This window comes from Musa acuminata, chromosome BXJ1-4 (genome assembly GCF_036884655.1).
Source record: "Musa acuminata AAA Group cultivar baxijiao chromosome BXJ1-4, Cavendish_Baxijiao_AAA, whole genome shotgun sequence".
NCBI lineage: Eukaryota > Viridiplantae > Streptophyta > Magnoliopsida > Zingiberales > Musaceae > Musa > Musa acuminata.
In genome coordinates this window covers 2,185,395-2,408,583 of record NC_088330.1, presented here as the reverse complement: position 1 = coordinate 2,408,583, position 223,189 = coordinate 2,185,395, and the positions used below count along the sequence as shown (strand labels likewise).

At 38.1% G+C, this 223,189-nt stretch overlaps 26 protein-coding genes, 2 long non-coding RNA genes and 2 other non-coding genes across 53 annotated transcripts; 11 read left to right on the top strand and 19 right to left on the bottom strand.

Annotated features, from left to right (window-relative positions):
• The first annotated feature begins 395 nt into the window (after window positions 1-395).
• On the top strand, window positions 396-1,736 carry LOC135641188 (uncharacterized protein At5g19025-like). The gene has a single exon (XM_065156354.1). It carries the CDS (start codon window positions 841-843, stop codon window positions 1,507-1,509), a length of 669 nt encoding a protein of 222 aa, XP_065012426.1. The 5' UTR covers window positions 396-840; the 3' UTR covers window positions 1,510-1,736.
• A 2,559-nt stretch (window positions 1,737-4,295) lies between these two features.
• LOC135641182 (uncharacterized) lies at window positions 4,296-10,550 on the bottom strand. 2 transcript variants are annotated; one of them, XM_065156333.1, is made up of 5 exons: window positions 10,194-10,550; window positions 9,734-9,927; window positions 8,265-8,583; window positions 6,349-6,444; window positions 4,296-5,044 (listed from the first exon to the last, which is right to left on the bottom strand). In XM_065156333.1, the coding sequence occupies exons 1-5, from the start codon at window positions 10,293-10,295 to the stop codon at window positions 5,009-5,011; spliced, it is 747 nt and encodes a 248-aa protein (XP_065012405.1). In that variant the 5' UTR covers window positions 10,296-10,550; the 3' UTR covers window positions 4,296-5,008. The 2 variants fall into 2 exon arrangements, with proteins under 2 accessions (XP_065012405.1, XP_065012412.1); XM_065156340.1 differs by having other exon boundaries at window positions 4,861-5,044; window positions 8,265-8,532; window positions 10,194-10,437.
• Window positions 10,551-11,159: 609 nt separating this feature from the next.
• On the top strand, window positions 11,160-12,633 carry LOC108952544 (uncharacterized). Its single transcript, XR_001977591.2, has 2 exons — window positions 11,160-11,961; window positions 12,387-12,633. It is a non-coding gene; the product is annotated as an uncharacterized LOC108952544 (long non-coding RNA).
• A 1,408-nt stretch (window positions 12,634-14,041) lies between these two features.
• LOC103980258 (probable arabinosyltransferase ARAD1) lies at window positions 14,042-19,784 on the bottom strand. Of its 2 annotated transcripts, none has more exons than XM_009396588.3 (3): window positions 19,185-19,784; window positions 18,142-19,090; window positions 14,042-14,989 (listed from the first exon to the last, which is right to left on the bottom strand). In XM_009396588.3, exons 2-3 carry the CDS (start codon window positions 19,054-19,056, stop codon window positions 14,477-14,479), a joined length of 1,428 nt encoding a protein of 475 aa, XP_009394863.2. In that variant the 5' UTR covers window positions 19,057-19,090; window positions 19,185-19,784; the 3' UTR covers window positions 14,042-14,476. The 2 variants fall into 2 exon arrangements, with proteins under 2 accessions (XP_009394863.2, XP_009394862.2); XM_009396587.3 differs by having other exon boundaries at window positions 18,142-19,336; window positions 19,549-19,784.
• A 3,561-nt stretch (window positions 19,785-23,345) lies between these two features.
• Window positions 23,346-24,914, top strand: LOC135641175 (gibberellin-regulated protein 12-like). Of its 2 annotated transcripts, none has more exons than XM_065156310.1 (4): window positions 23,346-23,591; window positions 23,656-23,703; window positions 23,825-23,858; window positions 24,591-24,914. In XM_065156310.1, exons 1-4 carry the CDS (start codon window positions 23,505-23,507, stop codon window positions 24,770-24,772), a joined length of 351 nt encoding a protein of 116 aa, XP_065012382.1. In that variant the 5' UTR covers window positions 23,346-23,504; the 3' UTR covers window positions 24,773-24,914. The 2 variants fall into 2 exon arrangements, with proteins under 2 accessions (XP_065012382.1, XP_065012388.1); XM_065156316.1 differs by having other exon boundaries at window positions 23,349-23,591; window positions 23,828-23,858.
• Window positions 24,915-27,422: 2,508 nt separating this feature from the next.
• On the bottom strand, window positions 27,423-28,415 carry LOC103980260 (non-specific lipid transfer protein GPI-anchored 2-like). The gene is made up of 3 exons (XM_009396592.3): window positions 27,981-28,415; window positions 27,781-27,867; window positions 27,423-27,687 (listed from the first exon to the last, which is right to left on the bottom strand). The coding sequence occupies exons 1-3, from the start codon at window positions 28,348-28,350 to the stop codon at window positions 27,572-27,574; spliced, it is 573 nt and encodes a 190-aa protein (XP_009394867.2). The 5' UTR covers window positions 28,351-28,415; the 3' UTR covers window positions 27,423-27,571.
• Window positions 28,416-30,724: 2,309 nt separating this feature from the next.
• LOC135641169 (ADP-ribosylation factor 1-like) lies at window positions 30,725-34,983 on the bottom strand. 2 transcript variants are annotated; one of them, XR_010497608.1, is made up of 8 exons: window positions 34,825-34,983; window positions 34,574-34,732; window positions 33,330-33,400; window positions 32,980-33,099; window positions 32,623-32,741; window positions 31,828-31,909; window positions 31,491-31,605; window positions 30,725-30,960 (listed from the first exon to the last, which is right to left on the bottom strand). XR_010497608.1 is itself a non-coding variant. In XM_065156281.1 (7 exons), the coding sequence occupies exons 2-7, from the start codon at window positions 34,719-34,721 to the stop codon at window positions 30,955-30,957; spliced, it is 546 nt and encodes a 181-aa protein (XP_065012353.1). In that variant the 5' UTR covers window positions 34,722-34,732; window positions 34,825-34,983; the 3' UTR covers window positions 30,725-30,954. The 2 variants fall into 2 exon arrangements, 1 of the variants encoding a protein (XP_065012353.1); XM_065156281.1 differs by lacking the exon at window positions 31,491-31,605.
• A 7,243-nt stretch (window positions 34,984-42,226) lies between these two features.
• On the bottom strand, window positions 42,227-60,505 carry LOC103980263 (uncharacterized). 2 transcript variants are annotated; one of them, XM_009396595.3, is made up of 8 exons: window positions 60,328-60,503; window positions 57,625-57,741; window positions 54,105-54,352; window positions 51,376-51,528; window positions 51,121-51,277; window positions 44,919-45,058; window positions 44,794-44,829; window positions 42,227-43,315 (listed from the first exon to the last, which is right to left on the bottom strand). In XM_009396595.3, exons 2-8 carry the CDS (start codon window positions 57,698-57,700, stop codon window positions 42,452-42,454), a joined length of 1,674 nt encoding a protein of 557 aa, XP_009394870.2. In that variant the 5' UTR covers window positions 57,701-57,741; window positions 60,328-60,503; the 3' UTR covers window positions 42,227-42,451. The 2 variants fall into 2 exon arrangements, with proteins under 2 accessions (XP_009394870.2, XP_065012347.1); XM_065156275.1 differs by lacking the exon at window positions 54,105-54,352 and having other exon boundaries at window positions 57,608-57,741; window positions 60,328-60,505.
• A 2,960-nt stretch (window positions 60,506-63,465) lies between these two features.
• Window positions 63,466-67,239, bottom strand: LOC103980264 (uncharacterized). Its single transcript, XM_009396596.3, has 3 exons — window positions 66,866-67,239; window positions 65,926-66,253; window positions 63,466-63,901 (listed from the first exon to the last, which is right to left on the bottom strand). Exons 1-3 carry the CDS (start codon window positions 67,011-67,013, stop codon window positions 63,700-63,702), a joined length of 678 nt encoding a protein of 225 aa, XP_009394871.1. The 5' UTR covers window positions 67,014-67,239; the 3' UTR covers window positions 63,466-63,699.
• A 630-nt stretch (window positions 67,240-67,869) lies between these two features.
• On the bottom strand, window positions 67,870-68,628 carry LOC135672280 (pathogenesis-related protein 1-like). The gene has a single exon (XM_065180740.1). The coding sequence runs from the start codon at window positions 68,536-68,538 to the stop codon at window positions 67,990-67,992; it is 549 nt and encodes a 182-aa protein (XP_065036812.1). The 5' UTR covers window positions 68,539-68,628; the 3' UTR covers window positions 67,870-67,989.
• A 1,035-nt stretch (window positions 68,629-69,663) lies between these two features.
• LOC135641155 (prefoldin subunit 1-like) lies at window positions 69,664-72,540 on the bottom strand. Its single transcript, XM_065156256.1, has 6 exons — window positions 72,430-72,540; window positions 72,235-72,288; window positions 71,408-71,513; window positions 70,226-70,232; window positions 70,034-70,118; window positions 69,664-69,933 (listed from the first exon to the last, which is right to left on the bottom strand). Exons 1-6 carry the CDS (start codon window positions 72,451-72,453, stop codon window positions 69,820-69,822), a joined length of 390 nt encoding a protein of 129 aa, XP_065012328.1. The 5' UTR covers window positions 72,454-72,540; the 3' UTR covers window positions 69,664-69,819.
• A 2,507-nt stretch (window positions 72,541-75,047) lies between these two features.
• LOC135641150 (protein OXIDATIVE STRESS 3 LIKE 4-like) lies at window positions 75,048-76,274 on the bottom strand. The gene is made up of 2 exons (XM_065156249.1): window positions 75,725-76,274; window positions 75,048-75,567 (listed from the first exon to the last, which is right to left on the bottom strand). The coding sequence occupies exons 1-2, from the start codon at window positions 75,991-75,993 to the stop codon at window positions 75,195-75,197; spliced, it is 642 nt and encodes a 213-aa protein (XP_065012321.1). The 5' UTR covers window positions 75,994-76,274; the 3' UTR covers window positions 75,048-75,194.
• Window positions 76,275-82,089: 5,815 nt separating this feature from the next.
• On the bottom strand, window positions 82,090-84,902 carry LOC135641144 (exocyst complex component EXO70A1-like). Its single transcript, XM_065156237.1, has one exon. It carries the CDS (start codon window positions 84,543-84,545, stop codon window positions 82,536-82,538), a length of 2,010 nt encoding a protein of 669 aa, XP_065012309.1. The 5' UTR covers window positions 84,546-84,902; the 3' UTR covers window positions 82,090-82,535.
• A 2,321-nt stretch (window positions 84,903-87,223) lies between these two features.
• Window positions 87,224-88,619, bottom strand: LOC135672279 (uncharacterized). The gene is made up of 2 exons (XR_010512931.1): window positions 88,348-88,619; window positions 87,224-87,458 (listed from the first exon to the last, which is right to left on the bottom strand). It is a non-coding gene; the product is annotated as an uncharacterized LOC135672279 (long non-coding RNA).
• Window positions 88,620-97,520: 8,901 nt separating this feature from the next.
• LOC135641141 (xyloglucan endotransglucosylase protein 1-like) lies at window positions 97,521-98,738 on the top strand. Its single transcript, XM_065156231.1, has 3 exons — window positions 97,521-97,829; window positions 97,919-98,112; window positions 98,182-98,738. Exons 1-3 carry the CDS (start codon window positions 97,569-97,571, stop codon window positions 98,588-98,590), a joined length of 864 nt encoding a protein of 287 aa, XP_065012303.1. The 5' UTR covers window positions 97,521-97,568; the 3' UTR covers window positions 98,591-98,738.
• A 1,762-nt stretch (window positions 98,739-100,500) lies between these two features.
• On the bottom strand, window positions 100,501-105,571 carry LOC103980271 (uncharacterized). The gene is made up of 4 exons (XM_009396603.3): window positions 105,413-105,571; window positions 103,548-103,804; window positions 101,631-102,082; window positions 100,501-100,998 (listed from the first exon to the last, which is right to left on the bottom strand). The coding sequence occupies exons 1-4, from the start codon at window positions 105,535-105,537 to the stop codon at window positions 100,735-100,737; spliced, it is 1,098 nt and encodes a 365-aa protein (XP_009394878.2). The 5' UTR covers window positions 105,538-105,571; the 3' UTR covers window positions 100,501-100,734.
• A 4,661-nt stretch (window positions 105,572-110,232) lies between these two features.
• Window positions 110,233-110,304, bottom strand: TRNAW-CCA (transfer RNA tryptophan (anticodon CCA)). Its single transcript has one exon. It is a non-coding gene; the product is annotated as a tRNA-Trp (tRNA).
• Window positions 110,305-112,838: 2,534 nt separating this feature from the next.
• Window positions 112,839-130,388, bottom strand: LOC103980273 (putative glucose-6-phosphate 1-epimerase). Of its 10 annotated transcripts, none has more exons than XM_065156190.1 (10): window positions 130,025-130,386; window positions 127,467-127,541; window positions 125,536-125,592; window positions 125,292-125,449; window positions 124,987-125,121; window positions 120,799-120,913; window positions 120,634-120,733; window positions 120,284-120,502; window positions 117,849-118,478; window positions 117,290-117,595 (listed from the first exon to the last, which is right to left on the bottom strand). In XM_065156190.1, exons 1-8 carry the CDS (start codon window positions 130,115-130,117, stop codon window positions 120,291-120,293), a joined length of 945 nt encoding a protein of 314 aa, XP_065012262.1. In that variant the 5' UTR covers window positions 130,118-130,386; the 3' UTR covers window positions 117,290-117,595; window positions 117,849-118,478; window positions 120,284-120,290. The 10 variants fall into 10 exon arrangements, with proteins under 10 accessions (XP_065012238.1, XP_065012243.1, XP_065012248.1 ...); XM_009396609.3 differs by having other exon boundaries at window positions 120,799-120,901; window positions 130,025-130,383; XM_018825378.2 differs by lacking the exon at window positions 124,987-125,121 and having other exon boundaries at window positions 120,799-120,901; window positions 130,025-130,388.
• Window positions 130,389-136,754: 6,366 nt separating this feature from the next.
• LOC135641107 (uncharacterized) lies at window positions 136,755-140,798 on the top strand. Its single transcript, XM_065156159.1, has 3 exons — window positions 136,755-137,457; window positions 139,244-139,491; window positions 140,024-140,798. Exons 2-3 carry the CDS (start codon window positions 139,246-139,248, stop codon window positions 140,585-140,587), a joined length of 810 nt encoding a protein of 269 aa, XP_065012231.1. The 5' UTR covers window positions 136,755-137,457; window positions 139,244-139,245; the 3' UTR covers window positions 140,588-140,798.
• Window positions 140,799-147,889: 7,091 nt separating this feature from the next.
• LOC135641102 (lysine-rich arabinogalactan protein 19-like) lies at window positions 147,890-151,160 on the top strand. Its single transcript, XM_065156150.1, has 4 exons — window positions 147,890-148,621; window positions 148,704-148,801; window positions 150,430-150,507; window positions 150,606-151,160. Exons 1-3 carry the CDS (start codon window positions 148,303-148,305, stop codon window positions 150,490-150,492), a joined length of 480 nt encoding a protein of 159 aa, XP_065012222.1. The 5' UTR covers window positions 147,890-148,302; the 3' UTR covers window positions 150,493-150,507; window positions 150,606-151,160.
• Window positions 151,161-152,013: 853 nt separating this feature from the next.
• On the bottom strand, window positions 152,014-154,822 carry LOC135641093 (probable receptor-like serine/threonine-protein kinase At5g57670). Of its 2 annotated transcripts, none has more exons than XM_065156138.1 (7): window positions 154,094-154,822; window positions 153,729-153,998; window positions 153,503-153,660; window positions 153,343-153,428; window positions 153,124-153,259; window positions 152,902-153,051; window positions 152,014-152,495 (listed from the first exon to the last, which is right to left on the bottom strand). In XM_065156138.1, the coding sequence occupies exons 1-7, from the start codon at window positions 154,287-154,289 to the stop codon at window positions 152,331-152,333; spliced, it is 1,161 nt and encodes a 386-aa protein (XP_065012210.1). In that variant the 5' UTR covers window positions 154,290-154,822; the 3' UTR covers window positions 152,014-152,330. The 2 variants fall into 2 exon arrangements, with proteins under 2 accessions (XP_065012210.1, XP_065012214.1); XM_065156142.1 differs by having other exon boundaries at window positions 152,028-152,495; window positions 153,744-153,998; window positions 154,094-154,815.
• Window positions 154,823-156,823: 2,001 nt separating this feature from the next.
• LOC135641084 (protein VERNALIZATION INSENSITIVE 3-like) lies at window positions 156,824-162,816 on the bottom strand. Of its 3 annotated transcripts, none has more exons than XM_065156121.1 (5): window positions 162,678-162,816; window positions 162,429-162,536; window positions 160,313-160,994; window positions 158,345-158,652; window positions 156,824-158,250 (listed from the first exon to the last, which is right to left on the bottom strand). In XM_065156121.1, exons 2-5 carry the CDS (start codon window positions 162,445-162,447, stop codon window positions 157,019-157,021), a joined length of 2,241 nt encoding a protein of 746 aa, XP_065012193.1. In that variant the 5' UTR covers window positions 162,448-162,536; window positions 162,678-162,816; the 3' UTR covers window positions 156,824-157,018. The 3 variants fall into 3 exon arrangements, with proteins under 3 accessions (XP_065012193.1, XP_065012201.1, XP_065012195.1); XM_065156129.1 differs by lacking the exon at window positions 162,678-162,816 and adding an exon at window positions 162,304-162,359 and having other exon boundaries at window positions 162,429-162,639; XM_065156123.1 differs by lacking the exon at window positions 162,678-162,816 and having other exon boundaries at window positions 162,429-162,639.
• Window positions 162,817-167,707: 4,891 nt separating this feature from the next.
• TRNAG-CCC (transfer RNA glycine (anticodon CCC)) lies at window positions 167,708-167,778 on the bottom strand. The gene has a single exon. It is a non-coding gene; the product is annotated as a tRNA-Gly (tRNA).
• Window positions 167,779-169,124: 1,346 nt separating this feature from the next.
• On the top strand, window positions 169,125-169,662 carry LOC135672278 (flowering-promoting factor 1-like protein 3). The gene has a single exon (XM_065180739.1). It carries the CDS (start codon window positions 169,168-169,170, stop codon window positions 169,486-169,488), a length of 321 nt encoding a protein of 106 aa, XP_065036811.1. The 5' UTR covers window positions 169,125-169,167; the 3' UTR covers window positions 169,489-169,662.
• Window positions 169,663-172,708: 3,046 nt separating this feature from the next.
• LOC135671986 (uncharacterized) lies at window positions 172,709-173,308 on the top strand. Its single transcript, XM_065180444.1, has one exon. The coding sequence runs from the start codon at window positions 172,709-172,711 to the stop codon at window positions 173,306-173,308; it is 600 nt and encodes a 199-aa protein (XP_065036516.1).
• Window positions 173,309-176,302: 2,994 nt separating this feature from the next.
• LOC135641069 (pentatricopeptide repeat-containing protein At5g10690-like) lies at window positions 176,303-184,828 on the bottom strand. 4 transcript variants are annotated; one of them, XM_065156093.1, is made up of 12 exons: window positions 184,279-184,828; window positions 183,733-183,915; window positions 182,435-182,567; window positions 181,455-181,549; window positions 181,112-181,273; window positions 180,939-181,007; window positions 179,792-179,924; window positions 178,447-178,679; window positions 177,156-177,269; window positions 176,935-177,069; window positions 176,689-176,865; window positions 176,303-176,614 (listed from the first exon to the last, which is right to left on the bottom strand). In XM_065156093.1, the coding sequence occupies exons 1-12, from the start codon at window positions 184,531-184,533 to the stop codon at window positions 176,390-176,392; spliced, it is 1,914 nt and encodes a 637-aa protein (XP_065012165.1). In that variant the 5' UTR covers window positions 184,534-184,828; the 3' UTR covers window positions 176,303-176,389. The 4 variants fall into 4 exon arrangements, with proteins under 4 accessions (XP_065012165.1, XP_065012170.1, XP_065012175.1 ...); XM_065156098.1 differs by having other exon boundaries at window positions 176,935-177,003; window positions 184,279-184,827; XM_065156103.1 differs by having other exon boundaries at window positions 176,935-177,003; window positions 177,192-177,269; window positions 184,279-184,826.
• Window positions 184,829-185,786: 958 nt separating this feature from the next.
• LOC135641056 (calmodulin-binding protein 60 B-like) lies at window positions 185,787-195,374 on the bottom strand. Of its 4 annotated transcripts, none has more exons than XM_065156068.1 (9): window positions 195,281-195,374; window positions 194,963-195,148; window positions 192,764-192,839; window positions 190,270-190,328; window positions 188,359-188,852; window positions 188,112-188,272; window positions 187,820-188,023; window positions 187,119-187,353; window positions 185,787-186,705 (listed from the first exon to the last, which is right to left on the bottom strand). In XM_065156068.1, the coding sequence occupies exons 2-9, from the start codon at window positions 195,040-195,042 to the stop codon at window positions 186,113-186,115; spliced, it is 1,902 nt and encodes a 633-aa protein (XP_065012140.1). In that variant the 5' UTR covers window positions 195,043-195,148; window positions 195,281-195,374; the 3' UTR covers window positions 185,787-186,112. The 4 variants fall into 4 exon arrangements, with proteins under 4 accessions (XP_065012140.1, XP_065012151.1, XP_065012132.1 ...); XM_065156079.1 differs by having other exon boundaries at window positions 194,963-195,100; window positions 195,281-195,373; XM_065156060.1 differs by having other exon boundaries at window positions 195,217-195,360.
• Window positions 195,375-198,193: 2,819 nt separating this feature from the next.
• Window positions 198,194-202,577, top strand: LOC135641051 (glutamate receptor 2.7-like). Its single transcript, XM_065156050.1, has 5 exons — window positions 198,194-198,580; window positions 199,550-200,856; window positions 200,944-201,256; window positions 201,349-201,755; window positions 201,834-202,577. Exons 1-5 carry the CDS (start codon window positions 198,307-198,309, stop codon window positions 202,416-202,418), a joined length of 2,886 nt encoding a protein of 961 aa, XP_065012122.1. The 5' UTR covers window positions 198,194-198,306; the 3' UTR covers window positions 202,419-202,577.
• A 4,324-nt stretch (window positions 202,578-206,901) lies between these two features.
• Window positions 206,902-210,755, top strand: LOC135641046 (probable xyloglucan glycosyltransferase 5). The gene is made up of 6 exons (XM_065156042.1): window positions 206,902-207,075; window positions 207,162-208,428; window positions 208,747-209,055; window positions 209,153-209,443; window positions 209,523-209,636; window positions 209,720-210,755. The coding sequence occupies exons 2-6, from the start codon at window positions 207,694-207,696 to the stop codon at window positions 210,362-210,364; spliced, it is 2,094 nt and encodes a 697-aa protein (XP_065012114.1). The 5' UTR covers window positions 206,902-207,075; window positions 207,162-207,693; the 3' UTR covers window positions 210,365-210,755.
• Window positions 210,756-218,434: 7,679 nt separating this feature from the next.
• On the top strand, window positions 218,435-222,908 carry LOC103980317 (transcription termination factor MTERF15, mitochondrial). Its single transcript, XM_065156033.1, has 2 exons — window positions 218,435-221,089; window positions 222,535-222,908. Exon 1 carries the CDS (start codon window positions 218,548-218,550, stop codon window positions 219,703-219,705), a length of 1,158 nt encoding a protein of 385 aa, XP_065012105.1. The 5' UTR covers window positions 218,435-218,547; the 3' UTR covers window positions 219,706-221,089; window positions 222,535-222,908.
• The last annotated feature ends 281 nt before the right edge of the window (window positions 222,909-223,189 follow it).

Here is a 223,189-nt window from a genome sequence, read left to right as displayed (position 1 = left end):
ATATATATATATATATAGTAATATAAAATGATAATTAAATAGTTAAAAATATTGAGGCAAAACTGCAAACTATCCGTTTAAGTAATGTTTATATGCCTGCAAAATCTAAAATAACCCACAAGTCATTAACATCTCCTTTGGATGGATACTAATAAGACGAGTACATATCCAACATTAGAAGGGTAAAATTGTAAATCTAAAACACATAGGTCGTGTAAAATACCTTTTTTCAATTATTAATTCAATAAAAATAAAACTGAAGGCGTATGTACTCGTGTATTAATTCCGTATTTGTATACGTATATATTCTAGAAATACATGTTCAATTTGACTATTATAAACATATAATATTATACATATATAATATAATATAATCGCTTGCTTTTATTGACTCTGCGATCCACTCGTCATTCTTTCCTTCCTCGCACGCTCCTTCTTCTCCGTCGGCACCGCACTCTCCGCGAGCGGTTGCCCACCACCACTCCATCCCCATCTCATCCTCCCTCCTCTGATCGATCGCCTCAGTCTCGATTCCGCGATATATTCTATCCCTATCGATCCCTTCGACTCCGGTCACCTGCGGTCGCCCGCCCCCTTGGAGATCTGGCCCCCGATCGATGGATCCACCCAATTCGGTGGATTCGTGTTATTCGAGCGAGCACGCGGTCTATGAGATCTAAACGAATTTGGTTCCGGACTTGTGAAACGGCCGATCGCTGCTGCTGTTGATCTATTGATATCGGCTTCTGCATCCGTGTAAAGTTACCATCTTTTGAGATTATTTCCCCTCTTTCGGGGAGAAGGATTTGTGTGACTGGCGCTGGGTAATTTGGGTCGGCGATGGTGGATTGCCGGAGCTTGATCGAGTTCTGCAGGACCTTCGAGCAGCACCGGCACATGGCCAACACCCAGGCGTCTTCCGATCACCGGAGTGGTCCGTCGAGGAGAAAGAGCAAGTCTTTGAACCCCCCGTCCCACCCCTTGTGCGAGCTCACCCCTTTTGCCGCCATCGACATCGTGATGCTGCTCTTGGTCCTCGGAGCGCTCGCCGGTCTCACAGTCCCCGACATCAAGTTGATCTTCCGGGAAGCGTATGACCTCCTGCCGGCCGCGATCGACGTCATGGGCGATGTCCTCTACGACGCCCCCATCGCTTATGCCGCCGGATTGGTCTTCATGTTCGTCACCGTGGTCGCCGCCTGGGAGTTCTTCAATTACCAGATGAGGAAGTGCGGCAATCCCTACTGCAAGGGTCTGCGTAAAGCCGTGGACTTTGATATCCAGCTCGAGACAGAGGCGTGCGTCAGGTGCTTGCCCCCGCTGCCAACGGGCGCATTTGGGACGCGCCCCTTGAACTTGGGACGGGATCAAAAGGAACTCGAGGCTGAGCTAAAGAAGATGGCACCCCCCAACGGACGCACAGTCCTAATCTTTCGCTCTCCTTGCGGGTGCCCGGCAGGAAGAATGGAGGTTTGGGGGCCAAAGAAAGCGCGTAGGACCAAGAAGTAGGCAGGAATACATGCTGCATCCTCTAGTACTAGGTCTTTTTCTTGTTCTCCTATAGCAAATAACCAGTAAAAAACATGGACTATGAGAGATACCCTTCCCTCTGTCAAAGAAGATAAAGATATGGGCTGTGTGGTTCCACATGTTTTGGGGGAATACTGGATTCCCCTTTACTACTCATACATCAGCAAAACATTATTATTAATAACTAATCTCCTAGAATTCAGCAATTTTCTTTCTCTTTTGTAGTTTCTGTTTCATCTCTACTTTCTTTGATGCACGACATTAGAATTTCTTTTGGTGAACTGTTCTTCCTATGCTTGCATTATGCTGCCTCTTTGACAGATGCCATTAAGACTGCATTTAGTTTAAAGTTGAATCCTTGGGTGTCTTGTTTCTCAAATTGCTTACTGGTGAATCGGATTTCCATTCTAAGATCTCTCTTTTTGCTATATGGGCTTTTAAATTAGTAGATCCTGCTAGAGTTTGGAGATTTATATTAGATTTATTATTCTATCATCTGCTATGGCTTGATAACTTCTTGCCAAGGGTGAAATTGCAACATAATGATGATATGAAGATGCCAAGTTCTCCGTCAGAATCCATGGGGAACCAATTATTCTTAAAGCTGTAGGTGTGCTACATATCAAGTAATCCTTGCCTGGAGCTGCCACCACCACTACTGCTCGGTGGGTTCCAATGGTTATACTCTCAAATAGCAGTATGTGTTCTTGCAACTGTTTCAGAATAAAATGACTGCTGCTACTCATGGATGCCTCAGAACACAATCATTGGTGTTTTGCAGATCAAAAGTCCTTACAGGTATGGAGCCCACTCTAGATGAGCATTTGACATAAATTTTAGTACTTCGATTATTACATCTCTTGTTTTGTTTCTAGCTGCATTCCCTTTGCCCTGCTGATGGGATGGAAATAAGAGTTGCATGATGTTTATAAGGTTATAATATCTACTCCACCTGTTAAGGTTTAATTTGGCTGTGGAGATTTTGTATCACTGATGGGCTAGTGAAAAGGGAAGTAGTATTGCTCACACTGCCTCTGAGCATGGTTGGTTGGTTGAATCAAATCTTGTCATGCATCAGGCATTGGAATACATGATCAAGCATAGGACCCTTGCTTGACAAATATATGATCCTGAGAGTAGTAGTTAAGACTAACTCAGCCACAGCTAATAAGCTTGATTTATGAGAAAAGATAGTGGGGCGCCATTTTACTTTATCGAGGCATAACCGAGGTTTTATCCTTCTTTTAGCAAAGCAATCTCTGTTTTTACAGTTACTGTAGCTGCTGATGGATTTTTGCATAACTCACAGGTTTCCTGAGCATAAAACTTACATGGCATTTGCTATTTGATGTGCAGTGTAGGTGACTTCAAATATTCTTTCTGAAAATTACGAGATCCGGAATATTTCCTGTATTTCTCAGCAGATATATATGAACTGATGTGTTAAAAAAGTTATTGCAGATATATCTCTATTTGTGTGCTTAGAAGAAAAAAATCATTCTTGCTTCATAGAAAGAATCAGCAATTGCAGGCACCCCTCCACTTGGTTTAGGCTGCAGTATGATGTAAGACTACAATATTATGGCTCACCTCAGTTCTTGACACCCACCTTGGTCACAAAGTGAACCGAGACAAAGCCTTGATGCCATCAGAGAAGATGCTGCAAACAACTTTCACCGCAGCAGAAGCTTTCTAGTCTCATCTCTACTACTGTGGAATGTCTTCCATTATCTAGTCTTGATGGAACAAATGATTTTTTTTTTTTTTTTATGTAAGATGAGAAAAATTAAGTTTCCTTTTGATATCAAGATCTGATCCTTGATAATATTATTTTGTGATAGGGAACAAGAGAGCATAAAACTCCAGAGCAAAATCAAGTACTGACGTTAATATGTTCCTTCGATTTTATAGCGGTCCAAGGCAAACCTTCGTCCATTTCTTCCTTCAAATACGATCAAAGATGCAACACTAAATATAATATCATAATCCAATAGAACTCATTGAGCTTGAATCATTAATCGAAAATATATATATTTAATTTAATAACAATAGACTCATCAAGTCCATAATTCAAATCATTATGAATTGTTACTCATTTTTTATGTGAGACACAATTGATGTTTTAATCTCTCTGGAAAGATGCATATGAGATCCAATGCAATGGTAGCTTCATGCTTTGTGGCTTTATCCATGAATAATTATTTTATACCTATTTCTTTAATATTAGGATAGTCATTTTATACTTGTTTCCTCTATGTTTAAGACTAGGATAGTTCTAAAGTCGCTTATCATGTTATGATCGAACGAGACACTGACCCATTAACATATTGAGCCTAAATTATCGATCGAAGACTGATCATTATAATGAAACCATTGCACATGGCAATAACGACTTTAACTCATCGTAATAACATGCCTCGAGTTGGGACGCCTGTGAAAGTTATGGTACCTCATCACACTTTTAGAACATTGTTTGTTTATTTTTATAGCACTTAATATTTAATATTGATAGTTAAGATAGAGAGGAAATATAAAATAAAAATTATTGGATAAAAATAGTTTTTGTTTAGATTTGTGAGCAAAATTACAACACAATACCTTAGTTTCACAACATGAGCACATACTTTGTCAACATTTGCACACACACACACACACCGATTAAAATAATCAAAACCTCCACACACACACACACACACACACACATATATATATATATATATATATATATATATATATATATATATATATATATATATATATATATATAAAACGGATGAGACTTTCTGAGTCTTCAATAACAAAAGGAACACACATCAATTTGCTCTATTTCGTGTATCCTTTGATTTACTGACATGTATAGAGACAAAAAGCTTAAGGTGGTTCTCTCATGCAGCATTTCAATTTCCATTATGTACAGCCATAGGAGTGGAGTAGGCATTCTGTTTGATACATTTGGCTGGAACAGTAATGATGATCAGCAACGAAAAGACTTTGAGACCTCTTATCCCATGCTCCAACTGAATCAAAACTTCTAATTCCATAGCACCAGCATTTAGTATTGTTCATCACTGACAATGCACATAAAAGTTGGCCCAACAACTACTTACAGGTCACCTTCAATCTGGGGGTTCTTAAAGGTGAGACCAAGTGCATTTCTGTGTTCCCAGTGATTTTATCACCGCCAAAAAGGTTCTGATGGATTGATCTGCGTTCTGATAAGTGTTCTTGTCTTAATGCTTGATAACGTCGATTAAGCTTCACCAATGTTCCTCTGGAGATATGTAAAGGATTAAGGGTTGACGGACCAGCTGCAACTCCTTTGTTTCGGCAAGGTATCCATGGTACAGCACCTATGTATTTGCAAGAGACTGCCTGCGTTCTAACAGAAAAATGCCCATTGTTCCAAAAAGAAGGGGCAACTGTAAAGTAAAGGGGTAAAATGAATGCTGAAATGTGGTCGATCATGTATAGAAATGAATCATTGCAATAGGGGCTTTCTTAGAGCATTATCAACCTGCAGAAGAATAATATAGAATCAAAACTAGTTTGCACAACGAAGAAAAGGAAATAGCAACAATGAAAAGCTCAGCACAAAGGCTACTAATCCATAAGGATAAAAAAAAACTTAACTGTCACTATGAGCTACCAAACATTTATTATCTCTACTGTGTTTTCGTTACTGACTAGATCAAGATTTTAAACACCAGTCAGATCGGTACATACCAGTCGATGTGTCCTAACTCATTACCAGTCATTATTGAATTGTACAACTCATTACCAGTATAATATTATTTATTTTTATTTTTTATTATTTTAATCGATGATTATGATGCCGATGGTATAGATCAGTGTACTAGTATCATATACCGATCCAACAGATCCTTTCTACCAAAATGTGAAGCTATAATTTTGATATCAGGTTGAGTAATCAAACTCTACCTTTGCATGCAGGTGGGTTAAAGATGCAAAAAAAAAAAAAAAAAAGTGATGAATCCAGCCCTATTTCTCATTATTTGTATTATTTTTTGCTTTTCTGATAAAGATTTTTCCTTCCATTTAGAAGAAACATAAGAAAATTTTGAATTCTTTACCAATAAATTTTTTTTACTAACTAATTGAATTTGAAATAACATCTCTCATTAATATATTACCTTCTATGAATTTAAGAAAATATTCATCCAAATTCTATTTGCCCATACAGGGCAAATGATCTCAGTACCACCTTTTTGGTAATGACTTTTTTTTTCTCTATTGAATTCATTTCATGTTTTCACCAAACTGCGAAACACGAGAGAGAGAGAGAGAGAGAGAGAGAGAGAAAACTGATTTTGCTTACTGCATCCTTTGATCAGTTGCAATTCAGAAATTGTAACAGGAGCACAACCAAATGTATTATATTTTTATTATTCATCATACATAACTTTGTAAATCTTCAGAGTTACTTACACTGAAAATAAACTTCACTTTAAAACAACTCTTTTAGGAACTGAATATGCGCAACACTAATATAAAAGCAAAACAAAACTAATGCAAGCAGGAATAAGTTCTTCAAGGATAAAGAAACACAAAGAAATCAGAGTCATAAACTGACAATTTGACCACACAAGTAAGAACCAACTTGGCTCCAATTTATGAGCTAGACCAAGCCTTGGTGAAGAAAGTGGTGTCTATAGAACATTATGAATTTTGGCAGTGATTCATGAGACCCCCAAGTTAGATATCAAACAATTTAATTTCACCTCTTATGCAGACTGTAATATGGAAAGATTTATTGCTTCATTGACTGAATAAAGAAGTATTTCTCAGAAAGGAACTTACATCTATGACTTGAAAAGATCTACTAATGCATGATTTAAGTTTTGGAGCTTCAATTTCTGAAGAAGAGTGACTATCATGAACATTCTGATTGTCATCCTGCCAGCAAAAATTAGACAATAAATATGATTGATTTTATATAAAAATGTCAGACATGGAGATGGATATTCTGCAGTATAATATGAATTTAGAGCCCTAAGTATTATATAATATCCAATAGTATTAAATAACAACCGATAGAGGAAACGCAAGAAAAGCTCACATTGGTAGCAAGATCTATCCTGAATATTTTCTTTCTATAACATGAAAAACTTAAGTTATAGAACACACAAATTTAATAGCAAAAGGACTGGCCTATCACCAAAACCATTTTAGTTGATTGTTTAGTTGTTTAGAGACCATAGATTTACAAATGGAACTGAGAGAAGAACGTAAAATTACCTTATATATATGAAGTGGAGTATGAAAACATTAAAAATAGAATTACTAAAAAGAAAAACAAACTAATGTGGTCATCCACCTATAATATAATCTAGGTCGGTGTTACTGGATTATCTCCTCTTACAGATTTTTGATCGACTCTATCAAAAAATGCCATGGATCTGGAGGCCATACAGTTGTAATGGTACATGCTGCAATAGTTTCTCAAGAAATATAATGTCCAAATATGTGGCTCGTTTTATACATGATAAACTGCTAATTAAGCTAAATTAGCTAAACATGTTCCACAACAGCAAAATCAATTAGTATTTAAGGAATAGCTAAGATTTTAACAGTTTGCATTAATTAGGAAAAAAAGGACCCTCTTGAGAAATATTTACAAGTGTTCCATGGACTCTCAAATTCATACACACAAACCTTCTGGTGTGTAACCCCAACACTCATCAGACTCCACTAGTATACTATCATAATATCAAAATATATAAAAGCATAAGTAAGTCTTTTTGTAATTATCTGCTTATGAATTCCAAATTTTTACAATTTTTCAACAGTACAACAAGGGTATCAATTTATTATTTTAGTTATTCTTCTCCTATGTGCCTCATTATATTGTATGTTAGAACATATTCTTCTACTATGTGGCTCCTTGTATCTCCATTTTGTGCCCTTGCTGGATCAGACGTTTGCATAAATGTTCAACATTATCAACAGGCAACTTTGAAGTTGCAAAGTGTGTAACTGGAACATGCAAAAGCAGTAATTCTTGTGAATTTAAACATCATTCCGGTTATTTGATTGACAATGTGATTGCTTCGATGTAATGCAAGTAATATCGCTGTTGCTGAAGCATTACATGATGTTCTAATTTATGTTTTACAGTCCTAGGTTGCAGCCAATCCACTTTAATCAAACCTCACAACCCTGAACCTCTCAATCAGCAATCTTAGTGTCAAGCCTGAAAAGTTATAATGTAGCAACATGATAGAAGTTCAAATTTCCAATGGACTGAGATACAATTATCCCAAAAAGCCTTGAGATTTCGACAAGGTTGATGTAAGAGAAAGAAACTCCATAACAATTCTTTGGTCATATCACATAAAGCTACCATACATTGCAAAAGCCCCAAAATATCATCAAAGTTCCAATCTACTAGCGATAACTTCTTTAAAAAATTAAACTTATGTTTGTGAAACAATTTACAGCCACCTTAGAAAACTTCAATCATGAGAACAAATCAGCAGCTTATGTTGAACTTGACAACTATATTAAAATCAGTATAGGCTTTCTTTCCCTAAGAAAAACTACTATGAGATGCAGCACGACACAACCACTGGAACAGAATGAATCAACTTAATTTGTTTACTGAACCTGTCCTATTAAACATATGCAAACATGAAAGTCTTCAATTTGAAAATTGATTAAATCTGACCATGTAAGAGGCCACAAACAGGAATACAGAAAACATGAACAGAGCATACCTCAGGAAGGCATTGTTTGTCTTGAGTATCCTCAAAAAGCGAGGAGTAATAAGACGGATCATAAATGGCACCTCCCAAGATCTCATCAGAAGTGGAGTTCTGCCTAGTTATTTGTGTTGAAGGGTTCACAAAGCTATTTCTCACACTGTAATCTACATGGTGGATAGTACTGTCCACAGTTGAAACCCCCAGTCTATACATCTGAATCCATAAGAATGAAGACAAAAACCTCACTGAAAAGCCAATGATCTCCATCCATAAAGCAAGCCTGAGTGAGAAGACAAACAGTGGCCCAAACTTCTGATCAGGAGTCATGTTCCTACAATGGCATATGTTACATCAAGAAAAGCATGAGCATCATATTGTATACAGCACATACTGTAAATAATAATTAACTAACATCCCTACCTTACTCATCATAAATGATATTATATTCATTTAACTAGTATGTCAAGAATATAAAAAAATGTAGCAAGAACTTATGAGTAATGAAGTGAGATCATTCTTTCCATTTCAATAAATATTGGTCCTTAACTGTAAGATATAAGCAATCTCTTTAATTGTACATCCATTTCAACAAACAAAAGTCAATAATCAAGTAAAACAAAGTTCGATATCCCAAGTATCCTAAAAGTATAAGATCTTTTTGATAATTAATTGCACAATTCCTGGAAGTATCCAGCAACTACCCTAGAAATATTGTATCTGACATGTATCCAATATGAATATAGCAAGAAATTTGAAGTTGCATATGAAACAGATGAAAATTAGGCTTCTAATTGTACGACATAAAAGATATTCAATATATACTCTCATTCATGTAAATTACAGGGATCAAACATAATGCATCTTAAAGAAGCTTCCACTCATGCTAGTACCGAAGGACTCCAGATTTAAATTATTTTAAAGCTCACAACCCATGTCCAATGACGACTTCTTGATTGACAATAAATGGATCACTTCCCAACTTGTAGAAGAATCCCAGCATCAAAAAGTAGGATTCTAAAGGCAACATGTATCCCCCGAATGAGAGAATTTTGAACCAAAAGATGGATAAGCTTGCCACTTCCCCTCACTAAATTTGGCCACGAATTAAAACTAGATGTAACCCCCTTGGAGGCTGAACCAAATGTGCTTATTGTGGTAGTAGAACCTCTGGCAGCTTTTTTGTGCACCACACACTAGGAAATCATGGTAATGGCTCATTCTTCGAACTAATTCATCTTATATTTTTGGTGGCTTTGTTCCTAACAAGAAAGTTACCACTTTTGGCACAGAATTAGCCTCCTGAGTAGCCTCAATTTCCATCTTGACGTGACTACATGTATGTTCCAACAACAAGCATGCAAGAGAAAAGTTGATATGTCCTCCCTTACATTCAAGGGGTGACAATTAAATTCATTCATTTACCTCGGAATTATCACTACCAAATACAAACATGCTTTACAAAATATCCATATGGCTCTCACCATATCGTGTGGGAGAAAAGTATGAACCACGCGACGTCAAGCAGGATAGAGAAAACGAGAAGCACCGCGTAAGTCCTCCCAAGGATCTGACTACTGCTCTCAATCGCAACTAGAGCAAATAGCGCCACCACCAGATTGATCAGCAACACTCCATTGAACAAGGCCCCAAGCGATCCGACAAGTGCACACCCAATCTAACACCACGAGAATGACCACACGAAAAAAAAGCGTTATATCCCTTCTACCTTCATCCAGTGAACAGCCAGTTAAATCAATTAGTAACAAATAATGAAAACCTAATCTAAATTGAAACTTCAAACAACTCCACATCTAATCCTAAAAGCTTTCATCAAAATCCGACAAAACAACCAACCAAATCACAAGAACATAAATCAAAATATACTACGCACAATCAACGGTTGTTAGAACTGAGAAACCCTAGCGATACGGAATTGCTTACTTGGACGTAGATGAGGACGACGGCGACAGACTGGAGGCAATCGTAGTCGCGGAGCCACGATCGAATCCGCGATCCAAGCGACGAAGAACAGCAGGGCATCATAAAAAGAGCCGCACGGAACACAACAAAGGAAGGGATTAAAGAAAAACCGATCCCTCTTCCTCGATAATCAACCTAAATCAAATCAAATCCCAAACGATCGACAAAAGAACAAATATCCTATTACTGATTTGGATCCCTTCTCTCCTTCCTGCGGCTTCCGAATTGCCGTTCGTCGTCCGCGGAAGGCGTCGGGCGAATGGAACGCGAGGGAGGGGTCGGTTTGGAATCGAGATCGGACCATTAGGTTGTCTATTTTGGGCGCAGTACGCAACGATCGTCTCCCATGGATTTCATGCACTAACGGAGCGCAGAGGCAAGATGGGTCGGGTCGAGCTGGCCATATCTGTGCGCACGTGCAGCTCGACACCAAATTATTGACCAGGCTTCATCGAGTCGACTCCATCAAATCCGGATCGGACTGAATCATTGAGTCCGGTCGATCGAGTCTTATCTATCAATTGGGTCAAAATTAATTTTGACCTCAAATCAAACTCAATTCGCCGTGCAAATGATAGAACTGATTCGAATGATCCATTAATACCAAAAAATTAAATACTAATTCAAAGGTAAGTATTTTTCTGAAAATTCTTCCAGATTTATATTGGGTAGGAGAAAAACAATGTCAAAGGTATACTTATACACACATATATCAAATATTATATATATATATATATATATATATATATATATATATATATATATATATATATACGTGATAATTTGAAATTTGATCTTATTCTCACATTTTTTATTAGCCAAAAACAAAATATGAAATAAATAAATCAAGGTATGGTAGAATCACAACCGTCCATCTTCTCCCATCAACGTATAAATATGCCCTGGCAAGGGTTTTGGGAAGCCGAACTACTTGATCTTATCTGAGCAGGTGGCGATCGTCTTGTCTGCCATCCCACGCTGCGGCGGTTGCGACGAGAGTTCTCCGGCGAGGCCGTTGCCCCCGCTCGCGGGATGGTAGCGGTCTCTCTCTCTTTCTCTCTCTCTCTCTCTCTCTCTCTCTCTCTCTTTCTCTCTTGTTCGCATACGCTCGCGCGTGGGGAGAGGTGGTGGCGCCGCTGCTGCGATGACGACTGCCCGCGGTCGGAGCACATATGTTACCTCTCTCCTCCACGAGGAAGAAGAAGATTGTGCAATGACGTACACGCGGGCTCCCCCAAACCATCCTTGCTGCATCTGTCTTGTTTTTTCTTGGATCGCTTTGAAGCTCGCTTTTTGTTGAGATGTTCTGTTTTGTTTCTTGATTTACTTAAGTGTTTTGGTTGTTAGGTAGTCAAATATGACTTCGGTTAAATTTGATTTTTCTCTAGATTGTCAGTTGTATATTCTATGAGATCTTTTTCTGATATGTCCGGATTTGTTCTGCTACCTTTAGTTTTGCTCAAATTCTCGGTTTATGAGATAATGGTTGAAACAATTGAATGGGGCATAAATACCAAAATTTCTTGTTATCTGTTTAGAGGACTTGAGTAGGCTTGGATTGTTTCGTTGCCTTAGATGGGAGGTTGTAATAGGCCTTTAGCTTTTCTATGTTATGAGGCAAAGATAGATTTTTTATTGTTTTATACTAACGTCTTCATTGAGTACTGGTTGATTTAAGGAGGCTATACAAGAGAACTTGTAAGCTGGTTCAGCCTAAATGGTCTTTGAGGTTTGTTCTTAATTTCCTTGTGTTATTTTCAATATTTTTTTCATTTTTGAAGATAGATATGTTAAACAAGATCTATTTGCACCAAGATTTTTTATTTATGTAGTGTTGCATCCCTTGGATAATCATTAAATAATCATATGTATACACTGCAATGATTTGTAGATAACTGCATTATATTTATTAGTCGAACAGATCTTTCAAGATTTTAAATATTGAATGGCAAGGCAATTTTGTTAATTCCTATGGCGAGCTGGTTTTTAGTCAATGATTTTTTTGGTTTCTTAGGCACTGATTGAGTATATGAAAGCTCAATAGATTCCCAAAATATCATTTCTTGAGTATATGTAGCCAATGAATCATAAGAATTGTTGAATTGTGCATTTCTTATTGAAGAACTGCACTAATGGAGATCATCTTATGTGCAGATCTGAGGTAAAATGGACAGACGAGGCAGGTTTCCAATTGGAAACAGTCCATATGAAGTACAAAATTCTTTTCAGTACTCAAGATGATTTCCGGTTGCATGTGTTGCTTCTATGTATTGGATTAAATTTTTGGAAAAACCGTATTATGAATAACATTATTTCATGTGGTAAAGCCTCTCAACAAAATGAAGTCTTCCATTTTTATGATTACACATTTGGAAGTTGGGTCCATTCCATGTGTGATCCATTTGATCACATTGGTCCTCCTTGCCTTGTTCCTCTCTTCAACAATCTTGACAGGTTTGTTTTGTGTTTTGGTCCAACACTTGTGTGGCAGCCGCGGTTGGTTTGACATGGAATATTTTGCGATGCGGTGAAATCAGTTTTGGAAATGTGATTGGTAGCAAACTGTGCTTGATTGTTGTGTGCTATTCCAAATCTCATTTGCTAACAAAAATTCCAGCTATTGTGAGGAATCATGTCTTGCAAAATTTGGTCCTTTTGTCTCGGAAATTTAGGAATCATGTGCTTGATGTGTCGGACAATTGCCAATACCATGGAATTCGAAGGTGCAGCATACAGATGTAGTTTGCCCGTTTTTGGTGAATTCCTTGATGCTTGCTAGTGATGTTTTTGTTTAGTAGAAGCCATAACATTTCAGTTTTGTTGACACGATGCAACAAAAACCGTCGATGTTTGTAGTGCCTATTCTTCTGTATGATGTGAACAAAAGCACTTTTCCGATGATTTCGTTGGCTTTTACACAATAGTATTTACTTTTCATCTCTCTACTTTCTTTCCTCGTTAAACAATTCAGGCTTATTTGATTAGTAGCAAAAGACTTTTGTATATTATATGATGAATTTGACAAAATTGGTGAACAAAAAATGTTCAATTGAAACCCGCCTTTGAGTTTAATGATAATGATAGAGATTGCGTAGGAGAAGGAAGTAAAATCATGATGCAAGACGATGATTATGGAATAATGCAAGTGATAAAGTAGTGGTGAGAGAGAAATAAGAAATGAGATCAAAAGTATAAAAGTTCTTTCAGAAAAAGCTAAAAACGTCCAGAAAAAGATAAATAAAAGATTAGGTATGTTTAAGATTGTTTTGGATAATATGGATTAACGGTCAATAACTCTTTCTTTGTTAGGTTTTGTTGGTGGTGTTTAAGAGTTATGTGAATATCTGTTTTTGGTCTATCATTGAATGAACAATATTGAAGTGAAATTATTTTATATTTTTTATTGAACTATTAATATTTTATATATCAAGATGATTAATGTCTTGATTGTTGATAGCAAGACCTATCGCTTGCTCTAATGACTTGATAAGCCATGCTCTTTGATCCATTCACAGAAGTAATTCTTTCCTATTCAGATTTTTATTATATGTCTATCTTAATATCAGTTATCATGATTCATGAGATAATTAATTTATTAATTTTATTGAGCTCCAATTATTGACCTAAAAGCTTTAAGTTGAACTCAAAACTATTCCTAATGTTAACCCATACATTCATCTTTCGTAAAAGAAAATAATATAATGAACCCAAATATATATATATATATATATATATATATATATATATATATATATATATATATATATATATATATATATATATATATCCCTAATGGTAAATTGATAAAATTGGTAAGAATATAACTCAATTATATCCAAGAAGATAATGAACATTCTGCAAAATACAAATAGGTGCAGCTGATCATTAAGGAAAGACTCATCAGCTGTTTGGTGCTATGAACATTTCACAGATTCCACCTATGTTACATCATGAGAGAAGACGATCTTCATATGGCTGTTACAACAAGATCATAGTCTATCAAATTTGGACTAGGAGAGAAACCAACAGTGTTCGTTTCCTAACACTGTTAGAAAATCTGAGAAATAATCTGCCACAAACTCTTAAGTTAGAGTTTGCGATAGACTATTATGAGCATATGTCCAAACTCTCATCCGATGGAAGAAAACTCACCAACTGTGGGCAATTCTAAGTTAGAGGAATAATGTGAATGGCGGTCAATCTACTAGGTGTAGATGATACTAAAAAATGATATGCTTCTCATCCTATTTTCGTATATTAAACTGAGAAAATCGTCTTGATTTGTGTACTTTGAGCCGAATTGCTGGCACCTTTCTGGCTACTGCCTGCCATATCATCTGAACTGCATCATCTTCCTTGGATGGGTACTGAAACTCAAAATAGCCTTCGATCTCTTTCAATCTTTGCCACATCTGGGTCCAGGCCTCTCGACTTACTCCTCTGATCAGTTTTATCAGAAAACCTTTTTTAATCGCATCAGATGTGCGCACAAAGATGGAAAACTTGGAGTAGTCGAGGACATCTTCATATGGGAGCTCGATATCGTCGCTGATGATGACTGGTACACAGTGGCTAGCTATGGCATCAAACAGGCGGTTGGAAGATGGGGTGTCCCCAGCAATATTTAGACAGAATTTTGCAGAATGCATCCCTCGACTGGCATCATTGATCCCATTAGCACCAACACTTCCAAATGAAAAATGCACATCTTTTTCATTTCTTAAAAGATAAAATAACTCTTGTCTGATTGATCCTCCCTGCATACCAATGGCAATACTAGATTACAAGCTTAATCTTGTGAACTACACCAGTCAAGCAAACAGGGTCAAATGAAGCACTATATTTAAGATCCTAAATGAAAAACATATGCTCAAGAGCACACTCAAGATATTGTAAAATTGTTCACAAGGGCACAGTCGAGATCTTTGCAAAATTTTAGATTCAAAATGTTTGAATGGCAACTACAACAGGAAGTAGAGAATTCTGATGACAAACACCACAGTTCAGTAAATTGTAGTAAAACAACCATGAGAAAATATAATGCAGATGACTATAACAGAGAAAGGGAGCAGAAAAAAATGAATGGATTAAAACATGAATCTAGATAGAAGGAATAAATTTTAAATATTCTTGATAGGATAGTTTAATAATGTCCTAATTGACAAGATTTTTTCTTAAAATAAACTGGTTATCTGCATCATTTTTTTGTATTAGACATATTTTTAGCTTTATAATAAGCAAGCAAATCTACGGCCAAGGTTTTCTCAAGATATACTGCCTATTTATGGACCCTAATCATCATTACTACCCAGTAACTAACCATCTTCCCCTCAGAAAATAATGATGCAAAGGGAGAAAACTACGCCAACCAATTGTTTGACTTTCACACATGGCTTGTTAGCTAGATTGTATTTCCTCATTAAATCCAGTGCTGCATGTAGCTTCATGTAGCATCACAAAGTCACACAATCAGTTCACATTGACCCAAACAAAAACTACAAGAAATACTACTAGAAGTCCTTGATTAAGTAAATTCCAAGTAACTGGTTGCAGAATCCATTCCATCTTTAGTGGCATGATTAGCAAAGAAGAAAACCATCATCCATCAAAATTTCATAAACACTTGTATTCTTTAAGGTATTCATCATGAGAGCAAGTCCAACCAAACGAATTCTTCATCTGCTTTGCTACTTTTCTTCCTCATTCACCATAAAATTCTCCTCCCCAGAGTAAATTACACTACAAGACCGCAAAGAATTCATGCCACTATAGCAAATTTTATGGAATAATTGGATCTCCAAACACCAAACGACCACTACTAAATCAAGCAACTTCTTTAACAATACTTCATAGGATTGCTGAAATATGATGCCAATAATCATGATGACAATTTTCAACGATATAGATTCAGATGTCTACCAAGACAGTTTGCTGTTTTGTTGTCTCAATATGCAACTAAATACACTTATGAAGATGCAATCAGTTATATGGAGTCAACTATCTTGAATCATTTATTCTCATTTTCTACGGAAACTATATCTAATTGTTCACAAATAAGAATATTCATTTCTATATTTTTTTAAGGACTCAACACACTCATCTCAATATTTCCATCTCAACAACACAAAATTTTGAATATGTTGTTTATTTATTATCGAACAGTCAGATCTATAAAGCACCATTCATTTAAGAACTATCTTATATGATTTTCTTTTTAATCTAAAAGGTCTGCAATAATCACAAAACCCCTGATATCCTTCTTCATGAATAATATATTTATCAATCTCTATCTTGTTAAATAACCGATATTCAGCATGAAAAACATGAAGTTTATATTAATTTTTTACCCAAATAAAGCGAAATATACTGCACTGAAAAGTAAAAAATGCATTTCATGCATGGTATGTAAAGGTCAACAGATGCTCAAAATCATTCAAGCAATATGATGGACTTCACTGTTCTGCCTGTTCCCACTACAAATTGCAATGTAATAGTGGTTGTTCTTGACATGAAGAGGATCATCCTTAAGAACATTGTCAATGCATTCCATATCATATCTAAATATATGCTCCTACAAGTTCAAGTACAGGGATAATCTAACTTTGATCAGGTATATTTTCTACCTAGGCTTCAAGCTGATGGACCAAGGATAGCGTGCATTGACAGTGCTATTCAGTGGCAGAAGCAGGCAATCATAGGCTTTAAAAAGGTAGCTTGCGAGGATTGTGGATGTCCATCTCAAAAATGAGTTAACCCGGATAGTGTTCACTAAAATATTTTCAATTGAACATGTAATGCTTGGCATCTTCAAGTACCATCTTTAAATCATATAATGCTTTTGTTCATCGTTGTCCAAAATAAATGAAATGTAAAAGATCCAGAGTGTTTATACCTTTGATAATAATAGTATGACAGATGAGAGAGTTCCTTTAGAATCAAACATGCAAAAGACAAGTCAAAATCCAGGCACACCCTGATCTATTAAAGGAAGAACTGATCAGGTGATATCATGATATGAGGAAGAGAATGTGTTTAAGTCTTGGTAGATGCAGACAAAATAACTTGATTGCACTTCCTCCAAAAGAACTTAGTATTCCATAAAAACAAGACATTCTGGAATCTAGATACTGCCCGTGCATAATGCAGCATCAAAATGAACCCGCACATCAACCAAAGGTAACAACAAATTAAGTTGAAACATAAAACCAGGCTTACTAGAAACAGGTTCAAGAAACAATACAAACACAAACACTGAATGCAGGTTCAAGGGAACTTTTTCTTAGGGGCAATTTGGTTTCCTGCATTTGCAAATTATGTAATTGCAAATGCAGTCACATTATTTTAACCATAAGGTGGAGAACTTTTTTGCTTTCTGAATGAGCACAATAGTTCATTTTTTAATTGAAGATTCAGCTAAATGGTATGTTCACTTAGTGGATTAGGTAATTATATACTCCTGTCATATATGTTTGCATAGTCACTGCAGAAAAAAGGTCACCAATAATAATTATATACCACATGACATATACTTTTGTCGTCTTCCCTCTATTCATATGTAAATGTAAAATGAACAACATTTCTTTTGTCCTACATTCTATTCATCCAGGATTAGGGAAATAGATTGGTTCTTCAGCTTAGAATAAAGCATTGTCTTCTCGTCAAACAATTATTTGAGTACGCTGAATGGTATAAACCATTGTTCATGCTCGATCAGAATCAAAAGAAGCCATTTGACAAAATAAAGTGTCCAGAAGCTTGCTGTTATAGATTAATCAGTGGAAAATATAATGATATGTCAATTAATGTGATACAACAACACCACTAGCAAGCATACTTCTTATGAACTTCAAGAAATCAAAGATATGCTAGAAATAACAGTATCAAATAGTGTTTATAAGAAAACACTCACATCTTTCCTGTAGATAGCTCCTTGGAAGTATAATAAAGTAGGGCGATCATCGAATCCAGATGAGTCATTGACAAATGTCTTGATCAAATGCCTGTAGGGAGCAATTATGTCTTTCTCCACATTAGCTACATGGGGAGCGTACCGTCCAAAATCTGCAAGAATGAACATGCAAGGCCACAATTTCGTCCGAGCATCTAACATGCTGTTTGGGTGGTGTGCCATTATGATATGGTCTCGCCCCCCTGACCTTTTCCACTCCTTTTGAGCTGTCAAAAATCGCACCAACTTCTGCTGCAACAACTTGTTTGTACTGACTCTTTGATGTGCCTTGATCTTTGAATGTCGATTGTAGCTCAAAGATGAAAAGAAGGGCACAAACACAACATCAGCTTCACGAGAATCCTCGACCCTCACCACGCTGCATGGGCCACTCCGGTCAGGAAATCTCGAGGACAGGAGATCCAGTGTCAGCCAGTACTCAATGCTGTGCTGAAGATTCAACCCGCCAGGATGGTTTGGAACTTTGGTGCGTATATCAGGCCACACGCTCTTGCCACCACCATCCCAACCCAAAAGACCAAAGTGAAACTCAGGTGGCAAATCATACATGAAAACTTTCAGAAGCACGTTGTTCGGATGACATCGCTCGAGCTTTTCATCTGCTGGTCCATTTTCATCCAAGAAAGGTGACTCCACGAGCGACGAAGCCTCATCTTCATGTTCCCTTGAAGGGCTACCTTGGTTCTCGATCACAGAAAAGATCTTTTCTTTCAGCAATACATGGTTGACGACTGGTTTGCCAGCATAACCCCAGAAGAAGAGGTAGGGCAGAACCAGGACTGTCGCAAAGGAGAGGCAGAAAAGGAAGGGTTTCCGGCATAAACACCAATATGGTCTAATGTTTCTATTGGCCATGCAGCACAAATCTCCAATAAAATACCTAATTTAGCTACAAAGCATCCAGCTTTATCAATCCAGGAACCAAGAACAGTGGCCAAGACCAATCGAGAAACAAAATCAAACAAATGGAATTTGTTTCTTACGGAAAACAAATCAAATTTCTGGACGAACCCAAGCCAAATGAAGCTAAAGATAAAGGTTAGCCGGTTAAACAAAAGGCTCCAGTACTTGATTCCCAAACGTAGCCAGCTCTAATCCATACTCAATCAAGAAACAGGTCTGCAATCAAATGAATCTGGCAAAAATTTCAGACAAGAAGAACATCATCAATCGTCCAAACAGCCCCCCACACAAAACCAAACCGCGACGACTTCACACCCTAGTCATACACGAGCAGAAAGGCGACATTTTGATGATCGAACTCGAACCAAAGCTACCTAAACCGAGCAAGCCAAGCCCCAATCGACAAAAGAAGCAGAGATTTGATGTCAAGAAAGGGGAACTAACCAAACTTCCAACCAAAAGCGAGCCGAATCACGTATCGTAGATCCACGGCGAACGGAGTGACGGAAAGGGGGAAGGAACCATCAAAATCGAGCTCCGGAGCTTGTCTTCGCACGGCGAGGAATTCGGATCGGTCTCGCTCGCTCGATTCGCGGGAGATTCGGGCCTTTTTATGGAAGCCGGCTCTTCGATGTCGCCGCACGGCCATCAGAGCTTGTAATAGGAGAGAGAAGAACGTGAACTTTATTATTAGTTTAGTTTATATATGAAGGAAAGGAAAAGAAGCGTACGTTTGCTAACACTAATTTATTATTGCTGAGCATTTAATGAGTTGGTGAGTTCGATAAAATGGCTTGTAATTTATGCGACGCACGCAAAGAGTTAAACATGGATTAGCGTTTAATCATATTATTGCTGCAACATTCAAGTGATATTATGATCTTAATGATCTCTCGGGAAATATTTAATGTGATAATTTTTACTTTTTATAAAAATATTATTTAACATTTGAAGATTTTATTGTCACATCTATGGGAGTTATAACGTCTTAAGCATAGATCACAATATAAAACCGCTTTTTAACAAATTTGATGTGTTTTAATGGGAATTGATCCGGCAATTGACAGGAATTAAATTTATACTTTTCTGAGAAGAAACAATTCTCAGGTCTTTTTTATAAATCATGTTAATAGTATTATTTTTTCTTTAATTTTTATTATATATATATATATAATAAATATTTTTCCGTGATATCTAATATTAAATATATAATCAGCCAATCATTATTCATCACGTAAGACCCGTAAGAGAAAAAAATCTAAGATGACTTAAGACACATGCTTGCGTGCGATAGAATCCAAAAGATAACTCGAATTGGTTACCAATTACCTTCCATATAGAATATTGATAGGAATATTTACGAGAGTCTACTGATAATTTGGATTTGTTACAAATTATCTTCCTAACGAAATCTTTATGGAATATTCATCTCTTCCATATTAGATATAATAACATGTTCTCGACTCCAAGTAAAAAGATATAAATTGAGAACTTAGACTTACATAAGTTGACCTCTGGACTACCTTAAGTGTCATAGGGACTGTCCCTAGCTCGAGAAGCTCGAGAAGCCTCTCCTAACTTCGTTCAATTTTTGTGCAAGTGACAACTTGGAAAAAAATGCTTTCTACTTTGGATGACTCAACACATATAGATCAGGGTCACGTCGTATTACGAAGGACGTCAACGATATTTTCTCTAAATATTTTAGCACTAGAAGGAGAGCTCGATATTACAAGAGTGTCCACAAGCTAACTATGTCAATAAACACTTGGGTGAGGCTCTGCCCTCGACCAACATCACTTTTACTTAGACGGTGCAACAACCACCATTTCCCTACATGGATGCATCCACCTTGGCACATGTATCGATATAATATTGGTGTCTATTCAATGACCTTTGGGAGTGATAGTCGACCATCTATTCATCCATACTAATGCATTCTTGAACCTTATATAGGGAGTACAAACACTAGCTGGTATGGTGTAGGTTATTGTCCTGCTTTTTTCTTGGCTAGCCTAACAACTGAGGGAGCGCCTCGTTCCCAGAAGCTTTGTGATTAGGTCAAATGTCTCTTCAGGATCACTCCAAAGAGGTGTGTGAGTCAGAGAAACTCGACTTATGCTAAAATAGTCGCTATAGCGGAGGCTTAGGCCGAATGGCGCTCTAGGCACATGAGTCGATAAAAACTTAACCCACACTAGAATACCCGTCACAATGAAGACCAATTTGAATGGCATCTGAGGTACGTAAGTGGAGAAAAACTTTACCCATGCTAGAAGACCTAATACTACAGAGGCTCAAATCGAATAGTGCCTAAAGCATGTTAGTGGAGAAAAACTCAACCTATGTTAGAAGACCCGCTACGATGGAGGCTCGGGTCAAATGGCGCCTGAGGTGTGTGAGTCGAGAAAAGTTTAACCTGTGCTAGAAAACCCGCTACGACAAACGCTCGAGCCAAAATTTTTCTAAGATACGTCAGTTGAGAAAATCCGACTTGTACTAAGATAAATCTATTATGATGGAGGCATAAGACCAAATGTGTCAAGATGTATGAGTCAGGAAAACCTGACCCACACTAAGATAAATCTACTACGATGGAGGCGCAAGGCCAAATATGTTTGAGGTACTTGAGTCAGGAAAACCCGACTCACACTGAGATAAATCTACTATGGTGGAGGCGCAAGGTCAAATGTGCTCGAGACATGTGAGTTGAGAAAACCCAACCTGCACTAAGATAAATCCACTGGAGATGCAAGGCCAAATGCACCCGAGATGTGTGATCGAGAAAATCTAACTCGCACCAAGATAAATCCACTACAATGGAGGCGCAAGGCGAAACATGCCCAAAACAGGACCGACTCGGGAAGCCTCTTTCGACTTTGGTATTTATGTGTGACAATTTAGAAGAAGGCATTTTCCACCTAGGACAACTCCATGCATATAAATTAGGGTCACATCATGTTAATAAGGATATCAATGATATTTTTTCTCAATAATATCTAATGTTATTGAATTATCATACACAAAATTGAATGGCAAAAAAAGTAAATACCTAAAGCATATGTGAAATTAAAGATTCGGAACGTTATCCAACAATTTTTTATCTATAAGATATTAATATGATGATATATTTGACTCACTTATGTCAAATTCAGAGTTTCGAACCTCATCTTATAAAATTTGTATGTTTGATTCATTAGTTTGATAGTGAAATATCTGACACATATACCCCTCGATTGAGTTTAGCTCCTTGGTTTATAATTTTTTAATCTAAAATATTAGTCTAGTGCTGAGGCATTTGACTCACATTCTACAAATTGATGATTCATAATCTAGTCTATAAATTTCTTAATGATGTCAGCCATCTTGATTGTTGATAACAAGACAAGAGTCTCACAATCAAATCTTATATTCACCGCTTATTCTTTGTTTAGAAAACAATTCTTTAACCAACCCAAAATAATTTCTACTGAGCTAAAGTATGTTTACACAAAAGGAGGTGATTATTGCAAAACATAATCTTGACAGAACACAATAATTGCATTCACAAAAAAGGCAAATGCAGTTTCTTTGGTAGTCAATGGGAAAAAGGAGGTTTGACTCAGCTTCATTAGTTCACAGTTGTCGAATGAGTTGGACCACTTGGCTTTAATGAGCCAAAGCAGACGAAGATGCTTATTACCTAACCCTTTGGACATGCATCGACTCGATTTCAAATTATTGTGTCCATGGAAAAGCTAATTGTTTTATGTAGCTTTATAAATTTGTGTAAGATTTTTGTCGTCATAATATTGATCTGACTTATATGTATATGCATACATTTTCTATACCGATTGCTATTCATCGATTCATCCAAAAACTGGTATTTATTTTCTTATATTAAAAGGAAATTATATGGAAAGATTGTCACAGCAAATGCTCAGGAAAGTGCAAGATGTATATGGACCTCCATGTTGCACCGGTGAGGCACGAGGGTGGGGGCAAATGTATATGGACCTCCATGTTGCATGGTACTGACGTTGGTTTAGCCTACGCATCGGTGTACGAAGGCTATGTGAATGGACACAACCTCAGACATGCAGTTACCGACCACTGTCCTATCACCACGTACGGATCCACAGTTTATGCGATGAGAACGAGAACAAGTTCATCCTCCGTACCTTTACCATGGCTGGCCCAGCCGCTGGATGTTAGCCAACTAATCTCACCAGCCAAGGAGACAAAGGAAAGCTAAAAGGTGTGATGGCATTGATGGAGGTGTGTGTCGGTGAAGAAGGGTGGTGGCGGTAGTGGTTGTGGTGGTGGTAACAGTGGCGCAGGCTTTTCTTAGCTCAGTCTCCACCTAATAACTGCACAGCTTGGGTTCCTTGCAGGGCAGGCTTCCGGTGGGTGCATCGCAAATGGGGAGATCGGGATCCGTTCCTGCTCTTCTCTTCTTGCTTCTCCTCGTCATCTGCTGTGCTGCAGTGGCTGCATCATCAACCATGGTCGGTCTCTCCCTCCCTTTCTTCCTTCTTTTCCTCGCTTACTCTGTCCTCATGGTGTTTGTAGGATGCGCCAAATGAGGAGCTCGGAGTGAACTTGGCAGCAACAAAAAATGTAAGTTGAACTTGGACTTCTTGTCATTCCTTTTCCTTCTCTTGTCCTGTATGTTTCCTTGAGAATACAAGTGAAGATGGACGAGGTCTAACTCCTGTTTGCTCTGTTCCTTACTTGGCAGCAGAAACACAAGCATTCCGGATTTTCTCAAGCAGGTGAGATGGCCATCATGTTTTTGCTTGTTCTATGTTCCTCCAACTGTTCACATCCAGGGTCTTTGATGCATTTATAGTGTTTCTGCGAAATAACAATTGAATTAGACTCCAGAAATATGTTTTAAGTTGGTAGGAAACCTTGTGTGGTTAATGGATAACTACATTGCTTCTGCTAATGGATAGCTTTGCATCTGCTTCAGAATCCACAAACTGTGGTTAATTTCCCACCATGCTCTTTTGAGTTCTCCATACTGCCTTGATGAAATGTGAGAGCAGTACAACACCGAAATTTTCAACTAAAAAAATTGTAATTTTGAGCTTTACTAGCTTAGATCCACAACAAGTTTATGACAACAAAGGCAGATCCAACTTTTGTGAAGTAGAAGAGGTAGAATCTCAAACAAAAGAGGTAGTTGACAATAGAGAGTCAGAAATGTGTTAGAACTACCAAGAGAAGATCCAATGTGACAAAAGGGTCATATCCAGGAAATTTCTGTAGACCAATCTAGTTTGGACTAGAAATTTATGATCAACAACAACATCAAAACAAGACATTACTGTCCCTATAAGCTTTGACTGCAAGATCTTGTGCTTTAGATCCTTCAATTCTGTTCAAACAGAACAAGTCCGAGACTAAAAGAGCCAAACACATTATGCCTCCAACTCCAAGTTTCATGCATGTTGGAATTCATTCACAGGCATACCGTATGATCGTTGGACATGATTTTGCAGAGTGCCCGGGTGCATGTCAGTATAGATGTTCCAAGACAGCCTACAAGAAACCCTGCATGTTCTTCTGCCAGCAGTGTTGCTTCAAATGCAAGTGTGTTCCTCCAGGGACTTATGCACACAAGGAGGTATGCCCATGCTACAATAACTGGAAGACCAAGAGAGGAGGCCCTAAATGTCCTTGAAATATTCTACTTGAAGATTTCAGGCTTCTCCTAATTTCCTCATTCTAGTTAGCAGAGATATGATGTGTATCACCAGTTCTCTATCTGATTAAGCTTTAAGTAATTATGAAAGACTCCAGTATCGTGTCTTTTTATCATGCAATGACATATTTGAGAGTGTTTTGCTAAGACAAGGTTTCAGGCATAATTATGTTGAGATCACACCAATTCTATGACTTTCATATCAGTTTAGTCTAATGATTCACAATGTTGACAGTATCAGAATGTTGAAGGATCCATAATTCTCAGTGTGTACAGGAGATTTGTCCCTAGCATCTTTAGATTTGCAGCTATGACCTCAGCCAATCAAGCTATTGCATTCATGTCTCTGATCAAGATTTCTTATAGTGCTTATATTTGATTATTATGTTTTATGTACTTATGTCTTTATCATGCAATGGCAAAAATGAGATGATGTTGAGATTAGCTCTTCAAATTCATGACTTTGATGTCAATTCAGTCTAATGAATTTTTATGACTTGTATGAAATATCAGTCAGATAATGATGGATTTCTGTTACAAATGATCAGCACAAACATTGTATTAACTCTCTAAGGAATTCTGATGGCAAAGAAAAGAACACAAGGCTGTTAAACTGAGATCTGGAAGCAGATTTTTGGAAGACCTTACAGTATCAGGTGAATTTAACATATATATCTGCAAACAAGAACAGTAAAATGAACAAATATGTCTGGAATCTATCCACTGGAAATAATCATTCTAATCTACAGGAATATCTACTCTGATCACAAGACCATAGTGTCAGAAAAAAATATCACCATAAATATTTTTCCTTGTGTTTGGAACATGTTAGGAAAAACAAGGCTCGGAATTTTGTTGATATTATGCGCATAAAACAAAAGAAGAAATGTTTTTTAGAGGCTGAAAATTCAATTTCCAAGCTTTTTTTTATTGCTTGGTGAAAATTCCAAAACAGTAAATACCTAAATTAAGGACAAGAAAACAAGAAAGGGGCTTCAGGAATATGTTTAAAGCTTCCAATAACTCAGATATGAAAACAATAACCTGTAATTAAGATATTGAAAGCATACTTTAATTAATGGTTAGCCAACAATAACTCATTTTTATTGAGTGAAGGAGCATATGAGTCATGACACTGTTCACAAAAACCACTGGCTAAAAGTTTGGTCTTAGCATGATCATAAAACCCACGCAATTCCTATACTCCAAAGTCGATGGATCATAGCTGTGCACAACAACAAATGACACACATCCTTTTTCCCCTTACACTGACGGCAAACAGCAACAAGCCTGTCATAGAATACCCCACTCGTAACTAAACTGTGCTGTGCCATTAATTTGCCTTAAAAACCGGCCAGAGTATAAATGCCATGCCACCCAACAAGCTTCTCTTTCTCTCTTTCCAATGGCGACCATACTTCCTTTTCCCACTAGCGTTCGCCAGCTTCATGATTGATGGTTGCAGGTAAAAACCAAACATCTGAAACCACAGCATGCAATGCTGCCTCAGACTGTTGAACGACTGGGTTAGATTGCATATGACCAGTTTCATATTGGTGTTGCATAAAGTGGAGTGTAAAAGCCAATTAAAGAAGTCAATGAATCGAAAACCAAAATTGCAAGAACTATTGTGATAAGGAAAGTTTAGTCTTTATTTAGTTGTAATCCAGTATAAAAAGGCTTTGACTTGTACCCATTGTATTACATATGACAATTCTTGATCTCTATCTTCATCTGAATATTACATGATATTTCAAGCCATCTTTAGAAAACTCATCACTCAGTCAAGACCTTCAAATCAAATCGAAGCGAACTGAATCGAAAAATATGATTTAAAAATAATTCTTTATAATTTGGTTTGTTATTTATTGTTAAGCTAGAAACTATTCTTGATTAGAAACATAATTTTCATAACCAATTATAGTTTATATACATTTCAAATTTTAGTTGCAAACTTAAGCCCTTCCTTTATTTGTAATACAAAATGTTCTCATCTCCACACAAATCACAAAAATAGAAGATAGAAATTTCATAAAAACATATTCTTAAGAGTTTATAGAAAACATTTATATATAAATTACAAACTCCAAATTGCATCATATGACTATTTGGTTTCTCTATCTAATGTCTTTATTCGGCTTAAGAAACATATTGTTCAGTAATTCCTTATGAACCTCTTCTTGTTTATATATATACGTATATATAGTTATTTATTTATACCACATATATATATATATATATATATATATATATATATATATATATATATATATATAGATGGGTCCAACGGACGGTCGAGATGTGAAAATGAACGGTCCCCGTCCTCCTCGGAATACTCAATCTTGGAAATGGTTCGGAATCGGGATGTGGACGGTCTCAGATGATACTGAGAGGCATGCAGTTGAGGACTTGAATGGCGTCATTAACGTCGCACGTGATGCATTCATTGACCCTATGAAGTACAAACGCGACCCAATCACCACCGCCAACCTTAAGGTCTCCCTCCCCCAGCCGGCATCAACGATCACCGCTCTGATCATGAATAGCATTCAAGTCTGGCTCACCTAACCCTTCTTCCCATCTACCCATTGCATCCGACATATGCGCAAGACACCGATCGAGCATAGAATGGAAGAACATCAGTCGTCTGTTCATACTTGGAAACTTGGAATGGATACACAAACAACGCAAATTGAATTCTGGCAACGTAATACACTTCTCAGCGCATGAAAATAAAGAAACTGGAATGGGTAGACCACACGAATCGATTGGTGAATCCTAGAAGAATCCGACGACGGCGATGGCGCAGGAGAGACCGGCGAGTGCGAGACGACCCACTGCTCCGGCTCCGGCTCCGGCGGCACGGTTCTGCGGGGGCGGCGCGGCCGGTGTCCCTGCAGGGAATTAATTCAGGCACAGGTGCTGTGATTTCGACTGGTAGCGTTAACTTAGGCCTATCACTCCAACAAGAAGAAATAGTGGCTCACCGGGCAACCGCGGGCCAATGCCTGATGGAGCTGATGAAGGAGACATTGGACTGCCCATCGGACTACCTGTAACTGGATATCCTATTGCTGCAGCATTGCCAATCACAAAAAGGCTCAGTTGACATGGAAAGCTCATAACGATCTTATATCAACGTAAATCCACTGTTTACAGCAAGCACAGACGTGTAAGCTTGACTGACCTGCGCACAGGCTCACCGGCATAGAGTCGATGTGGCAGATGGAGGGAAGCTTGAGGGCCCGGTTGTTGTCGATGGAGATGCCGAAGCTCTCGGCGCCGCCGGAGAGGAGCTCGCACAGACAGATGGGCTGCGAGTCGAAGAGGCCGGCGAGCTCGGGGCAGCAGTCCTTGTCAGGTACCGTATCGTTGCTGCCGGTCATCACGTACGATAAGCAGTTCGACAGGTTGAAGTACGACTGCGTGCAGTCAAGTCCGGACGGGGTCGGCGCCGGGGCTTGCGCGCGTACGCCGCCATGCAGCATGGCGCATGCGACGACGACGACCACGGTCGCAGCTAGCAGAGGGATCCGGAGGACCGTCGACGTGGCCATGGCGTCGCCGGAGCCTGAGAGTGGCTGCTGTAGGCAGAAACCAGAAGTGCAAGGCGAAGCTTGGTTTGTGCTGCATGTATATAAGTGAAAGAATGGGGTTGGTCGTGAGTATTAATGGTTTGCCTACCTACCAAACTACATATTTAGTTGGATGCACATCTTCTACTCGAGAGGCTTTGCCTTTCGGCCTATGGAGACAACTTTTACCATCAGTTTCTTAGAACACTGAGGAGATGAAATCACAGGAATACTATTGTGGCGTGAAACTTGTGGTGGCTGCAAGTGTGCCAGAGAGAAAAAGACCTCTTTGTCGTTGTAAAGCTGAGGTCTTTTAAGCCATACTACAATGAAGATCACCAAGAGGGACTGTCATCACACCTTTTGGAGGAGGATGCTTACCGTCATGGTAACACAACATGCTTGATCTTGCTGTTCCCTTCGAACTCTTCCATCTTCAAATTATGCTGTTGTCTTCTGAACAGGGAGAGAGAGACAGAGAGAGAGAAGGTTATGCTCCAATAAAAACTTGTTTCCATTGTAAAAGCATTCATATAACATTTGTTGCGAATCCAAGCTCAAAGCAAAGACCAAGTGAATGAAAATTTGCAGATCATAGAAGAAGGATAAGGACCTGTTGAATGCCTTTTGCATGCAGCTCAAAGCTCTTTCCACTGAAAATTAACTCATTTCCAGTTGAACGTTAGAAGACATACCATATCTGAGGAATAGATTACATCTAAAAGATTAAGCTAATGAGTTATGGGTGGGATTTACTGGTCACAAGTGAGGATCCTATAAATGCAAACAACTCTAATAATTGCTATTTAAAATGTAGTTGCAGTCTGTTCCTCAGATCGACAATTTGTCCTATCACAATCAATTTGGTATCCATTGGCTTCCGCTATTATGTTAATTTGTTAAGAGAAACTGATCCATATATTTGTAAGTATATCTTCACTGAGCTTGGATTGCGTCTTAGAGTTCTCATGGAGTATGCTTATGTTATTTTTGAAGTACCCATTTCAGTTTCTGATTTCAATCAACTTTCTTCCAAACATGATTGAAGGGGTCTATGAAAAAGGTGTTGCTACTATGTGGATCAGAAACAAAAGATCACTAGATACAAGTTGATGATGAACTTACCACAGAAAACACGACTGTGAGGCTTTGAACACTGACGACATACATTAGGCTGCTTGCTGTACAGCTAATAGCTCGAGTTCTAAACTACTAAACTACAAATAATCCATAAGACCATGTGAAAGAACTTACTGCCATCCAGTTTCAGATCCAAAGACCCTTTTATTTTGAGAGAATTCAGCAAAATATGTTCGTATTAGCATACAATTGTCATTGAGCATGCTGTCAAGTAAAACAGAGGGAGAATTAAGGATCAGTTGAGAAGAAAAAAAAGACATTTCTTTAAGAGTGAAGAAAAGGGATTATGTTCTTAGATCCGTTGTCCCACGATCATAGATATGGTCTATGTTGAATATGCCTAAAACACATAATTGATAGCCTCACATCACCATTCCTTGGCTGTAGACTTTGCTTAGTAGGTTTTGAGTTGCCGGAAGATGTGAAGCTGCAGGGTCCATTGCTAAAAATTTACATATATTTTTTCTTGTTTCAACCCATCTTTAGCCTGAGATGAGAGTGGATGTTCAACTTTGACTTGTTATGTTTCAGGATTAAGAACAATGGACCTGCTTATGCTTGGTTGTCTCGGTATACTGGATTGCATGTTCATCAGATCAGGCATTTGATCCTACAAGTAGCAGAAACACCACCAGGCATATTGGTTTTGGTTTGGTGTAGAGGACATAGCTGGAGTTTTGAGCATGCTGTCTACCTTGATCAAACCTTCCACAGGCGATGAGGAAGGACTTGATGGCAATTGTTTGATTGTGTATTTAATATCTGGAGCAATATAAATAAATTGGTTTGATCGTCAAATCCCAAAATCTGTATGATTTTTCAATTTCTGGTTGAATCTGTGCAAAATCATCGACATTTAAAATAAAAATTCCATGCCATTTGATCAAAGATGTCTTCTTCACACTCAATTTGTGCCGGTGCTTTTGCTGATCCTTCTCATTTTGCACGTCCACATCACCGAATACCACGATATAAGAGACTGCTTTCATAACTTGAATTTTGATCATCCAAATATATGACAATTGGAGATCGACTTCAAGTTGGATAATGAAGTCAAATCTTTTTTCGCAAGGAATTTGGCATATGTTGAAGCCATGTCGAAATAAGCCTGTGAATATTTGGCAAATTCTGTAAGAAATTTTCCAGTATATTGCGATTTGTTAGTGATGATGGAAAAAGCTTGGAGAAGGATGCCAAGAGGAATTTGCCCACCAAATGATCAATTAGAACATCAAACACAGATTGATCATAATCATATTAGCACACCATACAACCACGCAGCATCTTTCTCAACCTTTTATCTTACAAGTCGGGCTATTATTACTAATACTACAGAAAAAAGAAAAAAAATTATAGCACTAATGTCAACAGAACTGGACCACGACGGACAAGTTCATGCCGCTAAGGCATAAATCTGACCAAGCAGTATGTTCCTTGCTACAAGTTTCAAGCCTGCAGATACAATAGAGAAATAGAGTTAGATCCAAAATCATACATATATAATGTTTCACAAATTCCAGAAATCTGAAACTGCTATTAGAAGCCAATTAAGAAACATGAAGTTACACCGGTGAAAGTATTCCATTAGCCTGAAACTCCAGCTTAAGCGGCATCATCACTCGCGATATGCAACAGTTTTTTTTTTTTTTCGGTTCCCTCTTTTCACATATATTTGGATTCAACCTTCATCAATACTTGAATTCAATTTTCAAATTGTCTTTATGACCACCTGAAGAGCATTTTTTTTTTGCAACTCATGTAAACTAAACTCTGCAAAGTGCTGCAAATACTAAAGGATTAAACCATGATATGTAAAACAGTGTCCGACATCCTATTTTGTAAGGATCTTTGAGCTCTTGCTCTTGTGACTATATGATCGCACATAGCATTTCCAATGCAATCATTACTCAACTCATCTAACTCTATTTCCCAAACATCAGCCTTTGAGAAGGTTCTACAAATTTCTAATATCAGGCAAGTACCTGTTTGTATCACTGTGAACCTCAAGTCCTGTTCAAATCAGAGATACTTGGGCACCGGTCTCCCAAAGCTATGTCCAATCCAACTCTTGTGTATTGCTTGAGTTCATTTAGCATCCTGATGCCCAGATAATTGAAGTTAAACTTGGCTAAGTGATACGTATTGCTAATCTATGGAAGAATAGTTTCCACCATTGCTGCAAAAGTTTTTCATAGTGATGCTTAACTTAGTTGACATATTCAATTTCAGTACTCATTGTCGCAAAAGTCCTATGGTTACACCACTGACCCAAAAGAGATTAAATAATTAAGAAACAAATAAATTAATTAAGATACAAACCTTGGTGACGATATTGTTGGAGAGCCAATCCAGCCCCTCGTACAAACCTTCACCAGATGTAGCACATGCGCTCTGAATATACCTGCAACCATATCACACATTTTCTTGATCATCAAACTACGAGTGAAAAAGACCAAGATGTACCTTAATAAAAAAAGGATGTGGTATAATTGTATAAACATGCTTTGGTACTGCATCAAAAACACGACAAAAACAGGAAGCAGCACAAGATAGAAAATAAACATAGTGCAAATTAACATCCCAACTGGAGAAATGAGAAGGCACCAATCAATCTTGAATAAAATTTATGTAGTTCAGAGAATTTCAAGCTTTATAAGCTGAGGAGAAGCATGTGGCTCTTTTGGTTATTATTCTAGCAACTGTTGTGACATAATTACTTCTGAACACCAATAATTTTACAGAAAACCTTAATTTCTGTAAGACTCTGAAATAAGATGAAGCATTTGGTTATTGTTTGATGTTTCCATCTAATTGGCTGTTATCATATGAACTAACAGGTTAGTTGGAGACAATAAATAGAGATTTGGGCGATTTCAAAATAAGATGATAGAGTAGATTTTCCCTTTGCTGCAAAAGGATTTTAAGAGTAATACCACCATGACATGTCGACATAAACTGTATGGCCATCACATGCTATTCTCTCCCTTTTTATGAATTATTAGAAGAAAAACGTGGAATTTCTCAGTCTCGACCACAAATCCTTGCTTCGTATTATAAATAAACAGGAAAAGCAGCAATTCTGGAATGTAGCAACATGGGAATCAGGAGTCATACCAGTGTCGGTGACGCAGGGAATGCAGGCCAAGCTTATCAGTAATTTCAGCTGCATTCATTGCATTTGGAAGATCTTGCTTATTTGCAAACACAAGCAAAACTGCATCACGTAACTCATCCTGCATAAAAACCAAATAAATATAGTAAATTAAATTTGAGCAGAAACTTATCTTAGTGAACCAATAAAGAGAAAAGCAACCATCACTAATTTGGCATTTTAATTTCCAACAAGTGACCATGAAATGTACATGCAAACATAATTGCATCCGATCATGACACTGTACTAGAATTTCAAACAGCACAGACATGCTGAATTAGAGAGAACATAATGGTTGTCAACAAACCAAACCAACTCACCTCATTAAGCATCCTGTGGAGTTCATCCCTTGCCTCGATAATACGGTCTCTGTCATTGCTGTCTACAACAAAAATAAGGCCCTGAGTGTTCTGGAAGTAGTGCCTCCACAGAGGTCTGATCTGTTTAGATGAAACACCCAATAAATAAATCAAAATAAGCAAGTATCAGACATAACATACCATTAAAATAGTCTGGTCAAGTTTAAAATCAGTAGATTTAAAGTTTACAATGCATTATGCCTTCAAATGTATGCAACCTCCATAAACTCACAGATGTTCCACAAAATGTGAAGCTTTAATTCCACACTTAAGCAAGTAAAATCAGAGTATCAAATAGAGATGTAACCTACCTTATCTTGACCACCAACATCCCAAACAGTAAAACTAATGTTCTTGTACTCTACAGTCTCCACATTGAATCCTGAATTAAAGCATCAAATTTTATTACTGAATACACAAATTGCCCAGAAAGAGAGAATCTGCTTGTGATTGAAACATAAGTCTACATAGGAAACTGCACTGGTAAATTATGAAGGTAAGTAAATAAGTCAAATCCTAGATAAGATGTTAATGCAATCTCTAAATTATAACCAAAACCATCTCTAACATATATTGACTAATTGCTCCAACAGATCCTAAATAAATATGTAGCAATCCCTTAAGAAAAATAATGCCATCAATTCTAAAAATCTTGGATGGAGTTTTAAGGTGAATTTTGATAATGCATCAATCTCAAATCTCCCATGTAAGCAACACACAAACTTTGGTGCCAACGAAGCTCACAGTAAGGATCACTGCAAACTGTTCAGCACTTAATATGTATCAGGGTGGTCCTTCTATGGTATAAGGCTTTACCAAAACCATGAACCAACATAGAAAATGTTGCTAAAAGACCACAAAGTATTGCATCACTGGTTCCATGAATCATGAGTCACTTCAACATCGCATTTTAACTTACTTCCAAATGCTGGCACTTCAATTTATGAAGAGTTGAATTGTAATATCCAAATAACCAGACACAAGGAAATTTTAAGTCAGCTCAACCAACCATATCGGTAAGATCAAAGACTTACTGTTTCTCTTTTCTTTGTATCTTTTAATCTTGATAGCATGCTTATTATCTTTGATATAACACATAAAGTTGCGCCAAAAGCAACCAACATGAAAAGGGAAAAAGATAGAAAATGATAAGAGAAAATATATATATATATATATGCGTGTCCATCCTTAAACTTCTCGATCCCGTGAAAACAAATCATTTTCTTTAACATGCAAACGATCTCCAAAAATCAACAGAAACCAGTTTCAGAATGATTTGCAGGATCACTCTAAAGAGCTATCTTTTGTTCGATTATCCGCAGCGAACAGGAACCATATAGCTTGGCGACATAGAAAGGGACAGAAGAAAAACAAGACGACGACGACGACGACGACAACGAGCATAATGAGAACGAACCATAATTTCGCAGTATAATGATCTAACGGAGGGAAGAAATCCAAGACTCATCAAAGAACGCTTACAATTCATAGAGAGAACAAGGTAGAAGAGCGTCGTCAAAAAGAACATAAGATGGACAGGGAAATAGATGCTGACCAATAGTGGGGATGGTGGTAACTATCTCTCCGAGCTTGAGCTTGTACAAGATCGTCGTTTTACCGGCCGCGTCGAGCCCAACCATCAAGATCCTCATCTCCTTCTTCGCAAAGAGCCGGCTGAACAACCTCGTGAAGGTGAGCCCCATCTTGTTCACCACTGACGAACACAGAAAGGCCACACGGATCAAACAAACCAGCAGCGACTGAATTAGTACAGAAAACGATCGAAAGATGTGACGATAGACTTACCGAAGGTCTCTCGGACGAGGCCCCTGCTGCGACCAAGGAAGAGGAGGAAGGAGATGGCGCCCTGCTCCCGCAGCCAGCGTTTTATCGTTAACCGGGGGAGGCGAGAACAACACACCGCGTCAAACTCACGCACATCGCGAGCCACCGCCACCGCCGCCGCTTACCAGGCTTTATTGGTGGGCCCCACGTGGGGCCGCTCGCTGTCTTGGCCTGCCTACGAGCGTTAGATTCTTCCAGTGGCATAATTTTATGACTCGTTGAATTTTTGTTGATGTCAAACCAACTAACTATACATCACTGCCCGTATTACTTACGATCTTATGTTAGGTGATTTAGATTCATTAACTAAATACAACTAGACGACTGTTCATTTTTACGTATTGTTAAGATTCTAACAATTGATACTCGAATAAAGAAGTTCACTTGAAGATAGCATTAAAAACATTGGATATTTCAGATCGTGTGTCGGGCGGTATTAATGGTAAGCTAAATCTATTTTTTTTATATACATATGAAAAACATAGTATAGAATAATTTTGATTCTTAATGTTCCTAATTTTTTTGGTAAGTATGCATGTGCAAGCATGTTAGTTTGTTTATGATCTCTTATTTTCATATCATTTTTACCTTTCGTAATGTGTCTGGTGAGCATTAACAATTAGAATATGGTTAACTTATGGTTAAAGTCGAATGCGCTTAGTATTTATTTATAAATAATCATTCATTTGAAAATATAAATATGTTTTACAAATTGACATAAGCTTGTTATGCGGGTATCTCAAATACTCACTCTTGACTTCTATCACCTAATATTGCTTGATAGTATTAGTATATTACGGTGATATGATAATCTTGAAGATCATAGGCTTTGGTTATCTTGTAACAACAGGCCTCGAGGACCACCACGATGATGCTTTCGTAGTATATTCTATCACTTTTTATCATCTAGAAGGATCAATTAGGGTTTGGATCGTCAACACCACAGAGGCTGTATAAGAAGCTTAAGATATATTAAACCTTAAAACACAATTCATATTTTGAGAGATTAAGAGGCAAACAATGAAAAATCGATATTCCAAATCGATATTCATGTCATCTAGAAAACAGAAGAGGATCATACGCTGTAATAAGTATCCTATACTTAAATGATATTCAAATTAACAATACTAAACTATAAATATATATTTATTTAATATTATATATTTTATTGTTGGTGCAATGAATAATTCATGATCCATTGAACGATTGGTCAACACAATCGATGCTTCAATGACACTACCAAGGAGGATGATGTCGAGGCTTCAACTATACTAACTATTTTATTAATGTTGTAATAAGTTATAAAGTAACCCATTGATCATTGAGGTTCTATAAGGCTTCTTTGAAAGTACTAATGACCAGTGATAATAAGGACGTCCACAATAGCCATCTCTCAGGACTTGGTGATAGCTATACTATAGTTTCATTGCCCGATTGGTCACCAAGGCTCAACAGATGGTTTCGTCGATGGCAATGACCATAAATAGCTACGTTGATCGTGGAGCCTCAATACTAAACCAACAACCATGGCAAAAGTAAACAACAAGAAGGTCCACGTATTGTTGGCAGGAAGGTAACGTCTATCTCTTGCCTTATTGCTAATGATGATCATGACCCTCCTCTTCTCTTCGGTGGTGGCTTATTAGTAGGAATCTTATGCTAACAGCTCTAATACTAATGTCATCAGCAAGACTCCTTCCTCTTCTCTTTATTGATGTCCATCTGATATTGCTATTAAGGAAACTATGACTAGCTCTATCCCCGCTTCTTATTGGCGATGATGATGATACATATGACGACGATGATAGAGATTGCGATGATGGTGGCCACCATCGGCAAGAAGGTTTGCAATGATGATCTTCTTACATGTTGCTATTGCATTAGTAGAATAGGTACGGAGGTGATTTGAGAAAAAAAAAAAAGTACAAGGCCCTAATAATAATAAATAAAAAACTTAAAGAGTTTTATCGAACCGAGTTTTATCGAACCAATTTGGTCCAGTTCAAATCCACAAAACTATTTCTAACCCAAATAAACCAAAGTCAATCAGGGCCAATGGATATCAAGTGTCTTCTTTTTAATTTTTAATAATACTTTAATCCTAATATTTAAAAAGGATGTCGTAGGTAAAGTGGCTTTCTTTAGATAAATTATCTTTATTTTTAAATTTAAAAAATTATTTTAATTTGAAATAAATAAATGGTGATATAAAAGTGACATCTTCTACTGTTAAGTAAGTTAGAAATCATCAAACGAAATTTATCAAGTGAGGTCTTGTCTAAATAGTGTAGCAAATTATCATACGAGAGAGAAGGCTTCCAATCCTTAACTATTTGATAAATAAATTTAATAGACTACCATCAAAACTATGCTTTTAATGCATCAATTTAGATTTTTATACATATATATATGAAGAGACAAGAGAATTATTAAGTTTTTGAGCATTTTTCTTACCTATTTGTCTTAATATGTGAAAAACTTAGCTTTTGACGAGACTAATATCATTAATTCCATTAATATGATTTAATAGGGCAATAACGGAGGGGGACGATAGGGCCTCATGAGACGAAGAACAAAGCCTCCCTACATAGATGATACAATCTCGTAAGGAATGATATAACTTTACAAGATAGATGACATGATCTCATGAGACAAAGACAACCACAATGGGACAAGAGATGAGAATAACAAAATCTCATGGGACGATAACACGATGGGACAATAACATGAGAGGCAAAGAGTAGAGCCTCACAAAACTAAAATGATCGTGACGAGACGGAGGTGGCCAGACAATAATGATAGATATTATGAGTATTTCAAGGAATAAGAGATACCAAACTGAAGATATATATATATATATATATATATAAACACACAAGAAGCATAATTTTGAGGCAGGCTTTTTATGTTTGAGTTTCTCGATATGATTTTTTTTTTTTTTTTTGTATATACAGGACTTGAACTCATGGATATCTCGAGAGATTCTTGGCATATGACGTTACGTTTTCCATTTCGTTATGCCCAATTTCTTATACATCTCAGTCAACATATATCCAAATTATGATCAAATCATGTTTCTTTCGAAGTGTCATCTCATATCGTACACAAACTCTGTCGATAACTAATGTTCAGATTGCTCGAATACATGCAAACGGTGGCTCACTACATTACATGCGTTGAAGCGGAGTAGTTTGAATACCAACAATGGTCAACAGATGCTGCGGAAAGATGAAAGCATCAAACAGCTCGAGAAAGGCTGCAGCCCGAAACATAGATTTGTAGGTAAGCTAAAGGAAAAAAGTTTGTGCATCTTAATTGTGAAACTCAAGAACTTGATGAGGAGAGTCTTACCAATGAGGAGCATATCGCTATTCTAAGAAGCCACATCAAATGAATATATTTTAGCTCTTTTTCTTTTTTCTAGTGAAGTCTTCTCCTCCATCCAGCTCGAGCGATATGATTAATATTCTCCATTTAATCGGTTGATTTTAATCTAAAATAAGCCAACAATTCGACGAATATTCTCTATAGTTGAATACGATTAGGACTATCCTTTCTAATTGGGATCCTTTCAGGTAAGACATAAGTTCTGACCACTGTAGCAAGTTCTAACCAAAGAAATATTTATCTTTGGTTACACATGATGTATGGACATTCACTTGATTTGCATGAATTTGCCAAGGGGGCAAACTTTGCTGTTGAAAGTAACATTGTTCCTTGCCTTCCATGTTCTCCATAGAACAATAAGGCATCTTCTTTTTACCTTCATCTGAGTTCTACAGGTTCTTTACAAATTGTTTTCACATGATTTTGAAGTTTCTTGATCTTCTCGACACATGATTTTGATAAATGGATTAATTAAATCGATCCCATATGTCAGAAAAGTGATAAATAATTTGGTTGGACAATCATAAATCCTAAAAACCTAACAAGTTAGGAAAGAATCTAATATATTTACAAGCTCTAGCATTCTCTCTCTTCAAGCTAATGGAAGCTTGATGTATCTTTTGTATTAAGCAAAATAACCTTAATTCAAGGGTCCATGTGTTTAGATGGGAGAAAGAACTACTTCATCTATCTCTTCTTGTAAACCAAAAACTTTTCCTATAATCTTTTAATATTTCTTTGGCAAAAAGAGAGAAAAATTCAGCTTTTCTTACACTCCAAGAACTACAAACTATAAAGAAAAAAAAAATACTGATTCTTTTCCTCTCTAAACAACTGATTGTGTTGAAATTGTTCTTGCATCCAAAAATCTGCTTCAAAGATGTGTTTCTAGAAGACTATTTAATATCAGTCAGTGTGTATACATACAAATATATAAAGTTGACACCAGTCACAATCCTGAATGATAGAGAGGTCACAATTTAATATGGACTGTGACATACCCTTTCCAAGGTGGATGCTGGTTCTAATCAGTAAATTATATTGAAAAGCTTCCAGGTTGCTGAGCTCCCATGTTCCATATTCTCTCCACTTGTGAGATCTTCAGAAAGCCATTGCTTTTCATTGGAGATGTCAAAGCTACAGTCAATCATCATAGCCTCTGCAAAAGTGCAGTGCAGTAACAGCAGATCCATCCAAAGAAAGTGCAGCAAAATGGATTAGTAAGTAGCAGCAGTCCATGATATGTTTCTCCCTCTCTGCATGTGAGGTCTATTTATTAGGCAGTTCTCACAGATGCACAAGGGACTTGTTTATTCAGAATCTATAGGCTAAAGGAATCAAGGACTTGCTTCCTAGTCTGTGTTCTTGTTTTTGTGCCCTGGAAAGCTCACTCACTTTGCTAGCCTAAGCTAACCCACCAACTCACCTCGATCTAAATCTATAAAATATGGGAGGCTAATGATTCATCACTGGTACTAACTGATATCAATCACCTTCTCACATGACTCCTGCAGATTAACATGAGGAGGAGTTCAGTTGAAAGGAATAGTCAAATGAGCTTCACATGACCAGCCACTCCCAAGTGAAATGCCTCTATTACAAAATAAGAGGAAGAAGATTCCTTCGAAGAGATAGTTGTTGATTATTAATTAAACAAAATCTTCATATTTGGTCATAAAGCATTGTATAATGAGCTATCAAAATGATTTTGAGTTCTATTAGTTTGCTCTAAAATTTCATGACTTGGATGAGAATCAAATGAGCCTTCTTGGTTATGTATAAAATATATATATATAGATATATGTATACATGAGAGAGAGAGAGAGAGAGAGAGAGAGAGAGAGAGAGTTAAAAATACATGGTCTTTTCAGTGATATAGAAGCCTCAGAGTCACTAAATTCACTGTATCTTGTGGTGATCCATTTGGAGGTAAGCATGCTCTAAAGCAGCGTGCAGTCATCAACAGAGTAATACAACTTGATCATGCACCAGATAGGTTTGGTTCTCCATTCACATGTTGTGTCTTTCCTCCATTTTATATTTCTAATTCTGCATCACTGTACTGCTTTCCTGCAATCCTCCTTACAAGGAAGGTGCACAAAAGAAGAACATTGAGATATCATATATTTTTATACATATATATATATATAGATGGAACACTACAGCCTTCCTTTAACCATTCCATATCTTTGCCATACACCAAATCCCCCATGAGTGCCCTTCACAGAGCTGCTTCCATCCTTTGTGCTTTGGTTCTTCTCCATTTCTTTCTTAGCTGCCCATCACCTCCTTCTGTGAGAGAGATCAGAAGAGACAGGTCTCAGCCCAGGAAGCTGTTGCAGCCCTTGGCAGCAGCCACCATCAACCTGAAAGGATCGCTTGGAGCACTCACCAAGCAGACTGTAGTAGAAGCCAGTGCAAGCCTGAGGAGGTTGCCACCAAGCAAGTCTAATCCAAGCCAGAACAAGGAGAGGAATTGAAATGGAAAAAGAAGGGGAAAAGAATTCTCTTCCAGTGATTTTGCAGTGAGGCTTTTTTAATTCTCTTTCTACTGGTTGTCAGCTGTAGATCTGATGATTGATTTCTTTGTAACCCAACCCAAAAGCAGAGCAGATGAAATGGAAGGTTTGAAGTGTTCATACAAGAATTCTGAAATGAGGATAAGTTAACATTCCACTGTTAACTATCATACATGAAGTGTTTTGTTTGACAATGTTGTGTGAGTGTCATATGAGCAATGCTAGTTATGATAGTAGGAAAATTAGAAGAAAGCTTGTGATTTAGTAATCTAAAACCAACTGATGTTGAATTCCCAAACCAAGAATTTCCACAATTCTCTTCATTGACAAAAAAAAAAAACAAATTCCTGTACATAAAACCTAAAATAGGTGAATTTAAGTTTTAATACACAAAAAACCAATTCTTAATGGAAAATAAACAACTTGTAATTTATGCCCACTTTTGTTTGAAGTTTGACCATTATTAAAATTAGAAAAAAAAAATTTATATCAATCAACTCATTTATGTAATGAACACATCTTTTTTTTTCCCCATGTTTTTTGTTCTTTTGAATCATTGCCCTTTCTTGCTTGAGAACATATATTTGAATCCACAAATAATTACAGCACCAAAATTGTTAGCATAAAAGCACATGAGAGATCCGTGCCTCTGTGTGTGTGCATCGATCTTCTGGTCGAGAAGTAATGTGAGGCAGGTGGATGCATGCGCTGGAAAAAGGACAACAATGAAACCAATAAATAAAGCACATAGCAGTCTTCTCTCGGATCAAACCATTTGGTAACATGTGCCACCACAGGAGCAAGAACATGCCATCATTTGTCTTCTTGAATGCATTGCGACACAACACAGGTCCTTCAGATTCTGCAACCGGTGGTTCCTCGAGGGTTACAAGCACGAACTTAGCGGATGCAGTTGAGTTGAGTTGAGTTCTTTTTTGGTTGCAAACTAGCCACCTTGGAATCCAATGTTCTTGTCTCATAAGTCTTGACAAGATCTTTAGCTTACTAGAACATTCAAAGTTCTTTTCGCAATTTTTAGCCAACTGGCAACTTCCAACCTAGAGTTCTTATCTCAATCGGGTTCATCAATGACCATTTCAAGATCACGATGCCGAGTGCTCCATTTCACGCACCTTCGAACCCAAAGTTCTTGTCGCAATCATCAGGTTCATCAATCATTAACGCACCACCGTCTTGTTATTTGACCATTTCAAGATTATGGTGCTGAGTGTTTCATTTCAACATCCACTAACAACGCTACCGGCAAATTTAGGTCACCTGTGTTGGAATTCTATATATGCAGGCATTACCACACAGGCATTTCAACATAGGGTTGCCGGACATATCTGCATCGGCAGGCAACCACGGTCCGAGAGAAAAAGTGATGAATACATAGGAAAATTCTAATGCCTGCTACTTGCAGTGGTTGGGTCATCTTCCATTAAAGAGGAAAAAGGTTGGTCAACAAGATGCAATAGATTTCACCACATCAGACATCTAAATAGTTGTTATATTCATCACATACATGAGGCCTTCCAAATCCAGTGCTCATGAAACAGCTTTGCCTTGGCCTGTCTTGTTACTGGAATCTAAATAGATTCCATCACTCTAAATTATGTTAATGACTACTCATAATATACAGAACGAAACCAGGTCATCTGCAAATGCCTTGGCATCTCGTTTCACTGCCGCTGGGCAGTCGGAGTTGTCTGCGGCTGCCCATAAAACCCAATCCCTGGAGACTGGTAGAACCCCATCGAGGTTGACTGCAACTGCGGTGGTGGCTGCTGCTGTTGTGGGGGTGGTGGTGGTGGCGGAGGTGGAAGCGGGCCACCAGGTCTTGCCAACCCTGCTGAAACATGGGAAAGTAGAGGAGGTGGAGATGGCAGCGAACGACCCACAAATCCATAAGGTGGCACACTCATCGTTCCTCCACTTGTCTGCACATACTGCTGCATGGGTGGCGGAGGCAGCGGGGGGAGAGGTGGTGTAAAAGTTGGTGGCACCTGGTTACTCTGGGGAAGTTGTATATTAGCAGCCGAGGTTTGGGGCAGCACGAGAGGAATGGACTGCTGCTGCTGATGTTGCGCCTGCCCGAAATAGGAGGTTTTACCCATATCAGTTGTGGATATAGTATTCTCAAGCCTTGGCCTCTTTTCCAGAGGGAAAACAGGTGGACTACCAGGGCGAACTCGAGAGCTCAAACTGTTATTCATGGACGCAGCTTCTTCAGCAGCCAAAGAGGATAGAATAGAGCTGAGGACCTGCGCAGAAGATGATGAGGCAGCAAGCTTTGCTGCAACGGCAGCTGCTGCTTTCTTGTGATCCTCTTCCGCACTGCTTAAGCTGCTGACAAATGAAGTTACAGGTTGAAGTGGTTGAAGATGAGTGATGGATACTGGAGGATTGGGTTCTGTTGCAGGTATTGCTTCTGATGCAAAATTCACAAGAGGTAGCGTGGTGGTAGGACCAAATCCATTTGTGCCAGCAGCCAAACCGACTCGTCGTCTCATGTTACTAGCATGTTCAGTCTGAGAATGGGCAATCTGCAAATAAGCGGAGGAGCAAAGAAAAGTCAACCAATTTGGAAGGAAGAAATATCGATCAAAATTCACATTTATAAAGAGATGCTGGTGCCCAAATCAAAGCACAAAATTCGTAGTACATAATCCTAGACTTAATTAGAGCAGTGACTTCAATATCAGAGTCATGCTGTCAAATTCAAATGGCCAAATCCAGACTAACAAACCACGAAACAAATAAACCTGAAATTTGGAAGTATCAAGCAATTTCAGTACAGAATATGATGGCAATAAGATCAGGACGAAAGGTTCTCCAATGCCAACATGTGCAGAAAATTACATCTTATAGATCAGTGACAAAATTAGATCAATGCTTCTAGTTGTCCCATAGATGCCCCTTTTTATGAAATATGAAGAAACACCTCAAAGCAAAGAGCGAAAGCCTAATGGAAGCATCACATCCTAAGCATTACCCTCCCCTTGCTTTTGCCTCTCATCAATGATTGGTGCCTCACGTCACCATCTTCATCTAATGGTGTTTCAAATACAGATCTTTTATGAACTGACAGTCCAAGTGGTGGGAACACTTCTTTCCACTACTAACATCATTATGATCACTGTCATCATCATAGTTGTCCCTCAACTATGCTAGACAAGGCCATGATATACAGGTATTTGACACAGGATACATGTACATCACAATACATCCCTCAAACATTAAATGTTGAGAATCAGTATATTATGTAGCGGGAGTACAACAAATAAAAATATATTAAAAAATATAAAAATTTTAAGTGACATGCCTTGACTTTATTTAGGGTTGATAGAAAAATTTAATTAGAGATCATAATAAATGTCAAATTATAGAAAATATACCACCACTTACAACATTGTGACCATGCATACATGACCAATAAGGATTGCACGTGTCATGTGACCACCATGCCTACTGCATTCTATTTGGATAACTAATACTCAATATAGTACCTCATGTCAATATATAGGCTTCTGCATACCCTGATATTATGCCATGCTACTCAAAATAGCAATCTACACACCATTATCTCATGACAACAAATATTTGCTGGAATGCAGTATGCATCACAACATATCAGATTAGTCAGTTTATGGCATTCCAGAATGTTGCAGTGAACAGTCTGGAATGACATCAACCCAAAAACAAATTGAACTTTTGAAAGTTGACAAAGTGACATGTCACATTAAGGTGTCTGCTTGACATCAATTGGAAAATAACAAGATAAACTTTTCAATAACTATGAGAATATACAAATGGCGATTACCCAGATTCTACAAAGTAGTAATAGCTCAGCAAGGTAATAATTTAGAGCATTTTGCTCCTATAATCCTAAATAAAAGATGAAGCTATTTAAGGTATGATTTCTCACCATCATACAATTTCAAATTTAGCTATTCAAAGCTAAAACATCGAAAAAGCACAGACTAAAACTAATTTCATCAAGAACCAAGGAGTTATTTCTTACTTGTAACTGACTATGGATAAGCTCCAGCTTCAGTTCCTGGTATATTTAATTCCAAAAATTGAAATATATTAGGAGAATCTTATATAACAACCTAGATACTAATTTGCATGAGTAAAAAACAAAACCTGCTCTTTGATAGCTTCCATTAGCTGAGTAATGAGTGTAGCTCTAGTTGCTTTAGCAATTTCCAGTTGTTCAATGCATTGTTTAAGAACAATTTCCTGCTCCTGAAGGTTATCTATAAATGTTGATTCTTGTTGGTTACCTGATCAATAAACAAATAACACCAGAAATACCCATTATCGAGAGGATGAAATAATAAAGTTGCATATAGCAATAAAACACAACACAAAAAAGGAGTTAAAAAAAAAACTCAATAATAAGTAATATCTTCACTGCAGTTCTTGTCATATGGTCTCAAGTAAGACAGCCAGTGTTGGATATAATCGGGCCAAGAAAAAACAGAAATACTGTGAGAGCTCTCCACCATGAGGTGGAGACTAATCAATTGCAGGTGAAAAACAAATTCTTCATTTTGGTTTTTAATTTGAAAATTACAGCAAGCATTATAACACACATAAAAGGTTCAATCTACAAGATATGGAAAATATCAACGCCTAAAGTTAAATAAACATGACTAAATCATATAAGCATCAAGAGGAAGCTTAATAACTTAAAAAATAGACTTAAAAACATGTAAATTTACCATGAGCTCACAAACATGTAAATTAAGACCAATGGAGACTTGAAAATATTTTTCAGTAATATTTTCCATTAAAATTTCAGATTCCACCACGAGCTCAAAAACATGTAAATAAAATTCACTGACAGAATAATAGATGAAAAGCTTTCCAAACATTTCAATGAAGATTAAGAACCATCCCACCAAGCTGAGATATAAGAAAAAGTTGGATATAACCTAATCTCTGAAACATCTAATTGAAAGGATTAGGAATAGTAACATCACAATCTTATGTAAAAAAGATAACCATGTAACTTTACTAAACAAGATAATGCAAGAACCAGAGCACATAATTGTTATGAGAGAGCAGCCTTACTTTTGTGTTTTTCTATTTTTGTATTCACTTGTTCTTTCCCCAAAATGTGTGCCACCACTTTTTTGTTTACTATATGACAAATACCGTTTTCTATCATTCATGTACATGTAAACTAATACATAATAAGTTATAAAAAAATGCAATATGTAAAATATTCCATATTATCCCTGCAGTCTGGCATATTTTTATTGAACATGCACAATTTCAGAAATACCAAACCATTATACAACAAATATAATATAAAAATTCTCAAGTATTCACAAATATAAAAATGTAAACCATCTTCAAATTAAAGAAACAAATACAAGCACAGGAGAAGGAATGCAGCACATACACGGAAGCAGAAAATGATCATGCATTATGTAGTCATTATTATGAATTTATGATTTTACAACATGTCAAAAAATCATATTGTTGAATGAAATAATTTCCATCAAACAAAATTAAAATTTTTGAAAGACAACATTAAAAGAAGAATGAGAAAACTATTGGAAAGTTGCAAGCGCAGGACACCAAGGTTAATGTTTCACCTCTTACCGATAACTAAAGGAACAAAACAAGTAATATACATACAATGGACAGCACAGATTTGTTTAGATAGTTCTACGGCCCATTTACTGAAATTTAATAACCGGAGTTGTCTTTCTATAAAAATGTCCTAAATTTCAATGTTCAGTTCACTAAAATAATCTATAATTTGAAAGGGGGATTTCATAAATTATTATATTTGGAGAAAGTGAAGCTCCAAAGTCATTTACAAGAATGTAGGAAGGGAATGTTATTAGATTCCACTTCTCCTAATCCCAATTCAGTTACTTTTGGACAACAAACACTCATTGACAAGAAAGTGAGAAAAAATGTTAGTATTTGCCTCAACTTCTAGGCACTCCAGTGACTAAGGTACAGCCAAACACTCATGATGTGGTCAATCAACTTCTGGGAACTTCAACTGCATGATTTTTTGATTAACCAAGCAGTCATGCCAAAATCAAGTTTCCTTTCAGGAAACTCCACTTTGGTGTTGTTATACACCTTTGGTGAAAACAAATGGCCCATAGACAAACTTGACTCCTAGAAACTCTACCTTGGTGCTAACCTCCCCTTGGTGAAATAAATGGGCCATATTGGAGAATTTATCCTTGTGACTCTGGTTTTTTTCAATATAATCAGTTTTTCTACAGTTCATACTGTTACAGTTAACTAATAGTGGTTAGTAGTTAGTACAATGATTTGATCATTCTTTTATCTTTGAAAGTTAAAGAAAATTAAAGAAGAAGATGCTTATACTTCATACAAAGAACATGGAACTCTGTTCCTCTTAGAAAATACAAATTTCCAAGGTAGCACCTTATTCGTAGGGACGTAATGGGTTGGGTATTTTCAGGAAGTCATGCCAGCCCACCTTCTTAGGGCGGATTGGGTACTCATTAATCAGGGTTAATTGGTACAAGTAAAATGAATAGGTATCAAAATTTTCAATTGTTAGTAGGTTTGGGGACAAACCCTCTCACAGTTAGTCGTGCCCCAATCCTCTCATCTTTTGCTGCAAACCCGCTTAGGGCTGCCTTATCTTCCCCTCTTATTGCCTCATTCCACGATAACCAACCTGCCACCTAGTAAGGACACATCAGATGATGATTGTTTTATGCTAGAATCCATTGCTTCATTCCTTGAATAATGCAACTATAGATGGATCTCAGTCTAACAACTAGTTTTCATATTCTTGTAGACCTTTAGGCTCTAGATATCATGTGTTATGTGGATCATTTTAGTTTATTCACCCAGTGATTTAAAAAGAGCTAGGGGTCAAAAGGCGCAAAGGTCCCAAAACGCACGAGGTGCTAGGCGCTCACCTCGATACATGCTCAAGCGAAGTGAGACATTTTAAAATATTAAAATATAATAAATATATAATATTATTAATCTAATAAAAATAAAAATTATTTTGTACAGTAATTAATAATATACTGTTAACAGTATATTATTTACTGTTAACAACAATTAGAAGGGAAGAGTACAACTGTTAAAAGGGGTAAAAAATATCACCCAGTGAAACTGACAGTGAGAAGTCAAAACTCAGAAGAAAAGCAGCGATAATAAGCAACGGACAACAACCACGACAGCGGACAACGGCAGTGGAGTCGCAAACAACAGGAGGCAGCGGACAATAGCAATGACAGCGGACAGCAACAACAGTCGATGAACAGCAGCAAAGGCTGAGGAGACTCGATCGGCGACAGAGGAAGATTCAAAGGCAGCGGGAGAAATCGTCGACGGCGAAGGCAGAGGGAAAAATCGTCGGCGGTGAACGTAGAGGGAGAGTCATCAACGACGAAGGCAGAGGGAGAAAGCACACGCTAGGGTTGGGAGTCGAGGTCGCACGCAGGTTTTGACATAATTACGTGTCTTAACGCACATTTAACCAAACCCGGTTGCCTTATATCAACCGGCCGCTCGCTCGAAGCACCTGGCACCTGGGCACAGGCGAGCGCCCAGCGACGCCTTATTGAAGCGCGTCACCTGGCCCTTTTATGAGGCGCTTGAGCCTTGCCTTGCCTTGCCCAAGCACGTAGGCGAGCACCCGAGCGCCTTTTTAAATCACCGATAACACCTCCAATATTTCTAGTTCATTTCTAGATTACTTAATGTAAGAAAAAGGAAACAAATACAAATGTGTGAAGGAAATCAATTTTTGATTAAAGATTATGAATTTTGATTGAGGATCTCATCTCTATGAGGAAGACTATCAATCAAGAATATCATAAAAAAAGATTATCCTCCAAATCATATATCAAGATTAACCTTCAAATAAGAAATAATAATAATTTATTTAATTTGATGTTTTTTTTTAGTTTTTCTTTTTTTTCTTGTATCAAGGGCCTAGAAAAGAGGGAAAAGAGATTGTAACTGGACCAAAAAATGAGATGAATTAACGAATGAAGAATGAGTTTTTTCACACATCGTATGTGAGTGACGAGGTCACATTTCTTCTTTGGATGATATGAATTCATTGTCTGTGTGTGAAGCATATAGATGTACGCAGCCTTCATTTCAAGGAGTTGTTCATTGAATCAACGCAAGTATAGCAGTTATCTTTTTCTTCTAATATCTTCCTTTATTATCCATCTCTCTTTTCTTTCCTCTAGTATCACAAAAAAAAAGTTACCTTGATCATCACAACCACGTCCTAAATCAGATTTTGGGTATCGAAGCTACTCATCCTACATCAATGTGTCACTGATGTCAATGTTGTGGTTGAAGGTTCATGATTTATAGTTCTAAATAGCATAGATAAAGGGTTTTTCATCATTACAGTGTCTCATGTTGATTAGTTTCTTCACATCTTTTTTCCATCTTCTCCTGATGGATTGGAAGGAAATACTGTTCTGACAATTTAATTAGCGTCCTAAAACCATGAGTTTCTCATTTCACTTGGCCATGTCCCTGATTGATGCGTTGGTACTATTGTATACATAGATAAAATCGCATCTATTCATCCTTGGAGAAAAAGTGTTGTCTACACAACCTCTCACTTCTCTAATGCCCTAATTTTGTGATGTACTAATCCATTGATACAGTTTGTTCAAGGAATCAATGCTCTTCAAACTTCAAATAATGGCAATTGGGCAGGTTCTTTAGATAGTCACATCTAATTGACCCTCTTGTAAACTGAAGTAGATGCTTGTTAATTGGTTTTGGGACAAGTACAGGTAGAAAAATAGTTGGGTTTGCTATGGGATGGGGTAGCTAACTGGAACCAGGAACAGGCAGGTGATATTCACAGTATCCCGTCATTCATACCTGCTGGTAAGCAAGGTAGCTTTTTAGCAATACTTTCCCTGCTAGCCAAGTCTTACACAACCATGAGGACCCACTTTGCAGGCAGGTGTAAGACCTAAGGGATAGGAAAGAATTCTGTTCTTTTTCTGCTCCTGGAGTCGCACATATACCAGTAGAGGTTACAAGAGGGTACACAGGAAAGTTACTTTTTTTAATACTGTACTCCTCAATTTGCCCTTTTTTCTTTTTTTTTACTTTTCCAATAGGCTCAAGTCCAATCAGATCAACAAGAAAGCAAGGAGTCAACAGCAACAGTGAGTCGAGACTAGAACATACCTAAGGCAGGGATCGAACAATCACAAAATTTCAAGATGGAGATCCAATAGGGGGATAATAAACCGAACGAGTCTTCATTCTCCTCTCCTCTTCTTCATGTTTCTTTTCTTTTCTTTATCTCCTCTTGTATTTTATCTTCCTCTCCTCATTCTCTTCTCCTTCCTCTCCTTTTCAGCACAACAGTGGTGGGATTAAGATGTAAGAGAAGAAGGAAGAGGGATTGTGCAGCCATTTGCCAATAGTTCCTTGTCCCCCCTAAATTGATTGAGGCAAGGGGATGATGACAAAGCCTGTTACAGTACAGGACTCAACATAACAACTTTATCCTATCAGGTGCAAAGTGTACTTGATAAGGGTAACAAGAACTGGAATCTACCACTTTATTTGAAGCATGGAATTACAAACCTCTACTCAGCATACTCTCTCAAAGAAAACCAAAAAAAATCACTTAGGTAGATATTCAGGGGAAGCTTTGAACTGGTGTTAAGGTCATTAAATTACTAAATGTTCCATAAATTTGCTGCAAGAATCATGAAGAGAAATGCTTGTCTTATAATGATTTGCAGTTGATCAATGTTGAAGATCAGATATTCATGTTTTCTTTCAATTTGTCCAACAAGAAAGAGAAAATATTACTAATAGAAAAGGTGTGTTCTGTCATAATACAGACATATAGTCTAGCTACTTCAGAGGGTCAGCTTTGGTACAATGATGAGGTTACTCTGCAACTAGGATGACCAGGATTGGAGACACGAAAATAACTTCTCTATTTCTAGGGGTAAAGCTGATATATTAACCTACCTTGAGCATCATATTGGTAGGATACTTATGCATTGGGTTTTAACTTTTCTTTTAATGTAAACTACCGACTCTAATAGACTTACAGAAGGATACAAAAAAGGACTTCACATAGACTGCAAAACTTATTGCCGCTAATGGTTGTACATGCTTTCTAGAAAATATGTGCTGAACATGCATGTCACACAATCATGGATGCCATATAAGCATATCTTTTCATATATCAATCGGGAATTTCTCAGTAGAGTTAAGCTGAATCTGTAGTAGATGACAAAGCAAACACATCAACAACGTAAACATGGTCTCTTTGAGCATATTAAGAAGTTCAAATTTTATTATTAAGAACAAATATTACCTTGTTTACAGGCAACATCAATGTCAATTTCCATCCTCTCCAGAACTTGAACAGCATCCTTGCATTTGCTTAAGGCAGTATCTTCACCAGAATGTTCATCAAGCACAGACTGATATGCAGTCACTATCTTTTCAGGCATTTCTCCGATAGCAAGTTTCTGAGGTTTGAACAAAAATCCATAAGTGGTTGACTACTTGACTCCATCAAAAAGAAACAGTAACTGAAACAAAATAGAAAGTAAATATATCTACTTACTATTCTTACTGAATTAGCATCTTTCCGTACTAATTTAATGGGATTGGAACTTTTCCCATTATCTGAAACAGGAACAGGCACATTACCAAGAATCTCATCTTTAAGGCTCCGCCCGCGAGAGCCAAAGACTTTCCTTTCATCCCAAATTTCAACCTGAAATGAACAGAAAAATGGTAAGAATAAAAAAATTTTGGTCATCAACGTTCTTCAAAAGAGAAGCATGGTATCCATCTCCACTATTCTACAAGCATCTACCATATGAACTATATCAATCTGTCATTATTCAAATCAGTGTTCACAGTCTACGGTACCAGCCTTGTATTGGTCATTAGCCAATCGATATGGGCGTGACGGGAATGCCGGTACATGGTATGCTAATTATGTTGTGATACAATGTCAACCTTACCAGTGCTAGGCAGATACTAAATAATAACAACAACGATAGAGCACCATGGAGAGAACTTGATTAGGTACGAAGTACGAACCATGAAAGCTTGTGCCAATTTTACAAAAAAGCTCAATTAAGTTAAACTATTGAATTACTAAAAGAACTTTGATTACATAAATATGAGGTGACATATTGTTTGCCTATAATCTTACCACCTATTCAATGAAATTTCACACAGTTAATATTGAATTAAAAATTAGTTCCACAAGCATCATTTGGAGGTTAATTGCCCATCGACCCACCTGCTACCTTTACTTTCTTTTGGTTGTTTTACTAAGGTTCTTCTCTTATGTTTTTGTATATAGGGAAAGATGCATAATTTTGGTGGTTTCGCTTCAAATTCAAATTTCATTTTAAAGCACCATGAAACAACACAAAACAAAATAGAGGGAAAGAGAGTTGAAAACCTGAAATCCATCAGAAAAAAAAACTCAGGTTATCAAGGTGGACTTTCAAATATAAGAACGTTTTAAGAACTTACAATAACAATGGAGCTCAGTTTTGAACTATATAACCATCTAAGTTCTTGATAAAGAAGAGATAAATAATTCAATAGGGAAGAACAATGGATGAAAAAGTACCCTCACCAGGGAACCATTTCCTCTCAAGGTATACATGAAACCACCATGGTTGGCTCCTCCTTATTCAGACCTCATGGTTATCTCTAAAATCTCTCAAAGGGTAGGGAATATTTGCCTCAAAACTAACCTCAAAACCAAAGAACCTTCCTGACCTCCCATGATTGGCTATTAGGTCTATCAAAACTGTTCAATATTGGTAACACTAAAAAACCCCCCATCAAAAAAGTATTGTACAGTAACATCAGCATCAATTAAGCAGAACAGGGAAACAAAAAAACATAATAACCTCAAGCTGTTAAAAAACTTTGGCAAGCACACTAGAGAAACAAAAAACATAATTTCATCAAGCATGTTTGGCCATACACGAGCTAGAACAAGGCCTGGAACACAAAATCGTTAGTTTTTCTAATTACAGCCAAAAACATATCGGTTTTGTTTGAACATTGGTCATTTTGGCAAAATATTAACTGTTTTATCCGGTTTCAAATTAAAATTTGGTCAAAAGTCCAATCATTAAATTATATTATTGCAGTTAATTGTTGCACCTAAACCATTCTCCTGCTCCCTTCTCCTCCCACCTATTTTTTCTACAGAAATTGAAAAAGAAACAAGTTCCTCCAAACAATTATGTAAGCATTTCCTTCAAGATTAAGATCAGAACTTTCATATCAATAGCATTTTAAAAGAACATTAATTAAATATTTAAAGTTCGATGTGATTTTTTTAAGAAAAACTTGAATCAGAATACAAGCAATTATATTGTAATCGAAAGCCACTGAAGCCACCTATGTATTATGCACCCGTACATATGCAGGCACATACATGTGTATGTACACAGACACAAAGGAGAAACAAAATACTCGTCTGAGAATAAAGGATTATCTCACTGCAAACATAAAATAAAACAGAAACAATATCAGGAGTCATTTAGTGGTCAGTCCCACTTCACCATATTAACAAAGGTTGGTTATTTGACAATGTAAATGAGTCTAAACTAGAGTCTCGTTTTTTATTTATAAAGAATAAAGATAAAGCTTTGGACGACTCAACTTGCTGAACAGATCAGGTTGGTGCTAGAAGTGTCAAAAAATAGATGACAAAGATCAACTGAAGTTTTAAAACAAAATAAATGATAATACACATTAAATATGTAAGCCTCTATGGATTAAATTGAAGAGTTTGTTAACACAGGTACCATAAAATCTGACTAGGACTGGAACATGACAATCGTGTAAGGAACTAAAATCAGGAAATTATTACACCAAGAAAATATATATGCCACCATACCAGGAGATGTAATATACCAATAAACCCATGCATTCTATAAGAGCAATACTATTTTATAACCAACTATGTGATCGACTGACTAGCAGTCAATATAAACTCATCCTAAAGAGGTGGGGGCAAAAGAAGTGACAGAGGGAAACATAACTTGAAGTAATAAGAACTGAATAAGAGTAAGACTTCAAAATATTAAAACTGAATCAGATAAAGCATCTCCTAAGCATTCTCAATCAAAACAATTTGCCATGTAAAAGACGAACAGTACAACCACTTTGTGCTTAAATAATATTAACATTGGCAGCAAACATCCAAAGCTTAATTTATAAGAACAAAATGGTACTCAGGTTTGAGGATGAAAGGTTCATAATTTATAGAAAAGAATGATAATTGGATTTTCTAAGAACGATAATACTTACTAGTCTATTAACCACTTTCTTTCCATGATCTTCACCATTCTCATAGACATTCTTTAAACATCCAGGAAGCACTTTCCAAAACTCATTTACAAACTCACTTCCCTTGCGTCTACTGTTCTGTAAGATGTCATTAGCCAAATATAGAAAAGGCACTCTTTTTTCTCTCGGAGAACTATTGAATGCTTGATCCCATGTCTCAACTATTTCCTTGGATTTCTTTCGGTGAACGATACACCAATTTGACAAGGCTAGTTATCAGTTAAGAAACAAATGAAGAAATATTGGTCTTAACAAAAATATGATTAATATGATCAGAACAAACTCAAATAAAATGAAAGATGCCAAAAAATGCAACCAAAATCAGGATTCTAGTTTGCAACAACTTAATTAACAACACAAAAAGAAGTAATAAGAGAATTTTTATGCTTACAGAAGAAGGTACAGAGCAAAAGCGATTAACACACTTATTCTAGGGCAAAGACAGGAATCTGCCATATCTTTCAGTAAGTGGAAGAAGAAATAGAAAGGAAAAAAGTGAAAAGAAGATTCGAGAAAAGAGAAAATAAAAGAAAACATTCAGTGATCTGACGGTAAAAGCAACAGAAATCTCTAACAAAATCACCAAATGCAAGCAAGCAACACTTTCATGAAACACAAAAGAAAATTGCTGGAATTTACTAAGCCTACCACTATAGATGGATGGAGTGATTTAAAAAGTGCTATGCACCAAAAGGTGTCAATGTCCGAAAATGCCTGAGATCCTAGGTGCCCACTCGAGCAAAGCAAGATGCTTTGAAATATTAAAATATAAAAAATATAAAATATAATTATAAATAGTAATTAACAGTGCTAAAATCTAAATATGGACTATTATATGATAACAATAGTTAACAATCTACTATTAACAATATTTATTGTTAATAGTAGTTAGAGGGTAGAAAAGAGTCATTGACGGTGGAAAGTGGGGAAGGAGAGGGCGACGGTGATGAAGGAACTTTCGAACGATGGAGGAAGCTGCAGACGGCAATAGCAGCAGCGGAGGAAGCTTCGAGCGATAGCAACGACGGAAGAGGAAGCTGCAACCAGCAGCAGCAGGGACGGAGAAAGCTTCGGACAGTGACATCCTGGGCGAAGGAAGCTTCAGATGTATCAGTCGATGGCAGAGGAAGCTGCGGTCCTCTTCCTCGACGGTGGAAGGAGTTGCACACGGAAGCAGCGACGATGGAGGGAACTGCACATGAAAGCTAAATCTTTGAACCCGTCCATCAGCGATAGAGGAAGCGTCGGTCCTGTGCATCGACGATGGAGGCAGCAGTAGAGAAAGCAACGGCGGTGAAGGCAGTAGCTGCGCACGAAGTAGGGTTTATGGCTTGAGGTCGTGCATGGGGGTGGGGTTTGCATGTGCAGATTTAGTAAACATTATATAGCTTAGCAGGTTCAATCAAACCACCTAAGCTACTATTCAACCGAACCAAACTTAATAGTCTGGTTCGGTTGCATTGTTTCAATCGGGTGCTCACTCGAGGCACCCGGAGCCTGGGTTCAGCTGTTCAGGCGAGCGCCTAGGCGGCGCTTCATTGAAGCGTGCCTTCTGGTCGTGGCTTAAGGTGCTCAGGCCTCGCCTCGCCTCACCTGAGTGCTTACGCGAGCGCCCAGGCGCCTATTTCAACCCCTGGATGGATGCAATCCGCAACAATTGCAATCACATAGAAACAGATAAGTAAAGAATCCTAGCTAATATGCACATGAATTGAAACCGTATATCCAAAATTAATGTGACTTTTCCCATTGCAGAAAAGTTGGTGTTATATACATTTTCAAAATGATAACCTTGTCCCAAAACTTATCATTCATCACAAATAAATATGATGTTCATAATTTAAAGAAACAAAACAAGCAAGCATCAAGAGCATGCAGCAACAAAGCAAAATAAAGCAGCAAAAAGCCTTAAACATGATTATGGATTACCAATGGGTGTTAAGTAGTGGCACTGTAGCATGATTTTACAAGCTGAAGCAAGTAAAAAATCATGCTAACAAGAAATTATCTTCTGTCCATCTAACTACAATAAGATTTATTAATAGTTGAATCATGCAAATAAGTATACCAAAAACAAGAAATAAACCAAAACTGAAATAAAGAATGAACTAATTTCATAGATGACCAAAAAAATTATCTGCATTCAGAGACAATCAACTCTACATGTAAATTAAAATATAAAAAATTAAACATTAAAAAGGTTGCCAAAGGAAAGGCAACATCACTGGTCTATTCTCCTGCTTCCTTGTCCCATGCTCCCAGAATTACTAGATGGTCAAGAACCAACTCAACATTATTTATTTATTTATTTATTTATTTCCCTTCTACAAACTCGGCAAACACTACTAGCATAATGGAGAAACGACAAACAGTATTTGATGTCTGTCCTTGTCAAACACATCTCCCATTATAGCCATGACAATGAAATTGCTACATCTGCTTCGTAACCAGCAATTTATTAACACTGATCATCTTGCCAATTAGACATCTAGGTCTGGAGTCAAGCCTCTATCACATCAAAGTTCTCTACACACAAATCAAGCACTAACTTCTAGAGGGTTACTGTCTTACTAAAAGCTGGCCATAAGCATCGAAGTTGTCAGCATGGAGCCCTCAAAATATAGCTAAAGTCAATGAAGTGAAATCTTTTTAGAGGAAAAGGCTTGGTGTTAGTCTCCTAGACAGTTACCCACGTGGAGCCGTAGAGGTGATCTGACTTGGTCCTAGGCCAAGACGGATGCAAGAGCTGAACTTGTCTTTGATGCGGATCCCGAGAAACAACAGGGAAAGGAAAGGTGGAGGATGGAATTTCTGGAGGAAGGGTTGAACCTCTGTGAACCTCCTTCAATGAAAACCATATCTAAGTCCCTCCACCCCCAAAAGTCAGTAATCATCCCCCTGCCCCCCCACTCGGTTCCTCCAATAGCTAAGTCAGTAATTATCCCAAGTGGAAAAGATGGAGCGGAAGGGAGGAGAACAAAGAAAGAGAGAGACAGTCCAACACTGACTGTCGGAAGATCCTTTATTTATAGTTGTAGGCCCTTAATAGCTTATGATTAGAGAAATATTCCCCAAATCATTCTTGATCCAGAGAATATTTCCCATTATAATTGATGCTGACTGGCAGATTTGGGATAACTGACTTTGTCGTTATCTGCAATGTTGACATCCACAGGTCATGTTTCTCTTGCATGGACCATTTTGACCCGATCACTTGGCCAATTATCATTATTGATAACTGCATAAGGTATCAAAAGTTTGTCCTTAGTTGACAAGCGCATCTTGTCCTTAATTGACAAAACATGGGAGAAAAGATATTTATAGCTGCCTTCATAAAATTTACAATAGGCATGGTGTTCCATTTATGCAACCAGGCAACATACAACCACACAAAAACCTGAATATCATGCATGGCATTGTCAATTTCATTAGCTGAATAAAGAGACGAAATAGATGAGGCCTACTTTAAAGGAAAGGATACATTCAATACTTTGTTGCGAATTGTTGAGCTTCGACAGCTTCTCAACTAAAGCTTGATTGCCAAAAGCCTCATTCATGTCTCCGCCTAATGATAAGTACTCACTTAAGTTTCAGATTCCTGATTCAAGAGTTAAAAAATAAATTAATATATAGCATGTGAGAAAAAGAAGGTATTATATATATATATATATATATATATATATATATATATATATATATATATATATATATATATATAAGAGATGAGGAGGGATAATTATAATGATCCTATTTGTGAGGTAGCAAAAACAGGGAACAAAAACATGAGGTGAGAATTATATGTAACATCTTTTGTCCGGTAGCATGTCCTGGAACCAGCAGCTCCAACTATTTAACTAAACTAACCAGTTAATATTATAATTCTAATTGGAATCATGAAAACCCAAAAAAAAAGAAAAAGATAGATAAGCAAACAATCAGCCATCTTCCTAGTTTATAGCTGACTTAGACTCATAAGAACACTGTTATGCCTCTCACAAACAAAAACAACCTTTCTAAAGGATTTACCAGCATAAGATACAAAACCAGTTCAAATACACCTAATATATTATTATAGCACAACAAGGAAATTTAAGAACGCAAAAGTTTAGGTAAGCAACATCTAAGAATAGGATTGTAATACTAAACAATTTACCAGAGTCCACACTTTCTTTTTCTTGTATCCTATTGAGTAATTCTGAAAGATTCACAACCTATGTAGATGAATTGTGCTTTAACTAATAGATAATGAGATGGGTCCATAATTTGGGCTTCAAATATTCGCTACTTCTTTGGCATAATCCCACTGACATGACACATCACATATTTATCGGGAATTTTATTTGTGTTCAATTTGTTCTTACATTCACCTCTGTTCTCCCAATCATTTTCTGTTCATCTCTTACAGCTTAAAAAGCATCTAAAATGAGTAAGCGCATCTTATAAAAAGGATCCTCATTTGACCATAAATGACGCTTGCAATTTCCTTCTTCAAACTTGATAACACTCTATCCAATGGTAGGATATAGATAGTGTCCAGCAAGGCCACCCAATGGCAAGGAGACATGTTTCACCTAGAAACAACCAATAAGAGGGTGATACATATCCTCTGTCATATCCTTAACAAGACCTGCTCCAACAAGTCACAGTAATCACCTCCACCAAGGGAGGCATCACCTACGCCACTTGTCCAACCAGCTGCCTGCTGCTGTTGCCAGGCTGATAGAACATCCTATATGCCGATGATGTCAATCAATGATAAAGGTGTGCCCTGGGGCCCTAGTATAAAAGTGGATCTTCTCCTCCACAGGTAAAAGGATCCTTCTTCGCCACGCTTCAACTCTCTCTTTCTCTGTCCCCCCCATTGCATAAAGATCTATGCACCTCAAAATCTCCACACTGGAGTCCAACTGAAGCATTAGAAGACCCGTTAGGCATGTTCTTATTGTACCTCTGCAGATTTGAGTTTCACTACCTTGCACTTTCAAACTTCCAATCGTGACCCCTCTGAAGTGCAACTTGACATGAAATCCATTTAGGTAAGAGAGAGCCTAGGTTGACTCCTCACCTTAAGTGGCAGAACGACCAAAGATGACTTGAACAACTTTCTTTATCTAACATTATTGTTATACTAAGTTATTTTAAAATTAACCATGAGCATGATTTGCTCACAAATCTCCAGAGCTCTTTGTTACAAGGTATATTCATAATAATAGGATTAAGATCCAACAACTTGAAAGGCTAGCAAATAAGATTCTCTTATAAGACAATCAGTTTGGGAATTCTGCAAAAGTAGAATTTGAAAAAATTATGAGGGAAGATAACTTTATTAAAGAGGAATTCTATTTTTCAAGTAATAAAATTTGTTTAGAAAGAAGGTGAACCCGATACTTTGATTCTTATTTTTTATTTTCCTTAACCAAGAAGCTCAAGATCAAGTAAAATAAGGATGAACATTGAGAAAAATATAGGGGACTGTTTGATTGGATTAAAGACAGCGTGCAAGATTCCTTGATGGGTAAAGAAACACGAAATTTTTACAGGCAATGGGCCAATTTTGTTCAATTGTGTCAGACTTTTCACCGATGAGGTGAAGAAGTACCTCCTAGCTTGTTTACTGATATTACATCAGTTTAATATATGGCAATGCCTCTTCACAGGAAAAAAAATAAAAAAACACTTTTTCTGTCAAGTACTTCCCTTCTCCTTAAAAAATAATTTCCTAAACTATATCCCTATGCCCCTTCTTCTTCTCCATTTCCCCCAATTAATTTTAGCTCTTGCCCGTCCGTTCTCCTCGCCTGCTACCTCTGTTGCTATTCTCAAACTACATCTACACCGTTCTTTTGTTGAAAATTCTGAAAAACCCTAAGCTGCAAGCAATCCACCTCAACATCACGCATGTCCTATGGAACAACGATGCTGCCTCAAACTTAAAACTCTTCAATGAAGTTACAGTGCCCAAAGAACATAAAGAAGACACAGCCCCAGAACCTAAATCCAACATCAACTCAAGCTAGCTCATCGCAAGCCCCGAGAAACCAAGGTTGATCTAATCAACAAGAAACGATCCCACCAAATTTCACAAAGAATGCGTCTCAATCTTCAAGAATCAACATACTGAACAACAAAATAATCCAATATTTAGCGTCTAGAAAGTGAGGGGACGCAGGAAGAACACACATACCGAAGAGCACGAGAGAAATCTTTTCTTGAAAACAACTTAATCGAGCTTCCGCTGATCTCGAAATCCGCCCACCGCAAAGCCGACGAGGGGAATAGGGTTCCTTCCCCGTATCCCCCGCTCTGCTCCAAGAAACAAAAGAGGGGACGGGAAGCAGGAAGACGAGGAAGGGGACACGGGTTTTCTTTTTCTTGGCCACCGAGATTAAATTGGTGCGGTTGGACTCGACTAGTTAAACCGGTTCGGGACATATGTTGGTCAATTAAACCGGTTCGAGTTTGGATCGGTGAAATCGCACGAGGAGTTGGAATCACTCTTAATCAGCTTAATAAATGAATAAGAAAGATAAAGTTAAACTATGTCACATTGTATTAGATCCGATCGACCCACCTCAGTCTTCCACGGATCACATTGCACCACACATCCTTATCTCAAATAACAGGTTAGGGCTAAGGGACAATGAGTTTAACAGAGAGGCAATAGTATGTTTAATACTGGTCACATAAGATTAAGCTGAGTCTCACTGAATTAGATCACGCTAGGCTTATGGGTTGGATCATACCTAATCACATTGATTGGATCTTGATTAACCATATTGACCGAATGTCTAACTATATAAGTTAAGTCATATCATATGAGCTCAGTTATGCTTAACCAAGCTATATGCGCTAAATCATATATTGTCGAGTTAGGTAATACCTAATCATATAGATTAGATTATACTTAATCATATGAGTTAAATCACATCTAATTGTATAAGCTAGATTATGATTAACTATATGTACTTAACCATATGAAATGATCGTGAACTCTCTTATTAAATTAGATTTAAATATTTTTTAAAAAATATTTTTAAAATATTATAAAATAAATAATTAATCTCAAATCCATTTATTTTCATGAATCAACTAATTTAGATTTAGGATTTAAGTTTAAAACTAATTAAATCGTTGAAATTTATACATAATATTTTGAAACATAAATATATCTAATTAAAAGAATAAGAACTATTATTAAATTAACTAATAATTTTAACATCATAATTTAATTATCATTAGTTATTAATCATAAAATTTTAAAACTAAAATATTATTATGCATCATACAAATTATAATAATTATAATATTAAAAATTTTAAAATATAAATAAAAGCTATAAAAAAAAAATAAAATATCTTATCTTTCCTCGGGAATCATCTCATTAACCCTCCCTCCCTCGGTGAAGAACAAGCGAGGAGGAGCCCTTTATACAAGAAAAGAGAAGCTATCCCAAAAAGGTAAATGATGTAATTATAATATTTATTCATTGAACTATTTACTTTCTAAAAATCACATCACTCATTAGAAAATAATTAATTAATAAAAAAATTAATTTATCCATACGATTACAAATTATTTTAATTAATTTTAATCATACTACATAAATAAAGAAGTTAATAATTTAAATAGAATAATATATGATTTATTACAATTTTAATTTATATTAAGGGAGCAAAATCATCGATGATAACGATTACAATGTAAAATGAAAGACAAGAGTTATCTAACCAAGCGATGATCGACTCCTTGTGCCCTTTTTCAATCGAGCCAAGTATCCTACCAACTCATTTGATTCATGAAAACTATCGTTCCAATAATGAAATTTGTATTATTTTGAAAATTAGGAAGAAAATTATTCTAAGGTTTTTAATCAGCTCTCCACCGTTGAAAATAAGGACTCCACTTATGCTTATCCAATAATGAAAAACTACACCTAACGTGGCTTCAAAATCAAATTCAAGTTTTAATTTGGCAAATAAATCAACTTCAACCATAAAGCCTTCATTTGTGTTCTCTTTTGAACGAAGCTCAGTTAATTATTAAGATTTTATTTTATTTACAAAGTTCACCCATCTTTGTTATACTTTTCTTCTTTTTCAAATTAAAGAGATAATCTTTACGCTCTGTTTTTAATCTCATCTTCTATAATTTAAACTTATAATCACAATCATACTATAAATATGGACTCTCATAATACTACTATTAACAATTTTAAAGTTTAGGTGATATTATTGATGCCTATGCGGTACCAACGATAGCATCATTAGAAAGATTGATAAAATACAAATAGCACTTATCGACTGACTCAAGTAATATCATCGCTTAGGCCTAATTTAAGCCATCGATATGACTTTCTAATGAGCTAAACCTGATTTTAAGTTTATTTCAAAAATAATCTGCATCTCATATATTTAGAGAGGCTTATAAAAGTAGCAATGGTTAGCATCTGTAGTTTCTCCTAATTTTAGGCTCTGACGCATATATTATAATATATAATTATTTTCCTTTTGAAAAGAAATATTTATAGTAAGACTTCATACATTAATAATACCTCCTCGAGAACATAGTAATCATTAAAGATGCATAACCTTATATTTGTGAACTTAGTCATTTGGGAAAACAAAAGAAAGCCAGCCATAGAGTTTTAAGTTCTTATTACCCAATATGATATGATATGATTTTCGTGTCATCATTTCTTTCTTACATTCCAAAACATGGGATGATGGAATAATAATTCAATTGTAAGGACAATAAAAAAGAGTAACAATAAGTATAGAGGCCTCTCTAAACTTGGATATCAATGATTAATTTCTTATCAAAGAAACAAAAGGCATTTGATTAATTTTTGATAGGATTTTTTTATACATAAATGTTAAATAATGAAGATAAAATTTGACCATAAAACCTCGCTATTAGTAATTATAATTTTTTACAAACCAAACTATTTAACACTTGACGATTTATCAGATGAGATCAAGAACCTGAGTTTGATATATTATCATCAAACTAATATTTTGTTAAAGATTCATTAACTTCTTAGTACTTGCAATCCACTCATGATCCGAGAATTAATTAATATAAACCCAGCTTTGATTAAACTCATGATCAAGATACAAATCATTTGAAATCTACTAGACAAATTAGAATCAGATAAGGCCAACCTTATGCTTTACATGTAAAGATGGTTGTTTCCCAATGTCCTCAGTTTAGAATCAGATAGGATAAGCTCAGCCTGATCGATAATTAATTTCTTACAAGCTGAAGGTGGCTCGATCAAACCCAGCTCTAGTTGAAACCAATATAATTAATCCTGACAGATAAATGGAAACGAAAGAGGAGATATCATGTTGCAAAAGAACAATATATGATCTTTGTGTGGGTACCAATAACACCTGCTTCAAGATCCTTAGGATGATGTGATACATCCAGGGAATAATCCTCAATGTTCAAACAGTAAGCCTTTGGGAGTTCATATCCTTTTACCTCGTACCAGTCGATCGAAATCATAACTTGATACAAATAGATTCCAACAAGAAATATAAACTTTAAATGATCGTTACACAATAAGCTTCCTGTGAAGGTGCTCCCCTGTTGAATGTTGATCGCCATCATGATCGTGGAAGATCAGTGTAAGTATTCCAACCAGGACAAGCACTGAGCCAACGAGAAGCTTGTCATTACGTTCAACCCAGTTAAACTTGAGCTGGCTGGCACCGTAAAATGAGAGGGCCACTAGGGACGTCATGACAGTGATGGTGCTGCAAGTCCAGGAAAGGAATTTGTAAACAATATCACCAGCCCTCGAAATTGGGAGAACATACGAAAAGACGAAGCTATCAGATGTTCTAACATACAGCACATTTTATCATAATAGTGACACCTCAAAAAGGATATGCAAGTTGTGTTCAGATGCCTAACCTGTCTACATATTTGAACCAGCTACCATCGGTAAGTGGTGCTGGGTTAACCTTTCATTGGCCCTTTTTCCTTGTTGAACATGAGATGTGCTCCCTATTTGTTTAGTAGATATTTTCTTGGTGGTATATTGCAAGTATTAAAATGAGGCAGAGGAAATCAACAAGAGAATGATTGATGAGAGCAACACTGACACAGGGGGTCCCAGGTGTGGGGGAGCTGGAGGATGTCAATGAGGCTAGCAAGTAGGAGATGGAGCTGGTCTAGGCCATTGGGTAGCCAATGGCCCATGGCAGAGGAGGGGGAGGGGGTATTGCAGTTCTAAATAAAAAACAAGCAGTATTAAAGAAATAGGTCAGTGTCAGACAATAGGTTTATTATCTGATATAGCTCGATACAGGTATAAGTTTATTGCTCAATAAGTCCGGTAAGGGCTTATTACCGTCCACTACAGCTCCATATGATAAGCTTACTGTCTGATAAGTATGGTGTGGTACCAATACTTATTGGACAGTTAAACCTAGTTCCAATCTATACCAGGATTCAAAACAGCGTGAAGTTATACGGTCAGAGTATTGGTTTACCATTGGACTGTTAACCATTGATCCATACCTAATGATACACATGAAATTCTTGGTCACATGCTTCTAACACAGATTTATCAGTCTTTAGTATTAGGTCCATACCTAACGATACACATGAAATTCTTGGTCTCATGCTTCTAACACAAGATTTACCAGGGTCTTTAGTATCAGTATAAACAATCCAGGTATGCCTAAGCTTAGTGGAGATGCATAACAATGAAGCATGGAAAGCATTTTTTTCTTAGATTGGGACCATTGTATCCGGATATACATTCAGCAAGAGTGCTTCCACTGTTCATGCTAAACAAGTATAATGATTCATAAGATAACTACAACAGTGGACTGGAATATGTTTAACCAGTTCTTATGGCAATTATTACCAAAATTGTTAAAACCGAACAGCCTTCATAGCTAATATAACTTCCTGGTGAACCACCGATGATTCATTTGTTTTTCAAAGGTGGAAAATCACAACATCCTTTCAGGCAAAGTGATGTAAATTCTGTCTGGATCACTGGACATGGACTGAGACTTGGAAATGAAGTTTGAAGGCTTTAAATTTGAAAGGTGTAGTTTTTATTGATAAAGAGAGCCTTACAATCATTTACAGGAAAATGAGAAAGGGACAATAGTTATATGACTTTGGCAAACTCTACCTCGGTGGTCTTCAGATAATTAGGCATTCCCGGATATGACAACTCACAAGGAACTTCACTTCAAAACACTCTTCTTCGATGTTACTTACCAATTTTAATTTAAAAAACAGACCATAGATTGCAGGATCTCCACATTTAAATCCAAGATGCATACATACTGTAGCATTAATTAATGATCAGTAATCAAGAACTACAGAAAATAATTGAGTGTTAAGGGTGAAGAAGAGCAAAAAATAGCACATAACTTAAGGAGAAATTGCTGATGGAAGACAAACTACTTTCAACAACAAAAGAACCCTCATGTAAAATTTAATGAATGGGGAGCTGTGAAATGAAAGTTTACATCTTCTCGATTATTGTGTAAATCTAATAAAGCATACCGAATAAAGAGCATAACTTATTTAGTCAATGCACTATCTAGATCCTCTTAATACAAGACTAGTAGACCTGAAATCCATAATATGCAGAATACAGTCTTTTATTAGTTGGCAAAGAAGATTATATTGCAATTCCTGATCTTGAAACACAGCTAAAAAGGATTTACTTCAATGCAAACCTATTACAATTCAGGGTCACAACTATTATGTTTCATTTGCAACTTATTAGGTCAAGTTAAGAATGGCTTACCTAAACAGAAGCACAATAATAGCTAGAACCATCATAGACGATGAGTTGCCAACAGCAAGGAACACAGGAAGTGTTGTTGCACAAGGAGATAATGCGGGTACAAGAACAAGGCCGGCAACAGCCATTTTCTCCATTGAATGGTTGTGAGAGTGACCGTGGCCACCCTTTCCGAATAAAAAAAGAAGAATGTAACCTCCTCCAAGAACTATGAGCAGCAGCGAAGCAAGCTTGTGAACTGTTTCTTCACCAGCAATTGTATTAGCCATGGTGATTGCAGTAATGCCAAGCAGTGAAGTAGATATCACATGCAGGACTGCTCCAAATATGGCTGTTGAGCATAGAGAAAGAGAAGTGATTCTTCTTGAAAATCATAAAAAGGAAATGCAGATTAAAAAAATTGGAAGACTGTAGATTGAAAAATAAAATGTAACTCAAGCAATAACAACTGCGAAATGAAACATAAATTATTAATCCTATAACAGAAACCCATATCTATATGACTATCCTTCCAACAATGACCATTCCAGGACGGAAATTATATTGCTTCAGGTGATTAAAATGGAGAGTGAGGGTGATTGAATCCAAACATGCAGAAGGATGGCAATGCAGTGACCACAACCAGATATCATTTATTAACGAAATCCAGAAGAAATGGATCAGATTCCATGCATTAATTCCCTAAATTGGCAGTAGCATACGAAGATATTAATGTTGTAAGCACCATGATGATTTACATATCATGGCCAGTTTATACATGGTACACATATTTTAAACAAACAATCAGATCCATGGCCTTTTTAGGATGCGAACATGGAACTGCATTAGGGTTGTCAAACCTTTTGGTTAATGTATCAAACTTGATCATGCTATCTACTTAATTTTCTTCTTAGTTCTTAAAACTGGCAAGATCTAAAGGATTTTTAAGGGGACAACCACTCACTGACAAGAAGAGTGCGGGGGAGGGTCCATTTCTGGGCGCGGCCGACGACGGAGAAGGGGAGCCAGTGGGTGGGGATGAAGGAGTGGAGCAGGGAGACGGTGGCGATGCCTCCAATGGTGGGGAGATCCTCCGCACTGATACCCTCCATTTCGAACCCCTATCCCCTCAAGATCTACAGATCATCCTGCGGAACCGCCTCCATATCCTGAGATCCGACCGAGAGCTCGCCTCAGGACTTCCTTCTCTTCGACCGGAGCGCAGAGATCGAAGATTCCTCGCGAGGCGGCACGGATCGAAGTGCGGGCGCGAAAATGGAGAGCAAGCAGCGTCTGCCACCGGTGCCGGCGGAAATAAAAATAAGCTCGCTACGGGCAACCCCCATTTTATCATTAAAATCTATTACTATTTATTTATTATCATTTTAAAAATAATATAATATAATTTTATTATTTATAATCCTTCAATTATCAATCATATTTTTATCCCCGCAGCATTTTATTACGTTCATTTATAATAAATACTTTGAAATATTAAAAAATTATTAAGATAGACTATAAATTGTAACAAAAGTAATGAATAGAAATCTCAAAAAAAAAAAAAATATATATATATATATATATATATATTCTTTAATTGTTCTAAAGATTCCCGTCACACTACGTGAGAGTAAGAACACAAAAATCCCGAAGATTTGACGCCGACTAGTTTGGTTTGTCGCTGAAGTGGTCCGCGGTAACTGCCCCGGACAAAGGACAGATGCCTCAAACCACGTATGCTATGAACATTCGCATCGATTCTTTCCTCCACAAAGCACATTCATTGTATATGCGATAGATATATGCGACAAGATTCCCGTCACATTGGTGGGAATAAGAACGGAATTTGACGCCAAAAGGAACTACTTGGGCCGGTTTGTCGCTGAACTGGTACGCGGTAAGCGCACCTGGCAGTGAACAGACCCTCACCTTGTGGGCGCGAGGCGGTAGGAGACGACGATGACGGTATGTACAATCGCATCAATTATTTCGTTGACTAAGCACATTATATACAATCTTCAGAGCAGTATCAGGTGACAACGATGACGGTAACAGCGGTAGTGAGACAGCAGCAAGAGGTCGATGCGATCAGGCCTTCGGCGGCTTAATGTACGGACGGGCTCCAACATAGTTTCCCGGCGGGTAGTACTCGCAGACGATGAAGGTGTCGCCGCTGCTGCAGCCGATCTTGGCGCAGCCCAGCAGCTCCGTCGTGCGCCACACCATCTGCGTGTAGTGGGTGCAGTCCGGGCCGGCGCAGGTGTTGGTGTCGTAGCGGTACCACTGCTTCTCCTCCACCCACTTGGCCACGGCGTCCGGGATAGCCCACCGCCTCCCCTGCCCCCAGAAGATGTTCTCCCCGTAGGCGTACCCCGGCGAGTGCACCAGCTGGCAGTCGCCCCGCCGCTGGTTGGCGTACGCCCTGGCGAAGCTCGCCAGCTTCGCGTCCCACCTCAGTGGCGGCACCCCGACCTGCTGCCTCGCCTCGTTGTGGGACGCCAGGAACTGGGAGACGGCCGTCTCCGAGCTGACGCCGTCCGGGCTCGCCGCGTCGGTGGTCGAATTCTGAGCGCCGGTGACGATGATGTAGTGGATCGTTAGAAGCTGTAGTACGACGACGGAAACTAAACAGGCCATTTTCTCTTCGTCAGCCACTGGTTATGAACACAGAGAGAGGAGGAATGAGAAAGCTTCTTCCATATGTTCACATATATAAAGGTTTCTGTTAAGTGATGGATGGTGGATTGGTATCAGGTCACGTCTGCGCCTGTTTGATTAGGAAGACAAGCAAGACAGCGGAATTCTGCTTGTGGTCTTCGAAGGTTATCGGATGCAGGAGTGGGATGTCGCTGATGTGGTTTTCTTCAGCATGGGCATAACTTGTACTAAAGGACTACTCAATCATAAGGGATTGCTTGATGTAGGGAGGAGAGGAGCACATGGCTGTGACACTAAATAATTAGCAGGAAGTGGATTTCATGTGTGCAGGGAAGGCAAGGATTGGGGAGCAAACCTCGGATTGGCCAGCCGTGATTGCTGAAGAGTGAAGGCACAGCATAAGAAACATGCATGCATCTGGACGGGCAACTCTCTGGTCGTTTATGGTTGAAGCAGTGAGGATAATAGATGAGATAATAGTTACTTGTGTGATAGACGATGTCCAAAATGAGCTTGCATGAGATCAAAGTTGCAAGAGGTTCTACCACAAGATGCAAAGATTTAGAATGTCCAAAGGTTCATAAACGAAATAGCAAGGAGATTTCTGCAGAGAAAGCAAATGTTGAAGGAGAGATTAAAACAATGAGGAGAAAAGATACTTATGGGGTGTGTCTCATTTGCGCTCCTAAAAATGGGACTTGATGGAGCACAGAAGTCTACAGCTTGTAAAACTCAGATCAATGGCAGCCGACCACAACCAAATGATGATGATGATTATTAGTCTACAGGAAGCTAAAATCCTGGAAATCTTCCAAATTTTGTTCCTGTCTGCAAACGTTCCAAGTAGGTGTAGAGTCTGAAAAATCAGGTTATCTCGGAGTTTTCTTGGACCTTGAATCCTTGGTTTGGAGCACATCAACCGGGTTAAATGCTGAGATGCCCAACAGATATTGCAGTATGGCACTGAGATAACTACAAATCTGGGTTTGGCTTAGATTTCAAGATAAAATGGTGTCAGTCTATTTACACCAATGAGTGCTGACCAGTGTAAATAGATATGCTGTTTTGATGATGGAAAGCAGTTCCTGACAGACTTCTCAAAAGTTCTTCAAAGTTAAAATGCAACTTTCAGACTAAAAGAACAGTTTAAATAGAGTCAGTCGACACTAAATGAGGATGATAAATGCAACGTACACAATTACATTTCAAAATCATTCGACAAAGGAAGACTTCCAAGTAATCCCAACATACAATAACCTTTTACATCACAGACATGGACATAATCTGATGTGCAAGACCTGGGTCTTGCTGAAGCAACTCTCTCAGGTTGTTCTCCACCTCGGCCATTTGCTTCTCCAGGTACTCTTTCGAGGTCTGCTCAGGGAAAAAAAGGATAAGGGAAGGAAAGGACGACTGAGTGAATGAGTTAAAAGTTACTTTTGTTTCCAAAAGATACAGCAAAGAACTGACAAACCTGCAAAGAAGTTATAGCAGTCTCACTGTCATTGTATTTCTGCTCTTGCTCATTCAGCATAAGTGATTTTGGTTCCAAAACAAACCTGGAATATTAAGAAATCACTTGGTGCCATAACATAAATGATGTTCTCGTTTAATATATTGAGAATAACTTTCCTCAACAAAAGGTTGTGGTTTAGGAAGAACTCACGCTTTACCTGCAAAGTAACAAAAGCACTATTAGAATTGGCGCATGGGTAATGTTCATGGAGAAGTAATCAAGCTATGTGCTGATAATTGTCTCTTAACTTGTTTATTAATTTAAAAAAAAGGGTGGCCTTATTCAACCTATCTACTATTATTTGCTAACATCTTATCATGGTGGATGTATTTTTCATTTTTAGCGTGCTCCTGTTTAGCATGGAGTAGACTCAGCATCTTCATAAAGTCCAGGGTTTAATGCTAGGCAGAAAACACATGTAAACAGACAAACATTCAAAACAAGACCACACCAATACCTATGTACCATGCATTAATATACACCTGCACTCTTTTGACTAACTAATCCGAACTTTGACGAAAAAAAAAATAATGACACTTTTTGGTCATTTATCTATGGAAATGCAAACGAAAAGAGTCGCAGGATCTTCAATCTGAGATTTTTCTATCCAAGTAGGATTTACAATACAATTTCATTTGTTTCTTAAATTTTTTTATAATAACACATTAAATATTTTGCAAAATAACGCATTGATACGATGGTCAAATATTTATTAGAATGGGTTACAATGCATCTTTTTTCTTTTTGCCATAAATTTGTTTCAAATACTTTATAATCTCTCTTTGCAATATTGAATAGGGTAAAAAAGCAGAGACTCCTGGCACCTAATTCATGACATACGAAACTTTCTATGTGAAAATTGGCTGTGTACACAAATTCATGTCCCTATCTGTTCTTGACCAACCCAAAACACAACCAAACACAACTTGAGCATCGGTCAGGATTGGGTTGGCCCCTTAGTTTTGCAGGTTGAGTTTGAATTCCAAGTTAAGGCATAAGCAAAAGGGGTATCCATAGAGAAGAGCGAAAATAATCATATAATGTTTTAAGAATTATGATGTTGTTGTTGTTCCAGTTGCATAAGTGGTTTTGCTCTTTCAATGTTTAGGCACCAACACTATATGGAAGGTTCATTATGGAGCAACTACAAAGATCAACTCTTGAGAAAAGTAGTGCATTAACATAAATTTCTGGTACTACAAAATTATAAATTGCTGTTACTACATCATAAATGAGAAAATTATAAAAGGTGTCTAGGAAAGATACAATAAAAAATGCTAGATTAATACGGGAGCATCATGTTTACAATTTAGGTTTGGAAAAATTGAATACCAATGGACTTGTAGGTATTTGTATCATCTGATAGCTGCCGAAGTTCTTCCATTGTTAGGTAGGCACGCTTCTTTTCACCTTCTTTAGCACGAATCTGATTTTGTACCTACAAGAAATAGAGACTATAATAAAAGTCTAGTAATGTGTGCTATATCCAGCTGTATGTGTGTCACAAATTGCTCAGTTGACGTTTGTGGATATTAAATGATATTTTCTATTCAGAGAAACATTAACTAAGTATATCGAAATAAAAAATTTACATAGAAATCTAAATCATAGATAAGCATTGAACACAATCTATTCCACGAAGAATGCAGCCTCTCAGCTCTAATCATTTTTTTTAATCATTTCAATGCATATTTAAGCCACCAAGTGTCTATACTCTTCAAATGAACAAATGCAAAGAACTAATCCATATAACTAAAATAGCCTCCTGGTGTGGAAGCTAAAAAGAAAGATCACACTCAAACGATTCCTATTTCCCAAGTACATTAGCAACACTGATTCGTTCTCACTCCAATCTCACATCAGACAACCTAAACCTCAGAATGATCAAGCATCCACAACCTTTTGCATAATGACATAAAAAATTACTATTCTATTGTCCACAGAAACCCTGATCTAATACCAGATGGAAGTACAAGTTTGATTAACGAAGAAAGATGCAAACTTTGCTTCGTCCATGAAAAATCACAACAAGTCCATTTAATTTTAGCTGTATTAGGAGAAACCCCCCGTAGCATAATACTAATACGAAGTCCACAACGGCCACTAAGAAACATCACCAAGCACATAAATGTCACCGAATCTCTACCAAAACAAATCACCTGCTTTAGCTTCCCGGTAGTCTCGATCATACGGCTCTGGATCTCAATAAACGCCTGGAACAGCCAAGAAAGAATCTTTAATCAGAAGAAATTAAACTCCAGCAATCGATCGAACCTAACGGAATCCAAGAACCAACGCAAAAACGAAAAAGCACACGAAAGCAATCGGACGGGAGACGATATGATCGAAAGTACCACTCGATTTGCTTCGTCCGCCATTTCCAGAGATCGACTTCGAGCTCGTCAAGTTCAAGAACCCTAACCCTTGCAAAGAGGAAAAGAAGGGGGAGTGTTGGGCCGTGAGACCCCATCGTCTAGTCAATGGGCCGAAGCAATATGGGCCTAAATAAGCAAGTAGCTGCCCCTCTGCTTGAGGATTCGCGCCTGATCAGATTCAGATCAGATCGATGGTTGAAACTAACGCCAATTATTAAATAATATATGATTATGTAAGAAATATTAAAAATAAAGAAAATTTTAAAAATATGAATCATTTTTTTGTTACTGAAAAGATTTAAAACATCAGCTTAATGTTCAATTTTGAGGTTTTTAGGTCTTTTTAGATTTTCTATTTTAACACCACAAAGGACATAAATACAAATTGAAGAGGAATTTTAAGTTATTTTTTCTTTATTTTAAAAATAGTTTTATGTTTGTAGAAAAATAAATTGCTTCAGTTCAATCTTTTTTTTTTTTTTGTGATTCTTGGAATTCTTTTATTGGATGGTGACAAATCTTTTGATATTAGTTGAACGGATTGTTGGATTGAACTTCGACAATGTGGTTGAATCAAAAGGATTGGATTAGGTCAACAAATTTCAATAAAACATGTCCTTAATGAAATTAAATGGCAATATCAAATTGTTCATCCAATCCTATTGTGTAGATCATACCATCTTCATTATTACGAACGTTGTATAAAAGATCAGAAGTTTCATCTTAAAATTATCTTTAAAGTATTAACGATCATATTCAAACTTTACCCCCTCTCAATTTTAATTTAGCATACGCTTCTCTCTAAATACTAATATACCCCTTTCTTAATATTTGTCAAAAAAAGTCAGATTAGGCAACCAATTCGACTTGGTATTAGCTAATCTAAGTGATCATGAAGAGTAGGATTAAACGAGATTGTACGAACCGCCTTTTCTTATTGATATTGTATATTAATAAAAATTATGAGTGTATAAGATTTGTTAAGTTGAAATTGGTTTTCCGAGCTACATGATGATTAGAAGCGAACAAAAAGAAGCTTGAGATCAATATTGAAGAGTGTTTAAGGAATAAACATAGGGAGCCCTTTAATAATAGGCTTTTTCGATCGTTATTTCTCATAAATTATGACATGATTGCTTGTAGTGGTTATCATACATTTATACAAGACTAAATAACATTTGTATTGTATGAGATGTGATAATTCCTCACTAATTTGCTCAATCTTATTATCATGATCTAGCTATTAGTATCGTGCCAACCACGTATTAGTCATGTGGCATTGAAATATGAGCTATATGGCATCGAGGATTTAAGTCATGTGGCATTGAAATATGAGCTATATGGCATCGAGGATTTAACTCATGTGGCAATAAAGTATCGATCCCAAGTTACGTTACAAGTGTTAACGATGTAATATTGATTAAGGTATCAAATATGGTGTTAAGGAGTTGGTCACATCTTCTATTCACATATCTAAGGCTTAAAATTTTAGATTAATATTTTATATGAATTGACAAGGGAAATTTTTTTTGAAAAACTCCTTTTGCGCTCAAAGGTTGTCCTATTAAAAATAACTCCTAAAACACTCTCATGATAATATATCCTAAAACACTCACATGATAATATAACGAATGATATCTATTGTGTGCGCTTTATGGATCAATCCAAATGATTCGGTCCAATTCACTAATTATAATATTTTGATATAGGTACCTATAAGCATATTAAATAGCTAATAAAAAAATTCTTTGTATTTAATTATTTTTATTTCTTGCCCAACAAAGTAACTTATTCAAAATCTTATTTTTTTAGATGAGTTGATTTTTATTGGATTATCAACCCATAACTATAATATTTTTTATAAACTAAATAGGCATAATATTTTGATGAAGATAGTCAAACAATATATATAAGGAAAAAGATCATATAAGAGTCCATAATTAGAGTATTTCCGTTATAATAAATTAAATAAATTTATGATAAAGATGAAATTAGATCAATTCATTATACGAGCACCATACGATGAATGATTATAACGAATAAGAAATACCACAAATGATGGAAGCTTTTGAAAAATATGAAAGAGGAGACACTTTGAAAAATGCTAATAAGAAAAAAAAATCATCCGATTGACTATAATAAACATATTATAGTACGCAAAACTGACAGTGGTAATTGATACATGGGAGGTTTCATGTGGATTATGGGGAGATCTACTTTGCATGTAGCCAAGTTCTGTTGCCCCCAAAAGTAAAAGCAGGTAGATTTTGCAGATCTTAGAGTTGGAAAGGGGTCAGGCTATCACGTAGGCGGATTTAGGTAAAGAAGGGCCCAAACAAGTCACCGTACCGTATTGAGCATATTTTTAATGGCCTCAGTGCAAGAGGATAAGGCCACCACGACATGCTCATGGGGTGTGGGTCCCTCTTGGTTTTTAGACCTTATCTTATCCTTCCACCTAATTTAATTCCTACCCGCATCTGCATACACCATCTTCGCGCACACAGATTTCCTAATCTTACAAGCTTCTGCTTCTTCTTCTTCTTCTTCTTCTTCTTCGCTCCAACATGCTGTACTACACAATCCATTGCAACAAAGAAAAAAAAGGAAAGAAGACAGAGAGACTTTGTACTGATTTATCTCTGCTTGCCTTCCCACTCACATGTACTTCATATTTTACCAAGTACAACTCAACATATTGCAACAAAGAAAACGAGAGAGACACTAATTACTGGTTAAGAATTCTAAACATGTTGGAGATCAGAGAGGGAGTAGGACCTAGGAGATCTAAACACCTTCATCTTGATGTTGTTATTGCTGCTGCCATGGTGGGAAAAGGAGGAAGATGAGGTTCCGCTATTCGTCCCCTCATCTTCTTCTGCTTCCTCCTCTTTGTCTGCTTCCTCCACCGTGAGATCTGGGGAAAGGAGTGGTGGAAATGGTGGGCAGGTGAGTGCAGTGTAAGAAGCCCTTCGCATCTTGCTCATCATGAGGAGTCGCCTGCGTTTGTTGAAGGGGTTCTCCGCCTTGAGCATGTCCTTTGCGCTGGCGTTGGCCGCATCTGATAAGCTCGCAAATGACTTGGACTTCCCTGAGAAGAAGTTGGACAACCCTCTCCTGCAAAATGATTTGCGAGAAATCAACACCTCTACCTGAATCCAAATCAAATCACCACTTCATCTGCAACTATGATCCAGCAACATGAATATAGCCACGAGAGAGAGAGAGAGAGAGAGAGAGAGAGAGAGAGAGAGAGAGAGAGAGGAGGGCTTACTTGATGGGAAGGGACTCTTCCAGGGAGTCCAAAGAGCCAAAAGCCCCCTCCTTCCTCTTGCTCTCCACCTCCTCCTCATCGTCCTCATGTACGGAGGAGGACGAGGCGGCGCCGATGGAGGAGCTCTCTGAAGACTCCTCCGCCTCTTTGCTCCCCAAAAAGAAGCCGTTCCTCTTCCGCACCACCTCGACCTCTTCCTCTTCCTTCTTCTTCGCCGGAAGGACAACGTGGTCCTTCAGCCCCACGTTGGGCAGCACCAGAGAAGACATCAACCGCCTCCTGCACTTCTCCTTCTTTCCTTCTTCTCCTCCTCCTGCCGCCTCTTCTCCGCCTTCTGCTGTTAATCCCCGGTGGCGCTGGTGTCATCAATCGGCAGGGGATCAGCGTACGCCTCTCCGGCGTCCCGGCTCAGCGGGGCATGGCTTCATCCATGGATGGGAACCCTCAAATCACAAGGAGAATGAAAGAGAAGAGAAGAGAGCAAGAAAGGGGATATAAAAAAAGAAGGAAAGAAAGGGGGCGAAGGATGATTGATGAGGAGAGAGAGTGAGGACGGTTTGACACGTTCCCATCGAGCTCCAAAACGTGTCTGCATTCGAGACACCGACGCAGCTTAAAGACCGCAACACAACAACCTGACTCGCCCACACGAATACCAAGTCCTCGCCCTCTCTCTCTCTCTCTCTCTCGTACGTGAGCGGCCTAATTACATATTAGCCCGTATTCAGACATCTTTAGCTTCGTAATTTCTAAACTTAATTTTTTTTATAATTATAAAAATAAAATATTTAATTTTTTTTTATTTTTATCGATAAAAATATAAAAACGATAAGTAAAAAAATAATTTTTAATATTTTAATTATATTTTTGATGATGATAAATGACGACGTCGCTAACGATCATGAATAATTATTATGGATGAGGAGGGAGAATGATGATAAGAGGTGAAGTGATGACGTAAACACCGACACTTTACATCAGTACGTAGAACATCGATACCGACACAAATGTAGAATACTCTGCATCTGTATCGATGTCAACATAAATAGGAAACATTGACATATGTATCGTCTCCTCATCTCTCGATTTAGTTCTCCTTCCTTACTCCCACCAACCACCCATGACCCTAATGATACCGTCATTTGTCATCATCGATAACATAACTGAAACATTAAAATTATCATTTTATCGATCGTTTTCATATTTTCATCGATAAAACCTATAATAAATAAAACTAAATGTTATACTTTTATAATTATAAAAATTATAATATAAACTTTTTAAGCCTATGAACCAGGATATTAAAGAAATCTAACTACACGAGTTATTATCGTGTCATTAGCCCGTAAGCATCTACACTTCACGTATACACGACTCGGTGCATGACATCCTACTGTAAGAATCGTGCACGTATCAGAAAGAGAGAGCGCGAGAGCCCCCTCCCCTCCTGCCACGTGCAGGATTCGTGTTCCGACTCCTGAACCAAGTCGTTGGCCAAGGGCTCGATGGATGTCCCTTTCTTATCTACCATAAGTGCTTGTACCCTTAAAGTTGCGGCAAAAAGTACATGAGAGATTAAGTGCAACGCAAGAAATCCATTACAGGGAGTATCAGTTTCTCCATTAACTACTACTCTGGAATCCCAGGTAAAGCAATACTACTTACCTGGAACCGAGGGAGTTCTGAGGAAAGATTTCAATTGCTCGCCGGCACTGCATCAACTCCTAACAAAGATGAAGGATACTGGAATGTTTCTGAGAGATGAGAACACAGGCAAGATGTCAGCTCGATTAATCTAAAAGGTTAAGCAGATAGATACGACAAAAGAGGTAAGAGTGTAGCCCTGGAGTCATTGATCAGAACCGTCCATGGAAGTTTTGATTGGTTTCCCTCGCAGCGGCAGCCCGGGGAGGTGGAAGCAGTCCCTGTCGCCAGGAAGACTAATGGGCACATGATGGCGAGATGACAGTGGAGGAAGGACTGCCACAGGGCCATGGAGGCAGCTGCACCAACAAAGATGAGTCAGTGCCAAGAGGCAAAGACCAGTGGATGAGCTTGCAAGTTGTCCTGGTTAGGTGGGAGACATGTGAGGTCCAGTAGTAGAAGAAGAACACGAAAACATTCAAACAAGTAAAATTTACAGGGTAAAACCAATCTGAAACAAGCACAAGAGGTTGGCCAGGAAGCACCTGAAAATTTCTTCAACACTTGTGTTGTTGTTGGAATGCAGAATGATCAAAGGAGAAGAAATCATTGCCAAGTAGAACCATATCAGTTGATAAAAGCAATATCAAAGAAAGTCCTCCATGATAATTGAGATCCCCTTTTTCAAACCATAAGCTTAGGGAGCAAACAACTTGTCAAGCTGCAAGGCAATTCATAGACAGATGTCAGCAAATCAACATCATGAAATATGTGTTGGTAAGGTGGATCATCTTGAAAGGAACAAAGTTGCAAGGGAGTCACTGTTTTCCTTTACAAAAGCACTCCACAAAGTAATTGTTCTAGCATCATCAGTTTACAAAACGAACCAAATTAAGATAAGAATAAGTTCGACTAGTGAAAATTTTGACACTCACCAAACAGTAAGAATGACAGCCTGAAACAAAAAGAGAAGATGAAGTAGACAGAGTAGAGAAAGTTACTGCAGCCAAGGAGGAGGTGAAAATTTCTTCAACACTAATGTTATTTTTGGAATGAGTAATGATCAAAGGAGAAGAAATCATAGACAGGAAGAACTAAAATTATTTCAAGCATCACATGCCTCGTACCTTAATCAATTGATAAAAGCAATATCAAAGAAAGCTAATTAAGATCCTCAATTTCGAACCATAAGCTTAGGGAGCAAACAACTTCTCAAGCTGCAAGACAATTCATACACAGTTAAATGCCAGAAAATCAACATCATGAAGTATGTGTTAGAAAGGCAGATCATCTTCATAGGAAAAGAGTTGTTAGGGAGTCACTATTTTCCTTTACAAAAGAAGAAGAAAATACTCCACAAAGCAATTGTTTTGGCATCATCAGTTTACAGAAAGAGCCAAATAAAGATACGCATCAAGTTCCGCTTGTGCAAGTTCTGAGGACTCACCAAACAACCGAAAGAGCCAAATAAAGATACGCATCAAGTTCCACTTGTGCAAGTTTTGAGAACTCACCAAACAATTATTATTTATCCACATCATTTTCTTGTACTAAAACTAATAAATTTGACAGCCTGAAATAAATAAGAAGAAGAAGTAGAAAGACAAGAGAAAGTTAATATTCAAGATAGCCAAGTGGAAAAAAAATATATTGCCTTTCAGATGAAGTAAATAATCAACATCTCATGACACGAATAATTCACCTATAACCACTCTCAACAAAGGAAATTTTGATTGCCATTCATAAAGCATGCCACAATTCTTAATTATAGTTGTCTAATTCTGAAATGACAAGTTTAGACTCACATATATGATAATTTAAGGAGATAACACTGTAGAAGACAAATCAACAACGTTTATATTAGCAGGTTCATGAAGGCTTGTTGCATCTCTGGATAACATGGTTTATATTAAAGCAAGCTAGAAATGCAACATGAAACAGTACCTCAACTTTCATGAATTGGATTTCCAAGAACAGAGTACCAATGTTAATCAACAATACTCACTCATGCATAGACTATTATATCAGCATCTCAACGTTATTGAAAGCTCATCACCAAGTCAAAGAAGAGCATGAAACTTGACACATGAAGTAGTTTACCTACAAAGCTGTATGGTTCTTATACGTTCAGGACTTCTTCAGAATCAGTCTATTTTATCCTTGTAATGATCGATATGACACAAGTTTTCTCTAATGAAAAAAGGACAAGATACGACCAAGAAACCTATACATCTAAGCCTTGGAAACGTAAGTTGCTGAATCATCAGAGTTTACAAAGGTTGGCAATGTTTTGAAGCTTATTTCTCCTTTTTTCTCTTTCAGATTCTCCAGAAAATCTCTGCTTGCTTAATGGTAGCAAAAACCTATGCTAACTTGTTGCACATGCAATACTATGCATTTATCATGATCAATTAGCTAAAATTCATCCTTCCCAGGCATTCTTATTTAATAATGAGACAAAATAATGTAATACAAATTTAAATTTTAGTGTAAATTGCACCAAATGGCAAAGCATGGGTGGAAAAGTATCGCCTTTCCCTTCAACATCAGTCTTACACAATTTCAAATCAATCCTGTTAACACAAATGAAATTTTAGCATATAATATTTTGAGTTCATAATTTTTTATTTGTTTAATGTTTGTTAATTTTATATAATACTTGTTTAACTTTTTCCTCATTCAACTCTGGTCCTATTGATCCAATCCTACTGATCTTGATAGTTGTCCCTATCCAATACTGATTCTAATCTTGCAAATTATAGTTTTGGTGTAGGACGAGTACGAAAAGTGTATTTTTCTTTATTTGAGAATAAAACTAGAAAAAAAAAAGGAACATTAAGATAATAATATAAAGTTATAATAAGTATAAAAAAGATAACTATTAGCTCTCACTCTCTCTCAAGTAGGAACCTTTTAGGGACAAAAGTCTCACACATCCATCCATCTCATAGGTTGGCTATAAAATGGCCTTACACCAGTCACACATAATGTTGGAAAGAAACTTCAATCCATTTAATCATTCTGTGATCTTCAATTACAATCTATTTCCCCTTTATACAGGCCCCAAATCACAAAAAGAAAAGAAAACACAAAATAATGAAGAATCCAATAAAGAAAATTACATCTCATAAATCAAAACATATCAATTATTTCATCAGGGAAGATGTTTTTCCATAATTATTTTGACAAAATCTTTCTTGTGATAAATACTTGGTCGATAAGCTTCCTCTTTTGTTGTTCTTCAATAAAGAAACACTTCCTTGTAAGGATGAGATCTTCAATTAAAGATAAGAATTTTCTTTTTTCATTAAAATCTCCATTTAAACCTAAGATTTGTCACTATTTATGTTGGTTTAATTCTTTACTTCCCCAACAACATTGGTAACTAATGTAGGATTGTGAAAGATGTTATCATTTGGCAACTTAGACACCTACAAAATATACCCTAAACTTAAATTTATTCAAATGAAAAATATATTAAAAATTTATAATGATTCTGGCCAGGTTTTAAAGACATCGCTATAAGTGGATCAAAGGCTTGCAATTTTGACTTTTCCAAGTATCAGTGTCATAAAATCTGTAACTTCAATGACATCAAGCATGTTCTCTAAACACAACATTGGAAAAACTCAACAAACATTACCACATTTTCCTGCAAAAATAGAGTTCCAGTATTACTAAAAAGTAATAGCATTCAAGTTTCTTGTAGCATGATTAACACTAAAAGTCTATCTCCAAGACTATATATCACTCAAGTTTCTTATATTCTTACATAAGAGGCATCACAACCAACTTCTAGCCTTGCAACCTATGTTACTTTAAACTGAGGCAGTAAGCTATTCTTTGAACTATGGCCCCTAATACAAAAATATGGTATGAGCCAAGATTTCTGTTGAGTTTGGGCTCCACACAGGAGAAGTCCATAAAGTTTAAAATCACCATGCATCGAACTAAAGAACGAACAAAATAAATCTCAACCTTCATTTCACTCTATATTGGCCCATATCAAACTCTTTACTGATTATAAGGTCAAACTTGCAACTGAATGTTACATGGTTCCCACAACATGAAGACCTTAGGCCAGGATATATATCACCTATACCAATGGGCTCATGAGAACACCAAATAACTTGTCTCATTGTAAGTGATTCTCAAATCCAGACCAACTAAACCAGGAGGGACTAATATTTCAGATACAACGGTGAAATTTTTCATATTGAAGACATGTGCATGTGTTTTAATGGAAGGTTAACTCATCAGCACGACTATTGTATAGACCCAACATATATTCACTAGCTCTGTTGATCTAGCATCATAAACTGTTTGCCCTTATTGTAATCTGCACTGTTAAACTACTTACCATGTCTTTTAAGACCATTTTCATTTGCATTGTAATTCATAGAGTTTATAAGTTGAGTACCAAGACAAGCAAAGTGAACCAAAGCATGGAAATTTTAGGTAGAACACAAATGCAAAGTATAAATTAGCAGGTAAAATGGAAGTATAGGTTCCTCCAAGAAAGAGAACCAATTCAAAATAATGATATGAATTGGCCAAAATAATTATTTTAGAAGAAATTTGATGTTAATGGTCATAGCCCAAATTGTTCCACTCCTAGAGCATGCACCTAACTAGCCAGCACCATATTGCATCTTTGTAAGATAAATGTTGAGAATGAAAAGGAAGGACACAAGGATACAATTATCAATAAATTGTACAAATAAAATCAAAAAATCAAATTGTATATTTAGTTTCTACATCCTCAAGCGTAAAATGAAGAACTAGATGCTAGGCAAAATGTAATGCGTACTGAGAGTGGAAGAACCTCTAAAGCAGAATAGCAAAGTAACTTCTACTACAAATGTGCCAAAGAATTAATCACATGGTCACCACCATCCTACTATTTCTCAAGACATATATGCACAAATTAATTTGACTATAGCATGCTTCAATTTCAGCTTCCACATTCAGGGGCCCTCTTATCCCCAGTTACCCAATGTAACAAGTTTGTAAAATTTGTTGCATCGGGCCACCATCACATGCTGCTGCATCAAATATCCATTAACCAACAAGGACTACTGTAAAATCGACTTCTACTTTCGACTGCTGTGTCCGTGGAGAATGAACATTGACTTTTTCCTTCAAATTAAACAGAGATATGGCTTCATCAACTCACGGTTGAGGCAGAGCGAGACAGGTTGTTCATCACACTAGTCAATTTTCCATTTGAGTGCCCAATGCTGAGACTCATTGTTCTCCCGGGTTTATGCTGAAAAAGAGAACCAAGCATCTTCTCCAAGCTATGAGCTGTGTACTTTGCATATTTGCTTGCACTTGAATCTTGCTCGACCAGAGGCCCATAGTTCTGCATATAGCTCCGGTAGCTAGGAACAATAGTCTGCACTACCAATTGACACATCTTCTCCCTCAAGTCCTTGTCTGATATAACCCAACTCGACTGCTTATGATACATCTCATTAAAGGACTCGTTGAAACCTTTCAAACGCTGCTTCACCAGATCCCGAGCCTTGACCCTACCCCCAGAGAACAATATCAACCCTTCCCTGCTCAATAAAGGTGGAAGCTTTCCCCAGCTTTCCCTCAAGAAAGATGCAGCATAATAATCCTTGTACTGCTCATGCTCTTTCAACTTTGCCTCGCCTAACAGCTCCCCCAGCCTAGTCCCCTTCAAATTCTTGTAGAAATGCCAATGTGTGTTCATTGCAAATAGGAAGGAAAGTGAAGTGTCCCCGTAGCTCTTAGACCAAATGTCAAAGTTGGCCTCAAGGGCTTTAAATATGTCCAAAATCGCATCAGTTAGCATTTCTTCTTGAAACTTCTCCTGCTTCCAGCTCCGATGTATGATCAGAACTTGAGTAAGAACTGGCTGATACTCATCACTGAGAAGTTTATTGCAGTATTCAGTGATGAAGCTCACCAACCTTGGCACAGCTCCATCAGAAGGTGGTGGCATCTGTCTTTGTAGCTCCACTTGATGCAAAAGCTCCCAAAAGATGTCACAAGCCCCATCGATCACTCTCTTAATAAGATCCCTAGTTTGGTTCTGGATCTCAACACAATCTTTTCCTCGAAAAAGCCGGTTGAAATCCAATCTTAATTTGTTCAGTGTTGCAAAGACATCAAGAAGCTTGAGAAGTTTGATGGGATCTTTCCTTGTCTCAGTGACTATCGTCCCAAACCGGAGGAATCCGAGGATTCCAGCCCGCGCAGCAATATCAGCAAAGCATGATACAGCTACATCAGGTGGTCCGGTTTGCTCAAACACCTCGATGCAGACCTTGAGCTCGGTCTCGAAGAGGTGCTTGACGGCAAACTGAAGGTGACGACCCCACTTCTCGATGTATCCTTCGATGCTCTGCACGTCATTGAACTCATTGGGCGTGATCTCCAGGTAGTCGAGGTTGAGTGCTCGGAGGCTGGCGCGGATGTTGGATCCTCGGACATCCACAAAGATCGAGACGCAGCGATCAAGCAGGTTATTTGCAGTCATCCTCTCGAGGATGGCGCGGAGTTTGTTGATGACGAGGACCGGGATTGGGGAAGTGGAGATGGTGGAAGCGTCGGATGTGTCGGGGGGCATCGGAAGAGGGGTGGTGTGCTCGGCCAGGAGGAGCCGGAACTCGGATTCGAGCTTGTCAAGGGTGGCCGCGAGGAGGCCGCCGTCGAGAGGCGAAGGCGAGGACTTGAGAGAGACTAGGAAGGACTTGAGACCCATAATGAAGCGCTGGTCAGCGAGGGTTTGGTCGTCGAGGTAGTCAACGATGTCGTCGAGCCACTGCACGGCGAGGCCGCAGTTGTCGGAGAGGAAGCGCAGGGCCTCCTCGAGGTGCTTGAGCACGGCGAGGTAGCCGGGGAGGTCGGCGCGGGGGTCGGAGAGGAGGGAGCGCTCGAGGCCATGGACCGCGTCGAAGACCTTGAGAACGGCGGCGGCGGGGACGATGGAGCGATCAATGTGCCCGCCTGCGTCCGCCAGCGCGTCGCGGTCGGCGCGGATCGGGCGGACGGCGGCCTCCATCGAGGGAAGCCGCTCCCGGATCTCGTCGAGGCGGGGCCCGGCGCGGGCGAGGGCGGCGCCCAGCGCCCGCGACCTGTCCAGGCTCGTCCGCAGCGAGCGCCGCACAGCCGCCAGTCTCTCCACCTTCCATCCTCCTCCCATCCCCAAAACCCTAATTCTAAAAAGAAAAGAAGCGAAAGCACAAATTTCCACCACAACAAGAACAAGGAGAAAGGAGGAGACTTCAAGGGTTTAAGGCTCCGGCTCCCTAACCAGCAGATATGGAGAAGAAGGAAGGCATAGCATTTGTAGCAGCGGAGAAACAGATGTTGATGGAGAATGAAACGAGAGGAGGATAAAGAAACCAGATTTTGAGGGGCTTACGGAGGAAAGAAGAACAAGGCAGCGAATGACAAGAGGAGGGTTTCTGGGAGGAAAAAGAAACATGAAAGCCGCGTGTGTGCGTCTGTTACGGAAAGGGGGAAAGCTGTGACTGTTTTGGAAAGGTGGTGAGAAAAGAAGAAGGAAAGGAAACTATTCAGACGTATGTGTAAGTAATGCTTGGATTATGCTCCTCATATTTGATATTAGTTAGGGTGTTCTTTTATTTTCACTTGTATGAAAATAAATGCCTTATTTAAATGGCATATGTTATTCAAAAAATGTTAATTTTATAATTAATTATCATAATTTTTTTTAAATAAACAAAATACTAATCATCTTAAAATTATATCTTAGTGATTTTATAAAATTTTGAAGTTGGTTTCTTGAAAGTTGAATTAAGTTATACTACATCATAAAATATATTTAAAAAATATCACAATATTTTTTAAAATAAATAAAAAAAATAGTATTAATCATCTTAAAATCATATCTTAGTGATTACGTAAAAGTTTTAGTTGATTTAATAGAAATTGATTAAATTACTCTTGAAATTAAGCTAAGTTATAACCAATGCACAAAATCTCTAATTTTAATAATTAATTATCATAAAATTTTATAAAAATATAAAATGCTAATCATTTTAGAATCATAATTAGATAGTTTAGTAGAAGTTTGAATTAGTTTAATGGAAGTTGATTAAGCCACATTCAAAATTGAACTAAGTTACACTTATCACAAAACATATTCAAAAAATCCTTTTTTTAATTAATTAATTATTATACTTTTTTAAATAAATAAATATATATATATATATATATATATATATATATTATTCATCTTAGAACTATGTTCTAGTAGTTATGTGAAAATTTAGTTTAGTATAAGTTGATAAAGTTATACTTGATCACACTAAAAAAAATCTTAAATTTTAATAATTAATTATCATTTATTATTTAAAAAAATTAAAAAATAATATTATTATTATTAACCATCTTATCATATTCTATTTATTCTATAAAAATTTAGATTGATTTAATAAAAGTTCATTTAGTTATACTCGAAATTCGACTATGTGTTACGTTGGATCGAAAAATTTATCTAAAGAAAATCTTTAAATTCAATTGGGTTTGATTCATGATTATTATTATTATTATTATTATTATTTTAAAAGAATATTATTAAATAAAAATAAATATGAGAGGTGTCATTTAATAAAATAAATAAATAACATAGACTTTTTCCGATGAAATGTCGATCTGTCTTAACACTTTCTGATATTTGTTGATAGTTTTGCATAAGTTATAATTATGAGCTCCTCTCATCATTTGGTAATGTTACTGCCCTTGGTTGGGAGAATCATCGACTATATCGTTTTGTCGTGTGCAGTCTCATATCATTGTGAAGTATGTAGTTTGAAGAAAGAAAGCTGCTCGATAAATATGGTGATATTTTTTCTCTCATATAAGTCAAGCTCATTCCATTTATACTGTTGCTAATAGTATGATATATAATATTTTTTTTCATTTGGGTCTCTCAACCTATTTAATATTACAATTATTCTAGTATCATTTATCATGATCTGATTGATAGGATAAACTTAATGAGTCTGAACTATTAATCTAAATTATTTAAATTAACTCAGTATTAGCATACTCACTCTACTTAACTATCGTCACAATTTCCACTTATTATTTATTTCATTCAATGTGTGTAATTTTTTAAGAAAAAAAACTTTTTATTATTATGATAATAATGACAAAATGCCAAATTTTGTCTATTAAAATTAAAATAGTTAATCGGGTAGTAGTAATACAGTTACATTCATTATATACATTAGTGATTCTGTATTTCAAAAAATGATCTGAATAATAAATATATACAAATATTATAGATAATGATGTGCAAGTGTGTCGGAGTTCCTTGAAGAGCTGATGGACCATTTCCCTCAAGTGCAAGTCCCTTTCCTTCGTTGACCCAAACATCCATTCTTACTTACATGCATCCCGCCCTTCCCAAAAGAAAAACAAAAAACTTAAATTGAATATATAATAATATAATTAGATGAAGTTGCAACAAATCCACAAAATATATTTTTTTTATGATTATAAATGAAAGGACATGTCCCATTGATAAATGCTTTTAATTTTGACATTTCTAGACTCTATAAATAGAGTCCTAAACTCCTAATCAATCGTAAATTAAAAAACTAAATAATCCCCTATCTTTTTATTATTATTATTATATTTTATTATTTGATTTGTTGAAAGATGTTAGTCAAATCACTTCACAATCACATTTTATCTTAAGACAATGATTATACATCTTCGAGTTCTTTTTTTATTTTATCCTAAGGTAAAAAAAAAAAAAAAGATGGGTAATGGATATTTGAATTCATGAAGCGCATTGCATAGAATGAGGTGACTTAATGATGACAAAATTGCATGAGAAACAAAAGCAAACCAAACCCATGCAATTGAGTATTGAACATTAGTACTTTTATTCTCCAACACAAGCTGTTCATCCTATATATATAAAATGGAGAGGACAAAACAAACACTAAAAGGTCACAAGCTGTTCATCCTACAGAATAGTATTAAAGATGACAGAGTTGCTCATCCACATGACACACTGATCTCCTTTTTCTTTTTCGTTTTGGGTGGAACACACTGAACTCTTTTTGTCTACAGCCGGCTACATAGAAAGAAAGAGCACACTGATTACTAAGAAATTAGAAATAATTCTTGGCAAATCCAATGATTTATTTTATATGCTGCACGAATCTGAATAATAATTATTAGAAGACATTCCTTCGTTTCTCTCTACCATATTTCATGTGTGTTTGGAGGGAAGTATTTGTTTAATATCTATCTTTTTATGACCAAAAAAAGTTAATTTCTCTCTCTCTCTCTCTCTCTCAATTAAAAAAAAAATAGATATCATTTATCCTCTTTTCGATTTTTGTGGTGATAATCTTAATTATTTTGAATATTAGGAGATAAAATGATTACAAGATTGAAAGCATCATTGGATGGCCAAATGGATCATAAGATCAGAATTTTTTTTATTACCTAAAATAGATGGGAGTAATGTAATCCATTTGTCTAGTGATAATGTATTAAACCCATTCAAAACCTGATTGAATTAAATTACCACTTCAAAAAAATAATTCCACTTCCAAAGTTGTCAAAAATACCAAAATATATTTTTAAAAAATAAAAAGAGAGATCGTTGACTTTCAAACTTTGATTTTGACATAAAAATATAAGTAATAAAAAAAAGATTTTTATCAAGAAAAACAAGAGAGAGAGGGAGAGAAAACTGGAGGGGATGAAGACTTGGAAGGTTCAGATACTGCACATTCTGATGGTCGTCAAGGCAGAAGAAACAATCTACCATTTACGATCGGCGAGCGATCCATCATTTGGTATCATCATCTCCTTCCCTTCTAACCAACCCCGACAAAAACCAGGTAATTAAACAAAAGATATATAAGTTGGGCATGGCCATGAAAGCAGCGGTTTAAAGCATCAGATCTTACACCATCAAAACACAAGCAGCAGTTTAAAGCTTCAGTTCTTACATCATCAAAAGACAAGTTTCCGCCACTATTGATTCTGAATCATCACTGCTTTCCATCACAAAAGCACCATAATTGAACGAGCCAAAGATTTAGTATACGAGATAGTAATGAATCAAGGACAAGAATCAAAAGGAAGTGAGAGAAACAAGCCTGCTTAGACTATGAGCTGCACACAGAGGAAATCAGCAGGAGGTTGAGGTTGTGCAAGGGAGATACGCTTCTTAGCCCATTTTATAGCTCATCAACTGGTCCTCAAGAGTTAGGTTGGAGTTGCCTTGATGCCCAAGACAACAAGCTATTGGTGGATCCATCTCAACTTTTTGTATTCAAAGAATACTATATATATAATCTATTGCAAAAGCATCCTCTACAAAATGGTCAACATGCTTCAGAAAAAAGAACAATATAGCAAATTTACATCAAAGTTACAAAAGATCGATACAACTACAATCTCTCGTCTTAAATACATGCTCTATGTCAAGTAGTTATCCAACTAGAAAAGGATGGATGTAGAAATTAGAGAAGAATTTTTATCATAATCTCCGTTTAGCTTAAGTATTCCTAAAAATATTATGCATACACATTAAACTTGTACGTCTCCAAGAGATTGACCAATGATGCATTTGGAGTATAAAAGACATTTGGTATCATATATAATATTTTCCCTTATTCCGGTAAATGAGAAGTTAAAGACTTTTAATCATGAACAAACCTTGTGATTTGATGTTTTATGAACACACATCCTCAACCAACCATTTTTCTTTGACTGGGCCTTCTGATGTTGGTGATATGATTTGGTTGACGCTTGGTGAGAATTGTGGTGGCAGTGCAACCAATAATAGCTACCAAACATAAAAAAAAGGGAATCAGGAGATACAAGGAAAAATAATTAATTAAGAAGGAATTGGTATTAGGTTTAGAATCCATCACAACATTTCTTCAAGCTATATATCCATATGATTGTTGTGTTTTTTATATTTAGCTGTTTTGTGTGTATATATATTTATATTCCTCTCAATTTCACAAAACTTATATATAATAATGTTATACTTAATTATCATTAGTTGACAAACAAATAATAAAAATATAAGGATATTTCAAATATTATATATGTGACTTATTTTAAAAGAGAATTGTTGATTTTACTCGAATTGATTGTGAATGAATGTTTATTTAAGGAGTCAATCAAAACACAACCAAAGATACGGGGATTGGATTCTGAAATTTTAACATATATTAAATAATAAAAATTAATAAAGCAACTAAAAAACTTCTTGATGGAATCTCAAAAGAGATAATCGAAAGATCCTTATCTTTCTAGCAAGTACCAAGAATCGAACCATTTCAAAAATTATAAAAAAATATTCAAAAAATCTATATCAGTAGAAATGCTTGTATTTTTAATAAATATGCTATTGCGTAACTATTTTTAAGCTTTCTATGCATCAAGATGAGCTTGCAAATTGTGAATTTGATAAAGTTGAGAATTTGTAATGATTCTAAATTGGAACATTATATGTTGAGGTCACGGGGAACTCCTTGGTCAAAGGCACTGCACTAGGTCATCATCATCCTCTTCCACATCTATTTTGCCCAGGTTGTGTGACCTATATGTTGCCCAGTTCATAATGGGTTTGGACAATTTGGACTATAAGCCTAAATCAATAATTAAAAAAGAAAGATAAAAGGTGAGGGCAACTAATTAGAGAGTGAGGGCAGCGGGGAAACATCAGGAGAGAGAGAGAGAGAAAGATTAGGATTTTAAGTTTTCGCTTGATGATGAGTGGGCAAACGTTGTTAGTTTTGACCCAAATTTTATATAAAAAATTCTTGCAGCAAACTCTATAATCCTAATAGTGTTGATCTACAGTTTACTCTCTATAAGGTACTTTACTGCTATATTAATTTTGTAAGATCTAGAATTTTTTTACGATGAGATCCATCTAATGTGATGATGATACGCTACCCTTGAGCCAATATTTATGTTTTTGATATTACTGTGATCCTCTAGTTATTCCAGAAAAGATTTACTATAAACATGTTATCATTACTATTGATAGTGGAAGTTTGAGGTGGACTACAGTATCGTAGTTTTTTCACATTGGATTTTCTACGTTAAAAGATTTGATCTCACCATGTGATTGATTTATTGTTCTATTATTTATATTATGTCAGTTGATGTTAATATATTTTGATAAGATACCTATTTTGATACACAAGCAAAAAGAATGACTCCGTTTTAACATATTTTTTCCAACAATAAAGTGAGACGATTGCAGGCTGCAGTTGTCTCTCCATGGTGGTGGCACTGTGTATGTTCCTATAGGTATAAGCTCATACAGACACTGTGGTCTGTGGATCTCCTTGCATCTATACTCTCTTGAAGTGGAGCCAATCTTTGAGCAAGCATTTCATGACTGCCTATTTGGTACGTTTTTGGTAAATATTGTTATATCAAATTAATATCGATGGAATAATTCTAGATAATCGAGTCCTTTTATCATTGACCCTTTAGGTTAACCCAAACTATTTTGTTAAGAGAAAAAGTATGTCGACACCCAGCCATTGCCTTCGAACAAGCAGACAACTCCATCACACAATGATAGTGAAACCATCAAGTCATCTCTCTACCCACCAACGATTAACATAACATGTCATGTCACAAGTAGCCCACATCTCAGCACACATGCCAAGAACTCTCTCTCTCTCTCTCTCTCTCTCTCTCTCTCCCCGAGTACATTGAAACAATGAAGAGGGAGAGTTGCCTTATGGTGTTTATCTGTACGGAAAAGCTAGGCGGTGGCGGGGAAGGTGGAGCTTTGACTATTAATGGTTGCAACTTTTTGCGGTAACGTGGGTATTCTTGTTGTTCTTCTAATGTGCACTGTTCCCCAGGAAACCTGCCTTCATGCAATTATATAGAGAAGCGAAGAGCATGTAGATCCTTGTCCTGATGTGGACAGCGTGGATTGGAGTTCTCCAATTGATTAAAGGCCACCCTATCTGATCAAAGTTTTGGAGTCACCATTTTGAGTTATCTTCTATTTGCAATGGAGAATTTTTTGAGTCCATATGCTTGAGTTGCCATGGTAAGATCCTATTGGCCTAGTCTGCACTTGAAGGTCTTTATTAATAATATACATGCTTAGGTTAGTCCGCACTACTTCAGCTAGAGAATAATGTAGACATAGGTGTGTTACTAATAAGCAGCATTTCTGCCAAATCAACCATCGACAGGACTTTGTTCCATTTGACATTGTTCTTTATTACTGGCTTCTGTTGTATGTTCCTTTCTACCTTACTTATCAGAAAAACTGATCCAGAAGATAAATCTTCAATGCAATGCAATCTAGTACAAATCTTAGTAGTGGCAAGAATGTGATGTTATTGCTAGAGTTTTCATGCTTCCTACAAGAGGAATCAGCTTAGCCTCCTCCCTCAAGACAAAAAGGAGATGAGAGAGAGAGAGAGAGACAGAGAGAGGTGCATGCAGTGAATCGGCTGAAGAGTTTCTGCAGCCTTTTTGGTCTGCTCGATCCCACTTGTACCCTACAAGACGAAGTTAAACCAGTGACCACGAAAAGCTACAAGTTCTGTAACCTTTCCGCGTTTAGCATCCGCATGTATTATACTAAGTTCAGACAAAATAAGAAAAGAAGAGTACATCAATAGACAAGCTCTTCAGATTTGCCCATAAGGGTATATGAAGAACTCACATTTATGAGAAAAAGATTGTGACTGTGTTCTTCTTTTGCCTTTGATCAGAATCACAGTCACTCTCAACTCTTTTCAAGGATAAATAGCCAGGCATGTGTTTTAAGTTCTCTCATGAAACTTTGAAGAACTTCCTTCTATCAGTCTGAATTTTTCTCGATGTGGTGATTTCGATCAGGACATTAATGTTAAAGCAGTAGGTGTGCTTTCCTATAACTGCACATGAAAGATAAAACCTGGAGAAAGAACTTACTATAGAAGTAGTCAATCATCACAAGAGATACTGACTACTCTTTACGTCTGGAAGAATGACAGCAAGAAAGAGCTGAAAGAAGTAACATTTCCTTCCTAAATTTAACACGGTAAGCTCTCCTGTAACAGGAAAAAGAAGAAAAACAAGCAGAAGAGCATTATTACAGCATTAAAGAGGAGCATTACTTCTTGTTCTTCTTCTTTCCCTTCTTCGAGCAGAAGAGCAGCATATAACCTCTTCTACCTCATTCCCTGTCGACCAAAGCTTGTTACTTCCTTCATCTATTGTGCAAAGGATTTGGACCAATAGGGACGAGCCGCTTGTAGTCATCAACCAAGCTATCATTCCTCTTCGGTCGATCAAGACAGTCACAGAGGTTCATGGCAGCAGCATCGACGACCGACTCGTTCGCTGGTATCCTCTCGGCCTCCATTGCATGCCTTCGCTTTCTCCCCATCTCTCGACCGAGTGCAGCTGAACACATAGCAGCAACGACTAGAATTAAGCAAGCAGCCATGGCAGACGTCGGAGCCCATCTCTTCTTCCTCATGGCCTCCTGGCTATGCCTTCAACGAATGCCTCCTTTATAAGGAGATTAAATCGTTTTCGTTGCGCGGAGGAGAGGAGGGAAGGGAGGCAAATGGAGTCAAAGAGGCAATAACTGAGGTTCCCCGAATCTACTGTTGTGTACCTGACGTATACTTTCACATCCCTCGATCAGTGACTCCACCAAACCTCATTAATGGATCTTCAATTCTCTTGCAGGCAGAGAGCCAAAGAGAGATGGAGACAGACCGCGAGAGAGAGAGAGAGAGAGAGAGAGAGGGTAATTGACTTCATTCCATTCCTTTCTCTATCTTGATCTCTTCTTTTCCACCCTGTAGGTTGTTCCCACGTGCTGCATGAGCATCCTTGGGACACTACATAACAATATATATATATATATATATATATATATATATATATATATATATATATATATATATATATATATATATATATATGTATATATGATTGTGAATGGGCCATGCCATATCTTAACATTATTGACAATTGGGAAATTAATGTTTGCAAAAGCATGCAAGCATATATTGGCTCATCTTTAGTTTGCTTGCTACCTGTATGCATTTATCAGTATAAATTTCTGCGGAACATTCATGATGTAATTTTGTACAGAATCACATTTTATCATTACTTGATATTGGAATTCATATCTACACTTGCTGGCAATCTGCCCAAGCATTTTACTTCCCATGGTATGCTGATACAATTGTCAGTTGTGCATCATAAGGTTAATTGAACTTTTGATGTTGACTACATATGATGGTGATATGAAATTTCTTTTTCTTTGTATGGCTTTCATAATCATCTAGATAACCATGGTAGAAAAGGAGTTTGTATGGTTTGTGCACATATCTTTGAGCTGTGTGATATTTATATATTGAAGACTTCCATTGTTGGGAATGGAGAAGTGGTGTTGTATATGTTGGGTTTGGGCCGGAGGCCTTCTCTGGCCATATCTACCACTCATATAGAAATCTAGGAGAAACCCTAAAATGTTTATATAGAATTATGGATGACAAAAAAAATGTTTTCCCCAAAAACACTTTTTAATTGAATTTGAGTATCCTTTAATTGAATTTGAGATGAATTGAGATACAAAAATATCTATATACTCAAACCTCGTTCCGATTCGAATCCCTTAGTAGTTAAGTTAGAAAGAATTTTTATGTGGAATGATATACTCAACACATTTAAATTAGATTCAAAATTTATGAACATCCTATGTGTTACAATTCCTATAAAGGACTTATTTCTAGAGATATTACATGTGATAAAACTTGTAATAGATAATGAAACAAATGGGTAAACCATGATCAAACTCATCATTAATCTATAAGAAATTTTAACAAAATTTGTGAGAAAAATTTTCATTGCCCTTAATTTAACTAGAAATATTGATGATGAGAAAAATAATTTCTACATGGATGCAAGTCTTAGCTCGCCAGCCATTGATATACCGACAAAGACAGTGGAATGTCTTTGTCATCTCATTTTTTTCCCTTCTCTACCAAGAGACATTGGAGATATAGGATGAGGAGCGAGAGGTGATTGATTGACATAGGTCTTACCTCTCCATATGAATCACAGAAACCTCCATTGACTCAATCAAACCCTACTATGACAACACTAATTGAAATTGTTTGATGGGACAATAATGCACATGAAAGTCCCATACCCACCATTAATTATAATGGCCTTAATTTCCTTTTTCTTCTTCCCCTTAGATTGATGTGATGGTGGACAAGGGTCCATCAATTGAGCTGCTTTGAGTGTACCATATGAGGGTGAGTTCAAAGCATCCACAACCTCTTTTAATGCTCATCAAGAGCAGCTTCCACTGTGAGCAGGTGGACCCTCCCATAATTACACACATTATTACAGTCCTTTTTATTTATTATTATTATTATTATTGTTTTTCTCCTTCAAGTTCATTAAAAGGGATTGAATGGGCCATGACATTTATATTAAAATAGTGTACTAATTTAATTTGATGGCTTATGAAGATGGCCAACATCATATATATTTTTTTTCATTTTTTTATTCTATATATTCTAGAGTAGCTAATAATATATTCCTCTAAATATTAAAATCCTTCACATTCACTACACTATTGCACAAACATATTTACTCATAGTCATAGTTATGAGATTCAGATTAAGTAAATATAAAATTGGATCCAAATTTATTTATTTATCAAATATATTTACATTTTTCTTAGGTTATTTAGGTTAATATATATCTCTCAACCTATGAACATGTCGGACCAATTTTATGTGTTTTAAGATATCATAATAATTATTTTTATAAACTTATCAATATATTTTACATTTTAATATAATGTACATTATATTTAAATAATATCAAACCGATAATGTTCGCTGACGTCAATTCACGTATGAAGCACGTGGTAAAAATATAAAAGACATGAAGATATCTATCGATCCCTCTTCTTGGATGGTGTTCGGCACGTGACGACAAGGATGATCATTTGGACAAACACAATCATTATGCTGCCCTAATAATGGCACGTGAATCGCATGGTGCAAAGGTCCGAGAGATCTGAAAGGTTCTACATGGATCATGAAAAATAATTGATGCATCGTATTCCTCAAATAAATGAAATTTATGTAATGCAATGATCTAAAATGATTTCTCATGGAATCTTACTACAAGTTTGTAGTAAGATCTTATGGTTGATGACAGTACCAACTTCTTATGCTATAGAGGAAAAATAGATTAATAAGTAAGTAATATTATTTTTCTTCTTTTTTATGTTATTTTTTAAAAATAAATATTTGTTTAATATAAACATAATGTCATAACAAAATTAATAAGGGATCGATTCAGCTCCACGAGAGGTTAATTATATGATATCAATGAAAAGTTAATTTAATGAATTTAATTCAACATGATTCCACTTATGATGGGATAGCAATCATAAGATCGATGATCTCAAACTTAATGATCATGCAGCATAATACAAGTCACATCTTATATATTTGACATATAATTGAATCCTTCAAATTTAAACCAATTTAAATATTTAAAAAAATCTTATCGAATATGTCTCGATATAGTTTTGTAAGATATCGACTTAGACTTACCCTTGGCTCAATATTTTTATCATGATCTTGACATGGGAAATTTAATTTCACTCGAAGCCTCATTTTATTCATACCTCCCATGAACTTGCTGCTGCAGCACTTCAAGTAAAAGCCATTGAATGAACTGCTTGTGGTTCTTTAGAGTAATTCCTTTTTATAATCCATAAAGATTCCATTTGGTTTTCTCTGCTAGCGGAGAGATAAAAGAAGGGTTGCCCCCATCCAACTTTGTTTGTCAGTAATTTCCATCGATGATGGTTTCATGCTGTCCTGATTTCACATCCATAAATGTGAATGAATAGTGGAAGACAAACTCAGTTTCTCCGACGCTGGAATTTACTGGACAACTAAGTACTTGATGATGATAAAGCTAGGATATGATATTATCAATACTTCCAGTTAATAAGTAATTAATTGATGGTAAACTCGGATTGCATGGCACATAAGACTTGGGAATTGATATGATCAATATTCTCCATTCAAAAAACAATTTTTATTGTAAAAATATTTAAAGGAACTCACTCAGTTTTAGAGAATCGATTGAAATTTCTGATACATATTAAATCAGTGCAAGAGCTTTACCTTTCTCTTTTGTCTGTCTGTCTGAGTAGGACTGATCGAAGCTGGAACATCCCAACTCACAGCTTTGCAATATTGTCCTTGGCATCGATATAACTTCAAGTGCCCAATTCCTTGCACCAATAATTGTGCCAGATCATCTCACATAGCTATTATTTTTGTCTGGTAAATCTTTCCTGTAAAGCTCATCGACTCCTTTCAACTACACCATCCAATGAAGTTAGTATTGATGAGTATATTATTTATTTTTCTTTGATTGGCTAAGTGTAATATTCTAATTTAGTCTAATGAGTATAATATTCTGATTTAGTCTTACATTAGAATGTTTAAGGACGTGATAAATATAAAATTATTAATATGTATTTTTGGTCAATGACTAAGGCTCAAATATGTTTTTAATAAGCTAATTAATTATCCTCAAGTCAACCTAAATTTAGACATAGTAACGGGCACGAGTATGAAAGAGTAACTATGAATTCGATCGGAGAGCAGATTACAATATGAAGTCACCATTAAATTATATCTCATGCCCACTATATAACGATTTGATTTGATTCTTGAAGAGGATACATAAGCTCTTGAGTATAGAGGTTATAATGGGTAAGAAGTATAGGGGGTTATATTGGGCAAAGATCTAATGAGTATATAACTATAAAGTTAGATCTACTATTTTGGATCAAATAGGAGACTAAACTTTCCACATCACTACCTATCGATAGTCAAACGAGCAAATCCAACACGAAAACAACCTGAGGAGCCAAATCAACAGTCGAGTCTCATTGTCGGTGCCCTCATCACCTTCCTCACTCGGGCCTTCTTTAGCTGGCTGACATGCCCTCCTTCCACACGAACACACGTATCCAACTCCAGTCTGTAGCCAACTCATGGCAGATCCTTCCAAACGCCGCCTCGACCCCACCCTTCCCCACCCCCTGCTCTATAAATCCCACTCACCCACCTCACTCCCACAACACTCACTCGCTTCATCTTCCTCCTCTGCTGCAACGATGGCGTCGCTGATCCACCTCTTGCTCTGCTCCTACTTGGCCATGACCATGGCCGTAGCTGCCAACTTCTACCAGGACTTCGACCTCACCTGGGGCGACGAGCGCGCCAAGATCCTGAACAATGGCCTGCTGCTCACCCTCTCCCTCGATCGGACGTCCGGCTCCGGCTTCCAGTCCAAGAAGGAGTTCCTCTTCGGCAAGATCGACATGCAGCTCAAGCTCGTGCCGGGGAACTCCGCTGGCACCGTCACTGCCTACTACGTACGGATCCTTCTGCTCCCCACCGGTTTTTATGCGAACTGTTCGTCGTAATTCCAGTCACTGATGGCGTTCTTGATCTGCTTCTGCAGTTGTCCTCTCAGGGGCCGACGCACGACGAGATCGACTTCGAGTTCCTCGGCAACCTCACCGGTGATCCCTACACCCTCCACACCAACGTGTACACGCAGGGGAAGGGGAACAGGGAAATGCAGTTCAAGCTCTGGTTCGATCCCACCAAGGACTTCCACGCCTACTCTGTTCTCTGGAACCCCAGACATGTCATGTAAGTGTTCCTCTCGAATCCCCATCAACGGTGTCGAAGATGCTCACCATCCGTCCGCCATCGTTGCAGCTTCATGGTCGACGGCACACCGATCAGGGACTTCAAGAACCTGGAATCGAGAGGCATCCCTTTCCCCAAGAACCAGCCGATGAGAATCTACTCGAGCCTGTGGAACGCCGACGACTGGGCCACCAGGGGCGGGCTGGTCAAGACCAACTGGAACAACGCCCCCTTCACCGCTTCCTACAGGAACTTCAACGCCGACGCCTGCGTCTGGTCTTCCGGTATCTCGAGCTGTGCTCCGAGGAACTCCAGCTCGGCCGTCCCCGCCGCCGCCAGAGGCTGGTGGAGCCAAGAGTTGGACACCCCCAGCCAAGACAGGATGAGGTGGGTGCAGAAGAACTACATGATCTACCACTACTGCACTGACCTGAAGCGTTTCCCGCAGGGGTTTCCCCCAGAGTGCTCCATGACGTAAGGGAGAATGAGCTCTGTTCTTGGCACTATCATCTTTCTTCCTCATGTTGCAGGGTTTCCTTCTTGTCAATACCAGCAAACTCCATGTATAGACTTCTGTTCTGCGTCTACCGGATTAGCAATAAAGTGTGGTATATAGCATCATCATATGGTCATGCAGTTGTCGTTTGAGATCATATGGTTGCATCAAGGTTCATTCCCAATTACTACATCAAGCAAGTAGTAATGGTTGCATCAAGCGATCACCACACACAACTCAAAGGTTCATACTCGACCAGAAATCTTAAGGTTGCAAGTAAAAGCTGCCATCAGCTGTCACTGAAATCAAACACTTGTATCATGGTGAACAAAAAGCAAGTAGTTTCATTCTTAATCAGACCATATGATCTGAATCAAGTGGTACAGGAAACATGAGGTCATCATTGTAAGAAAAGATTGAAGTTATCCAAACAGGACACTACATTGAAAAGCTTGATCATACTGGGATACACACACAAAAAGATTACAAGAGGGCATCATTCCATAAATTTAGTAAAGGTTCAGACATCCAAAACTTCTGCAAAATGGTTCAGATCTCTGACACATATCCATAAATTTCCACCATCCAGCGTATTGGTCCTCCACCTAAAAATGGATGTTCTAAATGCACTTCCATCACGGGGCTTCAATAAATTGTGCAGAGTCATAATTTTCTCAACTTCACAACCAAAATGCAGTAAATTTTCCAAGAAAGGACTATATTTGAATCTCATAGGATTTAAAACTTTGAATAAGCTCATCTCGAAAACTAAGATAAAAAAGGAAACTAAAGCAACTCTGATTTCTAAATCATCCATGTATTTTCTTCCTCATCATATAGTCTTTGAGATTTGATCAAAACCTGCTCTGATCAATTCTGTATCGAGCAAAGCCTTCTTCAGCATATTTTGCACAGCTTCTTACGCATCATATCATCAAGTTTACCAGTTATAAGATAGTGCCCGATGAATCAACAAAAGTTACGAATTGGATGTTTGAGCACAGTTGGTCATCCTCACAAGTAGACTCATGCCAAGACCTCACCTGTCACATGAATGAGCAATTCTATTTTTTGCACTGTGATAAGTTGCTGCTTGATGATGCATTGATGTGTGATGATTCATGAATGTTTGGTTGGTCTGCACCTTTAACATGTGAATGATCTGCCACAAATAAGAACAGAAAAGTAGATAAACACAAGCGAAACAAATGGTAAGTTTTCAGGAAAAGAACCCAAAGGTGTTCTTCTTTTAGAAATGTCCACTGAATTCCCCTTATATTTTAGTTTTAAAGAGTTATTGTCTACAAAACATATTCGAATTGTTAGAGTTTGGTTGTACAAAACTTCAATCATATGCATTTTTTCTAACTATGATATAACATATAACTGTTCATGGTTCGGCATTAAAAAAATATATGGCATCGACAACTCTGTTTCTTATAGGAGTCTGTAGATTTGAGGAGATCTGATCATTATTTTTATCAAAGGCGTTAGGATTATTTAAACTTCAAAATTTTATGTAATGATCCTTACAACATTTTGGTTGAAATTTTCATTTATCCATATGAAAATAATTAAGCGAGAGCTAAGTCAAAAGAGATTGCTTATAAACTCAAATTCAAACCCTTTTTTTCTGATTTATATCAGATACTTGCCTAGATGTGTCTATAGAAGAGCTTACTGCATTTACCTCTTCAAGATTACCCTTTCTCCACTTTAGATGACCCACTGCTATGAAGCACATTCACAGTTCTAAAGTTTAAGATGATTTGAGCTCTGCCAAAATCATAACCTTACTCTGATCTGAGTTCATTGTATTGATCCTAGCACATCAATAAATTATGATAAATGTTTCCATAGTTTGAATTTACATCCATATGAGACTACTTGGGTATTGCAATAATATATTAAAATCCAATAATTTAAAACTGTCAAAAGCACAGAAATTTCATCTCAGGTAGCCATTGACATTTTCATGTGAAATAAAATGATAATATTCAAATCAGGTCTATGTAATATCTTCAGATTGGCACAATTACAGAAAACAATACATGAACAAAAGTGATATACAACCACCAAACATTCCTCTTAGCAGTCAATGCACACACAATCTCTTAACTTTGCTTTCAAGTGCTAGAAACCAGCCCCAGAGTTTTCCTGGTCCTTCCCACAAACAAATCCTTGGACTTGATGAGACCAGGCAGGCATCCAATCATTGTTGCGAATGGGAGCTGTGCCACTCCTTCTTTTCTACCCAAAGAAACAATTGCCATAGGAGATGCAGCTTTGTATTTTGCCAGCTTATTCTCCTTGGTTCCCTTCATTAACAGCTTCAGGTTTTTGATGACCACTGTGGCATGTCTCTCCGCAAGGAATCCTTGTTTAATTTCCTGAAGATGAGAGCAATGCATAATATTATCAGTGAGTTCAATTTGATTTCAACTTAACTATGATGGAATGACAAGGCCTTTTAACATTGTAAACAATGGAATAAGTAGTAGTTGGAAGAACATGCATCTGGTCGAGTAATCTTATGAAGTTTCAATGTTAGAACAAATTGGACTTTAATTTTAAGTAGCATTTCGAGACTCTGCACCTTGGATTTTTGTTCTCAAAGGAAATTTTAGAATAAACAACTAAAGAGCAGCCTTTTTTCTCTTTCTTCTATTTTTTAGGAGAACCAAGGTGCGAATCCCAACAATACTTGGGGCAGTACTTGTGATGAAGTAAATCAGGTTAAGAAGGCGCTACTCATGCTCTTTCTCCAAGAAATAAAAAAGTATTTTCAAAAAATTATTCTGGAACCGTACTATGTACTATCAACATATTATTTAATCTGATTGAAAATATACACCTCTCTTCAAGAACTAAAATAGGTGAAGTTAAGTAGACAGACACTATACCTTCTCCTAATCATCTTTATAGTAATATATATTTCTAGCAACTCCTAGAGTGCAAAACAGTCATTTACTAGTTATTCATAAAAGGTTTGGTTCAAGTGAAAGTCCAGATGCAGACTTACAGGAATGTCGGTAATGTCTCCAATGGCAAAGATATTACTTCGACCTTTGACCCTTAAGTATTCATCAACCATCAGCCTTCTGTTCTCGTTTAAACAATCCCTGAGAGCAGAATCCTGGAGCCATGATGATCCCAGTGGCTTACCCACACAAACAAAATGGCAATCAGCTGAAATCTTTTGTCCAGTTGATGTGGTATATACTCCATCTCCCTCTGAAATGGAGTCCAGATCAACTGACTGCTCTAAAAGCACTTCTACTTTCTTTGATATCAACCAATCTAGTGTCTTTTTGGATGCTTTGTGCCCTATGAATTCCAGTACCCTTGACCCTTTGTGAACAATAGTCACCTTCTTATCTGGATAGTCAACTGCAATCTCTCCAGCAAGTTCAACACCAGATGGACCACCTCCAACGATTAAAACAGACTGGGAAGATTTAATCTTCTGATTATCTAAACATGGAAGGAAAACCAGCTGTCAATATATGCAGTAAATGAGATTTATCTTTACAGAAGCTGCATGATATTTCACGGATTATTTGTGTCTAGTCCTATATGAACAGGGGAAAGAAGTCACAGATAAAAATAAGTGATGCTTTCTAACCTGCTTTAATAAAATAATTATCCAAAATAAACAAACTACTCATTCCACTATATAGTTCAAAACATGTGCATGGGCAGGCATCTATTCTGGACATACAATTTATGCATGACCTCAAGCTTGATCATGAAATCATATTAACTCAGTGAGCAGCACGACAGGAAGAGGAAAAAACTGAACAGTCACTAGATTAATTGAGATAGGAAGCAGAATTTAACAATGAAGATGTGAGAACATAGGAATATCATCAATGAAATAATGAGTATGTAACTCCAGATTAATTTAATATTCAAAAAAATAAACATGATCATAATATTAGTTAAAAACTTAAAATTAGTATTAACAATGCCAAATTCATTGTAAGGGAAGCTAACTTCTAGAGTCTACTTCGGAATTTTTTTTCAATCGATTGTCAGGCTCCTATAATCTTTTCACTTTTAAATTGCTTAAATCATTCTATATTGCATAGTTGCCAGTAGATCAAAATAAATTTATTTTTTCACTTACTAGCGTTAATTATTAATGGGAGAAAATCATATGCTTTTGGTCAATAAGAACTTATGCATATATAGATAATTTTTTACCTCTTTACATGTAAAGAAAGAATTTGCTATGGTGTACCTGCTTGGACCTTAAACCAAGAAAATAAATAAATAAATGGATATCAAATTCGATATTTTATGATATGATACCCTCCAGCACTTCTAAAGCCAGTTGAGAGTCAGAGGAATATCCTTCCATGAGTAAAAACCAAAATAAGGATCCATGGTGATGTTGTAGCAGGTCCAAGTCTGATTTGTTAATACATTGGAGTTGCAAAATATGTGCCAAGGGCCAAAGTTGGAATCTTGTAAGTCCAATCTAATCTCAGAATGTTGCCGGTGTGTATCGTTGAAGGCCAAGAAACCTTTAAGCATGGAGTGCACTATACAACACAAGTAATTCCCTGAATATCTAAATAAAACCCATCCATTGAGATGCATTTCCAAAGTGAACGCACAAAGGTAGAGATGATATAATCAACAAATTTTGTTAAGTTTAAGCATCCAATGAAAAATCAACTAGCAAAGACAAATGACTGTTCTGGAGTACACAAAAAAATTACTAATTATTTCCACTGAAATTGGCCAAAATGGATATTAGTAAACCAATTTTAGCTATACAAAAGTTAAAAAAAAGAAAAGAAAAAAGAAAATTCAACTGTTAGCACAAAGCTGCACAATATTTGTCGAAGTTTCCTGATGTGCTGAGAGTCAAAGTACAAATAAGAAACATGCCCATGCAGATCTAACGAAGAAAAGAATGTTGAATAATTACCTTGTTGAAACTGCTCGAGCCTTTCTTTTTTGCTTGTAGGAGTTGAGTATGCATGACCAGTGGCTATGACAAGATAATCAAATGAAACTGAATTGCCATCTGCCGTCAAAACCTGGTTTTCAGTGATATTGACGGCCGAAGATGTTATGACTCTTGCATTAGTAAGGTAATCAGTGTGTTTAATCAGTGATCTGTCTGAAAAGGAAGGCTCAACCATTGATCTCAATTCTGCCCAGGGAATCTCAAAATATTCCTTCCTAATATCAGAGTTTGAAAATATATATCATTAAACTAATCAGAAATATCTAAAACTAATTAATTATATGATTTGAATAAGCTGCATGTCCAGATAAGAAATGTATTACCCTTAAGGTATACCAGCTAAAATACACCAGTTCTACTAGACACATAAGCATGTGAAGACATGGAACATTCATCTGACGTTATAACTCTTGCATTAGTAAGGTAAATAGTGTGTTTACATTACAGGCACACAAACAACTAAAACATCATTGTAGAGATCCTGACTTCATCGGAAAACTAGCATGTATTTTTTTGATAATCAATAATTCATGTTCAATAATAAAAATTCAAACATTTATTTATCCAGCCAGAAATTACAACAGCTACTCCTCCAATGCAGAAATATATTAGGTATTAATTCCCTATCTGTGGTAAATCCAAACTCCAAATAAATAATATATTAATGCCCTTTCTCAACATGAAAGTGGTTGATCAGTGAGCTATTGTTCCATAATAGCTACACTGACTATGCCATATTTTGCAGCCAAATTGAGTTTCCCCACCGTCTTCTGATGCTACTAATCCCACAACAGTTATATAACTGTGAGTAACGCATAGCTACTTACAGATGTCATACCTATTAAAGTGCACCACGTTACGTCTCAAAATCTCTGTTTAAGCTATTCATAACAGAAGGATTCTTTATATTTTAGAAGGGGGGATGAGTACATTCATTTGTATAACTTTGATTTCTTCTCTCAAAACTGCATCTTTTATCAGCTTGGCATATATCAATTTAATATGATCTTCCTGCATGCTAGGGAGCAAATTAACATGGACTCGTCATAATCCATGAACTGTCCTTGAATTATTCCTCTTAAACGTTTATAGGAGATATTGACGACAAATTACATATCATCCACAACTAGCCAAGATGTCTAGAGACTTCATTCCTATCCACAATCTTATGCTGGATTGCAAAGATGAAATTATCAATAGTTTATGACTGTTAAAAATGATTCAGGGGACGCAAAATCAGTGTCCTGCTGCCTCTTGATACAGATGGGGAAGGTTTTAGATCTAAATGGATCAACAGCAGGCAATGGACGGATTTCAACGATCCGACAGCTGGGGTGGTCAGATCCATCTTTCCAGGAGAAAATATTAGGTAGGCACAGGGAGGGGGAAAAAGGCCAACTTTTCTTCAGTACTGGTGAGGATTAACAAGGGAGCCTCCCCCATGATAATTGTTAATGTAAAGAATATAATTTCGAATATCTCAATCCACATTTCGGATGTATTTTCCTTGTCGAAATTGTAAACCGAGAGGGAACCAATCGGCCAGATACCCACTTTCTTATGACAATTACATCAAAAGCCACTCAATTTTGCAGATAATACACGAACAAACAATGAAACGAGAGATGATAAAATAGCACATAGAAGCCCAACAAATTCATCAAAAAAGCAACTTTTCAAGATATTAGGGCGAATAATCTGTAATCAAACCGGGGTCGATCTGGTCGATGATACCCCCATCATCCACTTTACGTTCCAAAGCTAATTCCTGTCAAGAAACGCAGGGAAAAACACGGCACAGAGAGAGAGAGAGCGATCCATACGGGTCGATGAGGACTACGTCGGCGAGGAACTGCATGGACCTGGCGAGGACCGCCCCGGCAACTCCCCCGCCGACCACCACGACCCTGGTCTTCGAGGTTGCATCGCCTGCATCTCCTCCCCCCATGGCCGTAGGTACAAAAGCTCAAGGATACCATGCCTTTTCTCCTCTTCCTATATATATACTTCCCCCGACGGCGACGTTTCCGTCGGTCTGTGGTGTGGAAGAGCCCGTTGCGGTTCTCCCTCGAATCTTTCTTTATGAGATTATCCGCATATATTTTACATGCGATACATCTTCTTAACGTCCACCCACAGGAGATAGATTTGAACGGTCGATGTAACAGTTGCATAGAGTTATTATGATACTTATTCTACGGAATAACAGCACCACGCGTCCATCCTTTTGGCTACGTCCTTGTACAAATCAGGACCGTAGGATGGACGCGCTCATGTCAGATCAAACGGTGAAGAATGCGTCGCTGCGCTTGCTTGAAAACCAAAGGTCGTGATTCGTGGTTGGCGTCCGCGCTGGACGATAGCTGGCACTCGGTGGAGAAAGGCAGAAGCCTGTTCACCAATCAGGGAGTGCCACCTGTCTCAATGAATTCAACCATGCGGAGTCCAATCACGACTACTACTCTTTTACCATCTCAAATAATAAATCTAAACCCTAAGATAAAAAATCTTATAAAAGAGAGAAATTACACATAATTTTTTCTTCTCTATACATAATCACCCCTCATATTTTATATCTGTATTGTTTACTTCATCGATTCTTTACTTGAAGACGGAAAATCATGTAGATTATGATTATCAACTATAGATAGCTTAGCACCTAAGTTGTCTTAAAAAATGAATTGTTGTTTGTCCAAATCACCCCATGAAATTTCCAGGACCCATGTCATCATCATCATCGCTATATAATTTTAGCAAAAGTCGATCTTTCATAATTATAGTGATAAAAATAATATTATTCTAAGCATCAAGTTGATGAAAATAATTGTATATAAACTAACATGAGATTAAATATCTTTATTGGTACTTCATCTCATAAAATATCGGAGAGCCATTCATTTTTGGATAATAGGTGTTCCCATGGTTTTGTTTTATCGGAGCTCATGAGTTTCAAAATGTCCTTATCAGTACACATTTGGTCGGTCTATCATTAGTGCTACCATATAGACTTGTGAGGAATTATTCATTTTGGACGATAAGTGTACCCATACGATTTGATCATTTCAAATCTCGTGAATTTCAAAAGACGCATTTGAGGTTAAGGGTAACTCAATAGACTTAAGAGTCTTTGGTTTCTTTACTCTTAACTAATTTGAGACTAAATGTTTTTATCAATTCTCTCACGAGCCAAGAGCCTAAGACTATTTCTTCACTTAACATCGTACGTTAACAAGAAATTATCCATTTTGGATGGTAGAGGTACCCATATGATTTTACCATTTGAGAGCTCTTGAGCTCCAAAAGGCAATAAAACAATCAAATATTGATTTATCAAATAAAATAATAATAATTAATAATATTAATCGTTAAACAACAAATAAAATCTAATTGGTGTTATCTTTTTCTTCACATCTGGATTTATGGTTTTCACGTGAAAGGTGGCGTGGCACCACCCACTTGATCTTATAAATCACATATATAATGACCCTCGCTAATGTAGACAAAAAGAAATCTAAATCTAAAATAGATTTTAAGAAAATGACATATACAATGACCAATGTTACCGATGAAAATGACATCTACGTTGACCATTATTAATATAGAAAGAAAAGATTGTTGGAGCACTGGATCAAAGTCCACTAGTGGGTTGTATTTATTAGGAATGACTTCCTTCTTGACTAACTTGCTCTTGTCATGTCATTCTTCCTTGGCCTCGTTGATAGACTATTCAACATGGGTTGTATAGGATCGTGTGGCTTAAAAGAAATGATCTCAATAATTTTTATCTTTCCATAGAATTTATGATAATGTCATAAAAGCTTGTATAACATCAAGCCTCATCAAATTGCATGATGAGTCCAAAATTAATGTTCAACTTGATAGGCTAAATGGTAAAAAAGAAAAAAAGAAAAAACTACATAGTCTTTGTCACAAACCTTGTAGATATTACAATCATCATAAGACCAATATAAACATTCCCAACCGAAGCCATAATAAAGCTAGACAATCGATATATGTTTATATTCTCATATACAAGCATTAAATAAACTCATTAAAACCATAACAAAAACTAGTCAATCAGTCTTCATCACTTGTTCCAATTCCAAAATGAAGCTCACCAATAAAACCACCACATTTTCAACATATTTTAATAATATTTTACAGCTATTAAGGTAAGGCAATTTCAAGACATCTTTGATCTTTGTATGTAGACAGAACTCAAAGTTTAGGTTTAATGGAGATTTACTTAAGAATTGATTTTTTTTTCTTCTCAAAATCTGATCTTGAGGTGAATGATTCACTTTTCACCGTAGTTATAAAACTCAGATCAGACCAGTCGATCAAATAAAAAAAAAATGAAAATTAGATGATTGATTGGTTCAATGAGTTAAACCATTTGAGTTTTAAAGGATGAAAGAAAATATATCTTATTATATTTATGATTTTATCATCTCCTTAAAAAGTTGCTCTTTTGCCGGTTTCCTTACCATTTTCTTTCACTACTTTTTTCAATTTATTTCTTATTATATTACATTAAAAATGTTATTAAACTCACAATTTAGATTAGTTGAGTCCCCCACTGTAATCAATCAATAATCCAATGACTCGAGAATTCACCGGATTGATGTTTGATCTAATTTTGATAACTAGTCATTTGCTAAATTTCTTGTTCTCTTTTGAAATGAACAACTAAAACTGGAGTAATCTCACTTTACAAGGAAAAAGATGGGAACTTTAGACTTAGATAGTGATTTTTAAGTCAATGTTTTAGACTCAACTAATGGAATTGTAAAGTACTTCAATGTACTCATATTGGAAAGAATTTAGATAGTGTTTAGTGATTGTTTGAATTGAAGAGGTGAATTGAATCTAATCAAAGCACCTCCGAGCTCTCTCGGTTCTACAACAGTATGTCAGCTTTAATGATCAAGTCAATTCTTAAAGTTAGAAAATTTAAATCTAGTTGGATCGATCAAACTAGCTAGTGAGCTCGAAAAAGTAAACGGATGAAATGCATACCTTGAGATCCCTTTTATAGATCGCTCGAGGAATGGTTACGTCGGAGATCATTGGGCATGAGAGGAGATTGTGTAATATTTTAGGCAAAGGCGTGGTAAGATGTTTGGTATGCTAAAAGCCTACAACATTTGACCTCACTTATCATGAGGTCATATGATCGAATTCAATCACCACTTATTGACCAAGTGTGACTGACAGGTGGTTAGGATGACCAACTTGTTAGCCACGTTTGAGCTTACATGTTTGCCATGTCAATCTCTTCGTATCACTAGCCCCATTTGAATGGTACTTCGATCATACAACCATCAATCTCTAAAGTACTTCGATCTCGATCATTCATTTGAATGGTGGACTATTGGTTCCAAGGACATCTAATTGGACTATGATGCAAATTAGCTTTTAGGAGATGCATGTTTGAGCTATCGGGCTACATGTTATCGAAGTATGCAATTGGTTTGTGGTTTATGCATCGTCGAAATGCACACTTTGCCCATGCGTTATGTGTCATCAAAATAAACATTTGGTTTATTGATTATTCGTTGTCAAAATATAGCATGAGTTGTGTGCTATCAAAATATACTTGGCCCATGGGTTGGGCATCATCATTTGGTCGATTGGGATGCAGATCATATGGTCAAGCATTCGACCATTCAAAGCATAAGCCATACAATTAAATGATCAGCTAGTCAGCTTAAGCGATTGAATTAGAAAAATTAACCATCGAGTCAGGAGGTCTAGCCCTCGATCGTTCAATCGATTAGTTTAAGGTTTGAGGCAAGGTGTCTAAACCCTTAGCCACCTCGCCCTAATGACTCCGCCACCGTCCCTTTTTCAATCTTGAACATTTAAAAAATCTCTCCTACCCAAGTGGCATCGAACACCTAGTGTTGTTTGGCTATCTTTTTTAGGGAGTGTCAAAAGCTTGGTATTTTTCTATCGTTGATCTTATTACAGGCTTAATTTATTACGAATCTTAAGGATTCGACTTTTTTTTTTGTTATCCTAGTTGTCTGGTCCTAGGGTGTCTTCTTCCAACAAAGATTAGAAAAAGAGGATTTTTTTTATTTCTTCACAGAGGAGGTGGCATGTCGATTTAAAATACAATTTCAAGGTTAAGTGGGCTAGATTGAGAGCAACAATACCAATTGTCTTGCTTTGTTTGCATCTACAACCATCTTGCAGGATTAACCCGTCTCCTCGGGGTCAACATCCAAATCTCCCCCCCCCCCACATTTCAACTAGTGTAGTTTAGGTAGATTTTGTGATAATGTGTTTTTTGAACTAACAAGTCTTCTTTCACGTAGAAATAGATTTTGTGATAATGTGTTTTCATACTACTAAGACATTTGAAGCCTCCCAATGCAAAGGGAGGAAGAGGTTAGTCAATAGTCCGTCCACAACTAAGAGGGTCGAGATGATAGCTCGGAGTCAAAGAAGAGATAAGCCTCCTCTGGAAGTACGGCTTATTCAACAATAAACAACTAGGATCGATCATATAGCTATTTTGAGGTACACCTAAAGAACGGGTCGCTTCGATATATGGAGATCGTTTGATTTGCATCAGACGGCAACTAAAGAAGCAACAGAATATTATTATTATCAAATAAAATTTTTTTTTAAAATTTGAACCCGACGTGAATCGAACACGCAACCTTCTGATCTGGAGTCAGACGCGCTACCATTGCGCCACGGATCCGAACATGCTTGTAGCGTGCTAGATATTTTAATGTTCTATGATTTAAAGTCCACGTTGACGTATCAATAATATTCATCATCGATCATAAACTCAAAACGTAATGTTTCGATCAGTTAAAAAAGATAAAATTTAAAATTATCAAATTTATCATGTCAGTAAACTTTTGACAACGTGTCCTATGACATACTATATCAAATCTTAAAAAAAAAATCTTCTCTTCGTTGAGAATATTTTTTCTAAACGCTTGCGATTAAGAGACGATGCGTTAAAAGGTTTTTATGAGCATGATTATTGAATTATGATATCTCACCTTCACTTGAATCTTAAAATATTATTTTGATATTAACTTAAATATCAAAAGAACTATATTAAAGACCCGTTTGATATTGATTTATTTTATAGTCATACTCCGAAGCGTCTCATTATTTTCATCAAACTGGATTGATTTGGCTATCACCAATATCTTCCAAGTCACTATCTCTCTTTTAATTGTTGGTTTTAATTAACTACTCTTGCCAATATAAATTCTTTACCATTGTAATATTATTTCATCAAATTAATAATAATTCCTCAAAGTGAGGTCTTGGGTTTAATTAAGACTCGGAGCTAATGCTATTTTGTATACTAGTCAAGCTTGTTGGGTCTCAATTCATGTCATTCCTTCTTGAACTTGTCATCTTATTGAATGAGTTACTATGTTTGTTATACTTGCAAATTGTAATGATAAAAAAAAGAAAAGAAAACAACCTTCCACTACCAACATTCATATAAACTAGAGGACATGATAGCCTTTCCCTTTTTAGCAGTTCCGACTTGATAAACCTATATCCTTGAATAATTTTGGCTCATGAAGCACTTTCACTGTCTTCCATGATTCACCATAAATCAAACACATTATAACTTCTAAATTTTAGTGATTCGTATGATTCCAACTTTATTTAAATATATATTTTTTATTTAATTAAAGATTAAAATCTATTTTAACTCTCATAATTTTGATATTAGACTCTTTATCGTTTAATTACATCTAAAATAGTTTTTATATTTTAAAAAACATAACAAATAAGTCCCTCCCACCAAGCCTGAGTTAATAAATATTAGAATTTACTTACGTGGTATATTAACTTACAATAAACTATTAATATATTGACACATATAATTTAAATTAAAAGAAAAATTGAGACCATTATCAGTAGTAGGATGAGGCGTCGTCGTGGAATCGACCACCAGCAGCAGCATCGAGTTGTTGCTATATAGTAGGGCATTGTACGCACATAACCTCACTCGCACTGATGATGAGCTCGAGAGCTTTTAGTCCTACCTCAGATGGATGTGCATCGACCAATCCGACACTGGATATATAGTAGTCTCTTAGTCTCTCTTCCTTTTTCTAGGCGTCTTTGTCCCCCATCGCCTTCCACTTCATCCTCTCTTATGTCCCCACTTGTCGCGCCTACGACATGGTAGTCCAGCTCTTCCTCGCCTCTGCCTCTAGCATCTCCTACCTCTACCTTTTTGCCTTCATCTGCCGTTATGGCCTTTGTCGCTTCCTCTTCCTTGACAAGTTGGTAGGGGAGAGCGAGCGAGTGCAGGAGGGCTATATGGACCAGCTTAATCACTCTTTTCGTCTACTTTCCGTCTTCGTGATATCATGTTTCACGGGGGAGATGACTTACAAGGTATGATGATATTCGTTAGAATCAGAGTGAATGTCGTATATGGTGGTGGGTAGCATCGTGGTAAGCATGCGCAATGGAGCTAATGAGCTGGATATATCGGATGTCACTCACCAGCTCCATGGCGTATGCCACCACAATGTTGCCCGCCATCGTGAACGACACCTACTCCAATCTCGACAAGTACCACAATACCTTATAAGCCACCTCTCTCGTGAAAAAACAAAGGTATGAGAGACCAAAGGTGAAGGTGAGAGAGAGCTGAACTACCACGTCATAGGCACGGGAGGGCGTAGGAGAGGACGAAATGGGAGGCATTGAGGATGAAAATACCTAGGAGGAGGAAGAGGGACCAAGAGACCACTATGTGCTTAGCGTTGGACTGATCGACGCACATCTACTTAAGGTAGGACTGGAGACTCCTTTACTCATCGTTAGTACGAGAGAGAGACTACGTGCATAGAATGCCCTACTAGGCAACAACGACTCAATGCTGCTGATAGTGATCGATTCTACGATGACACCTCATCTTGTTATTGATGATGGTCTTAATTTTTTTTAACTTAAATTATACATATTATTATATTAATAATTTATTAAAAATCAATATGTCATATAAACATACTCTAATATTTGTTAACTCGGAGAAACTTATATGCTATATTTTTAAAGATGTATGGATTAATCACTAAGGTACGTTAACCCTTTAATTAAAAATATCACGAATATGACAGAAAAAAATTCATTTTACCGATCACAAGCAGTTAGGATATTATGAATTATTATTATTGTTAAAGTATTGTCAAATGTCAGATATCATGGGTTACTGCTGTTGAATGTTTACTGAACTATTTATATGCTGATTGACAGTCGAGATATTAATTCAAAAACAACTTAATCCATGAGCTAAATTCCTTCTTATAATTTCCTTAGGAACACCTAAGAAATGTTCAGAGATGCAATGCACTGTGCACCGAATGTTCACCTATTTTGCATTTGAAGGAGGAAAGGTTTCTCACTCTTCTTTCCTTTCATGAGGAATATGTTGGTGAAGCATTGCTTCCATGTTGCCTGCATCCATCAGTGGCTTCGACTGAAGAATTGGTGCCCAATCCGCAAGGCATCTCCATTGTCCTAAGGAAGCCTTTTCTTCTTGCAGATCACCTCCTTTGTAAGTGAAACATCTTACCTACAAATGCAGTAAATGCACAAATGAAGGAACTTATTTATGGATTCATTCAAGTCATGTTATGTATTTTGCACAAATATATCAGGACTTTCATATAAAGTTTAACAAAAATATTAGATATTGTTCCTGAGACTGATCAAAAAGTATTATTCCTAGAAGTCACCGGTGACCCAGATTTGTGGGACCTTTTTCCTGATCTCTTGATGCTTAGTAGCTTTTAGTTGCTTTTGTACATGGTCTAATGTGCACCAAGTTCAATCAAGATATGAACATCTCTTCGTAAAAGAAATTGTTATATTGTATTACCCTAAAGTAAATGATCTAAATGTTTATGCACATTAAATTACCCAACAATGATCAGAAAAATATTACACGGTTCAACGTATGCTAGATCATAAAGAACTGACATCCATCTTAGGGACCTAGTCTTACACAACATATCATGCAAAAAATCCATAATAGCAATGAGAAAGAGTACCATATTATGAATATAAGCTATTAACCGGTACAAGAACGAAATGGAAGATACCACACAGGCCAAATCAGAAAATTTAGCCAAAAAAAAAAAAAATTTGCAAAAATGCAAATAGATTCAATATGAAAGTATTTCTTCCAAGAACATCGAATGACTTACCACTAAAATGTTAGCTCTCTACTAATAAAGCATTCGCCAACCTTCTGCGTTGAAAACTAGAAAGCACCAATTCCTAACAGGAGCACCAGGGAAAGTTTTTCCAACTGAGAGAAGACTTTATTCGAGATTTTTTTGGTAACTGTAGTAATCATATGAAGATATTCATTTCAAGAGAGATGAACTAGAAAAAGGATCACAAGAAACTGGCATTTGCAGAAAAAGAACTTTTTTCATGAAGATTTTGCATGACAAAATAACAAACTCAAGAATGGAATTATGAACCATTATCATCATAACGAAGATGCAAAGTCATCAAATAAGCTCTTATTAACCAGAACAAACCATGATGATGTGATTTATATCAGTAAGATACAGCTGACAAAGTGCAAAATGTCAGACCAGTGAGAAAAATGATCACAAGAATGATAAATTCACAGGTCAATCTACTAACCTCCTAGCTCCAACTGTATCTCCGTATCAGTTTTTTCCTCTCTATGCATAAGAGAGAGAATTTCACGGAATAATCTACAACATAGCAACTGAGCTCAACTTTGTCTTTTTTCTTTTTTTTACTCCTATCGATTTGTGTCGTCACCACTTTCCTCCTCTTCCTCTTCCACTTCCGCTTCCTCCTATCTCTCCTAGTCAGACCTTTGGCACCGAAATTTTAAACCTTGCTTCTCTCTTTCAAAAAAGATCATGTACTTTGCCATAAAACCGGATGATGCTTCTACCAACTGAAATATTGTAGCTTAAGAATAATTTTAATAATACCATATATCAGCTGCTGAACTGCTTGTCTTAGGATTCTACAAATACTTCAGCACTAATTGTTTCCTGTAAGGGCAACACAGAAATCAAAGCCAAACAGAATGGACAAGCGGCAATGAGTAACTATCGTATACAAATGTAGTTAATAATATTTGTCAGGAAAACATGGTAGAACCGGTGGTACTTTAAGTTATCTAACCTTTGTCACACATTCTAGCAGGATGCAACACAGTTCTTCCCTAGTGGGAGGATATCTGTGTAAAAGGTGAAACACTGACCTGCAGAACCTGAAAAACAACATTGCATACATGTTAAACGAAGGAAAGAAGTTTGTCAATAACCACCAAGTCTCATCTATATAAAACAACATAAAAAATGGCATTCAGTTTGTAGCAGAAAGAACATCTACACTACAGTGACCTCTGCATCTGTTGGATGCTTTCTCAGATATCTTCTTTTCGGGGCCTTATACAACTTTAAAGGAGCCCTTTTGTACTAAACCTCCAATCCATCAGGTTTAACTTTCTCCATAAAAAAAATAAAAGAGTGGAATGGAGAAATAAAAGAAAAAAATACATTAAAATGAAATATTCAACAAATGCTTCTTTACCTGTCTTCATAGGCACTTTCTGATTGTCATCACATCTTATCCGATGGATAATATTAACCTAAAATCTTTTTTAAATCTACTTATTGCTCCTCGAGAAGTTGCAAAATGGTACATATACGTATCAAAGCTGACAACCACACACTTTCTGATTGTCAGCTATCCCAGCTTACTGAATTAACTAACAAGGAACCAAAATCGACACTGAATAGAAACAAGAAACTCTCAAAATGGTTATCATTTCTTCCAGAAGAACTACATGAGTACATCATCTCCTAATAAAAGAGCACCCTAACAAACAACATTAAAAGGAGCACAGTTAGATTTTACTGATTTAACTGCCAAATGATTAGGAAATTTTTTTATTAGAAAAAGAAAATACCCATGAAATGATAGTTGAGACCAATCAAACAATTCTCCCAATTGATAATACACAATGCAAACCTCTGAACTTACATATGTATAAATTACAAACGACTTTCCTTCAAAACTGCCTCCGGAATCCTCCATTTTCGTAATTACATTTACGCTTGAGATCCCTGGTAGTACTGGAGACACCACTCATCACCACTAAAATGTACAACATATGGGCCAAACAGGATTGTCCCTTCCCTTTGGCAGGATGAACCAAATAGAATGTGATGCTGCTTGTGGCTATGTTCCTTGGAAGGATCTAACAGAATTCTTCTGCTCTGATCCCATGAAGCCTTGCAAAGTGTATCTTGAAGCTGTGGTATGATACAGTGTTCATACAGGCACTCATAGCCCTCGGATACTGAGGCAATTCAGCCAACAGTTTCTCACAAACCAAATTTTTACCTGGATCCATCTAATTCTTCAAATGAACAAATACATATTTTCTCAAGTAGCAAGGGCCAATCCTCTCCGAGTTGCTGTGGATTCAGCTCCATTGCTACCATAAAATCCCGCATAGATATCAAGCAGCAGTTTTTCAGCTCATGACTGCCTTCCAAAGGTCCTCCTATTTGTGTTGGGATGTTATTTCCCACCCAAGTACCAGTGATGGGTTTTCTATAGGGCTGCAGTCTGAAGACAGTCTGCTTTATTAATTCATGCCCAGTTCTTGCTCTAACTAGCTCGACACATGACCTAATTAACCGCTTCAGATAAGTATCCAAACTATAATTCAATAGATTGACACAATCCATAGTTACTCCTCCCAAACCATGTGCTTCAGCCATTTTCTCCATTTGTTTCTTCAAAATCTCTGTATTGCATAACTCACCACTATGATAGCTGCTACCAAAACCACCATTGCTAGCACTGGCTCTTGGTAGTAGACACCTTCTTGCCCCACCAATGTTTGAAGAAGAAAATGGAATGCCAAGTGGGGCTCGAAGAGGTTCTCTATAGCATTCCCAATGGTCTAGTCTATCCCTATCTTCCACATTAGACTTTCCAACCAAATCCTTGCCATGTACTGAACCCTGGTCATGAAACAAAGGCATAGCCAACCTTGGCCTCTTTGCCAGCTGCTCCACAGGCTCACCCTGCTGATGCTGCAGTCTTCTCAAATTGGATGAACTCAAGTCACCATTCTCCCTGCTAACAACCTCATCATAAGTTACTACAGACTGATCGGAAGCAATCTCTGCTGTCCCATGGGGTTCGGGAGGGCTTTGGTGGTCTTTAAAATGCCAATTCTGGGACCCAACCGTAATCCTGCAAGGTGATAGAGGCAAGTTACGTCCATTTGATGAGATGGGCATTGACGTTGGGGTCTGCGATGAATTGAATCCATCATCTCCTTGTCTTGATTTCTTCAGAGAAGCTTTTACGGGCTTTTGCACACCCTTGTCATGAGTGATTGGTGGAGGAGTTTTAGCTTGACAGGCATTCCTAAGGATCGATCCAATCAGCTGGTTGTGCAAGGGGAGATTCTCAGGGCCAAGAGTAACAAAGCAGAGCTTGTTGAACTCAGACTTGCTCAACTTCTGTGATAGCAACCCATTCAGATAGCTGAAGTAGCACTGTGCTCGTTTCGTGCCCAGCTGTTTTGCTATCTGGGACTTCAGGACGCTGAGGTTGATCCGAGAATGATGCCGCAGTTGCAACGACGCCTGCGGTTGTGCCAATGGCTTCATCTCTCAGTCAATAGTGTCCATACGCAAAGAGATGAAATTAATTCTCTTCTGCTCCTCTTCCTATTCTCTTTGTGGGTGTCGTTCAAGATAAGGAATTGCGCCTTGTTTTACAGAGAACTGGATCTGCATCCAACGCCAACCTGACGGGGGGAAGCAATGCAGGAAGGAACATCATCTTCCACCAAGAAAACCCTAAAGCACTGCGAGATCAAGACCCACACCAAGGCGGCATCTTCGAGTTGAAAACCCCCGAGAGGTACTAATTCGAACCCTCAAGTATCAAAGATGGCGATATGGCGATCGAAAACCCTAAGGCAATGAGAAACAACCAAAACCAAAACCCATTTCAGTACATAAAAGGAGCACTCATTTCGCGTCTCAGTTCCGTGACGGAAGCAAGAGGCGATCTGAACTGCGGTCTGCGATCGCAGAATCTACAGTTGCGCCAACCGCATCTCAACGGAATCTCAGTTAAACCAAAGCAGGAGCCACAAAAAGAAGGAAGAGGAGAATCCATAGAAGGAAACGGGAAATCGAGAAGAGGAGGAGGATTTGAGCTGACCCCACGGAGCTCCAAGTAATAGCCCAAGCCGCTTGGATTGGATTGCGGGGCTCATCGCCGGCGGCGGACGGGAGCTCCTTCAATTCGTCGTCCTTCGGTATCTGCTGCTGCTGCTTCTGCTATACTCCTCACTCTCTCTCGTCCCGGGCGTTGAATTGGGATTTGATCTAACCAAAGGAGTCGCTCGACTGGCTATCTTCTGTTTCCCCCTTTCTCTCTCTCTCTTTCGCTTCCTACACAAACTCCTTTTTATTATTATTTTAACGTCTCTATAGACTGTAGTACTTTTGGGCATTTAGAATTTGTGGAGCTTGGGGAGATTTACGCACGTTGTTGGTGCGAACGCTTGCGGCTGAGTTCTCCGTTTCGTTGATTGGCTGCGCACATCGGTTGTGACTTCGACAAATGACATTGTCTTGTGTTGGAGAGCGGGAGAGTTTGGGACGAGGGACAAAATTTTGCCAACGGAAACAGGAATTGAATTAGCCTCACTTGGACAAGTTTGTCATCGTACCTACTGTTCTGAATTGACTTGAGTGCTTCGAGAGATCTGAAGGACCAAGGTTCGGATTGGGCGCCGCCGCTGCTGGAAATGGATGTTGTCAAATTGTTAAGACTTTTGATTCTGACCTGATACCAAATGAACAGTTATTGAAGTTATAATGGCATGATTGTATCTAAATATCCAACGTAACACACTTCCTAAGGGGACACGACTACCATGAAGACTGACATATTTTGTATGGGCTACCTCGGTCACAGCATTGCAAATATAAGATACGCAGAAGTGGAAAGCATTAGTTAAGAACCAGGTTTAATGGTGTCATTAAAAGGAAAAAAAAAATGGCTTGAGGAACATTCTTGCTCAACAGTCGAATACATGGCACAAATAAGATATGAAATACGTAATATGATGCCTAAAGATCATAGATTGCTTATGTGAATGATGAACACAGTATCCGAGTTGATTGAAGCAGTGCACACAAGCTGCATCAAACAATTAACAATGAGAACAAGAGTAAGACATCTCGGGTGAAAAAGATGTACAAGATTTGGATAACCACATCCAACACTATTTTTTCACACATCTGCTTGAGTCCTTAACTACAAAAGGAGGGGAAAAAAAAGGACGAACAAAGAATTAATTCGCTTTCATGCACCCACACGGTAGTTGTCAAAAGAGTTAATCTGAATCCATTACGAAGACAAGCCAAATTGGTGACGTACATATACATATTATGTAAATCAACAACGAAAATTGGCAAACATTATTTACAGAAGTTCTATGCAAAGTACGCAAATTATAATGACAAATCAACTAAGACAAAATATGATAAAATTGTCAGGAACCTCAAAGAGAAGGGAACAAAGTATCCCAAGGATGCATGATATAAGCTGCCTATATCGTAGTAATAAAACAAGATTATAAAAGAAAAATAATCTAACTATTGATAAATCATGTATAAACAAGAAGGTTCGGTATTCCAATAACTATAGAACATGTAAAATGCTAATAAACAAGTTAAAAACTTGTAAATAAACGAACTTATGCTGTAAGTTCCATGACTTTCTTTGATTAGCAAAAACAACGAGTCTAAGGTTTTAATTACTTGGGTGGTTCTATTCCTGCCATTGATCTCTGCTAAGGGTAATACTAGGTCTCAACTAAATAAGGTGCCCAAGTGTCCTATAATTTTTTGTGCCCATCCTATATGACATATTAAAGATAAATTAATCATAAATCTCTTTGCATGCAAAAGTAAAGCACACCCCAACACTTGATTTTTGTCTAAATAAGCAATCCGATGTCAATGATTACATTATACCTTAATCAAAATTAGTCGAAGTATGACTAAGAACTGAAAAAGAGATTAATTTCAGCTTCAATTTGTATTGTATCATATAAGTCAGAAGGATTCGTGGTATATAATGATATATCCAAAAATGATCTAGGATGTGTTTTGATGCAAAATGATAGAATTATAACTTATGCCTCAAGATAGCTAAAACATTATAAGAACTATCCGACTCATGATTTAGAGTTGGTAGTGGTGGTGTTTGCCCTAAAAATTTGACAATATTATTTTCATGAGGAGAAATGCAAAATATATACTAATTACAAGAGTTTGAAATATTTTTTTATTCAAAAGAACTGAATATGAGACAGAGGAGATGATTGGAGTTAGCAAAAGAGACTATAAAAGGTTTGATTAAACTTCATTTGTAAATATTATAGTGATATTCCAATATCAAACATCTTAGAAAAGATTTAACCTGTAGATTCCAAAGTAACCGCCCACACTCGAACACCATATGAATATTTTACCATGAGATTCTTGAATTAAAATAATTGCAGCTTAGAGCAAAAATCACACTATTTTCATCTGATAAGCTATATCAACAAGTTTACCGAAAACTAGATGATAAGGACATACATGATTTTCATCCTTGAAGAACCCTCAAAGGAGCTAGTTGCCCACTACGATAACAGGATGGAACAACAGATAGATACATCCTTCCTTTCCATTCCTCACGAGGCTTTAGAGTGATGGCCTTTTCAATAGCTGCAGCCTCCACACACAGCATATGCTTGTATTCATCATCTCCAAAATCCATCATGGATTTGGCCTTTTTTTCCCAAGGATTCCATACCACTGACAAAAACATGATAATATATTACCAAACACAACAGCTAAGTTATCCAATCCAAAAGGGTAAACTTCTACTATAAGGTTACCCAACACCAATAATTAAGTGAAACTGCAAAAAGACAATCTAGACATGCCTGCATCAGGAAGCCCATCTTTTCGCAAAACAAATGTCTGCTTTTTTTCGTGGTCCAGAATCGCAATCTTAGTTGGTGTCTCCAGATATATCCTATCCACCTGTCAAAAAGAGAATTTTTAGCATCAAATAATGTATCAACCCATGATCAGGCTTATGTACTTACTTCAGATTCAAAAGTAATAGCATCACATTGTTCTGTGAAACGTTCCCTGCTTTTTAGATTGTCAAGGTAATCAAGAGTCTCCAGTCCTTCGATTCGCACTTCACTGAAAATTTTACTTGACATAAAGGTCCAAAAAGAAGTTGGTACAAAAAAAAATTCAAAAGTTCATATTGCATTATCTAAAAATAATAAGCTTCCTCGACCAAATCTAATTTGCAAAGACACTTGAATAAAGTATTGAAGTGTTGGCCCTAATGTGATGTGTATCATGCCAGTAGTATTGATTTAATATAGATATGTTACATTACCAGCATGCATAAAATGTGGGGCTTGTTGCATATATGCCTTGTAAAAATGTCAATTCAACCATGACATAGCACACAGCTGCATACATCAAGTCCTATCTTATTTGGGCCTTGGCATTATGACACTGTGCAGGTAAGGGCCCAGTGTTTTATATTACATACTGTGCTAGCTGGAGGATTTAACAAGATATGCATGCACGTCAAAGACGACATTACATGTAAATTTCACTTAAGCTAACCATTTCTCCTTAAAATTCTACTTCTTTTAGCCAGCAGAGACCTAATTGCTTTTAATCAGATCAACATTTTTAATCATGTTTCTCACTTCACATAAAGCTATTAAAGTCTATCTTGCTTAAGCAAGATAGGTTTTATAGTTTCAATTATTTTCACAAAGAATCAGCAGCTCTTTGCAAGGATTACAATACCGAATGATACCGCCCGTACCGGGTGGTACGTACCGGTCGGCCAGTAGACCAGTACGCGGATCGCCTGCTACTTCGCGGTACCGTTGATCTAGCCCCCTATCATCTGATACGGGACTGTATCGGACAGTAACAGTCGATATTTCGATCGTTATCGCCCGAAACAGGTCGGTAACGATCGATTTCGACCGTCGCCGCCCGCTACTGGGCAGTATCAGCCTGGCTACGATGAGGGAAGAAGAAGCGTTGAAGGAGAAGAAGAAGGCACTCAAAGAAGAGGGAGAATCAGGGAACCTCGACACTTCCCGATCCGACGCCACTCTTCCTCGACAATCCCGATCCAGGAGGTAACGGAGAGGCTGTGACTCAGCTTCTTCTTCGCCGAAGGCTGGAGATGCCTACGGCCTTCGCCACGTTCTTTGCCGAAGGCCGGAGACGTCTACGACCTTTGACGTCTTCCCCGAACACCGTAGATGAGGAGAAGACCGCGGTCTTCTCCTAGTCTGACGTAACGAGGAGAAGAAAAGGATGCGACGTCGTCGAGGCAACGTATGCCTCCTTTTGTATTTTTTTTATTTTATATATTTTTATATTTTTATATTATATATATGTATGTATGTATGTATGTATCGAGCAATACATCCTGGCATATCGCTCGGTACGCCAGTACCTTACCGTATCGAGCAAAGCTCAAAACGTCGGTACAATACGAAATTACGAACTTTGGCTCTCTATTTATGACAGGCCTGAGGTGTACATCTTGATAGAACATGGAAGTCTTAATTTAAAAATTAGAAGGACAAGGGCCATTAAGAAGAATTAGTCTATTTTAATATAACGACTTGGAAATTGGAAGGGATGGATCATCTTGTGAAGCCAAGCATACAGCAAAAGCAGCAAATAATATGCAAAAATGTGGGTACATATCTTGCAGGCGTAAGGCCTTTCCTCCACTGCAGAAATAGTCTAGCACTGGAGAATTTCAAACTGGACATAGTGCCATGATTAAACTCACAATTATTTATATGACAAAAAGAGTAGAAATCCTTTGGACAAAATAATCATACAAAAACAATCATCAAAATTTGATTGTTAAATTGAGTCAAATTCTATACCATTAGAAGAAACTATTCTATTTTTGTGAAACCACAAATAAGGTGTCACCTAAACCAACAAGTTATTTAGATAGATCAACTTGCCTCTCCTCTGTTCTCTCAGGTGCTTATCATCTATTCACCTTGTTCTCTCTGTAGATCTCACACATTAAACTCAAAGTACTTGACAGTTTCATCATTTTTTTCATTTATAGGATCAAGAAATTCTGCAATTACATTCATTAACTTCTCTGCTGCCCAAGATTGAAGCATATATGTCAAGTAGACCAAGGTAGCATCACAATGCAATCCACCAACTTGACACAAGATGGAAGAGAAATTAACCTTCAGGTTGACCTTTAATGAATTTGGCTATAAACAGCTCTACACAAACCTGATCATAATTTAATTTGGCTAATCAGATTCGATTAATATTCCCTAGACAACAATATGCGAATCCAATACTAAAAGTTTTAGAAAATGATATACACAACTATATAATTTTCTTAACATTAAAATATTATTATTTTTATTTAGAAATGTATAGGCCATTTTATTTTCTTGAATCAATGCACACTTCAGGTTAATAAAGAACTTCACCAACATATTTTATTATATCTTCCCCATTTTGTTTTCTATCTACTTGTTTATTTTAGCCTACACTTGTAGCCTTGCACAGTGCTTTAAACACCCATAAAATCATACCTAAAAAAACAGTGTGCATAAAATGTGCCATTAATCATGGGAAGTGGTGCAATACACATGCTCAGGTGTATGATTGATGGCAAGATTGTTTGTGGCTTCCCTTGTAGAGATTTAAAGCATTTCTATGCTTATAGGTCATGGATAACACACCACATACATAGCATACTTGCATAAAGCAGGAGGGGCAATAGGCATGAGGGGATGCCACAAAAAAAAATCTCTCAGCAGATGCATCAATACAGCAGCAGAGCGACTGGCTAAGTAGGTGCCTATCCTCTTTCTTCCTTCTCCCTCCTATTCTTCCTCTCAGAGATGTGCCATTAGGGTGTCCAGCACATGTCCAGGCACATCTCTATGACACAAGAATATGTGACAATCTGAGACTGAACATGTCCAGGTAACACTGGATCCCAATCAACTGAATAAAATTGATTTAGAACATATATGCATCATATCTTGGCTGACTTCTTCAAGTCACTTAAACAGGTCAAATTGTGCCATCAGTAGGTTTTTCATATTCAACAAATGTCTGTAAGAAAGCAGTTATCATTCCTGACCAGAAGCAACTCGAACAACCAATTGACACTTACTAAATGGACAAGGTTTGGACAGTCTCTGATCCAACTAACAACCGATTGACATTTAAAGAGTGTTCAAACCAATGATTACCATTTCGCTTGGACTGGAACAAAATGTGCAGCACGTATCGGTCTGAGCACTGACCGATATGCGGGCTCACCCCAGTCCGATTTGACATATAAAAGGGAAGCGGGAAACCCTAAATCCCACTTCCGCGTTGCCTTCACTTCTCATGCGATCGATGCTACAAGCCTACGACTTCTCACCACCACAACCTCCGCTTGCTGCGATGGATGCTGCACACTGCCACGCAACTGATGCTGAGATCAATGCTTCTCACGCAGGCAGCTACTGACGACCTCAGTTTGCTGTAACCTAGCTGAACACCACCACGCAAGTTATTTGCCCTAGTCACTACTCAGGTATGTTTCTTCTCCTCTTCCTCCCTCCTCCGTCGCTTCCTCTTCTTCTCTCTTTCTTCCTCTTTCCTCCATCGTCCCTTCCACTTCTCCCTCTTTTCTTCGTCTCCAAAATGCTGGAACTTACCAGTGTACCATGTGTACACCGGTACATACTGGCCCAACAAATATTCAAGATGGGTCCAGTATCCCAAATGGCAAATGCTGGTCCAAACAACACTACCTGCTACAAAGAGCATCTCATACATCTATGGTCAATACAGGCTGACATCTGCAACATCTGTTTAAGTCATGCTACAGTGTCTTATTATATGCAACCAAAACAGATAGCTTGGCCTAATACTATTGTATGAATTTAATTGGCATCAGTACATTTTAACACTATGCCTAGATGATTATCCAGCCAAAAAAAGGATTTTGGTCAGGAATATAGAATTATGGTCTGGAGTATTTTCAAATTGATTATTATAAATAAAGTGTTGGATAGAAACCTTATGATGATTATGAATATTTAAAGAAATCATGGAGAATCTGCAGCAATTATACACTGAAAAGTGGAAACTAGATATATGTAAAAAACCAGAGAAATCATATCTAAAATTTTAATAGGGCAGCATGAGATATTTGAGTACCAAACCAAATTCAAAGTTATTTATATTACCTAATATCAGATATGGAAAAGTAAGTGCGGTAGGCAAATGTGAAGGAGAATGGCCTTCCATCAGTATTTTTTATCCGTGATGTCAGCATTAGATCTCCTCCAGGTCCTATGGTAATCCTTAGACGAAATTCATAACTGCAAAAGCAGGTAGCAAAAACTTCCACCAAGCTTAAATTTTTTTAGAATTATTTTAGCTTAAAAAATCTATTAACAGTCATGACAGTAGTAAAAAAGCAAGAAAATTTTGATACATTTTACAGCTCAAATATAATAAAGGATTTGTGTACATTGACTAGCTAGTATACCTATAAGGCCATATCTTGAGATCTTCTTCACTTGGTTTAAAGATCAAATCGACGAAAGCTTTATTGCAGCTAACTGTAGGAGGAGGAGGGCTACTATCAATACTCCAAAACCTATTCCTTACAAACCCATGCTGTTCAAGATTTCCATGGCTTCCAAACTGCATTTTTATTAAATTAGGTGATGAAACATAAATAAACCCAGCAAAAGTAAAAAAAAAAGAATATGATAAGGAGAATGTCATACTTGTGGAAAGCATATCGGGATGCCCCCACGTATAGCTTTTGGAGGCTTGAATATAGCCTACAAAAAAAAAATTTTAAAACATGACAAAAATATGATCATCAAAAAGGAAGACATCATATGCATGTCAAAACAGGAACAGTAAACCCAGATTGTGGGACTCAGTTTGGCATTTGAAGAAGAGACATGATGAAAACAATCAGGGCACCTAACTGTAAAAAACTAATGAGCAAGATTGATCATAGGCAAATAATTGACTTTGGCAACAAACAAGACAAGAAAGATTGATTACAGTAGGGAAATATAGCCTACATAAACACTGATGAAGAAAAATCAAAATTGTGATTTATGTTACACAATCAAATAGTTACCTGGTATGGTATTCAGTGCTGCCGATTGAATATTGAATACATAAAATGGCAGAAACTTAGCAAGTTATTATGGATTTCATAGTTCATGGTGTGGTTAACATTACTTGATCCAAGTCACTAACCTCCCAAGGGTCGAGTTCTTAGCCTTATGGTCGAAATCAGCAAACTAGATCGAACTTCAACAAGACTTGGCTGATTTTTGCCCATTCTAGTTGATGTGACTATCTCAAAAGAAGAAAAAAAAGAGGGAGGAGTGGAAAGAGGGTAAGCAGAAGAATAGGATAGCTAAGATGGAAGGGGAAAAAAATCTATGATTGCGATAATAAAATAGAGGGAATGATGCTACTATTAAGTCCATTATTCGTTACAACCATCACATTTACTATTTGCCATTATTGTTGCAATATTTGCTATCCACCAATATAACACAGAGAACAAAGGATATCGAGAGAAGAAAACTGAGTGGAGAAGAGTCTGCATTCACTTGACGAAGATAAAGGTCACATTAAAGAGAAGAAACATGGGAGTCATGATTATCTCAAATAAAGAGAGCACTATCTTGAAAAAATGATTTTTCTATATGTATTTCTACATTTCCTAATACTTTAACCTCCATGATGATAATGTATCAAGGTTGTAGTGGAGTTCATCAGTATCAAGTTGTAGATGAATAAGTCTTGGGCCTTTTGTGGGATATAACATAATAGTTATTTACTACAATAATATTTTTGTATGATAAGATTAATATTTTTGTATTACTATACCAATATTTTGTATTGGTGGGTGAGCAAATATAAAGGGAGACCTAATAGACTTTTACCATAGAAAGAGATTTAAATGCTCTCAATTTAACTAGATAGTACTGAGATCAATGGCAGGAGAGGATTCATGTATCCAACCATAGAAAATGGTACATTATAACTAGTTATAATTGAATAAATCTCATTGTTATTTTTTAATAAACTCATTCTCCTTTTTTTATTATCATTATATTTTGTTTCCAAATTTCCTTTTCAAAAGTTAGAGATCATGATAAAAGTAATAGAAACTATATCTCAAAAGTTTATTTTAAATTATCTATTGTTTTGATATTTCATCATTTTTCATAGTTTTTATTTAACTCTTAGCTGATCCAGTTCCACATGATCCAAGTCAACCAATACTCTTTCTCAATCCCAAACCCAATACTGATTTTGGTACATGCATACAATCAAATTAATATTGTTCTAATAATCATTTTGTACAAGTAAGATATACAGCTTCATTCTTCTAGACTGACTTAGAGAAACATTACAAAGTGATGCCTTCAAACAAATAGCAACCACCTCAAGGTACACCCATAATGAGAGAGAGGTCCAAACATTAGCTCTGGTTTTATGAATAAATTTACTACTATTATTTATCGTTAAATCTAAATTCTACATGGAATAATTATTAAATAATTTATTAAAATAATTTTTTTATCTTTCCTTAATCTCGTTATCATTAACAAGAATTATTGACCATGAGGATAAAGAAACTATATGTTTGAAATTTTTTATGTTTTGCAAACAGTTCTGGTACCTTACTGCTGAGAAAAAGCAACTCCTCATCATGGTTATTTTTCCAAGATGTTACATGACACCCATATAAATACACCTGCAAATAAATAAAAGGGAATAAATAATCATCCAAAAATGCAACATCATCAATATATAAAGTTAAGAATTTAAACCTGTCTTTTCTTTTTTTTGTGTATGTAACTCTGAAATGGGTGTATTACACTCTAAATATTATATTTCCACAAATGCCCTTCAAAGGAAGGAATCAAATCTTGTTGTGGGCTATTTGTATAGGAAGAGTCCACCATTCTCTTATTATGTGGATGTGTTGTGTACCACTCAGTGTCATGCACAAATTTCCCTGACTTTTTATATGTATCAGCTTTTTCACATGAAAGGTACTATTTGATTGTTTGCTATGTGCTGAAAGACAACTGTTAACTATCAAGTTTCTATTTTATACAACAGTATAATCAGATTCATAATCGTTGTGCCCGTAAGAATAACTGAACTTTACAGAAGAAATAACATTCAATAAAAGATAGATACATAATTTTTTTTTATAATTTTTAAAACCAAAATACATAAGTGTTGTATATTTCACTTCCAATTTCAAGGTGGTGACAAATCTAGAAGTCAAGATGCAACAGTCTGTCCAATACATAAGATGATTCTATGATCAAAACAAGCATATCCACAGGAGCTAAAAGTTAAAACTTGTCTTTTCTTATTGTTTTTGTATATGTAACTCTGGAATGAGTGTATTACCCGCTAAATCTAATATTTCCACAAATGTCCTCTACAACAAGGAATCAAATCATGCTGTGCACTATTTTTACAGGAAGAGTCCAAGCTTATCCTGTTATGTGGACTTGTGTGTATCACTCAGTGATGCACAAATTTCTCTGACTTTATATGTATCAGCTTCTTCACATGAAAAGAACTCTTTGCTTATTTGGCATGTGCTGAAAGACAAATATTAACTGTCAAGTTTCTATTTTATACAAAAAATAATCAGATTTGCAATCATTATGCCCATAGGAATAAATGAACTTTACAGGAGCAATCACTTTTGAGAAACAGTACATGTATGATTTTAAAAAAAATTTAAACCAAAATACATAGGTGATGTATTTCACTTCCAATTTCAAGGTGGTGGCAATTCTAGAAGTCAAGTTGCAACAGTCTGGCCGGTACTTGAGATTATTCTATTGCGACAAGAAGCATATCGACCGGCTAAAACGCAACTCTCCAGATATCAACCCAACCCCTCTCTGTAAACAGAACTGGTGGCTTAGAGGTACAATAAAATGTTTGCAAAGTTAGACAAAACTGAACAGCCTGCAACAATGTAAAAACTCATGAGCATCATCCAACACCCTACACTACATCTTATTGATCAATGCTTGAAAAGGTTAATGAGTACTTCACTTTCAGTACAAAAGTACACATCTAAATACCAATGCATAAGAGTGATAGGCACAAAGAATTTCTATCTGTAGATAATTTGCTCATAATACCATAGCTTAAAATTTACAAATCATGTAATAATAGCATCTCATCTAATATTTTCTCATAATTTTGCTTGCACTATAGTTAGTGACCTATAGAAATATTTCGAGGTGCATTCTCTTCCCCCTATTTGCAGCATAAGTTCACTCCGTAACCCTAAAATTATGGATATCATAGATGTTCCCAAGATATTTCTGCACGAATTGTTAGAAGGAGTGCAGCTTTCACAAGGCCACACTACACCTACTTCCAGAAAGCATGTCTTCTTCCAGAGAGTAGTTCTTCACATCTAGTCTTCTTTCAATGCTTTGAAAAGATAAATATGAATTACCTCAAGATTTTCTACGAGAGAACTAAAATTCTCTTTAAGGAAAATGAATCATCACACTGAGGCGCTTGTTGAAGAGATCATAACCGTACATCAAATGTGCAGCAACAACAATAGCAACACCATCACATGATAATTATACCACCCTGGAGACAACACCTCAGCAGTAGAAAAGAGAGGAGATTCGGCTTCATATCCTTATTCTAATTCTAATCCTTATTCTGATCTTGAAACTGCATCCGAATCTTCTGTTGAAACAACTGAGAAGGAGACCTCATTGGTGCATTCTCCTATACTATTGACTAAAAATGAGAAGGAGACCTTATTGGTGCATTCTTATATTTGTGAAGAGAATGGCCAATAGACTATGCAAAACAGCTGCAAAACCACCCAAAACTAATCTACCCTCGTGTCACCAATAAATCTTGCAACTGTTTCTGTTTTTCTACAAGTAACGCCCAGGTGCGACATAAAACACGGGAATGAATCCAATTATCGCGCTATCCAGGACAAGTTGCCACCAAAAAAATGAAGAAATAGGAAGGAAATAACAAGATCATTTAGAGAATTGACCAAACATATGGTAAACAAAAGCGAAATTTATTCCGATCGCAAGGATTTTGCAGGCAACAATCTCGAACCGAATTAGCATTTCAATCATCGACGGAAACGTCAAAAGGAACGAAAACAGGGCGAAGATCAACCGATCCAGAGAGAGGGAAAGGGAGGAGAGATCGGACCTCTGCCGAGCTCCCGCGGAGGCCCCTAAGCACCACCTTGTCGAGGTCATTCACGCCCTTGCAGATCTCTACCGGCGGCTTCTCGTCCGACATCGCCAAAATCCCATAACCCTCCTATTCCCTAAAGCGGTCTCCCTCGCATGCTTCCGTTTTCTCTCTCTCGTCTCGCCTCCTCCTCCAAACCCTCGAATCAGTAAGAAGATTTGGCGAAGGCTTCCTTTCCGAGAAGCGAAGCAAAGCAAACAAGCTTAAGAAATTAATGCGGCATTGACAGGCTGCGGAAAGCTCGCTCTCTGCATTTATGGGAAGAGACGAGACGGAGGGAGGAGGCGAGTTGAAGCGATGACGTGTCCTCTTCTTTGTCCGGGCCGTTACGTCGAGGGCAACAGCTTCTTTATCGGATTATTCGCTTGCTTAAGTTTTCTGCAGGATCGATGACGACCGTCCACGTGCACTGATATTTTCGTCCCCTTCTTGATGGATAGAAAATTGATGGAGCAAAACGCAAGTCGTCCATTTATTTGTCCCCTTTTTGTTAATTTTTATTTCATTTATTATTTGACGTGCAAATTAAATTAGAGTTCATAAAAAATACCTTGAAATTTTACGCATGAAAAATATGACGCATTAAACTTAATAAGATAAACAAAAGCTTAACCAACGAACACTCGACCCAATAGTCTAATTGATACCAGGGAATAATTTAATTTTATATCACAGTTAATATATTATATTTTGGAATCTTAGTTGTTATTTTTAAATTATTTTTACTGCTCTTAATAATTTTTTTTAGTAAGTAGTGTGTTAATTACTTGGCAACATATATTCTAGTTGAAATGTGTTTATTATTATTATTATTATTATTATTATTATTATTATTGTAGATACTCAATTATATCCTTTAAGATATATATATATATATATATATATTATAAAAATGGAAAAGAAGTTTGGTTTTGCTTATTCATAAAATTAATAAATCCTTCTTAACCTATCAAGATTTGCATAACTGTCTTGAGTGACATCTAACCTGGAGTGATATCCCCTCGCTCTTAGTAACATTTCGGAATATATCTTTCTTGATCAAAGTCTTTATATTTTAGTTAAAATTTAAATACATCGGTTAATATCAAATTAGTATCAAAGCATATTATACTTTGTCATTTTGAATCCGATCCTTCCCAAACTTCACGTACTAAATTGATCTTATTGATAAGAAGTTTAGAGGTGAGTCATATATCGTTAAAAAGCTTTGTCTATTTGATTTGTAATAAAAAAAAAAACATGTGATTTCAAGTTTTTTTTTATGGAAGAAGAAAATTTTTCTTATGAAAATTCAATGTAAATTTTTTAAGTCTAAGAATAAATATACTAAAGAATCTAACTAACTACATAAGATTTGATTGACCATATACAAAGGTGTGAGATCTTAGTAAGGTAATTCTTAAAGACGTGCTTGTTCGAGGTTTGATTTGACCCTCATCTCATTTCGTCAGTGGATAGATGGATCTTTTTCTCGTTTTGTTGTTTTTGTTTTCTTGATAGTTGCTGCGCGAGTTTGGTTCAAGTTCCTCACCTACGGATTTGTTGTGCCTGATTCGATAATCTTATATATGATTGCATTTGTTTTCCATTATCGACCTTTTTTAATCATTTTTTTTCTCGGTATTGTGCTTTGGATTCATTGAGTGGTTTAATTAATGTAGTTAATTGATCTCTTCGTATTTGCAACGGCAGATAGGATGCTACTGCTGGTGAGGATGGGATATACCTCGGGATTGTTTGAGGAATACTAATCACGCAAGCCTCCTAGAAAAGATTACAAGAGGCCTTCTTCGAGATGATTTACTAATTTGAGGTGATGATCTTGAGACATGACCAATCTCTTGTGCAATGTTGTCAACCAAATATTAGTTCTTAGGGAATAGTATTGTTTGGCCAAGTTCTACATAGCACTTGATGATACTTGATGATAAGGCTAGACTCGATGTCGCAAGCTTCTCACCGTGTATGCTATGCTATAAACTTGTCTTTATCTCATTCATCTGTACATATAGCACTTGTGCAACCATTAAAATATAAGAATTGGAGTATAACCAAAGACCATCTATATTTAATTTAGCTCTCATTACTTGTAGATTCAAACCAACTTATACTACATGACTACTGATTCTCTGTAGGACAATTGTTACTGGTGGTTTCATAGGCAAGCAAGTCCATACAATTCTTATCTTGGTTTTTTATTGCTGACATGACATGATTAGTCTAACCCTGTGTTCATTCTAGGAAGTAGATAAGATGGAGGGTTACCTTTGTGCACTGATATGAACCAGAAAGAAAACTCGTTGTCAGCTTCTTTTGCCTCTGGATTGCATGTCAACCAATGTTCATGATAGAAATTGGTGAGGTAATAAGGGAATAAATTGCCTACAATGGAAAAAACCCAGTGACTGTTAAGTCAGATGTTGCTTTGATTCTTACTGATAATTTTGGTTTAACCATTTTAGACCATGATCAACTATTCCATGCATTGGATTATGTTGGGTGTTAACGGGGGCAATCAAGTTAGCCCAACCCATGCAGCCTTTGGACAGCCTCAGAGGCATAATAACCATAACTTTGTTGTGTGTTTTCAATCTCAAGAAAGAAAAATTATTATAAGGAAGATGAGAGTCCAGACAGACATTATATGGGATAGATAGAGAAACTATAATTTAGTAACAAGTGGACCAGGACATGAATGGGGGCATTCTGATTCCTTTTCCTCATTACAATCCTGTCATCTAGTTCTTATATCTCATGAGTCAAATCAGATTCATGGATGGTGGGAACTGATGTGTTCCCACAAGAATCTTTAGCCTTAGCTTTCTAAACACCCTCTCACACCTCAGTCTCTATCCCTTCAATAACCTCATGTTATTTTGTCTCCTCCCTTTGACAGCCACTCATAATATTATATGATTATGAATTGGTCAATTGTTCCATTAGTGTTTCTTTGAATTGCGTTTTAAGTACTCAGTTCATCTCTATCTATCTATCATGACGATCACCTAACCTTTTAATCATTTCTTCATAAGATCTAATTTGATCGGATTCATGAACGATGATTAGTATGTGTAGAATAATAACAGATAAAATTTTTTTAACTATACGAAGATATATGTGTGAGGTAAAATGAATAGTTGTACGTATAAAACTCTGGATCAGAGGTCACTGATGTGAGGGGTGAAGTTTTTTTTATGTTTAAGAGTCCTACAGAATTTAGGATTTCCCCACGTATATAAACGAGTAGGTTCCACCTGCCTTAGGACCACTTTTATTATGAGTAGATCCGATCATATTTGAATGAATGAATGAATGATACTGATATGATATGATGCATCCGTGTTGTTCGAGTCCATTTTTCACACGGTAAAAGTCTCCTTGTACATCTGGCATCAGAGACGTACACATCAATCTATGTAAGCCACGTACTGGTGCAAATAAATGCTGACATTTTCACTCACCATTCACCAACTTTGGTGCATGACTGCCAAAATAACGTGGGACATGGCAACAAAGTATGTCCTTTGAACAACTCAAGTGCCTGATGACTTCACCTGCAACTCAGTGGCTGCCCAAATCAGCTGCTTCCACATCCGTCCTTCACATGGCAGCACTTGTCTTCACGGTGGGTCAACCCTCGTCGTGATATCCATATATATACTCTCTGTGACAGCAATCTCATTCATTGAAGGGGTGGCGGGTGACCTCATGAAACCGGCCCGCTGCCTGAGGACAAAACACTTGATATGCAACCAAGTACCAGCGCATGATGCCGTCGTATCACACCCACATGACTTGTCTTAGCCCATTTATGACCGATGACGCGACAGCTTGTCCAACCCCACGTAATCTAATCCATTAAGGCCGCAACATCCGCTGGTGACATCAATTTGATAGAGCTTCAGTTCCGGCAACGTTGGCAAGGAGATTGGCTGAGGTATGTCAACCACCTTTAATTGCTTGGTGTCTGTAGATTACGAACATTCAATTTGATTTCATATCTCACCATAATATCACGTTTGACTGTAACACAGCCAACTGTGAAGGGATGGACGGTAGATGCACAATTGGATGTGTTCTATGATCGGTGCTGACACTACAGGATATACTATGTATACAACATCAGATTAAATATCATCTTCATCATTTACCCCGAATACTATGTATTATATAACACCAAATCATGCATGCAGCAGATTGCATGTTGCGTCAATATTCATTTCACGTGCGACGACATAGAATATGGAGACGATTCAAACATAGTTTTGTTCCTTGACGCTCGGCATCATCGATAGTGTTCATGCATACATCGACCAAATTGGTAGATTACTTCTTTGTTTGGTTGTATTGCATGTGACTCGGGAGATATTATAACTTGGCTATAAATATTTTGTATGATATGTGGGCAACAATAAACAACAATAACTCGAGGAAAAGAAAATACTATGCTTTTACTTCAAGGCAATAGTGCGAGTAAAATATGTTGGTAGATCTGCTTTTGTTGCATTTATTACGATACTAAAATGTGGAGAGAAGAATATGAAAACAAAAAGGAATAATTAAGAACGTATCATAAGAACTCCTATTTATTTTATGGGAAATATTAAAATTTTTAAATCAATTACAAGATCTTTCAATTATTTTCACTAGCCACAATCTCCTATACCCTCTCATATAAAAAAAAATATATATATATATAGAAGAATCAAATCTTAATCATCAGGAATTTTTTTCTTCACGAAGACTTAATGTATTAGAATTTCTTGTCCTCACACTGCACTCTCAAAATATATATTAATCCCAACATTAAATAGTGCAAGCACTAAACATAGACTACTTTAACTTCTCAAAGTCTCCCACATAATTCTTATTGTAACTATTCTCATCATAAGTTCTTATAATGATTCTTTTTATAAGAAAAAAAAAATATATTACTTAAATAAATGGATACATCCAATGCCAAAGGCATAGAAAACCAATATATTCAAAAGCTGAGAGAGAACACACACTCCCCAAACACAGTGTACTTGTATATGTTCTTGCTTGATTAGCTAACTTAGCAGTCTGGTTGATTTTAATCCGGCCACCTGCAGGCTTATTACAATCAATAATTCCTCAATGTATCCTTCAGCAACAAGGTGATGCACACTATCATTGATACAGGAAACAACTTCCTATCATGACTAATAAGACTAAGTTAAACAAGTTGAATCATCAACTCCATGCTCTCTCTCTCTCTCTCTCTCTATCTATCTATCTAACTCTTTCATGTGGTTGTCTGGATCTATGTACATTTTTTTTCCCTGTTCAACATTCTGACACAAGTTTCTTGATCTATTTTTGTGATAAAGAACTTTGACTGGGACAGAATCATAAGCCATATGAGCTCCCTTGCCTTGAAATCCATATCCAGACTGTACAGATTGGAGACACAGAATCTCCCATCACAGGTCTTCCCAGAACTACAACCCAAATGACAGCTTCTTCAGATCCAATGCCTGATTCTTTCCTCAGTGCATCCTCTCTCTCTCTCTCTCCACCAGCCATGTAGATTCTGCCTCGCCATGTTACCGGACCATGCATTCAATGTGATCAGATTTCTATAGTTGCACAGAAAAGAGGGAGAATTGTTTTACGTCTAGTGAGCGGTAGAAGAGGAGACAGTGGAACTGCAGATACAGGGGAGCAGACAGACATGGCGTCTCATTAAATTAAGCTCCCCCTCCACTTCAGCGGTTGAGAACACAAAAGGTTTTCTTGGGCTTGTTTTATGAGTTCGGAGCCTTAAATGACAGATATGCTCTTCTTCTCCGTTGGCTTTTGGAGGAAAGCGATGGGTAGCTATTGGTTTCGACTGTCGGTCTTGCTTTCATCTCTTCTTTCCTCATTGCTTTTGATTGGACATCTCTTTGCCAGCCACTTAAATCCATGAATTCTCTTCTCTTACCGAGTCAACAATGCATAAAAATCCAATTCTGAGATTGGTGAAGGAAAAAATCATCCATTTCCAACTTGATATATAGACATCAACACGACACAAAACGATAAGATCCGTCATACCAAATCCACCACATTGTCAACTAATCGACGGAAAATATTTTTTGATCTCGCGTTTGCTCTCTGTTCTCCTTGGACTCTTAGACTACTCCACTCCCACTTCGGACTCCCCGCTAACTTCTACGTCGGTAGTTTGAGCTGAGCTCCTTACCTCGGTAGAGCTCTGCGCTCCAACTTTAACTCGACATTTTGGCTCCAGCCCTGCACCTCAATTCCAGTTCAGCATCTCGACCGATCGAGTGGGAACGACCCACATCCACCAATTCGAGTTCGGACCTGGTCGAATCGTTCTTAACGTCTAGCCTAGCGACCGACATAGGAGATAACAAGGATGACTGTTGAAGCTTTTGTGGTGAATTCAAGATAAAAATGGAACTTTTACCTAAGATAATAGATCCAATGTGCGAACCTTCTGCAAGATGAGACTTTTCTGATCCGGAGATGACAAAGGATCCCCCTTTCTTTGAGAAAGAAGCTCCGACACGCAATCCCTGTACTTCCTGCTTATATCAATCATTGAATCTGGTACAAACTCCTGAGTGGGCATTCTGCCTTCAACTAAAATGATTAGTTCTTTGATGCTAAGAATGCAGTCTTTTCCACTATTTGATTCTGTTTCTTGATCTTATCCGATGCCCCGGAATAATTCGCCACATCCTCCAGTAGATAAAAGTCAATCCATTGGTTGGGTCTTGCTTCGTGGGGACAATTCCAGGATTCTGGTCACTGCGATTCACAAAATGACTTGCTTTACTTGGTGGATAAAACACCCACTTACTTGTAAGGATAGGAAATGGAAATGATTGGTTTGCTTAGAGAGAGAGAGAGAGAGAGAGAGAGAGAGAGAGAGAGAGAGAAAGAGTAAAGGAATGGAAGCATAAGCCCATCAGACCATCTCGGTGTCCTGTTAAGAGCTGAGGAGCTGTCTGGAATATCTCCCTCACATGCTTGCATGGCTTACTAAGGCCAAGTGAGATTTGGTTGTATGTGTTGATTCAGATTCGCGATATCTCTTCATCCTCCTCCCTTGTGGACATGATCTAATGCTGCGGTTGATTCCACCATGGGTTTCTCAACCTTTCCTTTGCATCTTCCTCCCCAGCATATCCTGTCAAGCTGCCATTGTTCCTCTGCAGGCTTTGTTCTCCTTATGAGCAATTGCAAGCTGCATATGCTCGACTGATCCCCATTTGTTGGATTCCTCTGATGATTAGTCTCAATTATGACATCATTACTGGAATGAGGTTTGGCGTTTATGGGGGTAATAATTGGAAGAGAGAAAGGTTGGTAGGGAGAAGATGCTTGGCAAGCAGCTGAATTGTAGTTTGCAGGTGAAAAATATCTTCCAACATTACCTTATCTTTTGTGTGACATTTAGTTTGGTCCTAAATGTGTTCTTCTCTAACATGTTTGATGCTGAAGTTTTGCTGTGAGTTGCGATGGATCTTACCGATGCAATTTGGAAACACAAGAAAGGACTAGTTTTTCGCTAACAAGTGTGTTTTGCCGAAATGTGACCAATTCAGGTTCATCCTGATGAACATCACTTTTGTTTTCACAATCTTGTGGAGAGCTGCAAGATTCTGAAGTTTAACATGATCATGTTGACATCACTTCTTTTTTCGTCTAACATGATTCAGCTTCTTGCTTCCCATCATTCTTCCTTTTCCTTCTCTAGGGAGACAAGCTTGAATTGTTGTTCTAATTTTGTTCTTCTGATCTGTAGTGGAATACTTTTGAGTTTGGGAAAAAAATGGTTTTCGATTTAAAGGGCAGCTGACATGCATTTATCAGTCTTTTATCTGTATTCTCTTTTGTCCATCTGAATCACATATGATCTGAGATGTGATCTTAAATTAGCTTTCTCTTCTGTTCTACAGTCAATTAGGTCTTCTGTTCTACAACTCTGCTTTTTTGAGCTTGTGTTATATGATCTTTTCTATTATCTTCAATTCTTTTAAATTCTTAGAGGAAGATTGGATGTCTAATAAAATAAATCATGTTCTCTCTATATATTTCGTGGAAGCATTACTGAAATATCTTTTTCCTATATTTAAGCTTTAGCACGGAGATATCAAGACTAATAATTTTATTGCAAAGACTCACAAGATTAACATAGTTATTATCTTCTGCATTAATGCACTGAGGCCTTTAAAGGCCGTAAAGCAGAAAGAAACATTAGATCCGGCTTATCTATGGTTGCTTGTTGTAAGATCTCCTTTGTACTTCAGCCAAATTTCATTGTTTTCCCTTCTTGAAATAGATAAATCTGCCTCAGATTATCTTGCATTTCCTAATTATTTTTCAAACCTATGATGCCAACAGTTGTCAGCAACAATGAACTCTAAGTTAGAAATGCAACTCTTCGAATTGTTGTATGAAGTAATCAGGAAAAAAAAAAGCCTCTTGAAGTACTCTTTTATTTAGACTTTCCTTCGAGCGGTAATAAACATGATGATGTAGTGATAATTTTTATCTTATCAAGTGGAATATTATATGCATGAGTGATGCATTAAACTTCAGGATTGAAGACCTGCATCATGTATCTTTCAGTCTGCTATACTATTTTCCTTGAAGAGAACTCTGGAGAAGTGTTTGTAACTTTAATCTACCTTCTAAGCAAGATTTTTACATAATGTAGAATTTCAACTTTGATCATCAAAATCACCATTAGGTGATGTAGGAAAGTCTTAGTGCCACTGTTTGATTAATCCTGTGGAAGCTAACCTGACCTTTCATGTATCCGTTCATCTACATTTAGAGAAGACTTGGCTTTCACAGAATGAACATCTCTCACAATACTTGTATGCATAGTTTCCCCGAGTGACAAGAGTTTTTTTTTTTCCTTCTTGAGGAATAAAAAGTATTATCTATGAGATCAAATAATTGTAAGCCAGCCTGAAGTGGAGCTACTTATCTTCCTGATAATATTTGATACATATTGGACCCTAAATTTGAGTCCAATCTAATATCTAGAACTAAATGTTAGACTAACACCATATTTCTCTCTATATATCTGCTCATCTCATGTTTTTTAGGTTCAAATCTTTCTTTCCTGCAACCTGCCGTTCGTGCTTGTGTGAGTGATCCTTGATGACATTTCTCCTCCTTTCTCAGGAATGGGCTCAAAGTTGCATCAGATTAATAGATTATTCATCACCTTGCAAAAGAACAAATGTAATATAGTGACTACAGGATTGAAATATTCAGATATCAGGGCTGTATCTGACAACATTTCAGTAAAGGCAAGCATCTTTTGCAATCCGAACCAGATTAAAGGTTCAATGGAGAGACTTCTCCAGTGCCACGACAGAAATTCCATAAGGAATACAATGCTACATCATGAAGAAATCTTGAGGCAGCAGGTAAATATGATCCCTGTTTCGGTTGCGCAGCCAATAAGCATTGGTACATTTAGATAGATTGACAGTATTACAAGTCTATTAATCAAGGTTCATAATTTTGTGCACTGATATTGCGTCGGTCAGGACCTTGACTGATAACTTACTGCTCCGTATCAGTGTATCGAGTGCTAATACACTGATATTTACCAAGTTTTTGAAAGAAAGTTAAAAAAAATACCGAAAAACAAAAAAAATAAAAGGAATTGTCCTGTGCAGGCATTGTACCAACCATAGTTTACCTTATTCTGCATACAATTGGTAAATTACTAGACCGATAAATACTACTATCCATACGATATTGTCTGATATTGCAAAATTTTCTATTAATTTATTGTATGTAATTTTATTAGTTGAGACCTTATGGCTTTGCTATTGTCATTGTTGTAATCTGATTACTTCCACTGAAGAACAGTTGGTGGTCGGAAATTGTCTGGCGAAAGCTTATTTGTAGGATTGATTGTCCAAACAATTATCTATTTGTTGGATGTGGCAGGTGCATGAACTCCATCATCTGTACAGAGTGCAGAAGATGCTGATGGCTGAGCTCGGAAACAAGGAAATTAACATCAGCTCTTTCCCAAATGAAACTGCAGCAGCAGTAGCAGAGACCAAGACCAGAATCTGGAGCAGTGCTTCCACCTCGAACACTAGCCATTCTTCTCATGTCAGTATCCTGCACCAGTCTGCAGCTTGCAGTACAAGAGCAGGCCCAAGCTCCAGGGAGCTAAGCATTTGCTCTGAGGATCCATCGAGTGTGCAGATGAAGAGCTTTGGAGCAAGGACCGTCAAGAACCAGGCTGCAGCTCCACTCTCATGGACTGATGATGGAAGCCAAACTGAGTTGACACTAAGCATTGGTTGTAGTTCAAACGAGAAGAAACAAACACCTCTGCTGCATCTGGATACTGATACAAGTGATACCAGGCCACAGCTTTCGTCGAGATCGGTCATGGTGGAGAAGGAAGAGGAATGTGGTGACTCCTCTACCGGTTTGGACAGTGAAGACTTGAAGACTCCCTCATGGCTTCTTCTAGCTCTAAATTTGAACAAGACATGAGCTGCAGACTGTGTCACTCCATGTTGGTTCTTTGAACAAGACACTGATGCTAGATGTCAATGGCAATCAGGTTTTTCTAGGTTACGAGGCTCATTTTTTTTCTCTCACTTTTTCTTTTGTTTTGTCATTGAGAATTGAAGTGATCTGACAATGTACATTAGCTTCTCCAATATATTCTTGCAATCAATGTTCCTCTTGAATGCTTGATGAAGGCCTAATTCCAGTAAGAACAGTCATGGAAGCTTTGCAAACAGAATTCATGATACATGTTTCATGGAAGCAGTCTTTCTTCTCTTGAATTACTATGGTGTATAGTGATGCATCTTTTCTGTAAATTTCAGTTAATAACACTTAAATGCATTGACTTAGTAAAATGTAAATAAAAAATATTGATGTAAGATTTACGTGGTTCGACACTCCTTCCTTCCCCATATATATATATATATATATATATATATATATATATATATATATACCCATATACACGAAGAAGAAAGAACTTAGATCATTCAGTATATGAAAATAATCAAATAAAAAGAACAAGACTCTCTCTTCATCTCGGACTCCAACATCAAACTTTTCTCTTCATTTATTTCGTATCTTTAGATGTATAAAAAAAAAATCATATGACTACTTAAAAGTGATTTTCCATTATGCCTCGTTCTCTTTAAGATCTTGAAATACATCAAGTATTTACAAAATAATTAGATCGAGAATTTCTTTCCCTTCAAAATTTTTTTTTTCTTCTTTCAAATAACCTTGTTCTCCAAATAATTCAAAATCTTATTAGAATCTTAATGAATAGTTATCAACCCTAACATAAACATAAGCTTGCAGTGACATAGGATCAAATCATCCAGCTCATTCTTTCTTCTAGCGAAGATAGAGTGCAAACAACCTCCCCTCAACACTAAATATTCCAGCTAGTTTCATTTGTGAAGCTGTTTAAAGCATTTGGGCTTATCTCTCTCATGCAAGTTGATGTTTACTTTTTTTTTTTTTTTATTAGTTACATCTAATATTTCGGTCTATATATTTAAAAAAATTATATTGAGATCCTTATACTTATAAAAATAAAATATTTAATCATATTTCTCTTAACACCATCGATTTAGCTAACGAAATATCATAAGATTTATCATTAATATACTGACTTTGTCTCATTTTGACTTATTATGATATTTTATACCAAAGATCCATCTAGCATATTGATCTTTCCGTTTCACAAACATTATTCACATGATTTATGTGCGTGAATAAAAAATAAAAACTAGATAATAAATCATAGGCTCTACTTATTGTCAGATTCAATAAAGAATGAATAGATAGATTTTCTTGTGCATATTGATGTGTAAATAGTTTTTATGATCGAAAAACTTGGAAGTTTTACACTATAAATCAAATTTGATGATAGTGGAATGTTTATAATAAAATAGTTTGATATTTTTTATTTTTTATACTATTTTGTAGGATAAGTTTATAATCCATAAAAGGAATCAAACATCATAATAACAAGGAAAGTCGCATGGATATAAATATTGACAACTAATCGTGTCAAGCCTTTTTGTAATTGAAAGCCTAACAAAGATTATATATTAAACTAGGCTATAAATAACTCGTTGAATGTATAGAAGAAAACATTCCTATGAAATAGACCCGATTTTGAGGATCTTGACTTCTAAGTCTTTGACTAATCTCATCGTTTGCTATTTGTCAAAAAAGAAAAAAAGAAAAAAATCTTTCTAGAGTTAAGATCTTAAATTTATAATATTTTATTTATATATCCTTCGAAAAATTAATGTATATATAGTATATATATCCTTCCAAATATACAAATCCTTCGTATATATCATCCAATTCCACTGGTGTCCATCCAATCAATTACTATGAATTATGATTAGCAAAACTATTTTGATTTTTAAATATAAAAATTCTAAGATAACAAAAAAGACCTTTCTGTTCTCATCTTTTTATGCATTAGGTCTCCAGACACAAAAAGATTTTAATATTAATTAGAAATATAACAGCATAAATAAATTTGGAGGACACAAATAAATATTTTTTTTTCTGATTTTATATAGGGCCAAAAAATTGTAAAATATGAGACAACCTTCTAAACTTGCCACATGCAATGCCTCAAATGAAATGTCATTGGGCCCCACCACCCATCCCCACCCTTGGGCCCCCTCCGTTCCTGGCCCTTGAAGAGCCACTACCATTCATGTGCTCGGCAAAATGCTTCCATGTGCCATGCCATGCGCTCCCCCTACATCTATCCACCCACTCCTTGTAAGAGACATCGTTGTGCCACCAAACAATCCAATCTTGGATCTTCCCAAGAGTTTAGTTGGCTAAACAACAAGGGATCATGTTGGAATGCTTTAACTTTGGGACAACCATTCTGTGATGCTCATCCTTTTGCTACGCCAGAGGGAGACACCCCCATGACACTTTTTATCTGAGAACTAAGAGATTAGAGGTAGCTCATATGCTGATGTCCCCCGATTGGGCAATGAAAACATTGTGATGTCACTTGCCATCAGCCCCACAACTCATAATGTCTACATGACATGAGCTCTGTCTGACAGAGAAACATGGGGGGAGCAAAGCTAACGCATGGGGCCACGCGAAGGGGACGGACCTCTTTGCTCTACCAATTTAGACCTCTTCTTTTATACGTTATTACTCAATGGCTTATGGGCCTACTGGGCTAAATTATGTTTGTCGTCACCATCATCAAGTTCAAAGATACTCGACCCTACTTTTATCGGTATTGATGTAATCTATTAATTTATATTCTTAATACAAATGAATGTTCGACATCAATGCTTAATCTTCACGAAGATTTTTGTAACTCAATACGAACACCAATTCTTTTTCATCGTGATTAGTGTAAGACTTTGAGTGTGTTCAAATTTTATCCAAATACTGTCAGATTGACGCTGGCTAAAAGCCCAATGAGATATGGGCCTCCAGTGGGCTGCCGTACCAAAAGTGCAATACTGTCACCCATGTTAGTTAGTTATATATATATATATATATATATATATATATATATATATATATATATATATATGCCTCCATCTCCCGAAGCATCTCTCTTTCTCAGGCGGCTGCTGTGCACATTCGTGAGACATGCCAAAGTTACAAAGATACCGAGGAGTAAGGCAAAGGCACTGGGGCTCATGGGTCTCCGAGATCCGCCATCCTACTCTGTAATGTCTCTCAGTACCTTCGCTTAACCTTAGCTCAGAGAGAGAGAGAGAGAGAGAGAGAGAGAGAGAGGGGCTAAGGTATATGTCGCTTGACCAGGTTGCTTCGATTTCAGGAAGACAAGGATATGGCTGGGCACGTTTGAAACGGCGGAGGACGCAGCTAGGGCCTACGACGAGGCGGCGCGGCTCATGTGCGGACCGACAGCCCGGACCAACTTCCCGTTCGACCCCAACTTCTCGTCCGTCTTATCGCCGAACCTCATGGCGAAGCTGGAGCGGTGCTGTTCCGCATCCGGGGACGAGAGCAGGAGAGCCAAGGCGACACCGATCGGAAGCCAAGAAGACGTCGCCCAGTGTACGGATGAGGAGTACATCGAAGAGATGATCCAGGAGCTGACTTACAGTGGCTCTCTAGAGATATCTACCTCTTCTTCGTCTTCATCTTCCTCTTCCTGTTATGTGAAATCTTGTGGGTATTAGTGCAAATCAACACACTCTTCAATCATATATGTATAGTGTGCCATGCTCCTCATCGAGTAGTCTACTGTATTCTTCTCACTGATACTTGGTGTTGTGCATTCTGGTTTGCAGCAGCAACTCCTGAGATGATGCTTCTCCTACCAAAGAGACTACTTTAGCATTTTGATTAGGGTTTCAGTCTGAGTAAGGCTGAGTGTTCGGGGATTAGCAGCTATATGGCCAGATAGATTAGAGTAGTCTCTGCTTAGGTTCTTTAGTTAGTAGTTCTTTTATTCATTGCATTAGTACCTCTTGTTATATTATTGGTCTTTGGATTTCTGATCTATCCTCTTTGGTTAAGATTGGCATTGTTAGTAGAGGGTGTTCTTGACCACACAAGCACAAATGTTTTGCATGACAATTCTTAATCATGGAATGTTTGGCTCATTCACAATCAAAATTTACAGAAAAACAAAAAGTATGGAAATAGAGAGTTCATTAGAATCGATATATACTATAGTATTTCAAGTTTAACATAAATTCTTTATGATTATGATAGATATAATAGTTTATGATCCAGTGCTTAAGATTTAACTCATAAAAAAAGTCTCTTTAATCCCTTGCCACAAAGTTGTGCCCCAAATGTCACTGATGGAAAAATCATAAATTCTTTTATTTGAATTATGTATGATTATTTAGGTCATGGTTGTGCATAAAAAAAGTAATCTTTAATCAAATGTTGATGGTGATAACTGAATTTATAAGAATTTTATATTTTTTTTTGTTAATTAAGAATACGTATTTTGTTTTACAACTTTTTATGATAAATCATATAATTATTATTTTCATTTAATAGATTCCAATCAACATTTACTGGACGCACCACTTCATCTATTAAAGATAATAAAGAACATCGGTATAGCATCCAAAGGAAATGTTATTTGATTACAACAACACTATAAAAGCAACATTCTAAGATATGTGATGCTTCCAAACAAACTAAGATGAATGCTTTCAAGCTTTAAACACTTGTGATATGTATTTATATAATTATTAGAGGGGTTTTTGCTAGACAATATGAGATACGGATATCTTCTACCCATCTTTTTACAAGAAGCAAGATAGAAGACATGTATCTTTTATTCTCGAATTAAAGTATGATAAGAGATATAGAAAATAGACGTTTCTCGCTTTTGAAAAAAAAAATTGTTCATTCGTTTCTTAAATACTTAACGAGTATTTTCTTATTGATACGATAGTATTGGAAATATGAGTTAGAATGGGTCAATTTTATCAAATGAAATTGATGATCAAATTTAACCTTAATAAAAAATAATCTATTTTTTTAAAATAAAACTATGAATATCATCGACTTAATTGGAATTGTGTCTTAAATTATCCTTATGATATCCATATATAAATGTTCAATCTAGAAGCAATCTCGTCTCAAAAACTTATAAAACGAATAACGGATAAATCCTTACGTCTCACAAAAAAAAGAAGTAGCTTTCAAATAATTTAACAGATACTTAATGTGCATAGAGTGAAAAAAGAAAGAAAAAAAAAAAACAATTGCAAAGTCCACAAATGATCCTCAAGCAAAGTCTACCCACATTTTATGTATAAACTTATTTATCCAAATATACCCAATAGATTATCCATCCCAAACCTTCATGCAGAGGACGTGAAAATAAAATCTTAATCCAATATTTTGGAACCCTTGTAATTTTCATGAATATTAAACTAGTATTTTTGAATCGAGCTACGTAATCTCACTATGCAACGAGCCATCGATCCAAATAACTCAATTTTAATTCTAATTTCAGATATTTGGTTCTGTGTCGCGTAGAAAAAGAAAATATTAATTATGTGTGTCATTAAATTTGTCTGAGGGTTGTCTAAACCTAATCCGATTACTTGCGGATCCAAACGGATCTAATTGCAGGCCCGCCAAACTTGTGGGTTGGGCTTTAAGGGCGCGGGCCGATCCATCACTACACCCAATAGTGCTCTTTATAACATCGCTTCCGTGTGCGCGTGAGAGAGAGAGAGAGAGACTCCTCCTCGGCGGCGGCGCAGGCCAAGATCCAGCAGGAGAAGCCGTGGGCGCAGGATCCCAACTACTTCCGCCGGGTGAAGATGTCGGCGCCTCTGGTGCTGCTGAATATGATGGTGCACGCTCGCTTCGGCGGCACCATCGAGGTCATCGGCCTGTTGCGGGGGATGACCGACGGCGACACCATCATCGTCATGAACGTCTTACCGCTGACCTTCGAGGGGACCAAGACGCGCGTCAATACGTAGTCTCAGACCTACAAGCAGGTGAGGTGCCTCCCGCTTCTTTTGAGCACCAGGAAGAGCATTTCCTCTGGGATGCACAACAAGTAGATGTATGTCCTAAAACCCTTCGAACCGAGCCTGTCTACTTATTTTAACGCACCTCCTCAAATTCTTCCGTTGTCTTCGGCTAGGAGGTTGAAGAATGTAGTGGGATGTTGTCACCAAGTGATGTTGCATCTGTTGGTTAAGCGTGCGAGAGGCTTTGTCAGCTATCAAGGAATGAAGATCCCTGGAGAATATGGTTTGTCAAAATGCATGGGGCAGTGAGACCACTCATGCGTTAGAGACTGTATCAGAAGACTTGGATGAGGAAGACTTGCAAGGGAATTGACCACTTCTGAAGCCGTTTCATGGAGGAAATTAAGAGTTGGAGGTGCTGTGAAGCCATCAAGTTGCGATTTCAGTCAGTGCTCGTGCTGTTCTTTTTCGTGGCGAGTGTCTTAACATGCAACCAATGACTGATACCTTTGCGTTGGAGACATGTCAGTGTGCCCTCTGCTCCTCCTGGTACGTGGGTCCATACACTATCCTCCTCAAATGGATCCTGGCTGGTTGTATTTGGTGGCTGTGGAGAAGAAGGCATACTCAAATGAGGATTTGGATGCCCAACATCCATCCTGGCATGCCGTGAGATCTCTGGCCTCGAGTTGCTGCTCCTCTTCATGCATGGCAATTGGCACGGCTGGTGTCCTTCTACGTGACACATGCGTATTGGCATGGCGAGAGATACCAGCTTCATGGACGCCCTCCCTCGAGGTTAGGGCAGTCATTGTCATCAAATTTGCCTTGGATCTGACATCTTTGTTTCTTTGCAGAACCAGATCTTTCTGTATTGTGCCCATGTTCTTTGTCTAAAACCATGGGAATGTTGTTCCTCCTCAGTGCCTAGGCGCTTGATGTTTACTAAGTTGGAGTCAGGCTGCAGCTTTGGAATTCTACACGATGAACTAATATACTATGCATTGTGGGACAAGGAGGTGTAGCTTTGCCCGTGAATCAAATAATAAATGCTATTAGAGTAGCATGGACCAGATAGAAGTAGCTGCCTTTAAGTTTTGTTCTCAGACCACTCCGATGATAGCATGTTGTCTGGTGAATTTTTTACATGGAGAGTGGACAACAGCTGTGTGTGTGAGAGGTACTTCCGCAACCCACTTGTGTTCAGCCAATCGTCTATAAAGATGGGGTGGGGCCGATGCATGAAACGCACTTCGTCAGAGACCGACAGAGTTGGGTTGCTGTCTTCTCCGCCTGTATCAGTTCAAACCACTTCCTCTGCCGTAGACCGGCAAGCATTCAACGCGAACGGGTACCGCCCAACCATCGTCTGTAAGATGGGTGGGGCCAAGAGTGGGGAACACACACGGCTCACCTCTCAGGAGGCGATGGGGGCCACTGGGCCGATGGCAGACCCCCAAGTGTAAACCAAAGTCACCCGAGCATTCCCACGCTGCCCGCGTGACTTCTCCACCTAACGTCAGTGCCGTTTCCGCTATTCTCCCCAACGACAAGCCCAATTGTATAAAGAGGATACGAAAGGTTAATGCATGGAGGGGGGAAAAAGGGATCCTTTTCACTGCCATTGCGATCAAAACCAGTAGGCCGAAGAGGAACGCATCGGCGACAAGTTCCCACGAGGCGCCCCTCCTCGCACCACTTTCCCGTTCTACTGAGCCCTAGCACCGATCCATCTCTTCCCATATGGCCGAAGCGCCGACGCCTCCACCGCCGCCGGTGATCGGGAAGGCTGGGAGCTTCACTGTCTTCATCACCCCGCCGTCGACCCCGACGGCGTCTGAGGGCCCGAGATCCCGCATTGCGAGCCCTGCGCCGGCATTGAGCTCCAGCAGCCCCGGAAAGGAGGCTCCTTTCCCGGTGAAGGCTCCCCTTTCGCCGCCCCGTCTCGTTGCCGCCCCGCCGCCGGTTCAGGTTCCGCCGCAGCAGTTCGAAAAGCCGGCCGTCAAGTCTGCTGGATCCGCGTTCGGGTTCCTTTGGGACGCCGTCGTCAAAGTCCAAGATGGTATCTTTTTGTGAATTTTGTTTGGGCGCGGGGCTTGTAGTGGTTTTTTCCTTTCCTTATTCTGTTTGGTTTTTGTTGGCAGCGCATTTAAGTTTGGATGAATACTTGGCGGATTGGTTCGGGTTGAACCAGTCGAAGTACCAGTGGGCTTTGAATGATTACTATGAGAGCAGTGGAAAGGTTAATTGGTTTTCTTCAGTGTTTCTGAGCTCTCTTTTACTTGATTTGGCCGTGAAATGTGCTGTTCAACTGCTTTATAATTCATTTTTCTGTTGGATGGTTCCGATTTACCAATTGGAATTGCTTCCTAGAGCAATGTGCTTGATCTGTAAATGTCCTCCAAAATTGGTTTGGCATTTTATACGGAGACTTCTTTTTTACTTACTCTGACTGTTTGCATAACTCCTCAAATCTGTTCTCAACAAGCATTTCTACCTTAATGCTGTCTGCCTACATTATTTACTTTGATCTGCAAAGAATCATCCGAATGAATTAGGGACATCTTGATACTTAAGAAAGGAGGTGAAATACATTTTGGGAGGGTGGTTAGAAGGGGCCTAAGAATTGGTGCAGGTTTTTTAGTAATGAACCTAGAGAATCATTCTTGATATGACCGTGATCTAGATATTCTCTTGTGCTACTCTGAGATTTAGTTATGTTTACATCAGTTCCCCTGCTCCTTGTATATGAGGATTTGAAGAAGAAACTAGGCATACATGACAATATATTCAGTATTGCTGATCAGTGTACATGAGGTTGAAATCATAATTCTAACTTTGAAGTTTTTTTCGTACGAATCATGGCAGGGACCGATGCATGATATCATAAACAAATATCTTGTGTTGACACCTGAACTCTGCGTCTGTTCTCAGTCATGTATTGTATGTTCTTTGTATGTCAAATTGTTCTCTTTTGTGCTCTATCGGAACTTCATAGAAGATGAGACAGACATGGTGGCATTCATTATATTGACAACTAGGGACAATGTGTTTAAGGTTCATAACTAATTAAGATTTGCATGTCAAAGTTGGAAGTGCAATTTGATATGCAAATATGGTTGGTCTTATCGCCAATTAGGCTGGGAAAGTTTATTTTGTTGTGAAATGTATATGTACACAACCGTACAAGTATGTAGGCCACTAACTTGTATGGAGAGGTCAATACAGGATAAAGAGATCTCTAGTGGAATGTCTTAGTGAAGAATAAGGATTAAGAACATCTATTTGATACAGCTTTTGTCTATCTTAATGTGAAAATAAGAGCATTTTGAAATTGGCATGTTATTCTCCTATACCTTGCAAATATAGGGCACTTATAGCATTATGTAGCATGTTCATTCTGTTAGTCCATTGAATCTAGACAGTAGTGATCCTTTTTCTTTAGTTAATGTCTTGGTTCCCCATGTGGTTTTGATCAGGTCTTTGAGTTCAGGGATGTATCTGCATTTGCTCTAATTCATATGGTTTGCAAAGATGCTTTAACATCCTTTGCAGCTTTTGTCTGGTGCAACTTTGGGAGTTTTGAGATTGTCTCTTGGCAATAGTGCGCTGATTGCATCTGACACTTAGCCACCTTTTCCTTTGCATGTTTCTTCCCAAATTTATTTTTCATAATCTTCCAGGAGGATCTTTCAATCTCAATGTCAGACCATCGACAGATTTTCTTGATTTTGATGTGCTAGTAACACATCCTATCTTGTTGTTTGATGAGTGAATTTATTATTTATCGGAGTGCCTAATTCCTCCCGTATGATCCATATTTCTTGGTGGGTCAAGGATCTAATGTAAGTTTCCTTTTTTGTATTGCAGGAAAAGGAAACTGGCAAAGTTAGTAAAATAAAAGATCTCGCTGATAAAGGGCAAGCCATTTGATAAGTTACTAGGGAGGTAAACCTTACCACAATATCTTCCATGAAATTGCTTGTTTCTGAATCTGCTCTTGCATTTCTGCCATGTGGTAAGCTTCTTTAATATTGATTTTTCAGATCCAAAACTTAAAAAACCTCCGGTGAAGTTCATATTTATAATTGCATATCGATGCTCCAAAGCGTTCTCCATGAATTACCAACAAATGATTCTACGACGGCTACCATGCCATCATGCTGATCACATTTGGTGCATTAAGGAGGCTGGAATCTGTGATTAATGTTTCACCATGTTAGCATTTTAATATGGCCAATTGCTAGACATCATCCATCCGAAACCAATCAGAGTGATTTCTATGTTCCTTTTGTATGACATTTAGAGCTCTATTCTATTAGTTTATAAAATGTTTGCATTAAAACTTCAAGTCCCTCGTGCCGGTTTTCTCAAGCAGCAACACATGAGAGCTGTAAACATCATACGTCTATGTTGTTGGAGAAGGCATCCACATCTATTCGAGTTCTCTTCCTGTCTGCTGCTCGGTAGCTTCGGACCAGAAAAAAAGAATAAATTGGTGAAATTTTGATTGATTCTCAGGTGACTTCATTTTAGTTTGGGGATATGTAAAAAGATTTCTCTTAAAAATATAAATAAAGATTTAGATGCTTTTGATAATTAAGCATATTATTATGTATAAAACTTAATAGCAGAAAAAAAAATTGTATGGCCAAATGCTAAATAATTGGCATATTGTGCCTTCTTGTTTTTTTTGTTGTTATTGTATTGTCATCCTTTATTGTAAATCTGGAATAGTAACAAAGTTACTAGGAGATCAATAACACTTACTACTGCTACTTTTGCAACATGAAGGAACGAAGATGTGACTAGAATTCAACCATGTGGGAGGCTTGTGTGTATACAGGCAAAAATAGAGAGGTTTCTTGTTCCCAAACTTAAGGTCACCACTCAAGGCATCATCAAGAACAGATCAAAGATCAGTCCTCTGGCAAACTTGAATGAACTGAAGTAATATGGGTGCTCTCATATCTGCAAACATCTGAAATATATAGCAGAAGATAACCAGTGGCCTCGCTCAATCTATTATCTTCATATCATTTTACTTTGATCTTTGCTCTTCAGATCTAGAATTCTGATACCTATTTTTCAATATTATCACACAAACTATCTAGCTGTTTGGATTCATAGTTTTTGCCCACTTGATAAGACACGGAGCAGGTGCAGGTTGTAGTTTTCTGATCCTTGTCTTCTTTCGATACAGAGATGGGCGTGTATCTGAAATGATAAGGCTTTCATCACCTTCCTCGGCATCCATTTCGGTGTCATGCTTCCTTTCCCGGGTTGGCTGAGTTCAGTCCTTGGCCAACCAAGGAGATTTCCTTGGTCCCTTCCAATTATTCCACAGCATCTGTTAGTTTCAGGTATGTTCATGATGATAATTCAGTCCTAGGTAACATCGCTTGTTTCAAATCTTAATCTCAGCTGATCCTGTGGTTCTCCAAATAAGGCAAAGCTCCACAACCATAGCTGATGAATCTAAGATAGCCAGGCAATTGAACTCTCATATATATGAGTTTTTGGGAGTAAGACTTGCATCGGTGGAAGTCTCATGCATTAATATCTCCTGTCGCTTGTCGGCTTGTTACATCACGATCTAATTTACTCCCTAAATTACCAGCAGTCAGTCTATTGACTTGTGCCAAATGCCTTGACCTGCTACACCAGATAGATCGACAACATAACCATCACAGCACAAGTGAGTAGTTATGATCATTACTTTCTCTCACTACAATGGTGTTAGGTCAATGGCATTGAGTTCTTAAGCAAATCTATGATTGCGATCTCCATGTTGACGAAGATGATGAGGCAGTATCACATTCGTCGTCGACGTCGTCCAGATCATCAAAGCCCCAGGACTCTTCTTCTTCCTCCTCTCCCTCTGGCATCTTCCACTGATCTTGCAATATCTTCCTGCCTTCTAGTATGTCCAATGCCTGCCATTATTCATTTGATTATCATCATTAGGAGTTGTCTAATCTAAACCAAGCAAAAACACTACATGTGGGAATGACCCTAAGAGCTAATCAGAGACGGACTCAGACAGAATTGTTAGGAAGAAAGCAACCTGTCACCAATATATTCCTCCTAAGTCACCAGTAGTTTGGCCTTCAATTAGGCATCCAACTAAACAAATATAACTTGATAGAGAGAATCAATCTACCATGAAACCTGCATCTTCTCAAGTTTCCTGGTGTTGCTAAACCTTTTACTTCCTTCCGAGCTTCTTCTACTGTCCACTTCAGTACACTTTTAGTGGGTTTCAATGATCTTTCAGTGATTTTTTGGCATGATTCTTTCATCCTAAAGTTGTTGTTCATGCGACCAGCAACAGTAATTTACCTCAGTCATGGAAGGGCGCTGTGTTGGGGTTGTTCTGATGCAGAGGGAGGCTGCAAATGTGAGCTTCCTCAGCTGATCAATGTCGTATTCATCTCCTAGTCTTGCATCCACCAAAGCTTGCACAGTGCCATCACGTAGATAAGGTTTTGCCTGTATGAAACAAAGTTAGCAGTAGCAGTTCTGTGATGTTCCCGATATCTATCAGATGCAGCTGACACTGACCCAGCTGAGCAAGCTGTTGTGAGATCCATCCACTGGTTTCCTTCCTGATATGATCTCCAAGAGGAAGACGCCAAATGCAAACACATCGGTCTTCTCGTGAACGATCCCGTGCATGAAGTATTCCGGCGCCAAGCACCTGGTGATACCACAAGCTTCGTTAGCTGCTGCGAGCATCAAAGACCTTGCGCTCTTGCATGAATGTTCTCGAGGAGTTCGTACCCGAACGTCCCTTCTATCGGTGCCCGTGCCACGGCGCGGTGTGTCCACTCCGTTGGAAGCCATCTTGCGAGCCCGAAGTCGGAGATCTGCGGTGGAGGAGATGGATTCGTCGTACAGATTGAGAGGAGAAGTAGCAACGAGGTTAGCTGAGTGCTGCTACCTGAGGCTCGAAGTTGGCGGTGAGGAGGATGTTGGAGGCCTTGATGTCTCTGTGGATGATCCTTCTCTGGCATCCCTTGTGCAGGTAATGGAGCCCCCTCGCAGTGCCCACGGCGATGTCGTGCCGCAGCTTCCAAGCCATGGGAGGAGAGCTTTCATCTGCACATAGCGTACACATAAGCTCGACCACGTTCTGCGTGTGAAGTTCTCCACGAACAGCTTCGCACCCGATGTCACGTTACCGTAGAGGTTGGAGCAGACGGAGCCGCGTGAAGAGAACTCAAAGATCAGATGGAGGTCGCGGTCGACGCAGCATCCGAGGAGGGCGGAGACGTTGGGGTGCCGGACGTGGCCGACCGCGCCCAGCTCCGTCAGGAAATCCTTGGTCCTCTGCTCGTCCGACGACGCCCTCGTCAGCCTCTTCACCGCGATCGCCTGCCCGTCCTCGAGCACTCCCCTGTACACCTCGGCGTACCCGCCTCTCCCGACCAGGTTCTCTGCAAACTCCAGCGCCACCAAAACAACAACAAGATGATGAGAATCCGCCGGAGTTTCCCATGTAACAGCGCTCTGAAACATGGAGTCAGCAGACCTTGGCGAAAGCCACCAGTTGCTCGATGTATCTCCTCGTGGGAGAAGCATCTCCAAGTTGGCTTGCAAGGTGGCTCCGCGTCGAACAGATGATGGATAGGTTGGCTCTCACGAACAGGGGAGGCATTCTCCTCTGCGTTCGCTTGTCCTCTGCTCCTCCGACCAATTCCAAGAGACAGCAAGCGTTTAAGACGCATGCTTACGACTCTGTCTTCTGCTCACTTGCACTCGAAATGCAGGTGATGATCAAAGAAGAGGAGGAAGAAGAAAGGGAGATGCAAATGCTTTAGGAACTCCTAAAGCAGTCCACCATCACTGCACACAACCAGAGGAGGATGCTTAGCTTTCCGAAGGAGACAAGGTGGCAATACATTATGATGAAACTGCATGAGGGAAGGTGGGAGTTTTCTAAGAGGAAATGGTGGCGTCATCCCTGCCACTGTTCTCAACAAAGCACGCTCAACACAAGGCTTTAATGGTGGAAGATGAAACCAGAGCTACTTTTTCATGCTCGACACCCAAATAACATGGTCAAGGAAGGAGATGAGCAAAGCAGCGGTCAGCCACTGAGCGTGCCGGTCATCAGAACCATCTCATCCATGGAGCCTGAGAAACCATGGCACATGGTGGATGACCCAAGCAGCCATGGGTGAAGTGCCGAGGAGGGGATGATCATTGGGTGGAATTATTTAGAAGTGTTCCCGAGGGGCCAAGATTTGGTGGAGGAGTGAGTAAGGAGTGAGTACTTGGGGTGGAGGACCAAATACAGGTGCAGATGGGGTCCCAAGCCACATTAATCCCTCAATGATTCATGTTGTGCATGAGAATGCCATGAATGATGCTTAGAGAAACTGTTGGCAGAGCAGTGAATTGGTTGTCAAGATAATCTCAACTGGAATGGCTCAAGAACGACAAATTTGTCAACCTACATGATGAGAGGTGGGCGTTGCGCAGACACAGCTGTTTGTTGAAAGAGATAGAGAAGAGAGAGAGAGAGAGAGAGAGAGAGGACTCATTATGTATGATTTAGTGTTCTGATTAGATTATCAAAATAATCTAATTATATTATTACAAAAGAGAGAGGGAAAAAAATATTTGATTCCATTTAGGTTATTACAATAGTTATCTTATTTAGTGTTCTAATTATGTCAATATGAATATTCTAATTATGGGAATAAGAGTTCGAATCTCAACCTATGTGAATAAGATCTGAATACATATCATCGCCTATGCAAATAAACCTATGTGAATAAGATCTGAATACATACCATCGCCTATGCGAATAAGAGTTCAAACCTCAACTTATGAGAATAAGATCTGAATACACACTGTTAGTGTCAACATCTTTGCGTCGTGGTCTTGGGCCAACACGGCTGGGTTTATGTCCGAATGATTGGAGATCTTTCTGAATGACCCTTGAGGCTGCTGAGGTAGCCGACTGTGGTGGTCCGATCTCGACAGGGTCACTGTTTTCTCCGCGATGGGACACCTCGCTTGGGCGTTTGGTGGGAGGCACTCCGTCTTCATACCTGCACACAGGTCGGGTCGGGAGAGCTCGACTCGACCCTTCCGACGATCAAGTCAGTCGACAATCTCCGGGGTTTTTTTTTCTCTCCCTTATTGTTCCGAACGCAAGGGTTTTTATAAGGAATGTCAACGTTTCCTGATGTGCACGCTTGCAAGGAGCAGGGTCGTACCTTGGATAACGTCTGACGCCGACATTGGCGTGGCGTGAAGGACCAGGCTCCTACAGGATGGCAACGTGCCTCGGTCGGCGTTTTGGTCTGCTTCGACCAGAAGCTATCAAGTTAGACCGAGACAGGCGACCCCCGTAGCTCCTCGGTCGAAGTGACCCAAGAGACATTACCCGGGAGCAGGTGACGTTAGTTCGTGTCCCGTCGTTATTATTATCCTCATCACACACCACCATCAAATTGACTTCTTCTTATTCATATAAATATCCATAACTTAGTGGTTGTGTATAGTTTGCACATCTTATTCATATAAGTATCAAATAATTTTGCATTTCTTTGCTAACCTATGTTAGCAACCAACACTGGTAGAGGTGATTAAATTAACCTCACCTCACGAGGAGAATAACATGTGATTCTGTGATACATATATCAACACACACACACACACCATTCATCAGTAGATGTGTTGAATTATTTGGCGTTGGGACCTTTCTTCCATGGATCTAACGAGTATTAGATTACTGTCTTCCAAGGCTTTTGTATGCTTTTGTGATTGCCGATGTCTTTAGTCTTCATCTTAAAGTTCGAAACAGAGGAGAAAAAGTAGGCCATGGTGATTGTGAGTCTGTGGAGGAGGAGAACAAGGAAGTGGTGGTGGTAATTTTATTGCTATCACCACCTTGCTCCAAGTGCACGCGTATAAAAAGCCTCAACACAGAACAGTATAGGAGTGTGAGCAACATCTTGCTCCAGATTGTATAGGCTGAAATGAGCAGGGAATTAAGCCTTGCGCATGAATCAGACCAGCTCCCAAAAGCATGTTTAATATACTTGTTTACTATTCACTCAGTTGAACCATGCAAAAATGTGCATCCACAAGATCAAAGAATCAACGTCAAACTCAAAAGAAACATCCAAGCAGTCCTTTTCTCCAGTTTATCCAATGTAGATTCTTTCAAAAGAGTGATTCTTTCGACATTGATGAACTTTGGGCATCAAGTTTCTGCAAAGATAAAGAGCAGTGCCACAGAATGCCATGAGAACAAAAGAGCATTAGGAGGAACAAAACAGTTCTGTTCATGTGTCAGGTACATATAAATTGTAATTGTGGACAAGCAATAATATGAGTTAACCTGAAATTGCTGACCCATGAATACATGTCCGATGAATAACTAATGCAATAATTTGCATCTAAAGAATTGTCACATTGATTATCGAGTCCAATAGCTTCCTCAGTGCCAAAGGTTCGTGCAGAAGCCTGTTGGCGCTGGAGGTGGCCTCTTGCTGCAGATCGCTTCCAAGAAGGTGTCCACCAACTGCCCTGCAAGGCTTGGGGGATCATCGATCAGCGTATCAACATAAACACTAACAATTCTTCTCTCCTGTGGGGTTGCTCGCAGGCTGAACCAAGTCAAGAACTTCACCCTGAAGTTGCTCTCGATGTGCCCCTCGCATTCCAGCCACCTAATGACCTTCACACAGTATTCATATAACCCTTCCATCGACTCATCCTTGATATTTATACCCTCAAATTTTCCTCCACCTCTTTTCTTGGATGAACTTCCTGGTTCCGCGTCTGGATTCAACGAGCCTTTCTCAAATATATTAAAACCACTGTTCCCTTTAATGCACCTTCCAGAACCTTCTGTTCCAGTTTCCAACCTGCAGGGAGGAGTGGCAGGCAAGGTGGGATCTGATTGTCCAAATGGTACGATCACCATCTCATTGACGACAGGAGTGTTAGATTCATTATCCGACTTCGGGATGTCAGATGCCTGGTTATTCTCCATAGAGTTAGTGGACTCGATCGGAATGGTTGAGTTTGGCTCCTCATCTAATGCAGAATCAGAGTGCCCATGTGAATCCTCTGGCTCAAGAACTTCTGCTCCACTAATACTGCCCTTACATTCACTCTTTTGGTGGCTATTATCTTTCTGGGCATGATCGAATGATTTTTCTGTCTCGAGAATCTGAGGCTTCTCACAATCATCAAAATCAATTTCCGGCAACTTATTCAAGTCAGCACATGCAGAACTATTGGTATTGGATTCGTCTCCCTCCAAGGGATTAGACAAGCCACTACTGTTTGTTTTAGAGATTTGACAATGTGGGTTTGATACAGTTGTCTCCAGTGCCAAACCCACAGAGTCATCAAGAGAGAGAGCTTTAGTTTTTACTCCAACTTCCCACGTGTAGAGGTTCCGCATTTTGCTGAAGCCTACCACCTTGAACATATATTCTGTGGCTGGAATTAGTTCTGTTAATAGCAACCTTTTCTTCGGTTTAAACACAGACAATGATGGTTTCCTGGGGTATTCTGGGTTGTCAGTCTTTCGGTGCCACAAAGTGAAACCAGCTAGCTCTTGAGCTAATGGTGTGTTATCCTCTATATCCAATGCCACAGTAAGAGATGTTGGTAATATCTCTTCAAATTTGATGAAGCTGGAGGATACCGTACCAATTTCTGTAGGCAATAAAAATTCACAAAAAAAAAAAAATCAGTCAAAACCAAACAGATACCAGAATGCTCAGTAAACTTGAAGCTTAGTGAAGCTTACGCTGAAGTTGACTATTAGCTGACAAAGAACTACCACGGATAGAATCTAGTAAGTCTACTGCATGGGCACACAGTCTTTGAACTTCAGCACCAACAGAGAGTCGGTTAACAATTCCACGTGCCATGTTTGATAAATCATCAATAGGCCCAACCTCTGCCTCCAGTTTCTTCCGTGCTGTGTCAACTATCTCATGCAAACTCTGATACTTTTCAGTTAGGCTGAGAAGTTTATGACTAAGAGAAATACGATAACATAATGCATCAACTCGTCGTGCATCTTTTGCGATCAAGAGTTGCTTTTTCCAGCATCTGAAGAACAAAAAAGTCAAGGTAAGAACAAAATGAACCGTCATTAAAAGTCAATTGTTCCAACATGTGATCACAAAGGAGTTTCTATTCTACTATGGGTATCAGCACTGAAGCAAAGACTGCTCTAGACAATCTAAAGCTGATTTACTTCATAAAAATGGTTCATGCCAATGTCTAATATATGATAACCATAATGAGATAAACCTTATATCTTAAAAGAACTTCACTAGGAAAGATCAAGTTAACCAAACAAGTATAACAGTAGCAAAATATCGACACATTTAACTAGATCAACAAGACAAGACATTTGAAAAGTACAAACACAGTTGAAATAGATGTTATAATCGTTGATGATTCATCACAAATACATGCCTGGATCTGTCCTTGCAACAACATTCTTTATCAAAGCAACATGCTAACATAAACTAAACATTCCTAGCCGAAGAAAGACAAACAGAAATTATGGAAATCTTTAGTTTATCAAGTACCATCTTAGATTTTAGAAATTAAAAAGAAGTCCCATTTATATCTGTATTTGAGAGAGTTAACACTGTATAGCAATTGCTACTTGTGAAAAGAGAATATCTTAGCAGAAACTTACTCCCGCATGGTATTCCAGAATACTCATTCATAAGCACTTCTTGCTCGTATATTCAGTCCCAGTAGCCACAGTGGCAATCATGTGTTTCCCCACTTTATAAGAACACATACATCCATATGTTGCCTCTCTTCTTTACCAAATCATCTTTTCAATGACCAAATTACACCTCAATGCTTGTGTGTTGCTTAACAAATTATAATTTGAGACTAAATACTTCACTTAAACTCCTATCTCTAGGTAAAACCTATGGCACTTTTGGCTATTTAACAGAACTGCTGCAGTAGTATCTTGCTGGTAGTATGGAGCTGTGAAATTTGGTACAACTTGTACAACTTTTATCATGTGCAGTAATAATGCTAACTGATGTAGGAAATGTATAATCATATTTAGGTCTATTTCAAGTCATGCATTGCTCATGGAGATGGATCGTCAGCGTTTCACAAACATCAAAAGCATGTACAAGAAGACCAATTGATCTAGCATTTAAATTTCTCTAACCAACAGCTGCAGATCAAATATTAGATATAGATCTAAACCCTTAAAGTTTTCTTAGGTTTTGCTTACCTCTATCTGCCCACATGGGAGATAAAATGTAGAAAGCCAAAATTATCAATTTATTCAAGTAGAATCAGAAACAGTTACTGTTCATTCCAGTTTTAGTTACTAATCAACAATCATCAATAATGGGGAAAAACAATGAAAGAATCCATCGTTCAGATAATCCTGAAGAATAAAGAAATTTTAAATGCATCAAACTCATCAGAAACTCATCTGCTCCTAAAACTGACAGACTAGATAAGCTAACCATAACATATACTGATGTTGCAGTGTCACAATTCCTTCAAGTGACAAGGAACCCAAGAAGACAAGACAATTAATTACGTCATGGCAACTTAAAAGAAAAGTTACTTAGATGCTAATGATCTACGATCTCTCAAATTAAAAGAAAATTACGTCATGGCTCAGACAGACTGAGATCTCTCAAATTCAGAAAGCTATGCTGAGCAGTTCAATATGCAATATTCATTTTTTTTTTAAATGGTACATTGAATAATTTACCCAAGCAAGTCATTAGCTTTTCCACAGTATGTACAGTAGTAGCTCCCATCCAATCTTGTGGTGCACTGCCTGCTCTTCATGATACCAGTCCTTTCATGCTTAAGAGCACACTCGAGATGACAAGACAGACCACATAGGTCACCTTGAGAAAAAGCCTCGGAGCCACAAAATAGCCAAAGGCTAGGGTCCTTATTGTCATCATATTTGCGACAGATGCAACATGAGCAACGCTTACAAAATGCATCTTGTATGTTAAGAGTAGCCCTGCAGGCTGAATTCTGGCAGTATCTAATGTTGTCAAGAGCTTCTTCAACATCACTTGGTTGGAGGTTGTTCGTGATAATTGGCAAACGTGATGGATGTTCATTCTTTCTCTGTCTCTTCGATGGAGTTTGAGGGCTAGGTGTAGATGGGACCTGAGACGAATCACTGTCTTTTGCATGTTCTCCAGAATTTTTATCAGATACAACTCTGAACAGGTATTCGATCATCTTCTGTTTCGTTAAGCTAGTATACTTCCTCTCCTTTCCTATCTCTGCACACAGGATCTCTAAAAGGTCACGCCGACTCCATGTCTGCAACTTCTCAGGAGCACTCTCAGGCCATTTTGATAGTTCACGTATAAGTTCTCTCTTCTCCTCGATGCTCAACTTACTACATTTAGATGGGTCAAGCACAAATCCTGTGGTAGTGAACATATCAAACTAGATTAGTAAATTAGTGAAGAAACCACCAAAAAGATGTAAAATGGAATATGATTATGCAAAGACAAAATGTTAGATGATAAAGAAGATCCCCCATTGTACAATCTCCCTCTGATATGGGGTCGGAGGAAAGTTGGATGTGTGAACATTATCCTACATGCAGAGAGCTATTTCCATGAATCAAACCCCTGACATATAGGCTGCAATAAAGTAACCTCTTCCCGGTGACAAGCTGATGCTTATAAGGTGTGCGACGATATCACATTATCTATGCGGCAGATACCTCATAAAGCAGTTTAATAAGGACACCTGATGCCAGTGAGTCTCAAAGAGACCAATATTTTGGAACTTTTAACAAACCTGCATGGCCATGCCATAGCATTCCCCCGGCTAACCATGCAGTACAGAATGTTTGCAGTAAACAGAACATTCCTAACATGAGAGGTAGAGGATGAAACTGATCCAGAAACTCAATAAAAGCAACCACTGTAATGGTAATGTATTTAAACAACTTGAAGCAAGACAAAGCAATGTGAAGCTAGGAACGGTGTGCATTAGTGCCTTGGTGCATGTTACAAATGAGCTGACATTTGATATTTAGGACCTTACAAGCACGTGCTTAATCTATAATTGAGCATAACAAGTCCAAACCTTATTCAATAAAAACATGAGAATGCAAATCTTAAACCCATAAAACAATGCTTCACAAGCATCCGATAAATTTGAACTTTGATCTCATATACCATAGATGACAGGGTTTTCAAAATTTTTCATGAATTAAAATAGACAAAAAAAACCTATCAGAGAAAGAACTCCTTATGAATTCAATTACACAATATTCTCGCAGTAGCAAATGCTTCTGAACCTAATAACTAGAATTTCACTAGGATGAACTTCTTCTAATTCGTCTAGGCATATGAACATCCCTAGCGCTGGCCAAGACAGCATCTCATGGCCAACGAGAAAATAGAATGAAAAGGTTCATTCTGACGCATGAAAAAGGACAAGTGGGATAAAGAATCAGCTTCCCCTATTTATGTTTCACCGAAATTTTGGGGAAAAAGTTTCCAACTCCCCCAAACATAGTAATCGCCTGGACACGATCCACAAATGCAACAAAGGGACAGATTCCACGAATAGGAAATCAAAGAAAACCACCAAAAAACGTTTACAAGAATCCAATTTTTATCTCCACCACCAAACCCCTTAAAATTTCCGATTTAATCAAGCCACAAACCGCAAAAACCACACGGAACAGCGAAAGACCTGGAAAGTTTCAATTTTTACATAACCCAAGCTGTGATTCCCCCTCCAGTCCATCCGAACAAGCAGATCGGGTGCTCCTGAAGCATCAATTGTCAAAAACACGGTAAAAGAATCAAAGACTACCAGCAAGACGGCGAGAAACGTACCGGAAAAGGGCGGATCCATGGCGGGAGACCTCAGTTTTCCCCTCGTTCACATTGCCATCTCAAAGCTGATCTTTTTCCGCACCTGCAACGCGGCTCGCCCGTCCCAACCTAAAGGCAGCCAAGAATCCCATTCAATTTCGCATTTTTGTGCCTTCACGTTTATCTCACCCAACCAAGAGGAAGAGAAAGAGAGAGAGGCAGGGAGACGAGGTGGGGGGGGGGGGGGGGGAGGAAGGGGGCTACGCATACCAATGGAGGAATCCGTGGCTGACCGAGTCATCATCTTGTCGTCTCCTCTCCTCCTCCTCACGTCTAGAGATTCGGACGTCACCGGGAGAGCGAGAGAGAGATAGATGACACTCTCCGTAAGATTAGATTAATGCTCGGGAGCAGACTGTGGCCAATCAAAGCAACACGATAGTAACAAAAGGGTTTCTTTTCTGGATTGTTTTGCATATTGGTCCTTCTATCTTTAGATTTTACACATTAGTTTTCTACATCCTGTTATTGATGATATTGGAAGTCTTTGTAACTTTCTTCCCTCCATATTTTTATTATAATATGTGCCAAATTTGAGTCAACTTGACCCGCGAAGAAATTCTTCTTCTTAAGTGGAGTTGACTTTGAGAGATACTGTTTTGTACAAGAAAAGAATAACTATCTACAATACTTCTTTGAAGGATTAAAATAAATTATTTGTCACTGATATATCACTTGCAGTGTTTGATCGAGAAATTCAAATATTTAGAGGAACATTTTCCACTAAGAAATTCAAATATTGATGTCAAGGGTAACATAAACATTTCAACATTTGTAGGATATTAATATATTTTTTAATTCTCAAAATATTCTATGATATTATCTAAAATTATAAATTTATCAACATAATTTATATATTTTATGAGGTAAAATTTTATTCATTTATTTGTAAATATTATTTTATTATATATCTTGACCATATGAATTTTTCATAATATTATATTTATTTATTTAAATATAAATAAATATGTATTTTTTAATAAATATTAAACTATTAGAATGATAAATTTATCACATGACATTCAATAGAATCTTAAAATATAATTTTACTAAACAATAATTATATCAATATATATTTAAGATATACTTTTTATATATTATTTAACAAACTTTGAAGGAATGGAATATACATTCGCTCAAAACCTTTTCTCCAAATATACATAAAAAATATATAAGTATTCCAAAGACATACTTTAATCTATTGGCTTGGTTTCATTTTTATTTAACATAGTTAACTCAATCATAAACATGCCCTTTTAGTATATGAACCTATTTAAAAAAAATATATATATTAAAAATTTCGTTGTCCTTCCACCGTTGGATTGAGGTTCGAAGTTCATAAACATAGTCCATCAGATCAAATAAGACTTTGAATTTGTATGCATTATATATATTGAGAGAAATTTCTTTAAAAATAAAAATACTTAAAAAACCAAAGATTATAATAGTTTAAATTTTGTTAGAATCCAAACCCAACAAATAAATAATAAATAAAAATAAACAAGAATAACATATCTTATACTGGAATCTTATCTAAATTAAATACTTTTAGATATATTACTCATATTTAGCAATCATTTAATAATTGCTACGTAGGATATATTAACCAAGTCTTACAAATATTTAGTATAAAACTTTGTTCGACAAACGATAAAGGTAAAAATTTCAATCAAGACAAATATATTTAAAATGACTTAGAAAAAATTAGATAAAAAAAAATATTTTTTATGTATGCACAGTTGAAAATATATTATATTCTCAAGCTTATGCCAGATCAAATATTAGTTTTATAGTTAAAATACTGAGTAGATATTAAAGTTACTCAAGAATAAAAATACTAAAATACTACAAAGAAAGTAAAAAAATATATCTAAGAGATATTTAAAGATTAGTGAGAACAAATTTATTATATTAGTCTTATATATTAATAATATTTCGCTTGTCAATAGTGATCTTGATTTATTATATTAAACCAAGAAACTTCTCATTAAGAATTTTAATATGAATGATGTATCTGTTTTTAGCATTAAGATATTTAGGGATATATCTTAAGAATTGTTAGGATTATCTTAGGAAGGATATATTAATCGAATCTTAAAGAGATTTAGTATACAACTTTGTTTAGCAAATGATAAAAGTAAAATTTTAATCAAAACAAATATTTTTAAAATGACTTAAAAATCAGATAAAGAATAATATTTTTTATATATACACAAATGGAAATATATTATATGCTTAAGCTTATGACAGATCAAATATTAGTTTTATAGTTAAAATATTGGGTAGGTATTAAAGTTACCTAAGAATGAAAATACTAAGGGACTACGCAAAAAAGTAAAAAAATATCTGGAAGATATAAAGGATTATATGCTTACATATATAAAATTTGATCTGCTTGAAAATATGATTTTTTTAAGATTTGATTTTGTAAATTACGTTGATAACAAGAAGTCTATTTTATGATTTATACCTATATCAGTAGAAGAGATAATTTATAAGAATAGTATAATATAAATTATATTATTAATAATAAAAGTTGATTTTGTGATATGCTTTGAGATCACTAATCAAGTTTTATGGTTACAAAATTTTATCTAGGGACTTGGTGTAGTTAGACTCAATTGCCAAGTTACTGAAGATACTATGTGATATATCATAGTATTTTTTTTTTTCTTTAGGAATGATAAGTACAATCAAAACTCTATGCATTAAAATAATTGATGGGTCATTTTATATTGCATTAGGAAAAGTTAACAGTATTGTGATACATATAGAAGTATGACATTGATGACATACAATCGCTATAACTTATTATTAGTAATCGGACTTAATATGATATTATATTTATTAGACTTATTGACTTATTTTATAAAATTTATGCACATGTGTAATTTTAAAAAAAATTAAAATATAATTAAATATAATTAGTTTTAAATAAAATTTTATTTTATTTATTTTAAATTTAAATTTCTTTTGTATCTTATCAATTAATGGGCTAAGTGAGAGAATATTAAATTACGAGTATAATTGGATTCTAATTATGGTTATCGACTAATATAAAAGAAGTTCAATTATGATAGGAATCCTTAGGAGATGACTTTGATTTGAGAAACTCTCTTAGTTACTTATTTTAGACTCTTTATTCTTGTTTATAAATAGAAATGACTTCTTATGGATTAAAAATATAATACATGGATACATGATATTATTAAGATATTATAAATATTCTCTTATCTCTCCTTAGTCATATGAATTAGTCATTGAGTTATTATAGATTTTCTCTTTTCTCTCATTTGTCCATAATCGAAGAGAAGATGAGTATAGTTATCTTGGTAGATCAACATCACTGTAACTTTTAGATCACGTTTATAGATCAAATAAAAGATTTCTGAATTACATTGAGAGCTACATATTGTAAATTAGATATATTATTATTTAATTTTAATATAACAATAATATAAGGATGATTTTTATATTTACATGGATATAAACATGAATAGCTCCAAATATAAGAAGAAAAAAAATCCAACTCTGTCATTTCTACTACAGCAAAACCTGTATGGAAAACATATGCTAAAAGCCTGCGTTCTTCGCACAGTGAAGTGAACCGGGAAGACACTTGCATATTACATCGTGTGATAGGAGGAAAGAAATATAACAGCAAACAAAGTGTGCTCGAGTGAAGCGTAGCATGCGCAGAAAACGACCACTTCCGACCTGAACGGCGCCATGGATGGGTAGGTTTCCAACATGCCACGAGAGTGGGCTTGCGAGCATGTGTCATGTCACCACCCACTTACCATTCCAATTTACCCATGCGAGCTGTTGCTCTCACTGCAAATATTATCCAAATTGCCTCCGACCAATAGGCTTATACACGCCTTCATCTGAAATATTTGAGAAGTATTCATCAAATGCTGATATGATATTAAGAAAAAAAATAAAAAATCAATATAGAATATTAACATGTTGAGTGAGGTCGATCCTTTTTCAATTGTGATGATATTTCCAACACACAGATCAGGAGAATTCTTTGATCGGTCATCTAATCTTATTATATTCAGAACATAGAAATAATTCTGGCACACTCATCCAGTTTTCTTGTTTCTTCCAATTTGTTTTCTTGGTTCTCGGTCTACCTATACTACTATTACTCACATTATATTTAGCTTAGTACAGAAGATGGAGTCGAGAAGAAAAGGTGTCCATTTGGTTGAAACTAATCAATGGTCTTAACCAGACTTCTCAAGCAAATTAAAATGATTTGCTCCTTAAAGAATTGAAGTGCACACTCAAAAGGAGTTCACATCTCCTACTCTTCCACAACCCACCGTCAACGACATTGATCAGATTAAAGAACACAAGAGAACGACGAGAAAGCCTACACGAACACATGGCTCCGCTAGTGCATGTATCAGTCGTTGCTTTGCAATCAAACGACCGATTGTTAGCCGTCTTCGCAAATGAAAAGCTAGAGATGATGATGTGAAGCGAGTAAAGAAAACCCATCTCTCTGAGAGAAATATCGAGGAAAAAGGCAGACGAAGGTAAAGCACAGACCCCCAGGAACTGAGAAAGTTCGCTCGCTTGGAAGGAACGTGTGCACCAAACCTTCGATCAGGCGGTCCACTGCTGAATTCATTCAAGTATGCGCGATTACTCGATGTCATACATAAACACAGTGGGCTTTTAATTGACACATGCAATGATATATAACACAAAACACATGTTGTAGAGGAGAAACTCCCGACGCTGAAAGAGTCGATGTCATACGTAAACGTCGCTTATGTCGTCAACAGTCGTGGCTGGGAACAAAGGTAAAAGAACAACACTGTTTCCGCTTCTGCTTCGACGATGCTCTCGCCTCTCGTGCATAATGTCGTGTGTTAGGTCCGTCGCCTGGTTCTTTCAGCTCTTGCTTAGAGGCGTTCTTCCTCGAAAGAACCGACAGTGCAAGCGAGGCAACAACGATCGTCGTCCCTTCGAAACATGGGAGAACGTTTGGTCTCCATGCACGGTCATGTCGGGGAGTCAAAGCCAAGCTCTTCAGTGGCCCGAGTGGTGGTCTGTGCGGCCATTGGGCTCGTCGTGGGTGCATAACGACATGCTACGTTTTAGATGGTACACATGTGCTCTATAAAGGATTAAAACATTAAAAAATGCTTAATGCTTAATGCTTAATGCTTAATGCTTAAGGGGATAATATAAACATCAATGAAAATAAAAAATACATAATAAAATGCGCATCCGGGGAATCGAACCCCGGTCAGTACCGTGGGAGGGTACTATGATACCACTACACCAGATGCGCTTTTGTGGATTGTTAGCTAATTTTAATTTAATATATACTAAACAAACAGATTCCGGCTTTAAAACCATTGGTACCCGTTCTCGAACACCGTCTTGATCAAAACGAGTGAATCCAGCAATCGTCGATCACCACGAGTCAACAACTAGTCGACACTCGTCCCGGACCCACAGACATTGACCTGGACAGTTACGATATCCATCCTCACTTTCCCGGCAGACCAACAAGTAGGGCCGTCGACCTGTTGCGTCGCCCCCATGTGACAAAGCATGTGTCTACGTGCTGTATACATGCTCGTGTCGCTGTTCCCCACGTGCCCCGTCGCCGCTTCGGGCTGATCAACCCATTCCGATCCCACGTGACAACTCCAAGCCACGTCCGTTGAGCCCACCCGTCTACGTCCAACTGGGCAACCCCCACGGGGAGATCAACTGACTCTTGAAAGCGACGTGGCCAAACTTAGTGTCGGAATGTATTCGTGTGCGAAGTGATCGAGACAGGCCATATATAGTCTCACATTACTGAAAATTAAAAGACTCGATAACATACATATGTCGGACTCGACGATCCACGATTTATGAGCTTCGATTTTAAGGTGCGTGCATGGATGTGTCTTTTCATATTTTAAATTGCATTCCATAAGCTCTCTGCAATATAAAATCCTTTCGAAATTATTCAAGATATTCTGAATGATCATATCGAATGTGTATTATTTATGTTTCGCGGCAACCCTTTTTCTAAACGAAAAAAAAAGGTGAATAATTATCCGCTGAAAATGACAACTCAGTGACCACCACAAATCTCCCTGATGGTACCTCAGTAGCATGCAGAAGAAAAAGAGACTTGTGTTCTTCCGTTTTGTCTAACCGCTGAGTGCTTTGTTCTTTTCCAAGATTCCATATCTTTAACATATAGACTAGAAAGCATATACCATTATCTTCAGAAAACAAAAAAAAAAAAAGGGGTAAAATTATATGACAAGAAATTAGAATCACTGCACTACCAAATGGTAAGCCAAGTCGATCGATGGCCATGATCCCGTGGAGATCCAAGAAAATCTCACTTCTCCTGGTATGTTGGATGATGAACACGACGACCAAACTAGTATCTTCTGTCAGATTTCACGCAATAATAGAACCAAACGAATCAAGGATTCTTTTTTTGAGTGCGTATGATCCACACGGGTGCAAGCAAAAGCTGGTCCATGACAGCATCATCACACCCACCCAATGAAGGAAACTAAACACTTCTCTTGTCTTCTCTGCAACCTGCGCTCGATTCCCTGCCCTCCCCACCTCTACATAAGCCCCCCGCCCTCCGATCCCTCTTCCCCAACCTTGCCTCAGATCTCCAACCTCTTCTCGTCTGCGGTGCTCGCGGCTGCTGGTCATAATGTCGGGGGTGTGGGTGTTCAAGAACGGCGTGGTCCGCCTCGTCGAGAACGTCGGCGGCGAGCAGGGTGCCGTGGGCCGCCGCAAGGTCCTAGTCCACGTCCCCACCAGCGAGGTGATCACCTCCTACGACGTCCTCGAGGAGAAGCTGGCGGTGCTGGGGTGGGAGCGGTACCCCAGCACGCCGGATCTGATCCAGTTCCACAAGCGCTCCTCCGTGCACCTCATCTCGGTACCTACGGACTTCTCCAAGTTCCGGTCGGTGCACATGTACGACATCGTTGTCAAGAGCCGCAACATCTTCGAGGTCCGTGATGCATGATCGCTCACGTACCCGTCACCAGCTCGCTCCCATGCACATCTCGTCTCCTAGTTATGCGTAAGCTAACTTAGCAACCGATAGCAGTTGAAATAAGCTTGTGTATGATTACGTACAACTCCACTGTGAGATCGACCGCCTTGAAAACATCTATCATCTTAAATAAAGGGTTCGCTTGTGCTATCGTTTTGCAGTGAGCTACACGATGTCATTTCTTCAATCCATCTTCGAACTAATTATCCATCAGAATATCGAAGTAGATCATGAAATCTTAGCTCTAATCCAGAACAACTTATGATGTGTCAACAAGGATACCAGAGAGCACGAGGAAAACGACCCTTTTCCTTTTTGTTTCTTCCTACGACGAGAAAGCCGGACGACACATGTTGGTGCCTCGAAGTACCTTAAACATTCCGCAGAGGCATATATTCCTATATACTATTTTTTGAGTCTTCAATCTATTTCCTGTTGCATTTTGCTGAGCTAACATTTAGTATCTTTCCTGTTAAATGAATGTTACATTTGATCGCAAAGAAAGATTGATCGCTATGAAGTGTCAACGCAACATGTTCTAAATGTTTGATCGTGTTGCACATGCTTTCTCGAGAAATCTACTTCTCCGATGACACAAGTTGAAGTCGACCTCGATCGGAACATAACTAAAGCTCAAGCATCAAGCCACACGAGTGGCATCAACAACGATATCCTATCCATGCGTAAAGGGAAGCATGATGGATAGATAGATTTGGAGCCTGTTTTCCACTAGCGCTGAGGACCATCCTATCTATTTAGGTTGGTCGAATCATATGCTTGAAAGAATCTTGCTAGACGATGTTACCGTCCGTCCCACCACAATTGCTCTAAGACAAATCACATCACCTTGCAAAAAGATTATGGGATGACTTGGTTGTTTTGTCGACTTTTTTCTCTCAACCCTCATCTACGTCACATGGACATGTCGCTTTGACTCCAACCATAGTGTCCCGCAAAAGATGTCGGAATGCTTTAATCGGCATAAGTACTATTTTCCCAAGACTAAAAACTCTTTTCTTCTCCAAACCTCTCTCTCTCTCTCTCTCTCTCTCTCTAATAATATAAATTATTGTTAATTTTGATTAAAAATGATGGATTTGGATTTTTAGATGGATGGTAACGGTAGTAGCATAAATGGGGATCTTAATATTTAGAGAATTATTTATTTATTGATTATTGTTACGATAGATGGATCCACCCATGATGTTTATGAGTGGAACCGGCGGCTGTTGTCCCTTGGCGCTGTTACCTCCTCAGCTCGCGTCCACGTGAACAAAGCGCGCAAGAGCATGCTCGACACCTGTTTGAGGAAATGCCCACCTTACGACCCACGCGGCAGGACTGATCACCTGGGCCCGCCCCACGTGGTCTGGAAGCGCCACCTGGACGTCGCGGGCCCACCGCGGCGTGCCTCCTCACGCCCGTGGGCCCTCACACGCCCGCGCCTGATCGCGACTCGACGTTCCTCCGCTTAGCTATCCCGATCTGGTTAATTAATCCTTTTTTGTGCTACTTTACGAGCAAGGCCATGATTTATTCTTTTCGATAACGTGATGCTTGCTTTAATGACTTTGTGCTGTTTTCTACAAGTTACGTATTATTTATAAGACTAGTTCTTCTCAATAATTTGGTGGCTTAATAGAGTCACTATCGATAATACTTAGTTGGATTAAGTCAAATCCTGACTAAGCTAAACTTAGCACCGATGATGCTTGGCAGAAATCGATGAATGAGGGAGGCACTAGATTCCTTCTTCGCTCCAGCACCGGATTGATTGTATGTTGCTGCTGGATGCTCTCATGCGTTCGGTCGTCTTGCATTCTATTGTAAGTAAGGTAAGTCGATCCCGGATGGACTAAGGGCTTATTATTAACATCCTTAGCAACACGATCAAGCCTCACTGGTATATTTGAGTTTTTACAGAGACATCGAATTAGATATACTCATATGTATAAGAAGAAAAATAAACCTGCATACTGACTCGCAAGATACGGTCGTGTGTATGGATCTAATATTGTATGACGAAGGGATTGACCATCTCCACCTGACTTTGGACATCCGATAACCTCTTGACGGGTGAGACTGCTTCTGTACTCACCTAGTCAAGTGATAGAACTGTATATTTTTGGAGAAAATTGTTTCGTATTATTTTTCTCATTTGACATGATGAGTTCTCGTAAGTATCCTCGAAGAACCTCCCGCTTCACTAAGAATGGCAATGAGATATTTTATTATATATATTTGTCTTCTTAACGTACATGGTTGTAACTTTTAACTTAAGATTTATCGTAATTAGTTTGACTTCGATTCATCGTAATTAAAAATTAAAAGCAAAAATTTTCTAGGAAAAGATTACGAAGGGACGTATTTGGATGCTCTTCAAAGAAGCAGGCGTCCTTTTCCGACTTTGGAAACTGGAAAAAGGGCCGATCTGTTTTGTCAATGAAGCAAAGAAGAATAAGAAAGAAAGAAAAAGAAACTCAAAGTGGAATTGGCAGCTGCAATGCCGTATCATCTCAGGCAAAAAAGGATGATTCCCACAGGACTTGCAGCAGAGCCTTTTGATTATTCTGCGATCATACATGCACGCTTCTTCCTCAAAAGAACAATAGGCAAGAAGAAACAGTAGTATTACATGCCTCGTAGTGTAAGCTGTACTTTGATATACAGACATGCACGTATCTTTAAATATATGAATACTTTTTTCCCAAAGGTGGCTCATGTTCTGGAAAACCTGCTTGGTTTTAGCCTTTGAGTAGGAGGAAGGAAAACGAAGGTGCACACTCCTCCACCAACGTCACTTTATTAAAGCTTAAAAGGTGATGGTAATAATTAAAAAGGATGTTCAAAAGGTGATGTATGTAAAGCTGCCTGCCTTCTTTTATTGGACGGGAGAAGATTGTGTTGCTTGTATACGAAAGACAACATGTAACAATACTAAGGTCATTTGATGCCTTAATCTTCGCGTAACTCCGAAAAGTATTCACGCTCGAGATGGAGATTACGTACAAGTCATGCATGCATACTGTTCCCAAAATATCCCCGACCTCTTTAAAGCAAGCGCCTGCCTTGCCACCTTCGAAGGATACGTAGCGAAGCCAAATTTAGTAGTGCTTGCTCCTGAGTTTGACCCCTCTTCCCCAAATACCCCTTTTCCAGAAGACACTCCGCCATGCCCGCGAACCGAACCATGGCCGGCGCTCACGAGTCCGACTGCGAGGATTCGGTTCCCATGTCTCTCTCCTTCCGAGACATCGCCACCGCCACCGCCGGCCGGGATCCCTCGGCCCTCCACCGGGCGCTCTCCTCCCCTCCGGACTCCTTCCAGTTCTTCTGTGCCGCCAGCGAGATGTGCTCTGCCGAGGACGTATTCCTCGGGTGGAGGCTCCTCCCTCTCAATCCCCGTTCGCCGTTGCCCGGAACCCTGCCTTTAGATCACCGGCGGTCTGGGTCCCTCGATCGGCGCCACTACTGGCCCGGAGGACTCGCGGACAAGCACCGGAAGCTGAGAAGGGCTGCGTCGGACCCGCCTACGGAGGCCATGAAGCCGCAGCCCAGGTGGTATCTGTTCGTGCTCGGGCCGATGAGGGTCCCGTCCTCAATGCAGATGGAGGACATCAGGACCCGGCAGAGGCGGCGGAGAACGCCGTCGCCAGAGGATACTGTCGGGCGCCTGAGTAACGGGAGAAGAGGCCCGTGGAGGCTTCTCCGGTCGCTGAGCTGTAACGGGGCGGAGAGCGCGGCCGTGTTGCCATCGCCGGTCAGGTTCACCTCGCACTTGCGTGCCTGAGACGAGCTCTTAGATCCCATTACCTACGTTGTGCCGCGAGCAACGAGTTATACGAAGCTCTCTGCTTGATGAAGCCTATAAAGCAAATCATATCTCTTGGTAATCGATGATTAGGTTTAAGATAGCAAACGGAAGAGTACTCCTGGAAATCATGTCCTCGCTGTGGTGGGATCTCATGTTCGGGCTGTAGAGGCTAACTGTTCACATCAAGCCTTCATCTTCTTGTGCCTAAATTTTGGTCTTCGTCACGGCAGAGATCAACAATCGTCTTCTCGTACATGGAGATTACGAAGGCGAAGTTTTGGGTCTCAGTTGTGCTTGTCTCATTCTTAATCCACTTCTTAGGTGACCAAGTAAACCAGACTTTGATAAGGACAGAGACCAAAAAGAATCTTAAAAGGCTGTGCTGAAAAGACACTTCCAATGGGAAGAAGACTATTCGCCGTTATCTATATAGTAAGTATTGCAGTAAGGTTTTCCTTCACCACAAATAATACCTCACAACTTTCTTCTATATTTTGCTGACTTTGATCTCAGATATGCTGCATTCAGTGTTAGGAGATGGCACCAACCAGTGCTTGAAGCAATCATACCATGTTCAATACTAATGGATTTATTCCCTATATTAATAATCATAAATCCACCAAATCTTGTAGGCAAGCCTTCAACATGTGACCAACCTAAGGTGTCATATGCAGTCATTTCAGATGTTAAAGAAACAGAGGCAGAGAAAACACTTTAAAAGAGAACCAGTTTTGCACTTTAGGTGTCAAATTTTGTGCCATTTCATCTAAAGATCCTTTGCCTTGTTATTGTTTTAATTTTTTGAGTAATATTAATCCATCTAAAAGGTTAAGTATGATCTCATTATACTTTTATATCCTTGGATGAAAAAAAAACTCTTTCTCTCTTTTTTTTTTTCTCCCCAAATTGCATTTTTGCACGACATTTGTACTATTTATTGGAGCCATACACTTGTTATTGGATTCGATACTGCTTCGGTCCGAATCCGATCCGTTAACATCCTGAAGGTGGGGGTGAGTCCAATGCACTGGACATGATCGATCCGTTGTGGTTCCCTACATAAACCCGGTTCGATGTCGTCCATCGAACTCGCCCATCGCCCGGTTCGATGTCCAATTGATGCTATCAAATAGACCCCAGCATCGAAGCTTTTCGAGAAAGACTCGCCCGTCGAACTCGCCTTCCCGCCCTCTCTTGATCCCATGGCCGATCCCGGGTTCCGGTGAAGCAAGAGCAATCGCGGAGGTGCAAGATGGAGATCTTCTGTCGCCGCGGAGCCAATCCGCTTCCAGGTTGGCCGATCGATCGATACCTGAACTATCCTATCACCTTATCCCCTTCTTGCTGGTTCTCTGGACCGGCGATTCTGCTCTGATGGTGTAGATCAAGATCGCGGACTGGGACACGGAGAAAGACATCTTCCCAACCGAGTCTTCTTGATTCGCGTTCTTTCGTTTCAAGGCTAGGATGTCTTGCATCGTTGGTGGGTTACGATCGGAATCTCTTAAAGATTCCAGTGCCTTGTTCGTTTCTTGCTCTTTGTGTTGCTAGTTCTTGACCTGGGTTCTTTTGTTTCTTGGGGTTGGGCATCTTGCGTCTCTGGTGGTTTACGATCAGAATCTGCCAAAGGTGCTGTGTCTTCTACGCTTGCTTTCTATGTTGCTGGTTTTCGATCTGCTTTCTTCTGTTTCTTGAGTTTTCAAAGATTGCTATGCCTTCAGAAATCGTTCGCAAAGTGCAACCTCGCGCAGGTCCTAGAATATGCAAAAGGAGAAGGCCGATTAGTCTTGAAGGCGAGCAATGGACAAGTCATGATGTCAAAATCACAGTGTTCAAGAAATTTCACAAGCACTTGAAAGACAAGCTGAACACTTGGTGGCCAATAAGAGTCTCAAGCTCAACGAGTATCAACTTGTGCACAAGAAAGAGACGGCAATGGTGGTTTATTATATATGATTGTGAAGGTACTCTTTTCTAAAAATATGATTTGTGCTAAGGATAGATATGATCATGCGGAGTTATTATTAAACTAAGTAGAAGCTCTCTACAAATAAAGCTCGATGATAAGATTTTCTAACTGAATTTGATACGATGATGATATAGTACGAGCTCGAGCAAGCAAACATCGTTGTTGATATTTTCAATAAAAAATAGTTGAACCGGTGAATTTTGTATAAACGAAAGATAGAATGTTAGTTGTAATCTAACATTCTATCTTAGATGGATTGTATAACGATTCATAATCAATAATCTCGATGCAGTACTTATTTACACTAAAGAAAATAAAATTTATATTTCATGAGTTGATAATGTGAGACGAGCTCTTAAAAGAGTTACGACACTCTTTAGGTGGGACATTTGGGTGCTTATTAAACTTTAGCTCTTATAGAAAGGGATTTTTATTAGTGGAAGATGAGGATTAATGAAGATGAGGAATAGGGATTTTTATTGCTGTTAAAAGAGTGACGATTGAGTGCTTAGGACAAATATTTATGATGAAATACTACTAAAAAATCCAGGGTCAATTAGTAGCTCACCGAATGTAGTTTGAGGTAGGAATACAATCCATTGTCTCGAGGTATGCCCCACAGTATCGTCAAAGATGCTATGACCACACATCAAAGCATCCGCGTGTCCTATTATAGTAGAGTACCATCCATCTAAGCAGGAAAGATGGGTTTATGCTTTTTGGAATTGGCACCAACCACCATGGAATGAATGCCACTAGGGTCGATAACTGAAAACTTGGTAAAATAAAATTTTCTGAACGAAGGTGGGACTCAATCGAGGTGGTAGTCTCCCTCCCTCAACAGGTGAAACTCCCGATGTATGTCTTTCATGCAAAACCCTGAACGCTGGATGCGGATACCAAACTTGTGGGAGGCTTTGACAACAACAGGCTCTGAATACTCTCGGTACTTAGAACATCCTTTCCTCCTGTCTAAAAAAGAACACCTTTGAAGCAACCCATAAAAATGCCAAGAGATAAATTTCCCAAGACTTTCATGTCCATGAACTTTGATTAAATCTACAAAAGAAACGACGTGGACTTTACTGCTACTGGTCTGTAACATGTAAAAGCGGGAACAAATTCTTGAGAGTAAAAACTCCTACTGGCCTGGAACTACAGCTGTAAATGGTCTCATATACACTACTGTTTCGAACAACTACTACAATTTCATACTTCTTCTCCAGCAGGAGATCGATGACTCGGCCAATGGATGTAGATGTAGTTACACAAGGTGGCGGTCCCCTCATCACCGAAGAAACTGGTGCATCTATCTGCAACCAAAGGAACATCAACCAACCATCACAAGTCTTCAACGCCTGCAACACTCATCAGTGATAACACACACCTTGTTGCAATCATTGCGATAAACAATTCCGACGCAGCTGCCCCAATCATCCACGACTGGAATGGCAGAATCCTTAAAGAAACGCATGACAACTTTATTCAATGTCATGCTACAAGGTAATGGGTTGGCATCATCAAAAGCTGTCATATACTTCTCGACTGGATCATCCACCAAAACCTGAATTGACAGGAGAGAATGTCAAAGATCGAGGCAACTTGAAAAGAATCCTGAGAATGAGCTTTGTACCTGAGGAAGGATGTAAGGCCTAAGCATGGAACAGGTGAATCCTGATAGAGCCTCTACTTTGATTGCAGTCTGCAGCCAACTCTTACTAGTTAAAACACGTTTTTCATATCTACCATGAAGTTGTTCTAATTGAACCTGAATAATTTAGATGTAAATTTCATCGAGACCAAAATCGAATTCTGATATATTAACTGAACTCAAATCAACCCAGTTGCTCATACCACAAAATCTGAAATAGAAAAGATTATTGTAAATACCATGCCTCCCCTACTTGTCCAAGAAAATCCTTGCCGTCTGGTAATTATTTTGGACAAAACAACCTTAGCAAAATCAACCTGTAAAATAATTGACAATTTAAACATAAAAGGAGAAAAACAGATAGATTTCATGATGATACAAGTCATATAGAATCTACCATGCATACATCATGCTAGTCTGGAGTTGATAGTAGAGAAGGCATAAAAAATAACACATTTTCACCTGCGTCTAGATTACCTTGGAAGCTGATAAAGAACCATGTATTTTTTTTAAGGAACCAGGAAAATTCTAACAGCTGAACATATGAGTTGTAGTTTTAAAACGACAAGGCAAAGAAATCTGCAACACAACACGTTTTAACATGTACCACTAAAAGAAAAATAAATCTCTTTTGTACATGAACTTTAAAAAATGTACATCTACCAATGCTCACATAGTGTAAGAACTCATTCATGTAAAAGATGCAATTCATATTCATTTTCGAATCCATGTAGTTATTAATCATCAGCAACTGGCCAAGGAACTAATGGACAACATCATGCCCATGTACTTACTATAGCAGTGGCATATACTGCCTATGCATAGGCAGTATATGCCTATGCTTATTCTGCATATGACAAGTATGTAATCTGCCTATGCCTAAGCATGGGCAGATTAAACACCAGGGTGTATGTTATAGCATATTCTGCATACGGCAAGTGCCATAATGCTTTGTGCCCTATGCCAGGTACACTATATGCTTCTACTCTTTAGCAATTAAACCATGAAAGCTAAGCAGGACAAGAAGTTCTGTTCCTATGGCTTATTGTTTCGTACTATGAGATTACACATTTGGTAAAGATCTTTGCTTTCAAAACAATACACCACAAGTAGAAAGGAGTACCGAGAAAGCGACATGCCTCAGAAACTGTCACCGAATTTTACTCAAGTTGCTAAAGAACAATTGGGTTGTACATTCGAAAAGGACAATGCTGATTACTCTTTTACTTGCTCTCTCTACTGTGTTAAAAATGACATCATTGACCAAATTGACAAGAAATGATCAAGCTGTTCATTAGATCATAATCAAGTTAGTTTCCTTAAGCTGCATTGTGAATAAATGCATAATATTGAATAAAAATCTACAAACTTCAAAAATATTCTATGTTTACAAAGAGTTCCATGGTATGACAGTTGCTCATAAGACTCGAAACATTTTTTAAAAAATAATGAAATACAGATATTGATACTATTTTTGTGAGGAAATACTAGTACCTGGTTGTCATTTATTGCTGCCTCCATCAGAAGCTCATCAGCTTCCCCTTGAACTAAAGGAGAAATTGATCCAACAGAATCAGACCACATTCTTATATTTAGCCTTTTGACCATATCAAGGTCTCCCCTCATAGCGAAAGCCCGCATCATGGAAAGATAGAGATGAGGCTTTGGCCTAATATTACTATCCTTGCCAGACTGCTTTATTATCTCTCCAAATATGCAAAGAGCACCTAGGACAAAATCAAAGCAAAAAAGCATTAGAACAGACAAAACATCATACTGATCAAAGACTGGAAGGTACAAAATCAAATATTCTATTAACAAAAAAAAAGCTATAAATTTGTTTAAGTGGCATCTCAGACACAAATTAACATGCTATGTGCTGATACCTCTTTAGTGTTGCAACTTGCAACCCATGCTGACCAGCACAGCAATCCTTAAGGTGACTTGTATATGGAGATAATAAAAAAATACATAGTAGTAATGTAAATATGCTTTTCTAGCGTAAACAGATTTTCAATGTGCAAGCAAATAATATATGGCTTTACATATCAGAGCCCTTTGAGATAATAAGCTTGCTCTTACTAACCTTTGTAAAGGTCATTATTTGGCCAAATAGTAACTAAAATGATCAACATTGCATTAATCAGAACAAATTATTTAACCAACGTTGTGCTCGAACCTCACTCAAGCAAGAAATTAATATTTCAAAATATCAATAGATAATCAAATAACTATCATTAATAAGCTCAAGATCCAACCCCAAAAAGCCTGTGAGTATAGGAACGTTTTAATCTTCACATCTTCTTTGTGATGCAACCTTCGTTTTGCTTCCTTGTCCTTCGATCAAGGTTCTGCTTCTTAATTGCATGAAATATGTATAATCAATTTGTTTCCTACTTTAGAACGTTGAAATAAGTGGATTATTATTACAAGAAAAGTGGCTATGACCTTTATTATCATTCTCTTCTCCTATTCCTTATTCTTTCTTCTTTTGACCATATCTTTTCTCTACCATCCCTATAAGTCTCTCCTAATCTCTTATATAGTCCTCTTTCCCCCATCCTCCCCCCTATCGCCCTTTTAAGCTTCTCCCACATCTCAAGCATTCCTTAAATCTCAACCTATTACCTATGTATAGGAGATACTGCAAAGTTTGACAAAATGGATGCAATACAAGAATCACTTCAATCTTGAATTACGAGATAACTCCACCCGTTGTGCCAGTAGTCATTTTAATGATAAAATATGCATACACAATGATTCAATAAAGCTCCATGACAAAAAAAGAAACATAACCATCGTAGAAGAGATTGCCTAACAGTTGAGAAAGCAAAGTTACCCTTGATTGATCCACATGCCAGCAGTGCATCAACCATTGCTGTATATGCAGTTCTATCAATAAAAAGATCAGAAGTTTTCATCTCTTCCACCGTCTTGATAACTGAATGCAAGTCTTTGTTGTTTCCAAAGCCCTATTGACCATTTAACATATGAGGCAGCCAGGTAATGACAAATTTCCCATTGCTATTCGTAATACGCATGCAGTACCACAACTTCCAAATAAAGCAGAAGAGCAGAGACTGATGAAGTTAAATTGGTGCAAGTGGGTTGCATCAATAAGAAAACAATACATCTAGCTGTTAACTGGCATAACCAACAAACTTGGTGCCTAGTTGCAACCACATATAAGCCCACTGAATACAATGTCAAATTTTTTTGTCAACGGTTTCAATTGTTACCTTACCCTTGACTGCTTCTCCAAATTTACTACCAGGAATTATCCTTTTATTTTCTTGATTGTATTATTCCTTTTTCAGAATGGTTGCATAATTCAAACTAACTAAAGTTACAACCTTCATTCTTTTAAGCAGATACCCTAGGAAACATAACAGAAAATGGAAGGCAACCTTATGAACATAGCTTAGAAATATTCCAGCATAAATACTTTTGTACCAGAAGTAATTATGATTCATTGAGAAGCCATAAAAATCATATCATTGGTATGAACATGTCTTTATGTATTCACGATTGGCTAATTACATAGGTTTCCCTAAGTTTCCATCAACATAACCACCACAAGTTGTGGCAGGGTAATTGCCACTAGGATGTCTGAAGAGCTATGGTGGCTTTTTTAAGAGCCCCACTTGGACAAGCTTACTTTGCATTCAGGGCTCTGATTACGGTTGCCATGGTGACAAAAAAAGGTAGCGTTCTTCCAACAGCTTCCACCCCAAGAAAAGAAGAAAAAAAATTGTATCTTATACCAGCTTCTTCAACACATCGGGGAAGAGCACAACCATAAAAGCTCTACTTCGAGGAAAGTAGGTCTTTTTGGCAATGGTAAAGGTGCCAATAACTATTTTCACAACAGGTGATTGCCAATGTTTCCATATCTAATTAATTAAGAGATAGTGTTTATTTAGTCATTTGACAAGCATCAGTAATCCGAATAAGCAAATACAATTTAATGTTGGAGATACTTGTACCTTAAGTAAAATAGTGTAAGTGACAGCATCCGGTATGAGTTCGCAACAACTAGACTTTTCATTTTCTTCCTGTAAGACATGATAAATTATTTATTAAATCTGTATTATATTTTTGTCCACAATAAAAAAAATTGTTATGCTCTAAACTGGCCTTCCAAATACTTGCTCAAAACCTTCATTTCTGCAAGCAACTGAACTGCAGCATCTATTCTTCCAGATTTGACACATGCAAAAATTAATGTATTGTAGGTCAATTTATCAGGCTTCAAACCTTGACGCAATATTTCATCCCGAACAGCTAAAGCGCCAAGAGGGAAATCACTGTTTGTATATCCCTAAAAGAAGGTCCAAAAGAATTTACAGTCAATCAACAAGATCATCAATACAAAAATTCATGAGTCAGGACATAATATAAGATGACAGGAAGAGAAAAGAACACATTGATGCATTGCTCTAACTTCAGAGTTACAAATACTTGCAAAACACCAACAGTTTTGGAACAAGTCAACAAATTACCTTGATCAGTAAATTGTACAGTAAGAGGGATTGACCCTCTTTATGAAGCACAAAACGGTAACGCGCAATAAGACCATTGGCACGCCATAAATCTCCTGCATTTTCAAGCCAGGTGCAAGTTAAAAGAGTTTGACCATTCAAACTAGAAACACATTTTTGCGATAATCATTCAAACCCAGGTGCAAGTTCTTGGTGGATCTGGCACATAAAAGAACTTATTCTTGTGATGACCATGATGGCAGAATGTTTATTGTGCTAAAAAATAAGCTAAACTTACAAACTTGAAGTCAACTTATTGAATGCATGCATGCCCTAAATAGGTTTTGGGTGATCAACAAAACTCATTATGCTTTTCCCCTTCTAGTCCAACTTCTACATCCCAAATCTCATGTTCCGTCAATCATGTATTTTTCTTTCACTTTCCGTAAGAATTCTGCTAGTATACATTTAAATATTGCTCTATGTGTGTTATCTGTTTATTTTATCCTCCTTTTTGTGGCTTCAACATAATAATTGTGTTAGAGACTCGGTGTTTTTGACAAAAAGACAGACTGTGCATGAAAGAAGATTCTCTCAGTATCAATGAGGACAATGCAGCACAGAAGTACACAGAAATATATCAAACTAAAACCAAAATCTTCTGTAATTTGATTGTTGGATTGACTTGTATACCAAGATTCTTAATGGAAGCAAGGTGCAGCTACCACCTACTGCTCCAAAAATATCAGACAACTTGTAGCAGACAATCATAAAAACGTTTAACATTGTTGTCATTCTTCTCTAATGCAATGAATTTGGCAAATAGTTTAACTGGGGATGCAAGATATGTAATACAAGAAAAGAGAATCAACCACATAGAAACATAATATAGTTGATCAGGGCAAAATTTAAAATCTTTTTAGTCTGGAAAAAGCGAAATCACTTCATCCGTTGGTAATAAAGAAGAGAACTGAAAGGATTAACAAGATCATAGGGCAAACCTGACTGGAGAAGAGAATTCAACAGCCCATAGATGACATGAGCTGACAATTGCAATCCCCCAAAAGCAGAACCTTTGTCTATAGACTCAAGCATTTGGAATGCTTCATCAACTCTTCGAGCCTCACCTAAACCCTTAGCAAGATTTAACAAATATTCAATGCCATGAAGGTGAAATCAATATTCATATGCTAAAATTGACATGAGTTGTGTTTTAGGGGTCCAAAACATTGAAACCTAGCATGCAAAAGAAATTCTACAGCACAAATCATTTGAATATGGGATATTTTGTTCTCATTCTTGGATATGGAAGTTATGTCCTTTTTCCTCCATATACAAAACTCAAATAAAACTGTGTTATCTCTTGTCCTTTCACCTTTTTTCATATGCTCATTTCTGTCAGTTTCATTGGTAACTCATGCCTGAAATTCTTGCTTTTTTATATTTAAAACTGCTTCTGTGTTTGATATTCTTGTTATAAAATTATTTTCAATTTCATTACACAATTTCCAATGTCATAAATTCTGTAATAACTCTATGATGGCTGCATATGCCAGTGTGAGGCCAGCAAATTCCAAGGCATGATAGTTAAATAGTCCTTCCCTCAATTCTTTACTGATCTAACTTGTGGACTTAGCAAGTATCAATACTGTCCTGGACAAGCCCTTTAGTATTCACTTAATCCATGAGGAAAAATTCTTCCAATTTCACGTGATCAGCGATGTCTAACCTCAAAGCAACTATATATACAGGTTGAAAACATTTGAAAGATATTGTCACTGGTAGGATCTAGAGAAGATCTTATGTCAAGTAACCACCAATTTTGTACGACTAAAATGATATTTAAATCATCACATCAGAGGAATGAAAGGCAATTTGATAGTCATGAGGTGGCATCAGATAGTTTTGAAAAGTGTTTTTTCAGATGATAAAAGTAAAAGTGCTACTTAAACATGAAATGCTAAAGTCGAAGATCAATATATGAAAGAAAAAAGGAAAAAAAAAAGATCAAAATTTTGTTAACACCATGCGCTAATGATAACAATGAAAAACCATATCTTTTAAATAATGACTTTATGACAGAAAAAAATTTGGCATAGTATACGAATCAGACACCAAGAAACATCAATCCAACTCACAACAAAATACTAATACGAGTGCTAATTAATTTGCTCAGCGACACCCAATATGAACTACTCATACAGGACATAAACCCAAATTCCCCACTGAAATCCATATGACATATTTCACCCACCCCTCCAATTATTGCCTATGATGGAGAAGCAAGAACGATGGTTACCTTCAACAAGATCCCAAAGGAGACGTTATCCACGCCACAGCCATCTGGTCCAGACATCTCCTCAAACACCTGACGTGCGGAACCCACGTCCTGGCAGTGGATGCAGGCCTCCATCACAGCGTTCATGACGATCGTGTTCAGCCGGCCGTACCGCCTCTTGGCGATCTCCACCTCCTCGAAGATCTGCTCCCAAACAACATCTCAAACGTAAGAAAACCGATCAGAATTCGAGAAACCAATATAACGGGTCAAAACCGAAACACACAATCTAATTTTCCATCAAGAAATCAAGAAACTGAGGACGGATAAGAACCGGCGAAACCAATCCAAAACCACATTTAGGGATCTAAGAAAAGAAAACGGAGTAAAAACGGAGAAACTGATCTGAGATCAAATTAATAAATCAGAAAATAATGAATGAATCTGGAACAACATCAAAAAATCAAGAAACAGAGAACGGACGAGCAACTGAACGAAACAGTCACATCAACAAATCAAGAAAAAAGAGAACGGACCATCAAAAGAGAAATAAGAGAGGAAACGGACCTGATCGAGCTGCCGCCGGCGCGAGAGCTTGACTATGCGAGAGGTGAGCCATCGGAGATCGGGGCTAGGGAGGGGTTTCGTTGGCACCGACGGGGGCTTCGGGAGGCGGCGAGAGGGAGAATAGGCGGAGGAGGAGGAGGAGGAGAGCGAGGCGCGGGGAGGAAGGAGGGTTCGAGATGGGGGATTCGAGGGCCAAGGAGCGACCTCAAGGAAGGGAGGAGGAGGAGCGCGAAAGGGAAGGCCGATGCTGTGCATCGCTGCGGAGCAAAGGCGTTATTGCTTCTTGTTGGATGAAGTAGGGATAAAGCGAAGGGATAAGCCGGAGGGCTGATGCGGTCCCATCACAATTGGATTGTGTGATCAACAACCACTGGTTCGATCGCTAAACTCGGCCATCTCCCACCCGGTTCCTCCGAAACCATGGCCGTTCTCCACCACGTACTCCAGAGGTACACCCCCTTCCCTGTCGCCCTGTGGAGCCAAAGCGCCGCCAACGGCAGCTCGTCCTCGTACCCGCTCCACAATTGGTGGCATCTCTGCGCCTGTCGGACACACTTCCGTCGCTAGCTACTTCAGCAAACTCAAACAACTGTACGTACTTCATAATTCGGACCCTAACCAATCCTCATATTTCATAAAGTTTAGTTTAATGATCCTTTACTATTGATAATTTCTTATAAAAATAATAAAATATTGTTATATTATTTATAAAAATAATAAAAATAATTTATTTGTTGATGTTGTTCTAACCGCTCATCGCCCGAGGAAAAAGACGAAGGAAAAAAATGATGAGAGGAAAGAAGAAGAGAATGAGGAGGAGAAGAAGGTAGAGGAATAAAAAAAAATTATATTAATTTATATAAAAAAAATTTAAAAATATTTAAAAGTTTAAAATGAGATTATAAATAATAAAAAAAAGATTATAAATAGTATTATCCTATTATATAATCTTTAATATACCTCATAAACTTAGCTTTTGAACGTAAAATATGGATCTTCTGTTTATTAGTAAAATTAAAAATATATCAAGATGATAGTCTGATTCGGGCATCAATTAGGGAATCTACTTTCAGATTAATTAATTACGAGTTCTAAATCTTAGCTAGGAAGAACTAATGATTTAATTGAATCAGGTATTAATTAGAGATTTGGATTTTAGATTAACCTTACTGATTTTGGTCATTGCAAATATGCTGCGGGCAATAAGTTGAATAAGAATAACACTAACAGATTACCCACAAATACGTGAAAAACCACATCTAACATATATATATATATATATAAATATATATATATATATATATATATATAATTTATTGGAAATGGATTAATTAATTTACTACGTAAAATAGAGTGAGAATAACACCATTATAGGCAGCCTTCAAAAAAATAGCTACTAATTTTAGCTCAACATACCACCTTGGCGATCCTCTACATCGATAAGATGTTGGTCACTTGAATTGGTTCCATACTTCTGTTAGCTTGCAAGTGGCTGTAATACTATCAGGTAAAAACTGCAGATTAAATGAGATCAACTTATTGGATGTAGTAAATGTTTACAACACTGGAGAGGCATAGTTAATGTCCAAGAGATAGATGGTGCAATCGTCTTGAGCATCGGATAATGTCCATATCAATAGTCGAAGAGACCCTTGCAATGTTACGTAGAGAAATTTCTGCTGCACTTGGATCAACATCATCACGCCTTCAACAGAAGAAAGGGATCGGATCAGCATATAGCAGTCTTCAAGAGGACGCAAGATAGCCCATTAGAATTTGCAAAGGCCACCAGGCTCTATGTTACATGGCCAAGAAGACTTTTTGAATCGATTTGCTAATCTTCCAGCTCGACAAGTTGAGCTCTCCTCCTTTGGGCTACCTTTTTCCTGATGAATATGCCCCATCTCATCGCCGCCTTAATCTTAAGCCACCCGACAACAGCTTTACCAGACGAACGGTTCTGATCCACATCGAAGTTGAAGGGTGGAGATGGAGGAGAAACAAATGAAGGAGACTCAAATCCATTTCCTGGTACATTACTGGAAGATCCTACCATAAAGTGTCGAAGTAGCTGTTGCATTTCCTCATTTTCCAGTATCTCATGGCTCCTCATGCGGATTTCTTCCTCTGTTAGGTAATCATCAACTCCGTGACTCTGCCGTTGATTAGACCAGTCATAATACGAATTCAGATTTGAAGACAAAATGGGCTGGCCAACCAGTTGAAATTCCGAGCTTGAATGTTGTGATGGACCCAAGGCCAGGCCGAAGCTATCATTTCTTGAAACTTGAGCTAGGCCAGAAGACTCACAGAACTGGTTTTGAGGGGTCAGTGATGTATCTTCGTAATGCAACTGGGCATTTGAGATAACAAGTTGAGGATGAGAGGAGCATCTGGTCATTTGATTATCACCATATCCGCTGTCTCCTGCTCAGAACACAGAAAAGTCAGTTAACAGAAGCAAATTTTGAGCAGCAGCAAAGTGTACATGTCATTCAAACAAAAGAACAGTCAGTTAACAGAAGCAAATTTTGAGCTGCAGCAAAGTGTACATGTCATTCAAACAAAAGAACAGAGAATTAATATCTTTGCAGAAATATGTTTTCTTTTATAGCCATTAGTAATTGCAGAAGAAGATAAGCTGTCAATGGTCACATCTTTCAACTTCTGTTAGACGTCTAATAGAAAAATAATGGTAAAATCTCACTACAAACTGTGATCATCACACTATTGTCAATGAGAAATATTCTAAAAAACTGAGTCACTTAACTGATTGATAACTAAAATGATCTTAGAAGTAGACTTTACATAAGGATAACAAGAAGTAAATATTTCATTACCTTCACTGACCATGCCTGTATCAGTGAGAGACTGAACTGTCAGAGCTGGAACCGACAACTGCTGCTGTGAGGGTGGGCAATCATATGAATCAGAAAAATTTGCCAAAGCTCGAGATTCACTCCGGGTAGTTATTGTCTTCTTATTTGACGTCAAACTCAGAAGAGCCTTGCCATCATATTCTATTACACATGCCCAGTTATCATATGCCTTTTTTACGAGTGTATCTGCGAAGACCTGTAATAAATAATAAAAATGTTGTAATTTGGGAAGCTAATACTTATATTTCTTGTATGATTCTAGGATCTGATATCTTTCTGGAAAAACTTAAGGAACAAGACAAAAGTCACCTAATAATATTTCTTTTGAGATCAAATGCCCAAACATTTATCTCAGGATGCATCAAAGTGAAGCTATAAAGAAATAGAGCTACAGGTTAAATTGCTGCAGAAATTTCTCACTAGTGATTGAATGATTGAAATGATGTGCTATGGTGAAAAGTAAACAAACCGTGAAAACCTACAGCCAAAAGTAAATAAAGTCCCATGTTGCACCAAATAAACCAATATATATTAGTGACAACAACCATGCAGCCATTAGCTAATCTCCATTGTTTGAAGAGTTATTCATATATACATGCTAGTCACTAATCATCTTGCAAAACCTGAAGCAACAAAGAAAAATATAATGCAATGGTACAAACCTTTTGACTATCCGTCAGAGATTCAGCTGAACAGAACTGGTCTCCAGAAATCAACCCACTAAACTCACAAATATGGTTGAAGATTGCACCAACATTTCTTGTGTCATCAGAATAGTACACATAATACTTTCCACTTAGGGGACATGTCTTTGCATGCTCAATTAGGCTCTCCCACATCCTATTTGACATGCCACCACCAAGGATCTGCAGATGCTTAAAAGAAAAAATCACAAGAGAAAGCAATGGTTGTACCTAAAGTGTCCAAGATAACAAAGAACATAAAATATCATACACTTCGCAATCTTTGCGGATCCCTGATATAAGTCCGGAGAAAATCTTCTACTGTGAATATTCCACTCTTGTTCAACTTCTTGTGGAATGACCCATCCTTGCCAATCTTTTCCAATCTCCAAACATCATCCTTCCATGAAGGAGGATAATGTTTTTTGTACACTAGAACAGATACAAATTAATGATATTATATAAACAAGCTAAAATTGAGGGCATAAAAACTAAATAATGAGTCTGAAGTGACATACATTCTCCTCTGTGATCCTTAACTGTGAAAGCTTCTGTTTTTGCTTCACGAATACGAATACCCTCACAAAAGCCTGAAGCAATCTTCAGCCCGAGTCTGAATTTCCTACTTCGTATCCAGCTAGAGTTATCAGTAAAAGTTAGCTCTCCAAGTGTCCCTACACCTTCCTTTAGTGACACCTGTAAGTCCCCAGTCAAAAGTGGCCTCTTTCCTTCACGTTCTTTGACCACATGACTTTCGAATTCTTCTTCAGTCCAGTTATCATCATCTTCATTATTGAAATCACCCTCAAGCACAACCACATCTAACTTTGCAGATGACTCAGGCCCTGATGTCACAACAAACCCAGTGTTTGCATCAAGCAACACAACATGAATTTCAGATCCTTGCTCCCCTTCTACTTTTCCACCAGTAAAAAGTGGTAGGGACAACATTGATCTGAACTGCAGTTGCAGGTTTCTTCCATCAGGTCCTTCAATACGCTTTGGAGAAGCCCTGCATTTTTCTGAAGAATCAGAGGAATCCTAACAGATAAAATTTGCATGATAAAGATTTGATTATAACCAATCAAATTAATTAAAATACTTAAGATATATGTCAAGGATTTAAATCTTGGAACGATACTATTTTAGTAGGTGATCAGAACTTTGGAAACTGGTTGGACCAATACAATACTGGTATACTGGGCAGTGTACCTATCTATATTGACCATCACCAACTTATATTGTTTGGTACAGGTGTTTGGTTGGTCTGACAACTATTAGTCGCTACATAACGGTCAGAGCAGGATTTGATTTCTTCAGCTATATTTTATCTATGATGTAAAATAAACATATAACAAACAAAACGATAATAAATCATTTAGATAACGAGTTCCTAGAAAAAGAAAACAAGAGTAAAGAACAACAATATTTATTCCATGTTAGGACGGAATGAACATGACGTTGACAATCAGATCAAATGAATATTTGGCTGAACAATTGGCAATTTTCTTTATAACCAATAGAAATCACATCAATCAACACAAAACTGAAGTTGGTAGACCTATTTTCTCCATACAAGGTTATGGTTAGATGACACCGATATGGAAAGAACCAACAAGAAATGCCTACATAGGCATGTGTAAGTGATACTACAAAATTGGATGGACCTCAGCCCACCATATATCTAACTTCAATTTGACAGAGCCACTGCCAAAAGTTTAGCTATTGGGCATGGTATAAGATGAAGATGAACTAAGTTTTATTAGATGTGTTGCAAATCAGTTGACTGAACAAGATGACAGCAACTCTGAAATAATGAAGAAAATGATCTTATCATATGGATCAAGCACTGAAATATAGATGCCCAACATATACTCTCTCAAAGTTGACAAAGTCATGCTAGTAAACCTAGATTAAGTATTGTTCACCAAGCCTCAATGGACTTTGAATAGCAAACAATAAATGTGATAAATTGCAGAAGTAATATAAAAGCACAACTGCAGATATACTCTCTGCAAAGAATTAAAACTGTGTATTTACCACTTACGTCCCTTCAGAGTTATGATGTATCATGTATCCCTCTCAAGGTCATATAGGACGACTATTAATAGGTTAAGCTTTTAAGGTCATGTATATTAATATAATAATATCTAACTTTTCAATGGAAATACAGTTTTTTTTTTAGTACATTCACATTTAGGGGATAGAATCAAATAACCCCAAGATTAAAATAGAGCAATCTTTATTTCAGAATAATTAAGCTCCACAAGCTCTTCCTAAAATATTGACAGCAATCACATTCAGAAGCTTGAAGAATGACATGTGAAATAGCAAATCTAAATATAGAGAAATGTAATATATTGCCAAAGAATGAAAGAAAGAACCATCAAAACATCAGTTGTTTCAATGATAATGTCAAGACCATCTACCTGCCTCCAACTCTAGCAGGCCCAAGTTTTGCTAAAGCACGCTCCACTTCTTCACTAACCTATACAAACACAGTAGGAAGAAGAAAGCATCACAAGGCAAGCAACACGAACAAGCAAAAGACAGAATCAGCAAAATGTTACTTGTTGGCAATCAAGTTATAGAATACTAAACAAATCATGCAAATTTTCTGAATTTCTATCAACTATGTATTAGATTGAAAATAGTCCAACATGTATGGCAATCAAGTTATAGAATACTAAACAAATCATGCAAATTTTCTGAATTTCTATCAACTATGTATTAGTTTGAAAATACTCCAACATGCAATACACTATAATCCAAGGGTTCATACACATTAGACTGGCACGAGAAAACCATGAATCAGGCAAAACAGAGAAAAAATGTAAAGATAAGGCAGAAGAAAGGTTGATCAAGAGGTTGCCGAGAATCAAAATGGAAGAATATAGCACTCACATGCCTACCACTAAACATGAGCAATATTAACCATGATAATTAACATTATAAAGAACACACACAAACTGAAAATGCCTTCAGATCCCACCTTGATGACCTGAAAGTTGCAGAAAAATCTGATCGATAGAATGATAAGATAATAAGAATTTCAAGAAGAGCATTCTGCTATCCCACAAATTTTAAAGTAAAGCACCAAAAGCATAATCCATATTGCAAACACATCGAAGAAACAACAATGAAATACAGGGTTTTTAATATCGTTCCATACAGTCTGGAACGGGCAGTACGTATCGTTCCGCCAATGGACCAGCACGCGGACCGCCCACTACTGGCAGTATCAGCCTAGCTACAGTGAAGCGGGACAAGAAAGAAGAGGGCGTTCGAAGAAGAGGGAGAAGCATCAAAGAAGAAGGAGAAGCATTGAGAAAGAGTACCACAGAGTCACCGATGCATCATCACCAACGTCTCAATGAACCTGAGCTCGTCGAAACTCGACACGAACTTGTCTTCCACACCCTTTCTCGTTCTCGATCTAGCGCCACCCTCCCTTGACGATCCCGATCCAGGCGGTAATGACGAGGAGAGTCATACCTCTTTGGAGGGGGAGAGCTAGAGGCACAGGGATCAGGGGAGGCAACAGCGAGAGCAACGGAAGTGGCAGCCGCGAGAAAGGGGGAGAAGTCCCCGGCCTTCTTCATCTCCGAACGATCTCCTTCGTCCACTACCGTCGCACGGAGAACCTTCCGATGTCGATGTCGTTTTTCTTCTCCCCATCTCCTTGACATCGAAGGCCACAAACGAGGCAACGAGGAGAAGAAAGATGAGGCAATGAGGCGACAATGAAGAGGTGACGGTGACGAGGACGAGGCGACTGCTCGACACGCCATATATCTTTTTATATATTTATATATTGATTTTTCATTTTTATATCTTTTTTATATAAAATATATATATTTTTTATATATTTTTAGTAATCCTGTACGTCTAACTTCACATTCAGGCACTGCCTACGTGTGACTTAGATGGATTGTCTTCATCAATGCACATAGGATGGGGATAGGATGGAATAATGCCATTGAAGGTTTATATATATATATGTATATGTATATATATATATATATATGTATATATATATATATATATACTGCTCGGTACTAAAATTGATTTTTATATTTTTTTCTAGACGTACCACTCAATATGCCTTGGTGTATCGCTCGGTACACTGGTATGGTACGAAATTTCAATCATTGATGAAATATATGTGTTTGTTTGAACCAACTTAATTCGTTCTCATCCCTAGTATTCTTAACATTCTTTCATACTCCAATATCTTGGCTCTTCTTTTCATGAAAGAAAATCCTAATGAGTCATTTAACGAAAGAATTGTAAATGCTGACATCAAGTTCATCCACATATGAAAGATCTTGGTCCAACAGTCTCACAGAGATCAGTTGATGGATGATCCAGAGAGAAAGAGAGAAGATTCACAAATATGATGATCAATTTGACACCAGACATATTGATGAATTATCCATATTCCATAATACCAAAATAGTAAAGATGTTTATATTTTAGTTGTAATCCTTTTTTTCATGAATATATAGGACATTTCTATAAACACTAAGATCTTGTTTATTGGATCAGTGGACATAAAGAGTTTGGGTTACAAGTGAACTTAAATTGGTAAACATAAATAAGGGCCGTTTGTTGATCTAGAAACTCAAAACCCCTAATTTTCTTGGCATGTTTTTCTTTTTAACTCCTTCCCATTTTTACTCTTTCAATCTCTTAACTGATGTTTCAGTTACTGAAATATTAAGAATTCTATGGCAGACCATTCCATGCTGGATATTTTATACTATAGTTAAGCCACTTGAAAACTATCATATGAGCTTACCTGTGATAGCCTAGCATCGGAATCCCAACTATGAAAGAGCTAAATGGCAGACCAAAATTGCAACAGGTTTGGTAACAATGTTAAACAATGGATACAGGGAGAGAAGGATGAATTGTACTTACAACTCTTCGAAGAATCGGCTCCAATGAAGAGCAAAGTCTTTGTAAACTGTCAACCTTAAGAGCTTCCACAATCACACTGAAATAGAATGTCAATAAAAAAACCAAAATTGCCATTTACTCTTTGACTTTGAAATAGTTATAATTAATAAATTGCATAGACAGAAAGAAAAAACACTAAAGGCTAGTGCATCTACAAAGCTCTCTATCTTTGTCAGGATTGCTCAAGACCATCCAATCATTATAGATCAGCTCTATACCACTACTCAAAATCAACAAAATAGCATGGAAGATTGTCCCAATGGTTAACAGGAGATTATCTATCAGTGGGAACACCTTTTGAGGAAACTTAGAAGTCAGAAGATATGTATACTCCATGGTAGTTTGCTTCACACCCATTGTTCAGCATATGATCATTAATAATGTCACACATTTTTTCTGTCCCTCAAATAAATATAAATTTGCTGCCAAAAATGACCACATTTTGATCTTCTCTTACTTTGGTACCAAATTAAATAGGACAATACTTAAGAGTGAGAAGCAGAACTGACTTTTGCCACCTCAAGTACAACTTTGTCATACTAGGTCACTAACTTCACACAACTTGAACACCCAACCATCATATATATATATATATATATATATATATATATATATATATATATATATATATATATATATATAATGGAAAAAACAAGAAACGTGTTGCACGAAATGCTTAAGAAGTATGCTATTATGCTATCCATCATGATACAAGTCTATTTGCATCAATTCAGATTCTAGAGAGGAAACCTGAATGTTGAGAAGAAAATTATTTCTTACTAAGAACATCAATTAACAAAAGAGAAATAACAAGCAAATAAGTAGTGAGATTTAGGTGGTAATCATGATGTTAATGCCAGTCCAAGAAAATTATTTTCTTTCCACCAGTAGCAGGGTTTGCCACAACTGTCAGTACTCGAAAGTCGAAACAGTGCATACATTAAACATATGTTTCATAAATTTCTAGGATCGAGTAATGCTACTTAGTCAGCATTTTATGAAAGACAGTATGTTGACCACCCCCATCTCAGGGGCATTAAATAGAACTCGTGAGTTCTGCCACCCTCCTCTTCCATGAGCCCACTACCATCTTCTCCTTTTTTATGAACCTGCCGCTGTCAATCCTCCTCCGCTTGCTGCTCACTGTAGGCCATCCATCTCTTTCCAGTATGTCGCATGCTTACCTCGGGATCCAATGGAAGGTCTGGATGGGTGGTTGATCATGGAATATTGCATGGAACCATTGAATCAGATTTTGCAATTGTTATTGGTTTCACAACTCTTATAGCCGCCATGCTGAGAGAAGGTCAATAGTTTTTGGCGGTTGCAAATAATATATTAGAATGATGCTGGGACTGTGCCTATATATACTTACCATGAGGTTACCAAATTGTTGATTGGTTATGAATTTATGTTAGACATAAAAGGTCATGGTGTTTTTGGTCTACCTCTTTTCCTAGAGAGTTGGCAACCATTCTTAAATTCTAATCATCTAGTATATACTAAATAAAATTATTTTTTCAATAAAAATATCTTAAAGCATCACATATTTGAACAAATTTCATTTTAAATTTCCTGCTGGCAATATGAAAGAAAAAAAAAACAGAGCTTCACTAATTAATAATTTTAATTGCTGTCAACAAGATACAATTTTTTGTCCCTTCATGGATAAAAGTTATCTGAAAATTTTCAGTTACTGCTGTGACCTAAAGTAACAGAACAATTTCCTACAAGGTCAAAAGCTCCGAGACGCTTTTAGCTTAGCCTATGAACATATGGTAACAAAACGAGCAACAATCTGAAATCTAAAACGATACACAAATATTTTCAAAAAAAATATCAGGAAATTATCCAAGAATTGATAGTTTCTAGATCTTATCAAATTGACAATTTTGAGCAATTTAACAGCATACCCAAGAATATTTATCGGCTGTAACCAAACAAAAAAAAAAAGAACTACCGATTGTTCACAGCTTTAACTCTCAGAAATTCTCGCACTATTATGAATTTTTTTTTCGAAGATCACAAGCTCAGGCCAGAAGATCCATACTTCAATTATCTACCCAACCCCAGCAATCAACTAGGAAACACTAAAAAGCATTTCAACACAGCAAAGCAACTTGTAGGTTCCACGAGAAAACAACTCGAGATTTCAGTCACCTCGCGAGGGCCGGCACCTTTTGCCGTTTGGGCTCAGGTTGCAGGTCATCGCCGGGAACCAATCCACGCTTCTCCCTCATCTTCGTCTCCGAGATCACGATCGGCCCTTCCCTTGCTACACCCAGAGATCCAGTAACCCTAACCCTCGCATAAAGAACATAATCTCCATATCAAATCACCCGAAATCTGCATTAGGATAAAAAGAATTCAAACCTCCACGGCGCAAAACCGATCAAAGATTCACGGAGACTCACTCTAGCAAGAAGCAACGGGTAAGGAAGAAGAATTTGGGGGAAGTAGAGGGCAAGGAGGAGTTACGTGTTCGCGCTTCTCTTCTCCCCTCTTCGCCTCGAGGGCAGCTGCCAAGGGAAAAGAATCTGAAGAGGAAAGAGTGGGTGGCGACTTGTGGACTTTAAGACTTCGGTCTGTGTGAAACTGGTTATTTTACGTAATTTTCAGATAAAAACAAAATTATTATTTGTTAAGACATAACTAAACTAAACTAAAAATTAATTTTAAAACCTTTTTTAATTAAAATTATATTTCTAAAAATTTCTCAATATTTTCCACCCCAATATTTTAATAATCCATAGAATATCCCTAATATGACATAACAACACTCTTTTCTTTTTTGGTGGTTCTATTCACAAAGTGGATCGGTTCATCAATTTTAGATTGATCCCTATAGGACGAACTAATTCAATTCTTCAGCTATAGGATTTTATAAAAAAAATTTATAAATATATTTTATAATCTTATGGATTGATCCATAGAATGTTTGGACGAATAAATTACACTGAGACATATCAATTATATTTCAAGAATTATAAATTATCTTTTGAAAATTTTGAAAACGAGGGGTCATCGGCTTCCCAAAAACTCGAAAATAATTTTTTTTCTTTTTCTCTCACTAAAATACCCGACAAATCCTTGCCCCCAAAAGAGACCCTCATCCTTCGAAGGGGACGGCCGGAAACGGAAGCCAAAGCTAATCTAAGCCGTACAAATGAAGCCGTCTCTTCTGTCGCGCGTCAGAGTAAATGGCGTGCCCCAAAGGCCATTCATGCTCTCCGCTACCCCCTCTCTCTCTCTCTCCCTCTCCTTCGACTCATCCGCTTCCGCGCCATTCCTTACGTTTCGGAGCCGCCTCCGACCTCTCCCCGCCGGGTCTCCCACGGCCCCGGTGATTAGGGCCACTGCCAGTCCCAGGCCGTGGGTCCGACCTGGACTGCCGCCTCATCATCAACTATCCCACCGCTAACGCCATCGTCGCTGTCGAGCACGGCATCGCGCGTCTCACTGCAATGGCGCCGAACGTCGCGTGCGTCGACTGGCGAGTTCGTTTCTTCCTTCCCATCGCTCTACTCTTCATGCGTGCGCTTTGAATTATATGGAGTGGTAACTAATGTGCTGTTTGATCAGAATTGTTCTCTGTTCGGACAGTTATTTTTCCGAGAAGCTTATGTGAAGCAAGTCTCCGATGTTTTCTCTTAGCAAAATGCATTAACATTTCAAAGTTTTCAGGCTTTGTGGAGTTCGTCTTTGCAGTTCATTTCTTATAATTCGATGAGTTTAGTGGCTAAAAACCTCGTCCAAAAATCATTTAGGAAGAAGATACAGATTTTTGTTCAGAAGACTTATGAATTATATAATTAAAAAATATAAAATAATTAGAGTTAATAGCATAACTAATGAAAAAATCATTGACGATTTTAGGGTCTAATTTCTTTATATAAGGATTATAAATCCTCAATTTAAGTAAGATAATCACATATATGTAAATGACTTAAACTTGGTATTTACAGTTTTCACAACTCAAAAGGACTTTTAGAAGTTTAGATGGAATTCTGTTTGCTTTACTTCAAAGGGATATAGATAAATTAAAATTGCTCGTTATACTTAGTTCATAAGTATGTGATTACTTCTTTCATCAATCCCATTTTGTTAAGGTGTGATAAATATTATATTATAAGCCTATATGAATATTTAAAAAAAGTAATACATCGTTTGGGATCAGGATGCATGTCATAGTCGGGATCTAATCGACACTTCTTTCTCGTTTTCGTCTTAGGATCACGATCGGCCCTCCTCTTACTATACCCAAAGACCCAAAAGAAAAAATGATGTAATTAACTTAACTAGTAAAGATATTGATGAGGATAGTAATTATGATAAGACCCGGGCTGACGTCAGCTGCCCCAGATGACGCCTCACGCCTCGATCGACCCGACAGCACCCGATTAAACGGATCAGAACGTCGGTCGAGGCGCATTAATACCTGCCTAGGCTCGGTTCCTCATGCCACATCAACATTGGTGTCAGACGCTACCAGCCTATCCCCTGCAAGCGGGCACATCAGGAAACAGTAAGCTTCCTTATAAATACCCTCGCATTCTGAACGGGGTGGGGAGAAGAGGAAAAGAAACATACACACAAAAAGACTTCTTAATCTGAAACCCCCTTCACATCATCTGACTTGATTGTCAGAGGGGTCGAGCCGAGCACCCCGGCCCGACCTTTGTGCAGGTGTGAAGCTGAAGGTCCCCGCCGGACGCGCAGGCGAGGAGTTCCTGCTCGGAGGAGACGGCTACACTGTCCCGATCGGACCACCGCGCCCGACCACCTTAGCGGGCTCGAGGAACGCCCCAGGGAGATCCTCGTCGTCCGGACCCGAACCGAGCCACGTCGGCCCCGAGGCCACGTCTCAAAGTTGTTTCCCACAACATATATTGATAGATTAAAAATATGATCATGAACTCAATTCTATCAGATTGTACATACATAATTTTCTTTTACCGAAATTTCGGGGTAACATACCATTGTCAGGCCTTTGTTGGACAACCTTCTCTTTTACCATCGCCACTATAGTTTCGTCTAGTCCAAGCATTCCATCAAAGATAACCATAAAAAGGATTAGGTGGTGGCTCCGGTCAGTGCAAAGGCACTTTAGCTTGCCTTATTAGTCATTACTCCTCCATCAACTATGTTGTAATTAATATATCCAAATTAAGTGGTGTTCTCGTAGATCATAATACATGTCTGACATGAGATTAATTGAAGCGTCACACTCGTATTAGTTACATGTATGTGGATTGGACTTTGGAAAAGGGCGGTGAAGAGTCCCTCTTAGTGTGAAAGGAGGAAACCAAGAACCACTGAGGTCAAGGTCTTCTAATAGTCAACGACCCTTTGCACCAGAAACCATATCAATATTCTATCCCGAACGAGTCGTAATCTTCACCTGTCTTGACTTATTGGTCCAATCTAGCGTAGCAAAGAAGAAAGCTTCATATAAGGCAGGAGAAGTAGATTGCTGCTGGTTTCGGGGGATGCTGTAGGCGTAGATGGGAAGCCCGCTCCACTCTCTCTTCCTCGCCTTCTTCTTCGCTTTCTTTGCCAGCCACCGTGCTTCCAGATCACTGGTTTTGGCGCAGAAGTCGCCGGCGTCGGTCGACGTCGGCGTCGTGCTCGACCTCGGGACCGAGACAGGGAAGAGGAGCCGGACGAGCATCTCCATGGCCATCGACGACTTCTACGCCCTCCATGGAGATCACGCCACGAGGGTGGTTCTACATGTCAGGGACTCCGACAAAGACGCCGTCGGCGCGGCAGCAGCAGGTACTGTATCTACCACGAAGCAGTGCAGAAGTAGTCGGTCGTTTCTTTGGCGTTCTCGCAAGCTTGTTTCACCTTCCTTGACTTGGATCCGTCAGGACTACTGTTGCCGCAGCCCCGCTGTAGGTTTAGATAAGCTCACGGAAAAGAAGATTAACAAGTGGACCAATACGCTACGAAGCGTACATAATAAATATAATGCACGTGAAAAGATTCCTTATGTCTGCTTGATTGCCTGCGCTCGAAATCATTTCTTATTTGTCGCTTCGATGGTTGTGGAGAGAAGATTGACGGTGGAAGAGACCAAATCTTTATAAACTCGACTTACCATTCCCAATCTTGTTTTTTGTTGACGAGAGTTAGGAGTTAATATATCGTAGTTGATTTGTTTTAATTAGAAGACAGTAATTGTCGGTAAATCACTTATATTTTTCTCTTTTATTAAACCACCAAAGCTAGAGATATTTATATTCTCAAATAAAAGCATTTAAATTGCACGATATGTCAGTCATTACGTAGTGGTGCATCTTTTTTCCTCCTTAAATGTGTGGGCTGGAAAAAATGCTGAGAATTATGCATGTGGATTTTAATCATAATTAACGCTCAAATTCTGACTATTAAATGTGGACTATTCGAGTTTTTATTGTTATATCAATCTTCATCCTACACAATAATATCTATTGAGGGAAAGCAAAAAAAATATTGGGTACTATGAGAACTTCCGCGGTCGGTGGAAGAAAGAGACACACACACCTGTGTGGAAGGGCCGATGCCAAGTCGGAGGAGCGAAGGACTGTTGACCATTCCAATAACAGAACCAATCGGTTCTCCTCTTTGAAAGTCAAAACTTCAGCTGGCTTGACCAATGTGACGGATTTGAACCGGTCAACTTTTGTGACCGTCGCATCAACTAACCAACTGCTTCACTCCTGTTTAGTTGCTCACCCTTCTACTGCTCATGCTTGGATGCAGCGGTTGACCTGCTCAAGAACGTCCGAGTCAAGGCCATCATCGGCCCCATGACATCCACCGAGGCCGCCTTCCTCATCCAACTCGGTGACCGGACTCACGTTCCCGTCCTCTCCTTCTCCGCCACCAACCCCGCCCTCTGCCCCGCCCACACGCCCTACTTCGTCCGCACCACCACCAACGACTCCTCCCAGGTCGCCGCCATCGCCAGCGTCGTGCAACACTTCGGCTGGCGCGAGGCGGTCCTCGTCTACGCCGACACCGAGTATGGCACCGGCATTGTCCCCTTCCTCACCGACGCGCTCCAGTCCGTCGACGCCCGCGTCCCCTACCGCGGCGTCATCCCCTCCGAGGCCACCGACGCCCAGCTCGACGGGGTGCTGCGCGAGCTCAAGGCCGCGGAGGCGCGGGTGTTCATCGTCCACATGCTGCCCTACCTCGCCCTCCGCCTCTTCCGACGGGCCAAGAAGCTGGGAATGATGAGCCGTGGCTACGTGTGGATCGCCACCGACGGGGTCACTAGCGTCCTCGAGCTGCTCGATCGGCAGGACGTCCTGGAGGCGATGCAGGGAGTGATCGGCGTGCGGAACTACGTGAACAGATCCAAGGAGGTCACCAACTTCACAGCCCGGTTCAGGTGGAGAATCCGGCAGGACAATCCCACCGTCAAGCCGGCCGATCCCTCGGTCATCCAACTGTGGGCTTACGACACGGCTTGGGCGGTGGCGATGGCCGTCGAAAAGCTGCATCCGGCGAGGTCCACCTTCAAGAACTCACGATCCGGGAACGACTCGACCGACTTGTCCCGGCTTGGCGTGAGCCAGACCGGGCTGGCTCTCCGGAACGCCATCTTCGATACCCGCTTCCGTGGCTTGGCCGGAGAGTTCCAGCTCGTGGACGGTCAACTCCAGTCATCGGCCTTCGAGATAGTCAACGTCGATGGAGAAGGCGAGACGACGGTCGCATTCTGGACTCCGGAGAACGGGATCTCGGAGCATCTCAACTCCACCGCCAGCGCCGGCCTCAAGTCCGTCGTCTGGCCGGGCGACTCGACGGAGGTGCCGAAAGGCTGGGAAATACCCACCGATGGGAAGAGGCTTCGAATCGCCGTTCCGGTCAAGCACGGATTCGACCAGTTCGTGAGGGTGGAAACCGACGCGATGACCAACCGGACAAGCGTCACCGGCTTCTGCATCGACGTCTTCCAGGCCGTCATCGATTCGCTTCCGTACGCCGTCACCTTCGACTACATCCCGGTTGCGAACTCCTCCAAATCCTACGACAATTTTGTCTACCAGGTCTTCCTCAAGGTTCGTGCAGTGCTGCATGAAGCGTGCTGATGACTGTGTCAACGCCGCCGTGCTCCCAAGTATCTGACTGCTCGTGATGATGAACAGAACTTTGATGCAGTGGTCGGCGACACGACGATCATCGCCAACCGGTCGCAGTTCGTGGACTTCACGATGCCGTACACCGATTCGGGGGTGTCGATGGTCGTGCGGGTGAAGGACGCCAAGAGCAAGGACCTGTGGATCTTCTTGGAGCCTTTGCCGATCGATCTCTGGCTCGGGAGCTTGGCCTTCTTCGTGTTCACTGGGCTCATGGTGTGGGTGATCGAGCGCCAGGAGAACCCGGAGTTCGCGGGGAAACCGCTCGACCAACTGGGCACCATCTTCTACTTCGCGTTCTCCATCCTCGTCTTCACGCACAGTACATCACCATCACCAAGACCTCTGTAATACGATCCAAGTACACAATGACAAACTCTCGCTAAGCCATTCGATGTTGGATTTGGTTTTCAGAGGAGAAGCTGACGAGCAACCTGACGAGGTTCGCAGTGATCATGTGCACGTTCGTGGTTCTGATACTGACGTCGAGCTACACGGCGAGCCTGACATCCATACTGACCGTGCAGCAGCTCCAGCCGACGGTGACCGACGTGAACCAGCTGCTGAGCTCCGGGGCGTACATCGGCCACCAAGATGGATCTTACGCCGTCGGGTTGCTGAAGCGAATGGGGTTCCAAGATCACAAGTTCAAGAACTACAGCACGCCTGACCAGTACGCAGAAGCCCTGTCCAAGGGGAGCGCTAATGGAGGTGTCGACGCAGTGTTCGACGAAATACCATACCTAAAGCTCTTCCTCTCGCAACACTGTGCCGACTTCACCATGGTCGGTCCGATCTACAAGACCGACGGCTTCGGCTTCGTGAGTCCTTCTTGCCGTGACATCGTAGATTCCGGATTCCGCTCCAGCTTCAGGGGTATCACATCTCGTCTTCTACAGGTTTTTCCTCGAGGATCGCAGCTCGTACCTGACGTTTCGAGGGCCATCCTGAACGTGACAGAGGGGGAGAAGATGGCAGCGATCGAGAAGAAATGGTTTGGGGATCGAACCAACTGCACACCGCAGAGCAACAGCCTCAGCTCCTCGAGTCTCGCCTTCTGGAGCTTCGGCGGCCTCTTCCTCATCACCGGAGCCGTCTCGGGGCTCGCATTGCTGATCGGCCTGGCCAAGTTCATCTACCACGAATGGGATGGACTCAGAACTGCCGCTTCCGAGAAGACGTCTCTCTGGAAGAAGATAGTGGCGGTGCTGAAGCACTACCACGACGTCGACGGGTCTCGCCCTTGCCTTACCTTGAAGAGGGATGACTACGGGGAGTTGGACGACGAGGATCTGAATCAAATTGCACGCCCTGGGGATGCGGCAGGGCTGCATGGCTCGGTTGGTTCACAGAGCCCTGTGAGCGTATCCGACCGCTCCGACTTCAGCTTTGCTTCACCGGAAGAAGGAATGTCGTCTACGGAGCCAAGTAGCCCATATCACTATGCCACTGTGGAAATGGCAGAGATCAGGGAAGCAGCATAACTAACGGTGACGCTCATCGAGTGAGGCCAAGATTCACAAGCAATTTGAGTTCGGCGACTGTTGACGTTCTCTAAAGGCCAAGAAGGAATCGACTGTTGTGATGATGTGATTATAGAAGGGAAATATAAAGAAATAAAACTGATTCAGATATCAGCCAAATATGCTTCGTCCTAATGGAGGCCGATTGAGAGGGGAGAGCAGTCCATTAACGAATGAGAGAACAACAAACAACATTAGATCTATCTTTATCGATGATTTAATGACAATAGTCATTTCATTTATGTCTTTATGAAGACTATCATGATATATTTTTTTTTCAAAAAACTATTATCATTCATAATAACATATAATTCATTTAATGAATCATGCATTTAAGTAATTGAAATACATACTTAAAATATAAATAATAAATATGTCAATAGCATCCAAATAATATATGTAAGGCCTCATATTTCTAATATAATTTATGCTTTGCTAGTATACATAACATTATTTCATCATGCATCGCATGATTTTTTTCTTCTTAAATCTTGTAATAAGATTTTGATAAGCATAAACATTTATTAAAATTTTCATAATGCTAGAAAAATGTAACATCATGAACTTAACATAAAACTCATGATATGCATTGCATATGGTATTTTAAATTTTTTTTTTTTATGGTTTTACAAATATTATTTTTTTTATGGTTTTACAAATAGCCTAGTGATTCTTGCACCGATAAAATACATATTATTATGATTGACATGACAAAATTGACTAACATATTTCTATTTTTTTAAATATTATTTGGACTTGCAAAGAACCCATTCTAAAGGCTAATCCAAGAGCCCCACTAGGAAAAATGTCCATTTGGGGAACTCTACATGAGGCGATCAAAATTCTCTCATGTTTTAGAAAGATTTGACTATCTAATTTTGGATGATTCCTATAAAACTTATGATGAAGATATATATGATAAAATTCTTTCGATGCTTAAGTCAACATCTATTCGTATTATGAGAGAAAGAATTAATGATGATTGAAAAGTTTAGAATGAATACTAAGAGTTTAGAATTATCTATTTACATAATTCATTCTATAATCACTATATGTTATAGAAGATTAAGTACATTAATGATAGAATATTAAGTCCTGATTGGTGACAGAGTGAATCTTAATTTGCATGACTAATAATTTAGAAACTCTGCTAGATTGTGAAAGCTTAACTGGTGTTTCGGGAGAGTTAGCAGGGCATGTAATTTTTGATGACAGATAACCTGATTTGCCACTTGGATTCAAGTCAATGTTGGGCGAGAGTTCACATTAGTTTCATCGTGAAACTAAACCGATTCATCTGCCTCGTCAAACTCGATCGAACATAAGTAGGATTTACGATTGACAACTTCACGTAGGTGCGTAGGGTTAGGGGTTAGTAGGATCGAAAGAATGGCACTTGAAAGATGCATGCAAACATTGGCTTGAACCCAAGTGGGTCCCACAAAGCTTTGTCCTGCTGCAATCGTGAAGGTCCAGTAGTACTCCTTCGTGCATGCAGATGAATCCCCAACCACCGTTTACGTGGACTTCTCCTCCTCCCCACAACAGGGAGTACTCCTTAGGGATTCTTTATCAGTTCCCATGCAGATTGTACAACGTGATGCTTGCTTCATCGTTTGACAAAACTGAGGTACAACCTAACAAAAGATGGCATCAGCAAGCACTGGTTTCTGCAGCCCCGGTGCATGTGGAGATCGATCGAAGAGGAGGCCAAGATTGGAAGATGGAAGGTCTATTCTAAGTCACAGTGGAGTTTGGTGGGAACGCACTCATTCCTGCCACAGTGTTGACTCTAATAATCAAGTTCAAGTCAACTGTGCTGGGTTTTCTTTCTCGTGAGGGTGGTTTGTCGGTACTCTAAACTCCGGAGAAAAGAATGCGAGGAACTACAAAAGTAGATCTCACCGGCGTGCCTGCTCGAGAAAGGTGCGCTCTACCTGCAAGATTCATGTGAAGGGGCTTTCACTTTGCGTTTGTGTTTGCTCGACAAAGAGGGCTTTGAGGTTGATGGCACAGCTGATGCAGAAGGCTTTCTGCTAGCGGTCACGTCTTTGCTCCAATACCCAGTCATTTGAATGATCTTATAAATATGACCGAGATATATTAGGATGAAATCATACAAGACGAAGTCCTGACATCCCAACCAAATGGATGGAGACTGCTGCCTTACTTCTCGAAAGGGATGATGCCGTCGCAGGACCGCGAAGGAGCGGGTGGGCGTGTAATTACCGGGGGAACTATGGAAACAGGCGTTGTTAGCGGCTGACGTCTTACTCCTTCGCGTTTGGGGATGTGGGTGACGCGACTCGCCCACACCAACGTTGGCGGGGCCCGCGGGGATGGAATCCAACGGTTGCTTGGATAAAGGGGCGGTGGACACTGATGACGGCCGACGTTGTCCGACGTTTCGGCCCCGTTAGGCCGAAGCGTCGGTGATCTCTATTGGTCAACAAAAATGGATCCAATGGGATGTAACAACCCCTGATAAGTTTCACGTTAAAATAGAGTTATTGATCAGTTAACTTAATTTATAGTCTTTGATATCAAAAATTATCATGACTTGAGTCTGATTGGCTAATTGACCTATCAACCGTTTGATCTAAACCACTGATCAAAATATTTAAGCTAAAATTGATAATAGTACACTCATCAGATCCGGTCAATCTTAATCTTATTCATTTTCGACGTGAAATTAATCAGGGGTGTTACAATCACTCCTACTCAAATTTTACCCATTTTCGATGTGAAATTAATCATAGGTATTATAAGGAATGAGTTGACTTAATATTGTCCCGACATATTGTCAGTTGGTAGAAAATATAGAAATATAGAAAACATAGCAGTAGTAGACCTCCATCAACGTAAGAATTTTCTAAAAAATGAAATCTCATCAATACCCTTAAGAAAGAGTGCAATTATCAACCTCAAACATGTAAAACATTTCCAATTGCTAGTCTCACATAATCATGTCCATAAAAGCTACATTCTTGAGTGTTGGGTGGGTGGTGTGTCTTGGTGTTGCCAAGAACATGCTGACCTGGTCCAATGAACAAACACATCAAGAAAAAGGAGTTGTGGCCAGTCTTGTCACAACTATAAATGACATTGTTTCTTCATGTCAGGCAAAGAAAAAGAGAGAAATTAATACTGTCATTTATCTGTCCTTCTCAAGGTGGAATGACAGGGATTGTGGTTCGGTTTCCTCGCAGGTCAAATAGCCACAGGCCAGACATCATTCACAGCATTGTTTTATAAAGCTATCACAACCCTTTTTCATCCGATTCTGAGATAGTAATTCAAAAACATTATGATAATCAGACTATGTAATTTGATTACTGTAATTTGTATGAATAAAAAGACCAGCAGGTTGGCAAAATGATGATGACCAGATGGAGAAACATGTTAATTATGTTCTAGAAATCCATAAGCCAGTCCTAAATCAAGACACATTGTTGCAGGAGCATACAAAATTTCATTGACTGAGAGAGTGATTGTGCCATTTGCTCAGCCTGTGGTTGAGGTGTCATGTTTATGGGGCTAGTTGATGAAGCTCTAATCACTTGATTACATGACAAATGGCAACCTCCATTGGGTTAGGTTTGGTGTGGTTTTTGGAATGATGTACTTTGGCAGGTCAAAAATATCATGTTCTTCATTTGTTGCTAACAGTGGTTGAGATGAGCAGTACAAGCACAAAGAACGACTTGATTAGCTGAAACATCAAATGAGAAGGTGCCTCAAAGAAAAGAGAAGTCATGCAGATAGCTTATTTTTAGTGATTTGGTGACACACTGTAATCAATCCGACTTGGACCAGCATCAGTGAAGCCCATTGTTCCCATTTCTTGCTCAAGATGCCATCATTAGTTAATTAAGGGCACTTGTCTACAACAATTACACTCTATCATTAGTGATCAGTTGGCTCATTAAGGCTCTGCTCTCGAAGATAATTAAATCCTAATCGGTGAGTCAAGGCTGGTAAGATTATGATCATTATTCTTTCTCTTTCACTGTTGCTTATTCTTGTGGGAAAAGAACCTTTCTCCTCTTAACATGCCAATCCCAGGAAGACATGAGTTGTTGATTGTGACCAAACATATGCACATCTTGTGTGTATGTTTATTGTATTGTCCTTTCATGGGGTAGTGTTGTTCGTGAAAGATGGAGTTGGATTGTGTTCTTTCCATCAACAATTAACCATGATTAAGACCTGCCTCCTACCATATTAGAAGAAACCTGTTTAGTTACCTAATCCAAAGTCCAAACAAGTAGTCACTAACTTAATATTGACCTGCAACAATCTATCCTAAAGAAGCAGAAGATACAGAGCAGACTATTTAAGATTTGCACACCCATCATGCTGTCCTGCAAGCATGTCCATGTGGAAATGTTTGTTCTTTCCTTGCAGGATTTAATATGGTCTCTTTGGGTTGGTGAGAGGTGAGAGAAGAAAGAAAACAAGGTAAAGTTAGCAGAAGCCAAAAAGGAAAGCAAAAGATAAAGTGGCCAAGTTTGATCCTTTGCTTCCCAAAAGCCATCTCATCGGATTGCGTTGCCGCTTTTGACTGTCCGGTGGATCTTGCTTGATGAGAAAGTTCTATTGCAGTTTTTCATCTTTGGTAAACCTCTTATCTTCTGCAGCTCAATCAATCTAGAAGCAGCAGTTTGCCTAATTTACTGGGTTCCTTTTTCTTTTTGCATGTAGGTGTCAAATTTGAGCTTCCTTTTTCTTTGGTTGCATTTAACCTGAACTTGCCATTTCCTGAGGCCGCCGGAGTCATGTTTGTTTGTTCTAGATTTTGCAGCATCTAACTGAGATTATATTTACTTAGGAAACAGAAGGGGTGACAGGGACAAAGGGAATCACATTCCACCCATGGTAAGAGCAGGCAGAGTTGAAATGAGGGTCGGAGTTTGAGTTGTTTTAAGACATTGAATAATGTCCACATGCTCTGAGGCTTTACAACTGCAGATGCCTTCCCCCACAGTTCTGCCTTGTGGAAGATTAGAGAGCGAGGGAGGAAAGAAACCCTGGTCCTAGCTTCTCGGCGTTCCATCTCTACTTCTCTCACTTGCTGCATTAGGTTTATAATGCTTGAGTGTGAGCTAGATTATGGATCTCCGGCATCAAAATCCAATTTTGTTGCCAGAGCTTGAAAGGATAGTTTGCTAGATTGCCTGACTTGTTGAGGGTTCTCCGCATCGTAAGGTGAGGAGGGATTTCTTGGGAGCAAGCAATGGCCCCAAGATTGGATTTTTCTGGCTGGTGGGCGAAGGATAAGCGGAAGGGCACCCCGGTGGTGGTGACAATGGAGAACCCCAACTACTCTGTTCTTGAGATCGATGGCCCTGACACCGAAGCATTCCCGTCTATGGACAAGGGCCGGGGCAAGAACGCCAAGCAGTTCACCTGGGTCTTGCTCCTGAAAGCCCACTATGCCGTCGGTTGCATTGCCTCGGTGGCGGCCGTGCTCTGGGCGCTTCCTAGAGTCGTCAAGAGGCGGTTGGTCTTCCGGAGAGCAGCTGCCACCCAGAGTGACGAGCCTGACAAAGGCCATTTGATGCTAAGGTTCATTAGAGGGTTCTTGTTGTTCTCCTTGGTTGCTCTAGCATTCGAGCTGGTCGCGTACCTGAATGGATGGCACTTCCAGAAGCCCGATTTGCGCCTACCGGAGAGCTTGCACATACCGGAGGCGACCGAGATCCACGGGTGGATGCACTCGGCCTACCTCTCTTGGCTTTCGTTCCGAGCTGACTACATTGCCTATCCAATTCAGCTGTTGTCATATATGTGCATAATTCTGTTTGTTATACAGTCTGCAGATAGGTTGATCTTGTGCCTTGGTTGCTTCTGGATCAAGTTCAAGAAGATTAAGCCAAGGGTAGAGAGTGACCTATTCAATTCAGATGATGGATCAGAGTATATGTACCCTATGGTACTAGTCCAGATCCCCATGTGCAATGAGAGAGAGGTAAGACGCTCCTTTTTGAATTGTAGTTCTTCTCCCTCCTACTTATGTGATCTAATGGATAGATTTTTTTGCTGCACATAATTCTATCAGAAGAATTTTTGGAATTGTAGTTAGTAAACTGCTATTTTTTAACAAGAAAAATGGATATAATGATCAATCTATCAGAAGAATTTTTGGAATTGAAGCTCGTAAACTGCTTTTGTTTAACAAGAAAAATGGATATAATGATCAATCTATACTACTTGAGTTGATTTATCATTTAAGATGACCAGAGAATTTCTTCTTCAGAAAAGATTGCTGAATATCAGTTTGCCTCAGGTGTATGAGCAATCAATTTCTGCTGCTTGTCAAATCGATTGGCCTAAAGATCGTTTGCTGATCCAAGTGCTTGATGATTCTGATGATGAGACCATCCAGCTATTGATCAGCACAGAGGTTTCCAAATGGAGTCAGAGAGGTGTAAATATTGTGTTTCGGCATCGGTTGGTCAGGACTGGTTACAAAGCTGGAAATCTCAAGTCTGCAATGAGCTGTGAATATGTTAGGGACTATGAGTTTGTTGCAATATTTGATGCTGACTTCCAACCAAATCCTGATTTCCTTAAGCTAACCATTCCACATTTCAAGGTAAAGCCACATTTAGCTTGTCAAGTACCATTTGCAAGTTCCAGCTGTTCGTCTGTGTGTTTTTAGGCACTAATTTGCCATTTCTATATCAATATAGGGCAACCCTGAGCTCGGATTAGTTCAGGCACGATGGAGTTTCGTGAACAAGAATGAGAACCTATTAACTCGTCTCCAAAACATCAACCTTTGCTTTCACTTTGAAGTGGAGCAACAGGTAAATGGTGTTTTTTGGAACTTTTTTGGCTTCAATGGGACAGCGGGCGTGTGGAGAATCAAGGCGTTGGAGGATTCTGGGGGTTGGCTCGAGAGAACAACCGTGGAGGATATGGACATAGCTGTTCGTGCCCACCTCCATGGTTGGAAGTTCATCTTCTTAAATGATGTGAAGGTACTTACCACATCAAGCTTCAACTCTCTTGCTCGATTTCCATTCTGAATTATTTGGCTGACATCCATGTGCTGGCCAGGTCCTTTGTGAAGTACCTGAATCCTATGAGGCTTATCGGAAACAGCAGCACCGATGGCATTCTGGCCCAATGCATTTATTTCGGCTGTGCCTTCCAGCTATTATAACCTCAAAGGTACATTTGATCCCTAGGAATGAACCTAAATTATGAAACTGGAACTCAAGTTTCTAAGAATTCCAACAATGGCTTTGATGCAGATATCGATATGGAAGAAGGCAAACTTAATCCTGTTATTTTTTCTCCTAAGGAAGTTGATCCTTCCTTTCTATTCTTTCACATTATTTTGTGTAATTCTTCCCCTAACCATGTTCGTTCCAGAGGCAGAACTACCTGTTTGGGTTATATGTTACGTGCCGGTCATAATGTCCTTCCTCAACATTCTCCCAGCACTGAGATCCTTCCCCTTCGTTGTGCCTTATCTTCTCTTTGAGAACACCATGTCTGTGACCAAATTCAATGCCATGGTCTCAGGATTATTCAAACTGGGGAGTTCATATGAATGGGTTGTCACCAAAAAAGCAGGCAGGTCATCGGAATCGGACCTGCTGACTGCCGCAGAGAGGGAGGCAAAAATCGTAAGCCTTCCGCTGTTCCATAAAGGAGCATCGGAGAGTGAACTTAGCGAGCTCAACAGACTGAAGGAACAGCACGAGAAAGCTCCATCACCCGCGAGAAAGGCCAACAAAATCTACAAGAAGGAGCTGGCTCTGTCTCTTCTCCTCCTCACGGCAGCCGCTCGCAGTCTTCTGTCAGCTCAGGGAATTCACTTCTATTTTCTGCTCTTCCAGGGCATGTCCTTCCTTCTCGTGGGTCTCGATCTGATTGGGGAGCAGATGAGCTGACCTGATGCAGAAAAGGATGGCGAGAGCACCCATTTGTTGAGGGTATAAGCCATTCCGACGCCACAGTGATGAAATCTATATTGGCATTGACTTGTGCAGAATGGAATTCTCAAGTTTGTTCATTGGAAGTTTTCCTGCTTTGGCTCGATCTTCTTTACAAGAGAGAATGGAGGATTGCATCTCTCCCCGAACAATAAGATCATTGTTTCAAAGTCCTGTATAAAATTCTTGTCACTCTCCATAAAAACCTTGTCAATACATGGGATCAATTCGGTGTTCTTGTAGAGTTTGGCTGCATTGTACAAGCATAAAACAGCTACACATATCTTGCATTGGATCGGTTCATCATCCAGCTGAAAGAGATTCTTCAATGCTTTGTTGCCTTGATTTCTGCTGCAGTTGTCCACTACTTTTTGCTTCTTTTTGTTCCTTGTCATGGATGGAAGATGGGGGTTTGGTTTGACCTTTTAGGAACCGTCGGCAGAAGGTGAGAGTGTGCAGTAGTCGACATCAACCATCATCCTTGATGTGTTGGATTGATTGAGAGAGGGGCAAGGAGGCATTTATTCTGCCACTTTGGTCCCCTATGAGCATCTCTTGTCCTGCCTGCCTGCTGCATCACTTGGTTTTAAATCTTGTTCTTGGTCCAATGATAGTACATTGGTCCTGATGATGATTATTCAATAATATTAGACCAAAGATCAATGTTTATTTTTGAAAAAGCCCAGTAAATTATTTTTGAAATCTAATATCCATGATTTTAGAAGAATTGTGGATTATAGACTATTTGTGTATCTGCTCTTGCCCAGCAACAATCTTGATGCTCTGCTTCTTCCATCAACTATTTTCATATTGTCAAATCTATCTCCTACCATTACAACAATTTTGTTCAGTTCATTATAAATAAGCAATATCATCCAACTTTGGTCACTTCAGTTCAGTTCAGTTCAGTTCATTATAAACCAGTGGACAAGGCTTTGGTCAGTAGATCAACTATTTCATGTATAAGAAACTTACATCTTCATTAGGCTTTTGTTTACGATATAATATGAAGAAAACATGCTGTAAGCCAAAAAGGACACTCCGATTTGCCTGCATCGATTGGCTTTCAGTTTTTACAAAGGAGCTATATATATTACATGAGTTTGAGTCAAAATCAAACTCATCTGCACTAACATGGATACTCAAAAACTTAATCCTCCTCCTTCCAAAAACGTATCGAGTTATTGCGGATCAAACCTAATATATATCATCCACACATGATCTCGCACATGAATATATATATATATATATATATATATATTCTAATAGAGCAATCACATCAGAAAGAAAATGCCACGCACAGATGCATGCAGGTACCTGAACAAATGGCGTGCACCATCAACATCTGCGGTCCTGGCATCACAACTTGGACAGCCATAGGCCACTGTGGAGGAAGTGAAACTGGGTCATGGCCATGTGCGGGGGGAGTTGTCACCGACTCACGGTTCTTGCCGACGATTCATAACAGTACTGTGTAGGAAACATCCTATGTGTCTTGCATGCTTTCGAGGTCTGACGTCGACGGCCGACCTACCCAACAGAGATCCGGCAGCGTGAGCTCTCGTGGATTAGCTTCTTGTTATGATGGTGCTCCAGCTGCTGCTGCATTCATTGTGTCAACAGCTCCTACTATCAAGTCAAAAACTATGAGTTTAGTTAACTGTTCGTTTACGATGGAGTATCTTTCTCGGGCGGCCATTGCAACAATTCCCTCCTTCATGCTCTGGACGACATGGCCTTGCCTTTGGGTGCCCGATGATACGGATCTATCACACAAAGACACGTTTTAAAGGAGAGGCCACTGTCTCTGTAATATACATTTCGCGAGAAAAATAATTAGATTTTTCTATATATATATATACATTTATTGATAAGATTATTTAATCTTCGATATTCTTAGAGACATTTTTGAAGCTTGTGTGCATCGGAAAGATAAAACTGTACCTTAGTTATGAGTTCTTGACTCTCCTAATCGAAAGATAAAACAAGCAAAACATATCAACACACCGTTAAATATCCAATTGTTACTAAATGAAAAAAAAAATCTGAGTTAAGATTCAAACAGCAAGTCATACAGCAACCATCCAGCTGAAGTCTTATGATAATTAGATTATTGTCCTAACAAACAACAATTACCTTTGTCTCATTGTATATCTGAGCAATAACCATAACATATGCTAGAGCTCAATTTAGTCCATGCCAATCATCACAATATTGAAGGTATTAACCAGATTGAACTGGGAGAAATACCAGAAACTAGAGTTATGGTTCTCCAGTACATAGAAATACCATCTCTAATTGTATCCAACATGAAGTGCATTCAAGAAAGTCAAACAACAAAATTTACTCAAAGAGGGATCTAAAGGCTAGAAATGCTGGAGTGAGACAGCTAGTTTTCATGTGATGACAAACACATTTTCCTCGTCATACAAATCTGACTCCCCTAAAATGACGCTTCAAATAACAAAAGATAAGTTGGAATACCGGCAAATTGTATTCCACTAAAGAGCTGTGGTTTCAGTCAACATTACTATAATAAGAGTTTAGGTACAAAGAATCTCACTTCTCTAAAATATAATATTTGTCTTAGCAAACTAAAAAAAAGAAAAAGGGAGAGAATGACTTTTCATGAAATAAGCCATAACATTATTTAGCACAATAAGACTACAGAGCATATGTACTGCCTGGAATGCCACAGTATGGTCGGTACAAGGTTCTTGATTCCAGTTTGTATTTCCATTTCTCTCGCATGCATGAAATATGTTCGATTACTGTTGTTCCATTTTACAAGTAACCTCACTGTATTATTCATTTGCAAACCAAAAAAATAAAAGAAATTGATTCTTTAATATCATTCACCTTTGAAACGTGTGGAAACATTCTCCTTTCCAAGTTAACTATATCTCAAGACATTCTTGCTACGATGGTAATGTTGCACTTTTATAACCTGGATGATTAGAATTTGAGTCGTGAAAATAATTTCTCTACTTGTAGAAGTAAGGTTGTGTACAGAGTCTCACCGGGGTTCACCGTACAATTGAAAAAAATGCAAAATCGATTGATATAAAATCGATTGACGAAGTTTTTGATCTAATATGTGTTTTTGAGAAAAGTGATGCATGACTTACTTTGATCATGAAAAGATAAAACAATTAAAGAAGAATCAAACATTGGGCTGAACTCAGAGATCGGGCATCAGAACGGAAGAATTGGATGTTGCAGAAGTCAATATGCCGATGGATTGGGCAATACGTCAAAGGTTCGGATGACACGTCGAAAGTTTATCGGGAGTTCGGATGAACAAATGACGTGCTGGACAACTTAGAGTTGAGTTGGGCCCATTGAGGGGCTCATTCAATGACTCAAAGTTAGGTTAGGCGGTGGCACCACTAGACCAGGCGGTGACACTACCAGACTAGGTGACAGAATTGCTTATGAGCTGGAACGTACGAAGTGTATATTTTCCAAAAGACCTAGCGATGGTACCGCTAGTGTCAAGTGATGGTACCACTTAGACTGATGGTGGTACCGCCTAGAACATGGTCTCTCATCAAGTTTGGAAGTGATACTGCTCAAACTGGGTAGTAGTACCGTCAGTTGTCAAGGGAGCAAGTGGTGGTACCACCTAGTATCCCGAAAACCCGAGATGAGATATTTTTTTGCTCCATTTTGAAGCTATTTGGGGCCTATAAATATCCCACTCTTTCTTGCTTGATAAGGCATGAAAAGAGAACGAAAAGCCTTATGATTCTGAGTTAAAAAGTTGTGAAAAAGTGCTAAGCGTCATTCTTCTCTTCATTAAAGTTTTGTGATCATTTTAAAAGAGGTGTGAGACTCATAAATATTATCTCCTAAACCTGTGAAAAAGAGAAAGAGTTATAAAGAGGATAGTTAGTATTAGTCCATTGAAAGAAGATCGTTAGTGAATGTTGGTGGCCTCGACGGAAGAGAAATCGGGAGTGAACGTAGATCATGACGATTGAACTATTATAAATTCAGTGTTCATTTCTATTCTACTTTTCATTGCTATTATTTTCTGAATTAATTACTTAGTTCACTTACTTTTAAGTCAAGCACACTTTCATTATTGGTTTTCATTAAATAAAATTTTTAAAATCAAAGTTTTTCTTGTAAGCACTAATTCACACCCCCCCTCCTCTTAATGTCGAAATAGTCTTAATAGTAACACCTCAAAACAACTTTAAGAAATATAGTGCAATTTCAAATGAATCATGTCTTAAAGAAGAAACATGAGAAAAACATAAAAAATGAGCTAGTGGTTCAATCTTCAAGTTTTACTTTAAAGAAGCCGGTCAATGATTACTAAAATAGAAGAATTAAGAGAAATGTAATGGAAGCAAGTCAAATCTTCCAACAAATAGATCTCCAATAAACTTGCGATAAAAATGTTTATTCTTCATTTAACATTCCGTAAGCGGATCAATGAACTTATTCTCCAATGAGCATTTTACACTATATTCCTAATGTTCCCATATGAGTAGCTATGAGACTAACTGCCTCCATCATATGGACGCATATATAATACACTAGTTTGTCAAGTTATCTCAATGTCCCTCTCGAGTAACATATGACCGAGATTATTTAGGATCTGTGTTTAAAGGTAAATCGGTCTCATTATCGTGATCTCATCACAATTTGATTCCCATTACACAAATCCATGAACATCACTATATATATATATATATATATATATATATATATATATATATATATATATATATATATATATATATATATATATATATATATATATATATAATAAGTAATATAAAATAAAAAATATAATAATAATAATAACTAAAAAGAATGAGTACATGTCACATGTGTCATCACTCATATGATTGACTTGCAGAGCACATATAACTAGTAATATTATATTGAATAAAAGCCTCGGTCATTAGTATGGAGGTTGTATTGCCGAGGGAGACTTCTAAGTGAAAGTGCTAATGAATCCAATGAGAAACATGATCATACAAAGGTATGATTAGAGCAACTAGAGAGTAAATTGTTCCATAGCTCATATTCGCTCAAGGGATTCCGATAAGTCAAAAAACAAGACCAAGGGAACAAATTTTACTACTATAGACACAAAAGAGAATAGAATTGGAATGAGTCGTACAATATAATGGCAGAAGCCATGCATAAGAGTTGTAGACCGTCTTTCAATTGACTAATGTGAACTACTTGGAGAATATAAAGATTAAAATAGGTAGTAGAAAAGGGTGAGGAAGCAATGATGAGTTTGTAGGGACCTAACTACCCAAGACTAAGCATTAGCTAGAATAGAGGTGGACTCAAAGAAATGCCATAGTATTATAGAGGTGGATATACAAATAATGAAGAAATGAGACGTAGATGTGAAGTGATAGATAGTAGGATAATAAGCATAGAAGTATCATTATACCATAGAGGTGAGATTTCCATAGAGATATCGATCCCTTGCTCTCATGGAGAGAGAGTATATATGGTCATGAAAGAGGCCGATGAGATGGAGAATATAATGACAAACTCTAAGTATTAAGATAAAATAAAAGGCAAAAGCTAGAGAACTTTATAAGATCGATGTTGATGGACTTCTTATCAAGATAGCTAAAGAGGGAGACTTCAAGTCAATGTGAGAGTGCTCAACTAGAAAACGAAATAGACAATATACGATCTTACATTCTAAAAGTTCAATGATAACAAGAAGATAAATCATAGTAGCTAACTTAGTACAATGAGTGTAATACTTTATGTGCTTTAGAAGTATGAGTAAAGAGCAGACAAAGGCTAATACCTAGCTTGATGCATGAGGTAAAACCCTCGAGGAGGCGAGCAAAGTCAAATACTCTTAGTTTTCTCGATGCTTAAAGTGTTATCTAGTAGATGAGCTTTGCACTAGTTCCAAAATCCCTTGAAGAGACTTAACAATAGATAATAGTTGTTAAATCTTTATTTTTTAAAGAAGGCAAGAGTAAAAATAAAAATAATTAAAAATAAAGATAATTAAATTGAAGCTCCTTAGTGAATTAAGATTTACTTATAAATACATATTGAGTCTTAAGATTTTAGTGAGAGAGATACAAAATATCTTAGGTTCTCTTGAGGGTTTATCTTTCATAGATCTAAATATTTAAAAGAAGAAGACAATGTACAAGAGGAGTTGTATTTGACTAAAAATAATTCAAGGATCTTATAATTGATTTATATAATAAAAAATTAATTTTATCTATGAATATAGATAGGAGTTATCTAACCATGTTAAATCTTGTATGAATTTTTTATGTAACTTAAGAATATATTTTTTAATTTATTAATATCTAACCTTTTTTTATGTTAAATCATAATACCACCTTTAATCGTTTTCATCACAAAAACTAAAACTATGCTCTTTTTATTCTCTGCTAGTCAGACCAAATCTCATCACCATGATGTTCCATCTTAGTGCATGCTATATTGTGATCAGTTGGATGCAATTCATGATAGGTTTCTTGGTTTAGGGAAATGCAGTGATGATCCTTTATCTGTGAAATACTTATCTTTCCGAACTTGCTCTATCAAATGTAGATACTATCATAAGATATTATTATGTAGATATGAAGAACTCCCAAAGCTACTTGTTTTGTCTGCTACTTGGAATTCCACAATATATGCAAACAAATATCATAGATAGTTGTAAAGTGTCGGAAAAAAGAGAGAATTGTATAGTGTAGGAAAGAAGAGGGGTAGAGAGTACGTAGCAAGCACTATGCAAATCGATTTTGTCAGAATGCAACCGTGAAAGTTTCTTGGAAATATCAGACCTATTAAAAATAATATTTTAAACAAATATATCATAATTAATATAATAAAATAATTTAAGCATTAACTTAATAATATAAGTCATCTTATCATAACTTCATTTGAAAGATTTCAAGTATAGAGTGAGCTTCATGTGGGCATTAGATAGTGTGTTGGTAAAGTCAAAGCGTGGCGGAAGGTCTATCTCTTATGGTTGCTGGTTTCGACTGCTAATAGTTGAGTATGAAGGAAGCTTCCTTGGGCTCTCTTTGATGGTCACCATATGTTTGTAGTAGTTGTTTTCAGTAAGGAGGCAGCTGACTATGTTTGCTGGTCTCCGTGTGTTCCCTTCACGGTGGAAGCACCTACTTAGAGAGGTAGATCAATCGAAATAGTTTATTCTTTCGTATCCTTCAAACCAAAGAATATTGTACCCCAATCCCTACGAGGAGCTTCTTACATTTTTATCATGATATCGAAGATAGTAAAGTTTGACGTGAAACGATTACGTTCGATCTTTGGTGAGGAGATTTTCTAAATAATCTCTCTAGTATTTCACAAGTCCAATCAAATTATGATAATAAACATTTAATAATTATGATGATATTTAGGATTTAATATTCTTATTATTGTTGATTGAATTTGATAATTTGGATAGCATAATTATCAATTAATTCAAGGATTGAGGCTAATATGTAGTTCATCGGTGGTCATTAATCTATTTATTTTTTTTAGTTGGTCTACAATAAAAAATGACGAAGAAAAAAAAGTGATTGTAGAAATCTCCAACCAAAAAAGTTATTCCAATACAGTAACATAATTCTAGGGTTTAGGATGCATATCTTTCCGATCAAAATGTACTTTTGATACAGTAACACCTGCTATAAAGAAGACGACGACGATGACATTGATGAATAGGTCGTCCTAATTCTCTCTCTTGTCCAAAGCTTTCGCCTTCATCCCTCATCGTTATCGAGACGATAATGTCCATTTTCTCGCAAGTCCTCTCTTTCATCGCTCTAAAATAAATATAGGGATGATATCTGATAAAAAAATAATAATGAAAATCTTTTCAAAAAAAATACCTTTTATTATCTTTAGTTGTTATACAATAAAAGTTTTTTCTCCCCTCAACAAACTAAAAGTTGACGAATAAAAAAAAATGACGCATGCGGTCGCAGTAATCTCTGCCCGAAAAATTACGAATAAAACCCTCAACGCACTTCTAGGGTTTAGGACGCTGGTACTTCCGGCCTAAACGCGCCCCTCTGTACGCAGCTACGCCACCTTCGCAAGGTTTTGCTGAAGAGAAGGAACCTACAAAGAAGAAGAAGAAGAAGAAGAAGAAGAAGAAGAAAAAGATGGCATTGATGAATAGGTCGCCCTACTTCTCTCTCTTGCCCAAAGCCCTTGCCTTCGTCCCTTGCTGTCATCCGGCCGATGCTGCCCTTTTTCTCGCAACCCATTCTTACTCCGCCGCCTCCGGTGCTCCACAGAGCAGCTTTATGGCTGAATACCTGGTCAGCACCTGTGGCTTCGATCCTGATCAGGCGGCCAAGGCCTCGAAGCTCCTCGGCCGCGTCGAATCCCGCCACCAGCCTGACTCCGTCCTTGGCTTATTTAAAAGCTACGGTTTTGACAACACCCAGGTGAAAAAGGTCATATCTGCAAACCCCCGGTCTCTTCTCCTCGACGTGGAGAGGACCCTGGCCCCAAAGTTTCGAGCTTTGCAGGATCTGGGCTTCTCCTGCTCCGACATCACCCACCTCGTCGGATCGAATAAACACGTCATCGGCCACAAAACCCAGACCCTCGTGTCCAAGATCCAATTATGGCAAGGCCTCCTCGGGTCCAACGACTTTTTTGTGAAGTTGTGCAAGAGTAACAGGTGGTTTCTCGGGTTTAGCATCGAGAAGAGGATTCAGCCTAACATTGAGATTCTAAGGGATTGCGGGATCACGGATCAGAAGCTCTCAACGATCCTACGGCGCCACCCCCGCCTCATAATCCAGAAGGCTGAAGTCCTGAAGGCGTTAATCAGGGATGTCGAGAATTTGGGAGTAGCTTGTGCCTCGGGGACGTTCATCCGGACTCTAAAGGTGCTCCACAGGGTCAGCAAGAAGAATTTCGATGCTCACTTGGAGTTCTTCAAGGGCTTTGGGTGGTCCGAGGATGATTTCCTTGCTGTATTCAGAAAGGCTCCTACGCTTGTGGGAGTTTCTTTAAAGAGTTTGCAGAGGAAGATGGAGTTCTTGGTAAATGAAGCCGGATGTGCTCCATCTTATCTTGCACTTCAGCCCTATATTTTGATGCTCAGTTTGGAGAAAAATTTGATGCCAAGGCATCAGATTGTGACAGGCCTGAAGTCTAGGGGAATTTGCATCAGTAACCTTAGTATATTTACATACATGAAATATCCAGAGAAGAAGTTTGTGGAGAAGTTCGTCAACTGCTACAAGGAGTATCCAGAACTCATTGAGTTGTATAATGTAGCCACGAAAAATAGAACTGCACTTTGATCGTGGAAATGCATAATGCATAGCATAAGCTTTTGCACCAGCAAATTATGTTTCCAGGTTCCAATTTTCCACTATCTGCATAACATGATCTACAGTTTGCAACTAAATAATTCCTGCCATTTACTTCGTTTTCTTTGAATGCAAGATGAGTTTGGATGCTTACATGTAGTAAGAAAATGAAGAATGTTGAGATGATTTGTGATGATATTGCCGATAGAGTTAATTGCTTGTTGATAATCACTTGTGTAGACGCTGCATGGAATTGTTATTCTTGTCCCATTCATTTTAAGTCTACTGGAAGATATCAGACTTATGTAGGTTATTGGACACCTGAAGTTTCGAATTGATTTGACTACGGATATTTGGTAATTTAGGTTTTGAGTTTTGGTTAATTTTTCAAATGATAAGAAGTAGGATTCTTTTGGATGGTATGGTACGATGCTTATGTGATTTTGAGCTGGATGATGAGGCTTTTGATTTAGGGCAAGGGTTCACCTTTTATATAAATTTACTAAAGTCTCTCCTATCCAAATCCAAACCCAAAACCCAAAAAAGGGAAACGAGGTTGGGTTTCAATTTTTTTGTATATTTTGTTTGTCAAATTTTGTTCTCTTTCTTAAGTGATTAGTTTGAACCACTTCTTTCCTCTTGCTGATCGGTCAATTCAGTTGAAATTTCTCTCTTTTTAACTGCAAAACCTTAATGAATACCAGGCTGCCACCATGATAGTTTGAATCTGACAGTCTTCTTGAGAATGAAGTTGTAACTCTTAGATTTTTGAAGGTAACCACACTTTTTTGCGAAGAAATGATTGTAAATTTCAAGGACTGAATTGCAAATAGATAATAACTTTTTTGGACTCTGTATCCCATTTGGATGATCAATATAGTGTTAGGTGCTTCATAAAACCTAGATTCTCATTATGCTGATGTGATGAAACTTTAGTATGCTGTTATTAGTTCATATTTCTTTTGGCAATCTATTTTATATTGATGCATCTATTGTAGCCTATAGTTGCATATTAATATTTGTTAGAAGTGCCATGATGCATAAGTTGGACGCTTGAGCATGTGAAAGGATGTTGTTGCATGGTTGTGCAGCATGTTGATATATACATATATGGATGATTGAACAATATGGTCATTATTAGTAGGCAATTTTGAAAGGGATTAGTAGTCGTCAAACATGCTTATAAGATATTCCTTGCATCCATAGAAAGACGTATTTCTACTGTTGCCGGGCACCACTTGATCCTAGTAATGGACTAATAGCAGGGAATGTGATATGAATTTAGTCTATACGGAGGTTGCTTCATCCTGAGCGGTCGGACGAGTTCCAATGCAGCAAAGTGCACTGATGGATGTGCTTTTCTCATGATGAATTTGTGAGATCTTTTATTCTAATTTATGCTCTTTTTTCATTATTATTATTATCTTTAGCTGATTGCATGAGACAACTAGATTTATTGACATCTTGTTTCTACTAAGATAATCCCTATTTATCTGAAAATTACATATTTCAGATGATCCGTAGCTGGGAAGCTAAGGATTGTGAAGTGTTCGGTTCTAGTTAATAAAAGTATAGTTAGATGTTTACTCCAGGAATAATGATGACACTTGATGGGATGTATTTCCAATTATTGTCAATGAATATTATTATTGTCCTCTGTGCGTTACAGATGTCTGGATCATAAGTTTATGGAGGGTGTGATCCTCTCATTTTATGGATTGGGTCGTATTGAGTGTTCGGTGCATAAAATGTTCTTATCAATCAAAATTACTTGATTGTTAACTCCATTTACAGAGTGTTTGGTGCAAAAGAAGTGGATTAGCAGTGATCTCGGAAATTGCTATTTTAGTAGGTGTTACTGTCCAGAGGTTGTGTTGTATCGAGCATAAATTGTTCTTATCAATAAAAAAATACTTGGGGTGTTAGCTCCATTTGCAGATTGTTTGGTGCAAAAGAAGTGGATTAACAAAGTTCTTGGAAATTGCTCTTTTAGTATGTGTTACACTCCAGAGGTTGGCATCTGCGGTGTGCTAGTTTGATTACATTAGTAAGGATATGCTGAACAAATTGGAAAAGGAAATATAATTCTAGGAGTTACTTTGCTAGGGAGAATTCAACCATTGCCAGTCTTCAGGTAATGAAAGAGAAATGAGACTTGCTGACTTTTTGTAGGCCAATTTCTCCCTTCCTGAAATGTATTTTACCCACAGTCAGACTCAAGTCAAGATATTTCTAACAGTTAGAATCTTTGGTTATATTTATGATATGTAGTTATACTGGTTTATGTACTATGAAAATCCACGTTTCAACTTTTTTGGCTTTTGCTACGATATGTTTCTTTTGCATCCTTTGTTCGGTGTCTTATTATTGTCAAAGCTGTAATAGCTATAAAACAAAAAGGTGATCTGGAAGTCTAGTTAATATGTCAAAATATGCATGTTGTTTTTATTTTACAAACTTGTGCTTCAATGTGACAATAGAGCATCTATAAATTTATTGCCTAATAGCAACATGTAATCTCGAATTTGATTCCTGCCCTTAGTTCTCCAGATTCATATATATGCTATTCTGTTGTAGTATAGCATGCTAGTCTCAGCCATACGTCTGATTTTTAATCTTTTGGTGTGTTCTTTTTCTTAAGACTTTGTTGTATTATTGTCTCTGGATGAATACATCAAAATAATCTTCCCTCAGGTATTGTAGCATGCTAATCTCCGGTAAATTTTGTATGTGTCCTAGTTCCAATCTTTTGCGTTGTGCTTTTTCTTAGGTATTCATACATTATTGGCCTTGATGAATTAACAGCAGTGTCTCTCGCAGGTAGGTACTTGGTTAAATTAAACTGAAGCACTGCTTACTCTTGTTGAGTTATCGGGATCAAGAGAAGTTTTAGATGACTTGCACCCTATCGCATGTTGATCATCGTAGAGATGTTTTCCTAACAAATGCTTGATTCGTTATCAGCGAAGAATTATACATGTACTGTACTGCCTCAAAACTAGCTGCTGGATAGGTTCAGGTTCTTTCAGTAGGAAAAGACTGGTGCTCTTTGCAAGGCTTGATACTTTTTGTGGGGGATTTTGTCTCTAAAAGGACTGAGATCCTTTCAGAACTATGTATGTTCTAGGTTTTTTATGCGCTCTAAAATTGCTTGCTAAACAAGAAGATCAATTTATTTTTTCTCGTTTTTATCAGGTTTTGTTGGTAATGCGGTATCATCCCTGCTTCCCGTATTTAAGATTTCTGAAAGGTGAGATGTTGAATCGGCTCATTATGGCTTGCAATTATTGTTATTGTTTTGTGTTCAAATATACTTTAGACTAAGAAATGATATAGATCTGAGCATAAATTTTTGTAATTAGATCAAACCAAGAATGAGATATCTTGTTTTACATCATATCAAACTGATCTTTGTTTTAAATTTGTTTCCACCATATTGATGGTGATCAAGTGATGTGGAATTTATACTTTATAA

Coding starts and splice junctions, on each gene's coding strand:
- LOC135641150 (XM_065156249.1), bottom strand. CDS start 75,993: ATGTCTTCTCTGGTGCTGCCCAACGTGGGGCTGAAGGACCACGTTGTC. Junction 75,568..75,724: donor GAAGAGTCCCTTCCCATCAA/GTAAGCCCTCCT, acceptor ATCATTTTGCAG/GAGAGGGTTGTCCAACTTCT.
- LOC103980258 (XM_009396588.3), bottom strand. CDS start 19,056: ATGGCCAATAGAAACATTAGACCATATTGGTGTTTATGCCGGAAACCC. Junction 14,990..18,141: donor GAGCTATCTACAGGAAAGAT/GTGAGTGTTTTC, acceptor ATTGGTATGCAG/GGAGGATCAATCAGACAAGA.
- LOC135641155 (XM_065156256.1), bottom strand. CDS start 72,453: ATGGCGGACGAAGCAAATCGAGTG. Junction 71,514..72,234: donor CTACCGGGAAGCTAAAGCAG/GTGATTTGTTTT, acceptor TATTTCTTGTAG/GTACAAAATCAGATTCGTGC. Junction 69,934..70,033: donor CTGCTATAACTTCTTTGCAG/GTTTGTCAGTTC, acceptor TTCCCTGAGCAG/ACCTCGAAAGAGTACCTGGA.
- LOC135641046 (XM_065156042.1), top strand. CDS start 207,694: ATGGCCCCAAGATTGGATTTTTCTGGCTGGTGGGCGAAGGATAAGCGG. Junction 208,429..208,746: donor CCATGTGCAATGAGAGAGAG/GTAAGACGCTCC, acceptor AGTTTGCCTCAG/GTGTATGAGCAATCAATTTC. Junction 209,637..209,719: donor CAGCTATTATAACCTCAAAG/GTACATTTGATC, acceptor GCTTTGATGCAG/ATATCGATATGGAAGAAGGC.
- LOC135672278 (XM_065180739.1), top strand. CDS start 169,168: ATGTCGGGGGTGTGGGTGTTCAAGAACGGCGTGGTCCGCCTCGTCGAG.
- LOC135641144 (XM_065156237.1), bottom strand. CDS start 84,545: ATGGGAGGAGGATGGAAGGTGGAGAGACTGGCGGCTGTGCGGCGCTCG.
- LOC135672280 (XM_065180740.1), bottom strand. CDS start 68,538: ATGGCCTGTTTAGTTTCCGTCGTCGTACTACAGCTTCTAACGATCCAC.
- LOC103980260 (XM_009396592.3), bottom strand. CDS start 28,350: ATGGCCACGTCGACGGTCCTCCGGATCCCTCTGCTAGCTGCGACCGTG. Junction 27,868..27,980: donor GCCGGTGAGCCTGTGCGCAG/GTCAGTCAAGCT, acceptor GCAATGCTGCAG/CAATAGGATATCCAGTTACA. Junction 27,688..27,780: donor CATTGGCCCGCGGTTGCCCG/GTGAGCCACTAT, acceptor AATTCCCTGCAG/GGACACCGGCCGCGCCGCCC.
- LOC135641175 (XM_065156310.1), top strand. CDS start 23,505: ATGGGGAGATCGGGATCCGTTCCTGCTCTTCTCTTCTTGCTTCTCCTC. Junction 23,592..23,655: donor TGGCTGCATCATCAACCATG/GTCGGTCTCTCC, acceptor TGGTGTTTGTAG/GATGCGCCAAATGAGGAGCT. Junction 23,704..23,824: donor ACTTGGCAGCAACAAAAAAT/GTAAGTTGAACT, acceptor CTTACTTGGCAG/CAGAAACACAAGCATTCCGG.
- LOC135671986 (XM_065180444.1), top strand. CDS start 172,709: ATGGCCGGCGCTCACGAGTCCGACTGCGAGGATTCGGTTCCCATGTCT.
- LOC103980263 (XM_009396595.3), bottom strand. CDS start 57,700: ATGAATGAGGCTTTTGGCAATCAAGCTTTAGTTGAGAAGCTGTCGAAG. Junction 45,059..51,120: donor TGATGTTGCCTGTAAACAAG/GTAATATTTGTT, acceptor TTTATTGATCAG/GTAACCAACAAGAATCAACA. Junction 43,316..44,793: donor TTATCCATAGTCAGTTACAA/GTAAGAAATAAC, acceptor GCTTATTTGCAG/ATTGCCCATTCTCAGACTGA.
- LOC135641107 (XM_065156159.1), top strand. CDS start 139,246: ATGGGCTCAAAGTTGCATCAGATTAATAGATTATTCATCACCTTGCAA. Junction 139,492..140,023: donor AAGAAATCTTGAGGCAGCAG/GTAAATATGATC, acceptor TGGATGTGGCAG/GTGCATGAACTCCATCATCT.
- LOC135641169 (XM_065156281.1), bottom strand. CDS start 34,721: ATGGGGCTCACCTTCACGAGGTTGTTCAGCCGGCTCTTTGCGAAGAAG. Junction 33,100..33,329: donor ATGTTGGTGGTCAAGATAAG/GTAGGTTACATC, acceptor TCATCTAAACAG/ATCAGACCTCTGTGGAGGCA. Junction 32,742..32,979: donor TCCACAGGATGCTTAATGAG/GTGAGTTGGTTT, acceptor GTTTTTATGCAG/GATGAGTTACGTGATGCAGT.
- LOC135641141 (XM_065156231.1), top strand. CDS start 97,569: ATGGCGTCGCTGATCCACCTCTTGCTCTGCTCCTACTTGGCCATGACC. Junction 97,830..97,918: donor GCACCGTCACTGCCTACTAC/GTACGGATCCTT, acceptor CTGCTTCTGCAG/TTGTCCTCTCAGGGGCCGAC. Junction 98,113..98,181: donor TGGAACCCCAGACATGTCAT/GTAAGTGTTCCT, acceptor CCATCGTTGCAG/CTTCATGGTCGACGGCACAC.
- LOC103980264 (XM_009396596.3), bottom strand. CDS start 67,013: ATGGAGGGTATCAGTGCGGAGGATCTCCCCACCATTGGAGGCATCGCC. Junction 66,254..66,865: donor CCCCCGCACTCTTCTTGTCA/GTGAGTGGTTGT, acceptor TATGCTCAACAG/CCATATTTGGAGCAGTCCTG. Junction 63,902..65,925: donor ATTATTGTGCTTCTGTTTAG/GTAAGCCATTCT, acceptor CTGGACTTGCAG/CACCATCACTGTCATGACGT.
- LOC135641093 (XM_065156138.1), bottom strand. CDS start 154,289: ATGCGTCTTAAACGCTTGCTGTCTCTTGGAATTGGTCGGAGGAGCAGA. Junction 153,661..153,728: donor CTACGGTAACGTGACATCGG/GTGCGAAGCTGT, acceptor CGCTATGTGCAG/ATGAAAGCTCTCCTCCCATG. Junction 153,052..153,123: donor ACAACAGCTTGCTCAGCTGG/GTCAGTGTCAGC, acceptor TGTTTCATACAG/GCAAAACCTTATCTACGTGA.
- LOC135641051 (XM_065156050.1), top strand. CDS start 198,307: ATGGGAAGCCCGCTCCACTCTCTCTTCCTCGCCTTCTTCTTCGCTTTC. Junction 201,257..201,348: donor CATCCTCGTCTTCACGCACA/GTACATCACCAT, acceptor TTTGGTTTTCAG/AGGAGAAGCTGACGAGCAAC. Junction 201,756..201,833: donor AGACCGACGGCTTCGGCTTC/GTGAGTCCTTCT, acceptor CGTCTTCTACAG/GTTTTTCCTCGAGGATCGCA.
- LOC135641084 (XM_065156121.1), bottom strand. Junction 158,653..160,312: donor AAAGCTAATGACTTGCTTGG/GTAAATTATTCA, acceptor TTTGTTCTTCAG/ATGCTGGAAAAAGCAACTCT. Junction 158,251..158,344: donor AGCTAATAGTCAACTTCAGC/GTAAGCTTCACT, acceptor TATTGCCTACAG/AAATTGGTACGGTATCCTCC.
- LOC135641056 (XM_065156068.1), bottom strand. CDS start 195,042: ATGAGGGAGAAGCGTGGATTGGTTCCCGGCGATGACCTGCAACCTGAG. Junction 188,273..188,358: donor TAAGGATCACAGAGGAGAAT/GTATGTCACTTC, acceptor TATCTGTTCTAG/TGTACAAAAAACATTATCCT. Junction 188,024..188,111: donor ATCCGCAAAGATTGCGAAGT/GTATGATATTTT, acceptor AAGCATCTGCAG/ATCCTTGGTGGTGGCATGTC.
- LOC135641069 (XM_065156093.1), bottom strand. CDS start 184,533: ATGCACAGCATCGGCCTTCCCTTTCGCGCTCCTCCTCCTCCCTTCCTT. Junction 178,680..179,791: donor GGCATGTGGATCAATCAAGG/GTAACTTTGCTT, acceptor ATTTTGTCCTAG/GTGCTCTTTGCATATTTGGA. Junction 176,866..176,934: donor GGCCTTACATCCTTCCTCAG/GTACAAAGCTCA, acceptor CTGTCAATTCAG/GTTTTGGTGGATGATCCAGT.
- LOC103980271 (XM_009396603.3), bottom strand. CDS start 105,537: ATGGGGGGAGGAGATGCAGGCGATGCAACCTCGAAGACCAGGGTCGTG. Junction 102,083..103,547: donor GCTCGAGCAGTTTCAACAAG/GTAATTATTCAA, acceptor TTCCATGTTTAG/ATAATCAGAAGATTAAATCT. Junction 100,999..101,630: donor GAGACATTACCGACATTCCT/GTAAGTCTGCAT, acceptor TCTCATCTTCAG/GAAATTAAACAAGGATTCCT.
- LOC103980317 (XM_065156033.1), top strand. CDS start 218,548: ATGGCATTGATGAATAGGTCGCCCTACTTCTCTCTCTTGCCCAAAGCC.
- LOC135641102 (XM_065156150.1), top strand. CDS start 148,303: ATGGCCGAAGCGCCGACGCCTCCACCGCCGCCGGTGATCGGGAAGGCT. Junction 148,622..148,703: donor CGTCGTCAAAGTCCAAGATG/GTATCTTTTTGT, acceptor TTTTGTTGGCAG/CGCATTTAAGTTTGGATGAA. Junction 148,802..150,429: donor ACTATGAGAGCAGTGGAAAG/GTTAATTGGTTT, acceptor TTTGTATTGCAG/GAAAAGGAAACTGGCAAAGT.
- LOC135641182 (XM_065156333.1), bottom strand. CDS start 10,295: ATGATGCCCTGCTGTTCTTCGTCGCTTGGATCGCGGATTCGATCGTGG. Junction 9,928..10,193: donor TCGTCCTCATCTACGTCCAA/GTAAGCAATTCC, acceptor TCGTGGTGTTAG/ATTGGGTGTGCACTTGTCGG. Junction 5,045..6,348: donor GATCTTTTCAAGTCATAGAT/GTAAGTTCCTTT, acceptor ATTCTTCTGCAG/GTTGATAATGCTCTAAGAAA.
- LOC103980273 (XM_065156166.1), bottom strand. CDS start 117,286: ATGAAGCCATTGGCACAACCGCAGGCGTCGTTGCAACTGCGGCATCAT.
- LOC135641188 (XM_065156354.1), top strand. CDS start 841: ATGGTGGATTGCCGGAGCTTGATCGAGTTCTGCAGGACCTTCGAGCAG.